The sequence below is a fragment of the Bufo gargarizans genome, chromosome 2, assembly GCF_014858855.1.
Source record: "Bufo gargarizans isolate SCDJY-AF-19 chromosome 2, ASM1485885v1, whole genome shotgun sequence".
Classification (NCBI taxonomy): Eukaryota; Metazoa; Chordata; class Amphibia; order Anura; family Bufonidae; genus Bufo; species Bufo gargarizans.
Window position 1 is genome coordinate 714,238,745 of NC_058081.1, and position 288,358 is coordinate 714,527,102.

General features: G+C 47.6%; 10 protein-coding genes across 17 annotated transcripts; 3 read left to right on the forward strand and 7 right to left on the reverse strand.

Annotated features, from left to right (window-relative positions):
- Positions 1-14,851: 14,851 nt before the first annotated feature.
- On the reverse strand, positions 14,852-81,154 carry ARHGAP33 (Rho GTPase activating protein 33). Its single transcript, XM_044282587.1, has 23 exons — positions 81,004-81,154; positions 78,965-79,034; positions 41,179-41,276; positions 40,943-41,021; positions 39,372-39,452; positions 37,757-37,894; positions 37,560-37,652; positions 37,178-37,300; positions 36,276-36,353; positions 35,951-36,017; positions 33,443-33,499; positions 33,167-33,316; positions 29,219-29,321; positions 27,935-28,079; positions 27,733-27,815; positions 24,368-24,475; positions 23,077-23,207; positions 21,188-21,365; positions 20,116-20,249; positions 19,969-20,037; positions 19,001-19,546; positions 18,075-18,439; positions 14,852-17,262 (listed from the first exon to the last, which is right to left on the reverse strand). The coding sequence occupies exons 2-23, from the start codon at positions 79,025-79,027 to the stop codon at positions 16,258-16,260; spliced, it is 3,894 nt and encodes a 1,297-aa protein (XP_044138522.1). The 5' UTR covers positions 79,028-79,034; positions 81,004-81,154; the 3' UTR covers positions 14,852-16,257.
- Positions 81,155-84,679: 3,525 nt separating this feature from the next.
- PROSER3 (proline and serine rich 3) lies at positions 84,680-100,739 on the reverse strand. Of its 2 annotated transcripts, XM_044278666.1 has the most exons (13): positions 100,614-100,737; positions 99,219-99,350; positions 95,326-95,434; positions 93,805-94,067; positions 92,860-92,996; positions 90,954-91,012; positions 90,795-90,883; positions 90,497-90,621; positions 88,207-88,391; positions 87,632-88,114; positions 87,253-87,400; positions 85,387-85,468; positions 84,680-84,834 (listed from the first exon to the last, which is right to left on the reverse strand). In XM_044278666.1, exons 2-13 carry the CDS (start codon positions 99,227-99,229, stop codon positions 84,789-84,791), a joined length of 1,737 nt encoding a protein of 578 aa, XP_044134601.1. In that variant the 5' UTR covers positions 99,230-99,350; positions 100,614-100,737; the 3' UTR covers positions 84,680-84,788. The 2 variants fall into 2 exon arrangements, with proteins under 2 accessions (XP_044134601.1, XP_044134602.1); XM_044278667.1 differs by lacking the exon at positions 99,219-99,350 and having other exon boundaries at positions 100,614-100,739.
- A 141-nt stretch (positions 100,740-100,880) lies between these two features.
- Positions 100,881-120,718, forward strand: LIN37 (lin-37 DREAM MuvB core complex component). The gene is made up of 10 exons (XM_044282588.1): positions 100,881-100,961; positions 102,439-102,508; positions 102,677-102,752; positions 103,090-103,140; positions 105,655-105,684; positions 107,856-107,938; positions 115,906-116,057; positions 116,277-116,420; positions 117,301-117,374; positions 119,737-120,718. The coding sequence occupies exons 2-10, from the start codon at positions 102,475-102,477 to the stop codon at positions 119,816-119,818; spliced, it is 726 nt and encodes a 241-aa protein (XP_044138523.1). The 5' UTR covers positions 100,881-100,961; positions 102,439-102,474; the 3' UTR covers positions 119,819-120,718.
- A 1,414-nt stretch (positions 120,719-122,132) lies between these two features.
- HSPB6 (heat shock protein family B (small) member 6) lies at positions 122,133-131,146 on the reverse strand. The gene is made up of 3 exons (XM_044282589.1): positions 130,938-131,146; positions 125,326-125,448; positions 122,133-122,597 (listed from the first exon to the last, which is right to left on the reverse strand). Exons 1-3 carry the CDS (start codon positions 131,121-131,123, stop codon positions 122,418-122,420), a joined length of 489 nt encoding a protein of 162 aa, XP_044138524.1. The 5' UTR covers positions 131,124-131,146; the 3' UTR covers positions 122,133-122,417.
- Positions 131,147-136,423: 5,277 nt separating this feature from the next.
- Positions 136,424-142,737, reverse strand: PSENEN (presenilin enhancer, gamma-secretase subunit). 5 transcript variants are annotated; one of them, XM_044282596.1, is made up of 5 exons: positions 142,599-142,737; positions 140,649-140,780; positions 138,746-138,864; positions 138,153-138,257; positions 136,424-136,735 (listed from the first exon to the last, which is right to left on the reverse strand). In XM_044282596.1, exons 3-5 carry the CDS (start codon positions 138,804-138,806, stop codon positions 136,596-136,598), a joined length of 306 nt encoding a protein of 101 aa, XP_044138531.1. In that variant the 5' UTR covers positions 138,807-138,864; positions 140,649-140,780; positions 142,599-142,737; the 3' UTR covers positions 136,424-136,595. The 5 variants fall into 5 exon arrangements, with proteins under 5 accessions (XP_044138531.1, XP_044138533.1, XP_044138530.1 ...); XM_044282598.1 differs by having other exon boundaries at positions 140,690-140,780; positions 142,587-142,722; XM_044282595.1 differs by having other exon boundaries at positions 142,587-142,722.
- Positions 142,738-142,848: 111 nt separating this feature from the next.
- On the forward strand, positions 142,849-157,093 carry U2AF1L4 (U2 small nuclear RNA auxiliary factor 1 like 4). Of its 2 annotated transcripts, XM_044282592.1 has the most exons (9): positions 142,849-143,033; positions 143,273-143,360; positions 145,179-145,245; positions 145,814-145,858; positions 146,289-146,338; positions 148,242-148,340; positions 155,438-155,571; positions 155,656-155,751; positions 156,442-157,093. In XM_044282592.1, exons 1-9 carry the CDS (start codon positions 142,990-142,992, stop codon positions 156,548-156,550), a joined length of 732 nt encoding a protein of 243 aa, XP_044138527.1. In that variant the 5' UTR covers positions 142,849-142,989; the 3' UTR covers positions 156,551-157,093. The 2 variants fall into 2 exon arrangements, with proteins under 2 accessions (XP_044138527.1, XP_044138528.1); XM_044282593.1 differs by lacking the exon at positions 145,814-145,858.
- Positions 148,361-150,305, reverse strand: LOC122929117 (G protein-activated inward rectifier potassium channel 4-like). Its single transcript, XM_044282594.1, has one exon. The coding sequence runs from the start codon at positions 149,666-149,668 to the stop codon at positions 149,285-149,287; it is 384 nt and encodes a 127-aa protein (XP_044138529.1). The 5' UTR covers positions 149,669-150,305; the 3' UTR covers positions 148,361-149,284.
- On the reverse strand, positions 151,363-154,161 carry LOC122929115 (G protein-activated inward rectifier potassium channel 4-like). Its single transcript, XM_044282591.1, has one exon. The coding sequence runs from the start codon at positions 152,748-152,750 to the stop codon at positions 151,626-151,628; it is 1,125 nt and encodes a 374-aa protein (XP_044138526.1). The 5' UTR covers positions 152,751-154,161; the 3' UTR covers positions 151,363-151,625.
- Positions 157,094-197,650: 40,557 nt separating the features above from the next.
- KMT2B (lysine methyltransferase 2B) lies at positions 197,651-234,027 on the reverse strand. Of its 2 annotated transcripts, none has more exons than XM_044282600.1 (37): positions 233,295-234,027; positions 224,872-224,944; positions 221,304-223,861; positions 220,402-220,458; positions 220,135-220,297; positions 219,824-220,055; positions 219,334-219,389; positions 218,334-218,585; positions 216,680-216,825; positions 216,493-216,567; positions 215,164-215,277; positions 214,936-215,082; positions 214,470-214,565; positions 214,132-214,249; positions 211,853-211,966; positions 211,588-211,772; positions 210,423-210,518; positions 210,238-210,336; positions 208,070-208,146; positions 207,535-207,659; positions 207,362-207,456; positions 207,027-207,164; positions 205,713-205,871; positions 205,433-205,550; positions 205,051-205,129; positions 204,792-204,958; positions 203,486-203,674; positions 201,942-203,400; positions 201,328-201,417; positions 200,855-200,943; positions 200,633-200,773; positions 200,246-200,320; positions 199,977-200,154; positions 199,781-199,888; positions 199,617-199,700; positions 199,409-199,538; positions 197,651-198,752 (listed from the first exon to the last, which is right to left on the reverse strand). In XM_044282600.1, the coding sequence occupies exons 1-37, from the start codon at positions 233,526-233,528 to the stop codon at positions 198,477-198,479; spliced, it is 8,592 nt and encodes a 2,863-aa protein (XP_044138535.1). In that variant the 5' UTR covers positions 233,529-234,027; the 3' UTR covers positions 197,651-198,476. The 2 variants fall into 2 exon arrangements, with proteins under 2 accessions (XP_044138535.1, XP_044138536.1); XM_044282601.1 differs by having other exon boundaries at positions 216,680-216,771; positions 233,295-234,026.
- A 37,975-nt stretch (positions 234,028-272,002) lies between these two features.
- On the forward strand, positions 272,003-283,059 carry RBM42 (RNA binding motif protein 42). The gene is made up of 10 exons (XM_044278668.1): positions 272,003-272,144; positions 273,633-273,783; positions 273,906-273,993; positions 274,671-274,802; positions 274,880-275,004; positions 276,704-276,829; positions 276,920-277,024; positions 277,102-277,222; positions 279,335-279,529; positions 282,243-283,059. The coding sequence occupies exons 1-10, from the start codon at positions 272,089-272,091 to the stop codon at positions 282,353-282,355; spliced, it is 1,212 nt and encodes a 403-aa protein (XP_044134603.1). The 5' UTR covers positions 272,003-272,088; the 3' UTR covers positions 282,356-283,059.
- The last annotated feature ends 5,299 nt before the right edge of the window (positions 283,060-288,358 follow it).

The window sequence follows — 288,358 nt, forward strand, 5'->3', positions numbered from 1 at the left end:
GTTTTACAACAGCTGGGGGGCTGCAGGTTGAGCATGCCTGCTTTAGAGGGTAGAGTCCTGACCAAGTTACCTCCCAACTAAGACTGGGCCCCCTCTTGCCCTGGGCCCCATAGCAGTCGCATGCTCTGCCGCTATGGTAGTTATGCCCCTGCACAGCAGGTGTTCACACAAGGACCAGCCCCATTGCATGCCGCGGATCTGAGGTTCAACATAGCCTAAGGCCCCATTCACATGACTGTAGTGACACCGTGACGTTGTTGCAAAGCGTGGGTCCAGAAAACACGGGCACCGGCCATATGAATTCCGCACTGACTTCAATGGGTCCGCGATCTGCAAGATGTGGCGACAGATAGGGGATGGCCAAAGACCCGGTAGCCGGTCCCAACACAGGAGCAGCGGCCTGTGAATGGGGCCTGATTCAGGGCTCTTCCGCCTACAGCACTCCAGCTGTTGTGAAACTACAACTCCCAGCATGCACGTTTGCTAAGCCTTTCTTGGAACTGATAGAAATGAACGGAGCATGCTGAGAGTTGTAGTTTGCAGACCTCTGTCCTAGAAAATAAACGGAGCATGCTGAGGGATGTAGTTTGCAGACCTCTGTCCTATGAATAAATGGAGCATGCTGAGAGTTGTAGTTTGCAGACCTCTGTCCTAGAAAATAAACGGAGCATGCTGAGGGATGTAGTTTGCAGACCTCTGTCCTATGAATAAACGGAGCATGCTGAGAGTTGTAGTTTGCAGACCTCTGTCCTAGAAAATAAACGGAGCATGCTGAGGGATGTAGTTTGCAGACCTCTGTCCTATGAATAAATGGAGCATGCTGAGAGTTGTAGTTTGTAGACCTCTGTCCTATAAATGAATGGAGCATGCTGAGGGATGTAGTTTGCAGACACCTGCAAACTGGTGTAAAGTAGAACTGGCTTAGTTGCCCATCGCAACTAGGGAAAAGCAAATCGACTTTGGATGAAACATCCGAAGTCGATACGCATAAAATTTCGTTCTAATACTGGACGGAGAAGGAGCACCGTACAGTATAAAGCCGAATGCACACGGCTGTCCGTGAGCGGTCCGTGGAACCACGGGCTGGATTCCTGCTGAGAGCAGGAGCGCACGGTGTCATTGGTTGCTATGACGCCGTGCGCTTCGTGACACCGCCGCAGTACAGTAATACACTGGTATAGATCATACCAATGTATTACTGTATTGCGGCGGCAGCAGGAAGCGCACGGCGTCATAGCAACCAATGACACCGTGCGCTCCTGCTCTCAGCAGGAATCCAGCCCGTGGTTCCACGGACCGCTCACGGACGTGAAACACGGCCGTGTGCATTCGGCCTTTGAATCTTTTGGCTCTGAAGAGCCGAAGTTATTGCTTCGTGAAGGTACCACTTGGAACTGAACCCGAGTTCGGGAAATGTTTTTTACAGTACAAATTAATTTATGAAGTTATTGCGCGAAGTCTCGTGACTTCGGCTCATCGGAGCCAATACATTCTAACACTGTACGGCGCTCCTGCCCCATACAGTATAAGAACGAAGTTTTATGCGAAGTCGATTCGCTCATCCCTAATCGCAACCAATCAGATTCCTCCTTTCATTTTTCAGAGCTCCTTTGATGATGGGGGCGATTATGATTCTAGAAGTTTGGGGTAAGGTGGGTATAGACCAGGGGTCAGAAACCAGCATGCTCCAGTCACGTCTATAGGAACAGCTGAGCACGTGGACATGATGGGAGCTGTAGTTAGACTGCTTTCTGGCCCCTGCGAGAATGTAACGTGTCTGGTACCAATTAGTGATGAGCGAACTTGTGTTTTAAGTTCGGCGTCTAAAGTTCGGGTTCGGGTTAGCGGAGAATCCCGATATGGATTCCGAATTCCGTTGTGGTCCGTGGTAGTGGAATCAATAATCGGCCATTATTGATTCCGCTACCAGGGACCACAACGGAATTCGGAATCCATATCGGGATTCTCCGCTAACCCGAACCCGAACTTTAGACGCCGAACTTAAAACAGAAGTTCGCTCATCTCTAGTACCAATACAATCAGATCCCACTGGTCAAAACGCTTCTGCTTTGTTTTCCTGCTTCTTACCATTTTCAAGATCTCTGATCTCTGTCAGTGAATGGGAAAATTCTTATTTACAGCCTGATCTTGTTGAATTAACGAAGAGACCAGCAATGGGCCCCTCCTCGTGGTATGGAGGGGGTCCGTTGGCTGACAGGCGTCTTTCGGGAGCTTTCTGTATATTTGATGCGTCAGCCGCGCCAGCGAGGTGGACGCCCACCGCTCTTCACATTGACTCATGCCTTTTAATTAGGATTAGTCAGTAGTCCCCCTTCTGGGGTCATTGGCTCGGGCTGCTGAATTACCGTCCAAGACTTTGTGTTTTGGAATAAATCTGCAAGAAAAACATTTTCTGTCCGATCACGAAGATGAAATAAATCAACACGTCGCCTGCGCCCACCGCGAATTGTGTGTCAATGTGTGTGTGTTTCTAAAAAAAGAAACTTTAAAAATTCACCTTTAGGCCTCTTGCACACGACCGTATGGTAATGCGGTCCGTTTTAAACTTTTTCAGTTTCAGTAGTGTTTCCATTCCGTTTTGCTATTCCGTTTGGCTTCTGTTTGTAATCCGTTTTTTGTGGATCGGAAACGGAAGCATACAATAATGTTTAAACAATAAGTACATAATTTTTTTTTTTAAATAGTTGGTTCTGCAAGAACGGATACGGAAGGCATACAGATGCATTCCATTTTTTCTGCGAAACCATCGACTTGAATAGAGCGATGGAATGTAATTTGCAGGCAATAATAGGACCAGTGATGGCCAGTTCGCCAGCGAACACATGCGATTTGCCATCTTTACTGACAAGTCCGGCGAGGCACAGGTGAGTCCTTACCTGGTCTGAAATGAAATGCGGTCTCCGGGTGCAGGCAGTTCCGAGAACGGCCCCGGCGGCTGTTCTCGGAACTGCCTGCTCCCGGAGACTGCATTTCATTTCAGACCAGGTAAGGACTCACCTGTGCCTCGCCGGACTTGTCAGTAAAGATGGCAAATCGCATGTGTTCGTTGGCGAACACTGCAAACTGGCCATCACTGAATAGGACATGTTCTCTGTTTGAACGGAAATATGGAAACGGAATGCACACGGAGTTGTTTTTGCGGACCCATTAAAGTGAAAGGTTCCGCATACATACAGACCCCAAAAGGAATGCAAAAAAACGGAACGGAAAAAAAACCATTTGTGTGCAAGAGGCCTAATTAATAGACACATCCTTTTGTCCAGCCAGTGGCTGAAAACCTGTTAGGCCTAGTTCACATGACCGTATGGCTTTTTCAGTGTTTTGCGGTCCGTTTTTCACGGATCCGTTGTTCCGTTTTTTGTTTCCGTTGTGTTTCCGTTTCTGATCCGTTTTTCCATATGGCGTATACAGTGATTCCATAGAAAAATTGGGCTGGGCATAAAATTTTCAATAGATGGTTCAGAAAAACGGAACGGATACGGAAGACATACGGATGCATTTCCGTATGTGTTCCGTTTTTTTTGCGGAACCATTGAAATGAATGGTTCCGTATATGGACTGTATGCGGAACACAAAAAAACGGCCCGTACACTCGCAAAAAAAACGTTCGTGTGAACTAGGCTACATTCACAACGTTAAAAATGGATGCACTGTCAGTTTTTTATGGCTATTTTACATAAGTGTGTGGATCCATTTCCTGGTCGTCTATCCGTTTTTAATGGCCATTTGGCAATTGTTTTTACTAGGCGTTAAAAAAAAAACTGATGAATTTCATCGTTTCAAACCTCACCACAAGCACTTGTGGGAACACTCGCTCCGCACTGGATGCTGCAGGACCTGCACTATCAGCGTGATCATGTGACATCACCACACTGGGTGTCAGGTCCTGCTGCCTCTAGTGAGCAGTGAGTGTCCCCACGCATGAAATTGGATGAGATGTTTGTTTTTAACCCCTGAAAGGCCTTTGTAGACATTTTTAGGCCTCTTTCACACGAGCGTGACGGATTAGGTCCGGATGCGTTCAGTGAAACTCGCACCATTTTGCAAGCAGTTTTGTCTGCGATTGCGTTCAGTTGTTCAGTTTTTTACGCCTGGGTGCAATGCGTTTTGATGCGTTTTTCACGCGCGTGATAAAAAACTGAAGGTTTACAAACATCTCCTAGTAAAAAACGCGGATGCAATGCGTTTTTCCCTGAAGCCCCATTCACTTCTATGGGGTCAGGGCTGCGTGAAAAACGCAGAATATAGAACATGCTGCGTTTTTCACGCAACGCAGAACTGATGAGTGAAAAATAAAAACGCTCATGTACACAGCCCCATTGAAATGAATGGGTCAGGATTCAGTGCGGGTGCTGTGCGTTCACGTCACGCATTGCACCTGTGCGGAAAACTCGCTCGGGTGAAAGGGGCCTTAGTGTTAGGGCTCAGGTGTGTGCCCTGACCCCATGCTGCCGGATCGCAAATAGCGGTCTGCAATGCGCAAGCACCAGCCATTTGTGGATGCAGAACCATTCACTTCAATGGGTCCGTGATCTGCAAGATTCAGTTTTAACATGTTCGGTTTTTTGGCGGTACGGAGGCACCGACCGAAATCCCACGGAAGCGCTCCGCGGTGACTCTGTGCCTCCACTCCTCACCACCGTCATCTCTGGAGCCTGTGCTCCCAAAGTACATATGAGGCCCAGCACAGCAGGGGTTAATACAGACTGGAATCCCCTTCGACCGGTCTGACACCTTTTAGAATGTTACCTGTGTGTTCCGCATCTTGTGGAATGAATGCAATGTGGTCTGATGTGCTGCCCGAGCACCGCAGAGGCCCCCTATCAGAAGGCCTTACGCCATTTCAATTTGGGCAGCAGCTTTCTGCTTCGTGAATAGAATTCCACAATCAGTGAAGACTGACACACAGTGAGGTCAATAAGAGAGAGTAAGCATTCTAAAAGTTAGATGTATATGGTACATGGTGAATGGACATGACCATCATAATGTCACACTGGAAGCATTCTTACGTGACAACAGCTTGTTGTTTCTGCCGCTGTCACAAGGGTCATGAATGCAGCAGATACGTGTGGAATCGGCACATTTTGGGCAGCAAAAAAAAAAATAGGAATTTAGGAAGAATGACGTTGGGTGACATTCCAGGAGCGCCTTGGACAAGAGGAGTGAAACTGTCCGGGTGCTGGGGGTGGGAGAGGCAGGTATCAGCTACAGGGCATGAGAGGAGTGAACAGTACTACAACCCCCATCAGATACCCTAGGAATGAATCCACATGGCTAAAATCCGTGTGAGCCAAAGCTACGGCAGATCTGCTTCTGAGAACAGCGTCTTTTTCATGGCGGAGACTGGCAAAAATGTGCAAAATACCGCTACCTATTGACTTCATTAGGGAATGCAGCAAAAATTGGGTTAAGGGCTCATGCACACGACCATTGTGGGCCGCTACCTGTAAGCAGCGGGTCCGAAATATACGGGCACCGGCGGTTTGTGCACCGCATCACGGACGCAGACCCATTCACTTGAATAGGGCCCTCGATCTACATCAGACGGTCCGCACCTCAAAAAAAGTAGTGCCTGTGTTCAAGTTAGATTTCCCTACCCTCGTCACTTCCGGCCGCACTGGGACAGTGCTTTTTCCCCTCCCCTAACCGCTGGTGAGGCTCCCAGCGCATGCGCAGTGTCGGCCAGTGTCCAGCTGAGAACATCTATCCAATCACCGCGCCTGCGCACTGGTCCGTAATTTTTCCCTACCCTAACCGCTAGTGAGGCTCCTGGCACATGTGCAGTGCCGGCCCGTGTCCAGCTAACTCTGCTGTGAAATTTCCCTACCCAGTCATCATGTCCGGTGCGGCCGGAAGTGACGAGGGTAGGGAAATCTGCCTGTCCTACTTTTTTTGAGGTGCGGACCGTCGGATGTAGATCACGGCCCCCACTCAAGTAAATGGGTCCTGTGTCCGCATACAGTGGCAGTTTCTGCCGGTCCTTGATTGCCCCCTGGACTGCCAGAGGAAGGGCCTAATTTATGATGAGGCTTGGGCCTTGTCATAAATTACACGCACCTTCAGCAGTCCATGCGCTTGGTGCAAAAAAACAACTCCAGCCCCCGACCGGAGTCGTTTTTTGCCAAAATGTACACCTGTTTCCAGGCATAAATGTTAGTAAGTTTCTGTGGGCTGATGCCGGGGCCCATCACGCCACCGCCACTCCCAAGTGGTGAGGACGCTGTAAAAGCGCCAGGCATCAAAATTGGCTCATGGGTGTTTAAAGTCGTAAAACTGGCATAAAATGTTAGGAAATTACCCCCATGTGTTTGTTTTTTCTATTGAGGTCAATGCAAGCACGACCACAGCTGCTGGATTACAGGGTGGTCGTAACCCCTGGATACGAGCAGAGTATAATGTGATGGGAAAGAAGACAACGTGGACAATCACAATCCATTAGTAAGAGCCTGGTATTAACTTTCTCTACATGATAAATGCTATTTGCTGAAGTAAGAGGACCCCTTTAAGCCATGTGAACATAGCCCGACTTTTACAGTATGTATCCCCCAGTAGCGAGCTATCCTCACCGACAACTCTACTGCATTAGGGCTCATGCACAGAAACGTGTGCCGGCTGTTACGCAAGTTGATGTCCCCAATGCACGGGCAACATCCGCGCGGTTTACGCAGACTGATCCAGACCCATTCAACTTGAATGGGTCCGTGATCCGTCCACACCACAAAAAAATAGTTCTATTTTTTCGCGGCGATGAAGCACTGAGAGAAACCCCACGGAAGCGTTCCGTAGTGCTTCCGTGCCTCCGTTCAAGTGAAAGGGTCCGCATCCGTGATGCAGCAATGATTTTTATAATGATCTAATGATTTTTTTTGCGCCTGTCGCGTCGCAATGCGACACCATAGACTATCATTATAAATATTGTCGCGCGACATCAATGAAAAAGATGTAAGCCTGCCACATGTGGATTTATATTGCAGATAGTCACCCTTTGCAGAAATCCTCCTGTAAAGTCACACAGCAGATTTTGGCGCTTATTCCCCACCGAAATGCATGTGGAATCGGTACCCCCTGCACCCTTAGAATTCCAGGTCTGGGAAAGCAAACAATTGGCGCGCTCATTCTTGTTGCGGTTTCCGTGGCGTGGGGCCAGTTCCGTGGCATGTACAAATACACGGCAAAGATTTGAGGGTCATCTTCACATTTCCTCAGTGGATTCCATGCTGGATTACTCGGCTGCAAATATCCGCCCCCCCCCAATTCCGCAGCAAATCTGCAATGGATGTTTTTCCTTGTATGTTCCATCCCCTTGTGGGCGTGCCCCCCATTCAGTATACAAGAAAAGATGGGCGACAACCCCTGGGAGCAGTAACGGCAGCCATATTGTCAGTAATCATCCCGGAGTCTGCTGAGAATTTCCATCCCATGGGGTTATCAACAATTGTTTGGTTTTACTGGTATTGAAAAAGAGGAGAATGGACTTTTATTCTGATCATAACACAGTTTTATTCAGTTATACAAGGGACGAGAGTTACCACAGCGCGTTAAATCATTCCTCACAGTGACCCCATCATAATTACATAGGAGAGAGGGAAATTATAAATATATCCCCTAAAAACAGCCCCTCCCCCACAATGAGCGCTTTTTATATACATACAAAATATATACAGTGCAGGTAACACGGGGGAGGGGCGGCCCGTGTCCTTCGTCGTCACCATAGCCCTAAGTAGATCTGGTTATATGTGAAACCAAGAGTCAGCCAAAACGGTGACTACATATATGTATTTATCCTCTATCATCAAAGAGCTGGGCGACAATCAATATGGCCGCCAGTACAGCGGTTGGTCATTCAGCTTTGATAAGACCCCACCGGGTAGGTTTACCATTCGGCACTGCCAGGCAACACCATATTGCTCGTCACCCAGCTAAAACTACACATTTCTAAATCGAATGAAAAAAATTTAAAAAAGGACATAGCGGCTCAAGTTTACATCTTCTGGGAAGGAAGGGGTTAAAATGAATCGGTTTAAAAAATAAATAAAATAAAACAACAGTTTCCGGGTGATTTGAGGCACTATGGTCAGAATTCCTCATCACTGATCAGTTTGTGGTTACATAGACTACTCCTTATGGCTCTGGAACATCACCGCCATGTTAGGTTGCCCCATGATAGTTCCGCAGGGGAGGGGCTTGGTTACACCGTGTAGGAAGGTTATTTACATATTTACAATAATGTGTTCTGGGCCCTTTTTTAAGGGATTTGCATCAGAGGCCAAAACTTCTGGTTATGGTAGATAAATAATCACTGAGAACAGTTTATATAAATCTTTACAGTTAATACAAACAGTGAATGGTACGGTAAGTACAAAATTCACACTAGGCCAGGCCTCTCCCTATTACAACACGTCCCAATGTAAAAGCCTGGACTGGAGCTAGGCTCCTCTGCCTATGACCACACCCTGGCAGGGACCGGGCGGCCATGGCACAGGGAGAGTATGTGCGCCCAATAAAACACCAAATAAATAAAAATACAGAAACCTAGGACAGACATTATGTGGAATAAGACCCAACTAAAGCCTGGGACTCATCCACATTGCAGACATGTGTCCGGTGACGTTTTACCACAAAAAGCTGGAGCCTCCTTGCAGCAGCTGGAGTCTATAATATATACTACACTTCCTCAACTGCTGCAGAACATCTTTTAAGTAGGAAGCACGCACTGGGTCAGAGAGGCGTGAGCATAGAGTAAGATTATAATATACGGATATCATTTATTACATTATTCAGATTCAATTCATCCAGTTATGAGGGTTAGGATACAGAATTTGCTGCACAGGGTTAACTAAAAAATGATCCCAAATATATAAAAAAAAAAGATTATGAATTTTTCAGTTTGCTAATCCTGAAATGAACAGCCAGAGATGAGAGACAATATTTCCGTGCTCTAAGATAATATCTTGCAGAGACAGCACAAAAAAAATGAATAAAGTTTAAAACAAAAAAACTGAACCACAGAAAAGGAAATTAGGACCAGAAAAACTGCAAATAAATTAGAACCACAAAAAACAATGAATAAAAATTAGAAAATAAAAAAAATATATAGAACCGCTAAAAAATTTAAATCCCAATTTTTTTATTTGAATCACAAAAATAAATAACTTAGACCCACAAAAATAAAAATTAGAACCACAAAAAAAATAAAAATTAGAAAATCACAAAAAAAATCCAGACCAGAAAAAATAAAAACCGCAAAAAATAAAAATCCTAAAGAAAAAATAAAAAATTTGACTCCCAAAAATAAATAAAAAATTAGAGCCACGAAAATTTTAATTAGAACCACAAAAAAATAATTAGTCATAAAAAATAAATAAAAATTAGAAATCAACCAAAAAAATATAAGACAAGAAAAAAATGTAACCGCAAAAAATGTTAAAAAACAAAAGTCAAAATTTGAATCTCAAAAATTCTAAAATAAATAAAAATTAGACCCACAAAAATGGAAAAATTAGATTCGCCAAAAAAGAAAACAGCGGAGGCTGCGGCTCGATCTCCAGTATCTTGGCTCCCTCCTTCCTCATTATTACATAGCCCATTAATCGCGGCTCACAGCATCAACCAGTCACCTCTCTCATTAGAGAACGGCGCTCGGCTGCCAGGAGAAGCAATTACATGAACTGTATTTATTCGGAGAGAAGCTGTAATCACTGCAAACAGTCCACATAAAAGAAGGGGGGAAAAAACCTCTCTTCAAGAAGGATATGAGTACTAACATTTAAATAAAAAATATCTAGAATTTTCTTGTGATCGCTGGTAGTCCCAGAGCTCAGACTCCTTATCTCCCATCCTGTGGATATGTGATTGTTTGCGGGCCAACTCCTTTAAAACATGGCCACTTTTTTTTTTACATGCACAGCGCCACACCTGTCCTCAGGTTGTGTGTGGTATTGTGCTTATCCCCATTCACTTCAATGGAGCTGAGCTGTGGGGCTGCGCAGACACCTAGCACAGGTAGCAAGGAGGGGCATGTATTAGGATCACCTTCACACGGGCGAGTGGCACTCATTCTAAACTTCCAGCACTGCCAGGGTCACATAGCATTGTAAGGATTTATGATGCTATATAACCCTTAGAGGTCTGGAATGTACTGGATAAGGGCTCATGCACACGAACGTATTTTCTTTCCGCTTCCGTTCCGGGCTTTTTGCGGACCGTATGCGGAACCATTCACTTCAATGGGTCCGCAAAATCAACAGAAGGTACTTAGTGTGCATTCCGTTTCCGTTCCACCAAAAAATAGTGCATGCACTATTATTGTACGCAAATCACGGTCCGAGTCCCCATTCAAGTCAATGGGTCCACAAAAAATACGGAACGCACACGGAACACATTCGTATGTCATCCATACTGTAGAAATGCCCAGCCCATATTGTTCATGTGTTTGGTGATTAATAAGTTACTGTTTCTGTTTCCGATCCGCAAAAAACGGATCAAATACGGAAACAATACGGATAAGTTTTGTGCAATAACAGAACGGAAGAGGACTTAAATCAGAGAAAAAAAATAATAACGGACCGCAAAACAACAGCGGTCGTGTGCATGAGCCCTAACACTGACATAATGCTGTCTGTTATCCAATACATTCGAGAACTGTAAGGCCCCTTTCACGCGAGCGAGTATTCCGCGCTGGTGCAATGCGTGATGCAAACGCATTGCACCTGCACGGAATCCGGACCCATTCATTTCAATGGGTCTGTGTACATGAGCGTTGGTTTTCATGCATCACTTGCGCATTGCGTGAAAATCGCAGCATGTTCTATATTCAGCGATTTTTCACGCAACGCTGGCCCCATAGAAGTGAATGGGTTTGCATGAAAATCGCATCGCATCCGCAAGTCAGTGCGGATGCGATGCGCTTTTCACGGATTGGTTGGTAAGAGATGTTGTTTGTGAACATTTAGGTTTTTTATCACGAGCGTGCAAAACGCATTGTGATAAAAACTGAACGCAATCGCAAACAAAACTGAATGAACCTGTTGGCGAAATCGCGCAGTTTTCACTGAACGCATCCGGACCTAATCCGGACACGCTTGTCTGCAAGGGGCCTAACCCTAAGTTCACACCTGAGCGTTTTACAGCGCGTTCCTACGCGCTGTAAAACGCTCAACAAGGAGAAACCAATGATTCCCTATGGGAATGGTTCTCACCTGGGCGTTTTACAGCGCGTACGATCGCGCTGTAAAACGCCCGACGCTCAAGCACGTTCTTGAGCTTTTTTTTGGGCGTTTGTCGCGCGTTCCCGTACATAGATATTCGGGAACGCGCGACAATGTGTGCGCGCCTGTCTCTGTATGCGCGATTGTAAACGCCCGTACAATCGCGCATACAGAGCGCTCGTTTCAGAACGCTCAGGTCTGAACCCAGGGTAAGGGTTACACAGCATCATAAATCAATATATTGCTATGTGACCCTGGCAGTGCTGGAAGTTTAGGACGGGTGCTGCACTGCGAGTCCGGAGCGTGACACTCACATGCTGACCACTGATATAGGAGACAGGTGGTCGCTACCACTGACTACCACGGAACTGCAGCGGGGACATGGTCACGTAACCGGTGGTAAAAAAATAAATAAAAATCTTACTGCTAAAGGGCACCTCTATATACAAGTAGTCCAGAATTGTTATTTAAAGCTACAGAAGCCGATTTTTACCTAGAAAATCCTTGTCAAAATGAATCTGAAAATAAAAAATAAAAAAACGCCAAACTCACTGCTGGTCACATGACATAAAAAATTATTGGGATCAAGATTAAAATACATGGAAAATAAAATGTATATTTAAAAAAAAAACTTAAAGGGCATCTGTCAGCAGTTTTGTCCCTATGACCCTGGCTGACCTGTTACATGTGCACTTGGCAGCTGAAGGCATCTGTGTTGGTCCTATGTTCCTATGCGTCCGCATTGCTGAGAAAAATGATGTTTTATTATATGCAAATGAGCCTCTAGGAGCAACGGGGGTGTTACCATTACACCTAGAGGCTCTGCACTGTGACAGACAGCACCAGGCAGGGAAAAAATCATCACACCTGGCCCTGTCACAGTGGAGGGGGCGCAGCAGTTGCAGAGAGAGCAGAGCCTCTAGGTGTAACGGTAACGCCCCCATTGCTCCTAGAGGTTCATTTGCATATAATAAAACATCATTATTCTCAGCAATGCGGGCACATAGGAACATGGGACCAGCACAGATGTCTTCAGCTGCCAAGTGCACATGTAACATGTCAGACAGTGTCATAGGGACAAAACTGCTGACAGATGCCCTTTAATATAGTACTTAAAATAAATTAAATAAACACTTTTTATTTAAATAAGATTACTGCGCACGTTTGTTCACCCCCAACTTAGTGATGAGATACATGAACAGTCCGGCTCTTCCACCGGGTCACCCAGGCAAAGCGCTGCAATGCATTCTGGGAGAAGACGGGGGCCTCTTAGCGAGTTGCAGAGATTCGGCAGAGCACTCTGCAAATAATGAGTTTTCTCCACGAGGGTAATAGTCATTAACCTTCATTACCAGCCTCATAAGTGGCGGCTGATTAGCTCTTCAGCTCTGCAATAATGTGCAGCGAGACAAACACACAGGAGGGGGATTTATCATGAGGTTCATTTTCAAAGTCCATCTTACACCCGGGGCCTGCGGATGCCGCAATTTGGGTCAAATTTATCAAACATTGTCAATAAAATGTATGCATTTATGAAGAGAACTACTCCCCCTTACTAGAGTTAGATTGCGCCAGTTATTAGAGAATGGAGCCCCGCAAGGTGGCGGCCACCACCAAGCCGGCGTCCCATACGAGTGAATGGGAGCGTAACGCGCATGTGCGGCCCCCGCTCCCATTCAGTTATACAGGGCTGACGGAAATAGCCGAGCCAGCGCTCGGCTATTTTCACCGGCCCCATAGAAAATGAATGCGCAGTGCGCCCTCCTTCACTTGCAGGGCTCCGTTCTCGATATAGGTGCAGGTCCCAGTAGTGGGACCCGCACCTATAAGACAATGGGGGCATATCCTAGCGATATGCCCCCATTGTCCATGATGAGACGACCCCTTTAAGGTAACTTCAGCACCGGAAGCACAGAGCTGTGTAGTTCCAGTACTGGAGCTACCCCAAAACAGGCGATCAACAGGGGCTGTGAGGTGTCAAGTCAGGATAGGCCATCAATAGTGAAGGAGTGGATAACCCCTTTAAGTGCTTGTGTAAAAATAAAAAATGGGGGAATTTAAAGGGGGTTTCCTGGAATACACCATTGATGACCATAGGCCATCAATATTCAATGATTAGAGAGCTGCAGCCTCTTCAAACATCTGATCAGTGGGGGGCTCCAGGAGTCGGACCCCCATCCCCACATTTATGAAAAATGAATGTTAGGCTACTTTCAAATCTGCGTTTTTTTATTCAGGTATATTGAGATCCGGCAGTTTTGTCCCCATTCATTGTCGCGTTTTGGGGCCAGACACAAAACCGCTGCAAACCCTGTTTTTGTGTCCAGTTTGCAAAACTGAACAAACCTGATCAGGCATGATCATGTCAATGGTGCCTGATCCGTTTTTTTGTCAGTTTTGATTTAATACAACTGGATCCAGCCGAAACAGAGCCATCAGGATGTAATGGAACGGATCCTTTTTATTCAGGTTTTTACATCCTCTGCTGAATCTCAAATAAAAAAATGCAGATGTGAAAGTAGCCTAAGGGTACTTTCACACTTGCGTTAAAGTTTTCCGGTATTGAGTTCCGTCCTAGGGGCTCAATACCCGAAAAAAACGCTTCAGTTTCATCCTAATGCATTCTGAATGGAAAGCATTCTGTTCAGTATGCATCAGGAGGTCTTTAGTTCAGCCACTCTTACGGTATTTGGCCTCATGCTGCGGTATTTTCTCCGGCCAAAATTCCGGAACACTGAAATGTATTAATGCCGGATCCGGTACCAAGTGTGCATGCACAGACCTTTAAATCTGTGAAAATAAATAAATAATGGATCAGTTTTTCCGGATGACACCAGAGAGACAGATCCGGTATTTCACTGCATTTGTAAGCCGGATCCGGAAACAAATGCCATCCGTTTGCGTACGGATTTCTGGATCCGGCAGGCTGTTCCGTCTTGCTCCGCATTCTATTAACGCTGGTATGAAAGTAACCTAAATCAAATTTGAGAGATAAAAATAAACAAAAAGAACTAAAACTAAAAAACATACACCTTGCCATAAAAATGACAAATCATAAATGTATTAAACTGGAAGCAATCAAAATGATTCTAGAGGATCTGAGAAATGAGTTGCCGTATATGTAAAAAAAATGGTTAAAAAAAACCTATTGAGAATTAAAGGGGTTATCCAATCCTATAAAAAGCCCCCCAATACGCTGGACCCCCCACACAGAATTTACTTACCTTGGTCCCCGCACTGCCGCTTTTCCCCGTGCGCGGATGAAAACATCCAGTGGGAGAAGCCAATGGCAGGCGGGGACGAGGACGAGCCTCCCTAGCTTCGCGGGTGACGCTAGGGAGGCTCGTCCCCGTCTGCCATTGGCTGCCCCCCCCCCCAACAACAGATGTTTTCATCCGAGCATGGGGAGAAGCAGCAGCGGCGGTGCGATCACCAGGAGCGGCACAGGGAGCGGAGACCCAGGTAAGTATATTCAGTGTGAGGGGCCCAGCATATTGGGGGGCTTTTTATAGGATGGGATAACCCCTTTAATGTAACAAGAAATTTAAAGTGTACATAGCCTTTCAACAAACTCTGCATTAAATAATAGTACAGTGTGTGTATAATGAGGAATTATACCATTTCTGGCCATTCTATCACTTACATCTGCCATTTTTAGCAGTTTTCCTCTGTACATGCTGAACATCTAGTCTGCCATCCACTGCACACTGAAAGTAGAGGAGAAGCTGCTTCCTAACCTTCTCTAATTCATTCAGAAGGCCCAGGATCATGAAAGACATTACAGAGAGGTACTGACCTGTATTGGTTGTGAATCTAGCACTTGTTCTGAGAGATCAATCTCCTATGAAGCATTCTATTCAGTGTCTCTTTGACTCCCGACTCACTCATCTCCTGCTCATTTCTCTCCCCTACCCTCTCCATAGACCTATATTGACATCCATAAAATGATCCTCCACTGTGAAAAGCAATTGGGGGCGAGGTAAGCAGCTGATAACATGAGAACTAGACATTTCTTACTGATGAAACATATTACAAAGTTTCTTGTGGTTGCTAGTACTAGATTTATGTGAAGTTGTGTGAAAGTTAAGGAAACTTAAAAAAAAAAAATTATGCGAAGAGAGTAATTCATTTGTACTGGCTGTTCTGGGGTTGTATACTTGACATATGTAGGACATAGTTTTATTGGAAATGGTTATATAGAACTAAATTATTTCAATTTTTTATATTAAAAGGAGTAGCCACGTCAAGGTAATTATGAGAATCCAAGAAAAAAAAAGAATTAAATAAAATATACATATTTGCTGTCCTTTGCTTTTTTTTTTACATTGATTTTTTTCCCAATTTTCCAAGTTTTTAGTGGGGATTTAAGGCACTATGGGAGACGAAGAAAAAGTGCCCGTTTAAGCCAGGAGTAAATTATTGTGTATACAATGACGTCATAATACAACTACAATGAACTGCGCACATATTACAGCCCCCTGCATGGCAGAAGGACAATAGAACCAAGTGATTACAATCATCCGAGTGCAATAATTCATACTGCAAAAATCTAATAAATAATTACAGTCCATGGAAGTGATTTAATGCTGGGCATAATCCAAGTTTTAATTAGCTTTTCTACCCACTTCCTGCCCATCTCATGCAACCCTTGGAGCGGTCATGGACATGGCTAAATGCAAGGGAGGATCTGTCTGCTGGGGGAGGTCATCTATTATCATTAACCCATGCATGGCAGTGCTTTCCATGGACCATGTAGAATGTTTGTAACATTGTCCATGTGTTAAACGTGACTGGGGGGGAAGGGGTCGAGATGAAATAATTATTTGCTATTTTTTTTTAATTGACGCAAAATTGTTTCCTATTCCCCACACAGGACCACTACACACACACAACAGGTCAAGAGTTCAGTACAGCTGATTTAGTGTTTGGTTTCTGGCTCCTCGGGGGCGTGTCTAGAAAGGGACCAAGTCCTGATCAGTGATTTGACATTAGTGAAATCTACAAGAACATGGGTTCTCTTAAGTTCTTCTCAACAGTAACTCCTAGTTTGCCCCTCTGTGTGAACCGTCCAGGGAGAACCCATGAATCCTGCGGGGGTGGCAGACCTGTGTGGAGGTCCTCTTTGCTCCAGGTTTCCATACAGTGTCCCTCCCTCTGACAGAATACAGTGTGGGGCCACATAGCTCATTCTCTGGCCCCCTCCTTCAGGAGTCTCATAAGTGATAATTGGAGGTTCTCTAGCCTCTTGGTATTTAGGTTGTGTGCCCCACATCGCAGTGTGAGGAGGTGGGCGAAAAAAGCCAAGAGACCCCTCCCTTCTTAACGGTTGGGGGTTGTGCTGTTTTGTGGGTTGAGGGTCTCCAAAGCTTTCATGCCTTCCTATGCTAGGGGGTTGGCCAGGACGCTGCTTGTGCGGCAGGTCTGGTTTTGGATCTGCAGGGTCCCTATTGCCCTGGAAATGGCTCCCTATATCTGCTTTTGGGGGGAGATTAACATAAATTGGTTCCTCTCTTCTCCCTTGTTGGTGAGGTCGGGAAATGTTAGCTTGACCTCTACCTTCAGCGGTCCCCATATACGGATATGGGACACTTCCCCCTACAATATATGAGCGCAAATGTGCGGGAGGCGTCCTGTCCCATCGCTGATAACTCAAAAGCTCTGGTTGAGGTGGAGGAGGCCGCCCATACCAGGCAGGTGGAGGTACAGAATGAGGGTGATGAGATGGAGGTGATGCCATGTAAGGCCAAGGGGTTTGAATTAATCCATATGAGGCATTGAGGGGTGCCATATGTTGAGGGTCTCCCAATATCTCGTAATAGAGGCCCTCTGGTTCTGGCCAAGGAGGAGCAGAGCGATGTGGAGGCATCCGAGGTCCTTCCTCTGGGAATCTGTATGGTGGTGGACGTGTGCGTGGAGGAAAAAGACCTGGAGGAGCAGGAAGGCTGCCAGACCTTGTATGTAGACGAGGAGCTCTAGAAAGAGGGGCGGCTGCTGAGGCCATTTTTCGGAGATCTGCTGGGGTGGAGCCTGGTGCCTGCCAGATCAAAGAAGAAAAGTAAACAAAAGCAAACAGTTTTGCGGCCATATACTGCCCCCAATGGCGTCTACTACCATACACTGCCCACGTGCCACCCTATACTGGTCTGTGGGGACACGGGCCAACCCATACTGGTCTGTGAAGACCTGTACCACACTATACTGCTCTGTAAAGACCTGTGCATCCTATACTAGGCTGTGAAGACATGTCACTCAGTACTGGACTATAAAGGACCTGTGCCACCCTATACTGAGCTGCGAAGACCTGTGCCACACTATACTAGGCTGTGAAGACATGTGCCACCCTATACTGAGCTGTAAAGACCTGTGCCACACTATACTAGGCTATGAAGACATGTTACTCAGTACTGGACTATGGGGACCTGTGCCGCCTTATACTAGGCTGCAAAGACCTGTGCCATCCTAAACTAGGCTGTGAAGACCTGTACCCCACTATACCGCTCTGTGAAGACCTGTGCACCCTATACTAGGCTGTGAAGACATGTCACTCAGTACTGGACTATGGGGACCTGTGCCACCCTATACCGGGCTGTGAAGACCTGTACCACACTATACCGCTCTGTGAAGACCTGGGCACCCTATACTGCTCTGTGAAGACCTGTGTCACCCTATACTAGGCTGTGAAGATGAGTCACTCAGTACTGGACAATGAGGACCTGTGCCACCTTATACTGGGCTATGATGACATGTCACTCTGTATTGGTCTGTGACATCCTGTGTCACCCTATACTGGTTTGTGAAGACCTATGTCATCCTATACTGGTATGTGAAGACATGTGCCACCCTCACCATAGTAGTGTGCATCTGGGGTCTCGGTGGCCGTTGTTGGGTGTCGATTTTCTCATTGAGCCTGATTAATGGTGGTCGCAGCTCGGAGTACAGGGGACCCTCCTTTGGCGCCGAGCTCTCACTGCACTCCATGGACAGGGAACGTCTGAATACTGAGGTGGAGGGGTGCGGGGGTGCTGATCTCTGTGACGACTTTGCAGGGACAGTCCCGGTGGATACTGAAGACTGAAGGGCGCGCTGGGCGCTCTCTGCCAACTTCAAAGCCATAAGCCGAGCGGGATCTTTTGGGGGTGGAGGAGGTGGAAGCTGTCGCATGACAGACATCGGTGGAGCACGAGCGGTTTGCTGTGGAGAGAGCGTCACTCCTGTGAGAAAGGGGGTCAAAACATACGTGTTCAGTACTGGGCAGACACCTTGCATCCTTTACAATGTACGGATCTTAAACTCGATTACGTTTTATACTCCAGTTACATCCAGAGCTGATTTTTACAATTCTACTAGTTTGCTTCTAACAGGTGACCATCATCTCCTGCTAGTGCAGTCTGTAAAGTGTGGCTCCATGGGAGATGGAGTGTGTATGCCGTGTCTTCCATCACAGTGCTAATCAGTGGCTGGCAGCAGAATTCTGAATGCAGCTTTTGAAGTGACTAGAGTATAAGATGGGAAGTAGCTCAAATTTTCTTCACCTAAGGGACATGTAACTACCTAAGGGACAATTCAGGACTAATGTAATACTGTGTTATACCAGGTGAAGGCCCCAGGGGGGTGGGGCATGACAGATTCAAGAACACCAAATGTAGAGGAGCAGCACTCCGCCCCCAAGGGGCCTCTACTGGGCATGAGTGTGTTCCTTTAATGATGGGTGCAGCTGTATATCTCGTGATTGAAGTTGCTGTCAGAATTAATAGATCTACACGGTCACTAACCCTTTGGGGCATCGTCTTGGCTAGGGGCCGCAGTTACTTTTCCCTTCGCCTCCTGACAGGACTCGCCAAGACGCAGTTGGCAGGATTGAAGCAGCAAGTTCAACATCTGAGGAGGAGGAGACAGACTCCGGGGAGCCTGGTTATCCATGTCGGTGACCAAGCGCTCAGGTGGGCTGTGAGAGGGGGACGGGGAGCAGCCACCGGTAGGAGAAAGACTCAGTCGGCGCGGTAGGGCATGGCCTTGGCTTGTCACTTCTGCTTTGACTATTGTAGGAGACTTCCCTTCTTCGTGGTCAGAGAACGAAAGGCGGAAAGATAAAGGGTCAAAACCAAGACCGTCCATCTCAGGGAGCGGCGGCGACAAGTCCAGGTCTTCTTCAATCCATGCTGACTGGGGACGGCCTGATGTAGGAGGAGGGGATGGCACGCCAGGGGGAGAAGGAGATGACTGCGCCAGGCTTTCTACCGACCGGCAATGAGGCAGCCGAGAGGTGAGGCCATCGCTTGTTGAACGTGGCCGCCGGAGACGTGAGGCCCGGTGAAATCCTGCAATGGAACGATAAATGCTGCATTGAGACTGGGGAGAGGGTATCGAAAAAATGCAGAGGAAAATAGGAGTATTTTCCCACACCAACCAATCACAGGCCTAGAAGTTGTACTCAGATTGGAACAGATTGGTTACTATGGGCTACTGCTTTAATTTGGAAAACTGGCGAAATTTTCAACAAAATTGCAAATTCATGAATCCTACCGCACCATGAGACAACTTCCTGTTCTTGTAACTAACTGAGAAATTCTGAAGATGCGTAATGAGTGCCCCCTGCTGGAGGCTCTGGGTATTGTTGCCTGACAGCAGAAGGATGCTCAGTGCAGGCACCCGCTATACTGACATATACATACTGAGCGGAAATGATCTCCTGCTCAGAGATGATGGAGGTTGGATTAGGAGGTAAATGAAGAACACGTACCAGTTACACTGGTGTGAGAACACAGCGACTCCTCGCTCTTAGCTGAACGCAACGTCACCGTTTCCAAGACTGCAGAGATAGAAGAGAGGTGTAATGAAAAAGTCAGCGTCAAACACCACAGGAGGGCAGGGAATACAATACTGTCACCTCTCTGGTGGGCGGCTGTCTCTCGGAGACCTCCAGAGCGAGATTTCTTCTGCTGCGATGAATTTTTGCCTATAGCAAAGAATGTTCTCCAGCTGCTGCCACCCCCAGATTTCTTCCTACTACGTGGACCTTTCCTAACAGAGGTAAAAGCAAGAGGGTTATTGTTAATAGAGGCAGTATTATAGCAGTTATATTCTTGTACATAGGAGCAGTATTATAGTAGTTATATTCCTGTACATAGGAGGCAGTATTATAGTAGTTATATTCCTGTACATAGGAGCAGTATTATAGTAGTTATGTTCTTGTACATAGGAGCAGTATTATAGTAGTTATATTCTTGTACATAGGAGCAGTATTATAGTAGTTATATTCTTGTACATAGGAGGCAGTATTATAGCAGTTATATTCTTGTACATAGGAGCAGTATTATAGTAGTTATATACTTGTACATAGGAGCAGTATTATAGTAGTTATATTCTTGTACATAGGAGCAGTATTATAGTAGTTATATTCTTGTACATAGGAGCAGTATTATAGTAGTTATAATCTTGTACATAGGAGCAGTATTATAGTAGTTATATTCTTATGTATAGGAGCAGTATTATAGTAGTTATATTCTTGTACGTAGAAGCAGTATTATAGTAGTTATATTCTTGTACATAGGAGCAGTATTATAGTAGTTATAATCTTGTACATAAGAGCAGTATTATAGTAGTTATATTCTTATGTATAGGAGCAGTATTATAGTAGTTATATTCTTGTACATAGGAGGCAGTATTATAGTAGTTATATTCTTGTACATAGGAGGCAGTATTATAGCAGTTATATTCTTATACATAGGAGGCAGTATTATAGCAGTTATATTCTTATACATAGGAGCAGTATTATAGCAGTTATATTCTTGTACATAGGAGCAGTATTTTAATGATAGTTGATAGCACATTACTCATCAATGAGCACATAAATATCTCCATGAAAGATAAAGACAATATCAAAATTGTGTTCCATCCCGAGTTATGATATATAAGCTCACAAAATAATCACAACTGTCCTTGTCCTTTCCATTTCATACCTTTCGTCACTGCTCTCTAGCGCCCTCTCATGCTTGTTGGGTGAAATTTTCTGTGCTCCCAGTTTCTCTGCTGCTTCCCTTTGACTCTGACTCCGTGCCTGAGCCTCTTGTAAACTTACAAGGCGGCCTGATGGACAACTGCCCATCAGAGAGCGAGGTCTTATCGGTCCACAGCGACCTGTATGGACAAAATATAATTCTAGATTATGATGTTCGGTACGTTCCTAAGGGAAACCTCCACACCACAAGGACTAATCAAATCAATGGTGCTCCATGCAAAGCTTTATCGGAGAGTACGCCACAAAATAATATTTGGCTGGATGTCCCCCTGTATGCCATTTTTTTGTAGCGTCCCTGATTCTAAAAGTGTTAACGGTGTGTCCCTCATTTAAAGTGACGCTCCACCTCCATAGCCACTAATGTATCAGCATCTGTCCCATACCTCATTACGTTTTACATTCATTTTACATTATATAACGGACACCACTTATGGAGAAACGTCTTGTCTGATGCGGGAATTATGGTGGTCTTTGAGGTAGGCGAGGACGGTGTTTAAAGGTGGAACTTATCTAAAATCTTTAAGACACATCTATAATCTTCCCAGAATCATCTAGGCTCCTGATTATGCTTAAATACTTTGACATATTGGGGATAAAAGGGGGGTGAAATTTTTCCATGCAGACAAAATTGTACAAACAATAAAAGTTTAAAAAAAATCAGAAGTAATTAAAAAAAAAAAGTGGAAACATACAAGTATTCAATAAGAAAACCAAGTACAGGATCAGATCAGTCATAAGGCAATAGAAGACATGTTTAATAAGTTGTGTGTCATCATTCACAGATATATGGATAGTAAAAAAAAAAAAATTATCTAAAAAATCTGTACCAGCGGGTTTTATAAAAAAAAAAAAGTCTAAAAAATAAATTAATTTGACATTTTAATTATATTTTTCTCATTAGACTCTTGTATATATGCTCCTGGAGCTTTTCATCTGAATAAAAAATAAAGTCCCATATATTAGGGAAATAGCCAAAAACACGTCGAGGCTTTGGGATCCTTCTGTTGTGCAAAAATAAAAAAAAAACATCCACATCAGTTCTGAGTTCTACCACTAGGTGTCAGTCTTGAGCTCTGCCTCTGACTTTTCTCTAATTCCATCTGGGGGTATCTGAGACGGGCCTGTCTTCTTCCTGGCCTGGCACCAAGCTTCGGGTAAGGTTAACAGGTGAATCTTTACCGACATGCAAGAGGCTCGACGGAGGCCGGTCTGTTTTGCTGGTAGTAAGAAGGTGGTGAAAAGGAAAAAAAAAAAAAAAAAGGGAAATACTAAAGTAGACAGAAATGGATTTAGCTAAAAAAAAAAAAATAGCGTCCAACTCTAACTTTCTAAATGAAGCTTTGCCAAGGCACAGAACGATGCAAAAAGAGAAAATCAGCTCAGGAGCAAAGCTGGCAAAAGCTGATACTGTGTAACAGGTAGAGAGAATAAAAATGGGGGCACCTTGTCCCGTAGCAGCGGAAAGCAAAAAGTGCAGATGATTTCAGCCATCCAGAAGAGGAGAATGAGCAGTTTAAAAAGGTTTTTTAGCAGAAAGGGTGCAGGTCACAGTTTCCTAAATATAACAGAGGAGGAAGGGGTGTGGTTCGTGCCCATTACTGTTCCCAATTCTTTCTAGTTCAATGGAAATTCCCATTACAGAAACTAAGTTAAAACAATTGTATACAGAAGATTAATAGTAACAAGTACTCAGAAACTAGATCATGATCCACAAGTTGTCCTTCTAGTGATAGAGAGGGAGCAGAGTCGGCAAACTAGACTGAGGTCGCATGCAGCAGAAGAAGAGCGCAGCAGCTGAGGTGCGGTGCAGCGGGAGAGCACATTTCTTACCAATAGAAGTAAATGTATCACTAAACAGAGTCTCCACATGACACAGCAGGAACTCCACCAGCACAGACTGTACCCGGACCTCCCGAAATGCGTCTGCTCCTGGTGTACCTACAGACTCCATATCCCGAGACCTGAAGAGAAACCAGAATAATGTCTCACTGCATGTAAATGGCGGACACTGGCAGTCCATCAAATGTCCTGAATCTCCAGGTAAAGCCACCGGGATCTAAGAGTTGTCTTTGAAAATGTCTGGTGCTGACCAGCTGCACAAATATCTGCCTTTTATCATACCTTATATTTCATGTATCTAACCACATCCTGTGTGATACTGTCTGCGGAGCGGATATATCTAATCCTATCTTGTGTCAACCGAGTGGCTGTATCTTCTGGCTGCTCAACCAATGTATCCAAGTCAAGTCTATCATGTGTGATACTGTCTGCTTAGCTGATGTATCCAAGTCTATCAAGTGTAATCTGGTCTGCTCAGCGGATGTATCCAAGTCTATCATGTGTGATACTGTCTGCATGGGTTATGTATTTTAATATATCACATGGGATACTGTCTGCTTAGCTGATGTATCTAAGCCTATCACGTGTAATCTGGTCTGCTCAGCGGATGTATCCAAGTCTATCATGTGTGATACTGTCTGCATGGGTTATGTATTTAAATATATCACATGTGATACTGTCTGCTTAGCTGCTGTATCTAAGTCTATCATGTGTGATACTGCCTGCAGAGCTGATATATCTAATCCTATCTTGTGTCAACCGAGTGACTGCATCTTCTGGCTGCTCAACCAATGTATCCAAGTCAAGTCTATCATGTGTGATACTGTCTGCATGGGTTATGTATTTAAATATATCACATGTGATATTGTCTGCTTAGCTGATGTATCTAAGTCTAAACTGTTTGCTTAGCCTGTATATCTAAGCATATCATGTGCAATACTGTACACTGAGCTGTAGTATATATTCCCATCAATGTGTGTTACTTTATACAGAGTCTGGGTATCTAAGCCTATAACCTGAGATACTGTCTGCCAAGTCGGTGTATCCAAGTCTATAATGTGCGATACTGTCTCAGGGAACCATACAGCCCTAGATCTGCCATCATGTAATACTGCTGGATGCTTGTTCGGATAGTTTGCTGCTCAGCTGGTGTATCCAAGCCTAGTCACGTGGTCTGCCTGTGTATCCAATCCCATGAGATACAGAATTAATTAGACACCATACATAATAATAATACCTTCCCCATCACTTCATGTTACATACATGCCACTGGCTGACTCACCGCAGAAGGTTAGGAGCCCAGATAATGGCCAGGTTCCGTGCGTGCATGCCGGTCCGGTCGCTGTGCATGCTGAGACTGGACAGGTGCCTCATCAGGTACTCCAGTGTCCTGCAGAGGAAGGTAGGCGGTAGAAATCGGACATTTGTACATCCTACATGGTAACCACAATATATCCAGAGCTGGATCTCAGTAGCTGCATGCGTAACCCATTACTTTCCAGTTTCATGAGATTCACACCCAAGGAGCCCTAGATTGTGCCGAAGCAACTAGACGTATGTTTCAGTATGGACTATTACCCTTACAGAATATGGATTCCATCCATGTGTCTGCGCATGCGCAAGCTCTTCAACCTGGAGCAGTAGTTCAGACAAGGTGGTTGTTGGCGGCTGTACATGGGGGGAACCATAGACCGATCCAGTCACAGACCTTCTCCATGGTGGAGAGATCTGCCAAAGGAGCTGCTGGAGACCCTGAAGAGCACGTTGTGTAGGGTGGGTATTGTTAGAAGTCCTCCTCTACTACCTGCGTCAAAATAGGCAGTAGAACTGGTTCCACAATGTCCAAGACATACTGAAGGCTGGTCAATGTTACGGTCGTGAATACCAGACGGGAATGAACATGGCAGCTAATGGCACCTCACACCATGACACTTGGTGCTGATCCTGTGCGTCTCTGCACTATGCATGGTGGCAGTAGGCGCTCTTCAGCCCTCCCGCCATCAATTGTAAACTGTAGTTTTCAGTGATAAAAGTTGTATCTTGGTACTAATGATGGACGCATCAGGTCACAGAGGGGCGTGAGAGCCCCTAAAGCCACTGTGCATAGTGTGGAGACACACAGGACCAGCACCAGGTTTCATGGTGTGGGGCGCCTTAAGCTACCAAGGCCATTCCCATCTGGTATTCGTGGAGGAAACATTGACCAGTCTTCAGTATGTGCTGGGCATCGTGGAACCAGTCCTACCGCCTTTTTTTACTCAGTTAAGAGACGTGATGTTCCAAAAAGATAACACCGCCACACACTGCCTGCTCTACAGCAGCTCGATCACTAGATTTTTGCCCCCATTGAGAATGTCTGGGACAGGATGGGGAGATAGATCTGCCATGTAGAGCAGCCGACAACCACCATGTCTGAACTGCGGCTCTAAGGTGAAAGAGCTTGGTGACAGGCGGATAACCATCATCTGTATGTCAAAGTGGCTACCTGTATCCCAGCACGGGAAGATGCCACCCAGTATTAATGTGACCCCAACATATACCCTCCTACAGAACCACAAATAAAAGGGGGCACCACCCTGGTTCAGTCATCAATGACCAAGCACCACTAGCAGTTTATAATTTGTCAGTCTAAGCTCAGTCACACTAAGTAGGGCTGTAACATCCCAGAGTTAGGTTACAAAAACACTTTTACCCTGCTACAGCCTGTTAAGTGTATTTGTACTGTCATCTTGTGTAATTTAATATCACATCCTTAATAATGTGCATTTTCTAAGCTTGTTACATGTATTTGCTGTAGTTTTCTATGTACACCAGCAGGTGGCAGCAATGTTTAGCAAGGCCTTAGTTCAGTTTAGTGTTTCTAAACTGGAATAGTTCATTCCAGTTTAGTTCCCCCTCTATGAGCAGAAGTGGGCTGGCCCATGTCCTGTCTCATGGGGAGGAAAGGAAGTTATAGTTAGTGTGCCAGCCACCCCGGCTAGGGGAAGGCTGTGTTGGTAGGAGCTCCCAGTTTTAGGGATCCCAACCCAGGATCGTGCCTCGGCTGAGGCCAAAGATCTCCATTCCCAGCCTGAGCCTTCAGCCTCAGCTGGTTGACAAGCAAGCAGCCACCTCCAGGAAGAGCCATTCCCTGTGAGCTAACTGTGAGTAACATCCAGAGACCAGGAGAAGCCAAATTCCTCCTCAGCTAGTCAGGCCCATACCAAGCAGAAGACAGACAGAGCAGAAGATATAGATTCCGGCCATATTCTCCAGGCACATGATAGAAGCAGAAGAGATATTGATCCCTGCCATACATTGCCAATACCTGCTGGGACCCAAGACTATTGCTGTATCTCATATGGATTAATGCTGCTCCAGTAAAGACAAGTTGACTTATACTTCAAGTCTGGATCTCATTCATTCCTCCATTACTCCTACTAGCAACACTCATTTATTGCAAGTGAGCCAGGATCCAGGAGTCCAGCCGTACCCAGGTAGGAGACACCGTTGACACTATTACTACTGCTACACAGAGACATTACCCCACTCTGGCATTCCTCACCTGGTGCGTGAGTTGCAACACCTTAAAGGGCCCTGAGACTGAAACCTGCGCACGCTGCAATTGGCGTCACGAACAAAAACTATTAACTATCATCTACACCTGACCCAGTCAGTGCATATTATTGCGCCAGTGTGCATAACCCCAATCCGGCTTACTGCAGGGCCAACAAATGGTTAAAAGCTTGGCACATTGTGTTAGGTTGTCAGGAGATGGACCAGGTCCGCCCGCTGAGCAGTTTGTGTTTGGGGCGTCTGAGCAGTGCAAGGGAGAAGTTGTGTGTGTTACAGCTCCTGCACAGCTAGGCCCAAAGTCACAGAACCATGGGCGTAGCTATAGGGGGTGCAGAGGTAGCAGTCGCTACCGGGCCCAGGAGCCTGAGGGGGCCCAAAGACCCTTGTGCCACATAAGAAGACACACAACGCACTGAGGGAAGGGGGGCCCAAGCTCAACTCTTGCACCAGGGCCCCTGTGCAGTTAGCTACGCCCCTGCACAGAACCCTAAACTCTAGGCCTACAACTGCCATGGGAAGGCGAGACTGAGAAGGCCACAAACTCTCTAGGCCATCAAGCTTCAGAAAGCAAAGTATTACACTCGTTTAAGGCAGAAAGACTTTGCCGCTGTGGAAGGATTATTGCTGAGGCAACCTCCATACTTTAAGATGGATTGGCCACCTGTATCTCAATTCTGCACCCCTCAAGAACTTTGTGTTATGCCTGTAATTTTACTGAGAGACCACAAAGTGTCTTTAAAGGGAGGGAGTACTATAACCACCATCATTGTAGCTGTCCATACGCTGCTATTCACAGCATATTGCACTGTGATATACTGTGGAACTGTGCCTTGCTGCCATTTATACTACTACTCCTATCATCAACTTAGTAAAGAGAGACTTTTTTACAACTAACGGGGCTGAACATTGTCTCCATACTTCAACAGCACCTCAACCAACACCAGACAGGAGCCTCAATACCAGAGTGAGCCCTGAGGGAAGAAAGGGTGCAACCTCCAGTCTCCGCATAGCCCTAGTGAGCAAAAACCACTACTCCCATCCTCCACTCACTCCTCCTGGCGTAGATTTTGTGGGTTGAGTTGCTAAGATTACCTGTAGTGTGGAGGAGGGAGCTGCTGGATGAGGTCGTGGACACGAATAAGCTTCTCCTCTTCGGCAGGGGCGGACATTGCTTCCTAATGGAGGCAACAAAGTGCAACAGGTCACAAGAGCTGACAATTCATTGTGCAATATTCAGTCCAATCAGTGTAAGGAAATAATTACGAGGGGACATACAACCCCTAAATCTACTCACAGTGAAGGGATGATAGAGCCGGTACGTCAGCAGAGGGTTGGGGAGCTCACGGAAGTAGAGTTTACACAGAGAACTGACACAGTGCACGTCCTGCAAATACGTGTCCCGAGATAAATCCGGAATCCGCTCACTGTCAAACTCATGTCTGGGAAGAGAGAAATAAAGACACTGCCATCATAGCCACATATTCTTAAACATAGGAACAGTATTATAGTAGTTATATTCTTGTACATAGGAGGCAGTATTATAGTAGTTATATTCTTGTACATAGGAGCAGTATTATAGTAGTTATATTCTTGTACATAGGAGCAGTATTATAGTAGATATATTCTTGTACATAGGAACAGTATTATAGTAGTTATATTCTTGTACATAGGAGCAGTATTATAGTAGTTATATTCTTGTACATAGGAGCAGTATTATAGTAGTTATATTCTTGTACATAGGAGGCAGTATTATAGTAGTTATATTCTTGTACATAGGAGCAGTATTATAGTAGTTATATTCTTGTACATAGGAGCAGTATTATAGTAGTTATATTCTTGTACATAGGAGCAGTATTATAGTAGTTATATTCTTGTACATAGGAGCAGTATTATAGTAGTTATATTCTTGTACATAGGCGCAGTATTATAGTAGTTCTATACTTGTACATAGGAGCAGTATTATAGTAGTTATATTCTTATACATAGGAGCAGTATTATAGTAGTTCTATTCTTGTATATAGGAGCAGTATTATAGTGGGTATATTCTTGTATATAGGAGCAGTATTATAGTAGTTATATTCTTGTATATAGGAGCAGTATTATAGTAGTTATATTCTTGTACATGGGACAGTATTATAGTAGTTATATTCTTGTATATAGGAGCAGTATTATAGTAGGTATATTCTTGTACATGGGGCAGTATTATAGTAGTTAGGGGAGTAGCATAGATTATCATTTGGCAGTTCACTACTCATCTCTGATCAAATGAACAATCAGATTCAGTCATTTTTTTAAATAAAATGCAGTTGTCAGGAATGATTCATGCAGCAGGCGTGATAAATGTTATTAAAGGTGAATGTCAGCTCTGTTGGCAAGCAGTTATTGCAAAACAATTGCGAACCTAAAAACCGGAGTCTTCTCAACCCATCTAATCTGAGAAATCTTGAGAATCTTGCTGCCTCTGGAGGCTGATGTCTGAGAAATGAGTACCCTGTACTGTAGACGCCCAGCAGTAGAAGAACTCAATGACAACTTGTCAGACAGGAGAAAGTCTGATCAGCACATGCAGAAGACTTACCGGAGTTTCTGGATGTTGGAGGAGACACCCGACAGGCGATATATCCCGTCCACTATTCCAAATTTTTCTATGAATTGAGCACAGGAGACCAAGACTCTAGGTACTGAAAGACAAAAGAGATTAAGAGAAGTAGATACATCTTAATCCCAGCCTTGGAGATTGTCCAATTTGTTCAAATATTCGCCTATTCATTGTGAGCACCTATCATTCCTTTCCTTGTCCCTTATCGTTTCGACCTCTCTCCGGAGATCTCCTGTCAATAATTTAAGATGTGGAGGTTCCCTCACTATGGGTGAAGCCATGGTCATTAGGTTTTGTCTGCTCTCCTTCCAAGGTCAGGGGTGTAGTACTACAGGCTCATAGGCCTGATGCAAAAGTTCAGCTTGGTACAGCTAGCCCCTGCAGCTCATCCATAACTTTTAGCTGCATTGCCAGGTCTCTTAGGGCTAGTTCACAAGCTGGGCACCTTCAATTTGAATGTGGTAGATCTGCTTGTGGCTAAGACCCAATGAATGAAGGTAGATGCCCAATGCGGCCTCCAGCAATATCTACGTGTACACCGCTCCAAGAAAGGATATGTCTCAAAAAGTAAACCACAGCTGCATGAACAGCAGAGCAGGCTTCCAATGATACCAATGGGAGGTGGTTCCAGTGCAGCCGCCCCATGGTTTTTGCATCTGATCCTTATTCCATGGACAAAACCCACTGTGTGAAGAAGAGCACAATCAGGGGCGGACTGGGAACTGGCCCTGGAAAAAAAAAACTAAAAGTGGCCCCATTTTATAGTCGGGTCCAAATTGATTGAAGGCAGGGCCAACACAGATAGTTGGGGCCAGCAACACCATATTGCAGACATTGTACCACCCCAACAGAGCCAAACACCACAGTGCATCACAAAATAATGCCCCAGTAGCACAGCATACCTCCCAAAAACTCTTCCCTCCAGCCACCATGTTCAATCCTTATACTAGAGTTCCCTCAGGATGGGAATTCAGTTAAATTCAGGAGGAGAGAGAGTCAGATCATTACTTACCTCTCTGGTGACCATTGGGCATCACCCTACAGGGAAGTTTCCCTGTAGAATCTATGGCCAGTCCACCCCTGAGCACAGTTGACCCCCAAAAAATAACAGTGCCCGCACAAACTCATTCCTCCACTCTAGCGCCGCAGAGCACCAGAGAGTAGAAGACAAGGAAGGAGGATTAAAGAATTAAGAGTAAAGTCGGATGAAGTGTGGGACCCACTGGCTTAGGGGTCTGGTTGCATCTGAGACCACAGTGACCCTTATAGCTACAAAACTGCCTACAATATGCAAGAATGCTGCAGCTGGCAATGGGCCACACTGAATGCAATACTGTAATATACAGTACAGACCAAAAGTTTGGACACACCTTCTCATTCAAAGAGTTTTCTTTATTTTCATGACTATGAAAATTGTAGATTCACACTGAAGGCATCAAAACTATTAATTAACACATGTGGAATTATATACATAACAAAAAAGTGTGAAACAACAGAAAATATGTCATATTCTAGGTCCTTCAAAGTAGCCACCTTTTGCTTTGATAACTGCTTTGCACACTCTTGGCATTCTCTTGATGAACTTCAAGAGGTAGTCACCTGAAATGGTCTTCCAACAGTCTTGAAGGAGTTCCCAGAGATGCTTAGCACTTGTTGGCCCTTTTGCCTTCACTCTGCGGTCCAGCTCACCCCAAACCATCTCGATTGGGTTCAGGTCCGGTGACTGTGGAGGCCAGGTCATCTGGCGCAGCACCCCATCACTCTCCTTCATGGTCAAATAGCCCTTACACAGCCTGGAGGTGTGTTTGGGGTCATTGTCCTGTTGAAAAAGAAATGATGGTCCAACTAAACGCAAACCGGATGGAATAGCATGCCGCTGCAAGATGCTGTGGTAGCCATGCTGGTTCAGTATGCCTTCAGTTTTGAATAAATCCCCAACAGTGTCACCAGCAAAGCACCCCCACACCATCACACCTCCTCCTCCATGCTTCACGGTGGGAACCAGCCATGTAGAGTCCATCCGTTCACCTTTTCTGCGTCGCACAAAGACACAGTGGTTGGAACCAAAGATCTCAAATTTGGACTCATCAGACCAGTGACTCGGATGAACTTATCCTCCGCAGCAGAGGTGACTCTTGGTCTTCCTTTCCTGGGGCGGTCCGCATGTGAGCCAGTTTCTTTGTAGCGCTTGATGGTTTTTGTGACTGCACTTGGGGACACTTTCAAAGTTTTCCCAATTTTCTGGACTGACTGACCTTCATTTCTTAAAGTAATGATGGCCACTCGTTTTTCTTTACTTAGTTGCTTTTTTCTTGCCATAATACAAATAACAGTCTATTCAGTAGGACTTTCAGCTGTGTATCCACCTGACTTCTCCACAATGCAACTGATGGTCCCAACCCCATTTATAAGGCAAGAAATCCCACTTATTAAACCTGACAGGGCACACCTGTGAAGTGAAAACCATTTCAGGTGACTACCTCTTGAAGCTCATCAAGAGAATGCCAAGAGTGTGCAAAGCAGTAATCAAAGCAAAAGGTGGCTACTTTGAAGAAACTAGAATATGACATATTTTCAGTTGTCTCACACTTTTTTGTTATGTATATAATTCCACATGTGTTAATTCATAGTTTTGATGCCTTCAGTGTGAATCTACAATTTTCATAGTCATGAAAATAAAGAAAACTCTTTGAATGAGAAGGTGTGTCCAAACTTTTGGTCTGTACTGTACATCGACCTTGCATCTCAGTGTGCGGCACCGCTTGTACACCCCTCTAGAGGTAAGACGTCCACAGAGTTTTTTCATCATTGATACCATGTGTAGTACCCCAGAGCGGGCACTACTATTCCTTCACCCTGCTACTGTCTTTAATGGATAACAATAATGTCATCTGGTATTTATTCCAGGTCCTTAGCTACTGTGCATTAATAGTATTTGGGCCCATTCACACTTCTGTAGTGTATTGCAGATCCGCAATACACCCGGCTGGCACCCCCATAGAACTGCCTATTCTTATCCGCTATTGCGGACAAGAATAGGACATGCTCTATTTTTTTCCGGAGCCGCGGATTGGAAGTTCGGGGCCGCGCTCCGGAAATGCGGACAGTACACTGTGTTTTGTCCACATCCATTCCTGCCCCATAAAGAATGAATGGGTCTGCACCTGTTCCGGATAATTAGGGAACAGGTGTGGACACATTCTACGGACGTCTGAATGGAGCCTAACTATGAAACTTATGTTCATGCACTGTGCCTGGTTGACCTGGTACCTGGTGGCAGTGTATCTGGCAAAGAGAAACCTTTAGATAGAATGAAACCTACCATTCCATTCTCCCCCTTTTGGGCAGAAGTGGGCTAGTCTTGCTTCCTGCAGGAAGCTATGTTTAGATCTAGTCTAGTCGAGCCTAGTGTTGGAAGCAGACAATTCAAGATGGAACAGTGAGGGGAATCCCCCCTGCAGTAGGAGTCTCCCAAGGAAAGTAGCTCATAGAGCACCCCGACTACTCACAGTTTATAGACAGCGTAATTTGAGGGCGTTAACGGCCAATGGCATGCCGCTCCAAGGTACTTGAACTGTCATAAAATCCAGCTACCAGACCAAAGTCAGAATCTAGCACAGCAGAGAAAGATAAAGCGAGGTATTCAAGTTTGCCTGCCAGTTTACACCAAAACCAGCTGGAGCCAAGAGAAAGACCAAATATTGTCGGGATGCAAGTTTATTCAAGTAAAGCTGTTGAACTTTTAAGTCTGGACTCTTACTCCACCAACTATGATTCTCCCCTTTATCGCTATGGATCCTAACCCTGGGGAGCGACAGTATCCAGGTAGGAGCTCCGTGACACACAGAACTAATAAGGCTGCATCACCACTCGGCATCCCTAAAATCCTGGGAAACGATCAGCCCTGGGGGATTGCACATGTCTTACCTTCTTCCCCAGAATCCAGCAGATGTTCTCCCAGGTCAGTCCCAAACACCCTCTCCCGGAGGATCCCTCGTTGTCGCAAGCGTTGCTTGCTTGGCCTGGAAGCCATGAAACTGCGCAACAATCCCGCCAGCTTTCCATGGCGACGACACACTGAAGGGCAGAAAAAAAAGAACAGTCAAGAGCAGAACCAGTGACTGTGACCGGAGAGACGGGGGAGGCGTGACTGACAGACAGGCGCATGAAATGCTGTCATAGACATAGGGTTCAGGTCCTCACCTGGTCTAGGAACGTTGGAGCCATGTGGAGATGTGATGGACAACTTTATATCACCTTCTGTGAACAGACAGACAGGTAACAACAAGGTACAGGACGGCGGAGCCAAAGCCGCACACATAAGCCTGCAGAATGAGACTGCTGCGTACTACAAGCGCACAGAAGAGACTTCACACATAAAAGAGACCACTGCCATCAGTACAAGAACAGTAATACGATTTAAAGGGCATCTGTCATTAAGACAGACCCCATTTATTTGGACATATGCAAATATCTACACGATGCTGTATACATATATATGTGCAGCCCCGCGCTCCACTCCTGACCAAGCTGACCCCCCCCCCTTTTCCAGTAAGAGCTTTAAAAAGGGGTTGTCGGAAGGTAAAAAAAAAATGCAGAAAAGGGATCGAAAGGGTTAAAAAAAAATAAAAAAAAATATATATATATATATATATATATATATATATATATATATATATATATATATATATATATATATATATATAAATAAAGCATGCATTATCCACCCCATCACGGTCATTCTGGTCCTTAAAGGGGTTGTCTCACTTTAGCAAATAGCATTTATTATGTAGAGGAAGTTAATACAAGGCACTTACTAATATATTGTTATTATCCATATTGCCTCCTTTGCTGGCTGGATTAATTTTTTTATTACATTATACATGCTCGTTTCCATGGTTACGACAACCCTGCAATCCATCAGCAGTGGCCGTGGTTGCACACTATAGGAAAAAGTGCTAGCCTATTTGGTGGCCGGGACCTTCGTAGCGCACATAGGCTAGTGCTTTTTCCAATAGTGTGCAAGCACGACCACCACTGATGGATTGCATGGTGGTCGTAACCATGGAAACAAGCAGTGCATAATGTGATGGAATAACGAATCTAGCAAGCAAAGGAAGCAATATGGATAATAACAATACATTAGTAAGTGCCTTGTATTAAAGGGGTTGTCCCATGAAAAATATTCTACCGTTTTCAAACCAGCACCTGGCTCCGATTACTTTTGCAACTGTATGTAGATACAAATTTTGTATAGCCACCAAGTTATTCAATAAAATGTATCTGTATAGCGCCACCTGCTGTTTGTTCTTTTCCTTATTTCTTTGTCCTGCTCACCGAGATGGTCGCACATGCTCAGTTTCATCCTTCAACTGCCTCCTGAGCTGTGATAGGGAGATCATGGACACGCCTCCCGAGTTGTGATAGGGAGAGCATGGACACGCCCCCTGAGCTGCAGGAGAAAGGACACTCCCCTTGAGCTGCCAGCTTGATCTAAATCTAGCAGAGCAACGAATGTGGAGATCTCTGGATCCATGTCAGGTACAGGGCTGGTTCTAGTCATGTACTATATGATGCCTGATTTTCGGTTTTTACATTAATCATGGCATAACCCCTTTAACTTTCTGTACATGATAAATGCCTTTAAGGAGTCTCCGCTTGCCTCCACTTTCTGTTTATGTCTTGATACATAGAAAATGTTTGCTCAGCCAATCACTGGACACATCGGTGACCCGCCTTGATCACAGATTGTCCGAGTTGGAATTTCATACCATTTCCTATATCAAAATGGGACCAGGAAGCAGAGACCCGTGGGGACCTGGGCGGCAATGTAATAGCAGTAGAGGGCAATCAGTAAAGTAAGTATGGCTTTTAAACTCATTCTGCCATTTAAAAAAAAAAGAAAGAAAAATTATATACTATTAAATAAATAAAACTATCGCCCCCCCCCCCCCTTTAAAGATCATGTGATCCCTCTAAGTGCTTTTGATTGGCTGTTGCAAGGCAGCGGGAAACATCTGCAATCCATGACAGATTTTGTCGCTCACTCATCGGCACATGGAGTTCACTACAGAAATGCAGCTAATAAAGAGAACAGGGGCGGACTGGGAAATTCAAGTGGCCCAGGGAAAAAATAATTCAAGTGGCCCCGTGTTGTAGACAGTGGCCAAACTGACAGGGGGCGTGGCCAACATAAGTAGGCGGCGCCAGCAGTACCGTAGTGCAGCACAAAATACTGCCCCCGCAGAACCAAATACACAGTGCCGCACAAAATACTGCTGCCCCCGCCGCAGCATTCGACTATATCACTGTCCTGAGGACAGCAATACAGTTGAATGCAGGAGGGCGCTTCCTTCTGCCAGCCAAGCGCTTGAGTACCAGATGCTCCTTAAATTAATTAATGCTGAAAGCATCAGATCGCTATGCACCCAAACGGCGGCAGTGAGGAGGGTTTGGGCTGCCCCCTTGGCATCGGCCCACTGGGAAATTTCCTTGTAGGATCTATGGCCAGTCCGCCCGTGTAAGAGAAGAGCTGCACAGGTCAGCAAAGAAGAAGAACCTGCTCCACAGAGACTGCAGATATAACTGAGCGGATACAACATTGAGCCACAAGGAGCCACGATGGCTGCACAAAGAGCTTGGCAAAAAGCCTGAGGAATATGAGGGAGTGATCAGTGACTGGAGCAGAGATACCCCAGGTGACGATAGTACCTGCAGCCGGCGGCGGACTCTTACTGTCTGTGATCAGCTGGACACACTCGCTGGGGAAGAAGCCCACCTGAAGAAGAAATAAGAAGTTACCAGAGATCTGTTCTTCTGGTCGAGTGATCAGATTGTGCTAGAACAGGAATGCCCCAACTGCGGCCCTCCAGCTGTTGCAAAACTACAACTGCCAGCATGCCCGGACAGCCTACAGCTATCAGCCTACAGCAGGGCATGATGGGAGTTCTAGTTTTACAACAGCTGGAGGGCCGCAGATTGAACATCTCTGTGCTAGGAGAAACGTTATAGGCCAAAACACAGTTTGACGTCTCACCTGGAAACTGTGTTTTCCTCTCCACCAACTAGTGTCCTCCCGCGGGGGCATATCAATGACTGACACAATATCTCCGACCTGTCAGCAGAACAAGATATGTAGTCAGAGACCATGGGCACATGCTACAGGGTGTTCTCTGCTCATTCACTGTATCAGCAATACATCAGCACACAACTATCCAGAAATACTTTCGAGTCCCACAAGAAGGGCACACTCCTGAAATACTCTGCGCCACTGAGGAACCCTGCTCGTTCTACAGTGACCTCCCACAAGAAGTACACACCTCTCTCCTTAAACACTCTGTGTAGTGGGTGAGGGATCTAGTGCCTTCTAATGTGTAACTCTTAGGGCTCATGCACACGACTGTATCCATTTTGCGGTCCACAAATTGCGGATACGCATAACGGCCACGTGCATGCTTTCATTTCTACTTTAACTCCTATAGAAATGCTCTATCCTTGTCCGCAAGGACCGCGGAAATGACAAACGTGCTGTCCACATCTTTTGCGGCCCCGTTGAAATGAAGGAGTCCGCATCCGATCTGTAAAAAATGCAGATCAGATGCAGAGCATGAGGCCTTAGTCTATGGTAGTGATGCTCAACCTGCGGCCCTCCAGCTGATCTTTCGAGAGGCCATAGGGATGCCCAACTTGTAGCCCTCCAGCTGTTGCCAAACTACAACTCCCAGCATGCCCGGACAGCCTAAAGCTATCAGCCTATAGCAGGGCATGCTGGGAGTTGTAGTTTGGCAACAGCTGGAGGGCTACAAGTTGGGCATCCCTATGGCCTCTCGAAAGATCAGTGCATTTCCTGACCTGAAATATTCTGTGCTGCTGTGAACACCTGCTTTGCCCCCTATATAACTTTCAGTATGTGACCCATAAAAGAGCTTAGTTTCTTACCTCAAAGGAAAGTTCATCCGGCGCTTGGGCAGTGTAGCGTTTAATCACATGTGCGGCGGCAATAGCAGGAACGTTGATCGACGCCTCTTCATTAACGAGGAGCCTGTTACCGTGATTATCAATCTAGATCACAGAAATACAGAGAGATCTAATGTTGTGGAATTCTGGGTAAAATGTTGCCATCCTTCCAATTCCCATGATAGATGTAATATAAATATCATAATCTCTATCAAAAGTGACCCTCAAAATGAGCCTCCCTGCTGAGTGACACAATGCATTTCAGGAGGGGCTAGTACCTGCTGGTCCTCCCATGCAGAAACACAGTGTGGCCCCGAAGGTTGGCAAAGACTGCAAAAAGTCTACAGTGGATCCATGGACTTACCTCCATCCAGGTGAGAATAGGGCCACAGTTAATGTTACTGTCCACAATTCCAGAAAGAGCCTTCAAATATCGTGAAAGTAGTGGAGCCAGGAGCTGAGGACACAGTTGTGGTGGGAAATATCATGCGTTAAAAATTACACAAAAAAGGTATGAAATATAACCTGTTAACATGAGAGGCAACTCTACATGATACACACCTGGCCCTGAGATGGAAGTTCGCGGCGAGGGGGTAGTTCAAGCAACTGAGAGAAACGTCTATCAAAAATACAGCGGTGAAGGTTGGAGTCAAGGACCTGAAAATCTTCATAGCTCCGTAAAACAGACCAGGTACGACCCTAAATAAGGAGAACAGGATAGAAAGGCAAGTTGTTAGATGGCAAAGATGCAAAATTAAGATGGTGTAAAAGTGTACAGTGATGACATAGAGCAGTGCAAAACATGTTAAAATGGCAGAATTACAAGACAGAGAAAGGTTTAAGAGACAAGTGGAGGTCTTGAAGAGGCTCAAAGACTAAAGAGATGAGTTGAGATTGTAAATGTGTAGGACAATGAAGAAAGGTGAGCGGATATACTTTGATGAAGGCAAGGCAGTACACCTACAGGAAAAATTAGAAAGTGAGATGGCAGACCTAGAGTACAAAAATAAGGATGAGATGATAAACCTAGAGGGCATAGATAAGGGAGACATGGTAGACCTAGAGGGCAAAGATGAAGGATACATGGTAGACCTTGAGGACAAAGATGAGGGAGACATGGTAGACCTAGATTGTGGAATTACAAGACAGAGAAAAGCTGAAGAGACAACTGGAGGTGGTGTAGATGGTTAAAGGCTAAAGAAACAAGCTGAGATAAATATGGAGGACAATGAGGAAGGTGGAGATGGTATGCTTAAAACACTTTGATGAAGGCATGGCAGGAGATCTAAAGGACAAATATGAAGGTGAGATGCTAGAACTAGAGGACTAAGAAGAGGGTGAGATAATAGACGTAGGGACAAAGATGAGGATGAGACGGTTGACCTAGAGGACAAAGATGAGATGGTAGACCTGGAGGACAAAGATAAGGATGAGATGGTAGACCTAGAGGACTAAGATGAGGGAGAGACCAAGCAGACAGAGATGAGGGTGAAATGGTAGACCTAGAGAACAAAGATTAAGATAAAGATGGTAGACCTAGAGAACAAAGAAGGATGAGATGGCAGACCTAGAAGACAGCGATATGAATTAGAAAAGGTAGTGAACCCAGGGAACAAAAACATTATTTGAGCTAGAGTGATAAACCCAAAGACAAACGACACAAAATCAGAGGATGCAAATTAAAGGACCGTGTACATGCACTCTTGTTCATGAAGTTCTAAGGAGCCCTCTAAATCCCTAATTATACTGTACCTGATGTCCTATTTTCATATAACAATGATTTAATTATGAAAACCACCAAAGTGAATTGAAAGATACAATAAGTCAGACCGCGGTTATTAATAGGAGAAGCGTAAGATAAGCGATGGCCTCCAGGGGAACTAAATTCAGCTTTAATTGGATGCATGACCGTTGTGCTCTGCATCATTATAGCAACGAGGACCAGAATGCAGAGTATGTACAAGTCAGTAGAGGTCGGGTATGTGGGATGAACTCTGAACATTGTTACTAGGAATTGTTCTTCTACATGTAGATGGAGAAAACCATATTGCACCCAAAAAGGACATATTGGGGATTATGTAGTACTGCTTTCCATGGCTACCAATCATATAGAAATGAATGGACAGAATTTGAATGGTGCACCTCATTTCAGCGGATTTCAATGTATCGGACCCACCTGACATGTGACTTGCACAATGTAAACAGCTTCCGATTCACTACCACTGGAATCATCCGCGCGGGAGTCGGACAGAGAAAGCTGGAAAACATGGAGGGCATCGATCATTGCATAGTGTATGGAGGGTAGACATCCTGCTTCTTTGCGACCACAGGGAATGGCTTTACTTCTGCATCTTGATCTCATCACTAGCTCAACTCAAGGTCATTGTAGGAAAGCCTTCTGTTCTCCAGTCATCAGGCCACTTATTTGTCCTTGGGCTCCCTACCTTATTGCTACCTGGGCAGAAGTCCCCCTTGCCTAGTCTTCTGCCATAGGTGCAGGGTGCTGGTAGCCCACTGCTAACAGGGTTAAAAATTTGTGGGATTATGGTATTCTGTGTTTTCTCTCGACAGGCTGTGGAAGGGTTAACAGACCTTGGTAACTTTTGCTAGGTGGGACTGGTGTGACCTCCCCATATGGAGGAGTAATTTTTAGTCTAGTTCAGTGCAGTGAGAGAGAAGACTAAAGAAGCAGAAAAGAGAGAAATTCTGGGGAGATAAATCAGCCAGCTTGAGAGACAGAGCCTTACAGCCTCTGAGGAAGCAATTGAGACTACATAGTAGTGTACCAGCCATTTAGAGGAGGTGCGTGCTAAAAAGCCTAGCTAGAAAATCTACATCCACCTTCTAGACTCCATAGCACCTTTTCTGAGAGAAACAGGATCTCTGGCATATGTTGAGGATAGACTACACCCTGCAATTGGGTATCCATAGCTGTGCATTTTGAGAGAAGTGACAAGACAGAGATACAGAGAGTGAGGGAGATATGTTTTGCACCCCTGTGGCTGAATTAGAGAAAGTACAGATGGGGAAAATGGACTCCGAGAGGAAACATCTAGGCCTGTCTACCACCTTTGCAGCCTCCATAACTGTGAAAACTACAACCTATGTAAGATCTGCCAGTCCATGCCTGATAAAGACTGTGTTAATTGCTAATCTGTCCTCATCATGGCTGTCATTTCCCATGGGGATCCATGCCTTGCATCCCTAAAAACCCACCAACATCAAGGGCACCCGAACCACTACCAGGCAGGAGAACCCCTGCCTGGTAGTGCCCATGATGAAAGGGTTGTGTACCTCCCCTCAGTGAGCACCAACCCAGGGAGTACCAGGGAGGACTGCAGTCACCTTGAGGAATACCGCCATCATCTGGCCTCTACTACCACTCCTGTATATCACATAGGCAAGGAAGTCGTAGTCGTATTTAAAGGGCCAGCACACAGGAAATCCTGATTTACTTGCCAGTAGCTCAACACAACACTCTGAATAACGTTAATTATGTGCAAACATCCACGGCCTGACCGCTTTACTTGTGTCGTCACCCATATGACAGTTCTCAGGCGTGATCGCCACCTGCTGACTACGATAATACTTCTGTCTGCCAATACTATTGTACAGGAGACCATTCAGAAAATTGCAATCTGAAGGGATGGGGGCTGTTAAGGGGTTGTAGACTATATCACAAAGTTACACATAATATTATACACACACTTCACAAGTCGGGGCTCTAAACTACAGGGGGTCTCTTACCTGGATCGGGCCATAGTTGACATTTTCATAGTGATAGTGAGCACAGTCCGCCAGCTTTACGAAGGGGCCACGTGTTACCCTAAATATAGATCAGGGAAAATAGGATTTGTGAACCTGGAGATTTCCTGAAAATGATTACCGTTCCATTCCATCCCATAATCCAGAGCAGCGTGAAATGGGGAATACTACGGTATAGTCAGCAGGACTCTACACTCCTCCCCAAACCCACAATGTACCTTTTGCTGGGTCTCCCCTTGACGCTGGTGGGAGCCGTAGAAGAAATGAGTCGTCCGGAGCCCTCCGTGCCTGAATCCAGTGTGTCCGAACCCCGAGCCTGCAGCGCAAAGCAGATTTATAGATAAGTGCAAAGCAAATGGCCTCAGAACATTCAAAATTCATGTCAGTAACATCCTAAACCACTTTATACCAGAGCAACCAGCGGCAAGTCACAGCAAATCACATCCCGCATGGCTGAAAGCCGGAGAGGAGGAATACACCGACTGTACACAGAACATAGGAAACCGTGACACTCCCAACCAGTCCTACATTCAAGGCACTTTCCATCTGTATATGGCAGTATTATAGTAGTTATATTCTTGTACATAGGGACAGTATTATAGTAGCTATATTCTTGTACATAGGAGCAGTATTATAGTAGTTATATTCTTGTACATAGGAGCAGTATTATAGTAGTTATATTCTTGTACATAGGTGCAGTATTATAGTAGTTATATTCTTGTACATAGGTGCAGTATTATAGTAGTTATATTCTTGTACATAGGAGCAGTATTATAGTAGTTATATTCTTGTACATAGGAGCAGTATTATAGTAGTTATATTCTTGTACATAGGAGCAGTATTATAGTAGTTATATTCCTGTACATAGGAGGCAGTATTATAGTAGTTATATTCCTGTACATAGGAGGCAGTATTATAGTAGTTATATTCTTGTACATAGGAGGCAGTATTATAGTAGTTATATTCTTGTACATAGGAGGCAGTATTATAGTAGTTATATTCTTGTACATAGGGGCAGTATTATAGTAGTTATATTCTTGTACATAGGAGGCAGTATTATAGTAGTTATATTCCTGTACATAGGAGGCAGTATTATAGTAGTTATATTCCTGTACATAGGAGGCAGTATTATAGTAGTTATATTCTTGTACATAGGAGGCAGTATTATAGTAGTTATATTCTTGTACATAGGAGGCAGTATTATAGTAGTTATATTCTTGTACATAGGGGCAGTATTATAGTAGTTATATTCTTGTACATAGGGGCAGTATTATAGTAGTTATATTCCTGTACATAGGAGGCAGTATTATAGTAGTTATATTCTTGTACATAGGGACAGTATTATAGTAGCTATATTCTTGTACATAGGAGCAGTATTATAGTAGTTATATTCTTGTACATAGGAGCAGTATTATAGTAATTATATTCCTGTACATAGGAGGCAGTATTATAGTAGTTATATTCTTGTATACAGGAGCAGTATTATAGTAGTTATATTCCTGTACATAGGAGCAGTATTATAGTAGTTATATCCTTGTACATAGGAGCAGTATTATAGTAGTTATATTCTTGTACATAGGAGCAGTATTATAGTAGTTATATTCTTGTACATAGGAGCAGTATTATAGTAGTTATATTCCTGTACATAGGAGCAGTATTATAGTAGTTATATCCTTGTACATAAGAGGCAAAACAGAGAATCCCAAGGCATGGTTTTCCTCTAGGTCTTTGCCATGGCAGCATGCACCTGCGCACTGGGAGGTGCTGACTAACCCCCTTTTTTTTGCAGATTTACAATGCTGGAGATGTGGCACTCCAGCGAGTCGTGCACTCCTGATTATCCTGTCTGCCCTATAGGCTGATTTTAATTAGTCTCAGTATAAAGCTGTGGCCTGCTCTCACTGCATTCATTGGAAGCTGTCTGGCACAAGGAAAGGTATAGAGTGGACTCGGCATGCATGTTGGTACCTGCATCCCTTGTAATGGAGGCCATTATGACACCAAAAATGGTAAAAGGCAGAGTGGACCCCGCATGCATGTGGGTCCAACACTCCTTGAATTTTATGGCGGCCATTATGGTGCATAACAGGTAGTATTTAGTGTTAGGACCCGTCTAACAGAGATCGCCTTGACGTACGGCAGACGGGCTCAGATGGTTTTGTACAAAATGCATTGGCCAAGCATCTCACTTTATAAATAAGCGTAGCATTAGCACTATAATTTCATGTGACTATGGCATTGTTGTACTTTATCTGATTTGCAGGGTGCTGCTGCATTGTCTCTTTTTTCCTTAAGGTGTGGAACACGCAAGGGCGGCATGGGAACTTAAAGTGGCCCCATGTTGTCCAAATTGACAGACAGCAGGGCCAACATAAGTAGGCAGGGCCAGCAATACTGTAGTGCAGCATGAAATACTACCGCCCCTGCTGCAACATTGAACTCTATCCCCATCCTGAGGGTGGCAATACAGTTGAAGGCAGGAGGGCACTTTCCCCTGTCAGCCAGGGGCATAAGTATTAGCATTTATTAACGCTGAGAGCATCAGATCCCTATGTACCCGACCTGAGGCCGCGAGGAGGGCTTGGGCTGCCCCCTGGGCATCGGCCCATCGGGAAATTTCACTTTATGTTCTATGGCCAATCCGCCCCTGGGGAAAACAGTATATATTTTTTTTCAACTTTTTTATTGAGAAAAGTGAAATTAACAATGGTATCAAACACTCTTATTGTCAAATACAGTGTAAACTTGCATGCCATTTCCATTTTCTCAATTTCTTCTGCTCCTTGGTACATAATAAACATAATACAGAAACATTTTGCCCTTAATGCCAATCAGCCAATGCATTTTCCCCAACCCCTTATTTCTCTGTCTAGCGTGGCATCAAAAAGTATGACCAGACAACCCCTCTAATCTATCCGACCCAAGTTACCCCGAGCCGAGGTCGTATAGTGTGTGGTGACTCGCACCAGAGACCCCAGACTCTATAACATTTTTGTGGTTTGTTACGGTGTTTGAACACTAGTACTAAGTAAAATCTGGTTGATTAGTGATTTCCACATGGTCAGAATTGGTGTATTGGGACTATACCATCTCAGAGCAATACATTTCCTTACCATGAACAGTGCCTCCCTCAAAAATATTGTCCTATAGTGATCCCAATTTTGTCCGTTCAATATCCCCAGCAGGCAGATCTCAGGGAAGCAATCCACCCGCGACGGTAAAAACAGAAGGAAGAAAATCAGTAACTTCCTTCCAAAACTTAGCTATTGGATTGCAGCTCCACATCATAAGCCAAAAGTCTGCTTCCAGTTCTCCACATGGTGGGCAGGCCGTGGACGTGGCTCTGCCCATTCTCAACATCCTAGTTGGTGTTAAATACGCCTCATACATGATATAAAGTTGGGTTATTTTGTTGTTCACAGCTGGTGACACATGTAAGTGAGATTCTAATAAAGTCATATGGACTCTTCTGGGAGTGGGTATCAATCTTTTCCATGTATCTATTGCTGGAAGGGGATTTGTCTTGATCTTTGCACATACTAGGTGTCAGTAGATTGCCAATACTAGTCCTCCGGGGCCCTGGGTTTTGACAACTCCTATAAGTGGATATTTGGAGATTCTAGTGCTGTTGGCTGGATAAATGCTCTGTAAGGACGTCCTAAGTTGCAAATACGAAAATAAAGAAGTGCGCGGGATATTGTACTTTTGTGACAAAGTCTCAAATATTATTATCACTCCTAGATCATATACATCGCCAAGGGTTTTGCCCCACGCCGTTTTCCATCTGCCTGCTCCCATTACCACCTGCGTCTGCAGTAAAGATGGATTATCTCGTAGGGGTATATCCGAAACTACTTCGGTAAATTTGGCCAATGTCTTAGCTTCCTTCCACACTGTCTGACCCAGTTTGTGTATAGGCAACAGTGGTTTCTGGAATTTGGGGGACCCCTCCAAAACCAACCACAAGGTGCCACAACTAAGGTATAGTGCTAAAAAGTACTCTGAGGTAGGCAAATCATCTGTCGTATACCTTGTGTTAATAAGCCTTAGTTGACCGGCTAAAAAAGGCTACTTTTACACTTGCGGCAGAGTGATCCGGCAAGCATTTCCGTTGCCGGAACTGCCTGCCGAGTCCGGCAAAACGTTTGCCAACTGATGGTATTTGTAAGACTGATCAAAAGGAAGTGAAATGCCGGATCCGTCTTACCGGTGTCATCCGTCTTACCGGATCCGGCATTTATTTTTTTCACCTTTTTTTTGGTCTGCACATGCGCAGAACGGAAGGACGGATCCGGCACTAATACAAATCTTCAGTTTTTTTGGGCCAGAGATAAAACCGCAGCATGCGGCGGTTTTATCTTTTGCCTGATCGGTCAAAAAGACTGAACTGATGCATCCTGAACGGATTGCTCCCCATTCAGAATCCATGGGGATAAAACTGATCAGTTCTTTTCCGGTATAGAGCCCCTGTGCCGGAAAAGAAAACCGCTAGTGTGAAAGTAGCCTAATATGTAAAGAAGTCAGGTAAAGCCATACCTCCTTCTGTTTTGGGACCTTTCAGTGTGTCCAAACTGAGTTTGACCTACGACCTGCCCCAAATGAAGGTTCTAGCCAAAGAATCTAATTCTTTAAATGTCGATTTGGGTGTGTGTGTTTCCGAGTGCTGAACTACATAGAGAACTTCGGGGAGTATTATCATTTTAATTAGGTTAATGCGCCCAGCCACTGATTTAGGTAGCGGTTGCCAACTTTTAAATTAGTTCCGTATGTGGTCAATTAAGGGGCAAATATTTAGTGCTATAGCCCGGGAGTATTGTTTAGTGATCTTGACACCTAGATATTTAAATGTGTCCACTACCTTTAATTGAGCTACATGGGACGGACCTTTCCAGTCTGACTTACCTAGAGGCATGTAAACAGATTTTTCCCAGTTGATTCTCAGGCCTGAATAATCCAGAAACTCATCAATCAAGGCCACCACGAATCCGATGAGGACATGTACAGGATCATGTCATCTGCATATAGTCCAATACGGACTTCTCGCTCTCCCATGGTCACTCCATGTATAGTGTTACTATTTCTCCATTCAGACGTCCGTAGTGCATTGCGGATCCACAATACAGCTGGCCGGCACCCCAATAGAACTGCATATTCTTGTCCGCAATTGCGGACAAGAATAGGACATGTTCTATTTTTTTCCGGAGCCGCGGACCGGAAGATCGGGGCAGCGCTCCGGAAATGCGGATAGCACACTGTGTGCTGTCTGCATCCATTCCTGCCCCCATAGAGAACGAATGGCAATTTGCGGAAACGGATGCGGACCCATTCTACGGACGTGTGAATGGACCCTAATGGCCAGAGTCTCAACTGCCAGGGCAAATAAGAGTGGTGACAGGGGACATCCTTGTCTTGTCCCTCTATAGAGCGGAAAGCTTTCTGACAATTCTCCGTTTATCAGTAGCCTGCTTACCGGGTTGCTATAAAGAATATTAATCTACCTAAGAAATTGTGGGGCCAAACCCAAATCCTCGTAGACATCCAATCAAATATGACCACTCTATTGAGTCGAATGCCTCATGTGATGCCAAGGCCCAGTCCACATTCAAGGAGTAGCCCATCTGCGTAACCACCTGGACCCTTCTTATATTCTCAGTGGTGGATTTTCCCGGCATAAATCCTGTTTGGTCTTGATGAACCAATGACAGGATTACCTGGTTAAGGCGGGTCGCCAATATTCTGGTCAGGATTTTATAATCCACGTTTAGCAGAGCTATAGGCCTATAGGAACCACACTCAAGGGGATCTTTATCAGGCTTGAGTAATAAAATTATAGTGGCCTCCATAAAGGAGTCCGGTAGTTTCCTAGTCCCCAGGGCCGATTGGTATGTAGCTAACAGTTGGGGAGCCAATACCTCTGCATATCTAGCATATACCTCCTTGGGAAGTCCATCTGGACCTGGAGATTTCCCATTATTAAGGTCTGTTATGGCTTATAGCACTTCTTCTAAACTAATAGGTTGATCTAGTTGGTTTCTTTGTGTTACAGTAAGTTTAGGGAATGGGATGCCGGCTAAGTATGAATCTATCTCTGACTCAGATACTGTTATGCTATTGTAGGGAATTAGCTCTCTTTCGGGGGCCATTCTCACAGATATCTTCAGGACACCAAGTTTAAGGTCCAAACACGGGGCTTTATTGCAGCACATCCGCATAAACATAAACAATAATACAAAATAATAAACACTGCCCGGCTGGGCTCTAACTAAACAAAGAGATCCCTGACTCACCTAAGTCCCTGTTCACACCCTGTGAACACATGTGACTTTCTAAACCAATGTCCCACAGCCTCCTGGCTGTACAGAGCACAGTACCCCCACTGTTTCCAGTCCAGTGTCTCTTGGGGAATCGTGGTCTCTCAGCTCTCCTAGCTTGGACCACACAGAGCCTCCAGGCCTCTGTCCACAGGCAACACACTCCACCAAAGTTCAGGCTAGCGCCTAGTCTCGTGGCCCCTCAGCCCATCCGGCTGAGACCACTCACACAGAGCCTCACCAGGACTCTACTTCACCAAACACTCCAGAGTCAACCACACCCAAGATCCAGTAGCAGGAATAAATAGAATCCCTGGACATGAGCATGCCCCAAGTCCCGGACTGGAGCATGGGGAACAGGCACCCACCCAACACATTGCCTGTTCCCAGTAAAAGCCCGCCCTGAAATAGCTGAACCAGCTACACTATCTATATGGTGTCCCCAACCTACTTTAGTGGACACCTGAACTAGGGCTTTTACTCCACCAAGGCCGGGCCCCTTGGTGACACACTCCCGGTGCACACAACACCCCTTTTATCCTGCTTCCCCATGACTTTACTGTACACCTCAATGTGCACATTACCACACTATAAAGATCTTGATAGAAGCGTGTGAAGATGAGAATAATTTCCTCCTAAGTGTTGAATTCCTGCCCCATGTGGTCTCTAATTGCAAGGAGGACGAGTCATGTCTAATCAGTTGAGCAAGTAGCTTAGCCGAGTGATTGCCTAGCTCAAAAGCTGCCTGTTTCAGGAAAAACAATTTCCGGTCAGCTTTGTCTTTAGGCACCGCAAGATATTGTCTGCCCGCCTGGAGCCAAGCCGTCCTGTTGGCATCAGTCGGAGGACAAATGTATTGTTGTTCCAACGCGGTGCATTGAGATTCTAGAACCATTTCGGAGCGTTTAGTGTCCTTTTTAATGTATGTTATGTTGGAGTGTAATGTCCCATGTAGAAACGCCTTTAGAGTGTCCCACACCAGAGCTAGATTGGGTTCATCGACATGCGTATTCAAAAATTCCTGCAGTTGGTATGAGGTCCCATCTGTTGAACCCATAAGGCTCAGCCAGAACGGGTGTATATTCTTCCTGTACATTACTGGTGTAGCTCTGCGTGTTAGGGACAACAGTATTGAAACTAATTTCTTATAAAATCGTTCCAGGGACCAGATAATAAGAACACAGGGACTTCATTTTATCTTCCTAAGATCCAAGGACATCGGACTCACATTAACAGAAAAGTTTGCTGCTGAAGCTTCTCAAGCGTTGGGCGCACTTTTAGTCGTACGATGTCCGCAAACACTTTCCAGGCTGTTCAAACAGTTGGAGGGAGAGGAGTAAATTATTAGAGAACCAATGACACCTGTAAGATTAGTTTAAAAATTCACTGGGCCCCTTTGTTCAGGAAAAGAAACAGATACTCTCTCAATACCTTGAACTGCAAGATGTAAAACATCCCCACTGGCAAAATGCAGAACGAGTTGCGATACGGAAGAAATATGGCGAAATGTTTTTTTATCCATACGAGGCCCATTGCACACGGTCGTGGAACCGTAACGGATCCATAAAATACGGATGCAGTCCGTGTGTCATCCACATTATATTTGCTGATCGATTGTTTTTTAATTTGTCCGTGGTCTGCATTTTGGGGACATAGTGCGTCATTTACTGACTGATATCCACCAGTTTTCTAGCATATATGTCCGTCACTGATTGCGGCGCAAAGGTTACCGTATTTGCTCCGCAATCTGTAAGTTTTTCCAGCTCATGCCAGGTTTAAAAAAAGGGGGCGAGCCGCCAGGGCCGTCTCATTTATCATTTCCGACAACTGTTTTAGGTGTGGAAAATGTTCTAACATGTGGATAAAAAAAACAAGATTCTTTCTGCAGCTTTTACTGATCCGTCAAAACACGGTGGATGCGGGTACAGCACAGCAAAAGGCAACAGCCGCTCCGTGCTCCCTGCGCTTCCTCAGGCCTCAACGTGACGACACTGGCGCATACACGGAAAATACCCTTACGCCAGCTACGTAACACCATTACTACATAATACAACTCAAAATAAAACAGAGTACAAAAACAAAAAACTATACAAATACCGCTAAATGGTTCTTATCATTTAACCCCAAAGGTCCCATTGCATTTGTCTCGATAATCCATGAAGCTTCTCTTTGTAGTCGTATACGGTTTCTGTCCCCACCACGATCTGGGACTTGCACTCTCTCTATTCCTGCACACAGGGGCGTAGCTAGAAGTGACTGGGCCCCACAGCAAATTTTTGTATGCCGCCCAATTTTTTATATTGAGCTGTTTATATCATCCTATCAGTCTCCATGATCTAATTAAAAATATATAATTTTTACCCCCACCTGTCCTTTCATTTTTTGATAAAAATCTTGTTTATTTATATGCAAATTACCTTCCTAACGTGCCCAAGGGGCTGTCCCTCCGGTTATTTGTGCCGTGTATCGCCAAGCCCAGTGCCGTCCCGCTGTTAATTATTTACCGTACTGATGTCCTTGTCTTTTTTTTTTCTAAGTGCGCCGTAGTCTCGCGCATGCACCGATGTTACTCACGTCCAAGCCCACGCGGTGTCCTGGCAGCAGCCTCAAGTAATGTAACTGTGCATGCGCGAGACTACGAGGACAGCAGTGAATAATTAACAGCGGGGCAGCGCTGGGCTTGGCGATAATGGGCGCGGCTGGGCACAAACGTCCAGAGGGACAGCCCCTTGGGCACGTTAGGAAGGTAATTTGCATATAAATAGAAATGATGTAACTTACCGGGTTGCTATAAAGAATATTAATCCACCGAAGAAATTGTGGGGCCAAACCCAAATCCTCGTAGACATCCAATCAAATATGACCACTCTATTGAGTCGAATGCCTTAGAAGCATCAAGTGATGCCAAGGCCCAGTCCACATTTAGGGAGTAGCCCATCTGCGTAACCACCTGGACCCTTCTTATATTCTCAGTGGTGGATTTTCCCGGCATAAATCCTGTTTGGTCTTGATGAACCAATGACAAGATTACCTGGTTAAGGCAGGTCGCCAATATTCTGGTCAGGATTTTATAATCCACGTTTAGCAGAGCTATAGGCCTATAGGAACCACACTCAAGGGGATCTTGAGTAATAAAATTATAGTGGCCTCCATAAAGGAGTCCGGTAGTTTCCTTGTCCCCAGGGCCGATTGGTATGTAGCTAACAGTTGGGGAGCCAATACCTCTGCATATCTAGCATATACCTCCTTGGGAGGTCCATCTGGACCTGGAGATTCCCCATTATTAAGGTCTGTTATGGCTTGTAGCACTTCTTCTAAACTAATAGGTTGATCTAGTTGGTCCCTTTGTGTTACAGTAAGTTTAGGGAATGGGATGCCGGCTAAGTATGAATCTATCTCTGACTCCGATACTCAGGTAGTTACGCCACTGCCTGCACATGTCAACACATCATTTCTCCCTTCATGTACATGTTCTATCAATCTAGATGCTCCTATTCTTGTCTCTATGGACCTTCTACGTTCCCTAAATCTCACATGCAGACATCTTATGGTTTTTCCTATATAAAATCTATCACAAGAGCAAAACATGACATATACCACAAATTGTGTCTTACAGAAGATGAAGTGTCTCACCACACGTTTAACCCCTCCTGTCTAAGATACTTACGTCTGCACATAAAACTACACATGGAGCAATGCCCACAACTAAAATTACCTTGTCGGGTATACTTCCCTAGCCAATTCAAGTCCTCTTCTTAGAAGCGACTTCTTACAACAAAATCCTTAATAGTTCTACTCCTACTAAAACTGATAATGGGATTAAATTGGGTTTTCTCCTTTAAGGACTCATCCTGGGCCAATACATGGCAGTTGTTTAAAATGGCCTTTTTAATAAGAGGATTGGGGTGTAATAAAAGTAAAAACCGGTCTCTCACTTTTGTTTTTACCTCTAATCTGTCTATGCTCCCCTCATCCCCTCAGTCTCGTGCAAGGGCTTTCCTATAAGCAGAGTCTATCACACAGTCTCAGGGTAACCTCTCCTTAGATTGTTCAATGAACTCATCCCTATCAGTTATTGCAACCTTAGAAGGACACACAACCGTATGTATTTTGCGGTCCGCAAAAAAACGGATCCGCAAAAAATACGGATGACATCCGTGTGCATTCAGTATTTTGCAGAACGGAACAGCTGGCCTCTAATAGAACAGTACTATCCTTGTCCGTTATGTGGACAACAATAGGACGAGTTCTATGTTTTAGCGGAACGGATATACAGAAATGGAATGGACACGGAGAACATTCTGTATTTTTTCTTTTTTTTTGCGGAACCATTGAAATGAATGGTTCCGCATACAGAAAATAATAAAACGGAACGGAAATAAAATACATTCGTGTGCAAGAGGTCTAAGGCTGCTTATAGGAAAGCCCTTGCACAAGAACAAGGGTTGAAGCTGTGGACCAGCTGAGCACCGCCAGAGATCACAAACCAACGTATGCAGGATTAGTCCACGTGTGTGTATGGTTCACTCTGGGCAGTGCCGACCGCCTCTCTACATATTTGGTAGAAAATGTTCTAAATCTATGCCAGCAAGTACGCCGTCTTACATTTAGACCGGCAGTGGATGCGCTGAAGTTATGTACAGGCCGGCGCCTCTTCGTAACTTCAGCAGATCAACCACCAGCGCAGTCTAAAACTCTGGTCTTAATAAATGACCCCCCATAGTCTATCTTTTTGCGGAACAGAAGATATTGATGATCTGTGTACTTTCCACATTACTAGGTCTGTTTTGCAAAAAGACAGAACATGTCCGCAAAATACCGACCGCGGATGCAACACGGACCCCATCCGTATTTTGCAGATCGGAAAGGTGTCTCAGGATCCAAGTTTTTAAAAAGGCCTGCAATGAAGTCACAGGATCTACGGTGATTAAGCAGACAACATTTTGGGGGTTGCAATTTATATAACGTTTAACCTCAAGTTTTTGCCACCATTTATGGTGGATATGAAGTCATCTGACACTTTGATCACACCTGCTGTGTCCACGCTTATATGACCCCTAGGTGACGAAGTGTGCCCTAATGTTTTGGCCTTACAGGACACGCACTGTATGTCTGTACGATGATGTCTGTGAACCCAGGATCAAAACAGGCAAATGCTTTATGACAGAAGCCTCTGAAAGGAAATCCTCCCGGGTAGAGCGATCCCTAGTACCGCGCGTCATCTCACCAACAGGTCCAGCTTAGATGCTATAGACTGTATGATGAGGACTGGTACACAATATAGTATTGTGCGCTGTAGGTTTTCGATGCAAATAAAGATCTAAAAGCACAATCTGCCGCTCACAATGATACATAGAAACCAAATTCATATAATTGCTATGGATACATAGGAGGCAGTATTATAGTAGTTATATTCTTGTACATAGGAGCAGTATTATAGTAGTTATATTCTTGTACATAGGAGCAGTATTATAGTAGTTATATTCTAGTACATAGGAGCAGTATTATAGTAGTTATATTCTTGTACATAGGAGCAGTATTATAGTAGTTATATTCTTGTAAATAGGAGCAGTATTATAGTAGTTATATTCTTGCACATAGGAGGCAGTATTATAGTAGTTATATTCATGTACATAGGAGGCAGTATTATAGTAGTTATATTCTTGTACAGAGGAGGCAGTATTATAGCAGTTATATTCTTGTACATAGGAGCAGTATTATAGTAGTTATATTCTTGTACATAGGAGCAGTATTATAGTAGTTATATTCTTGTACACAGGAGGCAGTATTATAGCAGTTATATTCTTGTACACAGGAGGCAGTATTGTAGTAGTTATATTCTGGTACATAGGAGCAGTATTATAGTAGTTATATTCTTGTACATAGGAGCAGTATTATAGTAGTTATATTCTTGTACATAGAAGCAGTATTATAGTAGTTATATTCTTGTACATAGGAGCAGTATTATAGTAGTTATATTCTTGTACATAGGAGCAGTATTATAGTAGTTATATTCTTGTACATAGAAGCAGTATTATAGTAGTTATATTCTTGTACATAGGAGCAGTATTATAGTAATTACATAATAGGGGGCAGTATTATAGTAGTTATATTCTTGTACATAGGAGCAGTATTATAGTAGTTATATTCTTGTACATAGGAGGCAGTATTATAGTAGTTATATTCTTGTACAAAGGAGAGCTGTACTCGGCTAACTCCAGTGCGCCAATGGAAATGAATGGAATGGCAGTGCAGATTTCCAGCCAGCTGTTCCATCCATTCCATCCACAGGTTATGGGCCCCCGATCTGATAGTTATCCCCTATCTTTTGAATAGGTGATATCTTGTTGTAACTGGAATATCTCTTTAAATGTCTGCTATTTCTAACTTAAGTTGTACACAGGGAGGTGTTATCAGTGACTGATAGCACTATACAGTATGTGTAAGGCTAGTTTCACACTAGTGTTAGCGATCCGGCAGTCTGTTCCAGCAGTGAATAGCCTGACGGATCTCTCTGCATTGGTGGAAGCTTGTAAGCCTCTCTCTGGCCCAGCAGCACATCTCCTGGATAGTCCATCATGTTCCACACTGTGCTGCTGCCACTACTATTACTACCCCTGCACAGCCGCACATCTCCTGGCTTGTCCATCATGTTCCACACTGTGCTGCTGCCACTACTACTCCTACTATTACTACCCCTGCACAGCCGCACGTCTCCTGGCTTGTCCATCATGTTCCACACTGTGCTGCTGCCACTACTACTCCTACTATTACTACCCCTGCACAGCCGCACGTCTCCTGGCTTGTCCATCATGTTCCACACTGTGCTGCTGCCACTACTACTCCTACTATTACTACCCCTGCACAGCCGCACGTCTCCTGGCTTGTCCATCATGTTCCACACTGTGCTGCTGCCACTACTACTCCTACTATTACTACCCCTGCACAGCCGCACGTCTCCTGGCTTGTCCATCATGTTCCACACTGTGCTGCTGCCACTACTACTCCTACTATTACTACCCCTGCACAGCCGCACGTCTCCTGGCTTTTTTATTACATTCGCTACTGTGCTGCTGCCACTACTACTCCTACTATTACTACCCCTGCACAGCCGCACATCTCCTGGCATGTCCATCATGTTCCACACTGTGCTGCTGCCACTACTACTCCTACTATTACTACCCCTGCACAGCCGCACGTCTCCTGGCTTTTTTATTACATTCACTACTGTGCTGCTGCCAGGAACGCTACTCTACACAGTATAACAAACTGCGATAATTTTTGACAACTTTTGTAAAAAGTCATTGCTTCTTCACTTTCCAGGACAATATATATTTCCTTAAAAATAATATCAAACTTGCTGCTACTCCCCAAAAAATATTTGGAGCACTTATTAACAAGCCATCAATATGACTGTGTCTGTATAAACACTGGCAGACATCTTTCCCCCAAAAGGGATCATTTTTGGACCATTTTTTAACGGTAAAAAGCATTTGAAAATCTGTTAAGAAAATCACACGCCACAGCATGTTAATAAAGAAGCTGTTTGTTACCAGCTGCAGCCAACCACTTACCCCTAGCAATATAGGTCACTGTCACTCTGACATTACTAATGCTGTCTTAGCATTAAAGGGGTTGTCCTGTTCAGTATATACAATCTGCCTGCAGTAAAGCATAGATCATTTACCTGACAGCTCCCACGCTCCAGTTCTCCCAGCAGGGCTCTGTTTACCTGGATGCAGCAGTGATGTCACGTGGACATGTAGTCACCAGAGCCCTGCCGTGAGAACTGGAGCGTGGGAGCAGTCAGGTAAGTAACGATCTGTTCTATATTGCAGAAACCGGACAAACCTTTTAGGCCTCTTTCACACGAGCGAGTTTTCTGTCCGGGTGCAATGCGTGAAGCAAACGCATAGGATACGGACTGAATCCTGACCCATTCATTTTCTGTGCTTAGGAAAAATCGCAGCATGTTCTATATTCTGCGTTTTTCACGCAGCTCTGGGTCCATATGAGTGAATGGGGCTTGCATGAAAAACGGATTGAATCCGGATGCAATGCGTGTTTCACTGATGGTTGCTAGATGTAGATTGTCATTCTTCCGTTTTGGTTTTTACGCGTGTGAAAAACTCATCCAAGACTCATTACACCTGCGCGGAAAAACTGAAACACTGAACGTAATTGCAGACAAGACTGAAAACCATCAGTAATGTCCTGAACAGATCCTGACACAATCCGTATCGCTTGTGTGAAAGAGGGCTTAAAAGGGGTATTCCCATCTGAGACAATGGGGGCATAACGCTAGGATATGTCCACATTGTCCAATAGGTACAGGTCCCACCGCTGGGATCCGCATCTATATAAAAAAAACGGAGCGGGGAAAGTGGTGGCTGGAGGACCCTGGATTCCCCCACCACCAATCGCTCTCCCCATAGAAATGAATGGGAGTGCACCGTGCATGACTAGTCATCGCTCCCATTCACTTCTATGGGCCCGACGGAAATAGCCGAGCCAGCGCTCAGTTATTTTCGGCAACCTCATAAAAATGAATGGAGGGCAGCTGCGCATGCACAGTGCACCCTCCACCACTTTCAGGGATCCGTTCTCGGTGCAGGTGCGGGTCCCAGAAGTAGGACATATCTCACCGATACGCCCCCATCGTCCGAGATGGCAAAACTCCTTTAAAGGGGTTCTCTGGGAACTAAGAAAATTAAAATACTTAAATATTACTATATTATAAATATATTTCCAAATACCTTCCATTAGTTACAATGACTCGTTTTGTCTGGGGAGCAATCATTAGGACTGCCGTCCTATTCGTACACACAAAACCTGTCCTAATGCCACAGCAGGACAAGTTACTTCACCACAATGAGCCATAGTGCTGCCTAATCCTCCTCTCTGCTCTGCTTGTCAGGGATTAGGATCCTGAATACAGCTGATCTTCAGCTGAATCTCTGTAGGAATGGAGTTCATAGGAAGACATGAAGTACAGAGAGGAGGTAGGGGTGGATAATAAGCAGAAGCTCTTGTATGCAGTCTCCATTACCACAGCCTGTCCGCTACGTCTTCTCTGTACTTCATGTCTCCTCATGAACTCCATTCCTATAGAGATTGAGCCAAAGATCAGGTGTATTCAGGATCATAAGCCCTGACAAGTAGAGAGGAGGATGAGGCAGCTCTTTACCTCAGTGTTGTGAAGTAACTTGTCCTGCTGTGTGATTAGGACAGGTTCTGTGTACTAATAGGATGGCGACCATTTTATTTCTCCTAATGATTTCTCCTCGACAAAACGAGTCATTATACTTCTATATTAATTTCAGGAAATTCGCTCATCTCTCGTCTTTAGTACAGATGTTTTTATTATTCGTCTTCTGTCACCACTTTAAAGGGTTAGTCCGCTTTTAATATATTGATGACCTATCCTCAGCATAGGTCATCAATATCAGATTGGCGCGGGTCGGACTCCTGGCACCCCCTGCCGATCAGCTGTATGAAGAGAAAGCGGACAACCGGTTTAACACAAAGAGCAGGCTGCCCTGCCTCCTTCACATTAGGGTGTATTCACACGACCATAGTGTTTTGTGGATCTGCAAATTGCGGATCTGCAAAACAAAGATGCTGGCCCGTGTGTGTTCCGCAATTTGTGGACCGCACATGGCTGGCACTATTATAGAAAATGCCTATTCTTGTCTGCAATTGTGGTCGAGAATAGGACATGCTCTATCGTTTTTTTGCGGGGCCTTGGGACGGAACTACAGATACGGATGTGGAACGGGTGCGGACCCGTTCATAAGGCTGTCTTAATGGGCCTTTAAACACATGGAGGCTACGGAAGACAAATGGTTAAAATGTTTTAAATAAAATTGTCAATTGTGAAATTTTCCTTTTCAGCCCAAGATAAGAAAAGCGTATAATTTTCGTCTTTCCCACGTGACTTGGGATGATTCCTGTATCTTATAATTGACGAGTGGAATCGCTCTTTATGCTGTGGTGTCTTTTAGATTGCGCATTGAACAGAAACTATTTTTAAATACTCTTTCCGTGCGTTTCTATAGAAACTAAAGGCATCGCTGGTTTACAGATCACTCCTGAACAAACTATGAGAAATTACTTTTCAACTACACAGAGACACACAGAAGATGGCAGCGACCATCTCAAGGCTGCGGCGAGCACGTAGACCATTGAACAAGGCGATTGTGAAGTACACAGAAATTCATACAGATCGCCCGGTGGACATCAGAGAATTACTGTATAGAGATGTCAACAACGTAAGCGTCATGTACCAAGCAAAACTTGTTAGATAGCGGAACAGTTGCCTATAGCAACCAATCAGGTTGCTCCTTTCATTTTCCAAAGGACATCTGAACGATGAGAGCTGGAATGTGATTGGTAGCTATGGTCTTCTCCTAAGAAGTAGAGAAGCTGCCCATAGCAACCAATCAGGTCAATGCTTTCATTACCCAAAGGACCTCTAAAGGATGAGAGCTGGAATATGATTGGTTGATATACTGTAGCTTTATCCTCCATGTTTTCCCCTTTGTACTAATTTTGATAACTCTCTCCCCCCAATATTTGGTAACATGGCAAAAGTAAGAAAATAATCTACTTCAAATGGGATAGATAAGGCACCTATAAGCCTTGTTTTTCAATCAGCCAATCAGAGTTCAGCTTTTATTTTTGTAAACTGTCTTGACGAAATGAGACAAGGGCTCTGGCTGGTCAATATAGGCAGCAAGGGAAACAAAAATGAAGAGCTAAATGTTAATCGGTTGCTATGGGCAACGGGGGCCCTATGTACTTGGCTGAGACAGCGATGTTGCAGCACATGAATGTGGGTGTGGCCAGGTGTAAGAAACTGGGTGTTAAGTCGCTATGTCATATTATGGCTCTCAGTATTAATAATGCCCCCATTAGTGCCCCCGGTAATGTTTATGCCTCCATAAGTGCCCCCCAGAATAGATAATGCCCCCATTAGTGCTCCCCAGAATTAATAATGCCCCCATTTGTGCCCCAATATTAATGCCTCCATAAGTGCCCCCCAGAATGGATAAAGCCCCCATTAGTGCCCCCAGAAATAATGCCCCCATTTGTGCCCCAATATTATTGCCTCCATAAGTGCCCCCCAGAATGGATAATGCCCCCATTAGTGCTCCCCAGAATAAATAATGCCCCCATAAGTGCCCCCCAGAATGGATAATGCCCCCATTAGTGCCCTCAGTAAAAGGAATGCCCCCATTAGTGCTCCCCCCAATATTAATGCCCAATTAGTGCCCCCCAGAATGAATGCCCCCATTAGTGCTCCCCATAATATTAATAACAATAATTTATGCATTTAACAATACATTAGTAAGTGCCTTGTACTAACTCTCTCTACACGATAAATGTTATTTGCTGAAGCGACAACCCCTTTAAGGCCTAATTGCAAAGTTTTTCGTTGCTATGACAACCACATATTATTTAAACAAGAAAAATGCGGCATTCAAGCGTTTGCCCCCAGACCACAGGCTTCCCTCCAAACATGCGAAGTTCATTAAGCTGTTAGTGCCTTCAGACCTGCTTTCACTTCATTTCACATCGGCCCTGGGACGCCGCTCTCACCGCTTACATAACCTAGTTTTTGTAGCTATTTAAAGCCTAAAGTGCATTGGACGAGGCAAATGTGGCGCACTTCATACATAATAAAAGACGTATAAGAGACGAGGCAGCATGGAAAAGTTACTGGCGGCAATTCCAAGAAACTGCACTTCATGATAATAAGCCACTAGGTGGCGCTGTTCCACTGGAGTCTATGGGAGATGTATCTCTTTACCCTTCTTGTCAATTAATATTTTCCGAACAGTAGTTTAGGCTTATACTACTAACAAATAATTAAGAAAGGCTCTACCAGCAAACTACTGGAGCTCGGCCCTTCAGTTACCAGCTGAAAAATAGGAATAGATAAAATAGAAATGTGGGCTGGCTCACAGTATTTTCGCATAAAATTTTATTAATAACTAACAAACAGTCTTTGTGTCATCATATCAGCATATATAAACATATATAAACATGTAATTTACATAGGTATGTGCGGAGCTCACGCACAGACTTCAATAGCTGGAGTACTCCTAAGTATAGGACCAGAATGGCTATATTGGGGCTGCAAGAAATGGTTACTTATACCGCTTAAATGTCCAGGACGTAAGTCTCAATTGTCAGGTAATTGAGACACAGTTGTAACACAGTGGCTACAGCGATTGCGATACGTCCTTGATGTAATGTTTACAAGAAAGGTTTCTCTGTACGGGTATCCTGTAGTAAATCTAGACCGCTTTTGTTGTAAGCAATATCCCACTTACTTTTGGCTGTCAGCTTGCAGCACAAGACCTCAGACCCGTTCGTTCACTCAGCGTCCCACGTGTCCAGCCAGGTAGTTGATCGCTGGAAGATGACGTAGGTGCCCGTGGCCGTCAAGCACACGGAAGGTGGTTGAGCTGAGCTGAACTAGTGGTTGGCTGGGCCTGTCTGTTCGGCAGTCGAGGATACAGCACAATTTGACCTTAAATTTATGATGATAATTGAATATAGCAGCATAAGTTTTAGTCCATTTGGTAGATGGTTGATGAATACAAAAGGCTTTCAGATGGTTTGTAGCGTCTTCAAATCCTTGTAGATGTTGTAAAGGTTGAAGATTAAAGAAAGTCCTTTTCTTGCATATTAAATGAAAAAACCGCACCTGTAGCCTTGGTCTCTATACACACTAGACGCGTTTCGGAAACAAGTTCCTTCCTCAGTAGACAATCATAGAATGCTGCATGTAGACACAAGACTTGACTTAAATACCCTTTTGGGGTTAACATAAAGGCTGGACCGGATTGTGGACTGGGCTGATTATACAGCCTCATTACGCATCTTCACAATATATACAATGGATTTCCACAGATTAAATACGATATAGATCTCACTAGCATATTTATATATTACTGTGCATAATCTTTATTGAGTATACTGGACAACCATGACACATACTAAATTATATCATAATAATCCGTATTGCAATATTGTAGGTTCAATGGAAGACATGAATCAAACTATGCATGAAGCTGTTCTTAAGAACAGCTTCATGCATAGTTTGATTCATGTCTTCCATTGAACCTACAATATTGCAATACGGATTATTATGATATAATTTAGTATGTGTCATGGTTGTCCAGTATACTCAATAAAGATTATGCACAGTAATATATAAATATGCTAGTGAGATCTATATCGTATTTAATCTGTGGAAATCCATTGTATATATTGTGAAGATGCGTAATGAGGCTGTATAATCAGCCCAGTCCACAATCCGGTCCAGCCTTTATGTTAACCCCAAAAGGGTATTTAAGTCAAGTCTTGTGTCTACATGCAGCATTCTATGATTGTCTACTGAGGAAGGAACTTGTTTCCGAAACGCGTCTAGTGTGTATAGAGACCAAGGCTACAGGTGCGGTTTTTTCATTTAATATGCAAGAAAAGGACTTTCTTTAATCTTCAACCTTTACAACATCTACAAGGATTTGAAGACGCTACAAACCATCTGAAAGCCTTTTGTATTCATCAACCATCTACCAAATGGACTAAAACTTATGCTGCTATATTCAATTATCATCATAAATTTAAGGTCAAATTGTGCTGTATCCTCGACTGCCGAACAGACAGGCCCAGCCAACCACTAGTTCAGCTCAGCTCAACCACCTTCCGTGTGCTTGACGGCCACGGGCACCTACGTCATCTTCCAGCGATCAACTACCTGGCTGGACACGTGGGACGCTGAGTGAACGAACGGGTCTGAGGTCTTGTGCTGCAAGCTGACAGCCAAAAGTAAGTGGGATATTGCTTACAACAAAAGCGGTCTAGATTTACTACAGGATACCCGTACAGAGAAACCTTTCTTGTAAACATTACATCAAGGACGTATCGCAATCGCTGTAGCCACTGTGTTACAACTGTGTCTCAATTACCTGACAATTGAGACTTACGTCCTGGACATTTAAGCGGTATAAGTAACCATTTCTTGCAGCCCCAATATAGCCATTCTGGTCCTATACTTAGGAGTACTCCAGCTATTGAAGTCTGTGCGTGAGCTCCGCACATACCTATGTAAATTACATGTTTTTATATGTTTATATATGCTGATATGATGACACAAAGACTGTTTGTTAGTTATTAATAAAATTTTATGCGAAAATACTGTGAGCCAGCCCACATTTCTATTTTAGTAGTTTAGGCTTGCAGAAATATTCATTTTTCAAATTTTTTATTGCGTTGACAAGATTTTGTGACGATATGACTATCTTCTCCATTCACCTGTAAAGCTAAATCCATAACAGTCTCATTTTACCAGAGAGCAGTGCATTGTGGGGGTTCAGGCAACTGTTAAACAGTTGAAGCAGTCAAGTCACATGACCCAGCTGGGTGGAGCTAAAAATTGGTCCATTTCCAAGGGCAGCAATCATAAAAGTAATAATAATAATAATAATAATAATAGTCATAGTAGTAATAATAATAATAATAATAATAATAATAATAACTAGAAAAGCTACAATTTCTGGGGAAATTGTGTGAAGTGTTCTTGTCTCCACCAGGAGTCTACAACTGGAGTGGGTGGAGTAACTGGGTGGAGTGGCTTGAGTAACTGTTGTGTGGTTGGAGTGGCTGGAGTAACCGTGGAAAAGCTGGACTGGGCAGAGTAACTTTATAGAGTGAGTAAAGATAGTAGACATTACACTAACCAATTGATTGATCAAATTTAAAAAGTGCAGGTGGCAATGAGAAATGTATTTTAACTTTTATTTATTTATATAGCACATTTAATTGCGATGTTGTTGCCCAAAGTGCTTCACAGTTACATTAAAACATACATTTATAAAAACATTAGCAGCCGATTTGTGTAGGTGGGCTTGAAAATGAGGGAGTGGTGGCAGTTTAGAAACCATGTCCTGATTTTGCAGCTCACACTCCAGCTTTTGTCACTCTGCTGGCTGCTCACACACCTGGGTTCCTATGGCAACTCACTCTACAGCAAGGGCAGAGAAACAAACTGCTCCAACTTGCTCACTTCACTGGCGGTCGCCATCTTCAAACGGTTGTAGTTTAAAAATTATAAATCCTACAGCGAAGAGCTTTATATTGTGAGAATCCAATATAACCCAGACCTACATTTTGACCCATAGTTATAGTATGTCTCTCATATATTAAAAATGAAGGCACAGTCGCAGTTTAGAAATTTCCCTTCAAATTTGAGGTGGCTAGAGTGGAGTTTCAATGAATGTGAATGGGAGGCTTGAGCTGCAAACAAATGGTCATATTGTGAAAACTACTATCGGGACTATGGCTTAGCCATGGACATTTTTAGTGGCAGCAGGGATAGCTGAACGTTTTGATATAAGATTTGTGTAGGTGAGCTTGAAAATGAGGGAATGGTGGCAGCTTAGAAATCATGACCTGATTTTTCAGCTCCCACTTTAGCTTTTGTCAGCTCCGACTCTAGTTTTGAACATTCCGCCATTCATTCCTTTGGGACCAATTTCGCTACAAAAACTCTGATATTTCATGAACCATTCGGCGAAACGTTCCACAAAGAAATAGCACACCAATCGGGAACAATCCGCACGTTTCGGTATATTACTGTCTATGTAGTGTAAAAACTGGGAGGAGTTAGGCTACTTTCACACTAGCGTTCGGCTGTCCGCTCGTGAGCTCCGTTTGAAGGGGCTCACGAGCGGACCCGAACGCTTCCGTCCAGCCCTGATGCAGTCTGAATGGATGCGGATCCGCTCAGACTGCATCAGTCTGGCGGCGTTCAGCCTCCGCTCCGCTCGCCTCCGCACGGACAGGCAGACAGCTGAACGCTGCTTGCAGCGTTCGGGTGTCCGCCTGGCCGTGCGGAGGCGTGCGGATCCGTCCAGACTTACAATGTAAGTCAATGGGGACGGATCCGTTTGAAGATGCCACAATATGGCTCAATCTTCAAGCGGATCCGTCCCCCATTGACTTTACATTGAAAGTCTGGACGGATCCGTCCGAGGCTATTTTCACACTTAGCTTTTATATGCCAAAATAATGCAGACGGATCCGTTCTGAACGGAGCCTCCGTCTGCATTATTATGATCGGATCCGTTCAGAACGGATCCGATTGAACGCTAGTGTGAAAGTAGCCTTAGGGTGGTAAATTTGGCTATAATAAAAATATATATGTGAGATAACAGTAAGTGGTCTTGCCATGCAAGAACACTTAATAATTGTACGGCAGCTGATTCTGTTGGTTGCCCTCGGAAACAGACAACATTTTAGCCGCCACCCGTTGTCAGACATATGACCAAATGGCTTTACCTGGGCTCCCACAATGCATTGCTCTGTAGTTACAAGTGTAGTTACAAGAAACCAGCTGAAATCTGAACTGAGCTTTGGGCCTGAATGGAGAAGAAAACATCAAATTAATTAAAAACTGCAGGAACTAAGGGTCACCTTAATGCCCAAAACTCTTCAGACGTTGCATGGCTGCCTCAGCAAGCATACTGGCCGTCGTGCAACAGGCGTCTCTCCTTGCCCGATGTATGATCAGCTGGGAGAGTGAAAATAAAGTGACATTTTACAGCTGTCAAAACAGTACAAACGTACTGCTTTGGATGTGATAGGAGGTCTGGGGGTGGGGTGTGTGTGGCCATATTGGTTCCTCACCCCCCTGCCAAACCCCTTGGGCTCTCCCTCCAGGGAGAGTCCAGACCTTGTTGAAGCTCCTCGCTGACGCCTTGGGTGGCAGGCTAGGCGAAAGCCGGGAGCATAGATGGGCTTCGGCTGAGGGTTGCCGTTTGTCCCAGTCCCTTGCAGGAGCTTCGGCCCCGGAGGGAGAGGGAATGGTTTGTGGGGGGCCCTTCTCTTTTGGAGAGGGCCTGCGATAGACCGCGACGTAGTGCATGATTTTTGTGTGGCAGGCTGCACGATTTTGTTGCACGAGGTGAGAGCACAACTTTGGGCTTTCGCTAAATAAATAAAAAAAAGGAGTATAAAAAAATAAAATAAAATAAAAAGGTGACCCTGGGGTGCCTGAACTCACGGGAGTGATGGCACATTCGCACAGGCACTTAGCTTTCTCACATTTTTTGCGCACACACCAATATATGCTCGGCTTCGGCCCTGAAAATATGAGGATTTTTTTTTTATTCCGGTCGAATGTCCCGGCTGAAATGGCACATTCACGTTTATTGTGTCCACTAGGATTTTCAGGGTTGCAGCGCCCTTACGGATACCCCCCCTGAGGTCTAGGTCTATAGTGGGGGGAGGGGGGGGGGGCATATTGGTTCCTCACCCCCCTGACAAACACCTTGGGTTCTCCCTTCGGGGAGAGTCCAGACCTTTGTTGAAGCTCCTGGCTGACGCCCTGGGTGGCAACCGAGGCGAAAGCTGGGAGCACAGACGGGCATACCCTTGGCTTCGGCTGAGGGTTCCCATATGTCCCTTGCAGGAGCCGAAGGCCCGGAGGGATAGGGAATGGTTTGTGGGGGGCCCTTCTCTTATGGAGAGGGCCTGCGATAGACCGCAACCTAGTGCAAGTTTTTGTGTGGCAGGCTGCACGATTTTGTTGCACGGGGCGAGAAAGCACGGACTTTCGAGAAAAAAGAAGAATAAAAAATGGATGCCCTGGAACATGAACTCAAAGACTCTGTGCCCAGGAACAGCCTGCAACGCACTTCGGTGCTGTACGGACGATTTCCTGGGACTCATACTGTTATATGGCCTGGCGCCTTATGAACTGGTTTAAGGACGTTATACGGTTTGCCAGGAAGCGGGAAGGGAGAACAAGTCCGTCCTGTACTGCCGCTACATGCACACGACCGTATGTGTTTTGCGGTCTGCCCAAAAAAAACGGATGACATCCGTATGCCATCCGTTTTTTTTTTTTGCGGATTCATTGTAACAATGCCTAAAACGGACAAGAATAGGACACGTTCAATTTTTTTTGCGGGGCTACGCAACGGACATACGGATGTGGACAGCACACGGTGTGCTGTCCGCATTTTTTGCCGAACTATTGAAATGAATGGGTCCACATCCTATCCGCATAAAAAACGGAAGGACACAAAAACAATCAACGTTCGTGTGCATGTAGCCTTATCCACACTGCTGCGGGATTACAACATCTTGGACGTTGACGACGAAGAAGAGGACTAAGCCCCTCTCCTTCCCCCTCTCCCCCCGTTTTTTTTTGTCTTCTTAATAAAGCTGAGGGCATGTGATTTCCCCTCCCCTCATCACTGTCTAAGGGTCCATTCACACATCCGCAAGACACGGACACCGCCAATGTTTGTTTCCGCATTTTGCGAACCGCACATTGCCGACACTGCAATTGCGGACAAGAATAGGACATGTTGTATTTTTTTTGCGGAACGGAAGTGCGGATCCGCAAATGCGGATAGCACATTCCGGCCCCATTGAAAATGAATGGGTCCGCACCTATTCTGCAAAATTGCGGAACGGATGCGAACCTATTTTGCGGACGTGTGAATGGACCCCAAATGCCTTGTTGGAAGGTTTTGTGATTGACTAGGTATGCTAGTGTAGCATCCATTGTGATGTACAGTGTAGGTCAGCCTGTGCTATGCATAACAATGCCATGCATGTCATTTATTAAGTGCTGCCTCGTGGCCTGCGCTGCGTCACAGTACTAAAGTACGTATGTATGACGATGGATTGTAATAAAGGTGTTTTTAAACAAACAAAAAAAAAATCTGTGAATGTCGCTTTGGATGTGATGGGAAATAAAAAAAATATGATTCAACAGCAGAAATGTGAATGCTGCATTAGAGATGACTGGAGTATAAAACATGTGAATGCAGCTTTGGATGTGACAGGAGTAGAAAATAGTAACAGCAGAAATGTTAATGCTGCTTTGGATGTGATGGGAGTATAAGACATTATGTAACAGTGTAAATGTGAACGACGCATTGGATGTGGCTGGAGAATATAACATGATGGAAAAGCTACATTGGAAGTGACTGGTGTAAAAAACAGGCAAATGCCGCTTTGGGTGTGAAACATAAGATCAGGCTGAGATAAGTAAGGGAACAGATTTTACTAACATATAAAATGCTCATGGTACGGATCCCAGATCCAGGATCTGATAACTTTTAGAGATCTGCCCAACAACCAATCGTCTTGCTGCTGTGGTTGATTTCGGTTTCATCAGACGGGTCACAGTCAATATTTGCTGCAGATTGAACTCCAGACTGTGGAGACATCATTATCTGGACCTCATGACCCCAACACTGTGCAATGTGTGTGTCGCCAGATACTGTCCTATAAACACTGTGCAATGTGTGTGCCGCCAGATACTGTCCTATAAATACTGTGCAATGTGTGTGCCGCCAGATACTGTCCTATAAACACTGTGCAATGTGTGTGCCGCCAGATACTGTCCTATAAACACTGTGCAATGTGTGTGTCGCCAGATACTGTCCTATAAACACTGTGCAATGTGTGTGCCGCCAGATACTGTCCTATAAATACTGTGCAATGTGTGTGCCGCCAGATACTGTCCTATAAACACTGTGCAATGTGTGTGCCGCCAGATACTGTCCTATAAACACTGTACCGCCAGATACTGTCCTATAAACACTGTGCCGCCAGATACTGTCCTATAAACACGGTACCGCCAGATACTGTCCTATAAACACGGTACCGCCAGATACTGTCCTATAAACACGGTACCGCCAGATACTGTCCTATAAACACGGTACCGCCAGATACTGTCCTATAAACACTGTACCGCCAGATACTGTCCTATAAACACTGTACCGCCAGATACTGTCCTATAAACACTGTACCGCCAGATACTGTCCTATAAACACTGTACCGCCAGATACTGTCCTATAAACACGGTACCGCCAGATACTGTCCTATAAACACGGTACCGCCAGATACTGTCCTATAAACACGGTACCGCCAGATACTGTCCTATAAACACGGTACCGCCAGATACTGTCCTATAAACACGGTACCGCCAGATACTGTCCTATAAACACTGTACCGCCAGATACTGTCCTATAAACACTGTACCGCCAGATACTGTCCTATAAACACTGTACCGCCAGATACTGTCCTATAAACACTGTACCGCCAGATACTGTCCTATAAACACGGTACCGCCAGATACTGTCCTATAAACACGGTACCGCCAGATACTGTCCTATAATCACTGTGTAAAATAAATCCTTGCACTGGATTGGGCGGGTATCACAAATCAGCACCATGGGATGCCCCATATGTCAACAGCCAGGGGTGACGCCGGGGGGGCAGCCCTGTCCCTAGACTGCCCCCCAACATTTATAAAACGGCTCACTTCACCCCCATAACACTGGGTTAGGTTGGGGGTCAGTAAAAAGCCTCATCTTGACTGGACTGCCACCAGTTAAGACAGATCTGCTATGGGCGGACCTTAAAGGAGAACTCCTTACACGTACCCTCACTTTTCTACTCACTTAGGTCCCTCAGAAAAAGACCTCAAGACAGGAGAAGATGGAACTGACGAGGACAATGGCTCCATCATAGTGGAGCATTCCTTTAAGTGCAGCCTATAGAAGAGTTGAAGGTGCAGGTACAGTCCTCATAGGTTACCAGAAGATCGTCAACCCCTCAGGTCCTACCATACTAGAATATCTAACAGCCTGTGGTTGTCACAGCCCCTCCCCCAGCATCACTCAGGACTTCTTCCTCCGGCAGTGGGCTGATGAGACAAGCCTACCTGGAGGATAACTTCCTGTGACTACCCATGAGCATGTACCCGACTGCAGTCACCCAGACTGGAGGCCAAGTGAGAACCTGTAGAGCGTAGGAGGGGGACTAGGAACGCAGGAGTGACTGTAGACCCCGCAGAGGTAATAGTAAACTACTGCTGCCAAGTTAGGATTTAAAGGGGAAGTCCACCCAAATGATTTCTCTACACCCCTTAAAATATAACAGATCAGACACTTATTTCTTCGGATTTTGGATTATTACTGCAGGTCGGACCGGCTGCTGAACGACTCCACTGTCAGGTACAAGAGATGGAAGGGCCGGGGCTGTGATGGTGCATTGATAAGCGGCGCCGATGAAGAGACGTAAATCATTTATTTCTGGCGATTTCAGTCACCTCCACCTGCTGATAACAGGGAGCCATAGCTTGTATATAGCTGTAATACAGTCCCCTCCACCTGCTGATAACAGGGAGCCATAGCTTGTATATAGCTGTAATACAGTCCCCTCCACCTGCAGATAACAGGGAGCGATAGCTTGTATATAGCTGTAATACAGTCCCCTCCACCTGCAGATAACAGGGAGCGATAGCTTGTATATAGCTGTAATACAGTCCCCTCCACCTGCAGATAACAGGGAGCGATAGCTTGTATATAGCTGTAATACAGTCCCCTCCACCTGCAGATAACAGGGAGCGATAGCTTGTATATAGCTGTAATACAGTCCCCTCCACCGGCAGATAACAGGGAGCGATAGCTTGTATATAGCTGTAATACAGTCCCCTCCACCGGCAGATAACAGGGAGCGATAGCCTGTATATAGCTGTAATACAGTCCCCTCCACCTGCTGATAACAGGGAGCGATAGCTTGTATATAGCTGTAATACAGTCCCCTCCACCTGCTGATAACAGGGAGCGATAGCTTGTATATAGCTGTAATACAGTCCCCTCCACCTGCTGATAACAGGGAGCGATAGCTTGTATATAGCTGTAATACAGTCCCCTCCACCTGCTGATAACAGGGAGCGATAGCTTGTATATAGCTGTAATACAGTCCCCTCCACCTGCAGATAACAGGGAGCCATAGCTTGTATATAGCTGTAATACAGACCCCTCCACCTGCAGATAACAGGGAGCCATAGCTTGTATATAGCTGTAATACAGTCCCCTCCACCTGCTGATAACAGGGAGCAATAGCTTGTATATAGCTGTAATACAGTCCCCTCCACCTGCTGATAACAGGGAGCGATAGCCTGTATATAGCTGTAATACAGTCCCCTCCACCTGCTGATAACAGGGAGCAATAGCTTGTATATAGCTGTAATACAGTCCCCTCCACCTGCTGATAACAGGGAGCGATAGCCTGTATATAGCTGTAATACAGTCCCCTCCACCTGCTGATAACAGGGAGTGATAGCTTGTATATAGCTGTAATACAGTCCCCTCCACCTGCTGATAACAGGGAGCAATAGCCTGTATATAGCTGTAATACAGTCCCCTCCACCTGCTGATAACAGGGAGCGATAGCCTGTATATAGCTGTAATACAGTCCCCTCCACCTGCAGATAACAGGGAGCGATAGCTTGTATATAGCTGTAATACAGTCCCCTCCACCTGCAGATAACAGGGAGCCATAGCCTGTATATAGCTGTAATACAGTCCCCTCCACCTGCAGATAACAGGGAGCGATAGCTTGTATATAGCTGTAATACAGTCCCCTCCACCTGCTGATAACAGGGAGCAATAGCTTGTATATAGCTGTAATACAGTCCCCTCCACCTGCTGATAACAGAGAGCAATAGCTTGTATATAGCTGTAATACAGTCCCCTCCACCTGCAGATAACAGGGAGCGATAGCTTGTATATAGCTGTAATACAGTCCCCTCCACCTGCAGATAACAGGGAGCGATAGCTTGTATATAGCTGTAATACAGTCCCCTCCACCTGCTGATAACAGGGAGCGATAGCCTGTATATAGCTGTAATACAGTCCCCTCCACCTGCAGATAACAGGGAGCGATAGCTTGTATATAGCTGTAATACAGTCCCCTCCACCTGCAGATAACAGGGAGCGATAGCTTGTATATAGCTGTAATACAGTCCCCTCCACCTGCAGATAACAGGGAGCGATAGCCTGTATATAGCTGTAATACAGTCCCCTCCACCTGCTGATAACAGGGAGCGATAGCTTGTATATAGCTGTAATACAGTCCCCTCCACCTGCTGATAACAGGGAGCGATAGCTTGTATATAGCTGTAATACAGTCCCCTCCACCTGCTGATAACAGGGAGCGATAGCTTGTATATAGCTGTAATACAGTCCCCTCCACCTGCTGATAACAGGGAGCGATAGCTTGTATATAGCTGTAATACAGTCCCCTCCACCTGCAGATAACAGGGAGCCATAGCTTGTATATAGCTGTAATACAGACCCCTCCACCTGCAGATAACAGGGAGCCATAGCTTGTATATAGCTGTAATACAGTCCCCTCCACCTGCTGATAACAGGGAGCAATAGCTTGTATATAGCTGTAATACAGTCCCCTCCACCTGCTGATAACAGGGAGCGATAGCCTGTATATAGCTGTAATACAGTCCCCTCCACCTGCTGATAACAGGGAGCAATAGCTTGTATATAGCTGTAATACAGTCCCCTCCACCTGCTGATAACAGGGAGCGATAGCCTGTATATAGCTGTAATACAGTCCCCTCCACCTGCTGATAACAGGGAGTGATAGCTTGTATATAGCTGTAATACAGTCCCCTCCACCTGCTGATAACAGGGAGCAATAGCCTGTATATAGCTGTAATACAGTCCCCTCCACCTGCTGATAACAGGGAGCGATAGCCTGTATATAGCTGTAATACAGTCCCCTCCACCTGCAGATAACAGGGAGCGATAGCTTGTATATAGCTGTAATACAGTCCCCTCCACCTGCAGATAACAGGGAGCCATAGCCTGTATATAGCTGTAATACAGTCCCCTCCACCTGCAGATAACAGGGAGCGATAGCTTGTATATAGCTGTAATACAGTCCCCTCCACCTGCTGATAACAGGGAGCAATAGCTTGTATATAGCTGTAATACAGTCCCCTCCACCTGCTGATAACAGAGAGCAATAGCTTGTATATAGCTGTAATACAGTCCCCTCCACCTGCAGATAACAGGGAGCGATAGCTTGTATATAGCTGTAATACAGTCCCCTCCACCTGCAGATAACAGGGAGCGATAGCTTGTATATAGCTGTAATACAGTCCCCTCCACCTGCTGATAACAGGGAGCGATAGCCTGTATATAGCTGTAATACAGTCCCCTCCACCTGCAGATAACAGGGAGCGATAGCTTGTACAGGTCCTTCTCAAATAATTAGCATATTGTGATAAAATTCATTATTTTCTGTAATGTACTGATAAACATTAGACTTTCATATATTTTAGATTCATTACACACAACTGAAGTAGTTCAGGCCTTTTATTGTTTTAATATTGATGATTTTGGCATACAGCTCATGAAAACCCAAATTTCCTATCTAAAAAAATTAGCATATTTCATCCGACCAATAAAAGAAAAGTGTTTTTAATACAAAAAAAGTCAACCTTCAAATAATGATGTTCAGTTCTGCACTCAATACTTGGTCGGGAATCCTTTTGCAGAAATGACTGCTTCAATGCGGCGTGGCATGGAGGCAATCAGCCTGTGGCACTGCTGAGGTGTTATGGAGGCCCAGGATGCTTCAATGCGGCGTGGCATGGAGGCAATCAGCCTGTGGCACTGCTGAGGTGTTATGGAGGCCCAGGAGGCTTCGATAGCGGCCTTAAGCTCATCCAGAGTGTTGGGTCTTGTGTCTCTCAACTTTCTCTTCCCAATATCCCACAGATTCTCTATGGGGTTAGGTCAGGAGAGTTGGCAGGCCAATTGAGCCCAGTAATACCATGGTCAGTAAACCATTTACCAGTGGTTTTGGCACTGTGAGCAGGTGCCAGGTCGTGCTGAAAAATGAAATCTTCATCTCCATAAAGCTTTTCAGCAGATGGAAGCATGAAGTGCTCCAAAATCTCCTGATAGCGGCTGCATTGACCGTGCCCTTGATAAAACACAGTGGACCAACACCAGCAGCTGACATGGCACCCCAGACCATCACTGACTGTGGGTACTTGACACTGGACTTCAGGCATTTTCCTCTCCCCAGTCTTCCTCCAGACTCTGGCACCTTGATTTCCGAATGACATGCAACAGTCCAGTGCTGCTTCTCTGTAGCCCAGGTCAGGCGCTTCTGCCGCTGTTTCTGGGGAATGCGGCACCTGTAGCCCATTTCCTGCACACGCCTGTACACGGTGGCTCTGGATGTTTCTACTCCAGACTCAGTCCACTGCTTCCGCAGGTCCCCCAAGGTCTGGAATCGGTCCTTCTCCACAATCTTCCTCAGGGTCCGTTCACCTCTTCTCGTTGTGCAGCGTTTTCTGACACACTTTTTCCTTCCCACAGACTTCCCACTGAGGGGCCTTGATACAGCGCTCTGGGAACAGCCTATTTGTTCAGAAATTTCTTTCTGAGTCTTACCCTCTTGCTTGAGGGTGTCAATGATGGCCTTCTGGACAGCAGTCAGGTCGGCAGTCTTACCCATGATTGCGGTTTTGAGTAATGAACCAGGCTGGGAGTTTTTAAAAGCCTCAGGAATCTTTTGCAGGTGTTTAGAGTTAATTAGTTGATTCAGATGATTAGGTTAATAGCTCGTTTAGAGAACCTTTTCATGATATGCTAATTTTTTGAGATAGGAATTTGGGGTTTTCATGAGCTGTATGCCAAAATCATCAATATTAAAACAATAAAAGGCCTGAACTACTTCAGTTGGTGTGTAATGAATCTAAAATATATGAAAGTCTAATGTTTATCAGTACATTACAGAAAATAATGAACTTTATCACAATATGCTAATTTTTTTTAGAAGGACCTGTATATAGCTGTAATACAGTCCCCTCCACCTGCAGATAACAGGGAGCGATAGCTTGTATATAGCTGTAATACAGTCCCCTCCACCTGCTGATAACAGGGAGCGATAGCTTGTATATAGCTGTAATACAGTCCCCTCCACCTGCAGATAACAGGGAGCAATAGCCTGTATATAGCTGAAATACAGTCCCCTCCACCTGCAGATAACAGGGAGCGATAGCTTGTATATAGCTGTAATACAGTCCCCTCCACCTGCTGATAACAGGGAGCGATAGCTTGTATATAGCTGTAATACAGTCCCCTCCACCTGCAGATAACAGGGAGCAATAGCCTGTATATAGCTGAAATACAGTCCCCTCCACCTGCAGATAACAGGGAGCGATAGCTTGTATATAGCTGTAATACAGTCCCCTCCACCTGCTGATAACAGGGAGCGATAGCTTGTATATAGCTGTAATACAGTCCCCTCCACCTGCAGATAACAGGGAGCGATAGCTTGTATATAGCTGTAATACAGTCCCCTCCACCTGCAGATAACAGGGAGCGATAGCTTGTATATAGCTGTAATACAGTCCCCTCCACCTGCTGATAACAGGGAGCCATAGCTTGTATATAGCTGTAATACAGTCCCCTCCACCTGCAGATAACAGGGAGCGATAGCTTGTATATAGCTGTAATACAGTCCCCTCCACCTGCAGATAACAGGGAGCGATAGCTTGTATATAGCTGTAATACAGTCCCCTCCACCTGCAGATAACAGGGAGCGATAGCTTGTATATAGCTGTAATACAGTCCCCTCCACCTGCAGATAACAGGGAGCGATAGCCTGTATATAGCTGTAATACAGTCCCCTCCACCTGCTGATAACAGGGAGCAATAGCTTGTATATAGCTGTAATACAGTCCCCTCCACCTGCTGATAACAGGGAGCGATAGCTTGTATATAGCTGTAATACAGTCCCCTCCACCTGCAGATAACAGGGAGCGATAGCTTGTATATGGCTGTAATACAGTCCCCTCCACCTGCAGACAACATAGAACAATCACCCCCATTCTCTTCAGGTCTGCAGTCCTGACATTTAGGCCGCAGCAGATACAATCTCCGGCCCGTTACCAGCTGGCCGCCTGTCTATAGCAGAGACTATCACTCTCACTATTGTCACCCCCCCAATGCTTCACGCGGGAACAGCTGTTACCATGGGAACCTGCATCACCATAGCCATGGCCATGAAACTCAGGGTGGGCATTCAGAGCAGGCCGAGGGGCTGGGAACAAGGAGGGGGTAGTCCCGGCTTTTGTTATGTTAATGGTGGGGACACAGTGATCCCAGTGTGATGCTGACCGCGCTCCCTCCAATACTAATCACCCCCGGGCCGGGGGCTTCTGCGGCCTGGTCTGCCCGGAGCTGTCAGCGTACGCCATTTATCAGCAGATCACGTCCTGCGCCACCGTATACGTAGGTTTAGTGGTATGGTCCCTTGGCCCAAAGAGCTTACAATCTAGTCACAATCCCCCACGCTGTGTAATAACCGGTTTCTGAAAATAGCCCATTTTAAAGGCCGTAAACGACCACCCGAGCGCCTCTGAATTGGGGGGCGTTTGTTGGCGCCGCTTCCGCCATCGACCCAATTAAGAGGCGGCTCGTTGACGGCTGGGAGCCCGCTCCTTGCCTGCAGAGCATCGCTCACTCGGCATCACGTCGCCCACTCTTTCTGCAGAGCATCGCTGCAGACACTTGATCCCCGGCATTGCACCTGCTACAGCCTCCGAAGGCCTGAGACCGACGGAGTTAACCCTCGCCAGGAGGAGGCGATCGGAAATGTCATTTTTGGCTTTTAGACATCTTCAACAGTCTAGAAAGGGCCATCGGAGGCGTCAGCAGCGCCGCCACCGCCGCCCACCACAAAGGCACCTGTCCATCATCATCATCATCGCACAGCGTGCACCGGCAGGTACTCGGCCATGCCCCTGGTACTCACCACCATCTTGCCGCCAGGAGCTCAGAGAGGTACACAGGGGCCGTCTCGCTCAGCCCTCTCCATATTGCATGGTTCCTCTTTTCTTTTTTTGAGGGGGATGGGGGGGGGTAGATACGGCTTTAAATTCCAGAAGCGGTGGGGTGCCCGGGGGCGCTGCCTTTGTGCCCCTAGCGTCTGAGCTTCCTTCCCATAGTGTCTCTTCACGAGCGGCAGACTCTCTCGGTATGTCTCTATCGCTGACAGTCTGTCTCATTACATTGTCCCAGTTCAGACCGTGGGCAGCTGGATGTGAACACTCTACGGGGGGGAACGAGCAAGAACCAAAGAGATATCTGCCCCCGATAAGAATCCAATCCCCCCCCGAAAAATCAACAATCAGCGTCCACGTCTAGGTGTCGCCGCCGCACGGTCAGCCACGACCTACCCTCCTGCCTGCCGGGGGCACGTACCCTGTCAATCCTCCGCCGCCCTCCCCCCCTCCAACCTGGAGAATGGAATAATCCATTCAGGTGCAAAGACAATGGTGGAGTGTGAGATGGAGAGCGGCCAATGAGCGCTGGCAGTCCCATGCAAGCCCTGTGTGCACATGGAAGGTGGAGCACTGACCGCTCGCAGGGAAGCACCATTGTCCGCGCGCTCAGCCGGGGGCGCTTACTTCTCACACTCCTCCAGATGGAGCAGCAACCGGAAGAGCAGAAAGATCCACAGAACGTACTAATGAGGGCGAACGCTGGCAGAATCCGTTAGTAAATATTTACTGTCAGGACGGAGAGCGGTAGAGTGTATCAGATGGAGTAATATTACTACAGTGTACACAGGAGCATTATAATGTATCAGGGGGAGTAATAATACTACAGTGTACACAGGAGCGTTATAATGTACCAGACGGGGTAATAATACTACAGTGTACACAGGAGCGTTATAATGTATCAGGGGGAGTAATATTACTACAGTGTACACAGGAGCATTATAATGTATCAGGGGGAGTAATAATACTACAGTGTACACAGGAGCGTTATAATGTATCAGACGGGGTAATAATACTACAGTGTACACAGGAGCGTTATAATGTATCAGGGGGAGTAATAATACTACAGTGTACACAGGAGCGTTATAATGTATCAGGGGGAGTAATAATACTACAGTGTACACAGGAGCGTTATAATGTATCAGACGGGGTAATAATACTACAGTGTACACAGGAGCGTTATAATGTATCAGACGGGGTAATAATACTACAGTGTACACAGGAGCGTTATAATGTATCAGGGGGAGTAATAATACTACAGTGTACACAGGAGCGTTATAATGTATCAGACGGGGTAATAATACTACAGTGTACACAGGAGCGTTATAATGTATCAGGGGGAGTAATAAGAATACTACAGTGTACACAGGAGCGTTATAATGTATCAGGGGGAGTAATAAGAATAATACTACAGTGTACGCACAGTGATATAATGTATCAGGGGGAGTATCAATAATACTACAGTGTACGCACAGTGATATAATCTATCAGGGGGCGTATCAATAATACTACAGTGTATGCACAGTGATATAATGTATCAGGTGGTGTAATAATAATACATTATAACACTGCTGTGTATACTGTAGTATTATTACTCCCTCTGATATATTATATCTCTGTGTGTACACTGCATTACCCCCTGATACATTATATCACTGCTGTGTATCCTGTAGTATTATTATTATTATTACACCCTGATACATCTTAACACTGCTGTTTACAGTGTAGTAGTATTATTACTCTCCCTGATACATTATATCACTGTGTGTACATCGTAGTATTATTATTATACCCCCTGATACATTATATCACTGCTGTGTACACTGTAGTATTATTATTACTCCCCCTGAAACATTATATCACTGAGTGTACACTGTAGTATTAAAATTATACCCCCTGATACATTATAACACTGCTGTGTACACTGTAGTATTATTACACCACCTGATACTACAGTGTACACAGCAGTGTTATAATGTATCAGGTGGTGTAATAATACTACAGTGTACACAGCAGTGTTATAATGTATCAGGGGGTATAATTTTAATACTACAGTGTACACTCAGTGATATAATGTTTCAGGGGGAGTAATAATAATACTACAGTGTACACAGCAGTGATATAATGTATCAGGGGGTATAATAATAATACTACGGTGTACACACAGTGATATAATGTATCAGGGGGTATAATAATAATACTACGATGTACACACAGTGATATAATGTATCAGGGAGAGTAATAATACTACTACACTGTACACAGCAGTGTTAAGATGTATCAGGGTGTAATAATAATAATAATACTACAGGATACACAGCAGTGATATAATGTATCAGGGGGTAATGCAGTGTACACACAGAGATATAATATATCAGAGGGAGTAATAATACTACAGTATACACACAGTGATATGTATCAGGGGGTGTAATAATAAGACTACAGTATACACACAGTGATATAATGTATCAGGGTGTAATAATACTACTACTACAGTGTACACAGCAGTGATATAATGTATGGGGGTAATAATATTACTACAGTATACACACAGTGATATAATGTATCAGGGTGTAATAATACTACTACTACAGTGTACACACAGTGATATAATGTATCAGGGGGTGCAATAATAATACATTATATCACTGCTGTGTACACTGTAGTATTATTATTACACCACCTGATACATTATAACACTGCTGTGTACACTGTAGTATTATTACACCACCTGATACTACAGTGTACACAGCAGTGTTATAATGTATCAGGTGGTGTAATAATACTACAGTGTACACATCAGTGTTATAATGTATCAGGTGGTGTAATAATAATACTACAGTGTACACAGCAGTGTTATAATGTATTATTATTACACCACCTGATACATTATATCACTGTGCATACACTGTAGTATTATTGATACGCCCCCTGATAGATTATATCACTGTGCGTACACTGTAGTATTATTGATACTCCCCCTGATACATTATATCACTGCTGCATACACTATAGTATTATTGATACTCCCCCTGATACATTATATCACTGTGCGTACACTGTAGTATTATTCTTATTACTCCCCCTGATACATTATAACGCTCCTGTGTACACTGTAGTATTCTTATTACTCCCCCTGATACATTATAACGCTCCTGTGTACACTGTAGTATTATTACCCCGTCTGATACATTATAACGCTCCTGTGTACACTGTAGTATTATTACTCCCCCCGATACATTATATCACTGCTGTGTACACTGTAGTATTATTATTACACCCCCTGATACATTATATCACTGCTGTGTGCACTGTAGTATTATTATTACACCCCCTGATACATTATATCACTGCTGTGTATACTGTAGTAGTATTATTATTACTCTACCTGATACTACAGTGTACACAGCAGTGATATAATGTATCAGGTAGAGTAATAATAATACTACTACAGTATACACAGCAGTGATATAATGTATCAGGGGGTGTAATAATAATACTACAGTGCACACAGCAGTGATATAATGGATCAGGGGGTGTAATAATAATAATACTACAGTGCACACAGCAGTGATATAATGTATCAGGGAGTAATAATAATACTACAGTGTACCGAGCAGTGATATAATGTATCGGAGTAATGCAGTGTACACAGCAGTGATATAATGTATCAGGGGGTAATAATACTACTACAGTGCACACAGCAGTGATATAATGTATCAGGGAGTAATAATACTACTACAGTGCACACAGCAGTGATATAATGTATCAGGGGGTAATAATACTACTACAGTGCACACAGCAGTGATATAATGTATCAGGGAGTAATAATAATACTACAGTGTACCGAGCAGTGATATAATGTATCGGAGTAATGCAGTGTACACAGCAGTGATATAATGTATCGGAGTAATGCAGTGTACACAGCAGTGTTATTACGCACTAGTTCATTAGAACACTCGATGATATAACACAGCTGTTCCTTACTTGAGCCAGAGGTTCGGGGGTCTCTTCTTTCGGCGGCCGATCACTTTGAGGGGTCTCTTCCATTTCACATCTGGGGGAGGCAAACAAAGGCCCCATCAATGAATCATCTACATAATAAGCAGGTGGAAATATAAGTCCATGAAACTGACAGCGAGACCCCCCAAATCATGAACACTGAAGGTGCCGCCGTCACTTTACTGCCCCCAATGGAACAGCACCCCTAGTGGCCAGACACTAGAATGCAAAACCGTATGGCCTCCCGTCAAAGGTCTCCCCTTTATAATTTGCTGTAAATGATCCCCCCCTTTGGAGAGATGTTTCGGTTGGGGGGGGGGGGGGGGGGGGGCATCCATTGGGGCAGATGTACACTTCTAGTTATGGGGCCCCGGACTGGCCCCACAGATGGATGCAATTCAGGGATTTCCAAAGCTCTCTGGAGACCTGGGGAATTTCCAGATTGCTTCAAAGGCTTCTGGTGACCAAAGGGCTGCAGCTCCAGGAAAGCTGGGTGGAAAGGCTCAGGGATTTGCCCCCTCCCACGTCCATGGCTATTTAACTGAGCAAAGGTCGCAATGTGCAAAACCTAAAGTGACACCAACCCCCCAGACCACAGCAAGCAGAGGAAACAACGTATCGTCGCATAAAACCACACGCAGCGCTGCGCCGACACACTGTGACACACGCAACCACCTGACTGCGTGGGAGACCTGCGGCTTCACAGCATCCTGCGACTTTCTAATCCACTTTCAAGATCTCTGCTGGCTGCCAATGAATGGGAGTACTAATATTTCCATCCAGAGACTTAAAGGTGGACACACATTGCTGCACAGTTGCGTTAAAATTTGTTCAGTCTTTGCGGTCAGCCCAGCCGGATATACTGCTCAAAGTGGAGGGTTTGTTACAGTGTATCAGCAAAGACAAGAGATATGAACCACAGACTGGAGCAGACCTGGGGGAACGTGGGTTAGGCGAGCGTTCAAACCTGCGTTGAGGGTAGTAGGACATAAAAGTGTGTGGGGGCACATAAAGGGGCATCACGCTGTTCAGGGGGGGCACTTAAAGGGGCTGTCTCATCTGAGACATTGGTGGCATATCAGAACTCTGGGACCGGCTGCTACCTCCAGAACGGGGCCCTCCGAAGCGAAAGAGAGCGCAGCACTCATGCGCAGCGTGCTCTCCATTCATTTCTAGGTGAGTTTAGAAAATAGCTGATTTTCGGAAGTCTCGTAGAAATGGAGAGCTTATCGCGTGCAATATGGGGCTCTTGGAGATAGCCGTGCCAGCAGTCCCATAGAAACGAACGGAGAGCGGCTGCACATGCGTTGATGCTCTCGCCTCAGTTCGGGGGTCCAGTTCTGGGGACAGATACAGGTCCCAGTGTTAAGACCTGCGCCTATCTGACATTGGTGGTATATCCTAGCCCTAGCCATATGCGACCAATGTCTCAGATGAGACAACCCCTTTAAGGGGGGCCTCATTCTGTGTGTGGGGATCATTCCGCTGTGAGGGGGTCACTTAGGAGCATCATACTACATAGGGAGCACTAAGGAAGCAGCATTACTGTGTCGGGAACACAATGGGCATTGGAAAAACTATTTGTCGCAGCGCACCACGCGCCACTGGTGTTTTTCGCTCAGACCTGCATCCGACGGCGGGTGCGTGGACCTTCACAAAAAAAGCCCTAGGGGACCCCGGGTCTGGACCGATACATTGTAGCAAACTCTCTCTAGAAGTTTGAGGTCAGAATGAGTTTTCAGTTTCATCGTTTACTGACAGCAAGCAGAGTTCTTGAAAATAGTGAGGCGCACAGATTTCGATCGCATTGCTTCCTCCCATGATATGTGGCAGCCGAGGGGAAGGGGGTCTGGCAGCCGCCTCTTCCCGGTCCGAGGAAGCGAGATACTCCATTGTGTACGGCGATGACTGGGGATTTGGGGGGCGGATACAGAGAACCCCTGCGTGGACTGTGTGCCGCCATAGGTGGGGGGCTCAGGAGGAGTCCCTGGGGGCAGGCGAGGTGGGGGTACGGCGGCACTCACCTGTCGGTCAGGTAGCTGTCAGTTCTCTGCTCTTTGTATGCAAAGTGCAAGCGTCTTTATATGTTTCTGCAAACGTGGAACTTAACTCAAGAGGAAGCCCGTCCAGCAGCTGAAACGGGAAGCCGCTGGTTAACCCTTTCCTGTCAGTGTCTGTTCAGCCTCACGTGAGCTGGGGGTGGCAGCGGATAAGCTGGGCTATGAGTTTACCTGGGCCCCTGCAATAACAGGTCATCGGCCCTGCACCCCCGGGCCAAGGGGAAATACGGGGATTCTTCTGGTTTAAACCAACACAACCCCCCCCATCGGAGTCATCCTCATAAATACATGGTGACCACTACCCATTGCTTCACCCACATCGTTATGGTCAGTTACAGCCCCTCCCTTGCACGTGTGTCATTGTTCACTGAATTGCTGGCATTCTATTCATGAACTAGGACGCTTCGGTGTCCTGGAGTCTGGTGGCGTCTCTTTTACAAGGATCCTAGAGGCTGGGTGTCAGTCGTTATATTCCCTGCTTGCTTATTGCGCCGTTTAGGCAAGAGTCAGTACGCACTGCCTTTCTGGCATTATATTCTAAGATACTTTGCACTTTTAAAAACTAGCGCTGGCTCTTAGGCATGAGGTCTATGACGCCTCAGGATAATAAATCCAAAGCAAAAGGCTACATGCACACGACCGTATGTGTTTTGCATTTCGCAAAAAAAAATAAAAAAACGGATGACATCCGTTTTTTTTTTTGCGGATCCATTATAACAATGCCTAAAACGGACAAGAATAGGGCATGTTCTATTTTTTTTTGCGGGGCTACGGAACGGACATACTGATGCGGACATACTGTCCGCGTTTTTTGTGGACCCATTTAAATGAATGGGTCAGCATCCAATCCGCAAAAAAAAAACAGAACAGACACAGAAACAAACAATGTTAGTGTGAATGCAGCCAAAGTTAAATAAATCACAGGCAGTGCGCCAATCTACTAATAAATCAGGAAGTGTGCCTGTGGTCAGCGGTAAAAGGGCTCATGCACACAAACGTACATATTTTTTTTTTCCCATTCACTTTAACGGGACCCTAAAAAAACGTGTCCGTATGTCTGCATGGTCATAGGAACGCTCCTCAGCGATGATCTGCCTGTGTACTACTGCCACCGTTTAGTTTACACTGGCGTTTTGGTTTTTCGTTTCTGAGATCCGTTCAGGGCTCTCACAAGCGTCCAAAACGGATCAGTTTTGCCCTAATGCATTCTGAATGGAAAAGGATCCGCTCAGGATGCATCAGTTTGCCTCCATTCCGTCTCCATTCCGCTCTGGGGGCCGCCTGCAGCGTTTTGCTGTCCGCCTGACAAAGCGGAGCCAAACGGATCCGTCCTGGCACACAATGTAAGTCAATGGGAACAGATCCGTTTTCTCTGGCACAATAGAAAACGGATCCGTCCACCATTGACTTTCAATGGTGTTCAAGACGGATCCGTCATGGCTATAGAAGACATAATACAACCGGATCAGTTCATGACGGATGCATGCGGTTGTATTATTGTAACTGAACGTTTTTGCAGATCCATGACGGATCTGCCAAAAACACGAGTGTGAAAGTAGCCTTACCTGTCAAACGAGCAAACGGGTAATTGTTATGATTATCTTTCAACAGGTTTAAAAAAATCTGCGTTTTCCAGAGGCAAAACGTGCGGTCTAATCATGTCGTATATAGTAGGAGACAGCACACCTCAGCCGCGCGCACAAGCACCATGGCTGAGCGTCCCCACGGCCTGATAAAGGGCTCCCACCAAAGAGCTCGAAACGTTGCACTGATGAATATATTGCACTGTCCTACCACTGGCGTTGAAAAACAAGAATGGAATAAAAAAAAGCAATGATCTGAATTCTATGGTGTGCGGTCTGCTACTGTATACGACATAATCGTATCATCGGTCTCGCTGGTGGAGGGGGATCAATTCAGGCGACGCGCACCCACGGAAGCCTCTGAAGGGGAGAGTGCTGTGGTCAACGTTCTGTATAGTGCGGTCTAATCATGATCATTAGTGATCTCTCCTCCCCATACTGTGGAGGAGATCGCTGCACATAATAGCAGCGCTCTCCTCCACTGACGAGCAGGCGATTGCCGGGAAGGAACGGTTCCCTCCCCACAATCACCCCCATGATCCACGCATGTAATATCAGCCTCACAAACAAGAGGCTTTGGGTGTGTTTGGAGACCGGCAGGTTTTGACGGGTGGTCCAGGCTCTCTACGATACGTCCTGTATGGCTGTGCCGTCAGTCACGGACTAGCACGCTGAAACAGGAGGAAAAGTGACAAATGAGGAAGGAAGTAGAGTTTCATAATTTCACCACAAAAAATAAAAAAGTCTTAAAGGGGTGCTGCGGGATAGCAGGAGGGGTACAAAGTGCACCATTACATATTTAGGCTTTGTCCACCTTTATTGTTCTGATGCATCAACTGCAAATAGTCATCATTAGGCTCCATTCACACGTCCGCAAATGGGTCCGCATCCGTTCCGTAAATTTGCGGAACGGGTGCAGACCCATTCATTCTCTATGGGGACAGAAAAGATGCGGACAGCACACAGTGTACTGTCCGCATCCGCATTTCCGTGCCACGGCCCCGAATTCCTGGGCCGCGCCTCCGCAAAAAATAGAACATGTCCTTTTCTTGTCCGCAATTGCGGACAATAGGCAGTTCTATGGGGGGTGCCGGCCGGGTGTATTGCGGATCCACAATACACGACGGACGTGTGAATGGACCCTAAAAAAAAAAAAATGTTCTACTGTTCTTACCCAGTTTCCATGGCAACAGACAACAAATACATCCCGTGTAGTCTGATTCTGCAGACACTTTCTCCCCTATTTCCTGCTCATATCCCAAACATGTGTTAGGAAGGAGAGAGTGTGACTGCAGGATCAGACTACATGGCGTTTGATACGGTAGGAAATTTAGGGCATCAAAATCTGGTAAATGGGAATCCAACTTCTGGCATCTCTGCTGATCAGCTGTTTACTTGGCCAGTGATGTCACATCCATCGGTGACGTGGCCTTTGTACAGCTCAGCCCCATTCAAGGCAATGCGACTGAGCTGCAATACCAAGCACAGCCACTATACACCAAAAGGCGCTGTGCTTGGTATTCTATGAAGAGGTCAGAAAAATCGTCTGAGTGCCGTGGCCCCTTCAAACAGTTGATGGGTGGGGGTGTCGAGAGTCTGACCCCCCCCCCCCCCCCCCCCCCACTGATCTTCAGAGGGTAAGGCATCCATATGCAATTCCTGGAATGCCCCTTTAATTTCTATGAATGAATGGGTGGCTTGCTGCTGTGAAAGCAAACTGGACCCCTGGGGGCCGCAGCGAGAGGGAAAGTTCTACAATTAACTTCCCCCCTAAGGCCTCATGCACATGACCATGATTTAGGCTCAGGCCGCATTTTTTGCGGGTCGGATGTGGAGCCATTCCCTTCAATGGGGCAGCAAATCGTGCAAGTGTTTCAATTCCACAATCTCTGCTTGCCATCAGTGAATGGCAACATTCAAGAGAGATTTGTGCTGCTGCTGCGTTTGGCTCAGAGGGGTTTTCCCACCCAACAAGGTGCATTAATAAAAGTGCATACATCAGGCGGGGGGGGGGTCACCTCTCATTTATAGTCAGGTAATGAAGAATCCATGCGAGATGTGTCTCACCATTTTATTAGGAAAATAAGAAATCATCAAAAATATAAGTGTTATGTACAATAATAAATATTACTTTATGGTCAAACATGTGAGCTCGGAGAGACAGGACTACGGTTCTCGCTTCTCCAGTTCAGCCAGTCTAGAATCCACCGCCCTGGGGAGACAAGATGTGATACAGAGTGTTAGACTGCAACAAGAGACAAGCACAGAACAAGCAGGCAGCGCCCCGCACAGAACAAGCAGCTGGTGACTGCAGCGCCCCGCACAGAACAAGCAGCTGGTGACTGCAGCGCCCCGCACAGAACAAGCAGCTGGTGACTGCAGCGCCCCGCACAGAACAAGCAGCTGGTGACTGCAGCGCCCCGCACAGAACAAGCAGCTGGTGACTGCAGCGCCCCGCACAGAACAAGCAGCTGGTGACTGCAGCGCCCCGCACAGAACAAGCAGCTGGTGACTGCAGCGCCCCACACAGAACAAGCAGCTGGTGACTGCAGCGCCCCGCACAGAACAAGCAGCTGGTGACTGCAGCGCCCCGCATTTCACCTGCTATACTATTGTGGGCACCTTACTTTATGTATTTTGTATTGATGTGAAGTTATACTTATACTCTAGTCGCACCCAGAGCTGCGTTCATAATTCTGCTGACAGATAAGTGATCTAACAGCCCAGCTTTAATACGGCAGTACAAGAATGAACATGGCATTACCGGAGTCTTGATCGTAAGAACTCTCGTTGGTCACGCAACACCTGAAGCAGAGGGTCATCGGTGAAATCTGTGCCGTCCGAGTCTGGAATGTAAGAGAGGAGGGGGGGTGTTTAAACTTTTTAACCCCTTAACAACTACCAATATGTGTTTATAGCCCTGCATGGGTGCCCATAATTACTGCTTTAACGGCTGGGATTGGAGGCCATTTAGGCTTAGTTCACACGAACGTGTGTGATCTGTGGCCGTATTGCGGCCCGCAGACCACAAAACACGGCCACAGTTCCGTGTGCATTCCGCATCCCGGATGCGGACCCATTCACTTCAATGGGTCCGCAAATTCGGAATCGCGGAACGGCCGCACGGGACGGGACCCCTCGGAAGCACTACGGAGTGCTTCCGTGGGGTTACGTCCCGTACCTCTGTTCCGCAAAAAGATAGAACATGTCCTATCTTTTAGCAGAACGGGCGGATCGCGGACCCATTAAAGTGAATGGGTCGCGATCCAATGCGGCTGACCTACGGCCGGCGATCGTGCATTGAGGCCCGCAGCACGAGCCACACACGTTCGTGTGAACTCGGCCTTAAAGGGATTTTCTCACCACCTTTCTGCCGCCCTCTGCTAAAGTCTGCACTTTTTTTAAAAATGATTAATATTAAAAACATTTTTTCTGCACACATTAAATAAAAACAGAAAACACAATTATTAGGAATCTGCACGATTCTAATAACCTGAAAAATTCATAGGATAATAAGTGTGACACATGAAAGGTGTGTGTATATATATATATATATATATATGTGTATGTATGTCTGTGTGTATACAGTCCAATGTTCCACTATTTGAATGGTGGTGGTCGCACATGCTCACTGCTGCTCCTTTACTTTACGCATATTTTTATGCTGTTACTTGCGGTTTTGCCCCAGATCTCACTCATTTTGAAAATCCCAACTACATAGCTGGTACTGTATTAGGTGTAATACACTGTGGATTTTTGTGCTAAAAATCCACAGTGTAATATCGTACCGGCTAAGCAGATGACATTTTTCAAATCTCACATACACAGTGCACAAATTTTACACCTGAGAAATGGCCTGCGGTACAGATTTTGATATCTGCCGCCAGGGGCATAGTGGGAACTAAAAGTGGCCCTGGAAAAAAATAAAAAAGGTGGCCCCATGTTGTAGGAGAGTCCAAACTAACAGAAAGTGGGGCAAACACAAGCCAAGCCACAAGTAGGCGGGGACAACATAAGTGGGCGGGGTCAACAATACAGAAGTGCAGCACAAAATAACGCCCCTGCAGAACCAAATACCACAGTGCAGCTTAAAATACTGCCCTATCGCCATACTGAGGACGATGATACAATTGAATTCAGGAGGGCACCTGTGGCTGCATAAATACCTGATGCTCCTAGCATTAATGAATGCCGAGAGCATCAGATTATTATATATATTATTATAGCCAGTCGGCAGCATATCAATTGTTTGTGCCGATCTCTCCCTTTGCAATGCAGAGTGAGATTTAGGGCAAAATCTTTAAGTAACACATGGTTTTTCGTGCAAAACTGCACGAAAATACACAAAAACGGGCTTAAACTCTATGGGACTGCCGAAGATACAGTACAGCTTGTTTATCTCCTGTAGTCCCATAAAATTGACTCAAGCGGCAATGGACATGCGCTCACCATTCCACTGAAACAAAGGAGCACAGGACCACCGGTTCTTATGCTCGGTGGGGGATAGGGGATGTGTGTTATTCCTAGGAAAACCCCTTTAAGGGACTAAGGCGTTCATAGCTATTCTCATACGGATCTTTTGGAAGGGACTTTGCTTTCTCTTTTTGACGCCAGAGGAACAACCGAGTACCTTCTGCTTCCTCTAGAAGATGAGCAGCAATCTCTACCGGCTGCAGATCGGCATCATCCTCTGGCGAAGGGGTTGAGGGTCTTTGCCCCGTTTTCTGAGATTTAGCTTTTGGAGATGGCAACGGGGAGAAAAGTCGTTCTGAGATCACCTGTCAAGTAATGAGGAACCAAGAGGAGAATTTAGTGAAACAGGAAGCAGAAATGAAGATCTGGTACAACTCTTGGGCCTGCACATCCCTGCATTACCCAAGCGAGAACTGTGTGATGCGTCATGTCTCCAGTGGTGGCACCAAATGCAATGGAAGGACACCCCTTAGTGGCCACAAAATGGAAATAAAAATGCACTTAAATAGGAGGGTCCGTTTTTGTGCACAGTTTACCTGCTCCATTGCTTGGTGAACTGACGATTCGGGTACAGCACCCACCACGGCTCTCGTTTGCTGACTTGGTTCTTTCTTGTCTCTTTTTCTTCTGCTTCTGTCTCCTTTAGATTTCAGCTTTTTTGCTTCCATCTGCTCAGCCTTTGTCTGCCGTTCAGGAGAGTCTTTACCCTGCTGCGCTCGATGACCTATAGGCAACGGGCCATCTTCACCGTGCCTGGCAGCTGGGCTAACAGCCGCCTTCTCCTGCTTTACCTGGGATACACTTGGTGCGTTCTGGCTGTGAACACAGGGTAGGATGTCACACAGAAGGTGCAGATGTGGAGGGACACTGCATGTTGGGGTCACACTTGGACTGGCTAAAGGAACATGGCTGAGGTAGGAGTCGGGAATATGCGACTGCGATGAAACGCAAGGGCTCTGTACTGCCCCTTGTGGCGATACTTGGTAAACTGGATCAGTAGAGTCCTCCATGTGAACAACCTGTAAAGAGACGTGACAACATGAATGGAGACACAGAGGAGGGGGGAGGACACTACATCGCCATGTAGACTTCTTGCCTTGTGTACACATACCGTTTTCGGGATTCGTACTGGCGGAGAAGAGCTGCGTTTGCGGGTGGTGGCGTGTAGTGTCCCTTCTCGTGCCTGCTCCATCTTCCTACGCAATCGCCACTGATACAAAATGTCATCCTCAGGGGTCGCTGTAGGGTGTGCTCTGATGTAGGGGAGGTTAGGTCGTAGAAGGGGCACAACAGGGGCTAGAAAAACACACAAGGTTAAATTCTTTAAAAGGGGCTGCCTCACCTCAAACATTGGGGGCATATCGTTAAGATATGCCCCCAATGTCAGATAGGTACGGGTTTCAGAAATGGGACTCGCACCTATCTCTAGACTGGAAACCGCAAAGTGAACATAAGGAAGCCGCACATGTATGGCCGCCTTTTAATTATTTCTATTGGAGTGCCAAAAATTAGCACATTTCTTAAAAATTAGATTCGGACGATTTACCGAATTTTTTCAGAAAATTTATTCGGGGCGAATCGCATTAAAAAACGTCTATTTCCAGGCTGCAGAGTGCCTTTATAGTGGTGTAGAACACTGTGCCTTGCAGTAACACACATAGGGAGTCTGCTGTGGTAGTGACATAATACTGTGAGTCCGTATGACACGCAGATGACAGGCGTCGCTCTTAGAATCCCTGCAGTTTACTTATTTGGGCAGTTACGGGGCCAAGTGTAAACTCGGCCTTACAGGTCAATGTTAGCGCCAGGTATAAAGAGCTTTGCAGAAGCCAAAGATCCTACTACAGTGTGAAAGAGGGCACTCCTTTTACACCAATTCACTGATTCCACATAGATTCATAGCATGGCATCAGATGTGTGGCATCAGGTGGGTGGCAGCATCAGAGTAGTAGCTGAGGCAGGTAGCCAGAAGACACCGGTCTCTTTTGTCAAAGTGTTGGTGTGGCACCATGGATGATCTAGTCTGATGCATCAGGCATTGGTGGGTGGAAATCCTGGCTGATCCTCGCCTGATTCATCTTGACAAAGGTCAGTCTCTCCACATTTTGGGTAGACAGGTGAGTTCTTCTTGGGGTAACTATGGCCCCCGCCGCACTAAACACCCGCTCTGATGCCACACTATTGGCTGCCCAGTATTTCAGCGGATCTTCAATGTGGGTTGGCAGGGTGCTGTCCAAGTATGTCACCACCTGCTGGGTCAAGTTCTGCTCCAGGTCTACCTGCCGCGGGTGAGTAGTCTCTTCACTAGGCGGGTGAAGAAAGCTGCTCATCAGCGACTCTAGCCTCAAGTTGCTGCTGATAGAGCTGCTTTTACCACCAACGAAGCGTGAGCTCATCTCTAATCGACGCAATTACTCAGTCCCTACAGAATAAAGTCTACATTCACCGACCAATTTTCCCAAAAAAGGGTGTTTCACAAACAAATTTCACCACTGAATGACAATGTAAATGGCTGTAGTACAATGGAACTTCACCGCTGAACAGCAAATATTTTTTTACGCCAAAAAGGGAAGTGATTTTCTCACTTCAACACACAATGGCTAATAAGCCCCCCACCCCCACTAACACACAACAAAATACGGCTTTAGAACATTCTGCTTCAATACTGTGGAATGATTCCTCCCTATCCTTTCCCTGAACTTCTATACAGCAAAATAAAAGTTTTCAAGTTTTTCCTAACACTGTCCCTAGCGCCTGCTGACGTCTCTCCCTGCACTAAGTACACTGGAAAGTGGTTGAATCCAAGATGGCTGAAGCTATTTATAGGGCTGTGACATCACAGGGCTGGCTGGCGGCTGATTGGCTGCATGCATGGCATTGTGGGTGATCCCGCCGTCCCAGAGTTCCTTGCTCCATGTCCTCACACGTGCAGCAGCAATTTTAGGAAAAAATTTGATTGATTACCAAGAAGCGTGAGGAAATTCGGATTCTGTGCGAATCGAATAATTCCTGAAATTCGGATCGAATTCCACTTCGTCAGCTTCAATCCGCTCATGTCTACCAAAAATAGCCGAGCTGGCTCCGTTATAGAAGTGTATGGAGTGCTGGTTGCACTTGCACGGTGCGCTCCCCATTCATTTCTATGGGACTTCCAAAAACAGCCAAGCGGGGCACCCGGCCATTTTCAGCACTCCCGTAGAAATGAATGCAGGGTAGCCACGCATGCACAGTGCCCAATCCTTCTCTTTGGGTGCTCTATTCTAGGTGTTGGTCCAGAGGTGGGACTCGCACCTATCTGACATGGGGCGGCTCATATCCCATCGATATGCCCCCAATGTTTGAGGTGAGACAACCCCTTTAAGCTGAAAAAGACTGGCATGTATGAACCAGACCTTCCATACCTGTGTCCAGAGGGGGTGGTCTTGTCTTACTGCTCCTGTCACTCTCTGAACTGGAGACATTAGACACTGGCGAAGACCCCAGACCTTCAGAGCTCACTTGGCCCACGCTGCTCAGAGATGATTCACTGCCATAAGACACAAAGTGAGGCCACTTAACACTTACCCTGGATGGTTCCAGGAATCTTAAAATTCACAAGATTTACCACACTGCAGACCAGACAAGCTACAGTACGGGAGGTCATCACACGCCATCGCTGTGCACCATTACAGAAGTTACACGATGTATGCCACTGCTCACCTCTGCAGTATAAGCTTCCCTGCTCGAAGCTGGAGGCCCGCAACGTCCACATCCTCCGGACACAGCCGGGAGTCATTCAGAGAACTTTCCTGAGAGACAAACAGGAACATCAGAGACGTCACACGTCACATGTGGCATGGCAAGACATAAGTCACTAACCTCGAGAGTAGGTGTCCTCTCCAGATTGTGAGGAGAAGATTCCAGAGGAGCGGGGGTCCCTGCAACAGAAGTCAAACGGCTTAGCTACTTTCACACTCCCGTTTGGTGCGGATCTGTCATGGATCTGCACAGATAATACAACCGCATGCATCCATACAGAACTGATCCGTTTGTATTATCTTTAACATAGCCGAGACGGATCTGTCTTGAACACCAAAGTCAATGGGGGACGGATCCATTTACTATTGTGTCATATTGTGTCAGTGAAAACGGATCCGTCCCCATCGACTTACATTGTGTGCCAGGACGGATCCGTTTGGCTCAGTTTCGTCAGACGGACACCTGCAGGCAGCGTTATGGTGTCAGCCTCCAGAGCGGAATGGAGACTGAACGGAGGCAAACTGATGCATTCTGAGCAGATTATTTTCCATTCAGAATGCATTAGGGCCAAAACTGATCCGTTTTGAACCGCTTGTGAGAGCCCTGAACGGATCTTACAAACAGAAACCAAAACGCCAGTGTGAAAGTAGCCTAGAAATCGATAGATGTCCCGAGATTTACACTTATCCTGTGGGACCCAAAGAACGGGAGAAGCGGTGGAGCCATTCATACAAGCAGGCACCCACAGGACCTTTTTCTTATGATCGGTGGGGTCCAATGACACTTATCACCTATCCTGTGGATAGGGAATAGGTTTTAAATCTTGGGACAACCCCTTTCTGGGAAACTTAACCCCTTAAGAACCAAAAACAAACCTTAAACAAAAGTAAAGGGGTTGTAGGCCCGTGACCCCTTTATTCTCAGGACCGGTGGGTGTCCCAGAGCTCAGACCCCCATCACTTGCAGCGATGGTAAATCCCAGCGATGTGCCGACCCATTCAAACCTTTACTTCCCAAAACCCCTTTAGCCTAGGATTATAGAATATATATATATATATATATATATATATATATATATATATATATATATATATATATATATATATATATATATATATATATAATAGTGATGAGAGTTCAGGGCAGCACACCTAGTAAAAGGTTCTGGGTGCCGGTGTCGACACCAAATCCAAAAGTGTCAATAAACAGAGAAATAAGCACACCGCAGCACATCCGTCAGGTGAGAAAATGGGATCCTTTATTCACCCAGGTAGCGACGTTTCGGTCCGCTTACTGGGACCATTTTCAAGCGGAAAATGGTCCCAGTAAGCGGACCGAAACGTCGCTACCTGGGTGAATAAAGGATCCCATTTTCTCACCTGACGGATGTGCTGCGGTGTGCTTATCTCTCTCTCTATATATATATATATATATATATATATATATATATATATATATATATATATATATATATATATATATATATATATATCATCAGGTCTTTTCCCTTGAAAGATATGCAGTTAGAGAGGAGCTCACGCTTCGTTTGGTGGTAAAAGCAGAATTGCGTTATGGATTCTGTTACCACGGACCATAACGCAATTCTATGATGGAATGCCTTTAGAGGCATAACGTTATTCATTCCATCACAATAGAAGTCCATGGGCTGCAAAATGGATCCGTCCCATTTCTGTTATTCAGGAAAGGACTCCCCAGCCCATAGACTTCTATTATGACGGAATGAATAACGTTATGCCTTTAAAGGCATTCCATCATAGAATTGCGTTATGGTCCGTGGTAACAGAATCCCTAACGCAATTCGGCTTTTACCAACAAACGAATCGTGAACGGCTTTCAAAATATAAAATTCCCTCATCTCTATATGCAGTAATTGACAGAGAGGCGCACTGCAAGTTGCCTTATTACAGGAGCCACTACTAGATGCCTGTCTGTGTATGGCCGCCCCCTATAGCCAGAGATTAACTCATCACTTCCAGCAACAAGCCTCCTCACTCCCTACACTCACCTGAGGGTGGTCGAAACCTCTGCACTTCTGGGCTCTCAGGGGACTCCTGCAACCACCAAAAGTCTTTCAGTCCAGAATGTGGAGGAGAACGCTCTCGGCGACTGGTGGGCCGCCCACTGCGAAATCTTGCAATGTACCTGTCATCCAATGTGGTTAAATATGAGATAAGAGGGAGGATTACATTAAAATAACTCTAGAGCTGCACTCACTGTTCTGCTGGTGGAGTCACTGTGTTCATACATTACATTACTTATCCTGTATGGATGCCGAGTTACCTCCTGCATTATACTCCAGAGCTGCACTCACTATTCTGCTGGTGCAGTCACTGTGTACATAGATTACATTACTTATCCTGAGTTACACCCTGTATTATACTCCAGAGCTGCACTCACTATTCTGCTGGTGCAGTCACTGCGTTCATACATTACATTACTTATCCTGTACTGATCCTGAGTTACATCCTGTATTATACTCCAGAGCTGCACTCACTATTCTGCTGGTGGAGTCACTGTGTACATACATTACATTACTTATCCTGTATTATACTCCAGAGCTGCACTCACTATTCTGCTGGTGGAGTCACTGTATACATACATTACATTACTTATCCTGTACTGATCCTGAGTTACATCCTGTATTATACTCCAGAGCTGCACTCACTATTCTACAGATTTTAGAGCTGAAATCTTCCAGCATTCCCTGCTGGTTCATTGTCTGCATAAAACATGCTCTGGTGATTTGCGTTCTGGGAAGGGTCATGGTTACACCACTGTACAGTCACATTATAAAAGGAAAACACTAACTGCCTCAGCTAAGATGTTAGATGGGTGTATGATGACAGGCTTGCTGACTATTACCCGTTAAGCCCAGCAGAACAGTAAATGCCGCTCTGAAGTATAATACAACACATCATTTCAGGTCTAGTTATAATCTGTTACCAATCACCTTGCTAGGACTGAATCCTCAGGCCCCGGGTCTCTCTGCTCATCATTATTTCCATCGGTGAAAGCAGTTGGCTGCTCATCCCGCTCTGGAGTCTTACTGCTGCCCTCGGTGGATGGCCACGATTCATCAAAAGGCTCAGAAGAGTCAGACTCGGGAAGGCCGGGTACCAATCTCTGAGATCCCATCAGGAAGCGGAGATCCGGGGGGAAGAGTCCATCAGAGAGATGGTGAGGAAGAGACCGGAGCCGATCAGGGCTGAGAACCTGGACCAAAGACAGGGGCAGCATGAGGCCAGTTCACATGGAGCAGTTATTTCTGTGCCGCGCTATACTATTTGTCAGGAAGCCATGACGCCAGTGTGAACAGAGCCAAAACTAAGGCTACTTTCACACTAGCGTTCGATCGGATCCGTTCTGAACGGATCCGATCATATTAATGCAGACGGAGGCTCCGTTCAGTACGGATCCGTCTGCATTAATAACTTAGAAAAAATTCTAAGTGTGAAAGCAGCCTGAGCGGATCCGTTCAGACTTTCAATGTAAAGTCAATGGGGGACGGATCCGCTTGAAGATTGAGCCACAGGGTGACATCTTCAAGCAGATCCGTTCCCATTGACTTACATTGTAAGTCTGGACGGATCCGCACGCCTCCGCACGGCCAGGCGGACACCCGAACGCTGCAAGCAGCGTTCAGGTGTCCGCCTGTCCGTGCGGAGGCGAGCGGAGCGGAGGCTGAACGCCGCCAGACTGATGCAGTCTGAGCGGATCCGCTCCATTCAGACTGCATCAGGGCTGGACGGAGGCGTTCGGGTCCGCTCGTGAGCTCCTTCAAACGGAGCTCACGAGCGGACCGACGAACGCTAGTGTGAAAGGAGCCTAAAGTGTACGGCAAAGTGCTTCAATTACTGACGAGAAACTGAAGTGGTTGCCCGGCGGTACAAATGTTAGTTTTTTAATACCTATATATGGCTCACAGTGGGTTAAAAACAAAAAAGATCCACCACCATTCAGAAGCTTACCAGTACACGCTGCTCTCCACATCGGAAAGGCCTGGTCAGCCAATCACGGAGTGAGACGCGTGGACCCTGCGGCCAGTAGCTGGACATGAGTGGGCAACGGCAGCAGCGGGAGCTTTTTTTATATTTAACCCACTGGAACCATATATAAAAATGTAAGACCGCTAGACAACCTATTTAGAGCTCGTGCACATGACCGTAAGCAATTTTCTGTCCGCAGACCGCGGATCCGCAATATATATACGGAAGCAGTCCGTGAGCCATCCGGATTTTTTTTAATTCAATAGGTCCTCATTTTGCGGACAAGTATAGGATATGTTCTCAGGACTTCTCTTGTGGGCTCTCCGCAGCCTCTATATGTCCGTTCTGCAAAGGTTAGAACATTTACTATACTTTGTCTGAAAAACGCGGACGGAGCGCCTCCATATTTGCTGGATCCGCGGTTTGTGGACCTTAAAAGGAATTTTCTGGGCGCTATCAGGTAACTGGTTGTTCTCTGCACTTACAGTTTGCTTCTGCGCCTCGGTAAGCATATGGGGCGTTGACGGGTGGTAATGAGTCCGAGTTCTTGCCTGGGTTGGGAAGGGATCTCCCTGGTCGGAAAACACAGCGACGCTGCAAAAAAAAGACACCCCTCGGGTCACCTCAGCGCTGTGTATAATGTACAGAGTATACACCAGCATAATATTGGGGAGGTGCCCCTCATCTTAGACATTTCTGGCAGGGTCAGATGGGTGCGGGTCCCACATCTATCTCCCGAAGGGGACCGCTGAAGTGAGAGGACGCACAGCCGCGGTCCATTCATTTCTATGGGACTGTCGAAAATAAACAAGCACTGGCTCCGCTATGTCCGCTAGTCACTTAAAAGCGAATGGAGCGGTGCGTTGCGTTCTCGTTAATTCTCATTCGTTTTCTATGGGAGTTCCAAAAGTAGCTAAGCGCTTGGCTATTTTTGGCACTCCCATAGAAATGAATGGAGGGTGGCCGTGCATGTGCGGTGCGCTATCCTTTACTTTCAGGGGCCTGTTCTGGAGACAGGGGCGGGTTCCACCTCTGGTATCGATGGCATATCCTATGTCATCAATGTCTCAGATGAGACAACCCCTTTAAGGCATGGACGCCACTGAACTCTTAGGCGATTCGTCAGACCAGTCCGCCTCCTTCCATTGCCCTCAGTTCTGTAGGCCGTGGACAGGAGTCAGGGACTGGTCTGCAGCTACGCAGCAAGCAGAGATGTCCTGTGTGATCCGACACCTTTCTATCATAGTCGGCAGGAACGTTGTCAGAAATCCGCTTCTGTGGGATCAGACCAGACGGGCTAGCCTTCACTCCCAACGCCTCGAATAAGCCTTGAGCACCCATGACCCTTCACCAGTTCCCACCACTGCACACCGGCCCTTTTGGAGGTGCTTGGACTTAGACATCTAGACACCACAATTCTGTCCCTGTCGCTCTGACCCTCACGCTTGCTCATTTTTCCCGCTTCCAACACATCAATTTCAAGAACGGACTCTTCGCTTGCCTCCTGATATATCCCACCCGCGAGAGGATCGGCGTTAGTCACATGGCTGGTCGGCGTCCAGTCCATTCATACATTCTAACTATATATATATATATATATATATATCATCAGTAGAGACACGAAGGGCGACGTCCCCGGGTCATTAACAGACTTGGAGTGGAAAATGCTGTATCAGTGGCAGCCGCTCGGGGATCATCTATTATTAAGGCCGAGGATCGGCTTCCAGTTATAGACAATAGAGGAGATGAAAGCGGCGAACGCACGCGCTCGGCCTCTTATTACTTGGACGGCAGCGTCCGATGGTCTCACCTTTGAATGCTGCTCCCAGCAGCACAAATAGCAAAGCATGATGCCTTGCGCCCCCTAGCTGCAGCTACGTGCTACTGACGTCCTGGAAGTGGAGACTGCAGTAATGGCACAGAACATGGATCCTTCTCCCAGTGCAGACACTGGCGATGGGGGGGGGGGGAATTTGGCTTTTGGTTGATGCGCTCTTCAAGGGATTGTACAGTTTGGATAATCGCTATTCATATCAGGGTACCTCGACAAGATGAAGAGGTCCTCCGACAGTCAGCTGACCACCAGGAAGGCCCTGGGGCAGTACTCATTTCTCAGCAAAGGCAAGTTTAAAGGGGTTGTCCTAAAAATTTAAACTCATCACCTATCCACAGGCTCATGGATTGCCTGGAAATGAAGGGGCTACTGAGAATGAGGGGCCACAGCTCACAGTTTTTCCTGCCGCTCACATACTTTTGATCAGGGCCATCACTTTGTGAACTGTGGGAGGTTCGGCCTCTTGGGCCCCGCACTGACAAAGTGATGGCGTTTCCTGGCTGTGTGTCGTCTTAAAGGGGTATTCCCATCTCAGACAACGGGGCATATCGCTAGGATATGCCCACATTGTCTGATAGGCGCTGGAACCCGACCCTACACCGAAAACGGAGTGGGGAAGGTGGTGGCCGGAGGACCCCAGGTTTTCTGGGGTCCGGCCACCACCAATCACTCTCCCCATAAGACTGAATTGGAGGGCGCCGCACTTGCGTGGCCACCGCTCAGATTCATTTCTATAATAGCCGGCCCCATAGAAATGAATGGAGGGCGGCTGCGCATGCACAATGTGCCCTCCACAATCTTCAGAGGTCTGTTCTCGATGTCGGTGCGGGTCCCAGAGGTGGCACCCGCACCTATCAGACAATGGGGGCATATCCTAGCAATATCCCCCAATTTTCCGAGATGGGAAAACTCCTTTAAGGGGGGTTTCTGGGCTCTCTTGAAAACCTGTCCTGTGGAGGGAAGGACCGTCTGCTCAGCACTGACCCCTCCGTCGCACTGCTGATGCTGCCATCTCATCTGCGCTCCTGGATGCAGGTCCTTCAGCTGAACAGGAAGCCATCCGGTAGGGACCTGAGTGGAGGAGCCAACAGCCGGTCTCAGTGGCGGGATTTGTGGTGCGACTGAGGGGCGAGTAATGGGCAGAATATCTTCTCTCCACAGGTCAAGAAAGCCCAGAGAACTCATTTAAAGGGAACCTGTCACCCAGATTGTGAACTGAGTAGTCCTGCAGGTCAGGAGTCCAGATCACTCCTTTTTTTTAAAAATGTCCTACTGCTCCCCGTTCCCCAGTTGTCAGGGTATAAAGCTGCACTGATAGACATTGTCAGGACTCCTGCGCATGCACGCAGGAGTCCTCTCCATCGCATTAGCACAGCAGTCCGGACTGTGTATTTCAACACAGCTTTGAGGGCGGACAGCGGGGGAACGGGAGGCATTAGCAAAATATAAAATGGAGGTCTGGACTCCTCATGTGTAGTACCAGTCATGTATTACTGCAGGTAACAGCCCAGAATCTGGGACAGATAAGTCATAAATGTCCAACAGGTGCAGGTCCCGCTCCTTTTTTGGGAACAGGGCAGCTGTGCTGTGCAGGCGCGGTTCTCTCCATTCACTTCTATGGATTGCCAAAAACAGCTGAGGATGCATGTGCAGCTGTTTCCAGAACTTCCATAGCAGTGAATGTAAAATGCAGTACACGGGCCCCGTGACAGGAGAGGGACCCGCACCTGTGGATACGCCATAAATCTGTTGAGCCTCTTTCACACGGACGTCCCCGAATTTGCTCCAGATGCGTCGCGTGTGCATTGCGGGAAAACAGCGCAAGTAGGCACGCAATTGCAGTCAGTTTTGACTGTGATTGCGTTCCGATGTTAAGTTTTTTCCACGCAAGTGAGAAAAAACTGAATGTGGTACCCAGACCTGCAAAAGGACCTTTGATGACATCATCGCGCTCTCCACGGGGTGAGACTAGTGACGTCAGTGCAGGTCCTGCTGAATGAAGATAGAAGGATAACCATGTGGTGAGCGCGATTACGTCAAAGGTCCTTTTGCAGGTCCTGAAAGAAGTCCTTTTGCGCGATCAAGTGGATGAGGCGAGATAATTATTTTAATTTTTTAACCCCTCAATGGACATTTTAGTAAGCATGCTATTATTTGCCCTAATAACCATGTTATAAAGGAAAATAATACAGTGAATAGACTTTTATCAATTTACTTACCGGTACATCATCTCCTAGCAACCATGCGTCAAAATCGCACCGCATCCGCACTTGCTTGCGATTTTCACGCAGCCCCATTCACTTCTAAGGGGCTTGCGTTGCGTGAAAAATTCAGAGTATAGAACAAGTGATGCATGAAAATCACCGCTCATGTGCACAGCCCCATTGAAGTGAATAGGTCCGGATTCAGTGCGGGTGCAATGCGTTCACGTCACGTATTGCACTGGCGCGGAATTCTCGCCCACGTAAAAGGGGCCTTAGATGAGACCATTAGGTGGAGCTTCATGAGCAGATGACATAAAGGGGCCCTCCACAGTTCACACACCTGCTCTTCATGGCTGGACAGATTTCTGCAGCTCTCCTCCTCCGCTCCGGATCCCTCCTCCTCCTCTGCGGCGTGAAAACAATACAATGGTCACACGCACGGTGACACAAAGCACAGCACGCCTCACCTCCTCTGTCAAGGAAAAATGATATGTGATTCTGGGAAAGCTGGGTGAAAACCAATAGGGAAACCATTACAACTTCCACAAGGACCAATATTTGGGACACGTCCTGAAGAACCCCCCTAAGAAGATCCGGTGCGCTGCTTGTGGTGCATTTCCTCGGAACAGTTCCTGCTGATAAGATTGGGAGGGGTCATTTACCTATTCTGCTCATCAGGCCAGAACGGTCTCTGTTCTCTTGGTTAGTGGTGGAAATGGCAGCTGATACAGGTCCCACAGTCCTCCCCCGGGCGCCTGATCCCTTTCGTCGCCGCCTCCCCCGGGCGCCTGATCCCTTTCGCCGCCTCCTCTGGGGTCTGGTCTGGGGGCCACCATATCCGTGCTGATCTGTTATTCCTAGACTTGTATGGGTAGGGACTAGAGATGAGCGAACTTCTGTTTTAAGTTCGGCGTCTAAAGTTCGGCTTCCGGTTAGCGGAGAATCCCGATCTGGAACCGGATATGGATTCCGACTTCCGTTGTGGTCCGTGGTAGCGGAATCAATAATCGGCCATTATTGATTCCGCTACCACGGACCACAACGGAAGTCGGAATCCATATCCGGTTCCAGATCGGGATTCTCCGCTAACCGGAAGCCGAACTTTAGACGCCGAACTTAAAACAGAAGTTCGCTCATCTCTAGTAGGGACACATTTGGCGTGGACGTGGCAGAATAGTGTGTCGGGTTATTCATGAAATAAGGAGCATATTATTTTTTAGAACTCTGTATTGTTCCTCTATTATTCCTCATGGAAATCTACAAATAAACAGCCCACTGAAAGTTACCAGTCGGGGTTGTCCCTGCACACTATCGCACCGGCCAATTAGATCTTAGATTGTAAAACGGAACAGGAACGCGCCCCATCGAAAAGGGGAATGCTAACACCCAGCTGTCTATTCATGCATTTCCAGGAGGAATAACAGAGTAACGACACAATGTAGCGTTCTAAGCAAAAATCCCTCCTGCAGTGTTTACAATGCGGATTTTCTTTGGTTTTGTGTCCGATTTTTCACCGGAAAAACAAGCACAGCGCCAAAGTACAATCTTCAATCTGATTGCACGGAGAAGAATGCAGATGTCATAGGGGCTTCTAACACAGACTCCTATTCTTACAGAGAGGAATGGAGGTGAATAGACAAGCCATGGGGTAGAGTTACAACCGCTACATAGAGCTACATGTATACAGTCAGGTCATGACGTCACTTCACACATTTATACCAGCCACTTAGCTCACCTCTCCTCTCCTGCACTCGAACCTCCCGCCGTTTCCGGCCGCTCGTCTCCTAGCAACTGTCAGCCTGGCGCAAAGGATTCTAGGATGCAACGTCCCCTTCCAACGGCAGCTCGAACTACATTTCCCGTCAGCCCTGAATAGTAAAACTGCGTCTCCTCAGCGTCGTTACGCACGTACGAGAGGCGTTTCTCTATGGGGACGCCTCTGATTTGTTGGATTGCGGTGATGTACAGGTCAGAGAACCAATGGGGTGACGTCTGGCAGGAGCGGTTAGCCAATGTATAGGCGGGAGGCGGAGCTAGTAGAGGAGCGGGTTTTAAGGTGAATTGAACCGGTAACGGAGACCGGGTGAGTACGGGGAGGAGTGAGAGGCGGGGCTGGAAGTGTAAGAGCTGGAGTATGTACTGTACGACTGGGTGCAGTAATAGCACCGGCACCCGCTGAGCGGGCACAGCTCTCCGGCGTGTAAACAGACGCGAGCTCCGGTATTTACCGGTCACTTAGGCACTCATTGGATAGGTGGTGACGTCACTTCTGTTGAACATAGTCTATAATATGAAAATATGACGTCACTGTTGTCAAATGCAACTTCTATTTTTTACACTGGTGATGTTATTTGTTGGCAGTGACATCATCCTCCGAGTAGATTTTGCAGCAGTGACATCATTGTGATGGACGTGATGTCACTGAGACTGATGACATCACAGTTGGTGACGTTGCTGCTAGTACAGTATAACGCAGAGCGGTGATGTCACTATAGTACAGTATAACGCAGAGCGGTGGTGTCACTATAGGACAGTATAACGGGGAGCGGTGATGTCACTATAGTACAGTATAACGCGGAGCAGTGGTGTCACTATAGGACAGTATAACGGGGAGCGGTGATGTCACTATAGTACAGTATAACGCGGAGCAGTGGTGTCACTATAGGACAGTATAACGGGGAGCGGTGATGTCACTATAGTACAGTATAACGCGGAGCGGTGGTGTCACTATAGTACAGTATAACACGGAGCGGTGATGTCACTATAGTACAGTATAACGCGGAGCGGTGGTGTCACTATAGTACAGTATAACGCGGAGCGGTGATGTCACTATAGTACAGTATAACATGGAGCGGTGATGTCACTATAGTACAGTATAACACGGAGCGGTGATGTCACTATAGTACAGTATAACATGGAGCGGTGATGTCACTATAGTACAGTATAACACGGAGCGGTGATGTCGCTATAGGACAGTATAACGCGGAGCGGTGATGTCGCTATAGGACAGTATAACATGGAGCGGTGATGTCACTATAGGACAGTATAACGCGGAGCGGTGATGTCGCTATAGGACAGTATAACGCGGAGCGGTGATGTCACTATAGGACAGTATAACGCGGAGCGGTGATGTCACTATAGGACAGTATAACGCGGAGCGGTGATGTCGCTATAGGACAGTATAACGCGGAGCGGTGATGTCGCTATAGGACAGTATAACGCGGAGCGGTGATGTCGCTATAGGACAGTATAACGCGGAGCGGTGATGTCGCTATAGGACAGTATAACGCGGAGCGGTGATGTCGCTATAGGACAGTATAACGCGGAGCGGTGATGTCACTATAGTACAGTATAACGCGGAGCGGTGATGTCACTATAGTACAGTATAACGCGGAGTGGTGATGTCGCTATAGGACAGTATAACGCGGAGCGGTGATGTCGCTATAGGACAGTATAACGCGGAGCGGTGATGTCACTCTCATACATATCCCTTGGTGATGTCACTGCTGTACATTATACTGTGCGTCGCTGAGGTCACTCCCCCTTTGTCTCCGTTACAGGTTATTACTCTGCCAGGACGAGCGCTGCCGGCGGCCATGTCACTTGCCAAGGTGAAGGTGGAGAAGACAGGTGAGGCCTCGGGCTCTGTTCACTCCTGTCAGGTTTTACTTTGCTTCCATGCTTTTGGTCCCGCTGATTATTACAAGGTCTGGCGCTCGCTGATGACCCGGTGTACGATGATACACTGTAACGAGTCATACAGCTGTGCGACAGTAATCCGTAATCTTCTCCTGCCAGATCTGGAGGCGGCGAGCGCGCGCAGTCGTCTGGATGCCGTCTTAAAGGGGCTGTTGGACCGGAGCGAGGCGGACAGGTGAGGGGTCTCCTTACATCACATCCAGGGGCGATCACAGCACAAAGATTCCATTGGGTTAGTGGTATTTAATGGGGAGTGTGTCCTCGGCAGACGTATCCCACAGATCTGATCTGGGAGTGCGGGGACCACAAAACCAGCGCCACCAATGTCCACCGCTTGCATTTCATCCTTATTTCCTTCATTCGAGCTGAGCCGCAGTACCAGACTCAGCCTGTGGACAGGTGGGGGCGCTGTTTCCGGACGAACACGTCCATGTTTGTATGAGCTATGTTTCCGCTCCTCATCCGGTGCCTCATGTGACGGTTTTTATTTTTATTTTATCTTTTATTTCCAGGGAGCAGATGGAAGATGAAAGCGGAAAAGCAGCGACAGACGCCCATAGCAAGTAAGGAAGAAGCACTGGACACGCTGCAGCAAACCCTCAGCTGTGCTACAGGGCAGGACTGTAGGAAATCCTCTGGGAGCTGAACACAGAGCCCTTTCATGCCCTGATAGTTTGCTACAGTGTATCAGTGCAGATAGCCTGGAGTCAGGGACATGTAGACTGGTTATCATTGTAGCAAACCTTCAGCTGTGAGAAGCGGTAGAGCAGGTTATCAGCCAGTGAATCAGGAGTTTTCTCATTCTCCTGCAGCAAGCAGAGATCTTGGTGGGGAACCGAAACGCAGAGGGAGAGATTTACCAAGAAAAACGTAATTGTGGCTCATTAATTGATAGAAGAAATGGGGGCGGGACTAAGAGGAGTGCGCCAGTTTTTTTGTTATTTTTTAATGGCGGGCGTTTTTATTTTGGCACAAAATATTGATATAATATTGTTGTTAGAAGTCATCCTATGCACAGGATAGGGGATACCTATTGGATGGGTGGGGGTCCTACCACTGAGGCCCCCACCGGTCATGATAACGGGGGCCCCGTACCCCCTGAAATGAACGGATCGGCCGGTCACACGCCATTCATTTGTATAGGAATTCCGGAGATTGGCATGATTGGAGCGGCCGCCCACATGCCCCGCCCCATCTGCTGCGGTTGGGGGATTACTGCTTCCCGCTGCGACCCTTACCAGGTCCCGCTGCTGCTGCCGCCTACTTCCTGGTCCCAGCTCAGCGCCGCAAGATTAGAGGTGGGCGAATCGATTAGAACAAATCGAATTTGTTCCAAAATCGGCCTTCTGGAGCGGCGAGAGACTTGATTGACAGGACCAGACATCTCGTCTGTGACTATATCAGAACAAGCGCAGATAACGACCGCGCATGCGCCGCTGAAGCTTCGTAGGCCAAACAAATTCTCCCGAAAAATACCCCAAATTGGCTCCTAAACTGAAAAACGTGGTCGACAAATTCAAAATGCATATAATTATGATAAAAAAGACTTGGAGGAGAACACAGCACCACATACCTGGTACATCCAGGACATCTCCTGTCATGTAGACCTTCTCTTTCCTCTTCTCCGTTAGACCCAGACCGCCATGACTAATTCTTTCAGCCGCATCTCGTCTCTACAGTTTGTGACACAGACACGTTAGATTTCTCTGCGTTTCCATCAACCTCCTCATCCTGGTGTCCCCACAGTGTCATCCTGCTGCCACCCCCAATACTGTGCCTGTTGTGCCCCCCAATGCCCCAGGAACTATACTGCTGAAAAAATAGTGACCCCAGTAGACATAATACTGGATTTCCAAAAGAGCTACATTACACCAGTTTGATAAATGACCCCAAATGTCCCTATAGTGTCTACAGCAGCTATAATGTCCCCTAGAGACCCCCAGTAATAATACCACCCTCTATTGTGCTCCAGGTAATAATCCCTGTATAGTGTCCCAGAGATATAATAGAATTGCCCCTACAGTGCCTACCCAATAACTACGCCCCCCCCCCCACGCTGCCCCCATATAGTAGTTTGCCCCCACACAGTAATCCCACCATATTTTTCCCCCACATAGTAATCCCTCCCATAATAATTTGCCCCCATACTGCAATTTCCCCCCGATGTACTGTCTCTTCACATGTCCTCCTGTGTGTCCCCCCCAAAGTTGACACATAAAATAAAAGCTAAATGCTCACCTATGTCCAGGCGCTCATACTTCACTGTGCTGCGCGATGACGTCCTCACGCACGCCTGCGCCGGGATTTCACTACCGCATAGGCCTCAGGCCTACTAGGCCTGAAGCCTATGGGGGTGATCTGCGGCGGGGCAGCGAACTGTGCGCTCCCGTGCCTCGCCGCAGTATGTGGGTGTTCGGGTCGGTGCTGGGCCCCCCCCGGGCTTGCCGACCTGAACGTCCCTATTGTAATCCGCCACTGGTCATGAGTGTAAAAAAAAAAAAGCCGGAAAACCCCTTTAAGACAGTTATAACTAATATCCCCCTCCAGATTGGGAGGGGGGGGGGGTTAATTTAATACAAATGGCATTTCCTTTTGCCAGTCTCAGTGCTGTGGAGTAACGCTGGCGCACCCTCTGGTAGTCCTGCGTGCAGGTAATGCATAACTACCCCCGCTATGGGCTGGCATGGATCTGAAGTATAATTGACTCCGGTAAATTATAGTAAATGTTTTCAGAGGCCACGCCCCTTCTGATAAGCCTCACCGACAAAATTGACCGCTTCCGTGTTCCAGTTTTCTGGCGCACCGCCACCGGTATGTTCTCTCTGTCGTGTCTACTGTGGGAAGCTGCAGAACTTGAGCCTCATTGATAGACTAGTGGAAAGCCCCTTTAAGAGGGATCATTCACACCGAGGGGACGCTTCTGCTTTCTCCAGCCACACGGCGTGAAAATACAAGGCGTACACAGAGAGAGTCCGCCAGACATCAGCACGAGGCGCTTCCCCCTCAGCCCAGAATAGTCCTAGATTTGTACTTTATTTATTTGTGTCCTCATCAAGTTCCTCTTTTTTTCCTTCCAGAGACTCTTCTCCATCTGCTGCCGGAAAGCGGTAACTTATTTATTTATTTTTTTCACAGTGACTATAATGGGTTTGGGTGGTGTAACTGTGGCTGGTGTTCAGCTGGAAAGGATAGCTGAGTGTGGGCATGATGAGGACAGGTCTGTCTGTCAGCCAATCAGCATCACCGGGCGTGTTCTCAGCATTGCTGATTGGCTAAGAGCAGCGGACGGACGTAGCTTCTCCTCTGTGTCCTTTTCAGATGAACGCCCGCCCGCTGGCTTCATGTACATATCTGATTGCAAGAAGTTATGCACAGGATAGGGGTTAGGTGTCTGATCGGTGGGGGGGGGGGCATCCGATGGGACCCTAGCTGATGACGAGAACGGGGTCTGTGTTCTCACTGCCACTGTAACTCTGTGAGGCTACCAGAGATATCTGAACGCCTGTACTCGGCTGTCTCCGTCAGTCCCATAGAGCTGGATGGAGTGACGGACAGGCATGGGTGTCTGACGCTCTCTTCAAATGAGGGACACAGCACCTGTTTTCAGGTAATGGGACAACCCCTTTAACACTTTCGGTACCTGCATGATGGCGGTGTCTTTAAAAATGGCGCCCACTGACGAGTTTATGCTGTTTTAAACAACAGACATGGGTGATAATGCCGATCGCAGACATGAAGAAATGTCTGCGATCGACATTATCAATTGTGACCACGGCATCTGAAGTGGCTTTCCCCGGGAGCACTGCTTTCCTGGGGCTTCAACTGCTTCCCCGTGCGGAGATCGGGGAAGCTGTTGCTTCAACATAAAAGCCCCGGTCTGTCTGAAGAAACTGAAAATGCAAAATCGCAGAGTGCTGAAAGGGTTAATCTTCTAAATCTATCTTTATTGGAGTCAGCCCTTGTGTTTTTCTGATACAGAGCCTGCAATACCATGCTTCCCAACATTGCCGTAGACTTAGTGTACTCCTTCTAGACACCACTAGAGGGAGCTCACTGTATGCCGATTTTACAGTTTACATGGATCTTAATAATAAAGCAGTCTCCAGAAAGCTCCCCCTAGTGTCCTTTGTTTTTTTTTATAATGCGCAACATTTTTGTTTTATTAGGATTTTTTTAAATGAATCTCTAGTCTTCAGTGAACATCTGAGCAGCTCCGACCAGAGTTTGTTTTTGGGTTGGCCAGTTTTTTTTCCTTCTAAATATATATATTTATACCATGTCCACCATGAGGTCGTAACAGATCTGTTGGGACGTACACTATGGCGTAGTTTTCCACTGTAAGTAGGACATTCATCAGAGCTCCCAGGGTGAGACAACCCTTGTGGTGACATCAGTCACTGGCAGAGCTGATCTGGGTCTGCTAAGACCCAGCAGCAGCTCTGCCACTGTGGGGGATGGGCACCCGGTAGTCACATGGACACAGGGTCTAATAGAGGCGGCGGTGTTGAGCGTCGTTCAGTGCTGCTTAGGGTACATTCACACGACCGTATTATTTTATCCGCATCCTTTCCGCATTTTGCGGAATAGATGCGGTTCCATTCATATCTATGGGTGAATAAAATGTGCGGACAACGTTCAGTATGTTGTCCGCATCCCTGTTTCCGCATTTCTAGTCCGCAAAAATATGAAGCTTGTCCTACTATTGTCCGCACAGATCGGTCCGCAGCCCCATTCAAGTCAATGGATCCGCAAATTGCGGATGACATACGGAATGGTTTCTGTATGTCATCCGTTTTTTTGCGGATCCGTTTCCATATTTTTGAAGGCCTTTATTTATTTTTATTTTTTTCCTCTATCTTTTTTTTCCCTTCCATTTTTTGCGAACCGTAAAAATCTGAAGACATACGGAACACAAACGGAAGTCATTTGTCCGCAAAATGCGGACACATGGTTCCGTTATTTTTCCAGGAAACGCAATCAATTTTTTAAAATATTTTTTGGGGTCGAATTAGTCGAGTACTCGTTGCAGCCCTAGCCACATCCGTATTTTGCAGATCCGCAATTTGCTGACCACACAATGGATACGATTGTGCGCCTTGAGATGTTGAATAAATGTCTGTATAGAGCGTAGTATTTTGACATGCCCTTGATACGGAGATGATGGCCGAGATAAGAGGCCGCCCTCCCTAGTGACGCCCCACTCTCTGTGTGATGTTTCCGTCAGCCGCCAGTACTTTTATGGGTTCAATTCATTAACTTTTTTTTTTTTCTTTATCAGGCAGTCTGTGCGCCCCTCTCACAATCGCCGGAAGAAAAGAAAGGAGGAGGACGGAGTCTCAGAAGCGGCGCTCCCCAAAACCAGTAAGTGGCGCGCACACATGACGTCACGTTATCACATTGCTATAGGTTGAAACACTGTTTGTTCGTTCACTTGAGGGCGGCATCCAGTAGTGACAGACGCACTCATTTCAGCGGGGCGTCCTTCGTGCGCTAAACGTAAGCGGTTGCCGCATCATAATCCTTGTAGCAGAGGCCTGGGAAAGAGTCACGGCTGCCGGAGAGGAGTCCTGGTTGTGAGGACAGAACCGCCAATCCTCAGCAGGAGCTCATGAATAACCAGGACTCTTCTCAGACCGCCAGGACTCTTCCAGGTTTAGACTGCGGGTTTGTGGCAGCCACTTAGGGGGTCATTTATTAAACAGAAATACGACTAAATTAGGCGTATTTCGGGTGCAGATTGCGGCACAAAGGTCATTTGCTCCACAATCTGCGACTTCACTCATGCTAGGTCTAAAAAAAGTGGGTGGAAAAGAGGAGGGTCCGGCGGGCCCGTCTCACTCACCATTTTTTACGCCTGTTTTAGGCATAGAAATTTGTCTTTTTTTATTTTATTTTTATTTTTTTTCCAATATAGTTTTTTATAGATTTTCTCCCAATCAAAGATAATAACAATCATATCATCATCAGACATATGACATTGATCATAGACATCAAGTGTCAAACAGTAATATGATTAAACATTTTTGCCACATTATAATGCATATTATAATAACAAAGTAACACCACCCCCCCCCCCTAATCTCCGCCCGTGTCCAAGTGGTCATGAGTTTGCCACCCCTACCCAGTTCAAAATTAGGGTTAGCCACTATTGGTAGATGTTTAGACATTTGGTAGGGCAAACCGTACATCTTTCGTATTAATTTCCATACAATAATGGTGTCCCTCAGCACCAGGGACTATTGGCCCTGGCAGTTTAGAGACACTGGTATGTAACAGTGCCGCCAAATTCCAAGGCTTCGCTAGCTGTTTGAGATTGGAATAAAAAGATGTCTGGTTCACCCAATCCAATATGTACCTGCCGTTACAAGCCACACTATAGCCCCTAATGTCTGGGGAATTGATGCCACCTAAATCCTTCTTCACCTTTAGTTTATTCAAAGCAATCCTTGATTTTTTGCCCTGCCATATAAACTGGATAAACCTACTCTCCAAGAGTGTAACATCTGCATGACGTAACAAGAGTGGGATTGTTTGCATGGGGTATAACCGTTTTGCAACCCCCATCATTTTCACCAGGCAGCACCGCCCCATTAAAGAAAGGGGTAACCCCTGCCATCTATCTAAATTTTTTTATTTTTATTAAGTAATTTTTATTAACATATTTGAAATTTTACAAACGCAAAACCCCAACACCCCCATACCCTCCCCCCACATTCCTCACCCCCCGACCCCACCATCTTGTCTTTGTGATAAATACCCGCTCCTTTCCTACAGCACTCTCAACAATACTGCGTTGAATCTTTGATCTTGTGGGTAAAATTACATTTTGTCATCAGACACAACTTCCCCTATTAAATAGTGGAGAGACATTCCCTAAATCCTGCAAGAGACCGCCAATCACGGATCCAGCTACACACATCCGGCATTAGTGCCCCTCACACCAGTCCCAGACGCTATCTCTGGAGTTCCCTGGGGCGTCACTCCAAGGAGTCCATCATTTCTCAAATTTTGTCTTTCTATAAACCCCTCTTTCCAAATTGATCTTAGCTATATATTCGGTTCTACTAGGACTGCACTCGTCTAGCCAATGCTGGGCAATCGGCTTGCGAGCCACATATAACATTCTGGCCACCGCTACCTTTCTGGGTTCAGTGATTGGCAGGTCCTCCACATATCCCAATACACAAACAAATGGGGTCACATCCAATGTAAGTTCGTATAGAGAGTTAATGAGATGCAGCACAGCGCGCCAAAAGCCCTCCGGGGCCGAGCATGACCACACCATGTGTTACATACCCGCATCCACCTCCCCACATCGCGGACATTTGGAATCCCAACAGAGTCCTATATTAAACAGAAACTGAGGGGTTCTGTAAACCCGATGAATCGGGTACAATTGTGACTGAGTGAGAGCCGTGGAGTCCTCTCCGATATCTCCTGCCACTGGTTTTCCTCTAACGGCCCCACCTCTACTTCCCATTTTGTCCTACTAATCACTGGGTATTCTTGCAGAAATGGGTCCAATATAGCCTGAAAGAGCAGAGACAACCCCAAACGAGGAATTCCTCCGGTCTACCAGGGCAATGATTTTGTTTTTGTATACTGTACTCAACATACCGTCATCATGGCCAGCCCGGAAGGCATGGCGCAGCTGTAAATATCTATAAAAGTCCGAGGACAGTAAACCAGTTTCCGCCTGAAGTTGCCCATAGGTTTTGAGAACATTATGATCAAGGAGTTGGTGAACTCTGATAATGCCCTTATGACGCCCCCCCGTACCCTGTAGGGAGCCCAGATAAGACAAATGCCTTTATTGTCCCAGATTGCCCAGATGTGGCAACCATGGAGTGCCCCATATTGAGGTATACTGCGTGATGCCCTGTAGGTCCCTCAGACCTGACATGTTCAACTTATCTGCCTCTAAGGCTTCGTTTAAGTTTGGTACCGCCGAGAATCCTGTCAGTAACCTACTTTGGGTATCTCCCTCCTCCCTTTCCCAGTCCCTCATATGTTGAAGTTGGGCGGCTAAGAAATACACCCATGGATTCGGAAGAACCCCCCTCCCCCCCTCTGTTTTACATCTTTGCAGTGTCTCAAGCCGCAACCGGACATAGAAAATGGTCTACATGTAAGACGGCAAGGAAGCGGTCTTACATTAAGAAATGGCGTTGGATGCGCCAAAGTTATGTAGAGGGTGGCGCCTGTACATAACTCCGGCGGATCCGCCACCAGTGCAGGGCTTTATTAAAACCGGTGTCCAAAACGCCGATCTTAATAAATGTGCCCCTTAGGGTACAGTCACACGACCGTGTGTAATCCTTTTACGTTTTGCGGTCCGCAAATAACAGAACCGCGTGTCCGTAATTTGTTTCCGCATCCTTTCCGTTCCGTGTGTCTGCATTTTGCAATAGTAATATCAGAATATTTTAAACCAAGCTCAGGGGGCAGGGACTTCAATTACATGGAAACGGATCCGCAACAAAAAACGGATGACCTAGGGAATGGTTTCCGTATGTCTTCCGCCATTGACTTGAACGGACCGATCTGTGCGGACAATAGTAGTACAAGCTTCATATTTTTGCGGACGAGAGATGCGGAAATACGAGTGTGGCCTGCATACTGAATGTTATCCGCACATTTTTTTTTCATTTATAGGTATGAATGGATCCGCATCTATTCAGTAAAATGCGGATTGGGCGCGGCTAAAGTTATACGGTCGTGTGGTTAGCTGATGAAGGAGACACTAGCGAAATCGGCGCGTCTGTCACCACTATGTGTTTATGAAATGGGCGTTTCCTGTGTGAAAAGAATTTCGTGTTTTAAAGGGAACCTGTCACCGGGATTTTGTGTATAGAGCTGAGGACATGGGTTGCTAGATGGCCGCTAGCACATCCGCAATAACCAGTCCCCATAGCTCTGTGTGCTTTCATTGTGGAAAAAACGATTTGATCCATATGCAAATTAACCTGAGATGAGTCCTGTGCGTGAGATGAGTCAGGGACAGGACTCATCTCAGGTTAATTTGCATATGGATCAAATCGGTTTTTTTACACAATAAAAGCACACAGAGCTATGGGGACTGGGTATTGTGGATGGGCTAGCGGCCATCTAGCAACCCATGTCCTCAGCTCTATACACAAAATCCTGGTGACAGGTTCCCTTTAAAGATATCGCCTCGTTCCATAATACAAAGCGTTTAGCAGGGAGGTGAAGGCCTTTGGCATTGGATGAAATTTTAATAGTTCTATTTAATAAGAAGAGGTAATGTTATATTGTCAAAGTATAATGTAAATTTAAAGGGGTTTTCATGATTAATGTAATCCTATAGCACATGGCAACCTCTCTCTAACAAAGCTAGAACCAGCCCTGTACCTCACATGGATCCAGAGATCTCCCCATTCATTGCTCTGCTAGATTTATATCCGACTGGCAGCTTGAGGGAGTGTCCTTACTGCTCCAGCTCAGGGGGTGTGTCCATGCTCTCCCTATCACAGCTCAGGGGGTGTGTCCATGCTCTCCCTATCACAGCTCAGGGGGTGTGTCCATGCTCTCCCTATCACAGCTCAGGGGGTGTGTCCATGCTCTCCCCATCACAGCTCAGGGGGCGTGTCCATGCTCTCCCCATCACAGCTCAGGGGGCGTGGCGTGTCCATGCTCTCCCCATCACAGCTCAGGGGGCGTGTCCATGCTCTCCCCATCACAGCTCAGGGGGCGTGTCCATGCTCTCCCCATCACAGCTCAGGGGGCGTGTCCATGCTCTCCCCATCACAGCTCAGGGGGCGTGTCCATGCTCTCCCCATCACAGCTCAGGGGGCGTGTCCATGCTCTCCCCATCACAGCTCAGGGGGCGTGTCCATGCTCTCCCCATCACAGCTCAGGGGGCGTGTCCATGCTCTCCCCATCACAGCTCAGGAGGAAGTTGGAGGATAAAACTGAGCATGTGCGGCCTCAGTGAGCAGGACAAAGAAATAAGAAAAACACAAACAGCAGGTGGCGCTGTACAGATACAGTTTATTAAATAACTCAGTGGCTATGCTAAATTTCTAACAACATGTAATTACAAAAGTAGTCAGAGGCAGGCGCTGGTTTTAAAACTGTAGAATTTTTTTTTTGTGGGACATGCCCTTTAATCAGTGAGTGTGATGGTGTGCATTTACTTCATCTGCACAGTAAAGGATGCTGAGTATCGGCAGGTCCGACTTGGGGGATTACTTATCCTGAAACACAAAAATAAGGACCATAAATAACAGGAATATAAACAGAAGTATAAATAAAAGATGACACCGTTATAGTCTGTGCCTGTATAAGGCCTCATGCACACGACCGTATGTATTTTGCTTTCCGCAAAAATTGGATCCGTGAAAAATACAGATGACGTCCGTGTGCATTCCATATTTTGCGGAATGGAATAGCTGGCCCCTAATAGAAAAGTCCTATCCTTGTCCGTAATGCGGTCTTCTATTCTTGTGCGGTTTTCTTTTGGGTTAGTATTTGTTTGGATATCTGTTAAATTCCATTTTTGTAATAATTCTTCTCCCTCTTCTTGGTTTTGGATTATATATATATGTGGTGTGGTTTTTATTTTTGATCTTTTTGGTTGGGAAGGCCCCATTAGTGTCTGATTTCATCAGCCCGGAGTACGCCGTTTTTCCTGGCCTGTAAAGTTGGGGCTGTCCGATCCGGGAAGATTTTGGATATTTCGGTCGGGTTCGGACTTTTCTCTTTCTGGCTTCTCGGAGAAGTTGGTCTGTGACGTGGTAGGAATGCGTTCTGGTGAGTACGTCTCGGTGCAGATTTACATTCAGGCGTCCGATGTGACCATCCGTTACAGGTAGAGATGTCGGGCGTGGGAAGAAGTGATTTGGGGAGTTGTATATATTTTTGTAGGTTGGGGGGGGGGGGTCAACTTCTTTGGGGATTCCTCTTATTGTTAAATTATTTCAGCGAGATCTATCTTCGAGATCTACATTTTATTTTTTATTTTCTTACAGGCTACTTTTACACTAGCGGCAGGACAGATCCGACAGGCTGTTTACCTTGTCAGATCCGTCCTGCCGCTATTTCACTGTGCCGCCAGACCGCCGCTCCCTCCCCATTGACTATAATGGGGACGGGGGCGGAGCTCCGGCGCAGCACGGCAGTGCACGGCGAAACGCCGCCGGACTAAAAGTACTGCATGTCCGACTTTTTAGTCCGGCGGCCTCTCACCGTGCTGCGCCGGAGCTCCGCCCTCGTCCCCATTATAGTCAATTGGGACGGAGCGGCAGCACTGCGAAATAGCGGCAGGACGGATCCGACAGGGTGAACAGCCTGTCAGATCTGTCCTGCCGCTAGTGTGATAGTACCCTTAGCCATTTAATTTCATTGTTTGCGTTATCGTATGTCGCTATGTGCTGCTGTGAGTTCTTCCATTATGGGAGGTGCGGGAGATTTCCATTATCTGTCCGGACGTTTTGCATAATTTATCCAATATTGTTTCAGATATTACTTTGTAGGGTGGAGAACATGTCCTTTTGTGACGGGTTGTTCATGTCTTATATAATGTTGGTCTGGACTATACGTCGGAGAGTCCTGGGAGACCGTTATACGTTTATTTGCTGGTTCCTTGATACGTGGAGGGGTTTGAGGACAAGTTACCATGGTCTTGTTTTTTTCTTTTTGTTGGTATTCGTTGTAGTAACAGGATTATGTAGGTTACTAGCCGATCTGTTGTGGATTAATCAGCATTTTACCAGTATTGCTGCGCAGCGGCGAGCAGGTGGAATTACAACTATGGCATCCCCATTTACTTCTAACACCTTCATTTAACCCCTCTGATGCCACAGTCAATAGCGATTGCGGCACCTGTGGGGTTGGGCAAAAGAAGAGGGCTTCCTCTGCTTTCCTATTGAATCCCCACAGTGAAATTGAAGGGCTGCGAACAGTTGGGCCTCTTTCACACGGGTGAGTTTTCCGCGCGGGCGCAATGCGTGAGGTGTGATTTTCACGCATTTGTGCGTTTTTCACGCAACGCAGGCCCCATAGAAGTGAATGGGGCTGCGTGAAAATCGCAAGAAAATGCGGATGTGGTGCAATTTTTCACGCATGGTTGCTAAGGAGACGATCGGGATGGGGACCCGATCTTTATTATTTTCCCTTATAACATGGTTCTAAGGGAAAATAATAGCATTCTTAATACAGAATGCATAGTAAAATAGCGCTGGAGGGGTTAAAAAATAATAAACAAATTTAACTCACCTTAAAGGGGTTATCCCATCTTAGACAATGGGGGCATATCGCAAGGATATGCCCCCATTGTCTGATAGGTGCGGGTCCCACCGCTGGGACCCGCACCTACAAGGAGAACGGAGCAGAGAAAGTGGAGGAGGACGCACTGCGCATGCGCAGCCGCCCTCCGTTCATGTCTATGGAGCCGCCGAAAATAGCCAAGCACTGGCTCGGCTATTTCCGTCGGCCCCATAGAAATGACTAGGAGCGTTGGCCGCGCATGTGCGGTGCGCTCCCATTCACTTCAATGGGAGAGGCGGGGAGCTGTGCCTGGTGGTGGTCGGACCCTGGGAAACCCGGGGTCCTCCAGCCACAACTCTCCCCGGCTCCGTTCTCGTTGTAGGTGCGGGTCCCAGAGGTGAGACCCGCACCTATCAGACAATGGGGGCATATCCTTGCGATATGCCCCCATTGTCTAAGATGGGATAACCCCTTTAATCCACTTGGTCTCTTCTCTTCTTTCTTCAGGACCTGGGTAAAGGACCTTTGATGACGTCACTGCGCTCATCACATGGTCCATCACCATGGTGATGGAGCATGTGATGAGCGCAGTGACGTCATCAAAGGTCATTTACCCAGGTCCTGAAGAAAGAAGAGAAGAGGAGACCAAGTGGATGGGGTGAGTTAAATTTGTTTATTATTTTTAACCCCTCAATGGACCTTGTACTATGCATTCTGTATTATCGTGCATTTTCCCGCGACGCACCCGCATCCTATTCGGCCCTCACACGCAACGCCCGTGTGAAAGAGGCCTTACTGTGACAGTTCTGGGCCTTCGAAAGGTTCCCATGGCTGTCACGGATAACTGCCTGTAAAGCCGTGCACAAGGCACAGCTCAGGAGGCAGAGTGTCAGAATCCCATAGACTGCAGTAGTATTCTATTGTGGTCTGTGGGAAAAGCAGGTTCTAGCTTGCGAAGGCGGCTAAAAGTTATTGTGTAAAAAATAAATCATAGCACCCCCTTTCCTAATTTTACATATAAAAAATGTGGTGCCCGGTCTTTAAGGGGTTAATAAAGCTTGGCTGATTTAATCATAATAAAACCGTCTTCTGTTGTTCAGACACTTTTGTCATCCGCCTCTTTGATCGGAGTGTGGACTTGGCGCAGTTTTCAGAAGAGACGGCCCTGTACCCCGTCTGCCGAGCCTGGCTCCGTAATTCTCCAGGAACCAAACCCCCCGAGCCCCCTCCGACACCCCCGCCATCCGGAGAGGTAGAGTAACTTTTTTTTTTTTTCCCCTTGACACAGTCCAGGCTGTTGGGGGCTCTCATTTATTTACTGCAGTGGTCTCCAACCTGCAAAACTGCAATCCCTAGCATGCCCTGACAGCCGTGTGGTTGACGGTGAATGCTGGGAGTTGTAGTTTTGCTGGAGAGGCACAGGTGGGAGACCTCTGGTTTACATTGGTTTGTATCCTTCTTCTATCTTCAGGGTGACATAGTGAATGGCAGTTCTCAGAATATCTATCACCTGCCTCCGCCATCCACCTGCCCAGTAACAGAAGCAGGACAACCGGTCAACCTGAGGATCCCTTCACCCCTTCCCCGAGAAGAGGAGCCCCTCAATATCAACACGGTGAGCGCTGCTGTGAAGGCTTTTCATGCACATCATTTGTTCCCAGCAGAGCCTATGGATGGCCCCAAGGAGAACAGCAGCAGGAAATGTAATCTCCATTAAGCAATTCCGCCATTGACTAAAAAAATAAATAAATTTAAAGGGGTTTTCCGACCAAAATAAAAATGTAAATGGTTAACCAGGATTAGAAAACCAGTGCTGTGCCTGCTCATTGGGTTGTGTCTGGTATTGCAGCTTAACTCCACTGAAGTAAAAGGAGCTGCGATGCAATGCCGCACGCAGCCTGTGGACAGGGGTGGTGCTGTTCTTGGAGGAAAGCAGCCTTTTTTTTTTTTTTGTAATCCTGGAAACTCTTAACGTCCGGCAGGAAAGAAGAATTTATTACTCACTTTTTAAAAGTCCCACCCTTCCGGCGCTGTGGCACCTGTCCCTGCCGGTCTGGAAGTGATGATGAACTGCGGCAGCCAATCGGTGGCCTCAGTGGTGACCAGTACAAATGGCATGTGACCGCTGGGCCTCTGCATTCATGTGCCACTTGCGCAGACATGACTCTAGTGATTGCTTGCAGCAGCCGTGGACAGGATGTCAGCACTCCCGGACGGGCTCCTTGGAGAGGCGGGATTAGCGGTGTACGGCTCTGCGGGGAGCAGAGCTCAGCTTAGATCTTCTGTCCTCCCAGATTCCAGCCCCCCACCGATCAAAACTTCTGTCGTGTTATTTCTGAATGTAGGACAATTTAAATCCTGACCGTCTGCCGTCACCACTAGAGGGAGCTGTCGCTGCTTACAAATTGAAGGACCTCTTCAGTGAACGCCCCCTAGTGGTGGTTGCAGGCAATCAGACATTTACATGTTTTTTAATATCTCACTTCATTTCTCAGCCTGCAGAGATGACCCCCAGCATGTCAACGCTCATCTACCAGAATATGAACCGCTGGAAAAAGATCCGGCAGAGGTAAGGACGGGGGGGGGGGGTTCTGCTTCTTGATGTGGAGCGAGGTCTAATATGGGCCCATTCAGACGACAGGTAGGTGTTTTGTGGTCTGCAAATTGCCGATCTGCAAAACACGGATACAGGCCGCGTGCGTTCCGCATTTTGTGGAACGCACATGGCCATCTATTTATAGTGCATGCCTATTCTTGTCCGAAATTGCAATGATATTTTAGCGGGGTCGCGGAATGGAACTACTGATGCGGACAGCACAGGGTGTGTGCTGTCTGCAATTTTTGCGGAATGGATGCGGACCCAGAATTAAAGCAGTCTGAATGAGCCCTAACGGAGAGAGGTTTATTTACAATGCAAACTAGGCCGCGGCCCCGGATCCAGACTCCTTTGTTTTGATTGACAGCCTCTTTGCTGCCTTTCACCAGTTTCTCTGGTGCTGAAATCTCAGCGCATGCGCAGTAACCTCCGGCCCACGAGCATCTTCTCCAGTGACATACTGCGTATGAGCATCCCCATGACTGCACAGCGCATGTGCGAGATGTGGACGGCAAAGGGAGAGGCACAGGGCACTTGGTGCAATCGGCACCACACACTGGGTGTCCATCATCATTTAAAGGGGTTGTCTGAAAAGTCGAAGTTGTGAAATGTTTAATATTATAAACCATCGTATACTCTCTTCTGTCTCCAGCGCTGTTCAGTAACGTGCCAGGATACATGTGACCGCCGCAGCCAGTCGCTGTCCTCAGCAGTCTACCACCGCCATGTGCAGTGTCCTGACACATTGCTGTGCAGGTATTCTGTACCTCCCTGTCCTCGGCGGTAGACAGCTGAGCATATTGATTGGCTGCAGCGGTCACAAGAGGTCCAAATCGTTTGTCAGTATCAGTTGCACCTCTTGTGCTATGAGGGGAGGGTCTCCTATCACTTATTTGGGGACCTCTAGTTCTTTGTGGTGTTTTAAAGGGAACCTGTCACCAGGATTTTGTGTATAGAGCTGAGGGCATGGGCTGATAGATGGCCGCTAGCACATCCGCAGTACCCAGTCCCCATAGCTCTGTGTGCTTTTATTGTGTAAGAAAACAGATTTGATACATATGCAAATTAACCTGAGATGAGTCCTGTCCCTGACTCATCTCACGTACAGAACTCATCTCAGGTTAATTTGCATATGTATCAAATAGATTTTTTTAAGCAATAAAAGCACACAGAGCTATGGGGACTGGGTATTGCGGATGTGCTAGCGGCCATCTAGCAACCCATGTCCTCAGCTCTATACACAAAATCCCGGTGACAGGTTCCCTTTAATTGATCCAAAAAAATGGTATACTTTTACGTACTGGTGTGCGTCCTATTCTGCCTGCACCTGCTCGTGTGTTACTGCGGTTTATTTTCACGCAGGACAGCACCCATAGGTTGCTATTAATTATATTGGCGCTGCCCTTCCTACATTTTTTTTGTGCCAAAGCCTGATTGTTGGTGAAGGGAACGGCAACGTGTCAGGACACTGCACGTGACGGCAGTAGACTGCTGAGGACAGCGATTGGCTGCAGCGGTCACGTGCCGTTTCCTGTCACATCACTGCTGTTCGGCACAGGAGGAAGGGTTAAGTGTAAGATGGTTGTTTTTTTTTTTTTTTTTATTTTTTTATAAAGGGTTGTCCAGAATTAAAAAAACATGTCTGCTTTCTTCCAAAAACAGCATTACCCCTGTGTAGAAGCTGCAGTGGAGCCGAGCTGCAGTGCCAGACACAATCCATGGACAGAGGTGGTGTTTTTTTTTTTTTTTTAAGAAAGCGGCCATGTTTTTCTAATCCTGGGCAACCACTTTAAGCCATTCTGGGGCTTGTCTCCCTTCAGCAAACAGCATTTATCATGTAGAGTAAGATAATACAAGGCACTTACTAATGCATTGTGATTGTCCATGTTGCTTCCTTTGCTGGCTGGATTCATTTTTCCATCACCTTATACACGGCTCGTTTCCTTCATTACGACCACTCTGCCATTCAATAGTGGTGGTCGTGCTTGCACACTGTAGGTAAAAGCAGTAGCCCGTGTGCCTTCCCACAGTCCAGGCCACCAGAGAGGCCGGAGCTTTTTCCTCTAGTGTGCAAGCACGACCACCGCTAAGATTGGATGGCAGGGTGGTCGTCACCATGGAAACTAGCAGTGTATAATGTGATGGAAAAATGAATCCAGCCAGCAAAGGAGGCAACATGGACCATCCCAATACATTAGTAAGTGCCTGGTATTATCTTTCTCTACATGACATTTCCTGAGGCGAGACGACCCCATTAGTGATGTAGGTCTGCCAATGTGTTTCCCACCCCCACCCTGGGCAGGTCCTGACAGGCTTCATTATTTGTATGCGACAGGTGGAAAGACGCGTCTTATCGGAACCAGCAGCGCTACGCCCAGAGCATGAAGGTCCTGAAAGAGATGTACGAGCGGCAGTGAAGCGTCAGCTCCAGCTTTTCATCTTCAGATAATTTTGTATTCAGGTTCCTGTTCTGGGGTTTTTTGGTATAAGGATCCGGCGAGCGGAGGACGAGGATATGAGATTATCTGGAGTACCTGCTCCACATCCGGGGGGGGGGGTTGTTTTTAGCAATGGGCCTAGATCACACAGCAGCAGCCACTGCACCTTTAAAGCATTGTATCATCATCCCCATCATCCTCTGCTCCAACAGCATCAAGAACCCGGCATGACTGGGCAGATTGTGCCATTCAGGAGTCTGGCGGACAACCTCACCCCCCCTTCTGAACCTGTAAATTCAAGGGCTGATATTTAGAGACGCCCCCGTTCTCAGGATCACCGGGGGTCCGAGCTTTTCTGCCCCCAGTGGTCACGCATAATAACACGTCTGCACAGGCATGTCTGCTTTCTGCCAGCGCCGCCCCAGTCCGTGGGTTGTGCCCGGCGTTGCCGCTCAGCTTCATCAGCTTCATGGAAGTCGGTAGGATTGAGCTGCAGTGCGCTACACAACCTGCGGACAGGTGTGGCGCTATTTTTCAAACACGGCAGCAATATTTTTATTTTATTTTTAACCCTGTACACCCCTCAGTGGCTGTTGGCAGATTTAGAATTTTTTTATTTCGTCTTTTTTCTTATTTTTATTTCCCACCACCGTTTTTATTGTGTTGCGGTTATTTTTGGGGTAAGAAACAAGTTTTAGGTATTGACCCATAATCCTGGATTTTTAAAACATTTTATGACCCGAATGCGTCCCTGTCCCCCTGCCCGTTTCCTCTTTTTTATTGGGAAATGGTATTTTATGAAGGCCGGGTATTCCTCTGGCAGCTTTTACACATTTCCGCCTTGTATGTGTCATTGATGATAAAGTAGTGAATACGACCGCTCTGGAGTGCGCGCTGTTCATTGTGTCAATCCGCCTGCTGTCACGAAGAGGCCTCACACATGGTGTTCTACATGGCGGGGTACAATAAGTAGGCCTCATCGGGAAGAGGGGGAGCACTGGGGCCAGCGCAGGTCCAGCTTCTTGTGTACAGTGCTGGGCCCCCCCATCACGAGACTGGAGCTCCTGTGCCCTCATATGGCTGGAGAGGTGGGTAAAGGGGTTGGCCCATCTCATAAATTGGGGGCATATCGCTGGGATATGAGGTGGTGCCAGTACCTATCAGACATTGGGGCATATCCCAGCGTTCCACTGTGTTCTTCAGTTTTATAGAAATTCCGGACCACCTCTGCATTCAAATTTCTCACCGATGGCATGCAGTGAAGGTAGAGAATAGGACCCCCTTCTCATGATTGGTAGGGGCCCCTAGCACCTTGGATAATCGTTTTTGGGACTAGAATACTGATGACCTACCCTCTGCATGGGTTATCAATGTCTGATCTGGGGGGGGCTCCGACACCCAACCCGCCCCCCCACCGTTCAGCTGTTTGAAGAGGTGAGCACAGCGGCCTCCTCACAGTAAATTAAGTACAGCGCCATACATTGTATAGTGGCCGTGCTTGGTATGGCAGCTCTAAGCTGCGCTAAGGCCAGGAGCCCGATGAACATGACGTCATAGGCCTAGGAAGAGGTCTCAGCTCCGGGGCCATTTCAAACAGATGATTGATGGGGATGCTGGGAGTCCGACCCCCACCAGATATTGATGGCCTCTACTGAGAATAGTCCATCAATATGTTACTCCCAGAAAACCCCTTTAGGGCTCATATGCACACCAACGTTTTTTCTTTCCATGTCCGTTCAGTTTTTTCTTCTTTTTTTTGTTTGTAGGCTATATGGGTCCGCAAAAAATACTGAAGTTACTCCGTGTGCATTCTGTTTCCGTATGTCCGCAAACAAATAGAACGTGTCCTATTATTGTCCGCATTACTGACAAGGATAGGACTGTTCTATTAGGGGCCGGCACACGGACGACATCCGTATTTTTTGTGGATCGCAAAATACATGCGGTCGTGTGCATGAGGCCTTACTGTGTGATATACATCAGAGAAGGCGAGGGGCTCTATATGCTTCATGCCCTATCAGTCTGTGTTCACACAGCAAAATCTGCAGCAGAAGGATAAGTGATCAGCTCTGTTTGGGGTAGCCTAGAGGCCGCCAAATGCACACCAGACCCGCCTCCATCTCATGTGACTGCAGCTCTCAGAAACCAATAGTCCGTCTGCCGTGTCGGCTCAGGCGTTTACAGGAAAAATGGCCTTATCCATGCAGTGTTATGCCTCGACCACCGGGGGGCGCAGTCATCCTTTGTGGATTGAAGCTAAGGAGGCGACGCCGCAGAAGTAAAGTGCTGCCGGTGTGATTGACGTTTTATTATTTCTCACGTTACTCATCATTTTAGGCAGGAGAACACTTTATATTCACACTCAGATCGGCCCTTTAAACACCACAGTTTTCCATATCTAAGTCGACGAGCGAGAACCGCGGCAAATCTGCGACGAGGGGCTAGAGCGGCAGCGCAGTTTCTAAAGCAAGCCGGGGACTGTATAGTCCGAATGGCCACTTCTATAGGGTAAGCCACAGAGGCGGGTGCAGGCATGGGTGAGGGCCAGTAGAGGGCGCTGGAGGACTGTCCGCTGCTTTCACTTCTCCTTTCTGGCTATGGGTATGCTCCGCTCCTCAGTCTTGGTGCCCTCCTTGATGGGAGCTTGGATGGAGAGCAGGCCTTCCGCAGAGAGAGCAGAAGTTAGAGCAGTCGGATCGACCGTCGGGGGAACCTTGTAGCGGCGGTGAAACTCCCGGGAGATAAAGCCGTGTTCATCCTGGAGACGGGAGAGAGGCAGAATTTAGCACACAGCAGGTCACACCCCGATCCTTCCATGCCACTTCCTGTTGGGGTTTGTCCAGGGCTTACATATTCATGACCTATCAATCATACCGAGCACAGCGCCGCCCATCGTATAGTGGCTGTGTCTGGTATTGCAGCTCAGCCCCATTCACTTGAATGGGACCGAGCTGCCGAAAGGCCATGAATGTGACGGCAAAGGCCTAGTGCTGCCTCCCCTTCCAACAGCTGATCGGCTGGGGCGCCAGGAATCGGACTCCCACCCATCCGATATATTGATAACCGATCCCGAGGATAGGTGATCAATAGTTAAAGGGATTGGCCCATCTGGGAAATGGATGGCCTATCCCTAGGATAGCTTTGGCTCTCATCTCTGGGACCTGCTCCTAGCTAGAGAATGGAGCCTCCCACCCCGAAGTAAGGGAGAGCGCGTTGCGTGCTCGCCATCTATCACTGTGGGAGTTATTTTCGGAAGTCCCATAGAGACTAAGAGAGCACCGCGCAAGCACTGACACCTAGCCATTTACAGGAGGGCCCTGCTCTGGAGACAGGAGGGTGACACCCGCACATATCGATGTCCTGGTGATATGCCATCACTGTCCCAGATGAGAATACCCCTTTAAACGGTGAGATTACCAGCTCTTATAGTAGGGCATTCCATAGTGTCACTGCTCTAACTGTAGAGAATCCTTTCCTGTATTGATGTCGTGAAGAAGGCCCCTTTTCTAAGCCTCTCATTATAAGGGCTCTTTCCCTTGTGGGACCATGCGGTCTGGCCTACAGGAGCGCACATCATTAGCAGGACCTTTCTGTAATGGAATCATACTGTCATAAAGCTGTCCATATGATTCCGTTACAGAAAGGTTCCGGCAGAGCGCGATTCCCACAAGGGAAAAATCCAAAACTTTACTATAAAAACAGGTGACACTGTCCGAGTCTACGCGTTTCAAGCCTGAATGTTCCTGACGTGTCACAGAACTGACTTTTCCAATAAATTAAAAAAGATTAAAGGGGTTCTCTGGGAATGGTTTAAAATGGCCACAGCAACCTGTCCTAGAAGGTGAGCAGGGCCGAGGGGGCGTGGCCTGACAACACACGGCACTGCTCTACAACAGACTGTGCCTACCATCATGGCTGAGCAGCCTGACAGGAACGCTCCCAGTGTAGTGTATGCAAATGCCAGAACGTAATGTGTAGTGAGGCCACGCTCCCGTAGACAGCTCTGCAAGTGGAGGGAACCAGTCCTGCTCACATTCTAGGACAGGTTGCTGGCGTCCATTTTAGGTTCTTCCTGGAGAACCCCTTTAAGGGCCTATTACCTTTTACATTTGCATAGTCCAAGTTGGAACAAATCATGAAACCATTCCTGAAATGGTAAGATGGCGGCCTGGCTGTAATCACTTAAAGGCAGTCTGTCCCCTCCATATGGCCATATACAGCGCTTACATTGTCCTATCGCACACCTGTACATGAATGTTACGGTACCTTTGTCTTTGTCTTTACACTTGCAGAAGCTGGAAAAACGAACTTTGATTGATATGCAAATGAGCCCTCGCAAGTGTCCAGGGGCGGCGTTCACTGTGTTGGTGCCCAGGCTGCTCTGCTTTTTTTCATTGTTTCCCCTCCCCAGCCTCTGCCTGTGCCCGCTCTTCTATTCCCTGGCCGAGATCCCGCACTGCCTCGCCGGGCTGGAGCATGTGCACTGCGATGCCTATTGTGGGCATTGCATCGCTTTAACTACTGCGCATGCGCTGGAAAACGCCACATTGCCGCTGGTTTTGCGCCGTTCGCCGGTGCATGCGCAGTAGTTAAAGTGATGCCGTGCCAACAATGGGCATCGCAGTGCGCATGCTCCGGCGAGGCAGTGCTCAGGTGCGGGATCTCGGCTCGAAGGATGACATAAGGGAATAGGAGGGCGGGGGAAGGGGCTGGGGCGGGGAAACAATGAAAAAGCAGGGCAGCCTGGGCACCAACACAGTGAACGCCGCCCCCGGGCACTTGCGAGGGCTCATTTACATATCAATCAAAGTTCGTTTTTCCAGCTTCTGCAAGTGTAAAGACAAAGACAAAGGTACCGTTACATTCATGTATAGGTGTGCTATAGGGCAATGTAAGCGCTGTATATGGCCATATGGAGGGGACAGGCTCCCTTTAAGATAGAGAGAGATATGTATAATAAATTACTTTTTAGGTTAAAACCTGCTGAAAATCAGTTTTTTAAACACATGATCCAAAAAGCCTCCCAATCAAGAGCCGTGAAAACGAAAGAAATCCAATGAACCTGCGCGTAGTCCTGTGGAGTGCTTTGTCAGGAGGATGTTGGGTGTACTTGTTGGATGATGCATCTATTCTTATGACTGTTGTGTTGAGAACTTCCCCTATTATTCCTCCTAGAAGTTATTGAACAAATTCCCAGCCATCTACAATGAAGGTCCAGATGGGTGTTACCAATTGCGGGGGGGGGGGGGTTCCCCGCGTGACACTATCCAGTCAGTGTAAGAAAGCCACAGCTGTGCACTCCTTTGCACGTTTTGTCATATCTTACAAGCAGAATACTGTCACATGCAGCACTTGGGCGCGTCCGCCGCTATTGGTGCCCGTTGTCTGACAGATCTGGCACCGCACTGCGGTTTTCTAAACAAGAGCACCCATCACGGAGAACCCAGAAATGATCCCTAATAATAAGTGCAGAGGCTCCTTCTTACCGGACGCTCCTCATGCTTGGCGTGAACTTCCACGTGATCTCCCACCACTTTGACTGTCAGCTCCTCAGGCGAGAAGTGTTTGACATCCAGAAGAACAGAGAACTGATCCTTGTCCAGCTTCACCTGAGAGGAACAGAGAACACAAGTAATTAGGTGGAAGCACCAGGTTCATCACTGAGTGCTCCCATAACAGTGTGTCACCCACAGATCCCCCATAACAGTGCCATCCACAGATCCCCCATAACAGTGCCATCCACAGATCCCCCATAACAGTGCCATCCACAGATCCCCATAACAGTGTCATCCACAGATCCCCCATAACAGTGTCATCCACAGATCCCCCATAACAGTGTGCCATCCACAGATCCCCCATAACAGTGTCATCCACAGATCCCCCCATAACAGTGTGTCATCCAGATTCCCCATAACAGTGTCAGCCACAGATCCCCCATAAGTGTGTTATCCACAAATCCCCCATAACAGTGTGTCATCTACAGATCCCCAATAACAGTGTGTCATCCACAGATCCCCAATAACAGTGTCATCCACAGATCCCCCATAATAGCGTGTCATCCACAGATCCCCCTATAACAGCATGTCATCCACAGATCTCCCATAACAATGTCATCCACAGATCCCCCATAACAATGTCATCCACAGATCCCCCATAACAGTGTCATCCACAGATCCCCCATAACAGTGTCATCCACATATCCCCATAACAGTGTCATCCACAGATCCTCCATAACAGTGTGTCATCCACAGATCCCCATAACAGTGTCATCCACAGATCCTCCATAACAGTGTGTTATCCACAGATCCCCCATAACAGTGCATCAGCCACAGGTCCCCCATAACAATGTCATCCACAGATCCCCCCCCCCCCCCCATATCAGTGTCATCCACAGACCGACATAACCGTGTCATCCACAGATCCCCCCATAACAGTGTCATCCACAGATCCCCATAACAGGGTGTCATCCACAGATCCCCCATAACAGGGTGTCATCCACAGATCCCCCATAACAGGGTGTCATCCACAGATCCCCCATAACAGGGTGTCATCCACAGATCCCCATAACAGTGTCATGCACAGATCCTCCATAACAGTGTGTCCTCCACAGATCCCCATAACAGGGTGTCATCCACAGATCCCCCATAACAGTGTCATCCACAGACCCACCATAACAGTGTGTCATCCACAGATCCCCCATAACAGTGTGTCATCCACAGATCCCCCATAACAGTGTCATCCACAGATCCCCCATAACAGTGTCATCCACAGATCCCCATAACAGTGTCATCCACAGACCCCCTATAACAGTGTCATCCACACATCCTCCATAACAGTGTGTCATCCACAGGTCCCCCCCCATATCAGTGTCATCCACAGACTCCCATAAACGTGTCATCCACAAATCCCCCATAACAGTGTAATCCACAGATCCCACATAACAGTGTCATCCACAGATCCCCATAACAGTGTCATCCACAGACCCCCTATAACAGTGTCATCCACACATCCTCCATAACAGTGTGTCATCCACAGGTCCCCCCCCATATCAGTGTCATCCACAGACTCCCATAAACGTGTCATCCACAAATCCCCCATGACAGTGAATCCACAGATCCCCCATAACAGTGTCATCCACAGATCCCCCATAACAGTGTCATCCACAGATCCCCATAACAGTGTCATCCACAGATCCTCCATAACAGTGTCATCCACAGATCCTCCATAACCGTGTCATCCACAGATCCCCCATAACAGTGTCATCCACAGATCCCCTATAACAGTGTCATCCACAGACTCCCATAACAGTGTGTCATCCACAGATCCCCCATAACAGTGTGTCATCCACAGATCCCCCCCATATCAGTGTCATCCACAGACCCCCATACCAATGTGTCATCCACAGACCCCCATAACCGTGTTATCCACAAATCCCCCATGACAGTGAATCCACTGATCCCCCATAACAGTGTCATCCACAGATCCCCCATAACAGTGTCATCCACAGATCCTCCATAACCGTGTCATCCACAGATCCCCATAACAGTGTCATCCACAGATCCCCCATAACAGTGTCATCCACAGATCCCCATAACAGTGTCATCCACAGATCCTCCATAACCGTGTCATCCACAGATCCCCCATAACAGTGTCATCCACAGATCCTCCATAACCGTGTCATCCACAGATCCCCCATAACAGTATCATCCACAGATTCCCCATAACAGTGTCATCCACAGATCCCCCATAACAGTGTCATCCACAGATCCCCCATAACAGTGTCATCCACAGATCCCCCATAACAGTATCATCCACAGATCCCCATAACAGTGACATCAACAGATCTTCCATAACCGTGTCATCCACAGACCCCCCATAACAGTTTCATCCACAGATCCCCCATAACCGTGTCATCCACAGATCCTCCATAACCGTGTCATCCACAGATCCCCCATAACAATATCATCCACAGATTCCCCATAAGTGTCATCCACAGATCCCCATAACAGTGACATCAACAGATCCTCCATAACCGTGTCATCCACAGACCCCCCATAACAGTGTGTCATCCACAGATCCCCCATAACAGTGTGTCATCCACAGATCCCCCATAACAGTGTCATCCACAGATCCCCCATAACAGTATAATCCACAGATCCCCCCATAACAGTGTGTCATCCACAGATCCCCATAACAGTGTCATCCACAGATCCTCCATAACCGTGTCATCCACAGATCCCCCATAACAGTGTCATCCACAGAGCCCCCATAACAGTGTCATCCACAGATCCTCCATAACCGTGTCATCCACAGATCCCCCATAACAGTGTCATCCACAGATCCCCATAACAGTATCATCCACAGATCCCCATAACAGTGACATCAACAGATCCTCCATAACCGTGTCATCCACAGACCCCCCATAACAGTGTCATCCACAGATTCCCCATAACAGTGTGTCATCCACAGATCCCCCCCATAACAGTGTGTCATCCACAGATTCCCCATAACAGTGTCATCCACAGATCCTCCATAACCGTGTCATCCACAGATCCCCCATAACAGTGTCATCCACAGATCCCCATAACAGTATCATCCACAGATCCCCATAACAGTGACATCAACAGATCCTCCATAACCGTGTCATCCACAGATTCCCCATAACAGTGTGTCATCCACAGATCCCCCATAACAGTGTCATCCACAGATTCCCCATGACAGTGACATCAACAGATCCTCCATAACCGTGTCATCCACAGATCCCCCATAACAGTGTCATCCACAGATCCCCCATAACAGTGTGTCATCCACAGATCCCCCATAACAGTGTCATCCACAGATCCCCCATAACAGTATCATCCACAGATTCCCCATAAGTGTCATCCACAGATCCCCATAACAGTGACATCAACAGATCCTCCATAACCGTGTCATCCACAGACCCCCCATAACAGTGTGTCATCCACAGATCCCCCATAACAGTGTGTCATCCACAGATCCCCCATAACAGTGTCATCCACAGATCCCCCATAACAGTATCATCCACAGATCCCCCCATAACAGTGTGTCATCCACAGATCCCCATAACAGTGTCATCCACAGATCCTCCATAACAGTGTCATCCACAGATCCTCCATAACCGTGTCATCCACAGATCCCCCATAACAGTGTCATCCACAGATCCCCCATAACAGTGTCATCCACAGATCCCCATAACAGTGTCATCCACAGATCCTCCATAACAGTGTCATCCACAGATCCTCCATAACCGTGTCATCCACAGATCCCCCATAACAGTGTCATCCACAGATCCTCCATAACCGTGTCATCCACAGATCCCCCATAACAGTGTCATCCACAGATCCCCTATAACAGTATCATCCACAGATTCCCCATAACAGTGTCATCCACAGATCCCCCATAACAGTGTCATCCACAGATCCCCCATAACAGTGTCATCCACAGATCCCCCATAACAGTATCATCCACAGATCCCCATAACAGTGACATCAACAGATCTTCCATAACCGTGTCATCCACAGACCCCCCATAACAGTTTCATCCACAGATCCCCCATAACAGTGTCATCCACAGATCCTCCATAACCGTGTCATCCACAGATCCCCCATAACAGTGTCATCCACAGATCCCCTATAACAGTATCATCCACAGATTCCCCATAACAGTGTCATCCACAGATCCCCCATAACAGTGTCATCCACAGATCCCCCATAACAGTGTCATCCACAGATCCCCCATAACAGTATCATCCACAGATCCCCATAACAGTGACATCAACAGATCTTCCATAACCGTGTCATCCACAGACCCCCCATAACAGTTTCATCCACAGATCCCCCATAACCGTGTCATCCACAGATCCTCCATAACCGTGTCATCCACAGATCCCCCATAACAATATCATCCACAGATTCCCCATAAGTGTCATCCACAGATCCCCATAACAGTGACATCAACAGATCCTCCATAACCGTGTCATCCACAGACCCCCCATAACAGTGTGTCATCCACAGATCCCCCATAACAGTGTGTCATCCACAGATCCCCCATAACAGTGTCATCCACAGATCCCCCATAACAGTATCATCCACAGATCCCCCCATAACAGTGTGTCATCCACAGATCCCCATAACAGTGTCATCCACAGATCCTCCATAACCGTGTCATCCACAGATCCCCCATAACAGTGTCCTCCACAGATCCCCCATAACAGTGTCATCCACAGAGCCCCCATAACAGTGTCATCCACAGATCCTCCATAACCGTGTCATCCACAGATCCCCCATAACAGTGTCATCCACAGATCCCCATAACAGTATCATCCACAGATCCCCATAACAGTGACATCAACAGATCCTCCATAACCGTGTCATCCACAGACCCCCCATAACAGTGTCATCCACAGATTCCCCATAACAGTGTGTCATCCACAGATCCCCCCCATAACAGTGTGTCATCCACAGATTCCCCATAACAGTGTCATCCACAGATCCTCCATAACCGTGTCATCCACAGATCCCCCATAACAGTGTCATCCACAGATCCCCATAACAGTATCATCCACAGATCCCCATAACAGTGACATCAACAGATCCTCCATAACCGTGTCATCCACAGATTCCCCATAACAGTGTGTCATCCACAGATCCCCCATAACAGTGTCATCCACAGATTCCCCATAACAGTGACATCAACAGATCCTCCATAACCGTGTCATCCACAGATCCCCCATAACAGTGTCATCCACAGATCCCCCATAACAGTGTGTCATCCACAGATCCCCCATAACAGTGTCATCCACAGATCCCCCATAACAGTATCATCCACAGATCCTCCATAACAGTGTCATCCACAGAGCCCCCATAACAGTGTCATCCACAGAGCCCCCATAACAGTGTGTCATCCACAGATCCTCCATAACAGTGTCATCCACAGATCCCCCATAACAGTATCATCCACAGATCCTCCATAACAGTGTGTCATCCACAGATCCTCCATAACAGTGTTAGAAACTTTCCCACCAGAATGGACTCAGGTGGACCCTTTACAGTCAGTGACCACTCTAGCCGTTGCTGACCTCGGACAGTCCGGTTTCTGGCTGGGGGATGCTGGGTGACCGGACATAATAGGGGCTGATCATAGACGCAAACAGATCCGACTCCAGGATCCCTTCTCCAAACCTCTGTCCCAGGATGCGGCTGGGGAAGAGCGGCGGAGCCATGACCGGCCGGCGCATCCATGGGTGATGTATTGTAATATCCATAACTGCTGTCTACAGAGTGAGCCTCGGAGAGCCAGGCAGGCAGCTTTATATATAAGACCCCCCCCCCCTCCCGACTCAAAGAAATCTCTAGAATTGGCTGGAACATCACAGACACATCCAGGAGAAACGTGGAAAGTATCCAGATCCTCTGGGGGGGACAACTGCAAAAATAGATGCAGGCTCAGTGACTGAGCAATTTATGTATTTGTGAATCATCTCCTAAGCAGAGGTGTGGATTATACCAGAGGCTGTCTAGTCTGCCGGAAGCTATTGCTCCATGTTATCAGCCATGTCAGGCTGGGGAGAGGCTAACCGGCAGGTTCTTCAGTCTGTCCCTGACCCCCATGATCACTACTTTATGTCACATTAATCCAGTGCGGAGACTTTAACATCCATATGTGGACTGATATCAGCCACTCCTTTTATAATGGTCCAGCACTGTAATAAGAAGGGGACTATTTTCAGGCGATTGGCCCTTTAAAGGGTTTTTCCAGTTATAATAAAAACAAAAAAGACCAGCATTGAACCTTACTGCATTACATGTCAGATGATGACGTCCTGTGTACATTTGGACTCCTCCAGCATCATTACCATCTGTGACCTGTGTTTACATGTCCGTGCAAGACCCACGGGGAGTGTGTACCAGCGAGCCCCCAGGTCCAAGCAGGGGCGGCACCCTCATTAGTATTCACTTTGGATATGAGTGGGCAGAGGAGCCCAATTCCAGTACATAGACTTCGACTAAAGACATTTTTAACAGGTCTTTGTCAAGATTTGAACCCAGGACCTTCTGTATGGCAGGCAGAAGACTTACCATTACACTATAGACCTGCTCTGGTATAAGGGCTGACTTTCTTCACAGTCGTAGCTCTAAATCAAGCATGTCCAAACTGCGGCCCTCCAGCTGTTCCAAAACTACAACTCCCAGCATGCCTGGATAGCTTACAGCTATTAGGAGGGCCTCAGTTTGGACATGCCTGCTCTAAATAAACAGTATAGTACTGAAACGAAGGGATGACCATGGACAGTGTGTTCACTATATCGCACAGCTTACTAGAACAGGGACACCAAACTTTGTTTTGTGATACAAAAACTTTCATGGTTTTTTTTCTGCGTTATTATTTTAGTAACAATAACTTTACAGAAAATTGTAACTTTTACCATAAGCAAAAAAATTCTATTTTTCTGCAATAACTTTTACTATAAACATTCCAGGTCTCAGCGAGGTTTGAACCCCAGACCTTCTCTATAGTAAACAGCTGCTTTACCCACAACAATACACATAAAATAGGTCGTCTTTTTTTTATGATTCGTAGTATTGCTGTTTTTTTTTAAATTAAATTAAATATCACAAAAGAGTATTTGGTCTCTCTGTAATCATAATAACCCGAACAATATAGTGAACATTTTTATGTTGATTGGTAAACAACGTAAATAAAAATGGATGGGGGGGGGGGGCACACAGTTTACCTGTATGGGGCCCTAAAATTCCTAATGGCAGCCCTGGAGCCAAGCCTGCTTGACGTCCTGTTGGAAAAACCCCGCATCATTGCTGATGTCATGTCTACGGGGTCCAGGCAGAACCTGATAAACCTTGCCATGCCTCAGGTGTAGACGTGATGTCATCGAGACAGGGAACCGACACAGTGGAAAATGTCCCGTGGCCACGATGGAGAAAAAACGTCACTATTAGTAAGTGGTAACGTATTGTTTCCTGTCAAGTGATGCTGAAAACTGCAATGCCGGAACACCGCTCTAAGGCCGGGTCCATCCATGTAAAATGACAGGACATTTTCTGGGCTGTTTGCTCTGCAACAGAATGTGCACGGCTTTATCTAGAAGCAGGAAATCAGGGAAAAGGTACTTCTCACAGCTGATGGATTGTTACAGTTGTGTCCGAAGGCCAGTGTGTTTTGCTCACGGCAAACTATCGAGATTGGATAATATTGTAATGTATGTACACAGTGACTGCACCAGCAGAATAGTGAGTGCAGCTCTGGAGTATAATACAGGATGTAACTCGGGATCAGTACAGGATAAGTAATGTATGTATACAGTGACTGCACCAGCAGAATAGTGAGTGCAGCTCTGGAGTATAATACAGGATGTAACTCAGGATCAGTACAGGATAAGTAATGTATGTACACAGTGACTGCACCAGCAGAATAGTGAGTACAGCTCTGGAGTATAATACAGGATGTAACTCAGGATCAGTGCAGGATAAGTAATGTATGTACACAGTGACTGCACCAGCAGAATAGTGAGTGCAGCTCTGGAGTATAATACAGGATGTAACTCGGGATCAGTACAGGATAAGTAATGTATGTATACAGTGACTGCACCAGCAGAATAGTGAGTGCAGCTCTGGAGTATAATACAGGATGTAACTCAGGATCAGTACAGGATAAGTAATGTATGTACACAGTGACTGCACCAGCAGAATAGTGAGTGCAGCTCTGGAGTATAATACCAGATGTAACTCAGGATCAGTACAGGATAAGTAATGTAATGTATGTACACAGTGACTTCACCAGCAGAATAGTGAGTGCAGCTCTGGGGTATAATACAGGATGTAACTCAGGATCAGTACAGGAAAAGTAATGTAATGTATGTACACAGTGACTGCACCAGCAGAATAGTGAGTGCAGCTCTGGAGTATAATACCAGATGTAACTCAGGATCAGTACAGGATAAGTAATGTAATGTATGTACACAGTGACTGCACCAGCAGAATAGTGAGTGCAGCTCTGGAGTATAATACAGGATGTAACTCAGGATCAGTACAGGATAAGTAATGTATGTACACAGTGACTGCACCAGCAGAATAGTGAGTGCAGCTCTGGAGTATAATACAGGATGTAACTCAGGATCAGTACAGGATAAGTAATGTAATGTATGTACATAGTGACTGCACCAGCAGAATAGTGAGTGCAGCTCTGGAGTATAATGCAGGATGTAACTCAGGATCAGTACAGGATAAGTAATGTAATGCATGTACACAGTGACTGCACCAGCAGAATAGTGAGTGCAGCTCTGGAGTATAATACAGGATGTAACTCAGGATCAGTACAGGATAAGTACTTCTCATTCAAAGAGTTTTCTTTATTTTCATGACTATTCACACTGAAGGCATCAAAACTATGAATTAACACATGTGGAATTATATACATAACAAAAAAGTGTGAAACAACTGAAAATATGTCATATTCTAGGTTCTTCAAAGTAGCCACCTTTTGCTTTGATTACTGCTTTGCACACTCTTGGCATTCTCTTGATGAGCTTCAAGAGGTAGTCACCTGAAATGGTTTTCACTTCACAGGTGTGCCCTGTCAGGTTTAATAAGTGGGATTTCTTGCCTTATAAATGGGGTTGGGACCATCAGTTGCGTTGTGGAGAAGTCAGGTGGATACACAGCTGATAGTCCTACTGAATAGACTGTTAGAATTTGTATTATGGCAAGAAAAAAGCAGCTAAGTAAAGAAAAACGAGTGGCCATCATTACTTTAAGAAATGAAGGTCAGTCAGTCCGAAAAATTGGGAAAACTTTGAAAGTGTCCCCAAGTGCAGTCACAAAAACCATCAAGCGCTACAAAGAAACTGGCTCGCATGTGGACCGCCCCAGGAAAGGAAGACCAAGAGTCACCTCTGCTGCGGAGGATAAGTTCATCCGAGTCACCAGCCTCAGAAATCGCAGGTTAACAGCAGCTCAGATTAGAGACTAGGTCAATGCCACACAGAGTTCTAGCAGCAGACACATCTCTAGAACAACTGTTAAGAGGAGACTGTGTGAATCAGGCCTTCATGGTAGAATATCTGCTAGGAAACCACTGCTAAGGACAGGCAACAAGCAGAAGAGACTTGTTTGGGCTAAAGAACACAAGGAATGGACATTAGACCAGTGGAAATCTGTGCTTTGGTCTGATGAGTCCAAATTTGGGATCTTTGGTTCCAACCACCGTGTCTTTGTGCAACGCAGAAAAGGTGAACGGATGGACTCTACATGCCTGGTTCCCACCGTGAAGCATGGAGGAGGAGGTGTGATGGTGTGGGGGTGCTTTGCTGGTGACACTGTTGGGGATTTATTCAGAATTGAAGGCATACTGAACCAGCATGGCTACCACAGCATCTTGCAGCAGCATGCTATTCCATCCGGTTTGCGTTTAGTTGGACCATCATTAATTTTTCAACAGGACAATGACCCCAAACACACCTCCAGGCTGTGTAAGGGCTATTTGACCATGAAGGAGAGTGATGGGGTGCTGCGCCAGATGACCTGGCCTCCACAGTCACCGGACCTGAACCCAATCGAGATGGTTTGGGGTGAGCTGGACCGCAGAGTGAAGGCAAAAGGGCCAACAAGTGCTAAGCATCTCTGGGAACTCCTTCAAGACTGTTGGAAGACCATTTCAGGTGACTACCTCTTGAAGCTCATCAAGAGAATGCCAAGAGTGTGCAAAGCAGTAACAAAGCAAAAGGTGGCTACTTTGAAGGACCTAGAATATGACATATTTTCAGTTGTTTCACACTTTTTTGTTATGTATATAATTCCACATGTGTTAATTCATAGTTTTGATGCCTTCAGTGTGAATCTACAATTTTCATAGTCATGAAAATAAAGAAAACTCTTTGAATGAGAAGGTGCGTCCAAACTTTTGGTCTGTACTGTATGTACACAGTGACTCCACCAGCAGAATAGTGAGTGCAGCTCTGGAGGATATTACAGGATGTACCTCAGTATAAGTAATGTACACTGTGACTACTGTAAATTTGGGTGGAGAAGCTTTAAGAGCAGCTGTGTAATCCGTCTATCATTCCCTGCATTGTGTCCTATCTGATATCCTTACGGACATCTGACCCCCGCAGGTTATATATAGCCAGTAATGTTTCCATAGCAGTGACAACATTTTCTCCAGGTCACACTGAACGCCTCCTCTCTGCCACCTGTAATGGGGAGAGCACTGGAAATTCTGCCCACAGGGGGCGCTGTAAGCGGAGAGCAGCTCTTGTCCAGGACAGAGACATAAGGGATTAGGGATAATCTGCAGTGACCGGTCCGATGTGAATTTATAGGAGGTGAGTCACTCCGTGCACCCGCAGCTGAACGTATGGGGGCAGTGCACTTAAAGGACCCTTTTTCTACAACTTCTACTCCCTGTAATTATCACCCAGCTTTCCCAGACTCCGGAAAGGAGCAATACAGTGTATCCTAATTAGATCTGTAGTGGAAGCACTCCATTTGTACCCCTCCCCCACCCGGCCCTAGGCTGTCAACAGCCAGGACAAGAACGACCAATAGGACGGAACCTTTAACATTTTATTGGACAATTATAACAGATCCGTCCCATTATACAGCGAAACGCCCCGGTCCGGGCTGCGCGCGCTTTGTTAGTCTGTGTTGTGACGAGGGGTCCGGAGCAAAAGAAAGAAGTCCTGGGTGGTCCCGGGTCTGGAATGACAGTGTCCCCCGCCACATCAGGGGATGCCTAGTGGTATAGTGAAGGAGAGGTAGTCGCCGGTGGCCCCCCAGCTGGCGCGATGCGTCTGATAGATGCTGATCCACGTGGTGAGGATGACCACCCACACAAAGAGGCCGAAGGCAGAGCGCTTCACGTCTGCAGGAGGAAAGAGAGAATTAGCAGGTCCGTTCATCGCAGTCCTCGCTTTACCAGAGCCCTGAACGGAAAAATCTGCCGCTCAAAACTGTGGAAAAGTGGGGTGAGCACCCCTGTGCGAGCTATTATGTCCCCCCAGTGCTGTCCTAGATGAGGGACACTTTACTCTGAACACTTGTCAGATCTCACCGACATATACGGTACACACCGACACCCAAAAAATACTGCACCAGAAATGTTGGATTGCTGCAAAACTGCTGGACATGATTACAGAGGAGGTCTGATCGGGTCTGAAGAGGCTGCAAAGGTGCTGCTCTATAAAAACTGCTCTCAGAGGCTACTTTTGGGCAGTGTACCTATTGGCGAGAGATTGTTGACTATAAGAGATGCCTCCACAGCGCACTTGAAGGCATTGTGCTGAGCTGACAGATTTGGAGAGGGGCGCATCATTGGACTGAGAGAAGCAGGATGGTCAATTTGATGAATTGCCGCCATCTACGCTGTTCTGACCCACCCGTTAGGCCTCTTGCACACAAACGTTTATTTTTTCCCCATTCACATTCTGTTTTTTGCGTTCCGCATACGGAACCATTTATTTCAATGGATCCGCAAAAAAAAAGAAAAAAACGGAAGGTACTCCATATGCCTTCCTTTTTCGTATTTCCGTTTCGTTTAAAGATAGAACATGTCCTATTATTGTCCGCATAACAGACAAGGATAGGACTGTTCTATCAGGGGCCAGCTGTTCCGCAAAAAACAGAATGCACACGGACGTCATCCGTATTTTTTGCGGACCACAAAATACTGAAAAAGCCATACTGTCGTGTGCAAGAGGCCTTAGGAGGCATTGGGAGCAGTGGTTACGTGAGGGCACGCTCACGGCGAACAGACTCCAGACAGACCACCAGCAGAGAGGACCACTTGATCTCCACACGAGCAGTTGCCACAGGCCCAGCTGCAACATCTGTGGGCAATTGTGCCACAGGACACCACACGGATCCTGTATGTCTCCAGGCTAGAGGCCGTAGCTCATCTCGTCTCCAGGCTGGAGGCCGTAGCTCATCTCGTCTCCAGGCTGGAGGCCGTAGCTCATCTCGTCTCCAGGCTGGAGGCCGTAGCTCATCTCGTCTCCAGGCTAGAGGCCGTAGCTCATCTCGTCTCCAGGCTAGAGGCCGTAGCTCATCTCGTCTCCAGGCTAGATGTGGCTCAACAGGGTCCTAGAGCCTCCTTTTTACAGTTTTCCCCAACGATCTTCTCCTTTCCTCCAGTATTGTAATCACTTCCATCTATCATTATTACAGTCACACACAGAAAGCTTCATTCCAACATCTCCTTCTTGGTGCAGGATTTTTTTTTTGTCAATGAGTGTAAATGGTAATAGGAGGAGCCCCCCTCCCCCTGGTGCCCCAATACTCACAGCTCTGGATCTGGGGCTGCTCAGTGTACACCGGCTTGAAGAACGCTTCCTTAAAGAACCACGTTACGTTGACGAGCCACAGGAACGGCAGCAGAGCAAAACCCCCTGTGGACAAACACGATGAAGGGGTTAATAGTGTATGTATTAAAGCTGGAATTCTGATACAGAGAAGGTCGGTCAAGTGACTGCGAAGGGGATAGAAACTGAGACGTCAAGAAACGGCAAGCCCCTGCGCACCGGGGGAGCGCGCGCCAAACCCCACCCCTGCGCACCGGGGGAGCGCGCGCCAAACCCCACCCCTGCGCACCGGGGGAGCGCGCGCCAAACCCCACCCCTGCGCACCAGGGGAGCGCGCCCCAAACCCCACCCCTGCGCACCAGGGGAGCGCGCCCCAAACCCCACCCCTGCGCACCGGGGGAGCGCGCCCCAAACCCCACCCCTGTGCACCGGGGGAGCGCGCCCCAAACCCACCCCTGTGCACCGGGGGAGCGCGCCCCAAACCCCTGCGCACCGGGGGAGCGCGCCCCAAACCCCAGGACACAACACCACAGGACACCAGGGAAACACATGCAGGGGATAGGACTGTCACGGACCCAGGTAATACTTTCTACACAGCTGCAGCTTCTCCTCGTTGGGGACACGCTCCAGGTTCATTGCGATGTCGGGGTGCTCGGATATTCAGGGCGCACTTATGGTCGGGATCTCTCCGCCTCTGTCACAATAAGGAAGAAAGGAAATGAGAACACAGGAACGCGCGTTCTTTATAGGTCCTCAGAGGACACGGCTTACTGACTGTTCACCCTTTTACCATGTCTCCTGCAATTCTATGTCCTTCAGGCCTCAGCTATCAGGGAGAGACCTACAGCAGTGTTCATCCTGTGCTTCCTGGTTCATAAATAGAATGGTAGAACTACAATAAAGACTGGCACAGGGTTATATTCCTATGCCATTCAGAAAACCAAACACCTAATCTCAGGTAAATGAACCATTTACTCCAAACCCAGGGGACTAAGGGTTAACACGCCCGGGACCTCCCGCGTATGAGAGGCCTCTAATGATTTAAGTCTTGATGAAGAGTCCGCGTCTGTGTACTCAGATATTTTGGCGCTGTGCCCCCCGTACGGCCTCCGCTCTTCTCAGGAGAGGCGTCTCGCCAGGGCCGTATTTGGTAATGTTTGAGTCTCTCTCCGAATCCCAGAGCCAGCGCTGCCTGCAGGATTAACCCTTCTGTCACCGAAGCCTCACAACCCTCTGCCGAGCCCCTCACCCCTTCCCCAGTTTTATGTAAACCCTGCATAACGAAACATCCTTGCCTTTCGGTTCCTCTCCACTTTCAAGAGCTCTGCTGGCTGTCAGTGAGCGTTAGCAAACAGAGAATGAGTGATACAATTAAAGGGGTATTCTGGTTTAAAAAGTTGCCCCTTATCCACAGGATATAGGGATAACTATCAGATTGGCCGGGGGCCTAAGTACCGATCACACAAATGGGGTCCCTCAGCCTGTGAAGCTCCCTGAAATGATCGGAGGGGCTCGTCGGAATGAGCACGTTTTTCCGACCAGCAGCTCCGTCCATTTCAGGGAGCTCCACAGGCTATGGGGACCCCATTCGTGTGATCGGTGGGGGGCGCAAGAGGTAATCCGCTAGCTAACCTGCGGATAAGTGAGAACTTTCTATAACCGGAATATCCCTTAAAGGGCTACGTATACACCTTCAGAGGCAATTTTTGTTTAGAATTGTATTTGACTCATTTTGGGCTAAAAATCATATTTTCAATTGGCCTTTATTAAAAATATTGAGCCGTTCGGTCACAAAGGGTTAACTGTGTGCTGGTACTTTCACTTTGTTCTCTACACTATGGAGGTCATAAACACTTCTGTAAGCTGCGTTCTTATCAGTAAGAGCTGGGCTATAATGAGTGTTTATAAGGTCAGAGAGCAGAGATAAGGAGCCCGTCTGCTCCTGGTCTGACGGAAAAGACAGAAAATCCACAGGCTGCTACTGGAGCATCTCAGCTTTGTACACAGAAAAGGACTCCATATTTTTCATAAAGACCGATTGAAAAAATGATTTTTATCTCAAAATAAGTACAAAGCAATAATAAAAACGAAATTGTCCCCAAAGGTGCACATGGCCTTTAAGGCTTCGTTCACACTTTGCAAATTCTGTCAAATACCGCCTGGTGTAACAGCTCAGCAATCGGCCCCATCTTGTCCGGTAAAATGAAGGGAACCTGGCAGATCCCATTATCGCCATCGGGATCCGTCAGGCGCTTGGGGTCCGTCATATGATGGATCTGCCTCCATTTTCCAGATTACGTCAGAGCAGAACAACAGAGATAACGCAGATGTGACCTAAGACTAAGAGCTGAGGGTTTGTTACAACTGTACCCGGTCTGGAGCTGGACACAGCAGTACAAATCCCTCGCCACGACTGATAGTTTGTTACAATGTATCAGGGCAGGTAAAGTGCATCAGGCCGGGGTCAACATGGTTTACCTGACAGAGGATTTTCTAGACTGGATATAATTGGAACCAACCCTCAGCTGTGAGAAATACCGGGTCAACCTGGATGTTCAGCCTCTAGATGGGACCAAGCACATTCCTGTTCAGCGACAGCCAGCAGAGGTCCTGTAAATAGTGAAAAATATACAGAATATAACAAACAAAGAATTTTGCATTTTTTTATGACGATGGTAAGAAAACACTTCGTTAGAGGAGGGTTTACCAAATCTATTACTATGGGGGAACCCCTATTAAATGGGGGGGGCAACCCCTACCAAAAAAGGGGGCGGACAACCCCTACTAAAAAAGGGAGTGGGACAACCCCTACTAAAAAAGGGGGCGGGACAACCCCTACTAAAAAAGGGGCGGGACAACCCCTACTAAAAAAGGGGGTCGAGCAACGGTCCCCTACTAAAAAAGGGGGGCCGAGCAACGGACCCCTACTAAAAAAGGGGGCGGGCAACCCCCCTACTAAAAAGGGGGCGGGCAACCCCCCTACTAAAAAGGGGGCGGGCAACCCCCCTACTAAAAAAGGGGGCGGGCAACCCCCTACTAAAAAGGGGCGGGCAACCCCCCTACTAAAAAAGGGGGCGGGCAACCCCCCTACTAAAAAAGGGGGCGGGCAACCCCCTACTAAAAAAGGGGGCGGGCAACCCCCCTACTAAAAAAGGGGGCGGGCAACCCCCCTACTAAAAAAGGGGGCGGGCAACCCCCCTACTAAAAAAGGGGGCGGGCAACCCCCCTACTAAAAAAGGGGGCGGGCAACCCCCCTACTAAAAAAGGGGGCGGGCAACCCCCCTACTAAAAAGGGGGCGGGCAACCCCCTACTAAAAAGGGGGCGGGCAACCCCCCTACTAAAAAAGGGGGCGGGCAACCCCCCAACTAAAAAAGGGGGCGGGCAACCCCCTACTAAAAAAGGGGGCGGGCAACCCCCCTACTAAAAAAGGGGGCGGGCAACCCCCCTACTAAAAAAGGGGGCGGGCAACCCCCTACTAAAAAAGGGGGCGGGCAACCCCCCTACTAAAAAAGGGGGCGGGCAACCCCCCTACTAAAAAAGGGGGCGGGCAACCCCCCTACTAAAAAAGGGGGCGGGCAACCCCCCTACTAAAAAAGGGGGCGGGCAACCCCCCTACTAAAAAAGGGGGCGGGCAACCCCCTACTAAAAAAGGGGGCGGGCAACCCCCTACTAAAAAAGGGGGCGGGCAACCCCCTACTAAAAAAGGGGGCGGGCAACCCCCTACTAAAAAAGGGGGCGGGCAACCCCCTACTAAAAAAGGGGACGGGCAACCCCCTACTAAAAAAGGGGACGGGCAACCCCCTACTAAAAAAGGGGACGGGCAACCCCCTACTAAAAAAGGGGGCAGGCAACCCCCTACTAAAAAAGGGGGCAGGCAACCCCCTACTAAAAAAGGGGGCAGGCAACCCCCTACTAAAAAAAGGGGGCAGGCAACCCCCTACTAAAAAAGGGGGCGGGCATCCCCTACTAAAAAAGGGGGCGGGCATCCCCTACTAAAAAAGGGGGCACTCCATGCTACAGCTGATTAGGGCCTTGCTGATTTTTGGTGACTGCCCCATACACCCCAAATCTTATCGCCTTGCAAAAAGTATCGGTTTCCGTAAAGTTAGGACCGTGTGACATGGAAGCCGCGCCTGGGACGGTCCAGTTTACATAAAGGTGGGGCTATGTGATATGGGGGTCCGCAGCTGGGAACATCAGATGGGGGTGCGGTTGGCAGCAATAATGGGGGCACCAAATAAACGGAAATAAAGAAAAATTATAATATTCTCTAAAGAACAGAGCGCCAACACCTAATCTGGCCAACTTCCGGCCCAAGGCATGCCGGGACTTGTAGTTCTCCAGCCCCACCATGAAGTCAGGAGTCAAGACAGATCATCAATCGCGATTCTTAGGATTAATATCAGACGATATACCTCTCAGCTCACCCCCCAATCTTCCTCTTCCTGGCTGGAGTTACTTCCTGCGCTCGGGAATGTCGGGAAATGTAGTCCAGGAACCCATCAGGAAGGTCTGCGCATGCTCCGCCGGCAACACTACGCAAAGCATTTCGGGAGTTGTAGTTTTACGCCGACAATTAACACTGAAGCGGAGACGAATAGGGCGTCCGGTGACCCCCCCGACCCCCACTTTCTCTTAAGCAGCTACTCGGGGGGATGGACTACGGTTACCGGAGGCTTCAGAGCGGAAACGGCTGGCTTATTCTCCATCCGTGGACTACGCCGGAGGAGGGGCCTGGGACCGGAGGCGGATGTGACATCACCATAAACAGGAAGCGGGACGTCGAGAGGTGGGAAAAAGGAGCCAGTCCGTGCGAAGATGGCGGAATACTTGGCTTCGATTTTCGGGACAGAGAAGGATAAGTAAGGCTGGGGGCCCGGGGAAAGTGTCGTGTGTGGTTCTGTAACAGCATGGGGCCCCTGGGAAGAGCCAGTGCACGGGCCCCACGTGTGTGCTGGGTGTGTGTCTCCGCCTGCAGCTCCATCCTCCGGAGTGTGCTCGGTGCTGGACTAGCGGATGCCGGATTAAAGGGATTTTGTGTTTAATAATCTCATGTAATTGATTTAAAGGGTAACTCTTGTCTTGTTTTGTTTTTGTCCAGGGTGAACTGTTCCTTCTATTTCAAAATCGGAGCGTGTCGCCATGGAGACCGTTGCTCGCGACTTCACAACAAGCCCACGTTCAGCCAGGTAAAGACTCGCCCGCAGCAAATATCGTAATGGCACGCCCCCCTCCCCCCATACAGACCCTGTGTTTTGGGGGGTCATTTACCAAAGACTGGTGGTTTTCATGTCCGTCTTAGTAAAAACCCCACTTTATGTAGATGCGACTGGTTTATTAAAGGGGATGTCCCCCCGGATCAACCTGCAATAAAGAACGGGTGAGTACTTACCCGCAGTGATGGTCAGTTCGCAGTATTCGCCAGCGAACACATGCGGGCTGCCATCTTTATTAAGGCAGACTCACCCGTCCGGCGATGCACAGGTAAGCCCTTTCCTGTGCTGGTCTGAAATCAAGTGCAGTCACTGGGAGCAGGCAGTTCCGAGAACAGCCCGATGAAGGCCCCCGGCGGCTGTTCTCGGAACTGCCTGCTCCCAGTGACTGCGTTTGATTTTAGACCGGCTCTCGGCACAGGTAAGGGCTTACCTGTGCATCGCCGGACGGGTGAGTCTACCTTACTAAAGATGGCAGCCTGCATGTGTTCGCTGGTGAATACTGCGAACTGACCATCACTGCGGGTAAGTACTCACCCGTTCTTTATTGCAGGTTGATCCAGGGGGCTTCATGCTATCTCCGTCTCTCATCCGTCTCTAAAACTATTGGAAGTCAATAGGGGACGGATCTGTTTTCTTTTGTGTCCGACAAAACTGATCCATCTCAGTTGACTTACATTGTGAGTCATGGCGGATCTGTCTTGCTCCGCATCCCAGCGCTTGCGGTGCTTTTGTGTGCGTCATGGGAAGGCAATGGAACGTGTTCTGGTACCCTCCGTTCCCATTGACAATGAATGGGGACAAAATGGAAGCGCCCCCTCCCCCGCTATGGAGACCCTTTTGACTGATCTCAATAGCGGAAAGGGAAAGCGCAGATGTGAAAGTCGACTGCAGCGATGATGTCACGCCCAGAACGCGTGACCACTGCAGCCAGTCGGAGAGGACAGTGACTGGCTGCAGCCGGGTAAATGGGCATGTACAGAGTCATCAGGTAAGTACTTGTGGCAGGTTGATCCAGAGGTTTGTCTGGTGTCGTCCCTTTAAGAGAATCGGACATCTTAATAAATTTATCGCCTCTGAGGTTCATGCGCCAGAGACTGAAACCTGTGGGTTGGGGGATGTAGGTTTCCCTTATAATTTATGCCAGAAACCTGCTGTAAATGATCAGCCTGTGGTGGTCCTGCCCCTTGTGATAAGATCCTCATTTCTCAAAAGTTCAGTGAGAGATGTAAAACATATAAAAAGTTGCAAAATTGTGTGAAATCTTGCAAGTTTTTAAATGCAAAGAGCCTATGGGGGGGGGAAAAAACCCATCCTCATTCACATGGTAGATTTTTTTTTATTTTATTTTTTAAATTTCCACCACGGATCCAGTCCCATTCCGTGGGCTTCTGTGAGGAAACTGCACCAAAAAGTGGCACGTGGTTTCTTCCGCGAAGCAGATTTTCTTGTTCAAACAGTCATGGAATTTCGTGCCAAAAACCACATGAAAATCCCGGAGAGCTTCTCACAGCTGAGGGTTTGGTACAGTGTATCTAGTCTAAATAGCCTGCACTCCGGGCAGATACATTGTATCACAAGTAAGTCATTTTAGATATGGGGGCGCCAAGAACCCCACCGGGTGTTTGGTTTAGGGGGGTGTCACCTTTTAATAAGTTGACCTGTATTCCCTCCCCAGTGTGTGCAGATGAAGGGGCGGAGTTACTGCAGTCTGGTGTCTCATTAGCATAAGGATCGGGTAGCGGTGTCACGTCAGCTGCTGCGGCCTCTTGATGATCCTGTTTTGTCTTTCAGACGATCGTCCTCTTGAACCTTTACCGGAACCCACAGAACACGGCGCAGAGCGCGAACGGCTCTCACTGTAAGTCTCATAGTCCGCCATAGGCGCATGTAACAGTGCTTGTAGGGACCCTGCCTCCATTTGTAACGGTGCTCACCGCGAGGGTCTGCTAAACCGGGTGCCCTTCCGGTTTCCCTGGGTGTACGCCCGAGGTGTCTGGCTGCGGCTTGCTGCCTTCTCCTTTAGGCTATGTGCACACAAACGTATTTTGTTTCCATGTCCATTCCGTTTTTTGGGTCTGCATCCTATGTGCATTCATTTCAATGGCTCCACAAAAAAATGCAGATCCGTATGTCCGTTCCGTAGCCCCACAAAAATATAACATGTCCTATTGTTGTCTGTTTTAGGCATTGTTACAATGGATCCGCAAAAAAAAAAAACTGCCATCTATTATATTTTTTTTTTTTGCGGACGGCAAAACACATATGGTGGTGTGCATGTAGCCTTATTGAGAACACATGCATACCTGGCTAAGCTGAGAGCGCATGTGTATGGGGAATACAGGGGGGCTGCCAACTTTAGAATCGGATCAGTGGCATTTCCAGCAACCTTTAACCACTTCATGATCAGGGTACTTTGTGTCTTAAAGGGGTTTTCCAGTTTCGGGACCAAAGCGAACTACCCCCGGGAACAGGTAATTTACCTAACCGCCACCGCTCAGGTTCTTAAGGGCGGGGTCCATTTATTTGGTTGCAGCGGTGCCGTCACAGCAACAACACTTGACTGCTGTAGCCAATCACTGGCCTCAGCAGGGCAGCTGCCAGGTAAGAACTTACCTGTTATTTCAGGAGGATCCCGGGGGTTGTCCTGTTTCCTCCTAAAACCAGGCAGGTTTAGTTGCCCGCTGCCCGGATGTCCTGCTTTGGTTAAAGGTACATAGTCAGGTGCTGCAGTAATACTGCACTAGAGGGGACCTTCTAAAGTGTCACCGAAGGGCTGCAGATTGCATGTGCCCCTCTTCTACTGGAGGGGGTCACCTATTACATCTTCTGCCGGCCTGACACATAAAGGGGTCTCCCACTATTATCTGGTGAGTAGGTGATAATTGTTTCCTTGTCTTGCAGCTCTGGTCAGTGACGTGGAGGTGCAAGAACATTATGATGACTTCTTTGAGGTGAGTGAAACGACTTCATCATCTTCCTCTGAAAGCTGATGAATCTACAGCTCCATGATTTTTGTTCAGTTTGAGACTGGGGTTACCTGGTTTTCGATACTAAACTGCTCCATTGTGCAGCTTTAAGGGGTTCTCTGGGAATTTAAAAAAAGAAAATACTTAAATATTGCTTTATTATAAATATATTCTCAAATACCTTCCATTACTTATGGTGGCTCGTTTTGTCTGGGGAGCAATCATCAGGGGAAATAAAATGGTCGCCGTCCTATTAGTTCTCATAAAACCTGTCCTAATCACACAGGAGGACAAGTTACTTCACAATACTGAGCTAAAGAGCTGCCTCATCCTCCGCTCTGCTTGTCAGGGATTATGATCCTGAATACAGGTGATAAGATCTTCAGCTGAATCTCTGTAGGAATGGCGTTCATGAGGAGACATGAAGTGCAGAGAGGACTGACAGAACAGACTGTGGTAATGGAGGATGCATACAAGAACTGCTGCTCATAATCCACACCCCACCCTCCGCTCATGTCTCCTCATGGACTCCATTCCTACAGAGATTCAGCTGAAGATCTTATCAGCTGTATATAGGATCATAATCCCTGACGAGTAGAGAGGAGGAGGCAGCTCTTTACCCCAGTGCTCTGAAGTAGCTTGTCCGGCTGTGGCATTAGGACAGGTTTTGTGAGTACTAATAGGACGGCAGCCAGTTTATTTCTCCTAATTGCTCCCCAGACAAAACGAGCCATTATAACTGATGAAAGGTATTCGGGAATATGAATGCGCAGAGGAGGGAGCCACTACCGTCCCACAGGGATAAAGCCAGCCAATGCCATCAGTGAAAAAGCGGGTGCGGAGAAAAGGACAGGGGACATGTACACTGACCACTATACACAGGACAGAACATGACCACTGTGTCCCCGCTGTCCGCTCACATTCACTGCCGCCTCATTAGGCTCGTGTTGCTGGATGCTCGTAGGATAAAGGACCTGTTGTGAGGTCATCGCGATGTGACCAGTAACATCCATGATACTTGTCACATATCGCTGATGTCATCATAGGTCCTTTATCCTAGGAGCATCCTGGAGGAGTCTTGCAGCAGGGCAAGTTTCCTGTTTTTTCTGTGGAGGTTTCGTCATGAGTCGGGGGCAGGGGCCATGCTTCGTGGAGTTTAGATACTGCTGTCTCTGCGCATTGCGTGGGGACCAGGACACTCGCATGTCCTGTACAGGTTGCTGACACCCATGGTACAACTGTGTGCTTTTTGAATGCATGATGCAGAGTTGTGTGTGTTACTTGCACGGTACAGACCAAACGTGTGGAATCTGCAAGCTGCAGGGCTATGTGAAGGGAGCGCGGGGGTGTCCACTGCCTAGAGCTTCAGGGGATGATCACAATGGTCTGTGTTCTGATTGGGCCGTGGAGGTTCCGCTCCCTTCTGCGAAGGTGCACCGCGGTCGTCCAGCAGCACAGGAATGTTGGGGTTAATGTGACTCATTAACCCCAGTGTTGCCGTTGTAAGATGAATGATGGGGTCTCATTAATGTGAGGCACATGGTGTTATTACTTTAGTGCCTCACATGAACAGTAAGTGACTCAAGTACCTCCCCCAATGGTTACTGGTGTGAGGTACACAATGCGGTGACCCCCCCCCCCCCCTTCCCATCAAGTACCTCCTGACATAATAAGCAATCAATACTTTGCATAAAAAATAAAAAATAATTAACCCCTTGTGTGGGTACTTTTTTTGGTTGTTTGCCTGGTACAGAGTATCTCAGTACTTGGCATCGAACTCAAAATTCTGGTATTGTGACAATGCTACTTGAAGGCGGCGGCTATCGGGACATACTGGGAGTTGTAGTTTCAGGGCTGTAACAGTCTTAACGATTTCTAAACCCCACAGGAAGTGTTCACTGAAGTGGAGCAGAAATATGGCGAGATTGAAGAGATGAATATCTGCGACAACCTTGGCGATCACCTGGTGGGCAACGTCTACGTCAAGGTAACACTTGCCCCCCGGGTATTAGTTCTTAAAGGGGCTGGAGAACAATGTAAATGTATTATGTGAGGGCGCAGGAGCTGCGGTGCCGGTCTGTGGGAAAATGCTCATCACCTACCTGATACCGTCATTCTCATGTCTGTTCACGTTAAAGGGGTTGTCCTATCTCAGAAAAATGGGGGTATATCGCTAGGACCTGCACCTATATTGAGAACTGAGTCCTGAAAGTGGCGGAGAGTGCACTGCGCACGTGCAGCTGCCCTCCATCCATTTCTATGGGGCCAGCGAAAAATATCTGTGCTGGCTCGTAGAAGTAAATGGACGCGGTGGCTGGTCATGCGCCGTGCGCTCTTATTCGCTGCTATGTGGGAGAGCGCTTGGTGGAGGCCGAACCGGAGTCCTCCAGCCACCACTTTGCGGGGCTCCATTCTCTGTTATAGATGTGGGCCCTACACCTATAAGACAATGGAAGCATATTCTGGCGATATGCCCCCATTGTCTGAGATCAGATGACTGCTTTAACGGGGAATGACTACTCAAGCGCTCTTCTGGGTTACTAGACCCACACCCGTAAAGTGAGGACATTTCAAACAGTAGGATTTGTTACATTTCAATATCCATGTGTTTGTAACTACGCTGGTTCTCTTCCACGTTCACGCCGCGTGTAGGCCTCACCTGCCATTTTGTCGCTGACAGCCATACGGATATGAATAGGGCATCAGTTAGAAATGGGAAATATTCTTTATTTTTCTGTGTTGGATTCATTGGTGCTAGTAAAGTAGGTACTAGTTGTATCGTGTACATTGCACTCCATAGTCATGACCTAAGGCGCTTCTGTTGCAGATTAGTGAACCCGCCTGCGCGTTTCCGTTTATATCGGGGCCGGTGCACTAATTCTAGAAGAAAGACAAAAGCGATGCATTCATCCTATATAAAGCGGGGGCGTGTTACAGGTTGTAGTCGCTGCCATTGAAGTCCAAGCTGCGCTCTTCAGCAATGTTTCCAATGGGTCTCCCGCTGCGATCTGAGTACCTTTCCCCCTGAGTCCTCTCTTCTTCCTCCTCCTCATTGTTGCCTTTGTCCGTCATTGTGTGCCTGCGGCCGGTTAGGAAGTCGCCGTTTTCCCAGTAGAAGCTGAACTCCGAGCCCTCGAGCTCCCTCATCTCCTCCATCTCCTTTGCGCTGCAGCGGGGAAGCTGAACCTCGAAGGTTTTGTGGAAGCGTTTGTAGTCCACCCGGAAAGCGCCTTTCTCCAGGGTTATACAGGGCTCAAAGCGATGGCCCCAGATGATCTCGTTTTCCAAGTAGGAGCTTTTCGCCTGGCAGGTCATCCCTGTGATGGGGGAGGAAACGGATTAGTGTGGCACGCGGGGTCGGTGACATTCAGGGACCCTGTATATTTTAAAGAAGGTTGTACAGGATTAAATAAAACTGCCCCACCCCTGTGCATAGGTTGTCCTGGATTACAACTTGGCCGGTGGACGGGTGGGGCTGTTTTTGAAAGAAAGTAGCCATGTTTTTCTAATCCTGGACACAACCCCTTTAAACAAAATGCAGTTTCCATGAGACTGTAATGTGATTGCAAGACACGGACCCTTGTATCGCCATTGAAACCTGAATCTCGGGGATCTAGGACTTAAATATTAATGACTTGGGCTACTTTCACATCTGCGCTTTCCCTTTCCGCTATTGAGATCCTGTCCCTATTCGTTATCAATGGGGACAAAAATGAACTAAGCGGGATGCACCCGAATTCCTTCCATTTGGTTGCGTCCCCATTGCGGACAGAATAACGCTGCAAGCGTCGTTTTTCTGTCCTCAATGTGGTCTAGAGCAAGACGTCCCGACACACAATGTAAGTCAATGGTGGTGGATCCGTTTTCTGACACAATAGAAAACGGATCCGTCCCCCGTTGACTTTCAATGGAGTTCATGACGGATCAGTCTTGGCAAAGTTACAGATAATACAACCGGATCCGGTCATAACGGATGAAAGCGTTTTTGCTGAACCCAGCCGGATCCAGCAAAAACTTGGGTGTGAAAGTGGCCTTGTCCTCCAGATAGGTCATCAGTATCTGATTGGTCGGGGTCTGACGCTGAACAACCAGGTGAGTGATGCAGCCTCCTCCAAGGCCAGTGGCATCCACGGGTCACCCGGTCTTTCTGCAGGCTCGGTCTCCTTCAAGCAAATGGGATTGAACTGCAATATCGCACAGCCACTGCCCAATTTATGATGCCTGGTATACAGTGAAAAGGCACAGCGCTCATCCGAGCACCACGTCTCCTTCAAACATCTGATTTGTGAGGGTGCTAGGTGTCGGGCCCCTACAGATCTGATATCTGAATGAGACTTTGGCCTCATGCACACAAGTGTGTGGGGTATTTTTATTTTTTGCGGATAGGATGTGGACCCATTCATTTCAATGGGGCCGCAATAAATTCGGACAGCACACCGTGTGCTCTCCGCATCAGTATGTCCATTCCGTAGCCCCGCAAAAAAATTAGAACATGTCCTATTTTCCGTTTTTGGCATTTACAATCGATCCGCAAAAAAAAAAGATGGTATACGGATGTCAAAACGCATACACACACATACATGTGCATGTAGCCTTTAGCAATAAATTAGACCCTTTGTAATATAAACTTTGTTCTATTTTCCTGCAGTGTAAAGCATGGAGGTTGGGGTTCTGGTCACCATTGTTCTAGTTAATACAGCTAAATGATTTACTAAGAACCTGGAGTTAAATGGGTTGGCGAGTCTTTCATGTAATTGGTTAAAATGCCAAATACAGTAGCATATGTGACTGCATGCTGTGCCTCCGCTGTCATAAGGAAGGCCCCCAGCGGTGTTAGTGAAGCAACACATCCACATCCTTAGGCCTCATGCACACGACTATTGTGTGTGTTGCGGTCCACAAATTGCGGATGCAGGCAGCACACTGAGGGCTGTCCGCATCTTTTGCGGCCCCATTGAAGTGAATGGGTCCATATCCAAGCCACAAAAACTGCGGCTCGGATGCGGACCACAACAATGGTCGTGTGCATGAGGCCTTAGGCTGCAAGATGGAAGCGACAGCTTCTCCTGGGTAGCTTTTATTCTGTGCAGGTGCTGTGCAAATGGACACGTCTGGCACATGCATAGATTTAGACAGCAGAATCCCCTGCAAATTGGCCAACCCCGTTAACAGATTTGTCTGGATGGAGTACCTCAACAAGAAGCTCGTGGCAGAGGGATAGTATGTAATGCACTGACCCTAGGGTGGAGAAGGGCATGCACAAGGGGGTCATCTACTTGCCTGTAGCCTCCACGATTCCTTCCAGTATAACTATGATCTCAAACTGCTCTCGAAGCAGCTGCTGCGGCCCCATGTCCCAGAAAGGACTGTTGTCCTCAATCATGTGGCAGATGACCTGCGGCTCCACCAAGAACAGCCGGTCCTCCCCCGTCTCGTAGCCAAGGTTGATCTCCGACTGCTCCAGCGGGAGAAATTCCCCTTCATACGTCTGCCGAGACTTGATGAGCTTGGCCCTTATTTTAGCGTCCACCATGTGGCTATCTCGGAGGTCACCAATCCGGAACATCAGACAAAGCCTTTCATCTCGTGGGCAGATCACACAGTTCTGGCTGAAGATCAGCGTCTGTGCTCTTTTCTTGGGTCGAGAAATCTTAACGAACATGCATCCCACCATTAGGGCGTCTATCATGGAGCCCACAATGGACTGGGCCATTATGAGGTAGACACCTTCTTGGCAGTTGGTGGTCACCATGCGGAAGCCGTAGCCAATGGTGCGTTGGGTTTCAACGGAGAAGAGGAGCGCTGATGTGAAGCTGTCCACGTTCTGAAAGCAAGGTCTCCAATCTTCGTTTTTTTGGTTGAGTATATCAAGTCGCCAAAACGCATCTAAATAGTAGATTGTGGCAAAGAGCAGCCACGTGACGATGTAGCACATCGTGAACACAAACAGGAACCAGCGGTACTTGAGGTCGACGATAGTAGTGAAAATGTCCGAGAGGAAGCGTCCTTTCTCTTCAATGCGGCCCAAGTTGACCTGGCACTTGCCATCTTTGGCCACATACCTCTGGCGTTCTCGCCGGGTTGATGTCTTGCCTTGGTGGACTTCTGCTTCCATCAGCTTACACCGTTGCTTCGCGGGCCGTTCAGGTCCAGTTATGGGTGCAGAAAACAAACCACGTGGTGGCGTACTCATGTATCGAGGTCCATGAGTGATATCGGGCACACTGATAGCGTGACGGGGGTACCAGCGACTACTGCCAGCTCCACCATCTTTCAGAGAAGACCGGCGGTACTTTGGATGGTCAGCGGAAATGCACACACTTTGACGTGGCCGTCCTGGGTAGGCATATCCTATGTCTGCAGTGCTCATGTGACGTTTGTACGCGCTGCGAGGCATTATGTCTGGAAGTGGCAACGGAGGATGAGTTGGTGTTGGATGAGGGGCTGGCTTCGGCTCTGCCGCACATGTCGATACCACTACACATTCTGGCTGCAGAAAGAGATTATCATTTTGTTAACCTGATATAAAATTTTAGAGGTTGCTTGGGATACATTAGGATTCTCACCTTCTGTGGAAAGCTCCGGTACCGACTCGTGTCTGTGGGGGGTCGCGGAAGGTATGCCAGGACTTGCTTAGGCTTGATGGGCTGTCCCAGTCCAGAACACCTGCCGTTAGGTTCTTGGCCACATCCTTTGTCCGTGTCATAGCCTTCAGCTTGCGTGGCCATGCCGGGCATTGTGATACTGACAGCTGACTTGCCCAGTGGAGGGGTGTGAACTCCGCGCTGATATTCTGTTCGCGTCATTAAGTCTGTGAATGAGAGACAAATCTGATTGATCCAGTGAGACTTGTAGTTAAAAATTTGATGTAGATATCGTGATGTATGCAGAATCATCTCAAAAGTCCTCTTGTCGTATAGGGACTGGACAAAAGATCGTTTTGGTGTATTGAGTGCATGAACCTATCTGGTGCTGTTTTTATTTTCTGACTTTGAATCAAAGCCTGTGGTTCTGGAGATAGAGCTGTGGTTTCATTGAAAGGTCTGGGTGACTAGAGGTGGAACTGTGAGGTCATTGGATGCTCTGGAAGTTGACTGGTGGTGTTACTGGAAGTTTTGGGTCTCTAGAGGTGGAGCGGTGGTGGCATTGGAAGCTCTGGGGGTGGTGGCATTGGAAGCTCTGGGGGCTCTAAAGGTGGCAGGTCTGGGGTCACGGCTGTGTCTCGGTCTGTTTGTTGTACGCCGTGACACGTTAGCTGTGCATGCTGGTTGCCAGGGGAAACGTGTTTTGCAGCATGTGTGCTTTTCTCCTGGTTGGTTCTGTCTGTACTTGAGGGGTTAACTACCTTGGCTGGGTGTGGTCACTTGGTGTTTATATTGCCTGTGGCTTGTAGGCTGGAGTCAGTTGTCCTCCAGCCTCTGTTGGTGCTGGAGCTATGCTCCTGTCCTGGGTGTTCTATTTCCATACTGTCTCGGTGGGGGAAACTCCCCACTGAACACTGTAGGGAAACCGGAAAAACTAGGCCTGGAGCAGGTCACCTCCTATTGCAACCCGATCCTCGCCCTGACTCCTATCCGTATGAGTGAACTCAGATGGTAGGAGGGCTCATACACAGGGACCCTGAGTCTCCCTGAAAATCCCTGGAATAGAGACAGGGCTGAAACCACCTGTTCTTCTAAGACACAGAAGAACAGTCTCCACCATCCTAGTTGTCTTTCCAGTTTCCCTGCGGTGTTCGGTGGTTTCCCCCCACTCCCCACCAAGACGGTATGTCTCACTTGGTGGCCCTCAAGGACTGGGCAGATGGAACACCCAGAACAGGAGCATAGCTCCAGCACCAACAGACTGGAGGACAACTGACTCCAGCCTAGAAGCCACAGGCAATATAAACACCAAGTGACCACACCCAGCCAAGTAGTTAACACCTCAAGCACAGACAGAACAAACCAGGAGAAAGGAGGAAAGCGCACACATGCTGCAAAACAGGTTGCCCCTGGCAACCAGCAGGCACGGCTAACGTGTCATGGCGCACAACAAACAGACAGAGACACAGCTGTGACATCTGGGGGTTCTGGAGGTCGAGCGGTGGCTGGATTGGAAGGTATAGGCCACGGATGTCAAACTCATGGCATCCAGCTGTTCCAAAACTACAACTCCAAACATGCCCTGATAGCTTTAGGGCAGGCATGGCCAACCTGCGGCTCTCCAGCTGTTGTAAAACTACAACTCCCACCATGCCCTGCTGTAGGCTGATAGCTGTAGACTGTCCGGGCATGATGGGAGTTGTAGTTTTGCAACAGCTGGAGAGCCTCAGGTTGGCCATCCCTGCTTTAGGGTGTCCAGGCATGATGGGAGTTGTAGTTTTGCAACAGCTATAGGGCCCTGAGTTTGACATCCCTGGTCTAGGGAACCGGAGGTGGTGTCATTGGAAGATCTGGAGCTCCAAAGGTGGAGCATTGGGGATAGTGAAGGTGGAGCGGTAGTATTTAAAAATACAGCCCCCATATCTGAGGGTTGTGTGTTACATAGTGATGGAAATTACAGCTTTTTGCAATTGTCAGACCCATAAGATGGCGCTATATCCTGTGTATAATTCTGTATGTAAACACATCAGGGTGTGCCGTCACTGCCCCTGTTGTCATTGTGCCGTTCTGACCTGTACGTAGTAACCATTTGCCAGGAGGCCATAAATTCTGATCTGAGAAGCTGGCAATCTGTGTCCAGTGTTGGTCACCAGTTACAACCAGTGAGCGCTGTGGGTGAGAATCTGACAGGTTTCCTCCTCCCCTGAGCATTACATATTCTATAGACACAGGTAACCTATCCTCCGGTCTGTATTTGGGGGGGCCCTGGCGTATACGTAATGGGGATGGACCTACCTGTTTGTGTTCAGCGATGCTCCTTTGTCCGTCTGCCCCAGATCTCTGTCAAATCCTATTTCTCTTAAACCTGATTAGGCGCGGCTATGTTAAGCTGCTGGCGGGGCTTGAGGAGGTGACACCTGGCTCTTCCTCCTTTTCCAGGATTTCTCCGTCCACGTCTTCATGTATGTGTTTTTAGTTTGTTTTGTTTTTTATCTGACAGTTTCGCCGAGAAGAGGACGCAGAACGAGCCCTGGTGGAACTTAACAACCGCTGGTTCAATGGGCAGGCGATCCACGCCGAGCTGTCACCCGTCACAGACTTCAGGGAGTCCTGCTGCCGACAATATGAGATGGGGTGAGCTCCGCCATGTCTGTATGTCAGCCTGCGTCACCGTCAGATGCTCCGGCCACTAACCTTTCATCCCTTCCTCCCCGACAGGGAATGTAACCGTGGCGGATTCTGTAACTTTATGCATTTGAAGCCAATCTCCAGCGCTCTGCGGCGGCAGCTGTACGGCCGAGGCCGCAATCGACCGTGAGTACCTGTGTTACGGCAGCTCCTTTGAGGGCTTGTTCACATCACCGTTATGGATTCCGTTATAACGGAATCCATAAGACTGAAATCAAAACGGAAACCTTTAGAATCATTTAGTTTTGATCTGTCATAATAGACGTATATGGGCAAGCATAACGGATCAATCTGGTTTCCGTTATGCTGGACGGAAAACAAAGTTCTGTCGACAGGCTACTTTCACACTTGCGGCAGAGGAATCCGGCAGGCAGTCCTGTCGCCAGAACCGCCTGCCGGATCCGGCAAAACGCATGCAAACTTATTGCATTTTTAAGACTGGTCAGGATCCTGATCCGTCTTAAAAATGCCTTGCAAGAACGGATCCGATTGTCATACGGACAAATGGATCAGGTTTTTTTTTTTTCATCCTGTTGACATCCTGAACGGATTTCTCTCCATTCAGAATGCATGGGGATATAACTCGTCAGTTCTTTTCCGGTATTGAGCCCCTAGGGCGGAACTCTATGCCGGAAAAGAAAAACGCAAGTGTGAAAGTACCCTTAGTACCTGTTACGGCAGCTCTGTTAACTCATTAGGCTCCATTCACACCTCTCCGCGGTTGTGGATGCTTATTGGGAGCCACTCACGGGTTGCATCAGGTATGTACATATGTCTGTACCCGTGACATGAGCATACTGTGTGTTTATTTCACAGGGTTCCTCCCAAACATAATTCTCCAAAGCGTTTCTCAGACCGGCCCCGGCAGAACCGAGACGGACGTCGCCGCTCTCGCTCCCCACGACACAGACACGGCCGCTTTTAAAGGCAGAGAATATCAGGAGGAGCCACAGAACCAGCAGCGTCCGGCACCTGTCCTTCATCCACCTTCTCCAGCAGCAGGGTCAGGAAGCGTTACCTTGTGGTAGAAGACTACCCACTTATGAGGTTATAGGACCAATCTACAGGTCGAAGGTCACCAGACTGACAGACGCCATTTTATAGGGCTCCTACATGACAAGTGCCGACAGGCAGGACTCCCTTATGTCCACCCCCAACCACAGGTGAACGTGTCCTGGACATCTGCTACAAGTGATAGTAGGAGGACTCCCCTTCTGTCTGTGGCGGCTTTTTAACATTCTGGTCCCTTTTAAGACCCTACGTGCTCTCCATCCCCCCCCCCTCCTCCCCCCTTCCCTTCCCCTCCTCCTTGTGTCTTCTGATCTTAGTTTGTGAGCCACAGATCCACCCGAAGTTTCTTTTTCTTTGCTGAACTTTCGGCTGCCGTTTTTCATAGCTGTGAAGTTTGTCCTCGTTATCGATGCAGCTTCCTGTTTTATGTCATCAGTTTAATAAATGGTCAATTGCTGGAGTTGTCTCTGACTGTTCCTGCTACTGAAAACCACCAAATGTAGCAGCCGGAGGGGAAAACATGGGTGAACTTATGCATGATATCTTTAACCCCTTCCTGACACATGACGTACTATTACATCGTGGAAGCCACTGCTTTCCCACAATTTGACGTAATAGTACGTCATGGTAATCGGGCGGGCACTGGAGCGGTGCACTCTCGATTACTGCAGGGGCCCGGCAGTTCCTGGTAGCTGAGCCCCTGCTGTATCTGCCAGCATCGCTGTAAAAGCAGATGCCGGCGGATTAACCCCTTCTATGCCACGGTCTGCGCTGACCCAGACATAGAAGGGGTTTGTGTTTGGGTGAGGGAGCGCATCGAGTCCCTGCGCTGCTGTGGCGGGGACTCTGTCAGAAGGCAGCCCGATGCCATGCGGAGGCTGCCCAATGCCTTGCACGGCATCGGGACCTGCCTTCTACGGGTGCCGAGGAGATCCACCCTCAGGCTGGGTCTCCTAGGCAACCTGTTAGTGTATTACTCAGTGTAGTACACAAACAGGCAATGAATTACAATACAGATGTATTGTAATGCATTGCAGAGGGGATCAGACCCCCAAAAGTGAACGTCAGAAATAAAGTAAAGAAAAAAGTGTTTGTAATAAAATTAATAAAGTTTAAGTGAAAAAAAGCCTTTTCCCCTTATTTTATAATTAAAAAAAACACATTAGGTATTGCCGCGTCTGTAATGACTGGCTCTATAAATATATCACATACAGGATAAAACTTACCAGGAAAGGTTAAAGGACCTTAACATGTTAGCTTGGAAGAAAGACGAGACCGAGGGGATATGATAGAAACTTTTAAATACATAAAGGGCATCAACTCGGTAAAGGAGGAGAGCATTTTTAAAAGAAGAAAAACTACCACAAGAGGACACAGTTTTAAATTAGAGGGGCAAAGGTTTAAAAGTAATATAAGGAAGTATTACTTTACTGAGAGAGTAGTGGATGCATGGAATAGCCTTCCTGCAGAAGTGGTAGCTGCAAATACAGTGGAGGAGTTTAAGCATGCATGGGATAGGCATAAGGCTATCCTTCATATAAGATAGGGCCAGGGGCTATCCATAGTATTCAGTATATTGGGCAGACTAGATGGGCCAAATGGTTCTTATCTGCCAACACATTCTATGTTTCTATAAACAACCCTGTCCGATAAACGCCATAAAAAATAAACGGTGTAAAAAAAAAAATGCAATATGTCACCAAAAGTGCAACACCAAGCGATCAAAAAGGCCCCCCAAAATAGTACCACTCAGTCACCTCATCCCGCAAAAAATGAGACCTTACCTAAGACAGTCAATCAAAAAATAAAAAAAAGCTATGGCTCTCAGACTATAGAGACACTAAAACATTATTTCAAAAATGCTATTGTGTAAAACTTAAATAAGAAAAAGTAGACATATTGGGTATTGCCACGTCCGTAAAGATCTGATCTATAAAAGTCACATTACCTAATCCCTCAGGTAAACCCTGTAAAATTAAAATCTGCCAAAGCAACCAATTTTTTGGTTACCTTTCCCCATAAAGTGTAATAATGAATGATCAAAAAATATGTACCCAAAAATGGTACCAATAAAAACGTTAGCTCTTCCTGTAAAAAAACGAGCCCCTGCACAAGACTATCAGCAGAAAAATAAAAAAAAAATAGGGTGTTCAGAAAATGGAGACACAAACATAATTTGCTTTCAAAAATGCTTTATTATGTAAAACTGAAATAAACATAGAAAGTAGACATATTTGATATCATTGCGTCTGAAATAACTTGTTCTATAAAAATAGCACATGATCTACCCTGTCATATAAATGTTAAAAATAAAAATGGTGCCAAAACATCTTTTTATATATTTTATTTTGTTACCTTGCCTCACAAGAAATGTAACACAGAGCAATTAAAATCCATATGTACCCCAAAATGGTACCAATAAAACTGGCACCTCATCCCCTAGTTTCCAAAATAGGGTCACTTTTTGGGAGTTTCTACTGTATGGGTGCATCAGGGGGGCTTTAAATGGGACATGGCATCTAAAAACCAGTTCAGCGGAATCTGACTTCCAAAAACCATATGGCGTTTCTTTCCTTCTGCGCCTTGCTGTGTGCCTGTACATCAGTTTATGATCACATGTGGGGTGTTTCTGTAAACTGCAGAATCAGGGTAATAAATATCGAGTTTTCTTTGCCTGTTTAACCCTTGCTTTGGTAATGGGGAAAAAATGGATTAAAATGTAAAATCTGCTAAAAAAAAAAAAAAGTGACATTCTATATCCATTTTCCATTAATTCTTGTGGAACAGCTAAAGTGTTAAAGTTTGTTAAAACGGTTTTAAATACCTTTTAGGCCTCTTTCACATGAGGGTGCAATGCGTTTTGCACGCGTGTGATAAAAAACTGAATGTGGTACCCAGACCCGAACTTCTTCACAGAAGTTCTGGTTTGTGTTTAAGGTTGTGTAGATTGTATTATTTTCCCTTATAACATGGTTATAAGGGAAAATAATAGCATTCTGAATACAGAATGCTTAGTACAATAGTGCTGGAGGGGTTAAAAAAAAAAACCTAAGTTAACTCACCTTAATCCACTTGTTTGCACAGCCGGCTTCTCTGTCTTCTTTGAGGAATAGGACCTTTGATGACATCACTGCGCTCATCACATGATCCATCACCAAGGTGATGGACCATGTGATGAGCGTAGCGATGTCAAAAAAGGTCCTTTTCCTCACAGATGAAGACAGAAGAGATGTAGGCTGCGTGAACAAGTGGATTAAGGTGAGTTAACTTAGGGTTTTTGTTTTTTTTTAACCCCTCCAGCACTATTGTACTATGCATTTTGTATTCAGAATGCTATTATTTTCCATTATAACATGTTATAAGGGGAGATAATAATGATCGGGTCTCCATCCCGATTGTCTCCTAGCAACCGTGCCTGAAAATCGCACCACATCCGCACTGGCTTGCGGATGCTTGCGATTTTCACGCAGCCCCATTCACTTCTATGGGGCCTGCGTTGCGTGAAAAACGCACAAAATAGAACATGCTGCGATTTTCACGCAACGCACAAGTGATGTGTGAAAATCGCTGATGTGCACAGCCCCATAGAAATGAACGGGTCCGGATTTAGTGCGGGTGCAATGCGTTCACTTCATGCATTGCACCCGTGTGGGAAAACTCGCCCGTGTGAAAGGGGCCTTAGGGGTGTAGTTTTTTAAAATGGGGTCATTTTTGGGTGGTTTCTATTATGTAAGCCTCGCAAAGTGACTTCAGACCTGAACTGGTCCTTTTAAAAAAGTGGGTTTCGGAAATTTTCTTAAATTTCAAGATTTGCTTCTAAGGCAGGCATGTCCAAACTGTGGCCATCCAGCTGTTGCAAAGCTACACCTCCCAGCATGCCTGGATAGCTTACAGGTATTAGGGCATGCTGGGAGTTGTAGTTTTGCAACAGCTGGAGGGCCGCAGTTTGGACATGCCTGATCTAAGGTTACTTTCCCACTGGCGGCATAGTGATCTGGCAGAACGTATGCCAACTGATGGCATTTGTAAGACTGATCAGTCCGAAAAAATGTATTGAAATGCCGGGTCCGTCAAATTTCTGACTATCATGAAGTACAATGCGTCAGGCGAAAACAATCTCAGAACGGCCTGGATAAGTAAGTGTTCCAAAGATATTACCACATAATGTGACACGTGTCAGGTTTCCAAAAAAATGGCCTGGACAGAAAAGCGAAAACTGGCCCGGAGTTAAAGGGGTTATCCAGTAATAAATATTCCTATCCCCAGGACCCTGCCGCTCTGATGACCTGTCCTGAGGATAGGTTATTGTTTACCGGATAGCCCCTTTAAGCAAAGCAAGAACCGTTCATTTCGGTAACGCCCTGAGGTTTATTACACGTGGACTGCTCATTCACTGCTGTCTGATCTGGAATGAGTTTTGTTCCCAAAAATATTTTTGAACCTGACTGTGAATTCAATGTCATTTTTATCGCTGCAGGTAGTGAATAGGCTGCTGAAAATCGCCGTCTGGCGCTGAGAAGGGCGGGATCGCATCGGTGTTAGTAATTCCATTATAATGGAATTTTAGGCTGGACTGCAAATAAACGGTTGCTGTATGATGAGAGAAAAAAGTCCTGTATAATGGGACAAAATGGAACAGTTATTTGTGCCCATAGAGATGCAGTAGAACGGAGCTAAACAGAATGCCTCTTAACCCGTATGATACCAGTGCTGTACAGCTTAGGTGTTCTGATGGGGCGGGTGCGGGAGCTGCGCCCGCCCGATCAGCTGCAGGGGTCTGGCAGTCACTGTTAGCCGGACCCCTGCTGTATGCGACTGCATCGGTGAAAACACTGATGCTGGCACATTAACCCTTGCACTGCTGTGGTCAGCACTGACTGCGGTATCGAGCTGGGTGTCCATTGGGTCCCCGTGCTGCTGTGACGGCACCCCGATGCCTTCCATTAGATCCAGCCCCCCTGTATTACACTGGTAAAACACTTACAGCCAATGCAATACAATACAGAAGTAAAGGGGATCAGACCCCCAAAAGTTGAAGTCCCAGAGTGAGATAAAATAGTTAAAGTAATAAAAATAAAGTTTTACAAACAAAAATTAAGTTTCAAGTAAAAAAAAAAATCCTTTTCCCAAAATAGTTTAAAAAAAAGGTAACTTTTTTTTTTCCACTTTGCCTCACAAAAAGTGTAATACTAATTGATCAAAAAGTCATGTACCCCAAAATGGTACCAATCAAACGTCACCTCATCCCGCAAAAAAATGGGCCCCCCACATAAGACAATCTCGCACAAAAAAAAACAATGGCACCCGTAAACCAATCCATCAAAAGCCTTACGGCGCTCTTTCCGTTCTAAATCCTGCCATGTGCCTCCATCGCAGTTTACAATCACATATGGGGGGGGGGGGGGGGGTGCCGTGCCGTATTCAGGAGAAAATGGGTAACAAATTATGGGGCTAAAGCAACAGTTTATTGGAAGAAATTAAACTTTTATTATTATTTTAAAAAATATATTTTTATCTATCAAGATGCATTGTTCACATTAAAAGCCAACAACATGTACATCAAGTAAAATCTTCTGATACATAGTTGCCTAATCATAGCCATTGTCGAAACCTTACAGCATGACATCCTGATATTTTTTATAGTAATACCCCCCCCCCCTTTCCCCCCTTTAACACCAACTTCCCTAAACCCAAAGGTGCTTCTGACAGCCTATCGTATATTGGATGCGATCAGAACACTTAGTAGCCAGGGCCATAGGAGTTAGCAACTCGTCTCCTGTATCTATCAGGCCCTTTAGTCATATCGCCAGCCTTCCCAAGTTTCCTTCCAGTTGGGAAGTCAAATACCGTTTCGTCTGTTTAAACGGTGACATTAACTCCTGTATTTCGTTGTCGGATAAAGCGTCTAAAATAAAAATTTTCATAAACCTTCCTACTGTCTTTTCTTTATGCCTCTCAATCTCCAACCTCTCCAAATATAGTATATATATCATAGTACCTCCGACCTCCTCCCAATCCGGCAACCATTTTCTCAGAATAGATTTTTTGGACTGACCTGAGCAGAACGTGTATACCGCTCTCAGCAGCCGCCAGGCCTTGTGTATCTAATTGATCCCTCGGGATATATTGAAAGATACATTGCATAGGGTTAGGTTTCGCCTCCATGTCTCACACCTTTTGACTATATGTCACAGCCTGGGACCATAAGGCCTCTTTCACACGGGCGAGTGCAATGCGTGACATGAACGCATTGCACCCGCACTGAATCCGGGCCCATTCATTTCTATGGGGCTGTGCACATGAGCGGTGATTTTCACGCATCACTTGTGCGTTGTGTGAAAATCGCAGCATGTTCTATTTCTGTGTTTTTCACGTGAAACGCAGGCCCCGTAGAAGTGAATGGGGCTGCATGAAAATCGCAAGCAAGTGCGGATGTGGTGCGATTTTCACGCACGGTTGCTAGGAGACTATTGGGATGGGGACCCTATAACATGGTTATAAGGGAAAATAATAGCATTCTGAATGCATAGTACAATAGGGCTGGAGGGGTTAAAAATAATAATAATATATAACTCACCTTAATCCACTTGTTCGCGCAGCCGGCTTTTCTTCTGTCTTCAACTTTGCTGTGCACAGGAAAAGGACCTTTGATGACGTCACTGCACTCATCACATGGTCCGTCACATGATCCATCACCATGGTAAAAGATCATGTGATGAGCGCAGTGACATCACCACAGGTTCTATTCCTGTGCACCGCAAAAAAGAAGACAGAAGAGATGCCGGCTGCGCGATCAAGTGCATTAAGGTGAGTTTTATATAACTTTTTAAACCCCTCCAGCCCTATTGTACTATGCATTCTGCATTCAGAATGCTATTATATTCCTTTATAACCATGTTACAAGGGAAAATAATAAAATCTACACAACACCTAACCCAAACCCGAACTTTACAATGTTTTGCATCCGCGCGGGGAAAAAAACGCAAACATGGAACGCAATCACAGTGAAAACGGACTTATTTTAGTGTCAAAATCGCACCATTTTCCCTGAACGCATCCGGCCCCAATCCGCAACGCCCGTGTGAAAGGGGCCTAATGGTTGTAAGTTTGGGCAGGTCAGCAAACCGTGTAAGAGGTTCGCCTTTGGCAATGCACATTTAGGGCAGTGTCTCAAATAATGGGCTGGAGCTTCTCTGTAAGGTAAGTCAAATGCGTACGTAGCTTTATGCAGTAGGCGCAATTGCGTTTATCTCTAAGTTCTTCCCAAGGGAGAAGGGCCAGTGTTGTGTTGTCTAGGAGTTTATGCAACTTATGTATACCTTTCTCTCTAACCCGAAACATCTTATTTTTCCTACCCTGGGGGAAAGAAGGCAAAGACCACAGTGGCATATGTGGCGACGCATAGAACGGCAGTCGGTAGATCCTTCTAATGGCTTTCCAGGACATAATTGTATCTTGCAATACCACACTCTGTTTAATTCGGCCACGGGCGTGCCAACTCCTGTTCCAGGGAAGTAGCTGAAAAGAAAGAGGTACGCCATATCCTGTCCCTCACGTGACAAAATAACACTGCCAAGTTATAGTGGCGAACATTTGGCATCTGGAGGCCCCCTTCCCCTTTTAGCATCGTAAGTTTCTCATAGGATATAGGTGACCTTTTATGCTTCCACAAAAAGGCTATAAATGCTGAATGGATTTTCCTGACGTCATCAGTGATTGTCTGTAAAGGGTATAGGAGTTTAGGGAGTGTGCCCTTCAACTTAAAGACAGCGGCAGGTCTTTCCATTTGATCAAATCCTGTGTTATCTTTTGGATCAGGGGAGGGTAATTTAGGAGATACAACGCTGTGGATGAATGCCCAATCTTAATCCCCAAATACTTAAACCCCAAATCTAATTTATACGGTGTCATAAATTTTCATTTTTACAGCCAAGGGGGTCAAAGCGTAAAATGCTTAGGAGTCAAAGTGCTCAGTAACCCCCTTAATAAATTCTTTCAGGGGTGTAGTTTCCAAAATAGGGGTCACTTTTCGAGGGATTCCACTGTAGGGGTACGTCAGGGTCTCTTCAAATACAAAATGGTGCCTAAAAAACATTTCTAGCAAAATCTGCCTCCAAAATCCATATGGCGCTCCTTTCCTTCTGACCACTGCCACGTGCCCATAGACTAGTTTACCGCCACATATGGGGTATATCTGTAAACTGCAGAATCAGAGTAATATATATTAAGGTTTATTTTGCTGTTAACCCTTGCTGCAAAAAAAAAAATTGATTAACCACCTCCTGTTGACTAAACGTCCAGGAGGTGGATCTCTATCTCTGAATGAACGTTTCTGAATCGTGCAGCTGCAGAGCGGGTTGCCCGCCGTCAGTGACAGCAGAGCAACCCAGAATGAAGGCAGGGACAGTTCCCAGGTGTCCCTGCCATCTAGATCGCTGTATACACAGCGCTCAATGAGCGCTGTGTATACAGATCAGGAAGCACTATGCCCTTCCTGGCCTGGCCCAGCTGTTATGTGCAGGAGCTGTCGGGTCTTTTACAGATCAGCCCTGCACTGAGGCTGTATTGCGCTGTACAGCCTCTCTGGGGGGTGTATTTCCACTGTAACTGGGGCTACTATGTCAGCCCCAGTTACAGGAGAAATCAATAGTGCAAGAGAAAATAAAAGTCAAGTTAAATCTCCCCCAGAGGTCTTGTATGATGGGGTTCCAAGGGAAGAAATTTTAAAAAATATCCCGGTTATGAAGCATGCATCTGAATTCTTGTGTGATTCTCCATTAGATTCATTAAAGTTTGCATCACGTTCTTTGGCTCTCTCTAATGCCGCCAGAAGGGCCATATGGATTAAGCAATGGTCAGGTGACCTCTTGTCAAAGTTCCATTTTTGTAATCTTCCATTTCAGCCCACGTCCTTGTTTGGCCCTCAGTTGGAAAAAATTCTGGAGTCATTAAATGACGGTAAAGCTTCTAAATTTCCGGAAACAAGAAGGAAGCCTTCCAGATCCTTTCGTTTTCAGAGAAGAAGATCCCCTAGATTTCGGAACAAACAGCAGTTTGACAGACAAAGAAGATTTCGTAACAGACAAGAGAGACCTGACTTCAGGAAAAAAGATAAGAAGCCCGCAGAACAATGACGCCAGGCCTCATCCCCGGGTAGGAGCGAGATTAAAATAATTCACCGCAGTGTGGGAGAACACGTCGAGCGACGCCTGGGTCATTTCCACTATTCAGAGAGGTTATGTCCTGGAATTTTCAAATTACCCTCCAGACCGGTTTCTTATAAACCAGACAAATCCAGTGATCCTTCAACTGTTAGAAGAATTCATAGAGAAGGCGGCATTGGAGCCAGTGCCTTGTATGGAAGCGGGCAAAGGCGTTTATTCCAAGGTTTTCCCGTTACCCAAACCAGGGAACAAGTGGAGGCTAGTAGTGGATCTAACATACCTAAACAAGTATATTGCCAAGAAGAGGTTCAGAATGGAATCAATCCGATCGGTGATCTTGCTATTAGAGGAGAACAGCTACATGGCATCAGTAGATCTCCAAGATGCGTATTTACACATTTCAATCCTTCCCAAGCATCGGAAGTATCTAAGAATAGTGATTCGAACTCAACACAGAACATCGCATCTTTCAGTTCACCTGTTTACCCTTCGGGATATCATCGGCACCCAGGGTGTTTTCAAAGGTAGCAGTGGTCCTGACAGAAGCGTTGCACCTCAAAGGCATATGTTGCATACCGTATCTAGACGACTGGCTTGTGATAGCGAACTCTGCGGCTCAACTATCAACAGAGGCTCTATTAATGCTCCAGAATCATGGGTTTCTGGTAAACCACAAAAAATCTCAACTTGTTCCTTCTCAGGAGATAAAGTTTCTGGGATTCATTCTGAATTCAAAGAAAATGAATGTCAGGCTATCCGCAGAAAGGATAATAGCTATCCAGAAACATGTCTCACACCTGATATCTGCCTCTAGGGTAACATTTCGTCAGGCCATGTCTCTACTGGGTCGGTTAACTTCCTCAGTGGATGCAGTTCCATGGGCAAGAGCTTACTTCAGAGAGCTACAACATGCCATCCTCACAGCGTGGGACAAGAATTATCACTCCCTGGACAGGAAGTTTGTGATACCAGTGTCGACGCGTCATCATCTCAGGTGGTGGATGTCACCCAAACGCCTTCAACAAGGCAGAAGTTTGCAATCTCAAACCCAGATTCACCTCACTACGGATGCCTCCTCCTGGGGCTGGGGTGCCCATTTCGACAATCTGTGGGTGCAGAAGAAATGGAACACAGCAGATTCCAAAAGGTCCTCCAACTGGAGGGAACTAAAGGCAGTACGCCTAGCCTTGATTCATTTCCAGGATCAACTGAAGAGCCACAGGGTCTTAATCCAGTCAGACAACGTCTCCACGGTGTACTACATAAACAAACAGGGAGGGACAAGAAACAGCAGTCTCTCCAGGGAATGCAGTCTTCTGATGGCTTGGGCCGAAGTGTGGACCTAAGAAATAACAGCAGTCCACATAAAGGGTGCATTGAATATCATGGCCGACCTACTCAGTCGCAAGAAGATGCATCCGGGAGAATGGAGTCTCAATCCGGCTGTTTATGCAGAGATCGAGAATCGGTGGAGAGAACCTTGTATGGATGTAATGGCAAAGGAACAGAACAGAAAGACCAAAATATTCTGTTCCATTTACCGCTCCACTCAAGCATTTGCGATCGACGGATTATCAGTCAGCTGGAAGGAAGATCTGATATATGTCTTTCCACCAGTTCCAATGATCTCAAAAGGTACTCAAGAAGATTCAGCAGGACCAAGCAGAAGCAATTGTGGTCCTGCCTTATTGGCCACGAAGAACGTGGTTTTCCCTAGCTCTCCGTCTATCCAAAGGGAGGATTTAGAAGATTCCACCCAGACGGGATCTCCTCAGTCAAAACGTTTTTTTTCATCCGAATCCCAACAACCTCAAGTTATCGGTTTGGAGACTGAGCGGGATTCTTTAATTCATCTAGGTCTTCCCACGGAAGTGATCGATACTCTCCTAGCTGCTCGAAAGCCGGCTACAGTGAAAGTTTACAATCGAGTTTGGCGCAGCTTTAAAACATGGTGTCAAAGCAACTCAGAAGACCCAGAATCACAAAATACGATAATTTATTCTCTTCATGAGGGCTTCAAAAAAGGTCTGAAAACGAAATACGTTGAAGGTTCACTTTTTTTTTTTAATCAATCCTTTATTATTTTATCAACAAGACGGATAATACATCCAGAGTGTACATCTCCGAACATAAAACAGCACTAAAAGTGCAATGACATACATAGGGGCATTATGCAGTTATAAATAAAGTACAATCAGTACAAGCAATCAAAATATGATGACATAATTAAGCAATACTCCCATAGAATTAAGATAGACTAGCAGATCGGAGCAACAAACGACCCAAGGTTCCCTTCAGTTGACCCACAAGGTACCATTCCGTAAGTGTAAACGGTCTCACAATTAATTGTATCTCCTCGTCGGACATACAATAAACGGTTTCCATTTCTGAAACAACCCCTTAGCTTGTCGTTCTTTTACAGCGAGAGAGTTTAATCTCTCCAAATGAAATACAATCTTTAGTTGTTCTATAATAAATTGTAACCCCGGAGCATCAGCTTGCAGCCATTTCTGCAGAATACTGCGCTTCACTACCATACACACCGTATGAAGGAAACGGGGTAACCCCCCTTGCCCTACCTCTCCTTCCTCATAATGAAATAAATATAGTAGGGGGGACAATGGAAACTCCCTTCCCCAGATCCTCCGGACCAAATTCCCCACTTCCTTCCAAGACCTCTTACTCTGTGGGCACGTCCAAATCCCATGAAATAAGTCAGAGAAACCCACTCCACACTTCGGGCAACTAGTTATCCTATCTGGTTTTGCTGGATGAGGGGGGATATTAAAGCGATAGATAGCCCGATACATATGTCGAACCTGCGTGTCCCTCCATGACTCATTAACAACATGCCTCCTGACCACTTCCCAACCTTTCACTATCTTTTGTTCAATATCCCCATCATTCAGCTGCTCGGCCCATTTCCCAAAACTGTTACTCCTATCTCTAGTCCCATGTCAGTGTAGATTGTGGAAATCGAGACCTTCCCACCTCCTAGATCCAGAATCCTATCCAGAATATTCCTACTAATCTCTTTCTGCACCAACACCAGCTGATTTACAATCAATTCTTCTCTTGTCAGCCATCTAGGTTCAGTGTCATGTAATAAATGTTTCACATATAGAATCCCCTTTCGCCTCCATTCCTCAAACTATTTATTCTGATTACCCTGTACAGATTCAGGATGATTCCATAAAGGAAGAAGCTTAGAGATCCTGTAGGACAACCAGTACTTTTTCAGAAGAATCCTCCACGCCGCTATTGTATCTTTGAACAACAAAGGATGCTTGATCCACACCGGAATCCCCCGCAATCTTGAATGTAGCAACGCCACTGGAGACCAGGGAGCACAGAATTCCCTCTCTAACATTAGGGCTGAGTAGAAACTAGAACCGTTTATCCAGTCACAGACATGCCTTGCCATGCAAGCCAAATTATAACTCCTGATATCAAGAAAAGCAATTCCTCCTTGTTCAATCCCCTTCATTAGGGAACGCATTGGTATCCTAGGCCTCTTGCCATGCCACAAAAAGTTCTTAAATGCTTTAACAATTTTAGAGACATCTTTATGTTTTAACAAAATGGGGATAGTCTGCATAGGATAAAGCAATTTAGAGACTGACATCATCTTAATAAGATGATTACGCCCCAGCAACGACAGCGGAAGATCATGCCATCTATGTAGTTCCTTAACTATTTGAGTTATTAAAGGGTCATAGTTAAGTCTATATATGGACTCAGGAGTGGCCCCTACTCTAATACCCAGGTAAGTTATGTGAGAACATGCAACTGGTATACCCCCCAGGTCACTACCCATCACCCTCCGCCCCCCGCCCTTCAAGAATAGGAACTCACTCTTTGATCTATTGATTTTTAGCCCAGATAGAGAACCAAATTCCTCCAATGCCCCAGTAATCCTCCCAATATCCCTAACAGGGTTAGACATGAAAAGTAAGATGTCATCAGCAAATAAAGCCGAACACATCTGCTTCTTACCTACCCACAAACCCTCGAACAAATCCTCCGAATCCAGCCATCTGAACAATGGCTCTATCGCCAGGTCAAACAAGAGAGGAGATAGAGGGCAACCCTGCCTGGTTCCTCTTTGCAACAAGAAAGAATCGGACAGACAACCTCCTGTACATACCCTTGCCCTTGGACCTAAATACAACCCATCTAGGAGCGTACGAAACATCCCATTAATACCTACCGAATGCAGGGTAAGACCCAGCCATTTCCAGTTAGTACTATCAAAAGCCTTTTCTGCATCTAAAGTGAGAATGGCTGGGTCCTGCCCCCGGTACTCCGCCTTCCCTGCCACTGAAAGGGCTAGCAGCACCTTCCTCAAATTGGTGACAGCCGTCCTACCTTTCATGAAACCTACTTGCGCAGGAGAAATCAAAGTGGGGAGAACACCTGCCAACCTATTAGAAAGTAGCTTCGATAGAATTTTAAGATCATGATTTATTAGGGATATTGGCCTATAAGATGTCAGGCTTTCCGGATCTTTTCCAGCCTTATGAAGTAATGTTATGTGGGCTGTATTCATTCGCAACACATTCGGGCAACACATTCCCCTCAACTAGAGAAGAATAAAGCGATGTCAAATACGGAACCACCTGAGCATCCATAACTTTGTAAAAGTCAGACGTATACCCATCCGGGCATGGGGCTTCACCAGAGGGAAAGGATTTTATAGTTGCCTGCACTTCCGCTGCCGCTAATGGGGCGTTCAGAGCACCTAGCTGCTCTGCTGTCAGAGTTGGTTAGGAGATTGGCTCTAAGAAAGCCTTCCCCTCTTCCACCCTATCCCCAGCATTTTGATAAAATGCCGCCATATAGTGTCCAAACAAATTATTGATCTGTTGCGGCCTGTGCTCTCTGGTCCCGTCACTTTTCCTCACCACCTGAATATGATTTAATGGATGCCTACCCTTGGCCAATGAGGCCAACACCTTTCCAGATTTGTTGCCAAATATATGCAAACTAGCATCTAGCTGAGACTTTTTTGAAATCTCAAGTTTCTCCGCCCACGCATCAAAGTCTCTCTTAGCCGAAACCCAGCATTCTTTGGCAGCCTGGGTCTGGGCTAAGAGAAAGTTGCTGTAAGCATCCCTTAAACATGCACTCGCTTTTTCATACTGCGTCCTAGCAACCTTCAAAACAGCTTTAGCCGTTTCCCAAAACAATACCGGATCATTCGCGGATCAGTCTGCCACTCTATGCAAAAGCATTGATGACAAAAACACATAATCGATTCTGGACCAGCTCTTATGCGCATGCGAATAGTGGGTGAATTCCCTCCCCTGAGGATTAGAGTACCTCCAAACATCCCTAAGAGACAACGACTCAGCAAAGTCTCCCAGAGAATATTGATGACTATGGCCACCAGCTGACCTCCTATCCTCATCCTGGTTCATCACTGCATTGAAGTCCCCTCCCACTACTTTTGCACCATGCGTGTCCTGCAAGATTCTAGTACCCAGAGAGTCAAAGAAGGCTTTTTGGCCCTGATTTGGCACATAAATATTGTATAAACTAAAATCACCAAAAGGACCCGAAATGTGAAGATGCACCACCCTCCCCGTGTCATCTGCTTCTTCAGAATTAACCATATGCGACAAGTGGCGACCTATTAAAATTAAAACTCCTGCTTTCCTATCTACAGCCGCAGAACCATACACCTCTCCCACCCATAGCTTCTTCATCCTATGGAAGTCCGCTGTTGACAGGTGGGTCTCCTGCAACAAGGCAATATCTGCCTTCATCCTACGCAATTGTCTAAGAACCTGCATGCGCTTGTTAGGAGACTTCAACCTTTCACGTTCCACGAGATTATTCTCATAAATTTGTCACTAACGCAAGACCCACCTGTCGACAGAAAACCCCTCCCCACCTCTCCGTCATAGCTTGAAAAGTATCTATCAAAGCACTGCCTCCCAGCCCGACAGCACTCCATGGATCATTACAAATTGATTGCTCATACAGTGCCCGAAAACAGAAAAAAAAATAAACAGGCCATCTTAGAACCATGGCTAAGAAAAGCGGACAACTCTAACAAAAGTAAAAAACAGTTATTAGTCACCACAATTAGCTCAGGAACTCCCTTTTTTCTGGCATTAGACGCGGCACCCCACCGCCAGCTAGTTGTTATCACCGAAAGTCCCCAGAAATTTTAAATTGTCCCTGTAAGCATTCCTGGAACACTAGAAAGGGGGGAAAAAAAGAAAAACAATAACACAAGGTTAGCAGAATTGGTCCAATTGACCATGACGGAACCTGACGATGGAATCACAGTCCTCCCGTCTTCCTCGAGAATTTTGCTCCCGAAGACTTCTGAAACTTAGACATCCTCTGTGGAAGAGATGAAGAAATCTGAGGCACCCGATGCCATCCATTGCCTCCACCCCGCATGCTGGTGTCTCGACAATCTTCCTCCATGGCAGCAGAACCCTGCCTGCCATCCGCTTGGATTCGAATAAACTCCTCCGCCTCCATAGGATCTGTAAAATGCTTGGAGCCTCCATCAGGCAGCTGTATCATCAAAATAGCAGGGTAGGCCAGTTGAAATCGGGTCCCAGCCTTATAGAGGTTAGTGCAGACTACCCCAAAGGCCCTCCGCTTTCGCGCCACTTCTGCCGAATAATCGGCGAATAGCAGGACCTTAGTACCTTTTAAAATCAATGGCTCCCTTCTCCCACGGTAAGCCCGCAGAATGTCCTCCTTATCTGAGTAGTCCAGGTACTTGCAAATTGCCTGTCTTGGCCTCTGATCCGCTCTACCATTAGCAGACGACGGTTGATCCCTCCAGGGTCCCACTCTATGAGCCCTCTCCACCTTCCTTCTTCCTCCCTGGAGACCCAGAGCCTGCGGTAAGGCAACTTCAAAAACGTGGCGCAGTTCCGCTATTGGCACAGATTCAGGTATACCGATGAAGCGTAAATTGCTGCGCCTGGACCGGTTTTCAAGGTCCTCAACACGGTCATTTAGTTTTTCAGCCAGTTGAAATAAGTCCTGCATCTTCTGCGCAGTGTCAGTAGCCTCCTCCTCAATACAGGCCACCCGCTGCTCCACCTCAGATACCCTGTGGTCTTGCAATTCCACCTCCTCTTGTAACTTGTTAAGCGCCGCATGCAGGGTAGTAGATAACGAGGCAATAATATCAGGTGCTAACTGTTTCGCCACTTCAATGGCTAACAACTTGACATCTACCGCTTTGCCAGACGTTTCAAATAGATCCAGCTGTGTATTAATAGCTGGGGCGTCCTGCTTGTCTGCCGATGCATGTCTCGGTGAGGAGGGAGGAAATGGTGCCATCTTAGGACAGGTCCCATCTGTACTCACAGTGTCAATTGCTGCCTGGGTAGTAGATTTCTGCCCACTTCTCAGCAGATATCGCTCCATGCAATCGCCAAAGCCTCACTTTATCAGCGATGACGCTCCAGCTGCTCTCAGAAAAGCAGGACTAGCAGATATGTTCAGCGGTGGAGCAGAGCATCAGTCCCCAGCGTCTCTACATGCCCGCGCCGGAACCGGAAGACTTGAGGGTTCACTTTACTGCAATAAATGTGCAGCAACAAGGAAAGTTTTCAAACAATCCATTAATCCGCACTTTCTTCAAAGCCTTGAAGAATATTAATCCTTTCTTCCATTCTCCAATTCCATCCTGGGACCTGTCGGTGGTATTGTCCGCCTTGTGTAAACCTCCATTTGAGCCGCTGGAAGAAGCTTCCATAAAACATCTGTCGGGGAAAGCCTTATTCCTAGTATCAATCACATCAGCAAGACGTATAAGTGATCTACAAGCTCTATCCTGCAGAGAACCATATTTCAGGGACTTAGGCCACTCCCCGGTTCTACGCACGATGCCAGGTTCTTTGCCCAAGGTTGCTTCAACTACCAACATTAACCAGGAGATATCACTCCCAGTAATCCAGTCCAACACTCAAGACCAGGATCAAACTCATCTCCTGGATGTCAGAAGAGTACTTCTGTTCTACCTACAAGTCACTTCTTCATTCAGAGGATTTTTTTTACAGCACCAGGGCCCTAATAAGGGTAAAAGGGCCAGTAAAGCAACTTTAGCGAGGTGGATCAAACAGACTATAGAGTTGGCCTACTCAATGGCTGAGTTACAATGCCCATTATTATTAAAGGCCTATTCAACAAGGTCTACAGCTTCGTCCTGGGCTGAACTGGCACAAGTCCCATTGGAACAAATCTGCAGAGCCGCAACATGGTCTACATCATCGACCTTCATTAAACACTACAGGCTAGACATTCAGGCAGCAGAAGAGGCATCTTTTGGCAAACGAGTGCTACAGTTGGCGGCCAGTGATCCTGCCCTTTGAGTACTGCTTTATAAATCCCTTTGGTGTGTGCTGCCAAGGACAAACAGGAAAATGAAAATGTACTTACCAAAACTTTTGTTTCCTTGAGTCCGTAGGCAGCACAATATGCCCACCCTTAATAAATTATTGCTGTATACAATACATGGCTCTGTGTGCTCTGTGGTGCTTTATACTGGGAGGTACTATGTAATTAATCAATCTATTGCTTGCTAATTGGTCTCTATTCTGGTTGTACCTAGGGGACTTAACCCTTTGGTGTGTGCTGCCTACAGACTCCAGGAAACAAAAATTTCGGTAAGTAAATTTTTGTTTTCTCTCCTCAGTAACCATCACGACGGATGCATCTGGCCAGGGCTGGGGAGCGCACCTCCAGAACAAGTGCGTGCAAGGCCGCTGGTCCCCCAGAGAAAGGAGGCAGTCTTCAAATTACAAAGAATTGAAAGCTGTACCGTTAGCACTTTACAAGTTCAAAACCGAGGTGTCAGGGAAGTCAGTACTGATCCGTTCAGACAATCTTGTCACGGTATTCTATTTGAATAAACAAGGGGGCACGAGGAGCAGCCTTCTGCTGCAACTATGCAAAAAGATTTTCGAATGGGCAGAATCACATCTTTTGGAGTTAAAAGCTCTGCATATCAGAGGGTGCTCGAATACTCAAGCGGATCTTCTGAGCAGGAAGATAGTCAACCAAGCAGAATGGGAACTAAATCCTATTGTCTTCCAAAGCATTGTAGCCAAATGGGGATGTCCGTCCTGGGACCTGATGGCATCTGCGACAAACAAGAAGTTAAGCAAGTTCTGTTCTCTGAAGATCTCCGACAATCCTGCAGTGGTAGATGCCTTCTCAATGAGTTGGAAGAACCTCTCCGCCTACATTTTTCCCCCAGTTCCTCTCATTCCGAAGACATTACGAAAAATAGTAGAAGAGAAGCCTCTATTTATAATAGTAATAACCCCCTTTTGGCCAAGGAGGTCATGGTTCCCGCTCCTCCTTCATCTGTCCAGAGGAGAATTCTGGAAGCTCCCTCCATGTCCGGATCTTTTTCTCCAGAACGGCTTATATCATCAGAGTCTAGACCGTCTACATCTTACAGCCTGGAAGTTGAAAGATCTGAATTAGAAGGAAAAGGTCTCTCACAGTACGTCATTAATACCCTTCTTGCCTCTCGCAAAGACTCGACTAACAAGAAATATGCTAAAATATGGAGAAAATTTGTTTCCTGGAGTTCTGAATCTGGCCATGAAGATCTTGATGTCTCTTCAGTTCTGCAATTTCTTCAAGATGGGTTTCAGAAAGGCCTCAAACCCAATACCTTGAGAGCCCATATGACTGCCATTAACTCCAGGACAGAAAATAGATTCCGGGTTCAGGTTCTTCAAGGCAGAAAGAAGATTACAACCAGTGCATAGGGATCCTACACCTATTTGGGACCTTTCCTTAGTTCTAAAGAGACTTACTTCAGCACCTTTCGAGCCTTTACAAGATGTAAACCTCAAATGGCTTTCTTATAAGGCTTTATTTCTCACGGCTGTCACTTCCGCAAAAAGGCTGGGAGAACTACAAGCCTTGTCATCCAGATTTCCCTATGTACGCTTTCTACCAGATGGAGTACTATTGCGTACAATTCTGACTTTTCTGCCTAAAGTGCTTTCTTCAGCTAATAAGAATAGAGAATCATTTCTTCCGGTATTTTTTCCTGATCCAGTTAACGAGCAATAGACCCTTCTGAATACTCTAGATGTTAAAAGAACTTTACAAATCTACCTCCAAAGAACTAAAGACTTCAGGAAAACCGAAAATCTTTTTGTTCTTTTCGCTGGTCCAAGAAAGGGACAACTGCCTTCTAAGGACTCTCTTGCGAGGTGGATAAAGTCTACAATTATGGAAGCCTATTCTCTTGAAGCCGTTCCTCCACCCTTTCCAATCAGGGCCCATTCCACCAGAGCTGCAGCAACCTCCTGGGCAGAGATGGCGCAAGTTCCTATTGAAGATATTTGCAGTGCCGCATCATGGTCCTTGTCTCTGACGTTTGCGAAGCACTATCGTCTGGACATCAATGCTAAGAGCTCAGTTTTTGGTACTGGGGTTTTGTCAGCAGCCTTGGATGAAAGCCCCTCCCTATGAGATCTATAAAAATCCCATGATGTGCTGCCGGAGGACGAAAGGGGAAAGGAAAAATTCGTCCCTGTGATTTTACTTTCCTTGAGTCCGGAGGCAGCACAAGTATACCCTCCCTAATAAATTACTTATTTGCATATATTTGTCTATTTCTTAAACACGCCGAGGCATTGTGGGAGGTGACCCTTATAGGGCAGGCTATTAGTTTAATTAATTGATTACTTGTTTTTTTTTTTGCTAGGTGGGCGGTCCTAGAAAGAAGATGTCAACCTATTAACCCATGATGTGCTGCCTCCGGACTCAAGGAAAGTAAAATTCCAGGTACGAATTTTTCCTACATCAGAGAAAGATGCGGAAAAAAATTATATATATATATATATATATATATATATATATATCCCAGAGAACAGGGTCTATATCTGGACCCGTATATACGTGTAGATGTGGCATGCAGATACTGCATCTACCTATATAAAACTAACATAGGAGATGAAGTCATTTAATCCACGGGGCTTAACAGTCTGCAGGGCAAAAGTCCATTGAGGTTCTTTACGGACAAGGAGATCATCCCCTCCTCGTGCAGATGTTCTGATATGCTCAATCCCCTGGAAACTGATGCAGTTGGTCACATTAGGGTGGTATGTCGCAAGATGCTGAGCAATTTGTGTATCAGCTTTATTAGCAATGTTGCGTAGATGTTTACCAATGCGGCGTCTAAACTCGTGTTTTGTTTTGCCGACATATTGTAAACCGCAGAAGCAAGTTGCTACATATACCACCCCCGTCGTTCTGCAATTAATAAAAGACTTGATGTCATATACCTTTTTCGTGCTCGTACTTACCACTGTTCTCCCCTTCTTTATAGCTCTGCATGCCACACAACCACTACAACTGAAAGTACCCGGTGGCCTCTTGGGTAGCCAAGTTTCCAGTGCTGGAGTAGAAAAAATGAGATTTTTTGTGAAACTCACCTGTAAAATCTTTTTCTCGTCTTTTCCATTGGGGGACACAGACCATGGGTATAGCTTAGGCTACCACTAGGAGGAGACACTATGCAAATAAGAAAAAACAGCTCCTCCTCCACTGGCTATACCCCCATGCTCCAACAGGAGGACCTCAGTGCGTGCAAAAGCAGTAAGAGAAGGAAACCAAAACCAAATATTAATAAAGAAAACAGAACCGAGGAACACCGCCATCAGGCCGTTAACCATAAGGTCCCAATAGAATAGAACCAACCCCTCCTGTAACAGACAAGAATGGGTGGGAGCTGTGTCCCCCAATGGAAAAGACGAGAAAAAGATTTTACAGGCGAGTTTCACAAAAAAAAATCTCCTTTTCTTGCACATTCCATTGGGGGACACAGACCATGGGACGTCCTAGAGCAGTCCATGGGGTGAGAGACCAACACCTCCAGAGGGAAACGTCCAACAGTTAAACAGGAACCACAGCCTGCAATACCTTGCGCCCTAGGGCAGCATCAGCCGACGCCAGAGAGTGCAGCTGGTAGAACTTGGTAAAGGTATGTAAGGACGACCAGGTGGCCCCTTACAAAGTTGTGATGCAGAGGCTCAATTGCGCTTAGCCCAGAAGGCCCCACCGCCCTGATGGAGTGTGCGGTAACCCCTGCTGGGGGAACCCTACCCCGGGACCGATAGGCCATGGCAATAGTTGACCGAATCCACCTAGCCACAGTGACTTTGGAGGCCGCCAGACCCTTACGAGGCCCCTCGAGAATCACAAAAAGGGGATCAGAGCGGCAAAATGGGGCAGTAACCGACAGGTACACCCGCAAAGCACAGACAACATCCAGAGAATGGAAAGCGTGCTCCTTGGGGTTCGCCTGAGTGGGGCAAAAAGAGGGCAGAATTATGTCCTCATTAAGGTGGAAGGCAGAGACCACCTTGGGCAAGAAAAGAAGGGACTGGGTGCAGTACCACCTTATCCTTGTGGAAGACCAAAAAGGGTTCCTTGGACGAAAAGGACGGCCAGCCCCAATACCCTCCTGATAGAGGTGATGGCCACCAAAAAGACCACTTTCCAGGTGAGAAGACTCAGGGAAATGTCCCTCAGGGGCTCAAACAGAGCCGTCTGGAGAGAAGACAGAACCAGGTTCAGATCCCAGGGGGGCAGGGGAGGGACATACGGAGGGACCGAATGCGCCACCCCCTGTAGGAAGGTCCTCACCGGACCGAGCAGAGCTAGAGACTGCTGAAAATGGCCAGAGAAGAGACCTGACCCTTCAGAGAGCTCAGGGACATTCCCATCTCAAGACCCGACTGGAGAAAGGAGAGGACCACCGGAACGGAGAAGCGAAGGGGAAAAAACACCTAACTTCTCGCAAAAGGCAAGAAAGGCCTTCCAGGTACGATAGTATATCCTGGAGGAAGCTGGTTTCCTGGCTCTTATCATGGTCCTCATGACAGAGTCTGAGAAGCCCCTCTTTTTCAAGATGGAGGTCTCAACAGCCACGCCGTTAAACAAAGCAGCTGTAAATTCTGGTGGAAGAGCAGTCCTTGAGACAGCAGGTCCTCCCTGAGAGGAAGAGGCCACGGAACGTCTGCCAGAATCCGAGTGACCTCCGAGAACTAGGCGCGGCGAGGCCAATCGGGGGCGATGAGTATGGTCGGGATCCCTTCCGCCGCGACCCTGCGAAGAACCTTTGGGAGTAGAGGCAGTGGTGGGAAGACATAGAGGAGCGCGAAGTCTTGCCACAGAGACACCAGAGCGTCCACCCCGTACACCTCCGGATCCCGAGCTCGGGCCAGGAACGTGGGAACCTTGTTGTTGAGCCTGGACACCATCAGGTCCACGTCTGGGCGGCCCCAACAGCGACAGACGTCCTCGAATACGTCCGGATGCAGAGACCACTCTCCCGGATCCACCCTGTTGCGGCTGAGAAAGTCTGCCGTCCAGTTTTCGACCCCTGGGATGTACATTGCAGACAATATTGGAACATGAGTTTCCGCCCACTGGAGGATCCTCTTCACCTCTTGCATCACCGTCCGGCTGCGGGTTCTGCCCTGATGATTGATGTAGGCCACAGCTGTGGCATTGTCCGACTGGACCCTTACCGGGAGACCCGCTAGGAGGGGGGTCCAATGAGACAGAGAGGAAAATTGCTCTGAGCTGCATTATGTTGATCGGAAGGCGGGCTTCCACCTCTGACCACACCCCCTGAACCGTCCGAGCCCGGAGAACGCCAACCCAACCCAGGAGACTGGCATCGCGGTGGTGACGACTGTCCAGGAGATTGGGAGGAAGGATCTCCCTGAAGCCAGAATCTGAGGGGACAGCCACCACGGGAGTTCCATGCGAACCCGAGGAGGTAGGCGGATCTGAGAGTCCAGACCCCTTGATGTCCTGTCCCAGAAGGACAGGATCGCCTGTTGCAGAGGCCGAGTGTGAAACTGGGCAAAGGGGACAGCCTCGAAGGAGGCCACCATAAGCCCCAGAACCTGCATGCACTCCCTGATGGAGATACACGGGAAATGCAGAAGGTGAGACACCGACTCCCGTATCTGTGAGAACTTGCAATCCGGAAGGGATACCCGGGCTGCAGTGGTGTCCAGAATCATCCCCAGAAAGGTCACCCTCTGAGAAGGTTGGAGAGAGGACTTCGGGAAGTTGATCAGCCAGCCGAACTGTTGCAGAGTCTGAACAGTGATCCTGACGCTGTCTTCGGCCTGGGGACAAGAGGGAACCTTTATCAGTATGTTGTCCAGGTAGGGCAACAGAGATATGCCTCTGGTGCGAAGAAGTGCCATGAGCGGCGCCAAGATCTTTGTGAATTCCCGCGGGGCTGTCACCAAACGTGAGCTCTCCATACCTGCTGAAAGGAGAGCAGGCGGCCCCCCACCGCAGGCCCGTTCAGGCGGAGGACTGCTTGGGAGCCGCAGGGTGGGCAGAACTCCCCTGAAATTGTGCCCGCGGGTGCCAGGAACATTGAGGCTTAAAGGAAGGCTTCTTGCGGGAGTCCTGAGAGCCGCCGGAGGAGGGGGCTGTCGCAGACCTGGAGGAGGAGCGCCAAAGGGGCGAGCTTTGAAGGCGCGTTTGGATCTAGATTAGGGCAGGTGTGTGCTCTTGCCCCCCGTAGCGTCAGAGATAATCTCGTCCAGTTTAGCACCGAAGAGCCTGGAGCCAGCAAAGGGGAGGTTAGTGAGGGAGCGCTTGGAGGAAACGTCGGCGTCCCAGACCTTCAACCAGACCTCCCTGCGCTGAGTGACCGAGAGGGCCGAAACCCGCGCAAAAAGAGTGCTGACGTCCAATGAGGCCTCACAGAGGAATGTTGTCACTTGGGACATCTGGAGAACGAAGCTCAGGGTGTCCGCAGAGGCATCCTGCTCCGCGAGGTCCTGATGATGGCTCTGCAACCACACCAAAAGCGCCCTGGCTACCCAGGCCAAGGCGAACGCGGGCCGCAGACCTTAGCCCGCCAGAGTAAAGATGACCTTGGAAAGAGAGTCCAAACGCCTGTCAACAGAGTCCTGTAGGGAGGACCCGTCCAGGACTGGTATTGCCGTATTCTTAGCCAATCTAGCCACCGGCGGGTCGATCTTAGGAGGAGAAGACCACTGCTGCACAGAGTATCCATGCGCCTTGTGGCAGAAAAACGTGATTAGGGTGCTCCCAAGCCTTTGAAAGAACCTTGGCGAACTCGCCATGAATGGGGAATGTGACTGCCTCTGGTGCGCCACGTCCTTGTTAAAGTAGCCCTAAATTAGAGCATTTGAGATGCACTCTGGTGCTCCAAATCAATGTACCCCCAAGGGGTTAATATCCACATGTGGTTGAGAGACTGGACACTGACACAGAAGTTGGTCAAAGCAATCTCTAACTTTTATTACACAGAGTATATGTATCTTCAGAAAAGGGCAGTACTTTCTGAGGCCCAGGCATTATTCCATTGGCTCAAAAGGAAGAAGAGATAAGAGAGAGGAGATAGCACCCTGGCTTCTGCGCACTACTTTGGAATGTGAACTACTGTAAACATCTGGTTATCGTCGCCATTTTGTAATGGCGTTTATCCTAACAAGAATACTGCATACGTCATGTGTGACACTTCAAGGAGGTGCTTCTCTATAGGCAGTGAATAATAGGTATATATCATCAACCCATATGATTGGCTTATGCATTCCTCCACAGTCTAAATGACTCCCTTGGGACACCTGTACAAAGATGAGAAAACAGACACTTCCCACAGCACAGCTCTTTGCCCCCCCATCTCTTCTCCAGTCTTGTAACAAAGAGGGGGGTGGGAGGCACTTGAAGAAGAAGAAGTTAACTCATTACAGTCCTAGAGATACAAAATATAGAATAAAATTCACACATCTTTAACAGTCCCCCCTTGAATTTTATTCTCTCCCTAAACCTAAACATCTGTCCCAATGCTCCGCCTCCTCTTCACCAGCTTCCACGACAAGCAATTCCTAGCGAACAACCTCCCGTGACACTGGATTTGAGCACTGGGAAATCAGATGATCTTTCCCTAACTGGCGTTGACATTATATGGGGGAGACTGGAGGTCATCAGTTCTCCTGATTTTCTGGATCGAAGTTTTCATACAATTTTTCCATATTCTTTTGAGTCATGATCAACAGTCACACAAGGGAAAACCAGTCCCAACACTTCCTTGAAATCAATCCAATTATGCTTTTCTTTGAGCTTCACTGTGCTTGTGGTCAACAACACTCGGAATGGACCATCAAACCAGGGTTTTAGGACTTTTCTAACGTGTCTTTTACTACCACCCAATTTCCAGACACAAGTGGGTGGGTTCCTGGTACTTTATCAAAACCTGGAAGTGAAGCAAAAGCTTGAAAATGTACTTTAGTCAAATGCTTGTACAAAACTGATCACATATTCTGTCAGACAACCATGTTGCATCTGAAGCTGCTGTGGGAAATAAAATCCTATCCTAGGGGCTGACCAAAAAAGGACCTTATAGGGACAAAGGCCTGTCTCACGGTTAGGCATATACCTTACTAAAAGAGGGCTACCAGCAGGCACTCTATTAAGGCTTTTTGAATCTTTAACTTAGCGTCCCGTTCAGTTCCTTTTTCCTACTCTACTGCTGCTTTGTGGATCGTACAAAGCATGTAAGGCCTGTCCTACACCCAAAACCTTCATCATCTCCTGCATCACTTCACCTGTGATGTGAACACCTGTGTCACTTTCAATGATCTAAGGTACCCCATACCTGCACACAACTTCGGCCATAATCTTCTTTACTTCTTTGGGTACGGTTTTGGCCATCCTGAAAACAAGTCATCACATATCAATACATACTCATACATGCCCACCTTGGGTAGTTGAAGGTAGTCTGCAAACGTTGAAACAGATACAAAAAGCAAGACATGTTTCTTGGGTACCTTAACCACCTTGCCCACGTTGTTCTGGGCACAAATCATTTATCCTTGAGTATGTCTGACTGTTACAGTGCTGAACCCTGGGGCGTACCATATGCTACGTACTAAATCACACATAGCAGTTTTTGTCTGGTGCATCACTCCATGGGTTGCCTGTGCCATCGTGGAGTAGAGGGACCTGGGAAGGCAAAGTTTCCCTTCTTATTTGTGGTCCCCCCTTTTCCATCCACCAGTCCCTTTCCTCCTTCCCCATCTGGTTCTGTAAGGTCTTAAGAACTTTCCGGAGACAGGAGGAGTTATTTCAGGGACCTGAACTGTGGCCACTTAAGACAGGGGTCTACTTAGGCAATTTGGCAGCCATTTTTGCAGCCTGATCTGCCGTGGCTTTCCCCTTTGCCTCCTCTGCATCCGTTTACAGTGGCCTTTCGTTGCTATCATCACCTCTCATGTTAGTGACAAGAGGGCTTCCATCAGAGACCTCACTGCTTCCCCATTTTCGATTGGGTTTACCTGAAGCGATCAAGGAGTCTCTGGCTTTCCATATGGGCCCATTGTCATGGGCCTATCCCAAAAGCACACCTGGAATCAGTCTAAATGTTGGCTGTTTTTCCATCTGCATATCTGCAAGCCATCTTCAGAGTCTTTTAGCTCCACTTCTTGAGCAGACATGTGTGGTAGTTCACGTTTAATCACCACTGCCCAACCTGTGTAGTACCTGCCATCCTGGCCATACCTCGATCTATCCACAAAGAGCACATGATCTACATTACCTAATGGCTGATTTACCAAATCCCACTACCTCTTGTGACATCATCTGCAAACAGTCAGGAGCCTCTTCCTTTGAATCTGGAAGAAAAGTTTAAAGTGCGGTGCCCTAACTCTTCCCTTCCCCCTTGGTCCAGAAGCAACAGGGTGGCTGGGCCCAAAGTATTACACCTTTGGAGAGCAACATTGTCAGGCAACAAAATGGAACACTGCATTCTCAAATACCAGGCAACAAAACAATTATTTGGATTGTACGTTCATAAGGATAGATGTAATATCACCATCACTTTGTGGTTCAGAACTATCTCAGAGCTTTCATCAAGCATAGCTAGTACAACTACTACAGCTCTGATGCAGAAAGGGGCACCTCTGGCCACGGGATCAAGTCTGACTGAATAATATGCTACGGGGCGTTATTGCTGACCATGCAGTTGGGTGAGGACAGCTGAGTCATGGCCACTCACTTCATAACAATACAATCTAAATGTAATAATCTGATAGGCTCAGTGTGGGGGAACACAAAATATGCCAGTTCTAGGCATAAACAGCATCTACCACCTCATCTGTGAGGCGGTAGGGACTATAGGACAAATCAATCACAGTGGAGTGAGTAAGGGTAATGGGAACCTGAGCCGACAAGGTGTGTGTGTGTGTTGGGCACGATGTGGGTGTTAGAAACTGTGGCTTCATTAACGGCATGTAGGTCATGTACCATCCAATGGTGAGTGGTTTTGCTTTTCTCAGCTTCTGGGAGTACTGATACAAACATGGACCAGGGAATTTTATCACTAATGGCCAACAAAGTTCCTGGTCGTTGAGGGCACCTGTAAGCTTCACAGTGCCGTCCTCCTGATATGAGATACTAGCATGTACTTTTGCAAGCAAATCTGCACCCAGGAGGCAACAAGGGGCGTTACCACTGACCATAAAACAGGCAAGCGCATCTTGGTTAGGGGCAAATCTTATATGGATGGTTTCTGTTGAAAAAGGAGCATACTACTTTCCCATCCACTTCTACCCAAAGACTGGTGTCCTTGGAGAGTAAATCAGGGGAGGCCATGTTTTCTGTGCACAACTGTCTTGGCTGCTCCTATATCAGTCAAAAACGGGACTACTTCTTTTATCACCCAGAATGAGGGATATCATTGGCTCATTGGAGCATGGGGGTATAGCCAGTGGAGGAGGAGCAGTTTTTTCTTATTTGCATAGTGTCTCCCCCTAGTGGTAGCCTAAGCTATACCCATGGTCTGTGTCCCCCAATGGAATGGGCGAGAAAAGGAGATTTTTCTCGTCTTTTCCATTGGAGGACACAGACCATGGGTATAGCTTAGAGGTATTAGTAGGAGGGACACTATGCAAATACAAAGAGCTCCTCCTCCTCGGGCTATACACCCCGACTCCACCAGGAGGAACTCAGTCGTTGCAAAAGCAGTAGGAGAAGGAGACTTGAAAAAATAATAGAAGCCATCGGACCAAGCCGTAAGGTCCAACCACAAACAGAAACTGAATTGAAAACCCCTCCTGCAACAGGCAGAATGGGTGGGAGCTGTGTCCCCCAATGGAAAAGACGAGAAAAAGATTTTACAGGTGAGTTTCACAAAAAATCTCCTTTTCTCGTACTTTATTCCATTGGGGGACACAGACCATGGGACGTCCTAAAGCAGTCCATGGGGTGGGAAAAAATATTAGCACCGCCAGGAGGAACGTCCAACAGTCAAACAGGAACCACAGCCTGCAAAACCCTGCGGCCAAAGACAGCATCAGCCGAAGCCAGAGAATGCAATTGATAAAACTTCGTAAAGGTATGTAAGGACGACCAGGTGGCCGCCTTACATAGCTGAGACGCAGAGGCACGATTGCGCCTTGCCCAGGAAGCCCCCACAGCCCTAGTGGAGAGAGCAGTAATCCGAGCCGGGGGAACCCTACCATGAGCGCGATCAGCTGCGGAAATAGCCGAGCGGATCCATCGCGCCACAGTGACCTTGGAGGTCGCCAAACCCTTACGAGGTCCCTCAGGAATCACAAAGAGGGAATCTGAATGGCGGACGGAAGCGGTAGCCGCGAGATACACCTTCAGGGCCCGTACGACATCCAGGGAATGCAGAGCGCGTTCCTTGGGGTTTGCCGGAGAAGGGCAAAAGGAGGGCAGGACCAGATCATCGTTAAGGTGGAAGGGAGAGACCACCTTGGGCAAAAAGGAGGGATCTGGACGGAGCACAACCTTATCCTGGTGAAAAAACAGAAAAGGCTCTTGACAGGAAAGAGCGCCAGCTCCGTCACCCATCTGATGGAAGTTATGGCCACAAGTAGGACCACCTTCTAGGTGAGAAAATTTAGGGAGACCTCTCTCAGAGGCTCGAAGGGGGCCAACTGCAGAGCGCGCAGGACCAAATTGAGATCCCAAGGAGGCAAAGGGGGAACATACGGAGAACTGAATGTGCCACCCCCTGCAGAAAAGTCTTCACAGGACCCAAAAGAGCAAGGGACCTCTGAAAAAAGACTGCAAACGCAGAAACCTGACCCTTCAGGGAACTCAGCGACAGTCCCATCTCAAGCCCGGACTGAAGAAAAGACAGCACCATCGGGATGGAAAAGCAAAGGGGAGGGAACCCAGAGTTCTCACAAAAAGTCAGGAAGGCCTTCCCGGTACATGCGGCGAGGCCACTCTGTGGCGATGAGAACGGTCGGAATCCCTTCCGCTTCGAACTTGCGTAGAACCTTCGGTAGTAGAGGAAACTGAGGAAAGACATAGAGGAGACTGAAGTCCTTCCACGGAGACACCTGCGCGTCCACCCCGTATGCCTTCGGATCCTGGGCGCCAGCCAGGAACACCGGGAGCTTGTTGTTGAGTCTGGACGCCATCAAGTCCACATCCGAATGGCTCCATCTCCTCGAAGACATCTGGATTCAGAGACCACTCGCCTGGATCCACCTTGTTGCGGCTTAGAAAGTACGCTGTCCAGTTGTCCACTCTTGGAATGTAAACTGCTGACAACTCAGGAACGTGCGACTCCGCCCACATCAGAATTCTCGTCACCTCCTGCATGGCCATCAGGCTGCGGGTCCCGCCCTGATGGTTGATGTAGGCCACAGCTGTGGCATTGTCTGATTGAATCCTCACCGGGAGGCCCGCAAGAAGAGGAGTCCAATGGGAGAGAGAGTGGAAAATCGCCCTCCACCGCCAGGAGACCTCAGGTTCATCGGGGACAGCCACCAAGGGAGAGCTACCCGAACCCGCTGAGACAAGCGGATGCGATCGTCCAGACCCCGAGAAGTCTTGTCCCAGAGGGAAAGGATCTCCTGTTGCAACAAGCAAGTGTGAAACTGGGCATACGGAATGGCCTCGAAAGAGGCCACCATAAGACCCAGGACCCGCATGCATTCCCGTATGGAGAGGAACGGGCAGCGCAGAAGATGCGACACTGCCCCCTGGAAGTGGGAGGACTTGGAAACTAGAAGGAATACTCTGGCGGTCGAGGTGTCCAAAATCATCCCCAGGAAGGCGAGCTTCTGGGACGGGAGGAGAGAGGACTTTGTGAAATTGGAACAGTTCGGCTGGATAATCAGAGTCTGAACAGTGATCCAGGCGCTGTCCTCGGCCTGCGGAAGCAAGGGGGCCTTTATCAGGATATCGTCCAGATAGGGCAGTAAAGGAATGCCCCTGGTATGAAGAAGCGCCCTGATCGGTGCCAGGATCTTGGTAAAGACCCAAGGGGCGGATGCTAACCCAAAAGGGAGGGCGACAAACTGATAGTGTCGACAACCAATGACAAAGCGCAGGAATCGTTGGTGAGATTCTGCGATCGGAACATGCAGATAGGCGTCCTGGATGTCCATGGACACGAGGAACTCCCCTGGAAGGAGAGAAAACAATAACGGAGCGGAGGGATTCCATTCGAAACCTCCGCACCTGTAGAGACTTGTTGAGCAGTTTTAGGTCCAGGATTGAACGTACTGACCCCTACTTCTTTGGGACCATGAAACAGGTTTGAATAGAAACCTGTGCCCTGTTCCTCTGGGGGAACGGGGGTAACAACCCCCAATCCAGAAGGGAGGAAACTGCCATTAAGAGGCCCAGTAGCGGCAGAGATGAACTCATCCAGTTGAGCCCCAAAAAGTCTGGAACCCTCAAAGGGGAGGTTAGCAAGGGAACGCTTGGAGGAAGCGTCGGCGTCCCATACCTTTAACCAGACCTCCCTGCGCTGAATGACCGAGAGGGCTGAAATGCGGGCAAAGAGGGAACCAATGTCCATGGAAGCCTCGCATAGGAATTTGGAAGCCTGAGACATCTGGAGGACCAAATCCAGTGAGTCAGCAGACGCATCTTGTTCCGCCAGGTCCTGGTGATGGCGCTGCAACCACACCGAGAGAGCTCTGGCCACGCATGCTGAGGCAAAGGCAGGTCGCAGGGACGTGCCTGCAAGAGAGAAAATGGATTTGGCCAGGGAATCCAGATGTCTGTCCACCGCGTCCTACAAAGAGGAACCCTCTAGGACAGGAAGAGCTGTATTTTTAGCTAATCTGACCACCAGGGCAATCCACCTTAGGGGGAGAAGACCACTTCTCCACACAATCCTCAGGAAAAGGATAAAGCACAGGCAAAAAGAGCGTCTCAGGCATTAAAGGTGTCACGGACAGCCGCCACCAAGTTAGTTATCATGGTGGAAGGCTAAGGGGGGCGTCGCGCTCCATGATTTAGTCCGAGCCGGACAATTCCCCTCCAGACCTGTACTCCCAGAGAGAGGGAGAGTCATCCGGACGCGCCTAGGCAGTGGGGGGGGGGGGGGGGGTGGGAGTCATCCGAGGAGGAATGCTGACTCTTAGTGGATAGGCATCCTCTGTGAGAATCACTGAGAGGAGATGGAGTGGGGGGGCACCACAGAATTGGTAGCCGCCCTACCCTCCATAAGGGACGTGGCTGCCTAGGCTACTAAGGCCAGATCAGCGGCCGCCCTGGACATGGCGGAAGCCCAGATGGGTACCGCTGTCTCCGCAGAGAGGCACGATTGCGTCATGCAGAGGGAGGTCCGGGCTGAGCAAGAGAAGGAGGAGATCCTGTCCAGGGGCCGGGCACAAGACACAGGCGACAGAAAACCGGAATTAGACTTACCGGTAATTCAGTTTCCATGAAATCACCATGACTGCCACAAGGAGATTGACCCATAACCTCTGTGGGGGGAGGAAACAGAGAAGAGGTTAAATTGCCCCCTCCCACCACCACACCTCAGTGTTCCAAAGATATCAAGTGCCAGAAGTGTATTAGTATTTCCCAGTATTACATCATACCAGAAAAATACCCGTGAAAAAACTTCAACAAAAAGAAGAGGAGGGAATATATGGGCCGTCATGGTGATTTCATGGAAACTGAATTACCGGTAAGTCTAATTCCGGTTTTCCCATATCATCACCATGACGGCCACAAGAAGAGTTATAAAATTATTTTTTATGGGTGGGGGCAACCGCTTGAAGAACTTTCCGACCAAAGGAGAGGCCAGAAGTTCCAGATAAATCTAAGCAGTAATGTTTCACAAATGTGTGAATACTAGACCAGGAAGCGGCCCTGCATATATCTTCCAGGGAGGCCCCTGCTCTTTCAGCAAAAGTAGTGGAGACAGCTCTGGTAGAATGTGCCCTAATATTGGAAGGAGGATCCAGATTTTGATTTTTATAGCATAGGGTAATGGTGTCCTTTATCCATCTTGCAATGGAGGATTTTGAGACCCTGGATCCCTTATTTTTTCCAGCAAATTGGACAAGCAGGCTGTCAGACTTCCTGAAGTCCCTAGTGGCTTCTAAGTATCTAAGGACTGTACGCCTAACATCAAGGGAATGAAATTTCTCTTCCTCCTGATCCTTAGGATTGTTGAAAAAGGATGGAAGGAAGATCTCTTAGCCTCTGTTGCGGTCTGAGGCTACCTTTGGCAGGAAACCTGGGTCTAATTTAAGCACAATCTTATCATTAGTGATGGCAAGGTATGGTTCCCTAACAGAGAGGGCTTGAATCTCTCCTAATCTCTTGGCAGAGGTAATTTCTATAAGAAAAGCGGTTTTGAATGAAAGCAATTTAATTGAACAGTTCTCCAATGGCTCAAATGTGGAACACATAAGGTTGTTGAGTACTAGATTTAAGTCCCAGGACGGGGTGCGGGATCTTAGCGTGGGTCTAACTCTACGGGCAGCTCTTATAAATCGTTTATCCATCTATGGTCTGCCAGGTCGGCATCAAAGAAGGCGCTTAATGCAGAAATTTGAACCTTTAAGGTAGATGGAGAGAGGCCTATATCCAGACCTTTTTGTAGAAATTCCAGAATTTTTTGAATGTTAGGTCCTTCAAGATTTGGATTCTTTTCACCTGACCATGAACAGAACCTTTTCCAGATCTTCAGGTATATCGCAGATGTTACTTTTTTCCTAGAACATCTCAAGGTGGCTATAACCTTGTCCGACAGGCCTTGAGACTTTAAGAGGGAGACCTCAGGATCCAAGCCTTGAGTTTTCAGGAACTCCGGATGAGGATGTAGCAAAGGACCCTGGTATAGGATGTCCCCTCTGAGTGGGAGTCTCACTGGTTCGTCTATTGCCAGTTTTAAGAGCGGAGCGAACCAACTTCTTTTTGGCCAGAACGGGGTGATCAATATTACTGTGGTTCTTCCTTCCAGAATCTTCTGAATGACCCTCGGGATGAGAGGCAATGGAGGGAATGCGTACCCTAGATCCCAACACCATTTTAGGGAGAAGGCATCTATTCTCCAGGGATGATCTCCCGCATTTAGGGAGCAGAATGTTTGTACTTTCGTATTCTTTTTGATGCAAACAGGTCTATTGTAGGAAGCCCCCATTTCTGGGTTAGCACACTCTGTGTGATCTACTACTTGTCTGCTCAAAAAGTCCGCTTCTAGATTCTGGGATCCCTTCAGGTGCATTGCTGAGATGGATCTTAGCTCTTTCTCTGCAAAGGAGAAAATTTCCTCTGAGATATTCTGGAGTCTCCTTGATCGAGTACCTCCCTGGTGTTTCAAGTAGGAGACCACGGTCATGTTGTCCGATAGGACCTTCACGTGCTGTTTTCTTATCAGCTGTCTGGCTGAAAGTAGAGCTTCTCTTACCGCATACAGCTCTCTGAAATTTGAAGATTGGACAGATGTGAGATGCTTCCACGTTCCCTGGAAATAAGCTCTGTAGATTTTCGCTCCCCATCCAGATTTGCTGGCATCCGTGAAGATCGTAATTGAAGGCGATTTGATCCATGGAACCCCCTGGGAAATATTCTTCTCCTTCGTCCACCATGAGAGAGATATCTTTACTGACCCTGGAATCCAAAGCTTGGAGTCCAGAGAGCCCATCTTCTTGCTCCAGTGGGACAATAGCCAGTTCTGTATTACTCGACAGTGAGCCTGCGCCCACTCGACAGAAGGTATACAGGAGGTTAGGAGGCCGAGCAGGCTCATTGCTTCCCTCACTGAGCATTTCTTCCGGTGTTGGAAGTGCCTCACCTTGTTTACCAGGGACTGGATCTTGATCTGTGGTAGGAAGGTTGACTGAGTTAGGGAGTCTAGTGTAACTCCTAGGAACCTCACCTTCGTGGATGCAACTAACATTGACTTGGGTTCGTTCACTATCCATCCTAGCTGTGACAGACGGGACAGAAACATTTCCAAGTCCGACAGAAAAAGTTCTTTTGAGTCTGCTATAATTAAAAAGTCGTCCAGATACGGCACTATATTTAACCCTTCTTGTCTGAGTGGGGCTATCATTTCTATCACCAATTTGGTGAAAAGCCTTGGTGCGGCTGTAATCCGAAGGGTAGCGCTATGAATTGGAAATAGAGAATCCGATTGGAAGGGTCTAGGATCGCAAATCTTAGATATCTCTGGTGATCTGGGTGAATGGGGACATGCAGATAAGCGTATTTCAGGTCGACCGAGCACATAAATGCTCCTAGCTTTATCAGAGGTACTATGGATTTGAGAGACTCCATCTTGAACTTCCTGTAAAGAATAAACTTGTTCAGTTGTTTCAGGTTTATAATGGTCCGGAAGTCTCCTTCCTTCTTTCTTACTAAAAATAGGGTTGAATAGTACCCTCGACCTCTTTGAGACGCGGGAACTGGGATTACTGCTCCCTTCTTCACCAGGTCCGGGACTCCCTAGAAAATATTCAGGTTGGAGGATCTGGCAGGCATCTTTGTGCAACAAATCTTGGAAGGGGGCGAGAGGTGAACTCGATCCTGTAACCTTGCCGAATGATATCCAAGGCCCAAGGATATGTTGATGTTAGTGCCCATGGACCTAGGAAATCATTCAGTCTCCCCCCTACAATGGTGTCACTGTTTATCTTCAAATTTAGATTGGGGCTTAAGAAGGAAGCCTCTTCTTTACCCCCTTTGGGATAAGCCCAGCTGCCTGACTTGCCTTTCCCCCTAACAGCCTTATTTTGTCCACTGTATGACCGAAAGGACTGGTTCCTTCTAAAGGACTTTTCCTCAGGGAATCCTTTTTCTTATCAGCCGCTTTCTCTAGTATCCTGTCTAGGACCGGCCCGAATACATACTCTCCTGAAAAGGGGATAGATACTAACTTCTGTTTAGAAATTCTATCACCCGACCATGACTTCATCCATAAAGCCTGACGAGCCGCATTGGAAAGCCCCGCCTCCTTAGCACAGAATCTAATAGATTCAGCCGATGCATCTGCCAGGAATCCTGTAGCTGACTTAAGCAGCGGGATGGACTGCAGGATTTCTTCCCTAGAGGTCTTACTGCTTAGGTGGTTTTCAAGCTCTCCTAACCATAAGTACATAGACCTAGCAACAGACGTTGCTGCAATGTTGGTCTTAATGTTAAACATTGAGGCCTCCCAAGATTTTCTAAAAGGGCATCTGCCTTCCGCTCCATAGCATCTCTCAATTGAGCGGCATCCTCAAACGGCAGGGCAGTTTTGTTGTTAACTTTCGCCACCTGCACGTCTATTTTAGGGTCAAACAATTTAGACTGAGAAGGGTCGAATAATAGTAGATTTTTAAATTCCTTGGATACTCCAAGTCGTTTTTCTGGTTCAGACCACTCTTCCAAAATCATCTCTCTAATATGTTCGTTTATGGGGAAGACCTTGGATTTCTTTACTCTGAGTCCCCCGAACATTTCATCCTGAATGGATAAGGACCTAGGGGCTTCTTCAATCCCCATTGTCGCTCTGACTGCTTTTAATAAGTCACCCATCTTTTCTGAGGAAAAATAAAATTTTCTATTACTTTCGTAGATTTCTCCTTCAGAGAGAGAGAGATCATCCTCCCATTGCACGGAAGTTGAAGCTTTATCGTCAGTGTCATCAGATCCTGAGGTAATGATCTTAGAAAGCGGACGCTTGCGAGGGGGCTCGCCCTGGGGGTCAGATGGAGCAGCTCTAGTGGCCCTAATTTCTTCCTGAACCACAGATCTGATAGTATCCATAAGAGAGGATTGTTCCTGCTGGAAATACACTCCTTACAAAGCTTCTTTCCATATTCATCAGGCAATCTTTTAGCACAAGAGATGCAGCGAGGTTTTTTAACCTTTTTTTGAGCCTATTTAGCCTGAAAATAAATAAATATGGAATAGAGGCATCAGAAAATATGCCTAGCAGAAAATTCAGTACTATCAATAAGCGGACCCCCAGAGGGATACAGGAGGCAGAGAGGGAGCATCAGGCTCCATAACAGTTTGCAATTCAGGACCTGACATTCTGAAAGTAGAACCGCAATCCACAGTACTCACAGACCTCAGATCAGCGTTCCATGGCCGTCCCGCCTTTTATTCAAACTGCTCTGCCTTCCTGCGCTTTACTTCCGGGTTGCATCACATGACCGAACCCGGAAGTGACGTCACAGACGTCGGCGTGCGCACACGCCGGCCGCTACCAGCCAGAACCACTGGGGAGGAGGAGGAAGTTTGCGGCCTGGGAGCAGGCTCCAGACCAGCCGGAGTGAGCCCTCCCGATACCCCCCAGCCCAGCATAAGCACGCGGCCGCCGGCGGACTGGGGGAGTTCCGATGAGCCTCAGGTAACCAGGAGACCGTCCTCGGACCCTCCTGGCGAAGGGTAAAAAAATATAAAAAAAAAGCCGAATTCCCATCTTCATCTCCCTGCCGACCGCAGGGAGACTCTTCTCTGACCCTGGCCACAGTGAGGACGGGAACACTGAGGTGTGGGGGTGGGAGGGGGCAATTTAACCTCTTCTCTGTTTACTGCCCCCACAGAGGTCATGGGTCAACGTCATGGTGATGATATGGGAAAAAAAAAGGCTGAAGGCACACCTGACAGGACCCCGGTGGGGCCTGAGAAATGGCTATGGCAGACTAAGGTGAGACCCCAGAGACCTCCCTCATCTTTTTAAAGTCTTTATCTCTACCTGTCCATCTGTATCTGCCACAGGCCAGGAGTGGATTAGGCATAATGGCTGACAAAGAAGAATTATAAAATCTCCTACCACTCAGGCAACAGAAGAGAGGACCTCCGGCGGAGAGGAGCAGGGGAAGTCACACGAGAGTTCGGAAACTGCACGGCCGTACACAGCGAGGAGGGATCCCGCGAACCCCCCCGTCATGTAGAGGGAGGACTGAAGCGCCAGAGCGGAATCAAGGCTCCACCCCCCGGCCACGTCATAACGGCACTCCACGGGGGCCCAGGAAAGCGCTATGCTGACCTGTGTCCCCATCTAGAAAGAAAATAACAAACCAGAGTAGAGATAGTGATCCTCCCGAGAAGGAGGAGCTCTTTTGTATTTGCATAGTGTCCCTCCTACTAATACCTCTAAGCCAGGCATGCTCAAGCTGCGGCCCTCCAGCTGTTGCAAAACTACAACTCCCAGCCTGCCTGAAACAGCCTACAGCAGGGCATTGTGGGAGTTGTAGTTTTACAACAGCTGGAGGGCCGCAGGTTGAGCACGCCTGCTCTAAGCTATACCCATGGTCTGTGTCCCCCAATGGAATAAAGTACGAGAAAGCACTGTGTACTAGTTTGTCCCCAAGATTAACACCTCTGCGGTATGTGACAAGCAGGTAATCACCCACTAGGTGTCCCACAACCGGATCTGCTTGCAGGAGGCCCCAGTTGTCTTTAAGGACCCTCCATATCTCCTTATGTGCCGTGTCTAACGTGCCAATGATTCTAGCTTTGGAATCATCAGCACTGAGTTCTAGGATGTAATAAACTTTCTCTGTCACATGCAGCTGCATGATGGTATCGTTCTGCTGGGTACCCCCTCCGATTAAATCTGGTCCTCAAATCATTTGCAGCAATTCTAAAGTCGGACCATTCGGAACAATTACGCCTTGCCCGTAAATATTGTCCCTTTGGAATGCCGCTCTTCAATGGGAGTGGGTGACTACTTTCCCATTGAAGCAATGTATTTGTAGCCGTAGGTTTCCTGTACATAATCAGCTGGCCCTGCACTATATTTTCCTCTGTACATAGGGATATAATTCTGCTGGAAGCTAGTAATGTTCAGGGTCAGACCAGTAACCCAATGGACCGCAGAGGTGAGGGCATTTAAAAGGGTTCTGCAGTCCTCTGGATAGATCATCAGCATCTGATCGGTGGGGGTCCGACCCCCGCTAATCAGCTGTTTGAGAAGGCAGCGGCGCTGGCAGTAGTTTACCGCAGGCCCAGTGACGTCACGACTAGTATTAACTGGCCTGGGCGGGGCTAAGCCCCATTCAAGGGAACAGAGCTTAGCCCCGCCCAGGCCAGTTGATACTAGTCGTGATGTCACTAGGCCGGCGGTAAACAGTGAGAAGGCCGCTGTGCTGCCGGAGCGGCGCTGCCTTCTCAAACAGCTGATCAGCGGGGGATAGATCATCAGATTAAACAAACTGCAGAACCCCTTTAACCCCTTCACTACCCCAGCGCCATAGCCCCTTCACACTTTTTAGGTAGTGCTGTACATGTGGCCGCTCACCATTTTTATTGCCCAAACCCCGACGCCCTCCAACTAGGTCTAAAGCAGGGATGGCCAACCTGTGGCTCTCCAGCAGTTGTAAAACCACAATTCCCACCATGCCCTGCTGTAGGCTGTCATGGCAGAGGAGGTTCTAACAATGGCTCCCATATCTGTATGCCCATTAGATCCTGCTAGAAGCAGACAGTACAGTGCGTTACAGAAGTATTGCAGAAGATCTAGCGGCCCTACTGGGAAGAGCACAAAGGGTGATATAAATGTAAAAATGTACCATCCCCCGACTCCAGGTTTTGCGACTTTATTTTTAGTTACAACTGGCATTTTTACACCCCAGTTGCCAGTTTCTGAAAAGGGGGTGTGGAGAGGGCAGCGATTTGGGCAAGGCCAGTTATCATTAATTACACTAGAAAATGCGCCCCACACGAGCTGGAGTAGATTTCAGTCTGACGCAGGGACTGCCGGAGGAGACATGTCATTTATGAGTAGGCCCGCGCCTCGTCAGGAATTAGGTGCCTGCTCTGGCAGCGAATAGCTTATCAATAAGGGTACTTTCACACTAGCGTTATTCTTTTCCGGCACTGAGTTCCGTCCTAGGGGCTCAATACCGAAAAAAAAACTGATCAGTTTTATCCCCATGCATTCTGAATGGAGAGCAATCCATTCAAGATGCATCAGGATGTCTTCAGTTCAGTCTTTGATTTTTCAGGACGGAGATAATATTGCAGCATGCTACGGTTTTATCTCCGGCCAAAATTCTGCAACACTTGCCAGCATTTTTTCCCATTGACATGCATTAATGCCGGATCCGGCCCGACAAATCACGGCTTTTAGAATTAAACAGAGGAAAAAAAATAAAAAATCTGAAACTTTAAGGCGCTAAAGAAATCAGGGGCGGGGGGCTTAATACATAAATATCCAAATAAAGATCATTTTCAGAGAAAAAAAAACTGCAGAGTGCGATACTTCCTCTTCCCCTCCACCACCACCCCCCTGCCATCCCTCCCCTCCACCACCACCACCCCCCTGCCATCCCTCCCCTCCACCACCACCACCCCCCTGCCATCCCTCCCCTCCACCACCACCACCCCCCTGCCATCCCTCCCCTCCACCACCACCACCCCCCTGCCGTCCCTCCCCTCCACCACCACCACCCTGCCGTCCCTCCCCTCCACCACCACCACCCCCGCGCCGTCCCTCCCCACCACCACCCCCGCGCCGTCCCTCCCCTCCACCACCACCCTGCCGTCCCTCCCTTCCTCCACCCTGCCGTCCCTCCCTTCCACCACCACCCTCCTGCCGTCCCTCCCCTCCACCACCACCCTGCCGTCCCTCCCCTCCACCACCACCACCCCCGCGCCGTCCCTCCCCTCCACCACCACCCTGCCGTCCCTCCCTTCCTCCACCCTGCCGTCCCTCCCTTCCACCACCACCCTCCTGCCGTCCCTCCCCTCCACCACCACCCTGCCGTCCCTCCCCTCCACCACCACCCTGCCGTCCCTCCCCTCCACCACCACCACCCTGCCGTCCCTCCCCTCCACCACCACCACCCTGCCGTCCCTCCCCTCCACCACCACCACCCTGCCGTCCCTCCCCTCCACCACCACCACCCTGCCGTCCCTCCCCTCCACCACCACCACCCTGCCGTCCCTCCCCTCCCCTCCACCACCACCACCCTGCCGTCCCTCCCCTCCCCTCCACCACCACCCTGCCGTCCCTCCCCTCCCCTCCACCACCACCACCCTGCCGTCCCTCCCCTCCACCACCACCACCCTGCCGTCCCTCCCCTCCACCACCACCACCCTGCCGTCCCTCCCCTCCACCACCACCACCCTGCCGTCCCTCCCCTCCACCACCACCACCCTGCCGTCCCTCCCCTCCACCACCACCACCCTGCCGTCCCTCCCCTCCACCCCCTCCACCACCACCACCCTGCCGTCCCTCCCCTCCACCACCACCACCCTGCCGTCCCTCCCCTCCACCACCACCACCCTGCCGTCCCTCCCCTCCACCACCACCACCACCCTGCCGTCCCTCCCCTCCACCACCACCACCACCCTGCCGTCCCTCCCCTCCACCACCACCACCACCCTGCCGTCCCTCCCCTCCACCACCACCACCACCCTGCCGTCCCTCCCCTCCACCACCACCACCACCCTGCCGTCCCTCCCCTCCACCACCACCACCCTGCCGTCCCTCCCCTCCACCACCACCACCACCACCACCACCACCACCACCCTGCCGTCCCTCCCCTCCACCACCCTGCCGTCCCGCCCCTCCACCCCTGTAGGGTCAGAAGTAATTCACCCAAAAACCAAGATGGCAAAATGTTCCTTTTATTTAAAATGCTAAACAGGTGAGACATGAATCATTCTCCAGTCCTTAAATAAAAAAAGTGCATAGAAAACCAACGTCCTTACAAATCTGTGTACAAGTATTTACAGTCTCTCCGCCGTCCACTTACATTTCATATTCTCAGAACAGCGTCGCACTCGCCGCTCATTCCCGGAGAAACAAAGTTCAAAAAAATAAAATAAAATAAATCATAGGAAAAGAAAAGATGGAGTCCACCCGGAGAGGAGCGCCCCACGATACAAAGCCGGAAGGAGGAGTCGGGGGGAAGGGAGGGCTCTGGGAAGGTCATTAGCAGCAGAAGGATTAAAATGATTGTCACCCCCAAAAAGTCCTATTTTTTTATTTTATTTTTCATTTCTTTGCTCCCCAACATTTGGGTCAGCTTATCCTATGGGAGTGATGGGATTTTGGAAAATACACTGGTTAAAAAAGAACATCCTTGCTGTTTGCCTGGCCTTAGCACAGCGCCCCCTATCTACAATATGCCATGAAACCCCCTGAAAATAGAAATGCACAAGGGGCAAACAAGGATCAGGAAGTAGCAGCGAGGGAGGGAACTATAGAGAGGACCCTGAGAGGAAGGAGAGGACCTGCCCTGGAGTCTTGCAGGGGACAGCAGGGCAGAGGGTAAAGTGCGGTTTCCGGTGATGCTCTCCTCTGCGTCGAGCCTCCATATTGTACGTACAGCCGTCTGCACAGAGAGAAGCACCATTGATCTTTCTCAGCCTGGTCAAGGGAGGCTTTGGTGCCTCCGCCATGGGAAGTGCCAGCACCTCCGCCACCAGCCGCGTTCAGTTGAGGTACCGGCGACACTTCTTGGCACCGCAGTTGCAAGGAAGCTTGTTTCTGGCGTCCTCGATGGGGAACTTGTAGTCGTAGGTCAGCTCCTCGCCGCGGTAAATGCTCCGGAGGGCGAAGATGACAATGTGCTTCTGGCCTTCCACATGGATGACCCTGGAGTAGCAGTTGGGCTCGCACGAGTGGTTGATGAAGCGCGCCGCGTTGCCGTGCATCGTAGCGTCCACCACATCAAAGTCATCGATTCGGAACATGTAGCAACCGATGCCCTGGAAGGAAAGGCAAAGATCAGAGAAGTCAACGATCCCCCCCTCGCCTTTTCAAGATCTTCGCTTGCTGTCAGCAAATGGAACGTTCTTGTTATAACCAGAAACTAGATCTTAGATTTTCTAAAATCGCAGGAGGAAAATCCACTGTTAGCAGAACTAGCAAAGCTAAAGACATGCTACAAATGTAATTCGCAGAGAAAACTTACCTGCGGGGTGGATTATAAATCTGCTGCTTGTCAATTTGGGTTTCAGATTTTCACCATTTGCAATGCACAGGGGAGAACCTGATGCAACACTGCATGCGACTCAGTAGCACAAATCTTACTGCCCAGGCTAAAAGTTCCTACCTACACACTGTAAAAAAGTCCTCAGCAGATTAGAACAAGCTTCTAGCCTCCGGATGAAAACAAGAATGTTCTCATTCACTGACAGCAAGCAAGGAGCCAGTAGCGCCAAACCCTCCAGTCGTCCTTTCCTGACTAGCTCCATTCTCTCTTCAGCCATTCATTTCTCTCGGTGACCTATGAGGCTGCCCTTACGGGGTTGTCACCCATCCTTCCCGAACAGCAGCAATACACCCTGTACACTACTCAGGAGTCCAGGAAAGCTGGGTGTGAACGGCGCCATGTCTGTTATTTAAAGGGGAAGGTACGCACCTTGCTGTCGTAATATTTCTCCCTCTTGTCGGTCAGCACTGCGCGGATCACGATGCCCGAGTACTCAATGACCATTTCACCGGCATCAATGTTTCTTTTGCAAAACAGCCCCCTGCCGTGGATCGCCGACCTTGAAGGGGAGAGGAAGAATAAAGACGCAGCACGGAACCAAGGTGGCACGGAGACGAGCCGCAACAGCGTTACTTACCTGTAAACTCCGACAGCTTCTTTGGAAGTCTTCTTCAGGTGTCGGAACCTCATGGCCATGGGGAGATCCAGACTGGTCGCTCGCCTGAAAACGCATTGAAGGCGTAACTATACTGGTGCCTTAGACATAACTAAGTGACCCCTCCAAATCAGCTGTTCTACTACCTGGTGGATTTCAGCTGCACTTCCTCCTCCTCTTCCTCGTACACGCACAGTTCTGGCAGCGTGCGGTGCTGGGACGCCAGGAAATTGAACATATCAAAGGTGGATTTCCTGGAATAATAAAAAAAATAATGAAATGCTAAATTACCTAATTCTCATGTCTCAGAAAAGACAAGAGATCAGCGGCGCCTGCACGTACCTCATGTAGACCTCGCTACGGGCGCAGCCTGATGGATTGATCAGCAGCTCTTCCTCCTCAACTTCCTGCGGGTGGAAGAGAAACCTATATCCACGGCAGCGCTCTGCTCCGATGAGCTGCTCCAGGAGGAAGAGGACGGCGTCGTGCTGAACGCCCAGCATCCTCGATCCGCTCAGGCCTGAGGGGGGAGAGGGTACGGGAAAGTTACATACATAGAGTACACCCCTTCCCCTGTAAAAGTGCCCCCCACCACTTCTATCAGGACTCACCTGAGAAGGACAACTGTCTGAGCCTGCCGACACCTCGCGCCTCTTGCACCTTTTCAACCACTTTTCTCCATGCCCCTAAAAAAGGAAGACAAAATGTGAGAACACAAACCCTCTCCTTCCTCCTCTGCCGATCTATAAAATGGTGACGTCAGCGCAATTTATGTAGGCCTTTAGTGATTGGAGTTGATTAACTGGGTACCAAAAAGGGCTCTCCATGGATATATCCGTGGTCTGATTAACTAAAGGTGGCACCACATCAGAAACCACCCTCTATCAACACTAGAGGGCAGCAGCAGGACCCTGTTATGGTTGGGTCCTGGTCCTCCTTACAGACAGCTGACGTCTCATGCCCCTCCCACCAAAACCATCAGCGGAGCGCGCACTGACCATCGGCGCTGTCGGACTGGGTGTAGAATCCGTCCTCGCTGATTATTTCGAAGCGCAGGTAGGGGCTGCCTCTCCTCGGTAACAGGTTCTCCTTCTCTTCCAGAAAACAGTCCTCAAAGTCATCAAAATTGGGAGAAAATTCTGTCAAGATATAAAAAAGTTATAAGGGTAATGGAAACGCTGCAAGGGCCCCCCCCCCCCCCCCCGAACGTCCGGTTATACCTGGGGCGTGCTCGGAGCCGGGGGACTCTTTGGCCGACTCTGCTGTCGGATATTCCGTTTTCACATCAACCGTGAGATCTAAATGAAGCCTAAAAATAATGGGAGAAAAACCTTTAGAGTCCATTCACACGTCCGCAAAATGGGTGCGGAACAGTTGCAGACCCATTCATTTTCAATGGGGCTGGAATATGCTGTCCACATCCACATTTGCGGATCCGCACTTTCGTTCCGCAAAAAAATAGAACATGTCCTATTCTTGTCCGCAATTGCGGACGAGGGGAGGCATTTTCTAAGAGTACCGTGATGTGCGGTCTGCAAAATGCGGAACGCACATTGCCGGTGTCAGTGTTTTGTGGATCCGCAAAACACCTACGGATGTGTGAATGGACCCTTAATAAAATGCATGAAAACCAAAACCAGCGCCCGTTACCCGATACAGCAGGAGCCGGCGCCGAACACAGCGCAAGACTCACCCGTTCATGTCCATACTGGGATCCTCCTCCTCTATCAAGTCAAAGTCCAAAAACTCCTGGAGCGGTGGTTCTCGGATCTTACGTTTTTGTCTGTAATAGACAAAATCAGCAGTAAGAACATAGACCAGACGTGAAGGATACCAGAACCTGCCTTCTCCCAGCTGATGATTTGTTACAATGTATCAGGGCAGGCTGTAGACATCAGACTGATAGGTGGTAACAAATCCTCAACCTGGGAGTTTTCAACTCTGAAGCAGGAAGAATAGTGAGTGCAGCTCTGGAGTATAATACAGGATGTAACTCAGGATCAATAATGTATGTACACAGTGACTCCACCAGCAGAATCTCCACCAGCAGAATAGTGAGTGCAGCTCTGGAGTATAATATAGGATGTAACTCAGGATCAGTACAGGATAAGTAATGTAATGTACACAGTGACTGCACCAACAGAATAGTGAGTGCAGCTCTGGAGTATAATACAGGATGTAACTCAGGATCAGTACAGGATAAGTAATGCATGTACACAGTGACTGCACCAGCAGAATAGTGAGTGCAGCTCTGGAGTATAATACAGGATCACTACAGTATGCTCTGTGGTGACATAGCACACGTACCTTGCATTGGTTGTCTTCTGCGACGTGCAATTCATATTCAGTGCCACGGACTGCGTTAACATCTGTGGGTTTAGTGCTTCCAGTTTATTAGTCAAGTCAAGTTTCACTTTCTTGGTGGAAGAACAAGCGATGAAGTCGCTGCCGATTCTCTTAATGCTGATGGGTGGTATCTGGAGTGGTTTGGGGGGCGCAGGTTGTAAGACAGGCAGTTGTACTTGTGCCTGAGGTTGAGGATGGGGTTGGGCAGGGGTAGGCGCAACACTGAGTAGTCCTGTATTCATAGAGAGGCCCTGCAGAACGCACGCCTGAGGGATGCCAGTGATTGCTGGGGCCATCACCGTCTGAGCCCCCAGAGTAAGCTGCCCCGTCCCTTGCACCACATTTAGCATTGGAAGGACACGCAACGTCCATTGCGGTGAGCCTGCAGAAGCGGTCTGTATTAAAACGGTGCTAAGATTTGGGGACTGGGATGTAGGAGGAAGTTTGGCTGCAGTAGTCTGAGGAAGACAAGGGAAGGGAACTCGGTTATTAATTAGAGGGGCCACCTTACCAGACATTGCGGGGGCTACCCGAGTGATTTGGACAGAGTCCGATTTTGCAGTGTCCTGAGGCAGGCTGGTACTTCCCGCCATGTTGCTGCCCTGTACATTTATTACCATCTGGCCCGTTTGTTTGTTGAGCAAAATAAAGTTTGATCCCGAGTTGCTGAGGGCGACTGATGATGGCTCGGCGGGGCACGGGGGGCCATTGGAGGGCATGGCCATTAGCGGACGACACACCCTTTGCACTTGTGGCGGGTCCCTGAGTGGTGGCGGTCCTTGCGTTATGCATTCTGTTCCATTAAACAGCGAGGCAGATGTAACCCCATTCTGGGTGATGGCGGCAGAGGTGGTGGCGGCTGGAGAGGACAACTGCTGCGTCTGCGCTGCCATCGCAGATTCCCCCACTGCCTTTAACACAAACTCCACTATCTCAGATGGCAAGTGGGAGGGGAAGGGTCTATTGTGGCCCTGCGATGTGTCCTCACTATCTGTACTGTCATGGATGCCATCAAGCTGTTCAATATGTCCAGACATCGCAGTAGACAGTAGTGGGCTCAACGGTTCCTGGGACACCACCGTCCGCGACAGCCCATAGTACGTGTCACCCGCTTCCTCCTCCGAGCTACTCCCAGCGTCAGATTCATCTGCCGGAGCCGTATGCTGAGCTCCGCACTGCGACAGACCGCTGACCGACTTCGATGACGGCACATCACCCACGCCACACAGCATCAGCGTCTCGTTCTCAGCAGACGATCGGCGAGTAACAGGCAGAGGGGAGGTGGATGGCGGCCGCCCAGAAGACTGACGAGTGGCTCTGGGTGAAGGAGCCGGTGGTCGTCTGCTCCTGCGAAGAGGCGTCACCTCGGGATCACTGACCGTTAGGATGTGGTGGGATAACGAGGAAGACGACGGACTCCCTGAAGATGAGGGAAAAATAATTATTGCAAAAAGCACAAAATCCTAGAAAGTGAAAGGAGGACAACGTCTGCAGAATCTCCTCACCTGGTGACGGCAGCGGGCGGGAAGAGCCTCCAAGCGGCCGGCGGGACGGAGAGAAGTTCGGAGTCTTCATTCGCGCACCGCTGAAGGAGCGAGGGGGGGCTGCTGCAGTGACAGGCTCTAATGGGAGAGGGCAAAGGAGTGGGACCCTTTCTGGTGTAGGAGGATCAGGTGACACTTTCTCAGCTGAAACTAGGGGAAAACAAAAACTTTCAGGATCCCTCCTGTGAGCGCCGCACATTGTATAGTGGCTGTGCTTGGTATCGCGCTCAGCCCCATTCACTTCAATGGGGCTGAGCTGCGCCTAGGCCACGTGACGTCACATGGCTTAGGACAAGGATGCTCAACTTGTGTTCCTCCAGCTGTTGCAAAACTACAACTCCCAGCATGCCCTAATAGCTGCAGGCTGTCCAGGCATGCTGGGAATTGCAGTTTTGCAACAGCTGCAGGGTCACGGGTTGGGCATCGCTGGCCTAGGAAAAGCTAGAGAAGGCCACGGCGCTACTGTGAGCATTGGTGCCTTCTCAAACAGCTGATCAGTAGGGGTCCCGGGTGTTGGACCCCCACCGATCACATACGAATGACCTATCCAGAGGCATCAAAGGGTTAGGATCCGATCCTGTCCGTTGCAGCTTCTGCTACACTATCAGAATTGCCTCTCCTGGGCAGAAGAATTCAGGACAGTGAAGGAGCCAGCTATAGTAAAAACGTGCACTGCCACCCATCTGCTGAAGGCTTGTAAGGCTCAAACCCAGGCAGTCGCACCACCATACGTACAATACAAGATTATAAATTAAACCCGCACCTCCAAACAATAGGTGATTAAGTGCAGACGCAGGCTACCATGGCTGACAGGCAGAGAAAAACACTATATGTGGCAGCACCTCTGCTCCATGCGGGTGTACGTGGCATACAGTGCTCCTGAACCTAAGCCTTGATGGATGCAGTTTTGCAAGAAGGGGTTAAAGCGGGTTCTCTTTTGAACAGGCCACCCTCTGATCAAAGCAGGTCCAATGAGCAAACTGAAGGTGCAGCATCCCATTTACTGGTTTCACAGACACAGCAGCTCCGTCCCATTGACGTGAACGAGGCGGTGCTTTTGTATCACTACGGCACTGTACGTACAAAGGAGATGCTGCAACAGCCTTGAAGTGAATCACCTGGCAAGGAAGGAAACGGCGCGGGGTCATAGGACACCGGTTTGTTCTCCCCTAATGGACGGCTCATCAGTGTGATCCCAGGCCGTGTGTGTGGGTGCTGCCCTCTGCTGGTATGTCAACAGACTTGCAATAGGAGCCATGGTGGTTACCTGGGACAGCTCCTGGGCTGTGGCTGTGAATGATCGTCCTATTGTCACCATGACCGTCCAGTTCTTCTGGGGGCAGATCACCCTCTTTTGGGCGATGCTCGACTACCCTGCATTTGTACCAGCAGCGCCGCTTGGCATCCAGCGTGCTCCAGTATAAGCGAGAACACCTGGAAGAGAAGGACAGATACCCATGATGGATACAGGCAACCAAACGTACCCCCCTCACTCATCATACTGGTATTACTCCTGAGACACTTACTGGTAACCTACGGGGAAAATCTTCCCTTCCGACACAGATAGATCAGTCAGCATGCCCATGGTGTCTATCTTCATAGAGCCTTAAAAATAAAAAATAAATAAAAAAAATAATATTACTCTTGGTTACTGACTGCAGTAACTCCTGTCCTATTCTCCAGTCACATCCAGAGCTGCAATCACAATTCGGCTATATGCCCTGGGAAACAGACTATGGTTTATCTGCATTCCTTAGACATGTGACCTTGCTTCTGTTTAACTCCATGAACTGCTCTCTGGTGACAGGAACCCCACTGAGTTCTGAAAGCAGCTTTGGATGTGACTGGTGCATAAAACGGATCAGTCCAAAATGCAGCACTAGGAGAGGGAAGTGTGGTTTCTCTTACCGATCATCATGTGGATATTCTCCGGTTCTAGACCCTGAAGAAACTTCCTTCTGAAGTTGATTCCGTCAAAGTCCACGTAGACTCTGCGCAGAACGTCAAAGCCGTCGTCTGCGACCGTCTGCACACAAGCACAGGAGAAGAGAATGTCAGCCTCAGTGATCTGCGCATACATTGTCCCCCCCCACCATCCATGATCAGCCCCTGGGAATAGCAGATATTGGGTGAACAGGACTGCCCCCTTCTTTGGGGGAAGAGGACAACATGGGCTCCAGGGTCTCACCGTTCCGTCCAGCAGACTTGTGTGCTTCTGACAGAACATCTTCTTGTCGTCCTGAAAGCTGCAGAGGTTGGCTCGGGCGCACATGTAATGGAAATTACTTTGGCAGGTGGACAGACAGCAGCCGACGGTGGCGCCGATCTTCATGCAGTCCTCGCAACGCTGTCGGGAACAGAAGACGAGAAGCGTTAGGGTGGAAAATGGGAACAAGAGCTGACGCTTTATGGGAGCCGTCCAGTCTTCTGCAAGTAAAGTGTAACTGCTGAAGAACGACGAGCTTGGCTGTGCGAGCAAGACCGAACAATGAATGCTTCCATTCACTAACAGCAAGCAGAGGTCTAAAAGATGGTGAGGAATTTAAATGGAAAGTATAATAGGAGGGTGCAGAGCTACTTAATGTATAATGAGACAGGGCTCAACCACACAAGACGGATCCACGTTCCTGATGCAGTCGCCCTATGAGCCAAATAAGGGGTCTCAATAACCCCCCCCCCTCTACGGAGTCCGCAGACCTTAAAGGGGTTGTCCCAAGATATAACAGTATCCTCAATACACAGCTTTGGGGATAAGCCTGTGATCAGTAGGGGGTGAATGCAGGTGGACAGCTAATCTGTAACAACGAGGGTCTCTTGTGTCCCCCCCTCCCTTTAAAAGGGTCAGGAGTAGAGCATGCACGCTGCCAGTCCATTCATTCTCTATGGGCGCTGTACTCTAGTTTCCCTGGCAATCCCATGTAGAAAGAATGGAGAGACAGCACATTCCTGCGATTAGTGGGTGTTCCATCATTCCCACCGATCAAATATTTATACCCTATTCTGTAACAACGAGGGATACCCCCTTCAATAATGCATATAGGCAGCCTGTAAACGAACAGCCCCTTTTAACTATTGAAGTCTGCAAGGTGAAATTACCTTTAAGGAGCTATCCCTTGAAGACAACCTATCCCCTACCCTATAATTAGCGGGTAAGTGTTTGATTGACAAGGGTCCAACTTCTGGGGCCCCTGCTCCCCATTTAATGGAGTAGCCAGCATGCAAGCGTGACCACCGCTTCATTTAACTCTATGGAACTACTGGGGATGGCTGAATACAACGGCACGGCCATCTCCGGCAGCTTCATTCAGGAACAATTGGCCCCTGTTCTCATAAGCTGCAGGGGCCCAAGCAGTCAGACCTCCACCAATCAGACACCCTGTGGATAGTGGATACGTTTTCTTCACGGGATAACCCTTAAAATGCCTCCGGCTTCTATAAACAATGTCTGAAAATGGAGGATGAAGGGGAGTTCATATGATAACCGAAACTAAAAAGCGCTCACCAGCTGCCGTCCCCGAGCCACAGCGGCGTGCACGTTTTTCAGGGAGCCGTCATTCTCCTCGAAGACTTCGGCCGACCAGATAGCACAGTTGATGTGGGTCCACTCGTTCTGGCCAATGTAAAGTAGTCTTCCGGCATCCTAGGTGGTCAAGACAACAGCAAGGTAAGTAACAGTCGCAGGTACTCACCCGACATGTCATTCTGGCCTCAAGGAAAGCTGGGCGACAAGCCTGACAAGGCTCATGCCTCGCACCCAGATTTGACAGTCTGGGAATTAAGGCAGACATAATGGCGGTCACCCAGTGTCCACAGACAGAGATGGCGGCGCTCGTTTACCTTGGGGTCGTCGTCTCCGTACTTCAGACACAAGGCGCACTGGCGGGAATCCTTCTCCGTCTCTCTCCCCGGCTCCGTCACCACTTCTCTCTTCACTGAAAAGAGCAGAACAAGAGTAAAGAAGGTGAAAGAAAAAAAGGAGGCTGCTAACTTTGGGGGTTACATGCCAGTACCTTTCTGGGGGGACAGGGGGTCCGGCTTGATTCCATTGCTTGACTGCGAGCCATCTTCTCTCTCCCGCCAATGGGCGTAAGTATGATCCGGATAAGGAGGCAGCACGGCGTGAGGAAGGAGCCCGCTGGAGGAGAGAAGAAAGACGTCAGCACTGCAGCCCCAGGCTACTCAAGAGACCGTCACATGGAGGCAAGTCTCTGCAGACATGTTATAAAGGTGGGGGAGCGGCGCAGAACGATGCGTAGTTTAATGGGGAAAATAAATACTAGTTTGTATTTTGGTCATTTCTATCCATGATCACTTTGGATTTAGGAGTCCAGTGGGCGGAGCCATCAGTGACCGACAGCTACTTCTGTGCACAGTATCACCGAGGAGGACTATACCGAGTAGGAATCTGCTCGGCTCCTCCTGCACCATCAGAACATGCTGCCTGCAGACTGCACTTCATGGTGACAGGTTCCCTTTAAATAGCAATTCCCTAATATAATGCAATCCATGACATTTAGTCCCATAATCAGATAAAGTGATACCTACTTGTTTACAGATCTGCGATTTTTCTCCCAGAACTTGGAGTCTTCAACGTTGAACCAGCTGAAACATTTCTCCATCAACTGCAAATAAATACAGTATGGGAAAAAGTGACTGCATTTACATCCTATATTATACTCCAGAGCTGCACTCACTATTCTGCTGGTGCAGTCACTGTGTACATACATTACTTATCCTGTACTGATCCTGAGTTACATCCTGTATTATAGTCCAGAGCTGCACTCACTATTCTGCTGGTGTAGTCACTGTGTACATACATTACTCATCCTGTACTGATCCTGAGTTACATCCTGTATTATACTCCAGAGCTGCACTCACTATTCTGCTGGTGCAGTCACTGTGTACATACTAGGGATCGACCGATATAGATTTTTTAGAGCGATACCGATAACCTGTGAACTATCAGGCCGATAGCTTATAACGATATTCTGTGCATTTTCATTTTTGAAAATATAAAATATTTTCTGTTACAGCGTTCACCACATAGGAGATTTTTTTTATATTTTAATAGTTTGGACTTTTCGGACATGGCAATATGGGATCTGTTTATATATTTTATATGTAAAATTGGGAAAGGGGGTGATTTATAGTTAATATTTTGGTGTTTTATTTTTTTTTACTTTTTATTTAATAACTATTTCCCACCTTAGGGACCAGAACCTGGGATCTTTTTATCCTTTGTCCTATTCACCCTAATAGAGCTCTATCAGGGTTAATAGGATCTCACACTCTCCCTGCTGCCCTGTGCATAGTACACACAGCAGCAGGGAGCTGACCATGGCAGCCAGGCCTTTAGCAGCATCCTGGCTGCCATGGTAACCGATCGGAGGCCCAGGATTACACTGCCGGGGCTCCGATCACAACTGCCACCAATGAGGAGGAGGGGAGGGGACCCTGTGGCCACTGGGGAGGGCACACTGCGCCACCAATGTTTAATACAGGAGGCGGGTGTGTCGGTGCAGAATCACATAGCCGTCACCCTGCCTCTGACAGCGAGCTGCGATCAGCGACAGCAGTTAACCCCTCAGGTGCTGCACCAGATGGGTTAACTTCCGCTGATCGCAGCTTCCTGTCATTTGTATGAGAAGTTAATTATCATTGGTGGCGCAGTGCGCCCGCCCCTCCTCCGATCTCTCCTCATTGGCAGCGCGGCACAAGGGGGAGGTAGAGAGTGACTCTTTCTCCCCTGTGCTGCTGAGGGAACATGAGCGTGCTGACAGCAGTGCGCTCATGTTCTGTGATTGCGCGCTGGACGCATTATAGGCAAGGTTAGATGCCAATAACTTTGAAAATCATGAATATTGGCCGATAATCGGTTGATCCCTAGTACATACATTACTTATCCTGTACTGATCCCGAGTTACATCCTGTATTATACTCCAGAGCTGCACTCACTATTCTGCTGGTGCAGTCACTGTGTACATACATTACTTATCCTGTACTGATCCTGAGTTACATCCTGTATTATACTCCAGAGCTGCACTCACTATTCTGCTGGTGGAGTCACTGTGTACATACATTACTTATCCTGTACTGATCCTGAGTTACATCCTGTATTATACTCCAGAGCTGCACTCACTATTCTGCTGGTGGAGTCACTGTGTACATACATTACATTACTTGTCCTGTACTTATCCTGGTTACATCCTGTATTATACTCCAGAGCTGCACTCACTATTCTGCTGGTGCAGTCACTGTGTACATACATTACATTACTTATCCTGTACTGATCCTGAGTTACATCCTGTATTATACTCCAGAGCTGCACTCACTATTCTGCTGGTGCAGTCACTGTGTACATACATTACTTATCCTGTACTGATCCTGAGTTACATCCTGTATTATACTCCAGAGCTGCACTCACTATTCTGCTGGTGCAGTCACTGTGTACATACATTACTTATCCTGTACTGATCCTGAGTTACATCCTGTATTATACTCCAGAGCTGCACTCACTATTCTGCTGGTGGAGTCACTGTGTACATACATTACATTACTTGTCCTGTACTTATCCTGGTTACATCCTGTATTATACTCCAGAGCTGCACTCACTATTCTGCTGGTGGAGACACTGTGTACACAGATAACAATACAGGAAGAACAATCAGAGAACAGGGTAATAGCTGAGGGGATAGTCACATAGCGTCACTTACCTTGATGTACAGGGCTTTCACAGCTTCTCCATGTTCATCTAATTGGCCACTTTTCATGGTTTGTTGGATAACCCAAACCAAGTCATCATTGAAAGTCGCCTGAGGAGACGGGAAGGGGGAAGAACTTACAGACTGAAAGGGGAGAGGGGTGGGAAGTCAAAATGAAGTACTGGAAGAATACTCACTATTGAGTTGTAGTATCCTTCCTCTAACAGGTGGCCTAGGGACTCTAGATCGCAGGGCGTATGGTGACACTTCAGCTGGTCTTCTCCACTGTTACACTGTAACAAAGCAGAGGTGTGATCACATGCTAAATGTAGGTTGTAGCCACCACTAGATGGAGCTCAGGAGCTTACTGAAAGCTAATGGAGAGGAATGGTGTGCATATGCATCTATAGAGCTCCCTCTAGTGGTGGCTGCAAGCAGCCACGATTTACATCATTTAACGGGCATCCATCAGCAGATTTGTACCCATGACACTGGCTGATCTGTTGCGTGTGGGAGGTGAAGGCATCTGTGTTGGTCCCATGTTCATATGTGTTCCCATTGCGGAGAAAAAATGCTGGTTTTAATATATGCAAATCAGCATCTTGGAGCAACGGAGGCGTCGCCATTACACCCCCAGGCTCTGATCTCTCTGCAACTGCATGCACTTTGATTGATATAGGGCCAGGCAGTGAAAAAGTCATCACACCTGGCCCTGTCAGTCAAAGTCCAGAGGGCGCAGCAGTTGCAGAGAGAGCAGAGCCTCTAGGTGTAACGGTAACGCCCCTGTTGCTCCTAGAGGCTCATTTGCATATATTAAAGCTTCACGTTTCTCTGCAATGCGAGCACATATGAACATGGGACCTACACAGAGGCCTTCAGCTGCCAAGCGCACATGTAACAGGTCAGCCAGTGTCATAGGTACAAAACTGCTGACAGATGCTCTTAAAGGGGTTATTATCCAGGCTTACTGGGTCACTCTTATTGCTATGTTATTTAATTTTCCAATATACTTTTTATATCAATATCTCACATTTTTAAGATCTCCGCTTGCTGTCATTCAATAAAAACCACACAGAATGGGGGTCCAATGTCCACCACTAGAGTGGAGCGGTGGTCGAGCATACGTGTTCCCGCTGCAAAGTCTGTGGGTCACACTCCACTATCCCCATCAGTCCCATAGACTTTGAATAGCCAGAGATACTTATGGCCCCCATTGGTTACCCAGTCCCTCTGTCAAACTCCTTACAAGCTGTGGGGTTAATAGAAGCTCCTCCGATTCCAGCCATTACAGTAGGCGCTACTGTGATTTAACTGTACAGCAAGGGGTTAATGGCCGCTGGATCTTACCGAGGAGTAACCTACCTGTATACACTGCATGAGCGGCGTGGACATTTGGGAGGTCACCAGTCCCTGCAGGACCTCATGGAGGCCGGCAGTCAGCTCGGAAAGCATCGCCCCCCGCCATAGCGCACTGCTTTCGCCCAAACACGGGGGGCAGTTGTACACCACGCTGTCGGGTAGGTTAGACAGGATCTCGTATCCCTCGTCTGGAAGATGAAATCGTAAAAATAAATGCAAGAGAAACAAAAGGAAAAAGAGCTCCGCGCGCAGACGTGGCGGCACTCACCCGAGAGCCCCTCACACTTGGAGTGCACCCACTTCACACATTTCACGCACTGTATCATCTTGCTCTCGTAGTCGTTTTCTTCGTAGCAGCGATTGCAGATGGGGCAGAAATTTCCTGTACGGAGAGAGGACGAGATGAGGCGTCACAGACACAAGCGAGGAGGGGGGGGGGGGGGGGCGCGTCACAGACACAAGCGAGGGGGGGGGGGGGCGCGTCACAGACACAAGCGAGGAGGGGGGGGGGGGGGCGCGTCACAGACACAAGCGAGGAGGGGGGGGGCGCGTCACAGACACAAGCGAGGAGGGGGGGGGGGCGCGTCACAGACAAGACACAAGCGAGGAGGGGGGGGGGCGCGTCACAGACACAAGCGAGGAGGGGGGGGGCGCGTCACAGACACAAGCGAGGAGGGGGGGGGCGCGTCACAGACACAAGCGAGGAGGGGGGGGGGGCGCGTCACAGACACAAGCGAGGGGGGGGGGCGCGTCACAGACACAAGCGAGGAGGGGGGGGCGCGTCACAGACACAAGCGAGGAGGGGGGGGGGCGCGTCACAGACACAAGCGAGGAGGGGGGGGGGGGGCGCGCGTCACGGACAACAAGCGAGGAGGGGGGGGCGCGTCACAGACACCAAGCGAGGAGGGGGGCGCGTCACAGACACAAGCGAGGAGGGGGGCGCGTCACCGACACAAGCGAGGAGGGGGGGCGCGTCACAGACACAAGCGAGGAGGGGGGCGCGTCACAGACACAACGAGGAGGGGGGGGCGCGTCACAGACAAGCGAGGAGGGGGGGGCGCGTCACAGACACAAGCGAGGAGGGGGGGGCGCGTGTCACAGACAAGCGAGGGGGGGGGGGGACGCGTCACAGACAAGCGAGGAGGGGGGGGGGGGGGACCGCGTCACAGACAAGCGAGGAGGGGGGGGGGACGCTCACAGACACAAGCGAGGGAGGGGGGGGGGGCGCGTCACAGACAAGCGAGGAGGGGGGGGGCGCGTCACAGACACAAGCGAGGAGGGGGGGGGCGCGTCACAGACACAAGCGAGGAGGGGGGGGGCGCGTCACAGACAAGCGAGGAGGGGGGGGGGCGCGTCACAGACACAAGCGAGGAGGGGGGGGGCGCGTCACAGACACAAGCGAGGAGGGGGGGGGCGCGTCACAGACACAAGCGAGGAGGGGGGGGGGGCGCGTCACAGACACAAGCGAGGAGGGGGGGGGGGCGCGTCACAGACACAAGCGAGGAGGGGGGGGGGCGCGTCACAGACACAAGCGAGGAGGGGGGGGCGCGTCACAGACACAAGCGAGGAGGGGGGGGGGCGCGTCACAGACAAGCGAGGAGGGGGGGGCGCGTCACAGACACAAGCGAGGAGGGGGGGGGGCGCGTCACAGACACAAGCGAGGAGGGGGGGGGGCGCGTCACGGACACAAGCGAGGAGGGGGGCGCGTCACAGACACAAGCGAGGAGGGGGGCGCGTCACAGACACAAGCGAGGAGGGGGGCGCGTCACAGACACAAGCGAGGAGGGGGGGGCGTCACAGACAAGCGAGGAGGGGGGGGGGCGCGTCACAGACACAAGCGAGGAGGGGGGGGGCGCGTGTCACAGACAAGCGAGGGGGGGGGGACGCGTCACAGACACAAGCGAGGAGGGGGGGACGCGTCACAGACAAGCGAGGAGGGGGGGGGGACGCGTCACAGACACAAGCGAGGAGGGGGGGGGGGGCGCGTCACAGACAAGCGAGGAGGGGGGGGCGCGTCACAGACACAAGCGAGGAGGGGGGGGGGGGCGCGTCACAGACACAAGCGAGGAGGGGGGGGCGCGTCACAGACAAGCGAGGAGGGGGGGGGGCGCGTCACAGACACAAGCGAGGAGGGGGGGGGGGGCGCGTCACAGACACAAGCGAGGAGGGGGGGGGGGCGCGTCACAGACACAAGCGAGGAGGGGGGGGCGCGTCACAGACACAAGCGAGGAGGGGTGGGGTCCAGACAAAGGGGCGTCACAGACACAAGCGAGGAGGGGGGGGAGCGTCACAGACACAAGCGAGGAGGGGGGGGCGCGTCACCAGACACAAGCGAGGAGGGGGGGGCGCGTCACAGACACAAGCGAGGAGGGGGGGGCGCGTCACAGACACAAGCGAGGAGGGGGGGGGCGCGTCACAGACACAAGCGAGGAGGGGGGGGGGCGCGTCACAGACACAAGCGAGGAGGGGGGGGGGGCGCGTCACAGACACAAGCGAGGAGGGGGGGGGTGCATCACAGACACAAGCGAGGAGGGGCAGGGGCTTCACCTTTATTGTAAAGTTTGGAGCATTCTGTGCACAGGTTACCACCTTCTGTTAACTCCATATCTGCGTCCACAGCAGGAGACGCCCCGCAGCTCTTGCAACGAATGCAGGATGAGCAGAGCTGCAAAGCAAAAAAAACAAACGTGCTGCCATTGTGCTTAGGCATCGGGGGGGAAAAAAAACACAGCACCAACCCCTACAAGGGTACGTGATGAAAGTAATCGGCACAGAACTTTGGACCAATTTAGAATAAAAGAAGAATACTGTACGTTGTCCTATGAGGACTATCATGGGACATGGACCATAGCCATGGACACGGGGGGGGGATCAACCGAACTTACCCAGCCTTTCCTGCTGCGGGGAGGTTTGACTGAATAATTTGGACCCAGACAGTTTATGTGGTAGTTTGTCTGACAAAGTTCACACTCCAGTAAAGGCTGAAAGAGATAAAGGAGTCTGAAATTAGTCTGTTCGGCGAATAAAGATGCGCCATTTTCTAATACAATTTGCGCTTTCATCTCTCACTAATTGCAATATCCCTGCTTGCTGTCAGTGAATGGTGGCTAACTTTCCTATGTGTAGAGGTCTTTATAGCAGGGGTGCTGGGCTCATTACCAGAGACGCCTAATAACACAACACAGATTTATACAGTGAAAGAAGGTCTATTAGAAAACCGTACTGACTAAATAGCAGACCACCAGTGTAAAGGTAAAGTTCCACGTAGCCGCCACGGTACAAATCAATCTCACTGGTGCCTCCATGTCTGCACTGTTGATGTGGATACCACAGAGGGGAGAGCAGCCTCACCTTTTTGGCCTTCCCTTTGCGTCCGCACACGTTGCAGAACTTGCATCGTTGGCAGCACCAGCCGTCCTCCTGCTCGGGTAGAGGCCGCTCGGACTCTTCCAGGCAGAATGTGTGGAAAGGTTCACAGCACACCTGACAGTACAAGAACTGCAGAGAAGGACCAGGGGGTCAGGGACGGAGGAGCAAAGACAAAGGAAAGGGTCGTCTGCGAGGTGGTGGGCAGCGTACCTGGTGATGCCCGCGACTGGCGCACAGCAGACACACATGTGTCGGCGTTATGGGCACAGAGGTCAGGATGCTGAGTCCCCCCATCAGCCACACGTTCTGCAAGTCACAGTCCTCCTGAAAAGACACAAGCGGGATGTCAGACCAAGCAAGGGGCACCTGGAGGGGTAAGGGGGCAGAGACCTGCAAGAACGAGACAACGGGCAAACCCTTGGAAGGAACATTTTGGCCAATGCAAAATTCAATTCTCCGGATGCTCGATGTGATGGGGGCGATTTTCTGTCGGGCTTTGCACAGTAGGGAAGATATTCTCCTCACCCACCCTGACCCATACAAAATAACCTTGTGATCACATGACAATAATGTGACCACCATGTCCTGCGCAGGCGATAATGCGGTCACATAACTACACAAGGCGCAAACGCCACATGAGCAATATGGAGTAACGTCCCAGAAAGTCCTTTAACCCCTTCCTGCAATAGGACATAATAGTCAAGTGGATGGCACAAGCACAGCAGCAGTTCCCATGCCATTAGCTGTAATATACAATAATAGTGGGAGGGGGCTCTGTCCACAGGGTAGGAGGAGATGAGTGGCTGGGGGGGGGGGGGGGGGGGTTCGACCACTAGGACCCCCCACGATCATGAGGAGTCTCCTGTGTAACCACCGCCCCATTTGCATCTATGAGACTATGGAGTAGAGTGCTGGACAGTCCCATAGAAGTGAATGGGGCGGTGGCCACACCTGTGGAGCACAGTGGCGTACCTACCATGGGGGCACTGCTATAGGTTGTTGAGCAGAATTTCTTTCATCCAGAAATGAAACCACAGCATTTTTTTTTTCTGTAGCCACCACAAGAGGGAGCTCAGTGTATAGATATTTTCCAGCTTCCATTGATAACTGTACAAAATTCTTATGCACGACGCTCCCCCTAGTGGTGGCTGCAAGTTATATGACGAGAAGCAGAGGATTTGGAGATTTCAGGAAATGTATTTATGCCCATTGTGTGGCAGCAAGCACGCCATAGTTATGAGGCACCCGCTCCACTTTTTCCAAAACAGAATCAATTAAAGTGGATTTGAGGGAGATTTAAAAAATAAAAAAATTCCTCCACTTAATAAAAGTTGTAAATCTGACAGGACGAGGAGCGTAATCAAGTTTTGGTGCAGGACCCTATGACTGTGGAGGAGCACACCCCCAGCGATTAGAGACTTACCCCAATAGCCTGTGGGCAGGGGATACACATTTTAGTGGGAATTAAAGAGGTCTACTGTCCAGGACCCCTCTTCTAGGGGAGCAGCTGCCAAGTAACACTTCAAGGGGGTAACGAACCTTGAAATCCACGCGTAAGCGATGCGTTCCATCAGAAGATTTGATCTTCGTTGACGAACCATTCACCATAGAGTCCTAGAGGGAGGGAAACGGAAGAGGTTAGAAAGGACGAGACCCAAGCCACGCCACAAGGCCCTCGTATCCCCTGCTAGTGAGGGGGGGGGGGGGGGGGGGGGGGGGGACTCACCAGCTCCGGCCCAGACCTGGCTCGGAGGATCAGGGGCTGCTGCGGGGTTCTGCGGGGTTTACTCTGCTCCTCCGAGTCCTGGGGAAGCAAATCTGTGACATGAGAAGAAACAGATTTTTTTCCCCTAGAAATCACGTTGTTAATCTCTATGTGTGGGGGACAAACAAAGCAAATTAGCTGAAGACACTCGCTCGACCTCAAGAGGTTCTATCATAACTATATCACAGCAGACAAGGCTGAACGGACCGAGCGGCTCCAGCGCCTCCGCCGCCTCATAAATGGCTGGAGGAAAGGGCTACTCCACCCATCGTATCCCTGTGCAGAGGTGATAAACGCCCACGGCTGGAATATCCCTTTAAATAGATTGTGCAACTTCCTAATAAGACTCGGTAGCAGTCCCTCACCAGTGTTTAGATCTCTGCTTGCTGGGAATATGTTTATTCATAACTTGCCTGATCCTTCTCAGAGCCGAGGGTGCGTAGACCATCCACTGACACACTGTAACAAACTATCAGGGCAGCTGAGTGTAGGATAGTCTACATGGGGCACATAACTTGTTACAATGTATCAGTGCAGGTAAAAGGCATGCTTTTTATTGGGGGTATCCCCATCTCGTAATGTGATTGCGTGCTGCAAGGAAGGGAGGGGGGTTGACCCCTAGGACTTAGTAGAATGAAGGGGCCACAGCGCTAAGGTCCCTTCACCATTCTCCTCTGCAGGATCAGGGAACTGCAACCAAGCGCCATTAGGATTCTGGGGTGCTGCTGTGCCTACAAAAAGATGTAGGGGGTCACAGCACTGCAGCCCCCTTCATTCTCCGGATCGGTGGGGGTCCCAGCACTGCAGCCCCCTTCATTCTCCGGATCGGTGGGGGTCCCAGCACTGCAGCCCCCGCCCCCTTCATTCTCCGGATCGGTGGGGGTCCCAGCACTGCAGCCCCCGCCCCCTTCATTCTCCGGATCAGTGGGGGTCCCAGCACTGCAGCCCCCGCCCCCTTCATTCTCCGGATCGGTGGGGGTCCCAGCACTGCAGCCCCCGCCCCCTTCATTCTCCGGATCGGTGGGGGTCCCAGCACTGCAGCCCCCGCCCCCTTCATTCTCCGGATCGGTGGGGGTCCCAGCACTGCAGCCCCCGCCCCCTTCATTCTCCGGATCGGTGGGGGTCCCAGCACTGCAGCCCCCGCCCCCTTCATTCTCCGGATCGGTGGGGGTCCCAGCACTGCAGCCCCCGCCCCCTTCATTCTCCGGATCGGTGGGGGTCCCAGCACTGCAGCCCCCACCCCCTTCATTCTCCGGATCGGTGGGGGTCCCAGCACTGCAGCCCCCGCCCCCTTCATTCTCCGGATCGGTGGGGGTCCCAGCACTGCAGCCCCCGCCCCCTTCATTCCCAGGACCGGTAGGGGTCACAGCACTTTAGAAGAAGGGAATGCCCCCCCTTAGACACACAGCGGATAATCAAGCCTAGAGAGGACTGTAGCAAAGCGTCAGCTGTGAGAAGTATAACATTGGCATGTTACCATTCATTGACAGAACAGAGATCTTGAAAACGGTGTGGAAATGAACCAAGAGAGTTGCCAGGAGGCGCTCAGTTCATTTTCGCCTCAGGTACAGAACACCTCTAGCAGTAAAGACCACACGGATGTGCTCGCTCTTACCAGACTCCCGTCTCTGTTTGCGGCGGGGGGCGCTGGGGCTCGGATCGTAGTCTGAATCTTCGGAATCGGGGAAGAGGTCGTAGCAGGGGCGCTGTTTCACACAGCGGCGGCTAGATTTGCGCTGGGTCATCTGTCCGGTTTCCAGTCGATCGGAAGCTTCGGTGTCTTCGTTTCGAAATGTATCGGTAAAAGATTCGTCTGATTCGGAGGCGCTGTAGCGGGTGGGTGGGAGGTGCCTGATCACTTTCCGTCCTGCAAGGGGAGGGGGCGTTACCAAAATTTTATAAATAAATATATGGTGAGCTCCGTCATGTTTTTAATATGTAATAAGGTACAGCTGTAAGGACAGCAGATGATTTTAACCCTATATGCACCTAGCACTTTTGTATAGTGTTCACTGGTTGTAATGGACACGGATTCTTTATATATATATTATAGTTGCACATAAATATTTATGTGCACTGCTTTCCTTTGATGTTATTATGAACACATTTGTACGCTCTAGCATGAGTAAAGTTTTTAACGTTTATTATACACTAATGTCATGTGACGATGTAGTCAGATCATGTGACCAGATTGAAAACATGTGTAACCACTGATTGTAATTCACTTGTATTGGAGGGTGGGTATATATACCCTGTCATTTGCACTGTTATGTAGCTTGATAAAGGCCTCATTGAGCAGGCCGAAACGTCGCTTGGATTAAAGTTTGGGGTCTTCACCCGTTCACTGAAAGCTGGAAGTGCTGCCTCGTTATATATATTAAATATATATATATATATATATATATATATATATATATATATATATATATTTTTTTTTTTTTTTTTTTTTTTTTTTAAAGCCATACTGAACCCTCTCAATTTAAGTAAAGAACGCTTTGACACTGCAATTTCTGCTTGCTGTCACTGAATGGAAAAACAGTACTGCAATGTTATGGACGGCTGAGAGGTTGCTACAGTGTACCAGAAGAGGCGAATAGCCATACATTTACGCTCACCTTTGTGCGACATTCTCTGCAGCCTGTGCGCTTCGATCACATCACATCTCTTGTACCTATGGAGAGAGAGAGGGGAAACTGCTGAGAGGGAGAACGGCCGCCAAACCCCCGAAATTTCTCTATATAAAATATCCCCGATGCAATTTATAAAACCTCTATTACGTTATTAAAGGGGTTGTTCCGGCACAAATACGGATGACCTATCAGATCAATCCGACCTCCGGCACACTCGCCAATTAGCGACCACTTTGGACACCTTTCTGCAACTCAGTCTCAGCTGCAATACCTAGAACAGCCACTATACACCGCACGGCGCTGTGCTTGGTATACTATGAAGAAGATGCAGCTGCCTGGGGAGTGCTAGGAGTCGGACCCCCACCAATTTGATATTGCTGACCTATCCTGGGGAGGCCGTCGATATTTAAGTGCCAGAGATCCCCTTTAATCCTGACGTCAAGCTGAACCCTCAGTAAACGGATGACACACTCACACACAACATTGCTTCTTGGTGTTGGGGCCTCCGAACTTGGTTTTGTCCAGGCAGTTGACGCAGGTCCCGCAGTCCTCCGTCACCAGACAACCTTTGCATTTTCCACACCTGGTCATGCGGAGCCGGGCCCTGGACGTGGGTCTTGGTCTACGCGGGGGTGGAGGCGGCGGCTGCCTCACCGGCCTCTGTTTCACCACGGTGACGGTCTCCGGCTCGGAGGCGGAGGAATTGTCTGGAAATCAGAGAGAGATGAGTACAGCTGCAGATGGGAGCCGCCGGTCCTTCTCAGGACCAAAACAACAAGTGCTCACCCTCAGGAGCGGCCGGGGGTTGGGAGGCCTCCCGTTCGCACAGCGGCAGGGCGCTGAGCCTGGGGATGTCCTCCGGGATCATGGCGCGGGGCTGGCCCAGGGCCACAGCAGGGTGTCTGCACACGTGTTTAATGCGGGGTCCTTGTAAAGGAGAGTCCTGGCCCTGGTGAAAGAAAAAAAATAAAAAAATAAAAATAAAAATAAAAAAAGTGAAATTCGGTTTGCAGACTGGTCCCGATAACCAAAGATCACAAGATCATTCATTACCTGACCGGCGGCAGACTTGGGGCCGTTTTCACCCTGAGAGGAATCTGCAGCCTCTGCCTAAAAATGGACAAGAACCAGAGAAGCAAGTTTATCACTGACTGACTACTCTGGATGCTGCCTGCTCCTGAAATACTCTGTGCTGCTAGAAAATTCTTCCATGTAAATCGCCTAGATCAGCACACTTCTACGCTGAAATACTCTGTGCTGCTGGAGTCTCATACTTCTCAGTCTGACATCAAAGTCAATGCACTCCTCTCCAGAAATACTCTGTGCTGCTGGAAAATTCCTCTATGTCACTGCTTAGATCAGCATACTTCTATGCTGAAATACTCTGTGCTGTGCCCACGGGATCAACACACTAACCTCCTGATACACTCTGCGCTGCCGGGCAAGATTCTCCTTCTGCTCAATACGTGGCTCCTCCACGAGATCAGCACACTCCTCTTCTGAAATAATCTGTGCTGCTGGAAACCCAGCCTCTTTCGCTAGGTTTCTTCCCACAAGGTTCAACGCAGTCCTCTAGAAATACTCTGTGCTGCTCTTCCCCTCCCACGAGATCAGCACACTCCTCTTCTAAAACACTGTGTTGCTGGAGACCACGGTCCTTACAGTATGAGGCCTCCAACAAGATCAGCATAGTTCTTTCCTGAAATACTCTGTGCTGCTTTTCCCCACAGCTCCTTTCACCATGTTTCACACCGGTGTCAGCAAACTTCTCCTAAAATACTCTGCGCTGCTCCTTCCCACAAGATTAGCACACTCCTCCCCTGACATAGTCTGTGCTGCCAAGAACCCAGCTCCTTCCACTATGACTTCCCACAAAATAACCCGATCCCTCTCCTAAAACTCTGTGCTGCACCTTCCACTGCAATTCCCTACCAGACGACGGTTGTAACCCTCACCAGGTCCACGGTCTTCTGCTTGTCTATCTTGAAGAGCTGTATTTTGGCCTTTTCCAGGAGGCTGATGACCTTCTTGTCAGTACCGGAGAGAGTAATTTCATTTGCCGGGAACGAGGCGCCCTCTTCCTGGGACAGTGACCCCACACGAGATGTACTATGGGATTTCACAACCATTTTGCACACGGCTCGGGCACCGCTTTCGGTGCACAGAGTCATGGCTCCGATCTCCAGGGGTTTGTTGGAAGAGTCAAGCAGCTCGTTCTGCTGCAGGTTGCCGGTCGGCTTCTCAGATCTCAAGCTTGAGAGCTCTGCTGGCTCAGAAAGCACTTCAGTGCTCTTGAGGTTCGATGCCGTCACCTCCGACGAGTTGCAAGGGACTTCCATGTTTCCAGAGAGAGTGTCCACAAACAGAGGTAAAGCCAAGTGGTTCGCCCTTCTTCCCGAAGGCTGCAAATCACCAGGTTTAGCCGTGGCGGAAACCAGCACTTCTGGTGAAGAGGCGACAACGGCGGAACAGTGATCTGTCGGATGCGTCTTGGCCTCCTTGTCATGGAGGGAAACAGACTGGTAAATCTTCAAGTGCGCTTCACTGGGCGTGAATTGAGGAGCACGGAGGAGAGGAGAACGTTTGGTAGACTCCAGTTTGGGAGGAACATTGGATGGAAGAGGGGAAGAAGGAGTAGAAGGCGGAGGGCTGGGTTTTAAGGAGTCATCCGGAGAGGTCGGAGACTGCAGACGAAAGACAGGCTGACTGGAACTTGGCGCCTCCTGGACCTCCGAAACGTTTGATGATCTCCAACAAAACGTCGGTGCCCGGAGGATGTTTTTGCGAACAGTTTCAGAAGGGGCAGACTGTGGAGCAGTGGAAGGAGGAGATGTAGCTGTCTGGGTGGAGTCCGTATGGGGAGATGTTGGAGGTAGCAAGTTGAGGTGGTCCTCGTCATTAAAAAGACTAAAACGAGGGTCAGAAGGCGGAAGAAGAGCATCGGAGAGCACCTGTTTCTCCATCTCGGCCATGGTGAGGGTGGGCTTGGAAAGAACCTTCTTTGCCTGGTTCTCGGTGGCCTGTGACTCCGAATCGTCCATGAATCTACGAGGCATTTTGATGACGCGGGAAGGTCTTGCACTGACTGAAGGCTTGAGGAAGCCTTCGCTGTCGATGCCTGAAGTCTCCGCTTTGGAAGACTGAGCTTGTGGTTTAGGCTCAGTCTTGCTCTGCACTTCCACCAACTTAACTATCAGCCTCCGGGCGGCAGTGTGCTGCGACCTCCTTGAACTCCTCGACTTCGCTTTCATAATTTTAATCTTTATTTGCGGAAGTGGAATTTCTGACAAGGCAGGAGAAACGTCTCGTAAACCGATTTGTTCCTTTATCGGTGCTGAACTCTGCGTCATCTCCATCTCCGGAGGTTCTGGAGGAGCTTCTGCAGTCTCCACCTGAGAAACGGAATCGCTACTTTTGTCAAAAGATTTCTCCTCCAATTCAACCATCTCTTGATTGTTCGCTTCATCGTTTTCTTGGGGGACCGGACTTTGGGAACCATCTTGGCTGTCGTTCACGGTTTGATCAGTGGTTTCATCCTTTATGGGCATTGTTACTTCTACGGTTGGTTTACAGTCCGTCACTGGAAGATCGGGGTCAATCAGTAGTATCTTGTCTTTTTCATCCTCCTTGACGTCGTTTTCAAGTGTTGCTGTTTCTGCCTCTTCTCCTTCTAGTTGACTCTCTTGCCTACATCCCCCTCTTAGCTTCCACTTGACTTTAGGAATGTATCGGTCCCTTAGTCCCCTTCGTTTCTTCTGCTCTTTGGCCACCACTACACACTCAGAGCTCTGCTTCTCAATCTCTCCTTCCCTGGAGTTACAACTTGTCAGATTTTTTGGTTCATCCAAGCTGACGACAACAGGTTCGGAGATCCCACTGAGATTCGTCTCGGTAGTTGTGTCCATGGAATCAACTCCTGAAGACACTGACTTCCTTGTATCACCAGCATTGGCATTGACAGGGTCCGAAGAAAAATCTTTAAGAGGTTCATGGATACTACTCTCCTCAGCAGGTGCGTCTTGGAGGGAGTCCTTTTTATCCTGTTGAGTTTCCAAGGAGCTTGCTTTGCATCGACTAGTCCGAGAGCGGCGTCTAGGACCAGCCGGTCTTCTGTTCCTCTGCTGGCGTCTGTTACGGGCAGGAGGATCAGGGGCGCTATTCAGCTGTTTGGGGGGAGTGGCATGATCGGGAGGGGAAAGGCGGGGAGATAAAGCAGTGCTGTGATTGGTTGAGGATTTTGGCGTTTCCTTTGAAGAATACAGTAACGTAGAAGAATGCAAACTATACAAGGAGGGATCCAGTTGAGTCAGATGCACCCGGACAATCTTCTCAGGGGTGAAACTCTGTTTTATATTGGACAGTACCAGGCTCGTCGGCTGCTTAACCGGAGTGGCGGGGCACTCGCGCTTCAAGGGCGCAGCGGGGCTCTCTTGCTTAGCGCTATTACTTCTTGGCGTGGAGCAAGACACCGCAGATGGGGGAGGAGAGCTTGGCGGGGCTTTAGATTTGTGACCTGTGAAAGGAGGGAAAAGTATAAAATCATAAAGGGAAGAAAATCATAACAATATGCTGCATTAATAGAAGAATTAAAGGGCCAGTACCCCTTTATAAAAGTGCTGAAGCGTAATAAGAAGAGTGGCTGATATCAGTCACACACAGATGGAAAGGTCTCTGCACAAAGACACGTGACACGGTGATCAGGGAGGTCTCTACATCAGCAATGCCACTGAAGAACATTGCAGTCAGCGCGTCCCCCCGGGGTCTGGAACAGCTGATAACAGGGGGCAATAGACTGTATTCACCTGCCCTATCGTGAGACCCCCCCGGCAATGGATGTATGATAACAGGGAGCAATAGACTGTATTCACCTGCCCTATAGTCAGACCCCCCCAGCATGGGATGTCTGATAACAGGGAGCAATAGACTGTATTCATCTGCCCTATAGTCAGACCCCCCCAGCCTGGGACAGCTGATAACAGGGGGCAATAGACTATTCACCTGCCCTATTTTCAGACGTCCCCTAGCCAGGGATGGCTGATAACAGGGGGCAACATAATGGATTCCACAAATAAAAATAACCATAAAATGTTGGGTCCCTTTAAATATATCTCTTCGCTACCATAAGATAAAGACAGGAGACTCCCTCTGGCCTGACCTTGGGGCCCTGGCCAGTGTCCTTGGGGGCCCATTAGAAGCAGAGAATGGTAGACTGCTGGAGGCACTGGATACAATGTATCACTCCAGCTTCCAATCTGTGGTCACATGACTCACCAGGGACAGGTGGTCGGGAAGGGGGTCATAGGGGTGGGGGGTTTATGCCTCATGCACACGACTGTGGGTCTGTGTCCGATCCACATTTCTACTGATGGGAGTGATAACATTGCGGGATGCACGTGGTCAGTATGTGTATTTCGTGGATCCGTGGCTTGTGGAGTGAGAAACGGACACAGTCGTGTGCAGGAGGCCTGGCGGTGGGCCGGTCATATGTCGCTATAAATTTTGCACAGGGGGTGGGGTCTTCACCTTTTTTCGATCTCAGAGCCAGGCGCCGAGGACTCCGGACGAGCTCATCATCGCTGAACCCCTCAAATTCTTCCTGCAAAAGACAAAACGAGACATCGGTTACGGCATCGTACACAGAGCCCCCACGGCGGAAACGCCGCTATATTCTACAGGCTGCCATTACATCACCTAAAGGAGGCACCCACTGACCACGACTGACATTTACTTTATAACTGTCTCCCGCCCAAATATAACTGTCAGTCTTCACTGCAGTTCTGGTATTCTATTCAGAGAAACGGACGACTATGACGAGTCACCGGCACATCTGTCAGGGGGGGGGGGAGGGCTCCTGAAGAGATATGCAGCGTCAGACATGGAGTATATCATCAGGTCTACAGCGCCACACCTGGGAGAGAGACTGCGCTGCAATACCAGGCACGGCCATGCGCAAGAGAGGCGCTGCTTCTGGAAACCAAAGCAGATCCCCGTTTATAATCCCGGAAATACCCTCCTCGTGTAAGAAAATCTTCTGCGACTTTCTAACAAACCTTGAGTTTTAGCTCCAAACTATCTGCAGGATCTCTGCTTGCAGTCACTGAATTGGAACATTCCCTTGACGACTTTAGCATTTCTACAGATCCAGTACTTCCCTCAGATGAGGGGTGGTGGCCCTGTATCCAATCTCTCCCTGACAGTTTGTAACAATGTATCAGTGCAGGTAAAACGTATCAGGCTGGAAACCACACGGAATGCAACTGTAGCAAACCCTCAGCAGTGCAGAGCATTAGGTCCTCTGAATACAAACATGCACAGGTCACTCAAAAAAAAACAAAAAAAAAAACAAAAAAACACATTCCTAGTCTAGTATCACATTTGCCGCACAGACGGAGGACCCCGAAAGGAATATTTTTGGAGGTAAATGGGACTTATTAACTTTTATTATTTTTGGGGGGGTGAATAGGAAAAAACTATTCTGCATTTTTTACGTTGTTCCTGGGGCACGCTATCTATATTATACGGGTTGCAGCAAGCACGGCGATATGTGTGCGCATGTGTTTGGTTTTTTACAAAGTTAATCCAATTTTTAAAGAAAATTATATATATATTTTTATATAACTATCTATTAACTTTTTTTTTTCAGCACCGCTTTTATAACGCAGCGGTAGATCTTACATACCAAGTCTATGACGGAAGCCAGTGACACGCCGCCTACCAGCCCATGGCACAGTCTAAGGCCTCTTGCACACGAACGTGTGTGGGCCGCAATGCACGAATACCGACCGTGGGGAAGCCGCAGCGGATCCCGGATTGCTTCCCTTTAATGGGTCTGCGATCCGGTCGTTCCGCAAAAAGTTAGGACATGCTCTATCTTTTTGCGGAACGGAAGTACGGGACGAAACCCCATGGAAGCACTCCGTAGTGCTTCTGTAGTGTTCCGTTTCGCACCATTCCGCATCTCCGGATTAGCGGACCCATTGAAGTGAATGGGTCCGCATCAGTGATGCGGAATGCCCGCGGAACGGCGCACCTGTATTGCGGATCCGCAAATGCAGTCCGCAATACATCCATGGGGCGCACACTAAGGGCTTATGTACACAACTGTTGGGTTGTTTTGCGGTCCGCAAATTGCATATCCACAAAACACCGGCCGTGGAACAGAACAGTCCTATCCTTGTCCGGAATGCGGACGATAATAGGACATGTTCCATGTCGCCAATTCAGACATGGAATGCACATGGAGTCATTTCCGTTTTTTTTGCGGCTCCATACTGTTCCGGGAAAAAAAAAAAAAAAACAGAACAAAAAATGTCCATGAGCCCTAATAGACATACAGTCATGGCCGGCCTGGGAGGGTCTAAGTTAGGCCCCCGGTTACCATGGCAATGCATGGATTGTGTTCGCAGGGAGATGGTGACAGGAAGCCCTCTCCCTGGATGCAGCAGTTGTTATTGACTGCAGCATCTACAGAGCTAACAAAAATTGCCCAAAAGGGAGAAAATGTATGAGAATCTCTCCCCAACTAAGGCTACTTTCACACTTGCGTTCGGGGTTCCGCTTGCGAGTTCCGTTGGAAGGCTCTCACAAGCGGCCCCGAACGGATCCGTACAGCCCCAATGCATTCTGAAAGGATGCGGATCCGCTCAGAATGCATCAGTCTGGCACCGTTTGTCCTCCGCTCAGCAGGCGGACACCCGAACGCAGCTTGCAGCGTTTTCGTGTCCGCCTGGCCGTGCGGAGCCAAACGGATCCGTCCAGACTTACAATGCAAGTCAATGGGGACGGATCCGTTTGACGTTGACACAATATGGTGCAATTGCAAACGGATCCGTCCCCCATTGACTTTCAATGTAAAGTCTGGAGTCTATTAATATACCATCGGATCCGAGTTTTCTCCAATCCGATGGTATATTTGGCCGCTGTCTGTGGCCGGCCTCCTACTGGCAAGTGACAGGTCTGTGCTATAAGCAATGCGCCGCACATACCTGTCACTTACCAGTAGGAGGAGCGACCGGCCGGCCACAGACAGCGCAGATAAGTATAATGCTTCTAAAATTGCTAAGTAACCATGGCAGCCAGGACTGCAGTAGTGTTCTGGCTGCGATGGTAACCGATCGGAGCCCCAGCGATTAAACTGGGATTCTGATCGAAACTCTCCGCTGCCACCAATGCCATCAGATCTGTGAAAACTCAGATCTGAAAAAGCTGTCTAATGCAGACGGATCCGTTCTGAACGGATGCAAGCGTTTGCATTATAGGTGCGGATCCGTCTGTTCAGATACCAGACGGATCCGCTCCGAACGCAAGTGTGAAAGTAGCCTAATTCAACTCGGACAGACTGGAGGTAGTCATCTATTAAAACATAACATTAAATTCTGAGATAAGAAAGTACAAACAAAAAAATTATTATAATAATAATAATAAATAGGTGCGTGCACACCACCAACAAAAAACTGACAAAATTACCATGGGTACCCAAAGTTATCAGCACCAACCTCACGGCAAAATAACAAATCTTCTCCATCAGGTATAAGGAACAGTCTTACCGGTAGATGGGAGTCACCTGGACACCGTCTTGAAGTTCTAACAAGAACCACTGTCCCTGAAATGCCTCGTCAGGCCCAGAAGTCCCTGGTGACCTCCTAATGCGGAGTCATCGCCCCAACAAGGGCGGCCCCGTCCGGAACCTCTCTGCCTACAGCTGGTATATACTTAGAGCGCCAACCACAACTAAAGCTAAATAAGAAGGGTGGACCTATAAATAGAGTATGTAGAGACCAAGAGGGGTTAATTGGGGCGTACGGCTCCCTAAAACATCCTAATGCGGTCTTACACTACACGCGCTGTCCTCCAGCTAAGAGAAGACCGCGCGGCGCCTTCAATACTGCGCGACCGGACAGTGTGGTCTCAGAGCCTCATCCCCACCGTGCGATCATCCCCACATGGACTCGTACAACATGACCTTATGTATTTTGCAGTCCGCAAAATCCGGATACCGGTCGTGTGCATCCCGTATTTTCCTTGGTCCCTATTAAATGCCTGTTCTTGTCCTCAAAACGGACGTTCTACAGTTCGCGGCACGGATGACATCAGCCGCGCGCATGCGGCCTTTAAGCCGAGACTGAACGCCCCCCTAAGGAGGCGATAGTAAAGAACACGTATGTAACATGACCGGCCGAGCGATCACGGGCGATAATCCTCCCTTCCGATCAGCGACATATGTGAAAGATGGCGGACCTTAAAGGGGCCACACACCTTAATAAATAGGGGTACCAGAGGAAGGAAACCTCGCCAGGAACAAAGCCAGGGGATCACTGCCCACAAGAGGTTAATTCATCACTATGACCCATCATCACTATTCTCAAGATCTAATTGCTGTCACTGAGTGGAAATGCTCCAGACTGGCATACACAGTTGCTGATCACTCAGCTTATGGTTTGTGACAATGTATCAGTGCAGCCAATCCTCTGTGAGTAAAGCCTTGTTCACCATGGATTTTAAAGGGGTATTCGGGGTAGATTAGGTTATCCTCTATCCACAGGATGGAGGCGAACTATTACATTAGCGAGGGTCCTACCGGGGGGACCCCCACCGATCACGCGCTGTATAGAGCCATCTCCAGAACTCTCACAGAAATGAATGGAGCGGCCACGCGCATGTTCATTTCAGGGGGCTGCAGGAGGAACGGGGTCCCCGATCTAGTGATCAGTGTCCGTGGAACATGGATGACACACGGACTAAACACGCATGCATTTTTCACGGACATCAAGCGGACACCGAACAAGGCCTTACACAACACAAACCTCTCTTCTGTCCTGGACTCTATACGTACAAGTGTAGTATATTCCTATTCACTGACAGCAAGCAAAACTAAGTCTTGAAAATGGCAAAAAACTGAAAAACACTATATATCAGTGAGTTATAGTATTTACTGCATGGTAGACGATCTAAAGATGGCCGTCCCTTCAACCATTCAGTGCAGCGCAGGTTTAACCCTTAACGAGCCCCCACCACTGTGGACGAGAGGGACCGTGATAACATGATCGGGGACTTGGGGGACCCATTTGTCGACAGCCCCGGGAACTAAAAACAGACCTCAGGGCTCTCTTCATACTTAAAGGGATTGGCCGAGCATGGAGTGGCGGTCAAAGACGCGCACTACCACTCCCATCATCTCTACAGGACTGGTGAAAACAGCCGAGTGCAGCAGACACATCTCAGTCAGTCGCATAAAGATGAATGGAGCGCCCACATTCAGCCGCCACTGCGTTCAGAAAGGGTACACAGGACGCCCCATGCTTGGGATTGGTGGGGAACCCCCGCCGATCGGACTATCCCCTATCCTGTGGCTAGGGGATACATTTAACTCTTAGAACAACCCCTTTAAGTTGGCCGTCGGCTACTGTACCTTCTACATCCCAATACACACGCATGCTGAAACCAGCTGAGCATGCATGTGCTCTCAATGGGAAGAGAGGAATAAAGAATCCGGTGCACCGCAGGACACTTGTCTAGCGTTACACCGCTCACTGGCTGCCTTCCTGTGCAATCGCATTTTGTGCAAAATTTTAATGCAATATTACAAAAATTGTTGCACTTTTATTTACTTCCCTGCCCCATCCAGTGGTCTTCTGGTTCCGGTCAGTCCACTTCCGCATGGAAGGAATGAGGTGAGCAGCTACAGGCACTGACATGGCCCTCAGTGGCACGTCACCTCTGAGGCCAGTCATTGGCTGCAGACCACCCACATGACCCAATCCGAGACGGGGACTGGAAAAGCAGTGAAGAGACCTCGGGAGCAGGCCTGTCCTCAGGATAGGTCATCAATATCAGATCAGTGGGGGTCCGACTCCTAGGATGCCCACCGATCAGCTGTACGAAGAGGCTGTGGTGCCCTGTGATGTCACACTTATTGGTCACATGGCCTAGGATCAGGAGGTGGGCAATCTGCGGCACGCCAGCTGTTGTAAAACTACAACTCCCAGCATGCCCCATTTATTTCTATGAGAGTTCTGAGATGAGCAGAGCAAGTATCCATGCTGAGAGTTGTAGTTTTGCAACAGTTGGAGTGCTGCAAGTTGCCCAACCCTGACCTAGGTGCAGCTTAGTGAATAGGGCTGAGCTGCAATACCATGCACAGCCACTAACCATTAGACGGCGCTGTACTTGGTAATCTGTAACAAGGTCCTAGTACTCGCCAGAGTGCCACGGCCTCCTCAAACAGCTGATCGGAGCGGGGCCGGGAATCAGACCACCCCCCCCTCGACCCCTCGACTAGGTCATCAATATGCAAATCCTAGAGAATCCCTTTAAGCCATAGCTCTTTCCCGCCAAGTCTCTCTCTCCACCCCCCCCCCCCCCCCCCCCCAATCGAGTTAGGCGCAGTGGATTGGCTCCTGCATTATAAAGATGTCTAACGAGATGTCACATTTTGTACCGAAAACGTGCCCGATTCTGGAGCAGCCACAGGAGGACGTGGGCCTGAGGGGAGCGGATGGGGGATAAAACCTGACAAAAATGTAATAAAAAAAAGCTGCAAAAATAAAAAAATTATTAGAGAACACAATTTTTGTGCACATTAAAAAGAGCAAGAAAGAAATTACACTAAAAACGGTATCTGCATAAAATGTGGGGGATTTGACGAAAATTGATAGAAAAAAAATGATTTATGTGCGCCCCAAAAGATAGGCAAAAAAACTTCTCCCACATAAAACAAGGAACATAGAGCCGTGTCACTGGGGAGGGACAAAGCTGCAGTACCCAAAATGGGCAGAGGGGCGCGCAGCGCTCGCCTTCTGCTGATCGGCGGGGTACTACTCCATCTGCTAGCCATGGCTTAGCCTAAGGATTATTTCTATATATTTTTATCCTGGAAAACCCCTTTAAGCCCCAAGCAACTCGAGCTCTGTTCATCCTGAGACACCTGGTTCATAAACATAATGCCAGAACTACAGTATAGACTGACAGTATGAATGAAACAAGGTGGGGGACATCCAGGACCTGGAGATAATACAAGAAGATGTCATCTGATATTTCCAGGTATCTACAGAATGACGGCGACTACAGAAAACTTCTGTTACCACAGCGGCGTCATCTAATATACAGCACGACACTGGGGCCACAACCCTAAAAAAACTCCCCAATACTGCAACATAAACCGCGAGCCACACAACAGCAAAAAGGCTCAAAAGACTCAGTCACATCATCTACAGAGCGACCACAGACACAGCAGAAGCCAGTACAGACCTGACATCATACAGTCTACATATACTCATCCCGACTTACTCCAGAGCTGTACTCACTATTCTGCTGGTGCAGTCACTGTGTACATACATTACTTATCCTGTACTGATCCTGAGTTACATCCTGCATTATACCCCAGAGCTGCACTCACTATTCTGCTGGTGCAGTCACTGTGTACATACATTACATTACTTATCCTGTACTGATCCTGAGTTACATCCTGTATTATACTTCAGAGCTGCACTCACTATTCTGCTGGTGCAGTCACTGTGTACATACATTACATTACTTATCCTGTACTGATCCTGAGTTACATCATGTATTATACTCCAGAGCTGAACTCACTATTCTGCTGGTGCAGTCACTGTGTACATACATTACATTACTTATCCTGTAATGATCCTGAGTTACATCCTGTATTATACTCCAGAGCTGCACTCACTATTCTGCTGGTGCAGTCACTGTGTACATACATTACTTATCCTGTACTGATCCTGAGTGACATCCTGTATTATACTCCAGAGCTGCAATCACTATTCTGCTGGTGCAGTCACTGTGTACATACATTACATTACTTATCCTGTACTGATCCTGAGTTACATCCTGTATTATACTCCAGAGCTGCACTCACTATTCTGCTGGTGCAGTCACTGTGTACATACATTACATTACTTATCCTGTACTGATCCTGAGTTACATCCTGTATTATACTCCAGAGCTGCACTCACTATTCTGCTGGTGGAGTCACTGAAAACAAGCTTGTTGCCTGCAGAATAGTGAGTGCAGCTCTGGATGTAGCCCAGGATTAGTAATGTATGTACACAGTGGTATTGGTATGGATTGCACTGATCAGACCTAGTTATATCTATAATTACAAGTCACTGACACTAGCATTATATTCGTCATAAGGCATAAATCCCATTAACACAGACTGAATTGTTCCCTATGGGAAGGTCAGAGGTGACGATCTCATCATCGTTCTGCAGATTACAGTTCTTCTGCCTCTTCCTTCTCCAGAACGAACAACTGTGATTTGTACCTGAACTACAAGTACTACAACCCTCACCCGGTCAGAGTAAGACCTGCTGTCTCCTCCTTTAATAACCAGCAACCAATACCAAACAATATCACAACCCCGGTCAGAATCATAACGTCTATGGCCATCTTCACAGAGGGAATTGCAAGCTCTTGGGCAATGTTATGCAACGTACGGGATGATTTAAAGGGACAGCCACGCAGTACAATCCAGGGGGGGCTCTGGGATATAAAGGAGTGATTATAGGGGGGTATAAAAGAGTGATCATATGGGGGGGGGGGGGGTATAAAGGAGTGATCATATGGGGGGGGCGTCACTGCATCCCCTGTCACTCATACCATTGATGAACATCACAGATATGGCTGATAACAGGGAGCAATAGCCTGCCAGCAGCAGTGACTGAGGGGTGGTGTCCCTTTAAATAACCCATATTATGTCCATCGGGCCCCACTTCCTGTCACTGGCTCTGCAGGGGCCCCACTCCCTGTCACTGGCTCTGCAGGGGCCCCTGTCAGGAGCGGATTGCTGCTAGAACGCTGGTGACACCAGCTACAATGTATCACTGCCGCCTCCACTCTGCGGTCACATGACCCAGCTCCGGGGCTCTGCCTGTGACAGCCGAGTGGCCCCTGGCAGCTTTGCACCCCGGCTCTAGCCCTCCGCCCACCTCGGCGCTGTCACTCTCCCGGCCACAGGCCCCCGCCAGGCGCTTCATGTTCAGGTGGAGTTCGAGGATCCGGAGATGAACGGGGTCTACGGTCTCCGCTGCTCTCCCAGCGATGTAAAACGGGACCCGAACCCTGTCCGCCCGGTTCCCGCTTCTCCCCACCCACGGCCGGCCCGGAAAGCGGCCCCGAACCGAGCCCGAGGCTCCGGGACCAGCCGAGGCCGCAGCCGCCATCTTGATCCGCACTGGGAACTACAATAATACAGCGGAGCGCGCCGGCGCCAAAGTCTCTGCCGCCTCTAGGCTCGGGGAACCCTGGGACATGTAGTCCTTACGAATAGGAATCGAGTAGAGCTCAGTGGGATGGAAGACTGCTGTTCCCGGCAAGCACCGCGCGCGACGTCTCGGCGTACGGCACTGAAGAAGCGCAGGGGGAGGCGGGAAATGTAGTCATGGCCGAACGGCTCGGTTTATAAGAAGAAAGAAGCCTCTGGCCGCAATAGGCGCTCTCCGCCGGGACTCGGTAGTGAGCAGAAGCAACGAAGGGCGGCATACGGCGGAGTAAAAGGGGGCTTCTAAAGAAGCCTCCTCCGTAATGGCCGAACTGCTGCATGTACAGGTGAAACGCGAGGCATGACGGGCATTGTAGTTTTTACTGTTACATTAATCATTGTGTTCTATGGCGGGGTGGACTACAAGAGCCAGACGCAGAAGAAATGGGAGCCGCTGGGCATTATGGGGGTTGAGTCTAATATAGGTTCGACTTCCGTTTACATGAATGGAAAATGTGGCCCGCTGGAACTACAGCTCCCGGCAGGCCGTGCGGCTCCGTGTCTTCCGTTACTTGTGACATGCGGTTATTAGCGCTGAAATTTCCCGCTAAACGAAGTGTGAACCCAGCCATAGACCTGGAAAATGTCACAAATTATAGGCTGTTTATGTCAATATTGCAGGGACCTTTATAATGGCAGGCCTTGCTGTTGTGTAGAGAGCATATAGCCAATAAAGTTATTCAGATATTTTGTGTCCTTGGTTCATTCTCATGATTCTAGTCTTGGAGTCACAGAAATGCAAAATGCAAAAACTGTAGTGTTCATGTCATACGTCCGCTGTAAAAATAACGTTTCCTGGCGGAGCTTGACCGCGCTGCAGAATGGCCGCATGTGTTTGAGCTCCTGGAAAAGACCTGACCAACTAGGGGTACCTTCACACTAGCGTTATTCTTTTCCGGCATAGAGTTCCGTCCTAGGGGCTCAATACTGGAAAAGAACTGATCAGGTATATCCGCATGCATTCTGAATGGAGAGAAATCCGTTCAGGATGTGTTCAGTTCAGTCATTTTGACTGATCAGGACGGAGATAAAACCGCAGCATGCTACGGTTTTATCTCCGGCCCAAAAAACTGAAGACTTGCCTGAATGCTGAATCCGGCATTTTTTTTCCATAGGAATGTATTAGTGCCGATTCGGAATGCCGGATCCGTCCTTCGCAGACCGAAAAAAAGGTGAAAAAAAATAAATGCCGGATCTGGTTTTCCGGATGACACCGGAAAGTCAGATCCGGCATTTCAATGCATTTTTCTAACTGATCAGGATCCTGATCAGTCCTACAAATGAAGTTGGCATACGTTTTGCCAGATCACTCTGCCACAGGTGTGAAAGTAGCCTAACCCTTATTTCAGCTCTCCCTCCGGCTAAAAATGGGGAAAAGCAACAGGAAAAAGTCCAGAGATAATGGGGACTACACCCCAGTTCGGACTAGGCAGCCATAACTAGAGAAATTCCTCATAAAGAAGATCGCATTGCCGCCTGAAGACGCTGCCAAGATGGCGCCGGAGAGAACACACCACACAGAAGCAGATGACCTCTCCGAGACGGGTAGCGTGTCCGACGCCTCGGAGGGGAGATTCACCCATAAAGACCCTCCGGTGTCTAAAGCGATTCTTAGGGATGTTCTCGAGTCCACGCTCTCACCCCTGAAAAGGGACCTGTCCGAGATATAAGAAGACCTACGGAATTTGGGGCACAGAATTGTGGCACTTGAAAGCACTCAGGAAGCCATCCTCCAATTCGGCGAGGAGACGAAGACGGTGCTCCAGACTCACAAAGACCTTCTTAAGGACGCCTTCCTTAGGCTAGAAGATCAAGAAAATATACGGCTGCGGGGCCTACCTGAGTCAGTGGCTCCAGAAGCATTACCAGCTGCCGCAAGAGAGATCTTTGGTCCTCTGTTAGGGCCAGATAGAGGCGCCCCAATTGTGGTTGAAAGAATCCACAGAGCCCTCCGCCCGAAACCGAAGCATAATGAGCCGCCCAGAGATGTCATCTGCGGCCTACTCAGCTTTGTGGACACTGAGGGCCTTCTAAAAAGTAGCAGGGAGGCCTCCCAACTCAAGTAGGGTAGTGTCGATACCAAAATTTTGATTCGGTTTCGATACCATAAAAAAGTATTGCGATACTCAATACACAAAAAAAATACAACGCCCAATAAAGCCGCGTGCATTCCTAATTTTCTGGAACGTCCGGCCCATAATAGAACAGTCCTATCCTATTTTTTTTCTTGCATAGTGTTCACCGCATAAGAGAGATTTTTTAATATTTTAGACTTTTCGGACGTGGCGATATGTAATATTTTATATATTGTTTATATATATATTTTATGTAAAATTGGTAAAGAGGGTGATTTATACTATTTTGGTGTATTTTTTTACTTTTTTTTTTTTTTACAGTTTATTTAATGACTATTTCCCCCCCCCCCCCTTAGGGACCAGAACCTGGGATCTTTTAATCCGTTGTCCTATTCACCCTAGTAGATCTCTATTAGGGTGAATAGTATCTCACACTCTCCCTGCTGCCCTGTGCAGAGCACACACAGCAGCAGGGAGCTGAACATGGCAGCTAGAGCTTCAGGAGCATCCTGGCTGCCATGGTAACCGATCGGAGGCCCAGGATTACACTGCCGGGGCTCCGATCACAACTGCCACCAGTGAGAGGAGGTGAGGGGACTCTGTGGCCACTGCCACCAACATTTTTAATACGGTGGAGGGGGGGGGGAGCACTGCGCCACCAATGATAATTAACGTTTAATATACAAATACAGACGGCGGCAGAAACACATTGCCAGCACCCGACCTGTGACAGGGTGCTGCGATCAGCGGCAGTTAACCCCTCAGGTGCGGCACCTGAGGGATTAATTGCCACGGATCGCAGCACCCAAAATAGAAAGGGTTAAAGTGCAAGTGCATGAGAAGTCACCATATCAATGGTCAAATATCACAATTGTGACTATGGTGACAACTTAAACCTCCATATACGTACAGGTATGGCTCAGGTGCACAGCAACATCCACCTATGGATAACCCAAGTGGGTATAGCTAGACACCTAGAGCCAGTAAACACATTCCCCAAAGTCCACAAAAACATAGCATATCTACATACCCATGATATGGGGATATACACCTCAGGAGAGCCACGTAACTCCTTATTTCTACCTCCTTTTTTATACTCTATCCCTTTCCCCCATGTTTCACTTGTGCTAATATGCCTCCTCAGATGTAGCCATTTTGTATCTGTTGTCTCATGTCTTGTTTATGTGTCATTTACTCAATAAAGGATTTATTTTTGATGATATACCCGTTTAATCTCAGTTTATTCTCGTTGGTTGGTGTATTCATGTACACTGAGTGGGTTTTTACTTACTCTTTCCGGGTCTATGCAACATAGTATATTCAATTACTGTTTATGTGTATGTCTATGTTTTGTGTAACCTATTTGTAATGGGCTGTGCAATAGCAGAGCCTAGTATCGATAAAAGGTAAGTCCCGGTATTGAGCCCTTGGTTCCAGAAATAAAAAGAAACGTTCAGCGGCGTTAGATTCCCTACTGTCCCGCATCTCTAAGCGTATCGATACCGGGACAAAGGTATCGACTGGGTATCGATACCCAAAACAACCCTAAACTCAAGTATGAGGATTCTGATATATTGATGTTCCAAGACTTAGCGGCCTCTACACTGGCAAAACGCAGGCTACTGCGACCTCTCCTAGAGGCACTGAAGGCGTCTGCCACCCCCTTCCGCTGGCTGTATCCGTTTGGCCTAGCCATCTTAAAGAACGGTAAACAGATCACCATCAGGTCTCCTTCGGACTTCCATGCAGCTTGGGATCCACTAGGTATCCCATAGATCTTCCGTCCTGGATGCCCGTGGACCAGGGGGGTCCACTTCCTTTGCCTCCCCAACGAGAAGCATGATACCTAGTCTCCCCAGGAAACGCAGAGAGAGCCAGTCTCAGGAATCTGTCCAAAGCCAAGACCTGAGTTGGAGAGACGCCATATTGGAGATTAACCATCATGCGCTCCCACTCACCTTTCAGAACGATGTTGCAACCGGGACTACACACGCAGTGAGTGCCACCTTGGCCTAGGCCGAGACACTTCTTCACGCCTGCCTTGGCCCTAAAGGCCGTGAGGACCTAACCCTGTTGTCCTCTTAACTCTTTCTTTTAGGTTCCTGCCGGAGGGACCATCATTTTTATTCACTGTACTCTTTGTTCTTTACTTTTGATGTTTTAATAATGTTATACCAGGTATATGCTATACTGGGGTTGTGGTCAGTCTGAGATCCCGTTTTGGTTCCCTCTTCCCCCGTGATGGCTCTTTTTTGGCCCTCAGAAGCTTTACAAGTCCCTCCACCTGTGAAGACATCTTACTTGATCAATGCTGCAGGTGTTATTTCGCCTTACAGGTGCTTGTTAGAGTATTCCCCTCCCCAAGCTACCCGACTTGTAGTCATTTACCATGCATTTTATTCTCATATTCAAATGTCCTACTCTTCCTTTCCTCTCCTCATTCGTGTTGGGCATATGTTTTAATTATCATTACCTTTGCATTCCAACATGGCATCTGTTGTAGTTGCATCACTGAACGCTAGAGGTCTGAACGAGCCACGCAAGCGCTCACAAGTCATCTCACTTCTGTGCAAAGACAAAGCTGCAATCGTGTTCATTCAGAGATCACATTTCAAGACAGACAAGGTACCACATCTCCCTTCCAAACAATATTCCCACTGGTTCCATAGTCCATATCCCTTTGCCAGCAGAGGCATTAGCATTGCTATCCATAAACAAATTCCCTTTAAACACACCGCTGTTATAGCTGATCCCGAAGGTCGATACCTTTTTGTTAGGGGTACAATTGCAGGTACCCAAGTCACGCTTGCAAACTTATATGCCCCCAATAACCGCAGTGGCTCATTCAGAGACTCAGCATGCTTTCCTCTATTAAGGAAGGAATTATTATACTGGGCGGACACTTTAACCTCCCTTTGGAACCCGCACTAGACTCCTCTACTAAACGTTCTCGCATCACTTATAAACTACTGGGCAGAATCCAGAGGGCTCTAAAAGACCTACAAGTAACGGACGTATGGAGGACTTTGAACCCTTCCACACAAGATTAGACCTTCTTCTCATATAGTAGCACCACTTACCACAGACTAGACTACCTTTTCCTATCATCCCCCCACCTAAATGCTGTAGAATCAGCAAAGATAGGGAACATCACGCTGTCCGACCATGCCCCAATCTTCCTTACCGTAACCTTGGGTAACCTCCGCCAGGTCTCACATTGATCGTATCAGAGCCTCTCTGCTAGAATACTTCAAGCTCAACACCACCCCTCAAATATCCCCCCCCCCATTTTGTGGGAAGCCCACAAATCGGTGATTCAAGGGGAATTCATAGCCCTTGGTTCCAGAATTAAAAAGAAATGTTCAGCGGCGTTAAATTCCTTACTGTCCCGCATCTCTAAGCTGGAAACGACATATAAAAAGACCTCTGCCGAAGCAACGGCTTTGGAACTCTCAAAACTACGCTCCGAGCTAAAAAAAACATGCTTAATGTCGCCTCAGTGAAGACCCTACTTCGGGCCAAATTTAAGGCATCTGCCCATGGCGAGAGGGGCAACAAATTGATGTCCGCATGGGTGAAAAAGCAGCAATCCGACTCCTTCATCTCTGCCATGAAAGGTCCAAATGGTTGTACTTATAAATCCACCCCAAACATTGCAAGAGTCTTCCAAGAATTTTACACAGCCCTTTACAATATCCCTACCCCAGACGCAACCTCCCCAATTTCAGTGACTTCGGCCTCAGAAAATTTTCTCTCATCTCTGCAATTACCTAACCTTTCACAGACAGCTGTAGCGCAACTGACCGCACCCATCACTGAGGGAGAGGTACGTTGTGTCTTGTCTTCTATACCATCAGGTAAGAGTCCTGGACCATTCAATACTACAAGACCTTTAGGGACACCCTCATGCCACATTTCCACACCATGTGCAATTCTTGACTCCAAGGCACCAAACTTCCACCTCATGCTTTGGAGGCACATATTACTATTATACACAAAGAGAAGAAAGATCCTCTGGATTGTGGGAGTTATTGCCCGATTTCACTGCGTAATGCTGATGTTAAGTGGTGGGCGAAGATCTTAGCTCAACGCCTCCAAAAAATACTCCCATGCGTCATCGGTAGTGAGCAAGTGGGTTTTGTTACTGGCAGATGGTAAAGAAAACACCATACGCTTGACACGCGTGATCTCTTGGGCCAAGCACACCAACACCCCTCTCGCACTACTTAGCACTGACGCAGAGAAAGCGGACAGAGTAAGCTGGCCCTTTATGGAATCTGCTTTGCAGAAATTTGGCAAACCACAGACATTTATCACTGTAATCCTTTCTCTATACATCAACCCCTCTGCAAGAAGATCAACGGTACATTATCTCCCTCTTTCCAGATACTAAATGGTACACGTCAAGGATGTCCCCTTTCCCCAGCCCTATTTATAATAGTCATGGAGACGCTTTTAAAAAAGATCAGACAAGACCCGCACGTTAAAGGGATTACTATAGACAAGCACGCTCACCTGATGGCGGCATTTGCAGATGACCTGCTTATCCTGACTTCTAATCCCCTAACATCCTTCCCAATACTACTAGACATCTTTAGAGAATTTGGCTTTATATCTAACTTCAAAATCAATTACGACAAGTCAGAAGCACTAAATATCTCCTGTAACGCCTCCACTATCCAAAAACTCAAGCGATCAACCCCTTTTGCCTGGGCGTCAAAAAGCATCCAATACCTAGGATTACACGTCTCTGCGAACCTGAAAGAGCTGATTGCTCCGAACTTTATACCCTTTTACAATCAGTATGTATTCAGCTTAGAACTATAAAAATCCCATTTATCTCCTGGATTGGAAGGAAGAACTTCCTTAAAACTTATATAGTTCCCAAGTTCCTCTATCTTTTGCAAACTCTTCCCATATGGCCTCCCCTTTCACACTTCTCTAAAATTAGCAAACTCTTTTCTTCATTCCTCTGGCGAGGGGGGGGGGGGGGGATTCCCTAGAATCGCCTACTCCATCCTCACTAGAGAAAAGAGATTCGGTGGCTTTGGGCTACCCGACCTACTCACATACTATAAGGCAACACAACTGTCTAGAGGTATCACACTAATCGCACCCCACCACCTTAACCTTTGCACCGACTTAGAAAAACAACTGACAATGGGAGAGAAGCTAACTCTGTGGGGATAAGTCAGGATACTTCTAACACACCTTTTATTTCCCCCCTGATCAAAGGACTCTTAAAACTGTGGCCCTCCTTCTACAAATAGAAATAGATGAATTTCCCGCTTCCCAATACCCCCCTAGCCTGTCTCCACCCGCAGGTTCTTTAGCCCTCTGGAGTTTGGTCTAAGTTGGACAAGGTCCCGATGAAGGAGATTCTTCAGTCAGATGGGAAAGTGGATTGGGATAAGATTTTGAATCTTCCCAAGACTCTCGAAGCACCTTTCCTACACCTGCTGAACTTTCACAGGGATGTGAGGAACCTGAAACTACAGTCGTTGCCAAAAGTTTTGAGAATGACACAAATATTAGTTTTCACAAAGTTTGCTGCTAAACTGCTTTCAGATCTTTGTTTCAGTTGTTTCTGTGATGTAGTGAAATATAATTACACGCACTTCATATGTTTCAAAGGCTTTTATCGACAATTACATGACATTTATGCAAAGAGTCAGTATTTGCAGTGTTGGCCCTTCTTTTTCAGGACCTCTGCAATTCGACTGGGCATGCTCTCAATCAACTTCTGGGCCAATTCCTGACTGATAGCAACCCATTCTTTCATAATCACTTGGAGTTTGTCAGAATTAGTGGGTTTATGTTTGTCCACCCGCCTCTTGAGGATTGACCAAAAGTTCTCAATGGGATTAAGATCTGGGGAGTTTCCAGGCCATGGACCCAAAATGTCAACGTTTTGGTCCCTGAGCCACTTAGTTATCACTTTTGACTTATGGCACGGTGCTCCATCGTGCTGGAAAATGCATTGTTCTTCACCAAACTATTGTTGGAAGAAGTTGCTGTTGGAGGGTGTTTTTGTACCATTCTTTATTCATGGCTGTGTTTTTGGGCAAAATTGTGAGTGAGCCCACTCCCTTGGATGAGAAGCAAACCCACACATGAATGGTCTCAGGATGCTTTACTGTTGGCATGACACAGGATTGATGGTAGCGCTCACCTTTTCTTCTCCGGACAAGCCTTTTTCCTTATGCCCCAAACAATCGGAAAGAGGCTTCATCGGATAATATGACTTTGCCCCAGTCCTCAGCAGTCCATTCACCATATTTTCTACAGAAGATCATTCTGTCCCTGATGTTTTTTTTGGAGAGAAGTGGCTTCTTTGCTACCCTTCTTGACACCAGGCCATCTTCCAAAAGTCTTCGCCTCACTGTGCGTGCAGATGCGCTCACACCTGCCTGCTGCCATTCCTGAGCAAGCTCTGCACTGGTGGCACTCCGATCCCACCGCTGAATCCTCTTTAGGAGACGATCCTGGCACTTGCTGGACTTTCTTGGACGCCCTGAAGCCTTCTTAACAAGAATTGAACCTCTTTCCTTGAAGTTCTTGATGATCCTATAAATTGTTGATTGAGGTGCAATCTTAGTAGCCACAATATCCTTGCCTGTGAAGCCATTTTTATGCAACGCAATGATGGCTGCACGCGTTTGTTTGCAGGTCACCATGGTTAACAATGGAAGAACAATGATTTCAAGCATCACCCTCCTTTTAACAGGTCAAGTCTGCCATTTTAACCCAATCAGCCTATCAGAACCTGAAAAAGCCTTTATACTTGCCCACTCTTACGGATTTAGCAGATGTATCAAGATACAGGAGAATTTATATAAATTACTTACTAGGTGGTACAAGACCCTAGTATTCCTCCACAAGTTAAACCCGGAGATCTCAGAGGCATGTTGGAGATGTGGTCAATGAGCTGGGACCCTATCTCACATCTGGTGGGACTGCCCCATTATTCGACCATTCTGGTCCGAGATAGAGAAAGTACCAAACCAAATATGCTCTACAACCCTATCTCTAGACTCTAAATTGGTCCTACTCTGGTGTACGTCCAGAGATTTTAATGCTAACCCACATAATTTAACTACTATGCTATTGACGGCAGCGAAGATGCTTATGCCTCTTATGTGGAGAGGAAACTAAGCACCTACATTGTCAATGTGGGTAGAGAAAGTTGACCAACTTTTAAGATTTGAAGAACTAGCTCACTGGGAAACCTACACCAGGTCTAGATTTCTGAAAACTTGGGGTCCATGGAAATCATATAGATGGACTGGCCCCTAGGAGTAGGTTATAAAGGATCTAGTTGCACCAGGATATACTCCCCAGAATATACCCCCCTCCCCCCCCCCCCCGGTTTAGCTGGACTTCCCCAAGGTAGGGGTGGATAACAGCCCCCACAAGTTGTCATGTCATAAAAGCCCTGTTTTTGGTTCGGGATGAAGGTGTTGCACGGATACCACCCTATAACACCAATACTTGGTATTGCCCATATAAGTGTTATTCCCACTAGTCACTGAGCCTCACCAACACTACCTCTTCCCCTTTTGTGCCTTCCCCAACCCCCCTGCCCTCTCAAGGACCTTCTGGTTTTTCTCTTATCATGTTTCATCCTTGGTCGTGAATCATCACATGTCAAGCAGCACCTGAATTATGCAGGGTCGCCTCTAGGTCTCCTCAGGTCATCTCTGGGAGATCTGCTCATTCATCATATTTGTACCTATATTTTCTGTTGTTGTTCTCGTATTTTTGCATTTTGTAAATGTTGCACAACGGACGGTGTCTCATTTTGATGTTCCTGACTTACTTTTTTTTTGTACATCTTTGCTTATAACCCCCTTTCTCAATAAAAAAGAGATTTATCAATAAAAATAAAGTTTCCTGTTCTTTTACCTGTCACGGTGGGGAGTGGGGGAAACCCCCCACCGTGCGGTGAGAAGGTGACTTGGAAGCAACAAGACCAGGAGGAGGAATAAGGGAGCAGGTCACCTCCTACAGCGTCCCTGATTCTGGCCCTGACTTCTAACCATATGAGCCAACCCAGATGGTAGGAGGGCTCATACTCTGGAACCTCGGGGCCCTACTAACCCCCAGGAAATCCCTGGACTAGGAGCAGGGTAAAGACGACCTGTCCCTTCACAACACGGACGAACAGGAGTCTTCACTGGCCAAGCTGCAAGGAGAGGGAAACGCATACAGCTTAAGGAGATGGCAGGTAAGCAAAACCAATAACACACTTACCTGCACAGACACACTGACTGGAACCCGTGCACAAGTGCTGGTGTCCACACCAACATTTAAGGACACAGCACACACCACAAACCACCCAGGACACCATAGCTGCAATAACATGAGACAGGGGAATGTCTAGTAAACATGACACGAAACACCACCAGACATGTAACACCAAGCTAGACATACAAACACCCTGAACATAACCCACTCCATACAAATAGGGACAGGAAGGGAAGGAGACACCGGGATGACATTGAACATCTATAACCACAAGGGTGGCCCTCACTGGAAAGATGGCAAAGCCAGGAGCAGTGAACCACCAGCACACACCAAGCCTGCAGGAACACTCAGCTACAGGCTTCCAGCTGAGACTAAATAGCCCAAGCAGCCACACCCACAAACACATAAACCCAGTGTTCACAAAACACTATGAAGGGAGTTAGCCCTTCCAACACCAGACAGAGGAAGTAAGCCACTTAAAGGGGAAGTGCACACACAAGCAAACCAAACCACACGTTAACACCGGCAACAGCATGCGTGGCAACCATGTCACGGCAAATACCCAGAAGGCCGAGACACCACCACCGCATGCTCTCACAGCAACACGTTGCCGCGGGCAACCGCAAGTGTGGCAACAGTGTCACAGCGCAAACCAAAGGCCGTGACATTACCCTTATATACGCAGCTTTTCCGTATAGCCTTTTGTGTGAGGAACTGACATCTTCGCATGGGACAGAAATGCTCCAGATTTTCCCTCTGTATTTGCAGATGAGGATAGACCAGGGGTCATCCTTAAGGGATCATTCTCACGACCGTATCCTTTTTTGCGTACCCACAAAACACGGATACCGGCCACATTTTTTGCGGATCAAAAAGCCTATTCTTATGCACAAAAACGGACAAGAATAGGACACGTTCTATCTTTTTTCGGCCCTATTGGAATGAATGAACACTCAAAATTGCGGAACGGATGCAGACACAAAAAAAAAAAACAGCTGTGTGAATGGGACCTAACACTGAGAATATTCGGACCTGAGTAGCAGACTGTGTCAGGACGTGGACTGATTACTGATTCGTTGCAAGTTTTCCTCTTTTGAGTTCAATGGGGACATTGTAGTCTGCAACAAAATCTAATTGCGGATTTTGCACAAATCTGCAGAAAAATTTGAACTGTAAAAAAAACATATGGGTGTTTTAAAGGGGTTGTTCACCCCCTGGGGTCTTTCAGGCCAACCCTCCCCCAGTTTGGCCAGGCCTGTGGAGGAATTATACAGATGCTATGTACAGCAGATACAAACACCTCTCCTGCTATATACTGATCACCAGCCTCCCCCAGGGTTGAGTCTACCACCCCCCATCTCGGTTACCTTCTGGGCAGAAGTCCCTCACAGCCACTGTAGACTAGGGCGCTCACAGGTCTGAAGGAAGGCTCAACTGTATCCCTCACACCATCCTGCAAACAGTCCCTTCCCATGGCCTGGACCATCCCAGCCCACTAGTCTAAAATGGCAACCATTCCCTGTGCTTTCGATGGCTTTCTCCAGGTCGTGCCAGATGATACCATGATGACACTTCATGTCTGTTTATCTCCCAAAAGCACATTGGGTGGCCCACCTCACACACTCAGGCCTCCAGTCCACCAACCTTTCTCCCAATGAAGAAGGCACCTCAGATCACTGAAGTTCCCCTGATGCTACAGCCTCCAGCAAGAGTGACGCAAATCCAAGTCCAAGCTACCATAGACCTCAAGAGGCATCGTCAGTGCAGGGCACACACAACTAGGGCTCCCAACCATCCCCGATCCAGTGGGACAGTAATGGATTTTGTGCATTGTCCCTGGAAGCCTGCTGCATGCCCCATCTTCTGATACCTAAAAAGTGACTGCACGGTGTCCCCCACAGGGTTAGCACTTATATAAGGGAACTACAGGCAGAAGCCAAAATATGTGCAGATAACAGAAATAATGATAGCACCACGTCGTCATGTGTGAGCAGTGGCAGCATCTTCAGTGTAATGGTGGGGAATGCAACTTCCTCCACTGTATAGCTGCTGTGCTGCACCAGTCCAGCTGCCGAGCAGGACCTTAGTAATATACCGGCTGTATGGCAGAAGAGAAACCCCCATTCACTGATTTTATAGCAGATGCAGGCCGAGATAACCCTGTGTGCCACTGTGATTCCACCATTTATTATATATATGCATAATGAGTCAGTGCTTCTCAAACTTTTTCTATTTGGGCTTCACTAGCCAGTCCATGTTGATGTAGGTGCTTGTCGAACCACAGACAGCAGTATTGTCTCCCTTCTCACACCTCCTCCAGTGGCAGTAGCATTGTCCCCTGTCCATCTCCTCTCTTACTGGCAACAGTAATGTCCCCCTTCCCACGCCTCCTTCACTGGCAGCAGCATTGCCCCCTTCCACCATTGGCAACAGCACTGTCCCCCTTTCCCATTGGAAGCAGAATTGTAATATGCAGTATATAGATTTATAGCACAAAGTTATCTAGCATTTAGCTAACAGGAGCTTGAAAGAGATTCTTAGTTAAACAATAAAAAGGGGTCAACTGGTAATTAATAATGATGACCTATTCTCATGATAGATCATCATTATCAGATTGGCGGGGGTCCGAGTCCCGCTGTTTAAGGGAGCCACCACACCCGCTTAGTTCTGGTGAGCGCTGCAAGCTTCCAGCAGTTCTACAAGCACAGTGATGTATATAGTACAGCAGCTGTGCTTGGTATTGCAGCTCAGCTCCATTGACTTCTATGGGGTAGAGATGCAACTAGGCCACAGGACCAATGTATGGTGACGACCTAAGAAGAGGCCATGGCGCTCATTGAGCGCCCAACCTCTTCTAATAGCTGATTGGTGGGGGTCCCAGGTGTCGGATGTAAATGGGATATGCTACCAACAATATAGTAATAGTGATCATTTGTCCCCCATTAATTTAGTATCAGGCGGTATAAAAAAGGCCCTGTAAAATTGCGCTGATCGACGTGACTGTCATCGATTAGTGCTTGTTATTTGCCAGGCATCAGGCCATGTAAGAGGACCCTAATGTACACACAATAAAGGTTCATAATGGGGCTACAAGCAACACTGATGCAAAAATCTGATTGCTTGTTTTATTTCCAACATGCTCTGGAGCAATGAAAGCTGGAATCTCATAAGTTCCTATGGGCAGCTCCGACATTTCTTTTTCAGCCTCAGGGCTGAATGGTGTCTTTAATGTAAGTCCTCACACTACATCCTTATCAGCACCCAACATGCAGCCCGTATCTTGTTATCTCAACCACAAGCTGCGCTCAAGAACTATGTAGAGCAGGGCTGGCCAACCTGCGGCTCTCCAGCTGTTGTAAAACTACAATTCCCACCATGCCCTGCTGTAGGCTGATAGATGTAGGCTGTCTGGGCATGCTGGGAGTTGTAGTTTTGCAACAGCTGGAGAGCCGCAGATTGGCCAGCCCTGGCGTAGAGACCGGGGTCACTGAGGAAAAGATACAAGAATGGGGCGAAGAGATGAAGGCAATCAAATAGTTCCATCTTAGGTGCTGGCTATACAGCAACTTTGGTCATGTGCCATCAAGTCTGACTGCAAAGTGCCCAGGTCCTATCATCACCTCCCCCCATCTACTTCTTGAAAGTTGGTATGAGGCGTGTTTGGCATGGTGCTGTGCATTATGGCCAAACACCTCCACTTTTGTCTCATCTGTCCAAAGAACATTGTTCCAGAAGCCTTGGGGTTTGTTCAAGATGCAACTTTGCCAATTTAAGCCGCTGTATTAATGTGAATTCTGAGATTTAGGAAAAATAGGCTTGACATGCATAAAAGTTTGCTCAACTATGATAAAAGATATATTATACAAAAGATAATATATATCGAGTAAAGTAAATAACAATCACCAAAGCTATGAACAAATGAGCGAGCTCCCCATCAACCAGGGCTTAACATGGCACCCGCCGACGGCCATTTGATACAAAGAAAGGTGATGGTAGATAGAAAAAACTTACCCTAATGATGTCTTCAGTGGAGCTGAGCTCTTTGTTACATAGCTAAATGTTTTATATCCTCCTGGCTCCTCCTAAAGGTCTTCAGTGTGCAATACACAATGTAGAATTCAGTAACTGTGACTTTAGGAACGTGGCCAGGTGTCAAGCACCACAAACCAACCAATCATCACCCCCTCCATGTGTTTGGCGTGGCGCTGTGCATTATGGCCAGACACCTCCACTTTTGTCTTACCTGTCTAAAGAACAGTGTTCCAGAAACCTTGTGTATCTGTAAAGAATAAATCAAGGCAACTGGACGTACTGTAGATTTCTTGAAAACGTTTCACTCGTTCTTCCAACGAGCTTTCTCAATTCTGAGTGACTGTACAAGTCAAACCTTGTGGTTTCTTCAGATGCAACTTTGCAAATTCAAACCATTGTATTAACGTGAATTCTGAGACTTGGGAAAAAATAGGCTTAACATGACTTAGGTGCATAAAAGTTTACTCAATTATGATAAAAAAAGATATATATACAAAAGATAACATACAGACGAAAGTAAGTAACAATTACCAAAGCTGTGAACAAATGAGCGAGCTCCCCATCGACCAGGGCGCAACATGGCACCCAGCCGACGCCCATATGATACAAAGAAAGATGATGGTAGCAGGAGAAAACTTAACCTTAAAGATGTGTTCAATGGAGCTGAGCTCTTTGTTATATAGCTAGATGTTTTCTAGCCTCCTGGCTCCTGCTGGAGGTCTTGAGTGTGCAGTACTCAATGTACAATTCAGTACATGCGACTTCAGGAACTCGGCCAGGTATCAAGCGCTACAAACCAACGACATTACAAGGAATTAAAGAGAAAAGAACCACCAAAATACCTTGCTATACAACCGTGCTGCCATGTTCTTTTTAGAAAGAAGATGCTTTCTTTCTCCTGGCAGTCTATCCAGACCAACCATACTTGTTCGGTCTTTTTCTAATTGTACGTTTAACATGCTAACTGATGCCTGAAGAGTTTTAAATTCGCAATTTCTCTGAGCATTGCTCGGTCTGACCTTGGGGTAAATTTGATGGAACATCCACCCCTGGGAAGTTTGTCAGCTGTCTTCAATGGTTTCCACTTGGGAATAACCCTTTTCAGTGTAGAATGATAGACTTTAATTTGTTTGGAAATGGACTTATAAGCTTTCCAGGATTGATGGGCGGAAACATTGCTTCTCTTAGATCATTGCTGATGTCTTTCCTCCTTAGCATAGTGTAAACACATGCCTGAATACTCCAGACCAGCAAACTGCCCAAACTTCTGCTTTTATGGAGGTGGTTACACTTGCTGGTGATCAATTAAGGTCATTTGATTAGCATCACCTGGCTACAACTTACCCTCTTAATGCCTATGGAAGCAGTAAGGGTGCTAAAACTTGTATTCATTTGTCTGCCCATGTACCAATTTCTACCCATTATATTGACTCTCTGCTGCCTGACCTAATCTCTGCTTCACCTCCATATTGAACCCTCACTCCCTGACCTCAGACTGTTTACTGGAGTTTATGTATCCTGTCAGCCCAGACCTCAGCCAGTTCTTCCTGACTCCTCTGTGTCCTGCCGCGGTATCTCTTGACCCCTGTGGGTCAGCTGTCAATCACACAGAGACTACTCCCTAAGGTAGCGGCCTGGTAGTGTCCCTGCAGCGAAGTCTAGATCCCTGTACAGACGTTAAAGGGTGAACAAGAGGGGCCTGCCAGGATAACACCCTTAGGAGTGGCCCGAAGGCTGACATAGTGGTTCCACACCCACTGCAGTAACACTTACTAATATTCTTTAAGTATTTTAGGGTATTTAAGCCCCTGGGAAAATCCAAACCTGCTGGGTCCACCCATATCTGGGTGGGGCTTACATATGCCCCACCCATTTTTGGCACTGGGCAGCCTGGATTTGCCAGCATTATCTCAGAAAATTAAAGAGTAACTCCCATTTCACTTATAATTTTTTTTTTTTTGCTAATGTGTAGGGACAGTGACAGGGAACTTTTTTGTAATATACTTTATTTAGGGAAAACGTTTATTTGTGGTAGAACTGGGGTTGAAATGTCCCTTAGCAGCTCTCTTTAAGTGAGCATTGCTAAGGGCCATCCGTCTTCTATCAGCAAAGGATAGGTGGGCTGTGCGGGAGCTGCAGGCCTCTGCCTGCCCTGCTCCCTTACAGTGTCACGGTCCCTTCAATGACAGAGGTTAGAAGATCTGAGAGACTGGCTGCACGTGAGGTTATCTGACAGTCTCTCTGTTTTCACTTGTTGCAGTGTTGTTGTTGGTAATGACCACACCTCTTGTCTCAGGTGCAGCTTGTGGTCATTACTGCTCCTCTATTTAGTCTGGATTCACACTTCATACCATGCAGTTGATATTCTCTGCCTGGAGTTGGAAGAGCTGGTGTGTGGTCCTCATCTGAGTTCCTGCTCATCCATTTTCTATTGAAGATAAGTGTACTTCTCTTTCTATTTTGTTGTTCCCATTTGCTCCTTCTTTACTAGGCCTCAGGGAGACGCTGGTTCGTTCATCTAGTAAGGAACCAGTATTCTCAAACCCTGTTGCTACTCCTAGGGATAATCAGGGTTACTAGAGCCTAGGTTTCCGGTGTATGAATATTCCCACCTTCAGGGTCTATTCATACTGACAGGAGTCAGGGCTAGGTTTAGGGTTTTCATAGGTGGTTACCGTTTCCCTTTCCCTAGCCTTGAGGCCTAGTTCCTGGTCATTTTCCTTCTGTTGTCCTTCTGGTGTTCCTCCCCTCCCCTTACACCGTGACATTATCAACCGCCCAAAAAAACATCATTTTGTTTGTCAGTGCAGCGATGGATACTATTTCTGTTAGGGCTGTCTTTGGAGGTAGCTGACCTCCGCACGACCGTCTCACAGATCTAGAGACAACAGGTGGCTGGTTCCGGCAGCAGGAACCAGGCCTGTCCTGAATCTAAGATTGCTCTCCCGGGTAGATTTTCCGGTGGAAGTGACAACTTTATTCAATTCAGGGAGTCGTGCAAATTATGTGTCAAACTACGTCCTAACTCTTCTGGGAACGAGAGTCAAACAGTGGGTATAATAATTTCCTTACTTAAAGGTGATGTTCAGTCTTGGGCTTATTCGTTGTCGACTGGATCACAGTCCCTCCGGTTGGTAAATAAATTTTTCAGAGTTCTAAGTCTACGATGACCCAGTTCGGATCTCCCTGGCCGCGACTAAGTTGCGTGGCTTACAGCAGGGAGAGCATTCTGCGGAGACCTATTTCTCTAAATTTAGGAGGTGGGCTACGGATACGGAGTGGAATGACCCAGCTCGCTGTAGTCAATTCTGTAAAGGGTTATCCGAGAGCCTGAAGGACGCGTTGGCGTTTCACAAATATCCTGAGTCTTTGGAAGCGGCCATGTCTCTTGCTGTACGTATTGATAGACGCCTGAGGGAGAGATCTAAGGTTCCTCACACTCAGGAGGTACTATCATATGGGGTGGTGACCTCCTCCGACACTTTAGGTAGAGAGACACTTGAGCTCATGTCTGGTGATGAACCAATGCAGTTGGGGGGGGGGCTACCCCTGGTGATAAGAACTTTAGGCTTAAGAATAAACTCTGCTTTTTCTGTGGAAAAAGGGGACATTTTGTTAACCTATGTCCTTATGTTCAGCATTAAGGTAAAAAAAGAAAAAATTATGTTTAGTCCTCATCTCACTCTTGGTGGTGTGGGTGTCACGGAAGGTGTACAGAAAACTAGAAGACACAAAATGAAGATCCGACTGACTGGATCCAAAACTAAGGAACCAAAGGGATAGCCCTGCGTCAGACCTGGCTCTCTCCCTAACTGCTCAGCCTATGCAAAAATCTCAATGGTAGATGATCGCATATCCTCGTTCCTCGACTGTATAACACCTGAACACCCTATAATAGTGAGGGGACACGACCACCGGCTCCCTACACTTGATACGGAGGGAGTCAGGGTCACCTGGGATCCAGCAAACAGGAAAGTACAAATGAATGAACAAAACTTATCTGTAGAAGACTCAGTAGTAGCATCCAACATGCACACACTCCAGGAAGTTGTATAAACTGCAAAGTGATGCAGTATGGGAAGGGATTTAAAGGGATGCAATCAGTGCAACTACATGACAGCTGAGAGAGGCTAACAAGATGAGAAAATGAAAGCAAAACAAAAGGAACCTCAAGGAGGAGGCTCTGAAGGACGTCTGTCAGAGCTTCTCAGATGTCTGGTGGTGACAGTGGGTGGGGAATCTGAGAATTTACTTTTGTCATTTGCTGGTAGTACCCGATTTATCCTGTCTGCCGAGGTAGTGCTAGATTCCAAAAGTGTGGAAATTGAAGTGTTTATTGACAGTGGGGCAGGGGTTAACCTAGTTGATGGTCAGTTCGTCCGTATGCATGAGTTGACAACAAGTGCATTAGACAAAAATATTTTGGTGTTTGCAATTGATTCCGCTCCACTCACACAGAAATGTTTGTCACAAATGGTGCAGGACATCTGTTTAAAGGTAGGTGATTTTCATCGAGAATCCATTTCGTGTTTTGTGCTGGAGGGTCTGCCTGCTCCCTTGGTGCTAGGTTTACCATGGTTAAGCAAACATAATCCTACCATCAATTGGCAAGTGAGACAGATTCTTGATTGGAGTGATTATTGCATAGACAACTGTCTTAGTACATCGCTTTCTGTTGTAACCACTAAAGTTGTACCTTCTTTTTTTCAGATTTTTCTGATATATTCTCAGAAAGTGGAGACCAGGAGTACCTCCACATCGGGAGTATGCTTGCCCGTCAACCTTGTTCCCGGAGCTAGGTTGCCCAAGTCTCGGTTGTATAATCTTTCTGAACCCGAAAGAGCAGCCATGCAAGAATATATCACCGAGAGTTTGGCTAAAGGTCTTATTAGACCATCCAAATCCCCAGTGGATGCAGGGTTCTTCTTTGTTAAGAAAAAGGACTGAACTCTTAGGCCATGTTTGGACTTCTGTGAGCTTAATCGCATTACTGTCCGTGATCCTTATCCCCTTCCTTTGTTCCCAGATTTGTTCAATCAGGTTGTCGGTGCCAAGGTGTTCTCTTAGTTGGATTTGAGGGGAGCATATAATCTGGTAAGGATCAAGGAGGGGGATGAATGGAAGATGGCCTTTAATACCCTTGAAGGTCATTTTGAGAATATGGTCATGCCTTTTGGGTTAACTAATGCTCCTGCGGTTTTTCAACATCTCATCAATGACATCGTTCATCATCTGGTGGGCAGGTTTGTTGTGGTGTATCTGGATGATATTCTAATTTATTCTCCTGACATGGAGACACATCAGGATCACGTGAGACAAGTGTTACAGATCCTAAGAGAGAATAATCTGTATGCTAAGATGGAGAAGTGTGTATTTGCAGTTCCGGAAGTGCAATTCCTGGGTTACTTACTCTCATGTTCAGGTTTTAGTATAGATCCTGAAAAGGTCTGTGCTGTGTTGCACTGGGATTGACCCGAAAATCTGAAAGCGCTTATGCGATTTTTGGTGGTTCACCAACTACCATAAATTTATTTTGAACTACTCGACTGTTGTTAAACATTTAACGGACATGACTAGGAAAGGTTCGGATATCTCTGTCTGGTCTGATGCGGCATTACAAGCCTTTTCAACTATGAAGAAATGTTTTGCTTCTGCTCCTATACTGGTGCTGCTGGATGTGTCACAGCCATTTATTGTGGAGGTTGACACATCCGAGGTAGGGGTAGGAGCAGTCTTGTCGCAGGGTCCTTCACCTAGTAAATGGCGCCCATGTGCTTTCTTTAAGAAGCTCTCAACTACTGAAAAAAATTATGACATAGGTAATAGAGAGTCGGTGGCCATTACAGTTGCAAGAAAAAATATGTGAACCCTTTGGAATGATATGGATTTCTGCACAAAATGTGATCTGATCTTCATCTAAGTGACAATAGACAATCACAGTCTGCTTAAACTAATAACACACAAAGAATTAAATGTTACCATGTTTTTATTGAACACACCATGTAAACATTCACAGTGCAGGTGAAAAAAGTATGTGAACCCCTAGACTAATGACATCTCCAAGAGCTAATTGGAGTGAGGTGTCAGCCAACTGGAGTCCAATCAATGAGATGAGATTGGAGGTGTTGGTTACAGCTGCCCTGTCCTATAAAAAACACACACCAGTTCTGGGTTTGCTTTTCACAAGAAGCATTGCCTGATGTGAATGATGCCTCACACAAAAGAGCTCTCAGAAGACCTACGATTATGAATTGTTGACTTACATAAAGCTGGAAAGGGTTATAAAAGTATCTCCAAAAGCCTTGCTGTTCATCAGTCCACGGTAAGACAAATTGTCTATAAATGGAGAAAGTTCAGCACTGCTGCTACTCTCCCTAGGAGTGGCCGTCCTGTAAAGATGACTGCAAGAGCACAGCGCAGACTGCTCAATGAGGTGAAGAAGGATCCTAGAGTGTCAGCTAAAGACTTACAAAAGTCTCTGGCATATGCTAACATCCCTGTTAGCGAATCTACTATACGTAAAACACTAAACAAGAATGGATTTCATGGGAGGATACCACAGAGGAAGCCACTGCTGTCCAAAAAACCCCATTGCTGCACGTTTACAGTTTGCACAAGAGCACCTGGATGTTCCACAGCAGTACTGGCAAAATATTCTGTGGACAGATGAAACCAAAGTTGAGTTGTTTGGAAGAAACACACAACACTATGTGTGGAGAAAAAGAGGCACAGAACACCAACATCAAAACCTCATCCCAACTGTGAAGTACGGTGGTGGGGGTATCATGGTTTGGGGCTGCTTTGCTGCGTCAGGGCCTGGACGGATTGCTATCATCGAAAAATGGGGGCATATGGGTTCCATCCGCAGTTTGGCACATTTTCTGGTACTGAAACTTCTGGTATACCTGAAGAGGAAAGATTTTCCTCTTCTTTGGCGAAAAAAAAAGGGCAACAAGTATAAACGTATGCCTGACAAGAGGCGTGTGAGTGGTCCAGACCTGAGAGTGGATGATTCTGTGTGGCTGTCCACAAGAAACATTAAGTTGAAGGTACCGTCTTGAAAGTTGAGTCAAAGGTTTATTGGTCCATATGAGATCTCTACCATTAATAACCCGGTAGCCTTTCGTCTTGAACTTCCGCAGGCTTTAGAAATTCATAATGTTTTCCACAAATCATTGCTAAAGAGATATGTGGAACCTGCTGAACCATCCTCCTTGCCTCCCGCTCCTGTCATGATGGACGGTAATCTTTAATTTCAGATCGCCAGGATAGTGGACTCATGAATTTTCTGTAGATCCCCTCAGTATCTCTCTCGTTCACTGGAAGGGGTCCAGAGGAGAGAATGTGGGTTCCAGCGGCCGACGTTAATGCTAGTCGCCTTGTGAAAGCCTTTCACAGTGCTCATCCGGATAAGGTCGGTCCTGGGTGTCCGGAGGTCACCTGTAGAAGGGGGGGGGGGGGTACTGTGACGGTCCCTCCAATTACAGGTTAAAAGATCAGAGAGACTGACTGCACGTGAGGTTATCTGACAGTCTCTTTGTTTTCACTTGTTGCAGTGTTGTTGGTAATGACCACACCTCTTGTCTCAGGTGCAGCTTGTGGTCATTACTGCTCCTCTATTTAGTCTGGACTCACAGTTCCGCTACCATGCGGTTGATATTCTCTGCCTGGAGCTGGAAGAGCTGGTATTTGGTCCTCATCTGAGTTCCTGCTCATCCATTTTCTATTCAAGATAAGTGTACTTCTCTTTGTATTTTGTTGTTCCCATTTGCTCGTTCTTTACTAGGCCTCAGGGAGACGCTGGTTCGTTCATCTGGTAAGGAACCAGTAGTCTCAGACCCTGTCACTGCTCCTAGGGATGATCAGGGTTACTAGGGCCTAGGTTTCCGGTGTATGAATATTCCCACCTTCAGGGTCTATTCATAATGACAGGAGTCAGGGCTCAGTTTAGGGTTTTCATAGGTGGTTACCGTTTCCCTTTCCCTAGCCTTGAGGCCTAGTTCCTGGTCATTTTCCTTCTGTTGTCCTTCTGGTGTTCCTCCCCTCCCCTTACACCGTGACATACAGCCTGGTGGAGAAAAGAGCCTTATGTGTTTAAAGTAAATATACATTCCCCCTTTTTATAAAATATGAACTTCTATACTATGTACATGCTCACTGAACAGGGCTGTCAGTGAGCTGCTTTCCCCCTGCCTAATGGAGCAGCTGCCAGGGGAGATGCCTGACTGAGCCTGACTAAGGCAGTGCAGGGAAGAAGGGAGAAGATGCTATACAGTATATAAGGCTCTTTCCTCCACCAGGCTGTGAGGGAGCAGGGCAGGCAGAGGCCCGCAGCTCCTGCACAGCCCACCTATCCTATGCTGATAGAAGACAGATGGCCCTTAGCAATGCTCATTTGAAAGAGCGCTGCTAAGGGACATTTCAGCCCCAATTTTCTACTACAAATAAATGTTTTCCCTAAATAAAGTATATTACAAAAAAGTTCCCTGTCACTGTCCCTATATATAATAAACAAAAAAAATTAAAATGAAACTGCAGTTACACTTTAAGGGCAGTCCCTGCAAATTTGAGACTATTGGCAACTATGAGTGTATGGAACAGGTTTAGGAGTGGGTGCTGGCTGCGATCATGATCATTTAACCCCTCAGATTCCATGGTCAACAACAACCATGGCATCTGAGTGGTTAGTCAGAGGGACTGGGCTCTCTCTCACCCGCGACCGGTTGATATAGCAGCCTGGGGCCTTGTAAAGGTCCCCAGGCCTGCCATGGTGATCTGCCTATTTAACCCCTTCAGGACCCTGATATTCTCCTTTTCTTTTTTTTTCCATTCACATAACCTTATGAGAGCTTTTTTTTTTGCAGGGCAAATTGTACTTTCTAATGGCACCATTTACGGTTGCATATCATGTATTAGGAAGCGTGAAAAAAATTCCAAATGGGGTAGAATTGTGAAAAAATTATGTTCTGATAAAGGTTTTTATTTTTATTTTTTTACACTGTACACTATGCGGTAAAATTGACCTGTTATCGTCAGGTCAGTACGGTTACAACGATACCACACTTGTATCATTTTTCTTGCGTTTTAATACTGAAAAAAAATGTAAATCTTTGAGGAAAAAAAAACACATTTCTATAACCATATTCTGATCCCTATAACTTTTTTTGTGGTTATGTGTACGGGACTGTGTGAGGGCTAATTTTTTGCAATCTTTTCTTTTCAGTGATACCAATTTGAAGTGTGTGCAACTTTTAGATCACTTTTTAAAAAAAAAATATATTGGGTAGTTGAAGTGACAAAAAATGGCAAATTGGCTGTTTTAATATTTTTTCCTGTTACGCCATTTGCCATATGCCATTAATATTGTTAGATTTTAATTGTATGGGCATTTTTGCTGACGGCGATGCCCATGATGTTTATTTTGTTTATTGGTTAAGTTTTTTTATTTTTATTTTAGGGAAAGGGGGGTGATTTGAACTTTTATGTTTTTTTTATTTTTTTATATATATATGTAAAATCTTTTTTTTTTTTTACTTTTTTGAAGTCGCCTTGGGTGACAATATATGGCAATCATTGAGCTTGAGGCTTCGGGCTATTTTAGTGATGTAACAGGTTACCCGATCTCAGTCGGGGAACGCTGATACCGGAGTGGAAGTGCGCGACTACCGGACTGCAAAAATGTCGTGGTCACATTTGACTATGGCATCTGAAAGTTAAAATGTATGCGATCAGCCTTATGGCTGATGGCATACATGTGCCTCGGGTCTTTTCTATTTAAAATAGCAAAAACCCGGCGGCTATGGCGCCTGCTGCACGTGTGAGCGGGCGCCATGTTTAGGGACCTGACGTTCGCCATACATATACGTCCTTAAGGGGTTAAAGACGTCACAAGCACCATAGACTGCAATACTATATTATTACAGTCTATGGCATAAGCAATCCAATGATCGCACATTCAGGTCCGTTAAAAAAAAAATAATAATTATATAAAGAATTCAAAAGTGGAGCAGCACTCCTTGTACATACCAATCCGGGTGCCAGCGTTTACCCTTGATCCTGGGTATATGACTAACAAAAGAAATCAACGGCACTCCTCTGTAAATGGTGAAAGAAAAACAAGTGTATTTATTCACACATGTCACAGCCACGTTTCAGTCCCCTTTCTCATGCCAAGCCTGTATCAACCAACAGATTTGGCTTTGGGCTACTTCTAAGAGCGTTATCCTGGCAGTCCCATGGTTTTCACCCTTTAACCTCAACAGTGGCGTACACAAAATCCATGGGGCCCCGGTGCGAAACTGATCCATGGGGCCCCCTCTCTGTCGCCCCCCCCAACCTGCCGCAAGAATTTACTTGGGCCCCCTTGATTGGGATTAATAATGCTCCGTGCCTCTCTGTGACCTTTTTACTACAAAATCACAGTGAGATAAAGTTGTCACCGTGAGAGGCACAGAGCATCATTATCAATCATGTTACTGCTCCGTGTCCGGAGCGGGGCTTGGCTCTCTTTCAAGCAGCAGATTACCCGCACGGCATCCGCTCATGTGAAAGAGCCCTAAGCCCAATGCATGGCTACACTCACCCAGTCCTAACTAATAAAATCTGGTCCTACCTCATCCAGGGTGTCGCTGGCGTCGGCGTGTAGTCCGCTGGATCCGGAACAAGGTCCCTGTGGTGATAGAGAAAAAAGAATAATCACATAAGGAAGGGATGGTGACTGCCCCTGTCAAATCACCAGCAGGGGGCGCTGTGCTGGCCTGTAACACTGAGCCATGCCAATGTATAGCATACATTTCCCCTAAGTGCTACTACACAGTACTAATGCCCACCTTGTGGACCCTCACAGTAATTAAGCCCACCTTGTGGTCCCTTCAAAATAGTTATGTCCTCCTTGTGGCCCCTCACTGTAGTTATGGCCAGATATGTGCCCCCTCACTGTAGTTATGGCCAGATATGTGTCCCCCTCACAGTAGTTATGTCCAGATGTGTCCCGCTTACAGTAGTTATGTCCAGATATGTGCCCCCTCACAGTAGTAGTTATGTCCAGATATGTGCCCCCTCACAGTAGTAGTTATGGCCAGATATGTGCCCCCTCACAGTAGTAGTTATGTCCAGATATGTGCCCCCTCACAGTAGTAATGGCCAGATATGTATCCCCCTCACAGTAGTTATGTCCAGATATGTGCCCCCTCACAGTAGTTATGTCCAGATATGTGTCCCCCTCACAGTAGTAGTTATGTCCAGATATGTGCCCCCTCACAGTAGTAGTTATGTCCAGATATGTGCCCCCTCACAGTAGTAGTTATGGCCAGATATGTGCCCCCTCACAGTAGTAATGGCCAGATATGTATCCCCCTCACAGTAGTTATGTCCAGATATGTGCCCCCTCACAGTAGTTATGTCCAGATATGTGTCCCCCTCACAGTAGTTATGTCCAGATATGTGCCCCCTCACAGTAGTAGTTATGGCCAGATATGTGTCCCCCTCACAGTAGTTATGGCCAGATATGTGCCCCCTCACAGTAGTTATGTCCAGATATGTGCCCCCTCACAGTAGTAGTTATGGCCAGATATGTGTCCCCCTCACAGTAGTTATGTGTCCCGCTTACAGTAGTTATGTCCAGATATGTGTCCCCTCACTGTAGTTATGTCCAGATATGTGCCCCCTCACAGTAGTAGTTATGGCCAGATATGTGTCCCCCTCACAGTAGTTATGTGTCCCGCTTACAGTAGTTATGTCCAGATATGTGTCCCTCTCAGTTACAGGGGGCAAAATGGAATATATATACAGCGGAGGCAAAAAATTGAATATATACACAGGGGGCAACATGGATATATATATACAGGGGCCCTGTATATATATATATATATATACATTTTGCCCCCTCTGTATATAGGGCCCCTATGAAGGATTTGCTGCGATTCCCACTGTGCCAGATGCTCCCTGTGTTATAAAAAAAAACAAAAACAAAAAACTTACCTGCTCTGCTCCCGCCGTCTTGTTCATAATCCCGTCTTCTGGCGTGCGTCGGCCGCGTCATCCCGTCAAGCAGCGTGATCCCGCGAGACCTGGTGCGAGGGTCACGGGTCTGGAGCGAGGCACTGGCAGCAGCCCTGAATGGAGGAGGGTCCGCCGCGTAAGTTACTTACTGCGAGTGAGCAGTGCTGCACCACCGGCCAGGCACAGAGGCTGGGGCCCGACCGGCCATATACTATTAAAACGTTTAAAATCTGCGGGCCCCAGCTGCCTTCTTGGGTACAGCACTACTGCAGGGGCCAGGGGTCCACAGGCGGCCGGGCCCCCTGGAGTGCCGGGCCCAGTCGCAACTGCGACCGCTGCGACCCCTGTATGTACGCGCCTGAACCTCAATACAGGGATCTGGACTTCGTTGGAGGGGAGGCCACCAGGCTGCTATCTCCTAGAGTAGTCTTTGAATGATTGACAGCTGGCCCACAGGGGTCAAGAGACTGAGGGATCAGGCAAATCAATAAACAGTCCAAGGTCATGGCAGCAAAGGGTCAATACGGAGGTCAGACACAAGTCAGGACAGGCAGCAGAGGGTCACAATCCAGAAATCAGGTAGAAAGTCGGTACATGGCCAGACAACAGAACAGCACACCATTGCAGGATATTAGCAAACTAGGGAACCTATTAAAATGCAAAGAACTTGATTTTCTTGTAAGAGGGGGTGCACTTACTTTCAACCCTTTTACAAACATTACTTGAATTCTCCAAAACAGCGACTGCTAAAGAGCCCATGGTGGAAACGGGGGATTGCAGCAAGCTGATTCCTCTGCTACCTACACAAATAGTTTTCCTGCAGCTGCCACAAGAGGAAGCATGCCACATACAGACTTGGGGCTTGTTCACACAACCGTGTGAACCGCATGGGGCAGCCGCATGGGGATCGTGGTCCCATTCACTTGAATTGGTCCGCGATCCATCCGTTCCACAAAAATATAGAGCAAGTTCTATCTTTTTGCAGTCCGTAGTGTTCCGTTCTGCATCTCCGGATTTGCGGACCCATTGAAGTGAATGGGTCCGCATCCGTGATGCGGAATGCACATGGAACGGTGCCCGTGTATTGTGGATACGCAAATGCGGTCCGCAATACGGCAACCGGCTGCACACGTTCGTGTGAATGAGCCCTTATACAGCTCCCATTGAGTCCTATACAAACTATATAACTTTATCATTTAGCCAGAACTTTATCATTTAGGGCTTGTTCACACCACTAATAATCTCCATTGTTCTGCACCTTATTTTTTAAACAGAACTTTACTTTGGCGAAGGTATGATCAATGTGGGCCCAACTGCTGGGACCCCAAACTGCGGTCTGACCTCCAACAATCATTTATCGCTTATACCTATGGATTGATGATAAATGTTGTTCGTGGGCCAACCCCAATTATGACCCTTGCATAAAACTTTTTGGGCAACTGTACCGCCCTGCGTGCTTCCTCCATCTCTCCGTGCCCCATGTAACAGTGAGCATATCAACTAACAGCACTTGAAATTGTTGGTAAGTAAGGGGTTAATTGCCTTGTAGGCTGCAGCGTTGGGTTTAGTCAAGGGGTCAGGAGATACGCCTGGTACGTTCCCATGTTGTGCTGCAGCCGCTGGGATTTAGAGGACCTGCATGGCAGTTAACGAGAAAGTGGGGGGGGGGGGGTAGTGACACTCACAAATTGGAGCACCACCCTAGGGGCCTCCATAGTGATAGGCCAGGTCAGGAGGAACATGCAAGCCTAATGGCTTCAAAGAGAAATGCCCGTATCGAGAGTAGTATAATGGACTGTGCGATCATTATGTGCAGATAGAGAGTGCGCCACACTTGAGGACTGTGAGCGTATATGAGAGGATGCGCAACCTCTGTACATTCACGTGGAGACTAGCCACGGCCTAGAAGAACGCATGGAGCCATCTTCATCACTGGCATCAAAAAGAGAAAACTCCAGGGCAAAGTTATCGATGGCCAATGAGTTGAGTGCCAAACCAGAGGAGCAAGTAAGTCAGCTGCTTGGAAGTGGACCTTTTAACCACCAAACCTGTTATCTCCTGTGAGATTACTGTAACCACCAAGCCAGTTGCCTCTCGTGAGACTGTTGTAACTGTCAAGTTTGTTGTCCCACATGAGTTCAGTAAAACATCTGTTCCAGGTACAGACAGGTACTGTTTTCTTCATTCCTGAGTGAGGAGCCATGTCCACCACTCATGAGCCAAAAAGATCTTGGGTAAGGTCTTGCCCCCTTACACACCACCACCAGTACGCTGGAGCAGTACCATCAGGACAAATGAGATCGAAAGGGAATTGTTCTTTTTAATGCCTGACCAACATCTTCCATACATGTGAGGGGATTTTCTAAGATATTGTGACTGATGACCTATCCTTTAGGACAGAGATAAGTCATCAGCATCTGATCGGTGGGGGTCCGACACCCGAGATCCCTTCCAATCAGCGGTTTGAGAAGCGACTGGTGCTCCTGTAAATGCTGCGTCCTTCTCCCTGCTCACCAAGCACAGCGGCGTACATAGTGCTTGGTATCGTGCTCAGCCCCCTTCACTTCAATGAGGCTGAGCTGCGCCTAGTCTATGTGACGGATGAACACGTGATGTCACATGACCTAGGGAAAGCTGAAGAAGTCCGCGGCACAACTGCGAGCCCCGCTTCATTCTCAAAACAGCTGATCGGCGGGGGTCCGAGGTGTCGGACCCCCGCCTATCACACGCTGATGACCTTTCCAGAGGATAGGACATCAGTAAAAACATATCAGACAACCATTTTGAAGCGGGCGGGTGCCATAGCCTTGAAATGCACACTATTTTCCACAGCAGACACCTGTCGCCAATGTCCATGGTCAGAGAAAACTCGTTCACAGACATTTAACCCCTCAGAAGCCATGGTCAATTGAGACAAAGGCATGTGAGGGGGTCATTTACCGGGAATGTGCTGCTCCCATGACCAAACAGCCTCCCGTAAAGAGACAGTGGGAGCCGATCACTTTGTAAAGCAGCATGGAGCCGTGTGAAGTTAAAGGGGCGGTTAAAGGGGTTGTCCAAGATAATAAAAAAAAAAAAGAGTTTTCAAAAGAAACTTTGCATAATGGCTGTGCTTCTTTGTACAATCATAACTGTGAAGGAGCAGTTATGTTTGGGCTTCCCTAATGTTTTTTTCAGCCATATTTTTCCTTGTTTCAACTGCACAGCTAGATGTTTTTTAAATCAGAAGCAGGGGGCGTCTCCCTTCTGCTGTGACATATTTTCACTTACTTCCCACTAGGTTTGTTTTCAGCTCCGGAGCTCACAGAACAGATAATGAGTGGGAAATCATTGTTATAGGCACACAGGAGGCCCCCATTTCCTGTGATCCGTCTTCTGAGTCTCTTTTAGGCCCCTTCCACGCATTGGACTTGCAGCGTGTGTGAAAGAGAGCACCCGTCCTGACCTTCCAGCACTGACGGGGTTGTATAGCATTATAACTGATGATGCTATGTAACCCTTACAGTTCTGGATTGTATTCGATAACACTGACAGCATTACTGTCTGCATGAGCCCTTAGGGCCAATGACTGTCTGCATGAGCCCTAAGGGTTACATATAAAGTTGAGCGGACACCTGGATGTTCGGGTTCGACCGAACTTCGGAAAAAAGTTCAAGTTCAGGACCCGAACTTGACCCCGAACCCCATTGAAGTCAATGGGGACCCGAACTTTTGAGCACTAAAATGGCTGTTAAAAAGTCATGGAAATGGCGTCAAAATGTGATTGGTAAGTGCTCTGGCAAGTGCTCTGCAAACAAATGTGGATAGGGAAATGACTTTAAATAACATAAAATAGGTAAAAAAATAAAATAAAAAATCTTGATCTAGGAGGACCAGGTCCATATGGAGTAGGAGGTTGAGGAGGCGGTGGATGGGGCGGTGTCGGTGGAAGCGGCGGTGGAGGAGGAGGAGGTAGCCTAGACTGGTTTTTGGTTTTAAATTTTATTTTTCAAATTCAAAACATTGGGAAATATAACCTGTGATAACCCCCTCCAGTCGTGCTAAACACACGTTCAGATAATACACTGGCTGCAGGGCAGGCCAGCACCTCCAAGGCGTAAAGGGCAAGCTCAGGCCATGTGCCCAATTTGGAGACCTAGAAGTTGAAGGGGGCAGACCCGTCATTCAGTACATGTAGGCGTGTGCACACATACTGCTCCACCATGTTGGTGAAATGCTGCCTCCTGCTAAGACGTCCATATCAGCTGGTGGTGCTGGTTGTTGTGGCATTCTGACAAAGCTTTTCCACATTTCGGCCATGCTAACCCTGCCTTCTGAGGTGCTGGCGGTGCCCAAGCTGCGTTGGCGACCTCTTCCTCCTCTGCCTTCGCCTTGTGCTTCCACTGTGCCCCTGCTGTCAGGTGGGAATGCCACCAGCAGCGCGTCTACCAGCGCGCGCTTGTAACGGGGATCTAGCAGTGTGGCCACCCAGTAATCAGCACAAGTTAGAATGTGGGCAACTCGGAGGTCGTTGCCGAGACACTGCAGCATGTAATCGCTCATGTGTGCCAGGCTGCCCAGAGGCAACGAAAAGCTGTCCTCGGTGGGAGGTGTATCGTCTGTGTCCTCTGTATCCCCCCATCCACGCACCAGTGATGGCCATGAGCTGGTCTGGGTGCCACCCTGCTGTGAAAATGGTTCCTCCTCCTCCACCTCCTGAACTGTGCCCTGGCTGGACAATTGTGTACCTTGGGTTTGTGGGTGCAGGAACCCACCCTCGGAGCCACTTGGGAATGACTGGCCGGAAACCCTACGAAATGATCCCTCTTCCTCCACCTGTGCCACATCCTCTTCCATCATCGCCAGGAGCGTTTTTTCAAGGAGGCATAGAAGTGGGATGGTAACGCTGAGAACGGCGTTATCGGCACTGGCCATGTTGGTGGAGTACTCAAAACAGGTCTCGCATGGAGGCCCAGTCACTGGTGGTGAAGTGGTGCTGTTCCGCAGAGCGACTCACCCGTGCGTGCTGCAGCTGACACTCCACTATGGCCTGCTGCTGCTCGCACAGTCTGGCCAGCATGTGCAAGGTGGAGTTCCACCTGGTGGGCACGTCGCATATGAGGCAGTGAGCAGGAAGGGCGAAGTTACACTGCAGCACTGACAGGCGAGCAGCAGCAGGGTGAGAACGCCGAAAGCGCGCACAGACAGCCCGCACTTTATGCAGCAGCTCTGACATGTCGGGGTAATTTTTAAGGAATCTCTGCACCACCAAATTCAGCACATGCACCAGGCAAGAGATGTGCGTCAAACCGGCTAGTCCCAGAGCTGCTACGAGATTTTGCCCATTATCGCACACAACCAGGCCGGGCTTGAGGCTCACTGGTACAAACCACTCATCGGTCTGTTGTTCAAGGCCCGTGCACAGCTCCTGCGCGGTGTGGGGTTTGTCCGCCAAACAGATAAGTTTTAAAACTGCCTGCTGTCGTTTACCCCTGGCTGTGCTGAAGTTGGTGGTGAAGGTGTTACGCTGACCGGATGAGGAGCTGGTAGAGGAGGAGGAAGCAACAGGAGGCAAACTGAAGCGCCCTGCAATCCTCGGTGGTGGAAGGACATGCGCCAAACTGCTATCCGCCTCAGGCCCAGCCGCCATTGCATTTACCCAGTGTGCTGTTATGGAGATATAACGGCCCTGACCGTGCTTACTGGTCCACGTATCTGTGGTTAGGTGGACCTTGCTACAGATGGCGTTGCGCAGTGCACACCTGATTTTGTCCCCTACTTGGTTGTGCAGGGAAGGGATGGCTCGCCTTGAAAAGTAGTGGTGGCTGGGCATGACGTACTGTGGGACAGCCACCGCCATAAGGCCTTTAAAACTATCCGTCTCCACCAGACGGAATGACAGCATTTTAAAGGCCAGTAATTTAGAAATGCTGGCATTCAGGGCCCGGGATCGCGGGTGGGTAGGGGTGTACTTCCTCTTTTGCTCCAGTGTTTGGGATATGGAGAGCTGAACGCTTCCATGGGACATTGTGGAGATGCTTGGTGACCCAGGTGTTGGTGTTGCTGGCAGATCCTCTGTTTGTGGGGTGGCAGGTGGCACTGTCACTCCAGAGGTGGATGAAGAGGCCGAGACTGCAGCGGAAGAGGAAGCAGGAGGAGCCAGAGACCTTTCTTGGTTTTTGAGGTGTCTACTCCACTGCAGCTCGTGCTTTGCACTTAGATGCCTTTTCATGCAGGTTGTGCTCAGGTTGAGAACGTTTATGCCTCACTTCAGGCTCTGATTGCACAGCGTGCAAACCACTAGCGTCTTGTCGTCAGCACATTGTCTGAAGAACTGCCACGCCAGGGAACTCCTTGGAGCTGGCTTTGGTGTGCTCGGTCCCTTGCTGCGGTGGGCAGTAGGAGGCGTACTGTCTAGAGGATGGCCGCTCCGCTTTTGCACCCTGCTCCCTCTTCTGCTGTGCTGGTGGCTCTGTGCGACCACCGCCTCTTCCTCCGAACTACATAGGTCACTCGCATGACCTTGATTCCATGTGGGGTCGAGGACCTCATCGTCCTCCACATCATCTTCCACCCAGTCTTCAACCCTGCCTTCCTTGTCGGTCTGCACAGTTGGCACCTGTGTTTCGTCATCATCCGAGACGTGCTGCGATGGTCCTCCCATGTACTTATCTTGAAAGATCAGTGGTTGGGCATCGGTGCACTCAATCTCTTCCACTTCTGAGGCAGGGATAGGTGGATGGCCCTGGGAAACCCTGCTAACAGAGTCATCAAAAAGCAGAAGAGACTGCTGCATGACTTGGGGCTCAGACTGCTTGGCTGATTTGCAGGGGGGTAAGGTGAAAGACTGATGGACATCGGCTGCAGGTGTCAACTGTGGTCTTTCAGCAGGAGACTGGGTGGGAGACAATGTGAAGGAACTGTATCCACTGTCAGCCGCCCAATCTACTATCGCCTGTACTTGTTCAGGCCTCACCATTGGTAGAGCAGCATTAGGCCCGACCAAATACTGCTGCAGGTTTTGTCGCCTACTCGCACCTGAGGAAGGGGTTTCACTTGTGCGTGCAGCTGGCACAGATCGACCACGTCCTCTCCACCAGCAGCACCACGACCTGGGCCACGTCCCTTATTTGACGCTCTCCTCATATTTTTCGAATTTAGGATCTTGCCCTAAATGGGTATTTAATTAATAGTAGAATAGAACGACAGTATGTAAAGGGTGTATCTCACAGGGCCTGAACCAGTGTAGGCCTGAAGTAAATATTTCTTTGCCCAAATTGGCTGTATTTCAAATGCCTAATTCAAACCCCTGTATGTAGAGGGAGTATCTCACACGGTCTGAACTACTGTAGGCCTGAAGTAAATATATCTTTGTTTTTGGAAGTTATGGAAGATGGAGGGCATCATAATGATGGTTTGTGGGGGGATAGGGTATGTGGGTGTTGGGGACTTATGTTTGTATTATTAAAATGCTAATAAAAATTACTTTGCACAAAATGGCTGTATTTCAAATGGCTGTATTTAAAATCCCTGATTCAAACCCCTGTATGTAGAGAGAGTATCTCACACGGCCTGAACCAGTGTAGGCCTGAATTCAATATTGGTGCACCAAATGGCGGTATTTAAAATCTCTGAATGTAACCCAAATGTATTAAGGGTGTATCTCACAATGACATCTGCATCAAAGGCTGCCAACTAAATCTTTTGTGCCCAAACGAGTGTTTGTTTAACAACTGAATTTGACAGCAGTATATAAGCCTGTAATTTCACACGTGCTGATGCTGCAAGGCCTGAAAATAGTTGTTTTTTATCAAAAAAGTGTGTTTTTCAAACCCCAGAAAATAATGGGTGTATTTCTAGCTTAAATTGCACACTGACTAATCCAGATGTTGTAGATTGCCCAAAAAGTATTTTTGGTAACAGAATATGAAAGCTGTATATATTAAAGGGCTTCTGTCACCCCACAAAAGTCATTTTTTTTTTTTGGCTAGTTACATTCCTTATAGCGCGATATATGAGAATATAATGTTGTCACTTACTTTCATGCGGCCGTTTCTTGAGAAAACGAAGTTTTATAATATGCAAATCCGGTCTCTACCAGCAAGTAGGGCGTCTACTTGCTGGTAGCCGCCGCAGAAAACCGCCCCCTCGTCGTGTTGATTGACAGGGCCAGCCGTGATCTCCTCCTCCGGCCGGCCCTGTCAGTATTTCAAAAATCGCGCGCCTCTGTTCATTCGGCGCAGGCGCTCTGAGATGAGGAGGCTCGTCTCCTCAGAACTCCCTCAGTGCGCCTGCGCCGATGACGTCTTCTCTTTCGGTGATGTCTCTTTCTTGTGGGGTGACAGAAGCCCTTTAAACTTGAATTTAACACTTGCAGATCTGGAAAATACAGTTTTTTGAAGAAAAAAAAATGTGTTTTTCAAACCACAGAAAATGATGGGTGTATTTCTACCTTAAATTGCACACTGACTAATCCAGATGTTGTAGTTCGCCCCAAAAAATTGTGATTTGCAATGTCCCAAAAGCTCAGATGCAGTGCTGGTGAACTGAGCTTGCATAAAATGGCCGCCACCGCCACCCACCTAACTAACAGAATTATAAAAGTTATTTTTTTTTTTGGTCAATGGCCTCAGGGCAGGGTAAGGCTACTTTCACACTAGCGTTCGATCGGATCCGTTCTGAACGGATCCGATCATAATAATGCAGACGGAGGCACCGTTCAGAACGGATCCGTCTGCATTATTTTGGCATATAAAAGCTAAGTGTGAAAATAGCCTCGGACGGATCCGTCCAGACTTTCAATGTAAAGTCAATGGGGGACGGATCCGCTTGAAGATTGAGCCACATTGTGGCATCTTCAAACGGATCCGTCCCCATTGACTTACATTGTAAGTCTGGACGGATCCGCACGCCTCCGCACGGCCAGGTGGACACCCGAACGCTGCAAGCAGCGTTCAGCTGTCCGCCTGTCCGTGCGGAGGCGAGCGGAGCGGAGGCTGAACGCCGCCAGACTGATGCAGTCTGAGCGGATCCGCATCCATTCAGACTGCATCAGGGCTGGACGGAAGCGTTCGGGTCCGCTCGTGAGCCCCTTCAAACGGAGCTCACGAGCGGACAGCCGAACGCTAGTGTGAAAGTAGCCTAAAACAATTGTGTCCTGCACCCACACAACTATTTCTCTGTAGATCGCTGAGTTAGATTCTCTCCTATTCTCTCCCTGAAATCCTCAGTCCAGCAGCATCCTCTCCCTACACTAGTAACAGCAGAGTGACGTGCAGCGCTATGTGACTCCAGCTTATATAGAGCCTGGGTCACATGCTGCACTGGCCAATCACAGACATGCCATTAGTAGGTGTGGCGAAACAAACCTCGCCACTGGGTGGTGGAGAAGCCTGGTTGCCAGCCTCTTGCCCCAGGAATATGGGCCCTCTCATCAGCCCATGCTAAACTTAAACCCCATGGCGATTTGACTGTGTTTGTGGCATCTGAGCGCTGTTTGGATATATTGAGCACTCAGATCCAAGCTATCTGGGGATATGTTAAATGTCTATGTTTACTGTAATGGTTGGGACATTGTATATTTGAGTAGTGTCTGTCCTATTGTCTCCACGTGTGTATTGGCGATTTCCCTTTGTCCTGAGAGATAATTGAATTACTCCTCAGTTGTCTCCAGGACAGAAGACATTGTTTATTCTCCTGCCGGTAATTGTATCACAGGCAGAGGGGAGGATTTTTTGTGGGAGTGTTTTACTGTATTGTACGTGTTTATTGGTTGTTTTTACAAAACCCTGTGGGTGGTACTAGTGTGTAACAATGTTATATAAGAACAATAAACAGCTCTGGCTGACCACTGCTTGACCCTCAACACGGAGCCTTCGTCTCGTTCTTGGGGGATTCACTGTATGCTGTTAGAGACTGATTGCTAGGAGTGTAAGCCGCTTGGATGCATTTCCTATTAGTCTGCTAGCAGCTATTCATGAGGTTACGTTCGGAGTTTGGAGTATTTCCTTGTATGCCGTAACAGTAGGAATGGCTGTGATGGCCTCTTGGGGCAAGTAGTATGACGCTTGTTAATTGGCTGCTGTGCAGCCTTTCAAAAAGCGCCAAGAAAGCGCTGAACACCGAACCCGAACTTTTACGGAAATGTTCGGGTTCGGGACCCAAAAAACCTAAAGTTCGGTACGAACCCAGTTCGGGTTCGCTAAACCCTAGTTACATAGCATCTTAAATCAATATAATAGTATGCAACCCCAGCAGTGCTGGGAGGTCAGGACGGGTGCTGAGAGTTCAATGCGTGGAACTCGCTCGTGTGAATGGGGCCTTACTAGGGACAGATCTTGACTGACATCAGGCAGTGGACTGCAACTTAGGTGTAAAGCCTCATGCACACGTCCGTGAAACACGGACCGTGTGATACCGGCCTGGATTTCTTCTGAGTGCAGGAGCGCACGGCGTCATTGGTTGCTATGACGCCGTGCGCTTCCTGCTGCCGCTGCAGTACAGTAATACACTGGTATAGATCATACCAGTGTACTACTGTACTGCGGCGGCAGGAGGCACACGGCATCATAGCAACCAATGACGCCGTGCGCTCCTGCACTCAGAAGAAATCCAGGCCGGTATCACACGGTCCGTGTTCCACAGACATGTGGATGAGACCCCCTAGAGGCCATGACTTTACAGCGTTTTTTTTTTCAGGTGGATTGAGGCAGATTTTTTCAATGAAATGTCCACATCCGATCTGCATTTTTTGCAGGTTGGATGCGGACCCATTCACTTCAACGGCGCCACAAAAGATGTGGACAGCATATTGTGTACTGTCCGCGTTCGTATGTCTGTCCCACGTCACCCGCAAAAAATAGAAAACGGACAAGGATAGGACTGTTCTAAGTATAGAGGGCAGGACGTACCGTTCCACAAAACCACCAGCCGATGTGCGCTTCCATGGTTCCGGCCACCAGAGAGGCTGACGCTTTTTCCTATATTGTGTAAGCACGACCACCACTGATGGATTGCTGGGTGGTCGCAACCATGGAAACGGGCAGTGTATAATGTGATGGAAAAATGAATCCAGCCAGCAAAGGAGGCAATATGGACCATCACAACGCATTAGTAAGTGAAGTGAGACGACCGCTTTGAGATTCGTCCACATTTCCGTGTCAGTGTCACGTCCGTGTATCATCCGTAAAGATGTTCTTGAAAGATCCGCGATGGGTCAGTGTGTCTGGTTTTTTCCCTCCGTATGTTATCCGTAATTCACGGATGTTGCTCAGCCGAAAATTTATTTCAAGAGCATTTTTCATCTGTCTTCCGTGAAAAATGGACGCACCATGGATGCCAACCGTGACGTGTCCGCGATTTTCTCGGATCAAGGTAGTGCAATCTCTGACCCATGGTCAGTAAAAAAAAAACAGTACTGAAGTGTGAACACACGTTGAAATTAACGGGTACATGTGCTGTCTGCGGACAGCGCACGTCAATGAAAAACGGAAATGTGGATGAGGCTTTTTAATTCAAAAGGTGGGGCTTTTAGAAAGAAGGCTGTAAAAAATTAAAATTGATGACGGGAAGGGGTTAATGGTGTTTTCACTGAAATATACAGTTTTCATTGCAGCTTTGGGCACTGAATCCTACAAACACGTTCCCCATTGTCTGCACAATTATTATTATTATTATTATTATTTTTTTTTTACATCAGCCAGCAAGCAGCTGTCATTTTTAAACCTTGCTCTCAACCAATCAGAGCTCACGTCTCATTTCTCCAGAGAAAGGTATAAAAGCGGGACTCGGATTGGTTGCCACGGGCTGCAAGGTTTTCCTGAAAGCTGTATTCCTATTGGTTGCTCTGGGCGGCATTGACTGATAGTACAAAATACATGCTATGTACATTCTCAGTCCTAGGCGCCGCCATCTGCAAGTGTATTTTCACGCAGGCAGATAAAAACGTTTGTCCTTACTTTTCCCCAAAGCAAAATGGCGGCGCTTTGCTGCTCACGTCGCGCGGTATGGATGCGTACGGCGCGCCTTAGACGGGAAACGGAAGTGACGTAGAAAGGCCGCGCCGCGGAGATTCCTGTGTGTGTGTTGGAGGGTCGTTGGGCGACTGCTTCTTGCCTGTGAAGCGGCATCATGGCGGGGAAGAGCGGGGAAGATAAGATGAAGGAGATGGAGGCGGAGATGGCGCTGTAAGTGATGTGCTGAGGGGGGGGACAGGTTGTGCTGGGACTTCTAGTTCTCCAGTCATCTGGGAGGCCTCAGTATATGTATTTCACCTGTTTAACGGCAACCCCTTTTATGCTTTACATAATAGAAGGGGTTGTGGATGCTTTTCTCCCTTACAGAGCATCTGTCAGCAGTTTTGTACCTATGACACTGGCTGACCTGTTACATGTGCACTTGGCAGCTGAAGGCATCTGTGTTGGTCCCATGTTCCTATGTGTCTGCGTTGCTGAGAAACATGATGTTTTATTATATGCAAATGAGCCTCTAGGAGCAACGGGGGTGTTACCATTGCACCAAGAGGCTCTGCTCTCTCTGCAACTGCTGCGCCCTCTGGACTTTGATTGACAGGACCAGGCAGTGTAAACGTCATCACCCCTGGTCCTGTCAAAGTGCAGCAGTTGCAGAGAGTGCAGAGCCTCTAGGTGTAATGGTAACGCCCCCGTTGCTCCTAGAGGCTCATTTGCATATAGTAGAACATCATTTCTCTCAGCAATGCGGGCACATGTGAACATGGGAACAACACAGGTGCCACATGTAACAGGTCAGTCAGTGTCATAGGGACAAAACTGCTGACAGATTCCCTTTTTTGCAGAGTAAGTTACTCCGTCTGATCGCTGGGGTTCCCAGTAAGCGGGGGGGGGAGCGGGGTCGTCCTGTGTTGCCCCATGTGGATGAGGCAGCCGTTGAGCATGTACACCGGGCTGCACTCATCTCTGTTGGACTGACAGCGACAACTTGTACATTCATTAGGTCCATGAACAGGTACGTCATTGCGTGCCAGGGGATGTATGGAGCGCGCCTCTGCAGTGAGCCCCCTCCATACGCACGATCTGCCGGCTGTATGCTACAGCCAGCATCCGGCCGCAATGACAGGAAACGGCGGCCGCGCCGCCCCCTGCCATTTAACCTCTCAGGTGCCGCGATCAAGGCTGATCGCGGCACCTGTGAAGTGATGCGCCTCCATCTTCCTTCCGATCGGTTGCCATTGCAGCCTGGACGCTGCTGAAAAAAAAACAAAAAAACACCAATATATTAAGTTTGAATCGGCACACTTTCCCAATTTTACATATAACAATACATAAACAATAAAAAAATAAACATATTGGGTATCGCCGCGTCTAAACTATTAAAATATTTTTTTTTAATTCTTGTGTGGTGAACGCAGTAACGAATAACGGTGATCAAAATGTTGTGTATACTACAAAAATGGCATCAATGAAAACTACAGTTCGTTATGCCAAAACTAAAGGCGGAGTAAGACAGACTGGTAGAGACTGTGAGCCCCATGGGGGACAGTGTGATGCTAATGTCTGTAAAGCGCTGCAGGATATGTCGGCACTATAATAAATAAGGGCCTGCTATGTATGTGTATGTATAAGTCAGTCTATCTATCGGATCAGAATGGTGATGTGGAAGTCCTCACCTCCATGTTTCTTTTCTGTGTTTTTCAGGTTTGAGAAGGAGGTCTTGGGCGCCCCTGTAGCTCTGCATCCTGGAGAAGCAGTTCCGCTCCCTGTTCCGCTACCCATCCCTGCTGTCCCTTTACCCATCCCTGCTGTCCCTTTAATACGTCCTATTATAGCTACAAACACCTACAGCCAGGTGAGTGCTCGTTTTCAATTCAAGGCCAGAGCTGCACTACCAGTTAGGTGGAGCTAGCTATTCCTTTCGGTGTCTGACACAACTATTGGGATATTCCAGTTGTCATTTTTCTCCCGTTACAGATACAGCAGAGTCTAGAGGCACGAGCAGCTGCTGCAGCAAGCGTGGTGACTCCTTTAATGGTTCCCCCTGTCCCATTTGTTGGACCAGGTTAGTGGTGGTTTTATTACTTATCCAGTTCTGATAACTTACATCCTGTTTTATACTCCAGAGCTGGACTCGCTATTCTGCAAGCTTCAGAACTGATATCTTCCTGCTTGATCAGTGTCTGCACAGAGCTTTCTGTGTTGATTTGCCTTCCGAGTGCTGTACAGCCATCTGGTAGAGGGTATAACTGAATTAACAGCCAGCAGAATTGCAATTGAAGGTCTGGAGTGTAATACAATATAAGATAGGTATTTACCATCTAGGACATTGATGGCATATTGCTAGAATAGACCACCAATGTCAAACAGGTGCGGGTCCCACGTCGGCTATTCCTGGCAGTCCTATAGGGGTAAATGGAGAGTTGGCCGCACATGTGCGGTGTGCTCTGTCCTTCACATCGGGGGCCCTGAAGTGGAACCCACACCTATCTGCCATTGATGGCATAACCTAGCGATATGCCATCAGTGTCCCAGATAAACTCTAACAAGAGGTTTTGGAGTGGTCAGACATTATGTAGAGGGCCATCGGTTTAGGCGATCCCTCCGTGTTGTGGGTTAGCCGTTTGCATGTCGTCCTGTACTGGAAGAGTCTTTCTGCTGCAGCTAATAGAAGAAGTGACTCTCTTCTCACTTTTCTAACATCGCTCTGAATATATAATTGTTTGTATTTCTGCCTAACAGCAATCCCACCTCCAAGACCCCCACTTATGAGGCCCAGTTTCATCCCCCATGCACTGCAGAGACCATCAGAACCCCACATTGTGATGCCCCGGCCGTCATTCATCCCGCATGTCCTGCAGCAGCATCGATCCAGTAAGTCACTCACTTCATTGCTTGTGAAACATCTGGTATATTCTGGTTTCTAATGTAACTTCCTTTTTTGTCGTCAGTGGGTCCCCGGCACCCTGGCATGCCTCCCCCACAGCCTCTGATGGCACATCCGATGCATGGTCCTCCACCGCCACTCATGAGCCATATGCCTCCTCCCCCTATGAACATGAGAACCGGCCCGCCGGTGAGTCCTGCTGCTGTCGGCTGAGCATTTACAGCAGCGTACACTGACATTATATAATTTTTCTTTTCATTTTCTTGCAGAGATTTTATCATGGTTTATACTCCAGTCACTTCCAGAGCTTTCAGCAGTACAGTATAGGAAGATTTCAGTTAGAGGTGTTTTATTTCCTAGTGATGGCCGGTAGAATTATAAATGAAGCTCTGGCTGTGACTGAAGTAGAAGACTATGTATCCCTCTGTTCAGTAAAATAGAAGCAATGATTACCGTGTCACAGGATGACACGGTATTATAGTTATTCATAATGCTGTGTGTCGCTGCTCGACCTTGCATCTACAGAACTATACCGACGGCATTATCTCAGTGTAGTTCAGTAGATGCAAGGTTGGACGTAGACCAATTTCGTACGCCAGTCTATGGTAAATCCACACCCTGCCAGAGGCTGTGCCTAAATTTTGATAAATTAAGCGCAGCCTTCGGCAGTTCGTGCGTCTGAACCGAAAACTGGTGTAAAAGAAGATAAATGTGGTGAGGCCACTGTCCCCTCCCCATTCCTTACCATGCCCCTTTTTCCGGAAAGCTTTGAAGATGGTAGTGAAACGCCACTTGTAACTTTTTCACGCCACAAAACTGTTGAAAATATATGTTAAGTTTGGCCCTATATTTACAGTCGCCAGAGGGGGGCGGTGATAGACTAGGGCAGTGATGGGCAAACTGCGGCTCTCCAGCTGTTGTAAAACTACAAATCCCATCATGCCCTGCTGTAGGCTGATAGCTGTAGACAGTCTGGGCATGCTGGTAGTTGTAGTTTTACAACAGCTGGAGAGCCTCAGTTTGCCCATCACTGGACTAGGGGATTCACTGGCCACATTTACAGCTATCAGGGGAAGGAGATTGGGTACGATATTTATAGCTGCCAGAGGGGGAAGGAGACAGACTAGGGGATATCCTGAGGACTATATTTACAGTCACCAGAGGTAAATGAGACTAAATAGTGACCTGCTAAGTGCTATATTTACAGCTGTGCTATGGGGAAGAAGACAGATGAGGGAAGTTTTACAGCTACCAGTGGAAAAGACTGACTGGTGGGGTGTGGAGCAGGGGGAGTAAAAGATACATAGAGTATATGCAAGGCATTTTGGGAGTTGTAGGCAGAAACCGGAAATGGGTCGTCTTCCACTGCCCAGCAGCCCAACCACAATAGCACAGATTGGCAGGGGTGCTGGGGGGAGGAAGAAAGATGAAAAATTGCTTTTTTGGGAGGTAGAAATAGTGCAAAATAGTTTAAAATACCAGATGATGGCCTTTTGGTTTATGGGATAATCCCTTCAATATAAGGGCTCGTTCGCACGAATGTATTTTGCATTCCGTATACGGGCCGTTTTCTGCATTGCGTATACGGAACCATTTATTTCAGTGGGTCCGCAAAAGATGCAGACAGCACTCTGTGTGCTGTCCGCATCCGTTGCTCCGTTCCGTGGCCCTGCAAAAAAAAATATAGCATGTCATATTCTTGTCCGTTTTGCGGACAAGAATAGATATTTCTATAATAGGCCTCCTGTTCCGCAAATTGCGAAAGGCACACGGGCGCCATATGTGTTTTGCGACTCTGCCATTTGCGGATCACAAAAAAACGGCTCGGTCATGTGAATGAGCCCTAAGGCATACAATTTAAAATGTGTTGTTTTTTATGTAATTGCAGCCAGCCCCCGTCGGTCCCATGCCGCCCCCTCCTCGCCCTGTTGTACAGTCATCTCCTAAAATGAACCCCACAGTGATTCAGGCGGCACCCACAGTCTACACAGCACCACCTGTAAGGAAGATAGAGGTGGGTACCCATGTTATTCACCTCCATTTCACACTCCTTTCCTCCACTGCTCCAGTAAAGGCTTAATCATGTCACTCATGTTGTCTTCAGGAGGAAATCCCAGAGACGCCGGCCCCGGCGGACGATAAGGACCTAAGTTACGAAGAAGCAGTGATCGGTCCCAGCATGCCGGAGATAGAGCCCATACAGCCTGAGGTCTGTTCCCACGAATGCTGCAGATGATGGGGTCTGTAGTCCTGGCAGTCTGTCATTTACAGTCCATTATTTTATAGATCGTCCTGGAGCCTGTGCAGGAAGACAAAAAGAAAATGAAGCCGGAGAAACTGAAGCGCTGTATCCGTACCGCAGCCGGGACGACCTGGGAAGATCAAAGTCTCCTGGAGTGGGATACTGGTGAGGACCTTGTAGTTGTCACTGCCGATGGCAGGAGAGACTCGTGAAGTCCGAGGTTGTTAGTCACTTCTGAGAAAGCCAAGTGACATCCTGTGGGCTGGCATCATAAGTCCCACAGAGGTCGTCACACAGCTTTGCCAAAGTCTGTTCAGGAGTGTAGGAAAGCTCGGTGATGATCCCCTCATGGGAGCTCTAATGTTGGCATAGATTAGTCGTCTCTGTGTATGGAATAATTTGGGTCTTGAGCTGTATGGATGAAATACCATATCATGTCACCTGGTGGCGCTGCTGTACTTGTAATATTACTAGTAGACTTATCAGGTAATCTCTTCTAAAAGGGCAGTTCCATCTCTGAGATGGACTCAGCAGTGTGAATATCAGGAGGATTCTCCAGGACAGCCATGGAGTTCAGTGCATACAGACCTGTGGGGAGGGGGTGTATAATCAACCACAGACACCTCATACAGCTGTGTGGGACCTGATTAAAGGGGGTTATCCAACACCTATAATGACCCCTTCCCAATGCCTAGGCCCCTCATATAGGTTATACTTATCGCTTCTGATCCATGCTGCACCTGCCTGTTGTGTGGATCAAAACATCTGGCGATTGGGGTGGAGGGTTCAGGTAATAAAAGGCTGCGACGGGGACGAACCTCCTTAGCATCATGGGTCTGGTCTAATTAGGCTCCAGGCTCTTCCTGTATCACGTGACGTACATTGTCAGTAGTATAAATATGCGGCAGAATATTTTTTGCAATTAGATGTGTTTGGCAGGTAAAATTTTTTATGTTCTATAGTGAGAAGTTGTATCTAGTCTATACAATTCTCACTGAGGGTTTCAAACATATGGTGGGGAAGGAAAGGAAGGGTGGTAGGGGATGGGGGGAACCATGTGGTGGTAGGGGATGGGGGGAATCTCGAATTCCCAGATTGTCAAAGGGTCTGTAAGAAAATGGAAAGCAAATTATAAATACTCATATATTAATAAAAAAAATCACATTCATGATTTGGTCCATTAGGTGTAAGTGTCCCCAATCTGTGAATCCAGAATGCAAATTTCTGATGCCACCTCTCCTGGGATGATCCATTTGCTCTAATAACTGGACTCGCAATTGGGATATCTGATGCCTCGTCTCCAAAAAGTGATGAGGTACAGGTAACATCGTATGACCCGAGCGTATGGTCGATTAATGCTCATACGGTCCCGGACATACGCTATACCACATGGGCATTTCAGTACATAAACTACGAAACTTGAATCGCAGGTAAAAAAGTCTTTGATGGGGAAGTGATGTCCCGTGTCTGGGTCACATATTCCCCTTTAATGACACTGGAGCACTGTGCAAATGTGCCGTACATTGTCCACCTGATCCAGGCCTGGCTACCACTCGCGATGTAAAGATTGATGCGCCTGTGCAGACTTAACGTGGTTGTCTGCGTTCAGAGCTGAATCCGGACATATACCCTTCTTCCCCCACTCAGCCCCTCTGACAGAAGCATCGGAGCATTTCATGCTAAATCGCGCAGGGCCAGGGCTTCGTCTGGACATCAGATGACGTACCGGAACTCCATGGGTACACTAGGCAGAGGCTTCCTCCTAGCAGTTAGCCCGGTGATGTTGCCTACACTAATGGCCGGGCTTTAGCACAGGCTAAAGCCCGCCCGTCGGTGCCGGTGACGTTACCGACAACACTGCTAGGCAGAAGCCTCCGCCTAGCAGTGTAATAATATACACAAACAGCGATACAGCACAGGGCAAGGGGGAGCATTGGAGCATGAAATGCTTCGATGCTTATGTCAGAGGGGCTGAAGAAGTGGATATGTGTCTGTGTTCAGCTCTGAACCCGGACAACCCCTTTAAAGGGCTTGTCGCAGCACTTTACTTGCCTATGTCAGTCTGTTGTGTAGACCTTGAATGGAGTCGTTCCTTTCAAAATGGGAGTCACGGAACCCTATTCTCATGATCAGTGAGAGATCAGACACCCATCCTTTGATTGTCGGACACTGATGGCTTTAGCTACTTGGTGATATGTTGTGATTTGCGGCCTATTATATCGTCCTCTGGCTATGTGAGGCATCGGTAATCACTGTCTTATGTCTTAAATGCAACAGATGACTTCAGGATATTTTGCGGTGACCTGGGAAATGAAGTGAATGATGACATCCTGGCCCGAGCGTTCAGCCGCTATCCCTCCTTCCTGAAGGCCAAAGTCATTAGAGACAAGCGCACGGGCAAAACGAAAGGTTATGGTTTTGTGAGCTTCAAAGACCCCAATGATTACGTGCGGGCGATGAGGGAGATGAACGGTGAGTGGAGAGGGGTTTGTTTCCTTACAAGTGGCTGGGGTATTCATGGGGGGCAGCAGCACACACCATTTACTTTAAGGCACACTGCCGCTTGGTGCGGATCCGTCATGGATCTGCACAGACTGATCCGCACCGATAATACAACCGCATGCATCCGTTCAGAACGTATCCGTTTGTATTATCTTTAACATCGCCAAAATGGATCCGTCTTGAACACCATTGAAAGTCAATGGAGGACGGATCCGTTTTGTATTGTGCCAGAGAAAACGGATCCGTCCCCATTGACTTACATTGTGTGTCAGGACGGATCAGTTTGGCTCAGTTTCGTCAGACGGACACCGAAACGCTGCAGGCGGCCTTCAGAGCGGAATGGAGGCAAACTGATTCCATTCAGAATGCATTAGGGCAAAACTGATCCTTTTTGGACCGCTTGTGGGAGCCCCAAATGGATCTCACTAACGGAACCCAAAACGCCAGTGTGAAAGTAGCCTAAAGGTGTTTTTTTTTCTGAGGATAGGTCATTAATATCAGATTGGTTAGCAAAGAGATCAATAGTCCTAAGAGACACATTGGTAACATGGAAATAAATCCAAATAATTTACAAACTACCGTATCTCTTATCTAAACACATGCCGCTATGGAACCACATAGAATCTACTCCCGGAAAAGACAGCAGATTATTTAAAAAATGGAAAGAAGGGGGAATCCGCACAGCGGGTCAACTAATGCATGAATCTGACAAAAGACGGCTTACAGAAAAAGAGCTAATAATGAAATGTAACCTAAAAAATAACCAGTTCCTCACCTCCGCACAAATAGCCTCTTCTTCAATCTAGATTAAAGAACTAAAGATAAGAACTAACAACATTTCTATTCACATTGCACATATCCAAAAACTTTTTAAGACATGGACCCTTCAGCTTTCAGATCAAAGCATACAAAAAAATATATTAGGATGGTCAAAGGTCGGAAAATGTACATACAGCGAAAGATGGAAAGAAACCTTCTTCAAAATAATACTCAAAGCATATCTAGGATTTAACATTCCAAGAAATTATAAAAGAATAACAAACTGTCTTAAAGGGAACCTGTCACCAGTTTGATGCTGTCCTAACTAAGGGCAACATAAACAAGTGACTGATTCTCTTAGGCGAGTTTTCCCGCGCGGGTGCAATGCGTGAGGTGAACGCATTGCACCCGCACTCAATCCGGACTTATTCATTTCTATGGGGCTGTTTACATGAGCGGTGATTTTCACTCATCACTTGTGCGTTGCGTGAAAATCGCAGCATGCTCTATATTCTGCGTTTTTCACACAACGCAGGCCCCATAGAAGTGAATGGGGCCTCGTGAAAATCGCAAGCAAGTGCTGAATCGATGCGATTTTCACGCCCGGTTGCTAGGAGATGATTGGGATGGGGACCCGATCATTATTATTTTCCCTTATAACATGGTTATAAGGGAAAATAATAGCATTCTTAATACAGAATGCATAGTACAATAGGGCTGGAGGGGTTAGGGTTAAAAAAATATATAACTCGCCCTAATCCACTTGATCGCGCAGCCGGCATCTCTTCTGTCGTCGTCTTTGCTGTGCACAGGAATAGGACCTTTGATGATGTCACTGCACTCATCACATGGTCCGTCACATGATCCATCACCGTGGTAAAAGATCATGTGATGGACCATGTGAGGAGCGCAGTGACATCATCAAGGGTCCTATTCCTCAAAGATGAAGACAGAAGAGATGCCGGCTGCGCGAATAATTTTTTTAACCCCTCCAGCCCTATTGTACTAAGCATTCTGTATTAAGAATGCTATTATTTTCCCTTATAACCATGTTATAAGGGAAAATAATAAAATCTACACATCACCTAACCCGAACTTCTGTGAAGAAGTCTGGGTTCAGGTCTGGGTACTAAACATGCCGATTTTTCTCGCACGCGTGCAAAACGCAGTACAATGTTTTGCACCCGCGTGGAAAAAACGCAAACATGGAACACAATCGCAGTGAAAACTGACTTGTTTTAGTGTCAAAATCGCACCATTTTCCCTGAACGCATCCGGCCCCAATCCGCAACGCCCGTGTGAAAGGGGCCTTAGTAAAATGCTGGGTCACTTTCTTTAAATGACCCAGTCAATCTGCCAACATCTTGTATTGAATGAGTCCGAAATATTCATGAGCTCCTGTCTCACTGAGCAGCATCCATTAGTGACAGTAATGCTGATGTCAGCGGTGTGTCACTCATCAGCTAAAAGTAAGCGGTTGCCGAGAACAAGCATCATAATCATTGCAGCCGAGGGCTTGAAAAGAGTCAAATCTACCTGAGAAGAGTCCTGGTTATTATAATCTCCTGCTCTCTCACCCATCTGCTGATGATTGGCAGTTCTCTCCTAGAGAGAAAGGGAGAAAACTAGGTAGAAGACTGTCAGCCATCAGCAGGTGGGCAGGAGAGCAGGAAGTCATGAATAACCAGGACTCTTCTCGGGTGGTTGTGGCTCTTCTCCAGGCCCGGTCTGCAATGATTGTGATGTTGGTTCTCGGCAACCACTTACTTTTAACTAATAAATGACAGACCTCTGAAATCAACTCGCCTGTCTCTACCTAATTCTGCCGTTAGTACGGGCAGCACAGAGTGGATGACAGGTTCCCTTTAAAGAGGCCTGCTCTGGTGGTAGATCCTCATTGGCTGACATATGTCATTTTCTGCAGGTAAATATGTCGGCTCTCGACCCATTAAGCTGAGGAAGAGCATGTGGAAGGACCGCAACATGGATATTGTCCGCAAGAAGCAGCGGGAAAAGAAGAAGCTTGGCCTCAGATAACAATAGACACGTGAACTGCTGAACAGATAAGACCGTTCCTGCATCTATCCTCCAAGTGCGGACATCAGACCCGTACACACGGTTCCCTTTACCCAAACAACCATTGACAAGTCCCGTGTTGTTTTCTTAATGGTCGATCTTGGTGGATACCTTTTTCCGGCTTAGTCCATACAACTGTAGGAACAGTCAGAGCTTGGTTTTTCCTAATGTTTTTACTGAATTTGTCCAGTATTGCAGCCGTAGATCATCGGCACTACCACTAGTGGCCAGCAGGTGGAGCTATATACTTGTACAGAAATTACACATTGGCCCCTTCACACTGAATTTAATTGTAAGTCTTCATTATAGGAGTTTTCTGACTATTTGTAACCTATCCTCTAGATAGGTCATCAGCATCTGATCAGTAGAGGTCTGAAGCCCAGGACTCCGGTGATCAGCTGTTTGAGAAGGCCCTGGAGCTTGCCCCCGGCATTCTCGCTGCTTACCCTAGGCGAGTGATATCACAACAGTCCATGTGACCTAGGCGCAGCTCAGCACCAGTTGGATGACCCCTTAAAATATTACTTGCCTCTATTCACAATATAGATGTACATTAGAGTTTGTTTTTTTTCCTTTACATCATTGGTCTTTGTGTGTCAGGTGCTGTGGACTGTACAGTGTAAATAAAATAACTTACTTTTTTCTTTTTCTTACTTACATTTTTTTCCTCCACATGTGTTATTTGGAGATGGCATGTACTGAACCCCATAGCGGTCTCCCCCTGTGTACAGTCCTTCACTTTTTATGTCTGAGCTGCAACACTGCACCCTACAACATGGTGGCCACACTGCACCCTACAACATGGCGTCATCTTTTTGCAGTTTATCGGATTGCATACACTCCTGCCACATTGCACCCCTTAACTGCACCCTTCGATTGAGATCTCTCTTATCACAATGCACCCCATAGTCGCACCCTGTGATGATATACTCTGGTATCACACTGCACCCCTATAACTAGTGAAGTTATCACTTCCATCACACTGCACCCCCCATAATAACCTGTAAATTGATACTTTTTTGCCACACTGCAATATCTAATATATAAGAGGGTGGTCTTCTATCACACAGAACCCCATAACTACACCCTGTGATAGGAGATTCTATCACAGTGTACCCCATAACTATACCATGTGATGGGAGGTTCTATCACACCGTACCCCATAACTACACCCTGTGATGGGAGGTTCTATTACACCGTACCCCATAACTACACTTTGTGATGGAAAAGTTCTATAACAATGTGTCCTATAACTACACCCTGTGATGGGAGGTTCTGTCACACTGTGTCCCATAACTACACCCTGTGATGGGAGGTTCTATCACACTGTACCCCCTAACTACACCCTGTGATGGGAGGTTCTGTCACACTGTGTCCCATAACTACACCCTGTGATGGGAGGTTCTATCACACTGTACCCCCTAACTACACCCTGTGATGGGAGGTTCTATCACACTGTACCCCCTAACTACACCCTGTTATGGGAGGTTCTATCACATTGTACCCCCTAACTACACCCTGTGATGGGAGGTTCTATCACTGTGTTCCATAACTACACCCTGTGATGGGAGGTTCTATCACACTGTACCTCCTAACTACACCCTGTTATGGGAGGTTCTATCACATTGTACCCCCTAACTACACCCTGTTATGGGAGGTTCTATCACATTGTACCCCCTAACTACACCCTGTGATGGGAGGTTCTGTCACACTGCACATTGTACCCCCTAACTACACCCTGTGATGGGAGGTTCTGTCACACTGTGTTCCATAACTACACCCTGTTATGGGAGGTTCTATCACACTGTACCCCCTAACTACACCCTGTGATGGGAGGTTCTGTCACACTGTGTTCCATAACTACACCCTGTGATGGGAGGTTCTGTCACATTGTACCCCCTGACTACACCCTGTTATTGGCGGTAGAGATGAGCGAAGCGAGCTTCGGATGCTTTATCTGAAGTCGCTTTGTTCATAACTTCAGATTAATACTGTAACATCCGAAGCTCGCTTCACCCATCTCTCATTGGCGGTTTTATCACACTGTATCCCCTAATATATATATAAAAGGGTAGTCTATCACACTGTATCCCCTAATATATATAAAAGGGTAGTCTATCACACTGTACCCCATAACGATCTCCTATTGGAGATTCAGTCACTCTACACTCTATGAAAGTACGCGATCTTCTTCCACTGTACCCCCATACCTAGCCCTTCTGTCAGTGAGCTGTATCATACCGCACCCCTATAGATATTCCCTGTGAAAATATACTCTTCTACACCACTACCCCTCCATTCACACCAGGGGACTCGGGCAGCCCACGTTTGGTGGGGGTCCCACTGTTTGTACCATCAGCAATCTTCTATTTATCCGAAATCCTGTGTATACATGATAAATGTTTGCGGTCTGGCCCTTTAACTCGGTGCCCCCTATGCACAGGGCATTGCAGGAGCCTTTTCTGTCCATTGTCCTGTTTCCTGATAAACAGGAAGGCAGCTGTGAGCATGGTGTCTGCAGGATGTGCATTATGTCCTAGAGGGCACGAGATCACACAGGATATGGGGGTGTCACATCTCCGTCACTCATCTGTCGGTAGGGGTCCCCTAGGTATCATGTTGTGATGCATATGACCCAGTATATAGGGTAACCCCCCCCCATGTACATTAAGCAGGGATTTTTTTTTTTTTTTTTTTTTTTTTTTTTTTTTTTTTTTGCTGTTACTGCTGCGTTTTGCAGAATGACCTTCAGCCTGTTGCTTGGGTTGACTATAGGGGGCGTCCTGTGTATGTTTACTCTGCCCATAGGAGGGGCCCCGACTACTCTGCTCCTCCCCCTCATTTCATGGGCCCCATAGCAGCTGCATGGACTCACACTGTGGGATAAGACGCTCATGTGCCAGGTATATTATTCTGGATCTTAAAATCTCAAATATCTGAAAAATGCCTAAAACTAAGTAGGGGCTTAAGGCCTCATGCACACGACCGTATGTATTTTGTGGTCCGCAAAAACGGATCCGCAAAAAATAAGGATGACATCCGTGTGCATTCCGTATTTTGCGGAACGGAATATCTGGCCCCTGATAGAACAGTTTTATCCTTGTCCGTAATGCGGACAATAATAGGACGTTATATTTTTTTTGTGGAACAGAAATGGAATGCACACGGAGTACATTCCGTTTTTTTTTTTTTTTTTTGCGGACCCTTTGAAATGAATGGTTACGTATACGGTCTGAAAAAAACAAAACTGAACGGACACGGAATGAAAATACGTTTGTGTGCATGAGGCCTAAGGGCTCGTTCACACGAACGTGTGAAGCCCGTGCTGTGGACGGCAAATTGCGGTCCGCAAAGCACGGGCACCGTCCGTGGGGCAGGCGCATGGGGATCCCAGACCCATTCACTTGAATGGGTCAGCGATCCTTATGTTCCGCAAAAAGATAGAGCAAGTTCTATCTTTGTGTGGTGCGGAAGCACGGAATGGAACCCCAGAAAGCACTCCGTAGTGTTCCGTTTCGCACCATTCTGCATCTTCGGATTTGTGGACCCTTTGAAATGAATTGGTCCGCATCCGTGATGCAGAATGGCCATGGAACGGTGCCCGTGTATTGCGGATCCGCAAATGCGGTCTGCAATGGGCAGCACACGATAATGGTGAATAAAGTGGATTTATTCCATACAACAGCAAGGACTTGCGACGTTTCGACCGCTCCCGGTCTTTCTCAAGCAATACGGGAATGTGTCATCCGAAAATGTCCTGTTGCTTTTAACCCCTTAGTGACCGGCCTGTTGGGCCTAGCGACCAAGCAGTTTTTTAAAAAACAATTTCACTGTTGCCTTGCAAGAGCTATGCAGTCGTATGAGGGCTTGGTTTTTGTGGTACAAGTTGTAGTTTTTAATGGCACCATTTTGGGGTAAACATAACTTGCTGATTGACTTTTATTAAGGCTAGTTTCACACTAGCGGCAGGGGACTCTGGCAGGCTGTTCCGGCGGGTGAACAGCCTATCTGATCCGTCCTGCCGCTAGTTCACGTGTGCCCCCGGACTGCCGCTCCGTCCCCATTGACTATAATGGGGGTGGAGTTCCGGCAGCGCACGGCGAGAGGCAGCAGGACTAAAAGTACTGCATGCAGTACTTTTTAGTCCGGCTGCCTCTCGCCGCACGCTGCCGAAACTCCTCCACCGCCCTTATTATAGTCAATAGGGATGGAGCGGCAGTCCGGGGGCACACATGAACTAGCCGCAAGACGGATCCGATAGGCTGTTCACCCGCTGGAACAGTCTGCCAGAGTCCCCTGCCGCTAGTGTGAAAGTACCCTAACTCTTTAAAATTTTAGGGAGGATGAGTTTTACGTTGTATATTTTGCTGCATTCATTTTATTTTGCCCTAAATAACATGATATCTTTGATCTCTGGGTCTGTACGATTACAGCGATACCAAATACATATAGGCTTTTATGTTTTACTACTTTTGCTAAATAAAAACCCTTTAAAATATGTTTTGCATCGCCGCATCCCATCACCCATAACTTTTTTATTTTTCTTTCTATGGAGTTGTGTGAGGGCTTGATTTATTGAGTTTTCATCAGCATCATTTTGTTGGTGAGTATCGTTTTTTGATTGATTTATATTCATTTTTTTTTTTTGGGTGGCAAAAAAAATATATAGCAATTCTGGCGCTGGATCTGGATTATTTTTTTTAACAGCATTCACTGTACAGGATAGTTGTATAGTGCGGGTCTTTATGGATGCGGCAATACCAAATATGTGGTGGAGGATTTATTTTTGTAAATCCTTTCTCAAAAGCTTTCTTTTCAATGGAAGAAAAGTGTCATTTTTCTTACCGTAAATTCTCTTTCCTTTAGTCCAAGGCAGCAGCGCCCACGGGGATTTCTAATCCTCCTGAAAGCATAGGACAGGGAGATATCAATTAATCAATTTAAATGCAGATCCTATAAATCTGCCTAACCTAGTCCCTCCTATTGTGGTTTTCTAACTGAACTTCGTCATACAATAACCACTCAAGGTCAGTTTTTGAACATCACTTTATTAGGCGGGTAAGTAGGCGCTGCTGCTTTGGACTAAAGGAAAGAGAATTTACGGTAAGAAGAATTACTCTTTCCTTGTCGTCCTACAGCAGCAGTACCCACGGGGATTTAGCAATACTCTATAACCGCTCTGCCAAAAGCCGTCTCTCCTGCTTGTCTCATATCCAGCCTGTAGTGCTTCATAAACGTATTGGACGAGCTCCAGGACGCTGTTTTACAGATCTGGTCTATGGGGACAGACTTCTTCTCTGCCCATGATGTGGCTATAGTGCGAGTGGAATGAGCCCTAATGGGCTTAGGCACTTCCGAGCCATTCTGCTCATAGCAGACAGTGATAGCCTCTCGTATCCATCTGGCTATTGAAGCTTTCCCCTTCTTTTCTTCCCTGAATGTGATATAAACAGGTGGTCTGTCTTCCTAAACTCTTTTGTCCTTTGGACGTATATATTTTTAATGCTCTGCCTACATCCAGCGAGTGAAGCGTACACTCCTCCTCTGAAGACGGATCCGGGAAGAAAAATTGGCAATTCAATCTGCTGATTTAGATTAGTAAAAGATGGAACTTTCAGTTGAAAAGAAGGTAGAGTCCTCAGCAATACTCTATCCTGAAGGAACATTGTGTAGGGCTCAGCACATACCAAGGCACGGATTTCACTCGCCCACTTGGCTGAAGTGATTGCTACTAAAAAAACAGACCTTCATGGACAAAAATGTCATCTCTGACTCTTGAAGTGGTTCAAAGGGAGCGTTACATAGCTGATCTAGAACTACGAAGAGGTCCCACTTTGGGGATCGGATCGACGACCTGCGGTTTAATCCTTCTTACACCCTTGACAAACCTCTGTATTAGAGTCTCCTGGGATAACTTCTTCCCCAATGAAGCCGATAGGGCTGATATATGGACTTTAACCACTT

Excerpts from the sequence above, each read along its gene's own strand:
- LOC122929115 (XM_044282591.1), bottom strand. The coding sequence starts at position 152,750 with ATGCCTCGCAGCGCGTACAAACGTCACATGAGCACTGCAGACATAGGA.
- PSENEN (XM_044282596.1), bottom strand. The coding sequence starts at position 138,806 with ATGAACCTGGAGCGTGTCCCCAACGAGGAGAAGCTGCAGCTGTGTAGA. Across the intron at positions 138,258-138,745 it reads GTGTAGAAAGTATTACCTGG|GGGGTTTTGCTCTGCTGCCG; the intron begins GTCCGTGACAGT and ends GTTTGTCCACAG. Across the intron at positions 136,736-138,152 it reads GCAGCCCCAGATCCAGAGCT|ACGTGAAGCGCTCTGCCTTC; the intron begins GTGAGTATTGGG and ends TTCCTCCTGCAG.
- ARHGAP33 (XM_044282587.1), bottom strand. The coding sequence starts at position 79,027 with ATGGAAGAGACCCCTCAAAGTGATCGGCCGCCGAAAGAAGAGACCCCC. Across the intron at positions 37,895-39,371 it reads TTGTGCAAGTCACATGTCAG|GGTCGTACCTGGTCTGTTTT; the intron begins GTGGGTCCGATA and ends CTCCTTATTTAG. Across the intron at positions 23,208-24,367 it reads TGGGCTCCTAACCTTCTGCG|GTCTCGGGATATGGAGTCTG; the intron begins GTGAGTCAGCCA and ends GTTTCTCTTCAG.
- U2AF1L4 (XM_044282592.1), top strand. The coding sequence starts at position 142,990 with ATGGCGGAATACTTGGCTTCGATTTTCGGGACAGAGAAGGATAA. Across the intron at positions 143,361-145,178 it reads ACAAGCCCACGTTCAGCCAG|ACGATCGTCCTCTTGAACCT; the intron begins GTAAAGACTCGC and ends TTTGTCTTTCAG. Across the intron at positions 148,341-155,437 it reads TGGGCAACGTCTACGTCAAG|TTTCGCCGAGAAGAGGACGC; the intron begins GTAACACTTGCC and ends TTTATCTGACAG.
- HSPB6 (XM_044282589.1), bottom strand. The coding sequence starts at position 131,123 with ATGGATATTACAATACATCACCCATGGATGCGCCGGCCGGTCATGGCT. Across the intron at positions 125,449-130,937 it reads CAGAAACCGGACTGTCCGAG|GTGAAGCTGGACAAGGATCA; the intron begins GTCAGCAACGGC and ends TGTTCCTCTCAG. Across the intron at positions 122,598-125,325 it reads CCAAGCATGAGGAGCGTCCG|GATGAACACGGCTTTATCTC; the intron begins GTAAGAAGGAGC and ends TCCCGTCTCCAG.
- PROSER3 (XM_044278666.1), bottom strand. Across the intron at positions 94,068-95,325 it reads CCGAGGCGCAGAAGCAAACT|GTTCTCAGCCCTGATCGGCT; the intron begins GTAAGTGCAGAG and ends TCTTTGGTCCAG. Across the intron at positions 92,997-93,804 it reads GAGGATTCAGTCCTAGCAAG|GTACATTGCAAGATTTCGCA; the intron begins GTGATTGGTAAC and ends ATTGGATGACAG.
- LIN37 (XM_044282588.1), top strand. The coding sequence starts at position 102,475 with ATGTCACTTGCCAAGGTGAAGGTGGAGAAGACAG. Across the intron at positions 102,509-102,676 it reads GGTGAAGGTGGAGAAGACAG|ATCTGGAGGCGGCGAGCGCG; the intron begins GTGAGGCCTCGG and ends TTCTCCTGCCAG. Across the intron at positions 117,375-119,736 it reads TGGAAAAAGATCCGGCAGAG|GTGGAAAGACGCGTCTTATC; the intron begins GTAAGGACGGGG and ends TGTATGCGACAG.
- LOC122929117 (XM_044282594.1), bottom strand. The coding sequence starts at position 149,668 with ATGACCTGCCAGGCGAAAAGCTCCTACTTGGAAAACGAGATCATCTGG.
- KMT2B (XM_044282600.1), bottom strand. The coding sequence starts at position 233,528 with ATGGCGGCTGCGGCCTCGGCTGGTCCCGGAGCCTCGGGCTCGGTTCGG. Across the intron at positions 199,701-199,780 it reads GTGCAGCTGAAATCCACCAG|GCGAGCGACCAGTCTGGATC; the intron begins GTAGTAGAACAG and ends ATGCGTTTTCAG. Across the intron at positions 199,539-199,616 it reads GAAGCTGTCGGAGTTTACAG|GTCGGCGATCCACGGCAGGG; the intron begins GTAAGTAACGCT and ends CTCCCCTTCAAG.
- RBM42 (XM_044278668.1), top strand. The coding sequence starts at position 272,089 with ATGGCGGGGAAGAGCGGGGAAGATAAGATGAAGGAGATGGAGGCGGAG. Across the intron at positions 272,145-273,632 it reads ATGGAGGCGGAGATGGCGCT|GTTTGAGAAGGAGGTCTTGG; the intron begins GTAAGTGATGTG and ends TGTGTTTTTCAG. Across the intron at positions 277,025-277,101 it reads TAGAGCCCATACAGCCTGAG|ATCGTCCTGGAGCCTGTGCA; the intron begins GTCTGTTCCCAC and ends ATTATTTTATAG.